General features: G+C 35.6%; 13 protein-coding genes and 1 long non-coding RNA gene across 23 annotated transcripts in view; 7 read left to right on the top strand and 7 right to left on the bottom strand.

Annotated features, from left to right (window-relative positions):
* The first annotated feature begins 1,854 nt into the window (after positions 1-1,854).
* LOC113055855 (uncharacterized) lies at positions 1,855-3,530 on the top strand. Of its 3 annotated transcripts, none has more exons than XM_026222225.1 (7): positions 1,855-2,258; positions 2,372-2,439; positions 2,550-2,726; positions 2,890-2,930; positions 3,001-3,063; positions 3,144-3,194; positions 3,266-3,530. In XM_026222225.1, the coding sequence occupies exons 1-7, from the start codon at positions 2,089-2,091 to the stop codon at positions 3,497-3,499; spliced, it is 804 nt and encodes a 267-aa protein (XP_026078010.1). In that variant the 5' UTR covers positions 1,855-2,088; the 3' UTR covers positions 3,500-3,530. The 3 variants fall into 3 exon arrangements, with proteins under 3 accessions (XP_026078010.1, XP_026078011.1, XP_026078009.1); XM_026222226.1 differs by having other exon boundaries at positions 2,369-2,439; positions 2,550-2,711; XM_026222224.1 differs by having other exon boundaries at positions 2,369-2,439.
* Positions 3,531-3,584: 54 nt separating this feature from the next.
* LOC113055853 (putative nuclease HARBI1) lies at positions 3,585-5,035 on the bottom strand. Its single transcript, XM_026222221.1, has 4 exons — positions 4,524-5,035; positions 4,324-4,439; positions 4,085-4,196; positions 3,585-3,992 (listed from the first exon to the last, which is right to left on the bottom strand). The coding sequence occupies exons 1-4, from the start codon at positions 4,954-4,956 to the stop codon at positions 3,619-3,621; spliced, it is 1,035 nt and encodes a 344-aa protein (XP_026078006.1). The 5' UTR covers positions 4,957-5,035; the 3' UTR covers positions 3,585-3,618.
* A 6,016-nt stretch (positions 5,036-11,051) lies between these two features.
* On the bottom strand, positions 11,052-11,856 carry LOC113055859 (uncharacterized). 2 transcript variants are annotated; one of them, XR_003277590.1, is made up of 4 exons: positions 11,671-11,856; positions 11,519-11,588; positions 11,288-11,395; positions 11,052-11,134 (listed from the first exon to the last, which is right to left on the bottom strand). It is a non-coding gene; the product is annotated as an uncharacterized LOC113055859 (long non-coding RNA). The 2 variants fall into 2 exon arrangements; XR_003277589.1 differs by having other exon boundaries at positions 11,288-11,388.
* A 9,639-nt stretch (positions 11,857-21,495) lies between these two features.
* On the top strand, positions 21,496-24,185 carry LOC113055858 (uncharacterized). Its single transcript, XM_026222232.1, has 4 exons — positions 21,496-21,614; positions 22,255-22,340; positions 22,575-22,865; positions 23,209-24,185. Exons 1-4 carry the CDS (start codon positions 21,574-21,576, stop codon positions 23,421-23,423), a joined length of 633 nt encoding a protein of 210 aa, XP_026078017.1. The 5' UTR covers positions 21,496-21,573; the 3' UTR covers positions 23,424-24,185.
* Positions 24,186-29,853: 5,668 nt separating this feature from the next.
* Positions 29,854-40,120, top strand: LOC113055854 (uncharacterized). 2 transcript variants are annotated; one of them, XM_026222223.1, is made up of 5 exons: positions 29,854-30,081; positions 37,659-37,742; positions 38,388-38,675; positions 39,021-39,314; positions 39,503-40,120. In XM_026222223.1, the coding sequence occupies exons 2-5, from the start codon at positions 37,667-37,669 to the stop codon at positions 39,718-39,720; spliced, it is 876 nt and encodes a 291-aa protein (XP_026078008.1). In that variant the 5' UTR covers positions 29,854-30,081; positions 37,659-37,666; the 3' UTR covers positions 39,721-40,120. The 2 variants fall into 2 exon arrangements, with proteins under 2 accessions (XP_026078008.1, XP_026078007.1); XM_026222222.1 differs by lacking the exon at positions 29,854-30,081 and adding an exon at positions 33,609-33,835.
* Positions 40,121-87,627: 47,507 nt separating this feature from the next.
* Positions 87,628-92,375, bottom strand: LOC113055852 (39S ribosomal protein L38, mitochondrial-like). The gene is made up of 4 exons (XM_026222220.1): positions 92,245-92,375; positions 91,485-91,595; positions 91,260-91,391; positions 87,628-88,048 (listed from the first exon to the last, which is right to left on the bottom strand). The coding sequence occupies exons 2-4, from the start codon at positions 91,558-91,560 to the stop codon at positions 87,975-87,977; spliced, it is 282 nt and encodes a 93-aa protein (XP_026078005.1). The 5' UTR covers positions 91,561-91,595; positions 92,245-92,375; the 3' UTR covers positions 87,628-87,974.
* LOC113055850 (tripartite motif-containing protein 65-like) lies at positions 92,361-98,487 on the top strand. Its single transcript, XM_026222219.1, has 7 exons — positions 92,361-92,527; positions 93,260-93,685; positions 93,857-93,952; positions 94,628-94,858; positions 95,270-95,441; positions 96,336-96,425; positions 96,522-98,487. The coding sequence occupies exons 2-7, from the start codon at positions 93,275-93,277 to the stop codon at positions 97,058-97,060; spliced, it is 1,539 nt and encodes a 512-aa protein (XP_026078004.1). The 5' UTR covers positions 92,361-92,527; positions 93,260-93,274; the 3' UTR covers positions 97,061-98,487.
* LOC113056473 (WW domain-binding protein 2-like) lies at positions 98,447-103,869 on the bottom strand. Its single transcript, XM_026223274.1, has 9 exons — positions 103,865-103,869; positions 103,249-103,299; positions 101,703-101,811; positions 101,247-101,382; positions 100,924-101,016; positions 100,673-100,822; positions 100,318-100,437; positions 100,158-100,234; positions 98,447-99,958 (listed from the first exon to the last, which is right to left on the bottom strand). Exons 1-9 carry the CDS (start codon positions 103,867-103,869, stop codon positions 99,911-99,913), a joined length of 789 nt encoding a protein of 262 aa, XP_026079059.1. The 3' UTR covers positions 98,447-99,910.
* A 53-nt stretch (positions 103,870-103,922) lies between these two features.
* On the top strand, positions 103,923-109,907 carry LOC113055849 (protein BCCIP homolog). The gene is made up of 7 exons (XM_026222218.1): positions 103,923-104,147; positions 104,264-104,338; positions 104,471-104,551; positions 106,797-106,886; positions 106,992-107,179; positions 108,534-108,699; positions 109,588-109,907. Exons 1-7 carry the CDS (start codon positions 104,016-104,018, stop codon positions 109,756-109,758), a joined length of 903 nt encoding a protein of 300 aa, XP_026078003.1. The 5' UTR covers positions 103,923-104,015; the 3' UTR covers positions 109,759-109,907.
* On the bottom strand, positions 109,221-120,650 carry LOC113055847 (putative pre-mRNA-splicing factor ATP-dependent RNA helicase DHX32). 2 transcript variants are annotated; one of them, XM_026222214.1, is made up of 11 exons: positions 120,204-120,650; positions 118,095-118,288; positions 116,762-117,134; positions 115,507-115,746; positions 115,280-115,373; positions 114,859-115,008; positions 113,488-113,679; positions 111,914-112,054; positions 111,638-111,828; positions 111,346-111,536; positions 109,221-110,155 (listed from the first exon to the last, which is right to left on the bottom strand). In XM_026222214.1, the coding sequence occupies exons 1-11, from the start codon at positions 120,450-120,452 to the stop codon at positions 109,975-109,977; spliced, it is 2,196 nt and encodes a 731-aa protein (XP_026077999.1). In that variant the 5' UTR covers positions 120,453-120,650; the 3' UTR covers positions 109,221-109,974. The 2 variants fall into 2 exon arrangements, with proteins under 2 accessions (XP_026077999.1, XP_026078000.1); XM_026222215.1 differs by having other exon boundaries at positions 115,513-115,746; positions 120,204-120,648.
* Positions 120,651-120,917: 267 nt separating this feature from the next.
* On the top strand, positions 120,918-127,716 carry LOC113055848 (fibronectin type 3 and ankyrin repeat domains protein 1-like). 2 transcript variants are annotated; one of them, XM_026222217.1, is made up of 11 exons: positions 120,918-121,040; positions 122,023-122,179; positions 122,656-122,780; positions 123,127-123,208; positions 125,009-125,083; positions 126,635-126,700; positions 126,803-126,968; positions 127,042-127,182; positions 127,273-127,350; positions 127,493-127,537; positions 127,625-127,716. In XM_026222217.1, exons 1-11 carry the CDS (start codon positions 121,028-121,030, stop codon positions 127,655-127,657), a joined length of 981 nt encoding a protein of 326 aa, XP_026078002.1. In that variant the 5' UTR covers positions 120,918-121,027; the 3' UTR covers positions 127,658-127,716. The 2 variants fall into 2 exon arrangements, with proteins under 2 accessions (XP_026078002.1, XP_026078001.1); XM_026222216.1 differs by having other exon boundaries at positions 122,020-122,179.
* A 2,215-nt stretch (positions 127,717-129,931) lies between these two features.
* On the bottom strand, positions 129,932-207,920 carry LOC113055846 (disintegrin and metalloproteinase domain-containing protein 12-like). 2 transcript variants are annotated; one of them, XR_003277585.1, is made up of 24 exons: positions 207,640-207,920; positions 191,166-191,251; positions 186,550-186,623; positions 167,180-167,258; positions 164,857-164,933; positions 162,136-162,322; positions 159,734-159,799; positions 158,816-158,887; positions 157,676-157,845; positions 157,357-157,441; positions 154,430-154,578; positions 144,930-145,107; positions 144,049-144,138; positions 143,235-143,430; positions 143,041-143,149; positions 141,540-141,738; positions 140,667-140,744; positions 137,842-137,950; positions 137,619-137,754; positions 136,177-136,321; positions 134,497-134,742; positions 131,223-131,380; positions 130,566-130,776; positions 129,932-130,396 (listed from the first exon to the last, which is right to left on the bottom strand). XR_003277585.1 is itself a non-coding variant. In XM_026222213.1 (23 exons), exons 1-23 carry the CDS (start codon positions 207,740-207,742, stop codon positions 130,707-130,709), a joined length of 2,862 nt encoding a protein of 953 aa, XP_026077998.1. In that variant the 5' UTR covers positions 207,743-207,920; the 3' UTR covers positions 129,932-130,706. The 2 variants fall into 2 exon arrangements, 1 of the variants encoding a protein (XP_026077998.1); XM_026222213.1 differs by having other exon boundaries at positions 129,932-130,776.
* A 4,047-nt stretch (positions 207,921-211,967) lies between these two features.
* c37h10orf90 (chromosome 37 C10orf90 homolog) lies at positions 211,968-230,733 on the bottom strand. Its single transcript, XM_026222212.1, has 11 exons — positions 230,520-230,733; positions 228,896-229,451; positions 226,407-226,476; positions 223,652-223,731; positions 220,275-221,145; positions 219,481-219,597; positions 219,088-219,257; positions 218,189-218,291; positions 216,806-216,869; positions 216,146-216,266; positions 211,968-212,278 (listed from the first exon to the last, which is right to left on the bottom strand). The coding sequence occupies exons 2-11, from the start codon at positions 229,439-229,441 to the stop codon at positions 212,237-212,239; spliced, it is 2,184 nt and encodes a 727-aa protein (XP_026077997.1). The 5' UTR covers positions 229,442-229,451; positions 230,520-230,733; the 3' UTR covers positions 211,968-212,236.
* A 6,279-nt stretch (positions 230,734-237,012) lies between these two features.
* dock1 (dedicator of cytokinesis 1) overlaps positions 237,013-288,358 on the top strand; it is a 202,814-nt gene continuing 151,468 nt past the window's right edge. For 2 of the 3 annotated variants that reach the window (XM_026222207.1, XM_026222206.1), the window contains exons 1-16: positions 237,013-237,256; positions 265,154-265,237; positions 266,047-266,087; positions 266,167-266,222; positions 267,768-267,864; positions 268,228-268,376; positions 271,833-271,968; positions 273,634-273,791; positions 274,044-274,125; positions 275,928-276,063; positions 277,887-277,959; positions 279,543-279,682; positions 282,085-282,210; positions 282,649-282,773; positions 284,931-285,029; positions 286,652-286,724. In XM_026222207.1, coding sequence (XP_026077992.1) covers positions 237,028-237,256; positions 265,154-265,237; positions 266,047-266,087; positions 266,167-266,222; positions 267,768-267,864; positions 268,228-268,376; positions 271,833-271,968; positions 273,634-273,791; positions 274,044-274,125; positions 275,928-276,063; positions 277,887-277,959; positions 279,543-279,682; positions 282,085-282,210; positions 282,649-282,773; positions 284,931-285,029; positions 286,652-286,724 — 1,804 coding nt within the window. In that variant the 5' untranslated portion in view covers positions 237,013-237,027. The remainder of the gene's footprint in view (positions 237,257-265,153; positions 265,238-266,046; positions 266,088-266,166; positions 266,223-267,767; positions 267,865-268,227; positions 268,377-271,832; positions 271,969-273,633; positions 273,792-274,043; positions 274,126-275,927; positions 276,064-277,886; positions 277,960-279,542; positions 279,683-282,084; positions 282,211-282,648; positions 282,774-284,930; positions 285,030-286,651; positions 286,725-288,358) is intronic. The other variant, XM_026222208.1, reaches the window with a different exon arrangement.

The raw sequence follows: 288,358 nt of genomic DNA, 5'->3' as shown, positions 1-288,358 counted from the left end.
TCTGAAGATTATGTGACACTGAATACTGGAGTAATGATGCTCAAAATACAGTATTTCTGGCAGTGAAGGAGGAAGTGTGTCTCTGTCTCGATCTCTCCTGTCTGACAGTGAGCACACACTCTCAACTCTTCCTGTGTCTGGGTCTCGATGGCTAGACTGTGCTCACTTTCTCTCACTCTCTCTCTTTCCCCCTTACACACACACACACACACACAACTCTTTCTGTGTCTGCCGGTCTCGATGGCTAGACTGTGCTCTCTCTCTCTCTCTCTCTCTCTCTCCCCCTCACACACACACTCACACACACACACACACACACTCAACTCTTCCTGTGTCTGGGTCTCGATGGCTAGACTTTGCTCACTTTCTCTCACTCTCTCTCTTTCCCCCTTACACACACACACACAGACACACACACAGCTCTTTCTGTGTCTGCCGGTCTCGATGGCTAGACTGTGCTCACTCTCTCTCTCTCTCTCTCTCTCTCTCTCCCCATCACACACACACACACACACACACTCAGCTCTTTCTGTGTCTGCCCGTCTCGATGGCTAGACTGTGCTCACTCTCTCTCTCTCTCTCTCTCTCTCTCCCCCTCACACACACACACACACACACACACACTCAGCTCTTTCTGTGTTTGCCCGTCTCGATGGCTAGACTGTGCTCACTGAGCTTGTACTTGGTCAGGATCCATCTCTGCTTTGTGTCTCTGACACTCTGGAAATAATCTTCACATTCATAATCTGATTTTAGAGTTTGATAGAATTCTAATTTAGTTTGTGTTTTAGTTTCTTGATCCCAATGTTCCAGATATGTATTTTTAGATTGTTTGATAGTTTGATTGATTTTGATGTTTGGTTAAGAAGCAGTGCTGGTTTGAGACTGGTTAGTGAGGCATGCGTCTGCTTTGTTTGTCTGCCATGTGAGTGAGTTTGCATTGAGGTTCTTTGAATGAGACACCCTAAGACATCTATTGTATGTTTAAAAATAAAATCTGGAATTGAGCAGTTAAATCCACTTCAAAAGAATATTAACAATAATGAACAAATACCAGGGTGAGGTTAAAGATGCAGCAGTTGTATGTTGTTCTCTGATCAGGTGCAAATGCCCTCATTTGGAAAATAAAAGTTTTTCAGAAAGTAGAGCATTTCTAAATATGAAATAGTGCAACTTCTCTATTGTACAAACACAACTTAATTTATTCTCACATCATATGAGTCCTTACTTACTTCAGTCTTTACTGAAGCATACCTGATAACTTTTAAATATTACAAGAAAAAAGTGACGACAGGTGGAAAAATTATTGGTGAAACCTGTCAGACTGTCCATATTGTTTGTATTGTTAACACAGGAAAGCACCGAGAGTTTCACTGAAGTTTCTCTCACGTTCACTTCGTGCTATGATTATTGTGGCTGATTCTTTTCCAAAAGGAAGTTTGTATTCATTTTCTAGAACAGGATCTTCAGTCCAGTTTTTCTACTATGTAATGCTTCATTCAATGTGGTAGTAGCAACTTTTGTAACTATTTACAAAAAATAAATTAAAATGGTTTAAATAAAAATCTTATCTAAAGCTTTTTATTTGATCTCTAAAAAACAAGACTAAAGATTTTCTCATTGTAGTACTTTCGATGCAAAAACTTAGAAACATGTAGAAACGTAAACATGTAGCACTTTTATATATACAATATATATAACGCAGTACAAACTTCACAATCTCGGGAAGAAGGAGGCGGGAAAAAGCGGACAATCAAATTATAACTTTAATTACAAAATAAATGCACAACAGCGCCCCTTGCAGACGACCGTAGCGCACAAATGAAAACCAAACACAAAATAAATCCCAGTCCTGGGGGCTGTTCCATAAAAGCAGCTTAGAAAAGCGGGGATTAAAGTCCAAAACCTGACTTGAATGAGCCGAGCTAAACATCCGCGCTTAAATTGGTTCCATAACAGTAAGTTGAGGATCATGTGATTTTACTAATTTGAGTCAGGTTTAAATAGTCTAGATAATTGCGCGTGCACGCCATTGTTTAAAAGTCCTGAAAAGTCGAGCATGGGTCAATCGATTTACTGTGGGCTACCATGGCAACAAAAGGAAAAGATAGAGCAGCGATGTTCACGGCAACGGAACAGCGTTTGCTATTGGAAACATATGAAGAATTTAAAGATGTCATCACCAAAAAAGGCAATACAGCGGCAATAAATAAAGCAAGAGAGAAAGGTTGGCAGGAAATTGCTGATCGTCTCAATGCGTAAGTAGCGGTGTAAGCTATTTAAAATAATTTATCAACATTGAATGTGTGTCACAATACATTGCAAAGTTTGTGTGTGAATAACAGTAATGTTAATTGCTTTCATGCAGCAGCAACTTAAGTGAAGGAAAAAGAACCTGGCAGCAGGTGAAAATAAAATATAAAAATATAGTTCAGAATGGTAAGTAAATCTAATGGGATGTATATATGTAATCAATGCCAGCTTGAAGTTACAACTATTCAGGGTTTTTTTTTTTTTTTTTTATGTTTTTTTTTTTTTTTTAATTGCAGCGACCAAAAAGAAGACTGAGGTTGCTGGCACTGGGGGAGGGCCACCACCAGCCAGCTTCACTCCTGCAGAGGAGCTGGCTTTGGAAATTAATAAAGGGAGGCCCGTCCTTGAGGGAATAGAGGGGGGGACATCATCTAAAATTATATCACGTAGTATAAGTAGTGAGTATATAAAAGGTGTGTGTGTTTTATTCGCATTATTCCTTCCTGACTAACTGATTTCCTCCTTCCTTAGGCATTGTAAACCTAAGTACATCATAGCAGTAATGTCACATAGAAGTACTTGTGCTACTGTAATGGTGCATTTTGGTAAAAAAAATATATATTTTTTTCTATCAAGATTCTGTATGCTGTATGGATCCACCAGACATCATGTTGCCTGTGAGTATGAGACCTTTTAAATAAGACATGTAAGCTAATGATTTTAACTGAGTTTAATCCGTGGTCACAGGGAGAAGTGATGGGAGTTGAGGAGGATGAGGAGACTGTGTCTGTATGTTCAAGGAGGCCTGAGGTAGACACAGGTTCCATGTGATACTTTATTGAATATAAAAAGTGTACTTGTGTGATAAAATGATCATAATGTGTTTTCAGGATGCTGACACTGTTCTAGAGCCCTCTCAGTCTGGGACAACATGTGACAAAGTGAGTATTAAGAAATGAAAACAATGTGACAAGAGTATTCAATGAAATAACTTAAATCTATGTTGCTACAGAACCCAGAAAACATAAAAGGAGTGTATAAACGCTACCTCCTTAAACAAATGGAAGTGATTGATATCGACATCCAGTATAAAAAACTGAAGATGAGGAAGTTGGAGCTGGAAATTCAACAGCTACAGAAAAATGCAAGTAGAACTACCATTTTTAAAAAAGGAAAAGGAAAAAAAAAAGCCCTTTTTGATCACTTTCCACAACATTTATTTGTGTTTTCACCCCTAACAGGCTGATTCAATCTGAATAAAGACAAATCACATTATATACTTTGACTTCTGTGTGTTTGTTCAACTAAGGAGAAAGTTGAGGGGCCAGTGGAACATTTTAAAGGCTACACATGGTTTAGATCATATTAAGCAAAATAATTATTTGCATATGTGTCTCGTATAAGTCTGCCGGTTTCATTTTCTTCCAATACTGCCTCATTGCCCCAGTCTTCCTCTTCAGCAATCCTTGGTTGCCTCTCTCTCCTCAGACAAGCAATGTCATGGAGCACTACACAAGCAACTACAATGTCACATGCCCTAGGTGGAGTCACTCTGAGGTGCTTCAGGCACTGAAACCTTGACTTTATCAGCCCAAATGCCATCTCTATACGACCTCTTGTGCGTGCATGGGCAATGTTGTAGCGGTGCTGTGCCTCTGTCTGGGGCTCCTGATAGGGAGTCAAGAGGTAAGGCAGGCATGGGTATCCCTTGTCTCCCAGCAAAACTCCTGAGAATTCTCCTGCATAGACAGAATGAATATATAGATATATAATGTTTTTTTTTTTTTTCTTTTTATAAGACTTTTTGCGATTTAAGTGATTACTAGCATACCTCTTGCTAGTTGCTGGTAGAGAGATGAGGCTCTAAAGATTCTGGAGTCATGCACAGAGCCTGGCCATTTGGCCTCTACATTTGTGATGATGCAATCTGCATCACTAATCATCTAAAATAAATTTAAACCTGTAGGTCACTACATTTGAATTGCAATGAACTAAACACTGGTGCCCAGCTTAGTACAGAACACTCAGTGCTAGAGCATAGCCTTCAATATCATCTCAGTGGGACCGTACCTGTACATTGATGCTGTGTACTGATTTCCTATTCACAAAGTCCGCTTCATGTGGACCAGACGGACACTTAATACGCACATGGGTGCAGTCCAATGCACCGATAACATTTGGGAAACCTAGGAAAATTATTTTTTTAAATTTTCCCATGTAAAATCAACAGTCAAGAAATATTTCCATGTTTTATAGTTATTTGAACTTACCAGCTATTCCATAAAAGGCATGTTTAATGGTACGAATAGCTTTGTGGCCAGGGAATGTGATGAACACATTGAGTAGTCTTTTTAAAGAAAGGTACACAGTTCGTACAGAGCGGCAAACTGATGCTTTGCTGATATTCTCTGCATCTCCAACTGTGTACAAAAATGTTCCACTGGCAAAAAAGCGAAGTGCAATGCACACCATCTGTGGGACTGTGAGCGCTCTGTTGCGGCGTGTATTATTTGCAATGTATGGGCTTAGTAATCTACAAATATATGCAATCCCATCTCTTGAGAACCTATATCGCTCATACAGGTAGCTGTCATTAAAAGCCAATGGGTCTGACCTGTCTCTGAAAGTTCTCTCTCTTTGAAATGCCCTCCGCAAGACTATAGCTCCCTCATCCACCACCTCTTCTATGAAAGGACATGCCATGATTAAGTTTGGAGACGAGTTCAGCTCCCTATTTATATACTTTTAATTAATTACCAAACTCATTAACCAAACTCACCAATTAAACACAAGTTTTGAACATTTCTTAGTGTATTTATACCTTATAATTTCTTACATTTATTAGTAAAGTACATTTCCTTATTTATTTATTTATATTTAAAAAAATATATATTAATAGTGGTTAAGTAAAATAAAATGACATCGAAATACCAGCAGGTGAGTATAAATAGTATGCTCGTTAAGTCTGAACTCAGACTTAGCCCGACAGTTAGCCTGCCCCGGACCAGGTTAATTTGCCAGCATAAGTTGCCGGGGGAACTGAGTTTGAACTTTTTTAAGTTTGATTTATGAAACCGAATCTACCAAAAATAAGCCTGACTAACCGAAATAAGCCTGGCTTATACTCTAATCTTGGTTTATGGAACAGCCCCCTGGTCCTCTCTTGTCCTTCACTGTCGTCGCTCCTCTTTTGTTTCCTTCCAATCTCCTCCGTGGGACTCGAGATGCTTCATTCAATGCAACGATTTTCTATTTTGTTCCCTTAATGTACTAAAACGTTCACACGATTACTATAGCGCTCCCTCGATTTACTATTGCGTTTGCTCGATTTGCCTATTGAGGGAACGAATTAGTAAATCATGCACGCGATTTAACGTTATTTTTTTTCCTGCGTGTCATGTGCGAGGCTCCGTAATATATATATATATATATATATATATATATATATATATATATATATATATATATATATATATATATAGCATTTGGAGAAGTGAATGCTTTAGTCTAGAACATACAGATCAGACAGGCATACATTGTCCCTAGACACAGTGTTCAGTGTTCGTGGGGTCCAACAGAGTCTCACAATGACCACTTTCAGAACGTCTCGGAGTAGACAGTGTCATTTAACCTTGAACAGTCCTTTGCTTCATGACTTGAAGCTATAATTTGTGGCTGAAGTGGCCAAAGCAGCCGTAAAAGTGAGAAGCCAGCTGGACTTTTTCCCTGGTGTTTCTTCCTTCATTACAGGTACTGCAGCGATGCAGATGTTGAGACCTGGCAGCAGATCCCAGCTACGTCTACTAAAACAGCTCTCTGTGTAAGAACAGGGTTCTTTTGTTTTAACCCTAACCAACGACCGGCAGCCCCTCACTCATGATGAGTGTCAAAATATAATTTATTTATCAAATATAATGGTTTATTTAAAAAAAAAAAAGAGTAATATGATACTATAGCAACAATTTAGGACTGTCCATTTCACAAAGTATTTTAAATTGTTAAATCTCACAAACAAAAATGTACAAAAATGTAGCACTATTGAGTAAGCTAAAGGTATGATGAAATAATTATTTCATGTTTAATATAGAGCTAGATGGTCGTAGTTAGCTGATTACTTCGCTGTATTGTTATTGTTTGTTGCTGTTCAACTTAAAATGATTCATCATGGGCTGCAATGAACGTGTTGTTATGTCAGACAATCGGTCGCAGTAAGCTTGTGTTTCATTGGTGGTTGTGGTGGTGGTAGCCTATCACTGCCAAAACTGCTGCCTATTATTTACTGTATATCCGATTTTCAAATTTGTTGCCTATGCTATTTAGTTTTTATTCAATAGCTGTCATCTGTATTTGCTAAGTAGCCTACCTTTTAGTAGAGTCATTCACTCAAAATGCATTTTTCATCCTTCGGCAGTACTTTTCCATTGTTTTTCAATCTAAAATGCACTACTGACGTCTTTGAATTAAGTTAAGCCTGTATTTTTGGACATAATGTTGATCCAGGAACATGTTTTACTTGGCAAAATCACCAACAAATATGGTACACATGCCCTTTTTTATGTTTTTATTTTATTTTTTACTTTGTATTACCTCATCGTCCACTTTCACTTCAGCTGCCCCCTCATCAGTTCTGTGCTGGCACCAGCTTTTGCCCAATTCACCACATAAAACTTCTCTAAATCTCACGCACATGGTTCCACACAGTCTTTTCCAGCACTGTAAAAAATTGTCCTGTAAATTAACGGTAGTATACTGGCAGCAGGGTGTGTGTGTGAGCAGTGTACCGTAATTTTACAGTTTTATTACCGTTTTCTGAATTACGGCTTTTTTGTAAATTAACGGTAATATACTGGCAGCAGGGTTTCCAGCTGTGTACCGTTATTTTACAGTTTTCTGAATTACAGCTTTTCTGTAAATTAACGGTAATATACTGGCAGCAGGGTTTCCAGCTGTGTACCGTTATTTTACAGTTTTCTGAATTACAGCTTTTCTGTAAATTAACGGTAATATACTGGCAGCAGGGTTTCCAGCTGTGTACCGTTATTTTACAGTTTTCTGAATTACAGTTTTTTTTTGTAAATTAACAGTAATATACTGGCAGCAGGGTTTCCAGCGGTGTACCGTAATTTTTCAGGATCATTACTGTATTCTAGTTTTTTTTTTTTTTTTTCTAAACCGTAGAACTGGCAATTTTGCAAATCATTAACTTTATTAAAAATATCTGTATTTTAACAAATTCACAAACTGGCATTTCATTTATACTAAAAAGTGGCAGCAAATAGACAGAAAAGAGAAGACCAAGGGGGTATTTCTTATAGAACACTATTTATTTAAGTGCCAAACCAATAATTCAAATGCTTTCTCAAAAAAATAAAAATAAATAAGCAATCAAAATGGAAGAATCAGTCTTTGTATGTGTTAGAGAAAGATGAGATGAAGAGAGAAGAAAATTAACCAATTTACAAAACAGACAAAAGACAATGTGCAAAATGAACCCTGCAGAAGTCTGTGGACATATTTAAACTAATTTAAGTTGACCATATAAAACACAAAAAAAGCAGCCATTTTAGGTCTAGCTTTGTGCTATGAGTATGACAATGCATGGGCATGGGCATGGGCTTGGAGTGTACATTCCCCTAAAAACAGCCTTTAAGAAATGGCAAACAACTTCTGAACAAGAATCTTATTTTGGTGTAATAAGTCAAAACCTGGCAAGGATTTGTAGAACAGTCCAAGAACGTTTCAGAAGCATAAAACTGTCACCAACTCTGATGCAAGTGTAGCCAGGGAGGGGTGTAGTCTGAAACATAAACATTGAGAAAAATCCTTTTTAAGTTAAAATAACATCAGCAGAATTTTAATAGAACGTAACAAAAACATGTATACTGTATAATAATATAAAACATTTCAGAAACTTAGGACCCTACGATTTCCACGATGTGAAAAACATGGAGGCAATCAAGGAATCCAATCATGAAAACGGAATTAGGCAAATAATGTGGATTGTCACAGAATTTGTCACATTTGTGATGAATACAATAAAATAGTGTTGTACACTAACTGAAATTGCGATGTGGATTAGTGTATTAATTAATAAAAGTTGCAATATTATGTTAGAAGTTGTACTTATAATTTTTGTAAAGTTATCCAAAGGATTAATTAGCTAATCAAAAAAAGGAACACTAGATTAAAGGGGGGGGGGGGGGGGGGGTGAAATGCTATTTCATGCATACTGAGTTTTTTACACTGTTAAAGAGTTGGATTCCCATGCTAAACATGGACAAAGTTTCAAAAATTAAGTTGTACGTTTGAAGGAGTATTTCTGTTCCAAAAATACTCCTTCCGGTTTGTCACAAGTTTCGGAAAGTTTTTTTCGAGTATGGCTCTGTGTGACGTTAGAAGGAGTGGAATTTCCTTATATGGGTCCTGAGGCACTTCTGCCGGAAGAGCGCGCGCTCCCGTATAGCAGAGCACTGAGAGCACAGACGTTCATTCACTGATCAGAGCGAGAGCGTCGCGAAATGTCACAAAAGAAGTGTGTTTTTGGTTGCCAGGGCAAGACAACCTGCACAGATTACCAAAAGAGAAACAGCATTAAGGGACCAGTGGATGGAGTTTATTTTTACAGAGCATCAACGGAGTTGTGCAAGTGTTTTTGTTTGTTCCCTGCATTTCGAAGATGCTTGTTTTACAAACAATGCCCAGTTTGACGCCGGATTTGCGTATCGTTTATTTCTTAAGGATGATGCAATCCCAACGAAAAAGGGCCACGATCGTGTGTTGGAACCGCAGGCGGTGAGTAAAACTGCTAAAAATATCTCTGCCTCCTTGTTAGTGTGTCCGCCTCCCATCCGAGACCCGGGTTCGAGCCCCGCTCCGAGCGAGTCGTTGCTGCTGCTGCTCTCGTTCAGTTTCAGCCTCGGGATCTGATTCTGGATCATAAATAAACGGCTGAATCTGACTGTTAGCCATGGTTTGTTTTGGATGATGGTTTTTTTTCCTCACACTAATGTCACAACTTCCAAACGCTCTCAATGCAAAAGCCTACTATCGCTTGTGATTCTTTAGCTCCACCCACACGTCACATTAGTTTACAGAAAAGATAATCAATAGTTGGAGCCCTATCCCACATACACAAAAAAAAAAAAAAAAAAAAAAAAAAAAAAAAAAATCAAGCGTCTTCAAATCAATCCTTCAAAATAAAGGTTCGGTCTAATGTGATGTGATTGTGACGGAAATATATCACTTTTGTACAGTAGAATATGTCATTTTCAAAGTAATATAATAATACAAATAAGAATTATAGTAATAAAAATAATAATAATCATTAAAAATTATGTTTTAAGGAATAATTACACAATTGTTATTCCATGTTTTAATTGTAACAGGAATAAAAATGGAATTTGAGAATAAAACGTATTTCCTAAAAAAAAAATTACTGGTAAATTGTTTAACTGAATCAGTTTCAGGATTTCAGTTAATTGGACATGCTATTTGATTTCTAAAATGTATTTTAACCATTAAGATGTAATTTGAAAAAGTTAAAACAAAACAAAAAAAATTATAAAACATATTTACTTAATTTCTTCATGAGTGTTAAGTTAAATATTAAGTAGATTTTACCTGAGAATGACAGGTGAGTTGCACTTTATATTAAAGTAGTCAAATTTACTTAAAATATATTTGTGCAAATTCTTTACTTTTCGCAAAGTAAATCTTATTTAAATTTTTTCAGAGTTGAGCGCTTGCATACAATTTTTTATAATTCATAGAAATGGAAAATGCTTATTTTCTCTTTTTTTTCTCATTGTTTCCACACTATTATTATGACCAGTACTTAATTTGTAAATTGCTAGGTCCCGGAATAAAGTGGGGTGACCGGTTAGAGGACAGAGAGGTAACGGTGCATTTGAGCATCATTAGTGGACCAACTAAACTGATTAATAGTGTGCATGTACTCAAAAAAAATTAAAAAATTAAAAAATAAATAAATCATGGTTTTAATAAAAGGTTGAAATAATAATTATATTATTTCAACCTCAAATTTTTTTTGTGTGTTTGGATAGTTTTAGTGTAACCTGGGACTGAACAGTCGCAACAACATAGGGGTTGTAATGAGTGCGGACTGTATCCTCTTCAGGGTAGTTCTCAGTGCCACTGACGACTTTTGTGGATATTTTATTTATAAAACCGTTTCTTTGCTGTAAATTATTTTATTTTATGCAATGCAAACTACAGGGGCGCAACATTAGTAACCAAAATGAGTCACATCAGTCTTTTTCAACTGACTACTTTTAAATGTTGATTTTTTTTTTGTTGTTAAACAAGTTTAAATGTGAGAAATATTCTATGTGTGTAAACTGTAAAATAAGTTGTATTAAGTGTATTTAACTGTATTTAACTGAACTGTATTTAATGAAAATGTATGTGTAACTTCACTTGCCTAGATGAAGTCCCATTTGAAGTCCATTCGATTTTTTTGTAGAGTGGCAACCTTTGGATTGACTGTAGTGGACATCTTATTCACCACCTTCCCCGTCTTCTTGGAGACTACCTTGCCTCGGCAGGTCTTTGAGCATCTTTCTGGGTTTATTCCATAGAATCATCTAAGGAAAGTTGCATTACACATTACCGAAGTGTATAATAACCATTTTTCAAAATTCTGATTAATTAATTTGGTTTAGAATTTAGATTAATTTTGTAAAATTTTATAATAAGTATAAAGTAATAAAGCACTTATAAATCATTTGCAAACGATCTATATATATATATTCTGACTCGTTTCGATTTAATGTGGATCTACATGCCTTTCTCCTATTTTCTCCGTGTCTGGCATGCGAATAAAACCACATTTGACAGTGTTTCAGATGATGAACTGAAAAAACTGAAATGGAAGAACACAAGTAGAACACAGGAGAAAGGTTGAGGTAACTAGTTTGCAAATAATTTATTACTTTACTACTGTATACTTATTATAAAGTGTTACCACAGATTCTAAGAGAGTGATAAAAACATACGCAAAAAGGAAAACACTTACCTTTGAAAAAATTCTAACGTGCAACAAGCCGCCTCTTGATACTGCAGGTTGAAGATGTAGTGCACAGCAAACACTGTTGCAACTGCAGTCAAAAATGTTGACTGGACACTCACAAAAAAAAAGAAAAAAAAGAAGCAATTTTAACAATTGTGCACAACAGCAATGTTAACAATTTTATATCTCAGCCATCAGTAAATGTTTCTTCTTCATCATGCGCAATGACACACTAACCCAGCAAAATCAGATGAGGATTGGCAGGTAGATTGAGTGTCTTCTCAACATCAGATGCAGATGCTGCAACCTGTAGAGAACACACAATACACAAATAATAATATTACATAATATAATGTGGTGAAGTGGAAAGAAGAAAATTAAATACTTACATCTGCATGCGAATCCAGTCCATCTTCGTGTTCCTGGAAGTGGGACATTAACGTTAGAATCTTGACAAGCAGGTGTACCATATCTTTGTTCTCATCCTGGGACATCCTCCAACTTTTCATTAAAAACACTTAAAAATATTCTGTCTACTGCTCTCTCCTCTTCCTCTCTCTCTCTCTCACACACACACACACACACTCTCTCTCTCTCACACACACACTCTCTCTCACACACACACCACACACACACTCTCTCTCGCTCTCACACACACACACACACACACTCTCTCTCTCTCTCACACACACACACACACTCTCTCTCTCTCACACACACACAAAACTGTATTTGAGGCTGAGGAGCAAGTTAGAATGTAAGTGAATGAAGTAACGTTTCCTCTGTGATAAAGAGATTTGTGCCAATAAATCCAGTGCAAAATTAAATTTTAAATGTGCTCACATACAAAGCACACTTTATTAACAATAAGTTCGAATATATTTAGATTACACTCTGACTAGTTTTAGATACGACTTATATTGAAAGACTAATGTGTCACTCCGAAAAAAAAAAACGTTTCTCACCATAACTGTGATAGAGTGGGACACTCTGAATGGGATAATACTGGTCTGGCAGTTTCCTTAGCATAGCATCGGGGGATTTCCACTTGAGGAAGATGGATTAGTTCACTCTCCCATTGTGTCCAGATATCCAGCAGAGCCTCTGGTCTGATCAGTTCATCCCAGCCAACTCCCACTCTCCACAGGTCTTGAATCAGGATCTTCGCTCGTGTGGTGAATGGAATTAGGTATCCGAGGGGATCATATTGTGTTGCCATCACCTTGTAGACGTTCCTCAGAGTTGGCTGTGAATATTCTACTGGTCTGTGGCGGTACCCAAGGCGATCGGTAAGGCAGTTCCAGCGAAGGCCTAAGGCTGGCTCTTCGGGATCTTGTCGAGACTGAGAGAGCCACAACTCGGTGCTTGCTGCTTTCGCTTCCAATGGAAGATGCTCAACAACGGTGGGGATGTTACTGGCCCACTGCCTGATGTCAAAGCCTCCAGCTGAGAGCAGTTTACGCATCCGGTTGATAATGGTCTTAGCTTCATCAGCGTTCGTGACACTGGTCAAACAGTTGTCTACGTAGAAGGCAGTCTCCACAAGGTGTAGGATGTCCTCATAACCGCTGCTGTTATCCTTCACATGCCGCTGCAGGGCGTATGTGGCACAGCAGGGACTACATGTCGTCCCGAATGGCAAAACCTGCCACTCATACACCGTTGGTTCATCCTCCCTCTTCATACCTCTCCAGAGAAAACGGAGAAGGGGCTTGTCTTCTGGTAGCAGGCGAACTTGATGAAACATCGCTTTGATGTCACCACTGATAGCCACACTGTGTTCTCGAAAACGAAGAAGTACACCGAGGAGAGTAGGACCTAAGGTCGGACCGGGCAACAGTTGGCTGTTGAGACTTTGACCGTTGTGCTGGTAAGAACAGTTGTAAACAATCCTCGCCTTACCGTTGTGGTGGACAACGTGGTGCGGCAGATACCAGGACTCTGTGGAGCTGTCTACTGTGTCAGGAGGTAGAGGTTTGGCGTAGCCCAACTGTTCAAGTTTCTGTATTTCTTTACAGTAGGTGTTAGCTAGAGCAGTGTCTTTGGCTAGACGGCGTTCTGTGCTCCGTAGCTGTGGGAGCAATGTGTGCTTTGGAGCCCAGAGCGTGAGGCTTGCTTTGCGCCTCAGTAGTGGAGTAGCATACCTTGTTACTCCATCCACCTCTGCCTTGACTGTGCGCTGTTCCAGCAGTTCTAGGGCCTGCTGATCTTCTTTGGAGCGGATCACAGTCTTGGCTTTGGCATACGGGGTTATGTCAACTTCCCACAGTCGTTCAACGTGCCGTTGCAGCTCTGAGTTAGTAGACATGGTGAAGTAGCAGTGAGTGCGCTCACCAATGAGGTTAAGGTTGGCGGGGCCTTGCAATGTCCAACCAAGAGCAGTACGCACAGCTACAGGACTCCCAGGAGGACCTGCTCGGACCGGTTGTTTGGGAAGCAGCAGATGTGGAAAGTCAGAGCCTATCAACAGAAGCGGCTGGACCTTGTCAACCTTCGGCAGGGGAAGACCTTGCAGGTGGGAGTATCTGCGCATGAGTGACTTGACAGGATAGCTATGCTCAGACAGACTCAGCTCACTAGCGGTGAAGGCATGAAAGATGTGGTATCTTTGTTTGGGAGAATGAGCTGGGGAGATGTCGAACGAGACAGCGGCTCCTTGTAGACGGATCACCTCATGGCGGACAGTACGTAAAGGCAAGCTTTCAGGCTCTTTAGCTAAATGGAGATGCTGGGCTGCTGAGGGAAGGATGAGGGTTCTCTCCGATCCATCGTCCAGAATAGCGAAACCTTCCAGAGTGTGCTCGGCATTGTACAGGCGCACCTTAACTAGCTTCAACATGACTCTCTGCGGACGACTAGGACGGTCAACGTATATGGTGTCGGGAGCAGCACTGACCATTAACACTTTCTTAGCCTCTTGGGAACACACTTCGTGGAGCACGGTCAGGTGTTGCTGTTTGCACACTTGACAAGGCTTCTTGAGAGTACATGCCTCAGGTTTATGGTTCCTGCCACACCTCCAACAGCCTCTGTCTTTGATCCAGGCGGAAATCTCTGATGGAGTGAGCATTTTGAATTTGGGGCATAAGCTGAGGTAATGTTCACGGGCGTCGCAGTACGGGCAGTAAGGCTTCACACTGGGTTTACCTTTGGGTGACTTTGTGCTGCGAGCAGGATCTGGAGGGGCTACCTTAGCTTGACTCTCAGTGCTGTAAAACACGTTGGATGAAGGACCCTGGGATTTCTTTTTGCCCTTAACTGGCTTAGGCTGGTCTTGGAACATCAGAGCTGCTCGAGATGAAATGCGCTTTGCTTGTGACTTTAACTGAAGCCAAACTGAGAAGTCTTCAAGCGTGTAGGTCTGATCTGTGCCGGTCCTCAGGATGCCTCGGTTTATGCTGTACTCCACAAACGCATCTCGATAGCTAGTAGGCAGTTTGCTTAGCAGCCTGTCGACGTGGGAGCCACATCGCAGTTCATAGCCATTCTCACCCTCGAGGGAGCGGAGCATGCCAACTAGACCTTGTACTGAGAGGGCAAAGTTGTCAAATGCCTCTGGATCTCCAGATCTTACGTGAGGTGAGTTTAAGATGGCACCCAGTTCACTCTGCACGAGCTGACGCGGTTGCCCATATTTATCTTGGAGAGCCTGGAGGGCCGAGGTGTATGGCTTTGGATGGTACATGTAAGCTTGGGCTAGCTTGTAGGCGCTTGGCAGTTTCAAGTGATCGAGGAGGACTTGATATTTAAACTGCTCTGTGAGGTGAGCATGTGTGTTGAGCAGATTATCCAAAGCCATCTTAAGCAGGGCAAAGTCTGACTCTTTACCTGAGGTGAAGTGAGGTAGAGTAGGTCTAGGAAGGCCATAAGATGTGGCAACTAGGAGCTCCATGAGGTCTGTACCCGGCGTTGTCCTGTAATCTAAAGGCGCTGTGCCCTGTCGTGGAGAAGGTGGCATGGCGCTGTAAGGATAGGACAGCGTGTTAGCAGCTGATAGCACTGGCTGTAGAGGTGTACCAGGTGGAGGCACATATTGGACCTGGGCTTGACTATAGACCATGTGTGGCTGGCGAAGTGGGGCCATATACTGTCCTACTGACAGTGGCGGAGAACATGAGGTAACGGCACTCACGGCTGATCTGGGAGCCGACTGCGAAGCTGGGTTGATGATTGCTGGAGGAGGAATCATAGTAAGATACGTAGGCTGTGGCTGAGAGAGTACACTAGTAGTAGTATAAGCACTCACTTGTGGAGCGGGCAGGACTGATGTAAGACTGGTCGAGACAGGTGGACTTCTGACTATACTGGAGACTGGTGGCATTACATGCATAGATGGAGTAGAATGGAGCAGTCCATGTCCATCTTGTGAGTGGAGTAGGAGAGGCTGCACTTCTGATGAGGACCTTAGATTGTACTCACATTCACTGAGGGGCCTGCAGGAACGGGGACTCTCAATTCCTTCTTCCTTCAGGAAAGACGTGATAAGAGCTGCTTGCGCCAATTCCATCTCTTTCTCTTTCTGTCGCCGTCGCAACATCTGATGCCTGGTGATAGCCTCTTTACTCTTGTATGCCATCTCTGCTTTCTCCTCCAGTCGACGTCTCTGCCGTTCTTGTTCTCTGAGAAGTTCCTCCTTCTCATAGAGGGCGTCTCTGGCTTCTTTGTCTAGAAGAGTACACTGCTCATCCACTAGCGTCTGCTCCATGATCTGCCACTGCACTTCTGCTAATTCCATCCGCTTGACCTGTTCCTCCAACATGGCACTTTGTAGCTCGGATAGCCCGTCTGCAATGGACCTCTTAGTTGATGAGGCAGCACTGGCTCGAGATCTTGGTCTGCTACGACGAGAAGATACCCAGGATCGACATGACTCTGCTCTCACAGATGGCAATGAAAGTGGATCAGGGATTGGGATGTCTTGAGCTGGGGCTGCTGCTCCGAGTTCCTCAGCTTCGGTGGAAGGGAGTACTGTGACTCTCGGTGTGTACCCAACTTCAAAGTTTGCAAGGGATGCTGGTAACTGTATCTCCCGCTGGGGTCGAGAACGCACTGCTGGATCTGCAGATGGTTGTCCTGGCTCCATATTGTCTCCAGAAAGCTGTCAGATCCGGCTCGAAGGACCATGTGATAGAGTGGGACACTCTGAATGGGATAATACTGGTCTGGCAGTTTCCTTTGACAGGGCTCCGGTCAGAGAGAAGGGCACGGAGAAATTGTTCCAGCAAACTTTAATATTGTAGTTTGGGTACAATCATTGGTGTACAAATAGGCATATGTGTGGGTGTCTGTGTGTGTGGTTTTCGATTAGGTTACGCACACGCGAGCCACCATCCCACAGAATGCGGAGTCGGGAATGAGGATGTGATGCGCTCGGAAAGGATATGACATCATTATAGTTTCAAAATAAAATGACAGGAAATAAAAGACTTTCCGACAATAACGTTAACGCTTCTCTTTCCATCTATCCAGTCAAGTGCTCATGCAAAAGGCGATAAGTTTACAGTCCTATTTTCGATTTCCCAATATATAAGGATAGTATATAAGTTACCAACTTTATACGCACCTAACTTAGCAACATTAATGCAAATAAAACAAATCCTCCATTTTAAACTACACTGGGTTGGCGCCAATGCAAAATGGAAATATAATTGTGTAAGTAAGTGTTTCAGAAAATCAGGAAAACGCACTTACTTCATATCCTCGTTATCTGCAATTTGTAATCGAGATTATATTTGAGATAATATCCGTTTTATTCACTGAGACTGATGATGCTTTTCTCTGGTATCAGACGCTAACCGTTGCTCCCCTCCCCCACCGATCACGTGCTCATCTTCTACCGTTGCCCAATATGTTCAATTCATATCCAATGAAATAATCAGCGAACGCAAGTATTTTATATTTAACTATTTACAAGTTTAACATTTACAGGAGTTTACACCAGGAAAGAAAAAAAACGATGCAAATCCTTCACAAACACACACATACACACTTAACTTTCAGGAGAAATTTTTAAAAAATTGCATACATGCTAGTTCACCGTCTTGGCAAGATTTGTCAAAGGTAAATTAAAATATTGTGCCCACATTAAAAAAAACGCTGCAGTTTAAGATAAAAAGGTATTCAGACTTTGATCTGCTTACCTGTAAATGAGCCTCAACTTGAGATGAAATCCATAAAACTTTGACTGAAACCATGTTCCTCCATGCGTCAGCTAGCCTTAGGTTCCCCCTCTCCCACCGATCACGTGTGCATTTACGGTAAGACACCGTAATTTTAGAAAACAGTTCAGTACTGTATATTTACGCTGTTAATATGCTGTAAATTTACAGAAACTTTTTACAGTGAGTGTAAACAGTGAATTTCTCAAACTTTAAACCAGAGAGCACTTCAGAAAAGGAAATGTGTCAGTCTCTCCTTTAATTGCATGCAATTGTCTTCAGAAGTGTAAAACAAACATAATCATAGTCTTTATTGCCAAGTACTGTCACTGTACACATACATGTAATCTGCCTTGACGCCAAGGTAGTCAAGTAATTATACTTCTTTCCCTACATAAAGCGTCATATGGCTTTAGAAGCTTGGAGTGAAAGTCATGTGTAAGGAAATATTAGCTCATTTATTTTGAGAAGAATCAAATTTAAAGATTCAAATTGCTTTATTTGAACTGATTCATAAGTTAATTAGTTTATATTTCATCACTTCGGTTCATCCAGCGAACATTAAAATCAGTATATCTTTACAATTCTGTTTACATTACTCAGTGGATAATTAGAATACAAACAGGATGATAATTTAGATTCAAGATTCAACATTCAAACAACTTTATTTAGCCCCGTAGGGCAATTCAGTTTTAGTCTACCAAACAAAGACAACACTTAATCCAGCATTTAGAAACACTGTCAGTAGTATCATATTGCATTTGGGTGCTAGAACAAGCAAAAACTACACAGGCCACAATACTAAGTCTGAGCAGCGACCAACATTTGAGTAAATAAATTAATAAATAATAGTACAGAGGTTTGCAATGCCTGGACCTATCTAGTTTGCATATCTGTTCGTTTTCCTTGGGTGGGCCAAGTATCGTCGTCCTGAGGGCATTAGACAAAATTCCTGCCTAAGAACATGGTCAGGATAATTCATGACCTGTCTAGCCTTCTGGAGCACTTGTTTTTTTCCAGTGGGAGCTCAGGTCTGTCAGCTAAACTCCAATGATCTTGGAGCAGATTTTAACAATACTGCTGAGGCTATTCTTGTCCCTCACAGACAATCCATTAAACCAGCAGATGAAAGAAAATGTTAAAAGGCTTTCAATAAAAGAATAATAAAAGTTGCATAAGATCCTTTGGGATACATTGAAAGAATTTAGCTTCTGCATGAAGTGACTTCTTTGTTGTCCCACTTAATGATAGACTCTGTGTTTTGATCAAACTTGAGGTTTGAGTCAAACGTGGTTCCTAAGTACTTATACGTCTCTACAATTTCAACAGTTCCGCCATGAATAATGCCGGCTTCTGGGTTAAAACGGTTCTTTCTAAAATCAATGATTAACTCCATAGTTTTTGTCACATTAGGGTCCAGGAAGTTATCATCACACCAATTCACGAATTGTGATAAGGCACTTCCATGGCCCGATCGGTCCCCCTGAAGAAGTGACAGTAGGACAGTGTCATCAGAAAATTTCACAAGGTAGTTACCCAATTGGGAAGTCCTGCAGCTATCAGTGTACATAATAAAAAAGCAAGGGAGAAAGGACACAGCCCTGCGGAGACCCTGTGTTTGAAGTGAGGATCCTGGACATGTGGCCATTCACAAATACCTTCTGTATTCTGTCAGTTAAAAAATTTAAGAGCAGTAAATTAAAATCTGATGGGATAAAAATAGATTTGAAGTGAGGAGCTGGGGTGGAGGAGGGATGCTGGAAAACTGTCAGAGGAGAGAGGTAGATAGGCTGCATACATGCACGTGCACACACACACACACACACACACACATATATATATATATATTGGTTGATTATCTGATCGTGTTGGTTGATTGGTTGATTATCTGATCGTGCTCCTTTTTATATTAACTTCTAAGTAATTAATGTGAACTGAAATATACTGAAGTGTAATTTCATGTATTAATTACCTAGTTACAATCAACACAAACAAAAAATGGACAACTGTCAGGTCAGCAGTCTTCCCCATGATTGTGTTGGAAGATCAAACTGAGAGATAATTTTGAAGGCTCAGGAAACCTTTTCAGGTGTTTTGAGTTGAGTGATTGAGCTGATTGGCATGTCACCATATTCTAATCTGTTGAGATCATGAATTAAATGTGAGCCGAAATCATAAAAATTAAAAGAACCAAAGACATAAACTACTCCAGTTCACAATTTGAGTTGAATTACTGAAATAAATTAATTTTTAAATTAAATTAATTTATTGATATGCACCTGCACATTTCAAGTGCATTAATGCACATATTATAGACTAAATTGATTTAAAATACATTAACAAATGTAATTTGAGAAAACACTTCAGATTAAATTAAAATAAATTATTTTGCTTTAGTAGATTGACAAATATATCAAAATAAGTGTACTAATTTAAATCATAATTATCTAAAATGTATGTTTAAATAATACCCAGTTAGACACTATTATAAAGGGCATTTTTAAAAATGCACTTCAGTATGTTTAGACCTATTGTAAGTGTACTTGTCACCGATCGTGAGAGGCGAAGACTCGAGTACAGGCAGATGAGGAGTCTTTATAAATCACCAAAATCAACAAAAAACACAACTGAAACCACCCCAAAGAGGAAAATCCAGGTTACGTTCGTGCTTACAACGAGACATAAACAGGACAGCCAGACATCAAAGGCACGAACCAGTACAATGTGCGGTTGGTAAATACGTATCTTCTCATCTGTTTTTTTGCGTACTCTGTTAACACCATACTGTAATAAATGCTTTGTCAATATGCAATGTTTCATTTTCACTTATCGTATCGTTTCAATCGTATGTTAAATGTCTTCGTGTTTCCAAAAGTTTCTGTTTTTCTGTGAAAACATTGTTTTCATACAGCAATAGCTGGATGCTTTTGCCCATATTAGGAATTTCCTGGTATGACTTTCTGTCTACACTACACTGCAGTAGTGTTTAGCGCTTTGTGATGTTCACCTTGTCTTATTCTGGGTCCGAATAAAACATGAGGTCATGCGCAGACTATGCCGTCTCTTTGTGTTTAAATCTGCATTTATTCACACCAGCTCGTGAAAACTTCTATGCGAAAAAGTGTGGGGGACAAATTTCCATGATATTGTGTAGGACACGTCCCCCGAGTTATCTACGCCCCTGTCTGTATCCGTAGAATGGTTATCTGTTGGCATAGAATTCATGATGTTATCGAAACAATATGTCCAGGTCCTTCTGCAGAAAAATAGGCTCACAGCAACATTGAACACGTAAGTTTCATTAAACCAAAGAAGCATTTCTCATTAGAAGTTCCTGTAATGTCTGGCAGCTGAATAAGCTGGAGGTTGTTTCTGAATGAGAGCAGATTATTTATTTTTCTTGAAACCCTCCCATGTGGTAATGTAGGTGCTCTTTGATACATATCTTTAGGTTTTCTGGCCCTGAGTAAACAATTCTTATTTATTTTGCTGATGGTGTATATTTGAATTTCCAATGCTTTCACACTTTTCTTGCATCTCCTTGCATCTCCAATTATCTTTTTTTTTTTTTTTTTTGTACATCAGAACTATATTCTTTGGCTTTACTCATTGTGATGGATGATTAAGGGAACTTGACCTTTATGTTTCATCATATTTATATTCCTGTGACAGACGAAGCCATGGCTGGATAATTTAATGTTCATTATCACCCCTTGTGTGCAAAAATTGGCAGTATACTTATATAAACAGAGATATTTTGCAGATAGTAATTTTTAGGGGTGCCAATAATTGTGGTCAACGTGTATTAGAAAAAGTAATTTATTTCATAATGTGGCTCTTGGTCTACTTTCATTTGTTTTACTTTTTTGTTTTTAAAATGAATAAATGAAACAAAAAAATACAATCAGCCTTTAATCATATTTATCGAGTGTGCCAAAACAAATCTGATCGGCTGTACATTTGACTTAAAAACCGTATTTGGAAGTTGTCGTCATCATGGAGAGGAAATGTGCATGTAAGAAACAGCACCAACTACTGGTCAGAAATTTTGTTAACAAAAGAGACTTTGAGAGCCATGTTGAAAGTTAGTAGAAGATTCAGTGTAAGGCTCGTGTAAACAGCAGTCAGGAAGGAATGTATTCAGATGCTGAAGACAGAAAAAGGAAAAATCACAGGTGAGAATAACTCTCTCTGATCAGGAAATATTTCCGTTTATATACTAATCCATAACGGGCTGCTGGAAAACCATTAGTGCGTGCGTGCTGTGATATTTTAAAAGGAGTATATAAAAGTTTTGTCCACATTTTGACTCGTAGATGTTGCAAGTGTTATCCACAGTATGTTTGGAGTCAGTCGATAAAGAGAATTAATGCAGTGGAAAGATTTGCGCTTCGTGTCGTTTGATTTCTGTCCCAGCTGGAGATTCACACGGCTTTGTTTCATTGGCGCGCCCTTTTTTACTGTACCTAAAATATTTTGGATACATACGATACATCTATGAATAATATATTTTTTTCACCCATTAGTCTCATCAACACATCTTAATTAAAGCAGGAGTTCTTGTGTGAATCTTCGCGAAAATATGAGATATTTAAGAATGAAGAATATCTTCAAATGATGTCAGCATTTTTGATTTTGGCTAAACTATTCCTAAAGAACTGATTCAAACCAAGTAAAACACTTTTCTTCTGAGCTTTGAGTAATTTGTCCTCTGTATCTGCTCTATATTCTCTAGTTCTTTTCCTTATTAGCCGGTTATAAGCCACGGTTATGTCTCATTTCCCAGGTAAATATCTGTTATTCTTTCTGTTGCAGAATCAGAACAATGAATGCTGTGAATGTTGTGGAACTGTTCCTTGTGGTTTGGAGCTTCTCTGCTGTCTGTCAAGGTTCTGATGATGGTAAGAGAATAAACTTTCTTTTTGAAAGTGTGTGTGAGAATGGCAAGGGACTAAATGTCGGATGATGAGAAAAACATTTTAGTCAAATGTAGGCTAGTTAATAGATATGCAGGACGTAAATACTAACGCACAATATTTTTTCTAGTAAATCTGAATTATTTCTTGTTTAAATATATATTTATTTATTATTCTTCAACTGCTATATTATATGATGAATACATTGTTATTTTTCAGATGTCAGTGTAAGCTGTGATTATGTGACTGGATCTGTGGGGAAAGAAGTAACGCTCAGCTGCAGCGTCTCTCTGAAGATCACTGGATGCTGCATTACAAAGTATAAGTTTCTATACCCTGAGATCGATAAAGACTCTTCAATCTGCCAAGATGTTTCTAAGAACTCATGTGAACAGAGAAACAGTTTCACATGCCGCTACACTCCAACTACAGCGATGACAGAAACATTCAGATTCTTTGTCCAAACAACGTGTGGAGCGGGCCAATCAAAATTTTCTGTGAACATAACAGGTGTGGTATATGATACTGTTATAAGTGTTTGAAGCACTATATTTATTTTTAATCTACTAGCAATGGTTTAAAATCTGTTAACAGAACCCATAGTACGTGAAAGGGTCACTGAAGCTCTTGGAAAGAAAGTATTATATTCTAAAATAATTATTGATAGATCCCGTTTACTTAGGAATTAAGAAAAAAGCTTTATAGTCTCTTTTCACCTGATTATAGTGAAGATCTTAAAATGGAAACTGATCTCTGAACAATCTGTCAAGAAGTCGTCAACAGATTTTCTGATTTCTGACTGAAGTTTATGATTTAAACCATGTCATAAAACATTTTAAACTCCCCTTTCCAGAAGAACCTGTCTGGGACATATCAGAAAGAGATGAACAGAAGAAACCAGAAGGTCGTGGATTTAAGATCGCCGTCATCGCTGCTGTTATAAGCAGTTTTATCATCGTCATAATGCCAATCATTTACAGACTGACACAAAAATACACCAACCAGAACAGGACTCCGAGTGTCAGATATGAAGAAGACGAGGACAATCGTCCAGAAAAAGGAAAATGAAAATATGACATAATAGCAGTACCAAATTAATTTGTTTAACTTATCATACAGTGCTCTTAAAAACACATTTAAACTACTCATCTATAACTCAGGTTGTAAAACTGTTTCTGTTTTATATTCATTTCTGTGAAATAATGATATAATATAGATCTGTTTGATCAGTGTATTTCTAGTTCTTTTTCTAATAGTGTGTACAGTGATGTTTTGTACAGTGTGTTTTGCCGATTTAACAAGGAACTCAATAAAGACTTGTGATAGACTCCTCTCTAAAGATGAATATCTGGTACATGTTTTTATCACAGGTCAGAGCAGGATACTGGATGAAAAATAGCTGCACAGAGCTTATCTGTGCCTTTAGTTACTGAAGGAGGTTCTCTAGATCTTGAGATTAGTTTTCTGAATTTCTGTTCTGAGAAATGGAGAAAAAGAAAGTAAAATGATCCCACACCTGAGAAAAGCAAACAGTGTTCGGCGTGTACTTAGATACTTCCGATCAAGTGTGCCACAGTTATTTAAATCCACAACAAACTATGGATTATTTGCACAAGCAGCACATGATCAGCAGCAAGGGTCCTTTTCACTTTGTTTCGTTTTGTTTGTTGTTAGGAAAAATAAAAAATACTGATATCAATGTTGGTGTCCTTCACATTCAACACACCAAATCACAACATTCAAACATACAGTGGGTTTCAGTAGGGTCGCATCTGTAAATCTGTTATTCAAAGTCTTATTCCAAACTGAAAATAAACCGAATTGTGTAAATTGTGTTATTTTTCTTTATTTTGAAAAGTCTTATGCTGCTAATTAAACCGTTTTGAATTAAACTTGTTTCGTGGGAAATATTACAAGTCATTCTTTGCTCACCTGTCATGAATGTAATGCAACTGCTGCCATGCATTCATCCATCAGCAGAGAGCGGGTCATGCTGCAATCAGCTGACTGAACAATATGAAGATCATATACAGATCACATGGACTTATATTATTGTGTCTTGTTCTGAAGTGAATATGCATCATCTTATTGTTGATTGAGTGTCATTTGATGAATCTTGGTGCAGGATTGCTGCTTGTTTGTTATTCTAAATGAAAATAAAACTGATATAATGCTATAAATTGAAAGTGAAGGAAACAATAGTGTTTTGTTCATGTTTTGTTTCTTTGAAGTTTCTTTATTCTTTCACTTTGGTCATTTGCCAGACCATGTTTGCACAGCTTCTCTTTTTCTTCTATAATAAAACATGCACAATTTCCCATTTGAAGTTAATGACTGTATTTTTATTATACAGCTAAGTTAAATTAATTTCATATTAAGTTTAAATTTGGAAGAAGAAAGCCTAATTTACCTTAATAATAAAACCAATAAAACATCTTTCATTTGACAATTAGTGAAGCTTCACATGATTCTACACTGTGTAAATAATATCAATCCACTTTTTTAAATGGTTAGCTATAGGTCATTTTCAGGGCATTTACTTCATGCACTGGAGGTGGATATGGGGGGAAAATATCATTATGAAATAAATGTTCCCTTTCAAGGAAACTTCAAACTGCATCCTATAGGGGTCGCTACCCATGTCTGAAGCATACATTGAAAAAACAGTAAGTTGGCCAGCAATCTTTCTCCCAGAAGACACACACAATCTTTGCGTCATTTGTTTGGGAGAAGAGCATGCACGCAATGTCTTTGAGGGGGCAATCTCTGTCCATTGTGAGCGTTTTATTCGATGAAAAAGCTCTTGTTTGTCTCCCTTTTCAAGGAAAGAAGGGCAGCCATCTGCTTCCCGCAGTTCAGGACTGTGCTGAGGCATGGAGAAGATTGAGCTTGTGGGGATCACAGGTGGATCTGGCTGGGGAGTTTTGAGAGGGACTCTCCCTTTCTCACTTGTAAGGGGGGGATGAGAGAGAGCCTCGGGAGGATGATGTTGTATATTTAACACTTTCCAATACTGAAGTTAGTGCTCTGCTGGGTTCTACCCAGGAAGAGCAGTAGATGTCTGAGGATGGTGAAGAAGCTGAGGCTGAGCCTTCTCAATCCTCATGCCCTGCGAATGTAGAGCTGTTGGAGGTTATGCCAACATCGAGGCGATGTGCGAAAGCGGCTATGAGAGGACGCCCCCTGTAGAAGAGCTTTCTTTCTCTTAATCTCCCTCCTTGCCATATAAGGATACATCTCGCTTAAATGGAAAGGCACACACAGAAGCAGGTCAGGCTGTGGCTTCATTACACACGATGGCAGTGCTTCAAGCAAATTAGGCTGATCTGAGCATAACCATGAGGGGCTATTTAGGTGGCTTTTGAATCCTGAGTTTTCCCCTCACGTGAGATTGAGTTTTTATTTTTTACCCCAGAACGCTCCAGCATTATTTTCCACAGATCGAATTGATGAATCTCAAACATATTGTTTTGGGTTGTACCACTCCATCTATGATTTGCTCTATCAGAGTGCTACGAGAGCCCCCTCCTTAGCACAGTATTTAAAATCCATGTTGGTAAGTGTGCATGTGAAGTCTTTGTGCACTCTATGAAATCCTCAATGTGGTAATTTTGCATGATAGTGCTCTGCATTCTGTCTAAAGTCCTATATGGGGAGGGCTTTGTGTGGTTGCTTCATGCCCTTTCTTGAGTTGGTAAAAGCCCCGTTCATCTTGGGCGCCACTCCACCTATGTATTCTCGGATACCTATTTAAACAGAGTGTTACTAGGGATCTGTTGAGACAGCTCCTTCAGCAAGCTTATGCAAGAGCAAGCGGTAGCCCCTGTGTGACAGGCAAGACTTAGTATAAGATGCTAGGTTCTTTGCTGTATCGCTTTAAATGAATGATTCCAAGCCTTCAGCTCTACCCCTGACCGAGGCCCTAACAAGTAAGTTGGGTATGTAGCTTGGGCTTTTGGCCGTAAGGTCACGGACAGCCATCTAACGTACCAGGGGCAACTCTCATGTAAATGGTAGAGTTGGTACTTTAATGTTCACCATGAATCTGGCCTGCACTCCCCTCATCATGGTGGAATGGTTATACTGTTCCCCATAACGACCCCTAGAGGAAACAGTTCGAAGTTCCCTTGAAAGGGGAACATCTCAGGTTACGAATGTAACCATGGGTTCCCTGAGTAGGGAATGAGACACTGCATCCTCTAGCTCCCTACCATCCTTCGGACGCAAGCTTCAGATGAAGAAGTGAATGAAGTATTCTCCTGGAGCCTATTTATCCAAAGTCCATAATGACATCAGAGGCTGTCGCCGGACAACTCAAAGGTGTTTTTTCAATGTATGCTTCAGACACGGGTCATGACAAGGTGTCATGACCCCTAGAGGCGAAGTGTCTTGTTCCCTACACAGGGAACCATGGTTACATTCGTAACCTGATACATCTTTCTCTAATAAACATTGGCCGCGATTAACGGCACCATTTTAGTTAATACTTTTTGAAACCTCCATTTGCTCAGTTTAACATGTCTAAATTTTCTTGACACCTGACAAGAGATCAGAGACCGTTCCTGCATCCAGAATCACTCCAGACCCATTAGATTCCCAGCTCCATGTTGGTTCTTCTTCTCTTCAGTTCACTCCTCTTATTCTCTGTAGGGTTCAGGTCAGAGGACTGGAATGACTTTAGCAGAGGCTTGGTTTTGTGCTCAGTGACTAATTTTTGTGTTGTTTCTGATGTTTGTGTTCGGATTATTTTATGGTTGGAAGATCCAAACATGGCCCATTATAAGATTTCTAACAGAATCAGTCACTTACTGATTTTTTTTATCTGTTGGTATTTGATAGAATCCATGATGCCATGTTTCTAAACAAGACGTCCAGGACTTCCAGCAGAAATATAGGCCCACAACATAAAAAAACTGCAGTATATTTCGTTGTACACATGGGGTACTTTTTATCTCTGTGTTCACCAAACCCATCTTTAGTGTATTTTTTTTGTTTCATCTCACCATACATAGAAGCCAGTCCCATTTGAATGTTCATCCTTGGAGAGTCTTTAGCTACTCAAACTCTCTTCCTCACATTAGGACGATATAGAACATGTTTCGTAACATGTCAGAATGCTGTTCATAGACTTCAGTTCAGCATTCAACACAATCATCCCTCAACAGCTCATCTACAAACTGAGTCAGCTGGGTCTCAACACTTCGCTGTGCAACTGGCTGTTAGTCTTTTTGACTGGTAGACCTCAGGCAGTACGGGTCAGCAGCAACACATCCAGCGCCATCACACTGAACACTGGCCCCCCCAAGGATGTGTGCTGAGCCCCCTCCTCTTCACTCTGCTGATCCATGACTGCACACTGTCACACAACTCCAACCTCTTTATTAAGTTTGCAGATGACACGACTGTGGTGGGTCTCATTAACAACAAAGATGAGACAAACTACAGGAGTGAGGTGAGCCACCTGGCCAAGTGGTGCAGTGACAACAATCTCTCTCTGAACATGTAGAAGACGAAGGAGATTGTTGTAGACTTCTGGAGAGCACACACTCAGCATGTTCCTCTGACCATCTAAGGTGCGTCTGTGGAGAGAGTGAGCAGCACCAAGTTCCTGGGTGTGCATATCACAGAGAACCTCTCCTGGACCGAAAACAACGCAGCACTGGCCAAGAAATCGCAACAGCATCTCTACTTCCGCCGCAAACTGAGGAGAGCCAGAGCCCCACCCCCCATCATGTACACCTTCTACAGAGGCACCATCGAGAGCATCCTGTTGAGCTGCATCACTGTGTGGTATGGCGCCTGCAACGCGTCCTGTCGAAAGACTCTGCAACGCATAGTGAGAGCAGCTGAGAAGATCATTGGTGTCTCTCTCCCCTCCTTCCAGGACATTTATGGAACCCGTCTCACCCACAAAGCCCTCTGCATCGCAGGTGATCTCACCCACCCGTCACACAGCTTCTTCAGCCTGCTACCATCAGGGAGGAGACTGTGGAGTCTCCAGGCCAGGACCAGCAGACTGAAGGACAGCTTCATCCACCAGGCTGTCAGGAAGCTGACCCTTTAAGCTGACCTTTTTTTAGGCTTTAATGTTAATGTTAATCTGTATGCACCGGGGTCTGAGAGTAATGCAATTTCAATTCTCTGTTTGAATGTACTGTACATGTGGAAATTGACAATAAAGCAGACTTGACTTAACTTTTCTCTTGACTTATGTTGATTGGAAATTCTTCATTACTGTGCTGATGGTGGAAATTGAAATTTTCACTGCTCTAGCACTGCTCTTTTCTTAAAGCCACTTCACTAATTTGTGAAGCTCAATTATCTTTTGCTGCACATCAGAAATATATCATTAGTTTTTATATATATATTAATTTTTTTTGATGGATGATTATGTAATGAATGTGGAGAGAAAGATGACCCAAGAACGATATGCAACAATACAGTCTTTAATTAACTGAATCTGAAGTCCAGAGGTAAAGAACAGAAATCCTCAGAAATGACAACGAAAATCTTCCAGTTAAACAGCTGCTAGGAAACTTAACATAAATCCTCCATCTAGGCAGCAGAGCATCTCTGGCAGTCGAGGGTGCCAGCCAGCCAACTCCGAGATTGCCAAGTGATCACAAGGCAACGGGCGCAGTCTCAGGTACTCTGTAACAAGCAAAGCTTAAGCAAATCACTGTGGTAGGTCAACTCCCCTTACGTGCTCAGGACAGGACTAGTCAAGACAGGTGAGGGTACATCGCAGAGAATTCGTAAGCATATTTTCTGAAATAATCTGGCAAAGAGACAGGGGAAAAACAGGGCTAGAAGAAGTATTTAGGGAAAGCGATAACAGGTGTAGAACTGATGATGAGGATAACAAGTAAAGAGTGGGGACAAGAGCGATGTGTGTACGTAATGACAGATGAAGTAATCAGGGGTGTGCGTGCGAACATGAGTGTGTGTGTGTGTGTGTGTGACAGAGTGAGGCCAGAAGAGAGAGATAAAGAAAAGGGAAAGCCAGGATCATGACAGATTAAGGAAATTTGGGCTTTGTTTTCCCACCTCTTTATATTTTTGTGAAACAGTAAGTCATGGCTGGAAATTACATGTTTATAATCAAGCTGCAGTGCTCAAAATTGTGAATATGACTGGAAATATACTTCAGAGATATTTTACCCATAAGAATTTATAGGGGTGCCAATAATTATATCCAATGAGTATTTGAGAAAAACCTTTATTTAATAATGACATTTCCCCCCATTTTAAAATTTGTATTATCCAATGAAAGGATACATTTTTGTGAATTTTATTTGTGAAGGATTAACAATGCAGATATATTTTTACATCCTTCTGTGATCAGATTTTACCAAGGGTGCCAATATTTTTTGTCATGACTATATATGGTGTTAAATGGCCAATGTTTACCCCCATTTTATGATAAATGCTGAAGACATTCCAAGATAACTAGATAGACTTTGATGTCAGGCCCCAAGGGCCTGGCTGACCAGCAAACTCACATTTTCACGATACACAACACACACACACATGTATCTGTTATATGCATGTGTTGTTTGTATGCTTACCTATTATAGTAGCCTAGGTACAATTCTTTATTTGTATTAGTTTTTATCTTCAAAATAACTTTGTCGAACTGCTGTGGACTTTCCTATCTTCAGAAAGAACTCATCAAGAACCTCTATTATCTACTGTACCAGGACTCTTGTTCAGCAATGAAGTCAATGTAAGTAACTGTTTACAACTATTAAGATGCATGTTTAAGTCTGAGCCCCTTTTAAGGTGATTTTTAGATTCTTTGATGATTCTCATTAGGCTGTGGTTAACTGATGTGAAATACTGCCATTATTTTGCTCTTCCCTCTCTTTTCTATAGTTTCCTTCATTCTGTATGTATATACATAAATGTGTTTTGCTTGGTTTAGTTATATGTTAATTTAGTAAATCCATTATATTAACAATCGATTTGTCTATATGTGCTGCTCACAATTCGAAGTCACTGAATGTTTGATATCTTGCTACATGCTGAGTTAATGTGACTACTGTATGAAGTAGGAAAGTTATTCTTTCTTGGCCAGGAAAATAATCTTTCCTAGAATTGATAAATGATTACACTGTCCTTGGATGAACAGATTAAATAATTGTAATATTGATTCTGCTACAGTTAATTCTAGGATCAGATCTAAATATTCATAATTGATTATAACCAGTTGTGATAAATCATAAATATTCCCTTTTCTAGCTAATTTGCTACATAAAAGAAAGTAAGTAAAACACAACACAAATGTGGTTTCTATCTTGAAGCAACACACACAGTTTACATTTGAGAAGCCTTCATACTTTATTAGCCAACTGAGAACTGACTTGAACTGGTTCTTTGTCACATGACACAGAGAGTTTGAGCCCAGTGAAGATAGATGAGACACAGACAGATGTAATTAAAATGTCTACTAAATAACAAAACAACTTAAATGCATGGTAACTACAGTGAGAGCACTCTAAAGCAACTTAAATATATATATATATTAATATATATATACGCATTTCTTACCTTTAAGTAGATATGTTTTTGTTAAAATATTAGTAGAAGTGATTTAGAAATACTGTATAATGTTATCGGTTAAAGCATATGTACATATTAAATATAGATCAATAATGCGGACAAATTAGGCCAAAAAAATAAAGAATAACACCTTAATTTCATTTCATCTGTCTGATTTTGACATGTATTTCATGGCTGATGCTGATATTTATATTTACAGACAGTGATGTACAAGACTCTCAATGATATTACACTTAAAATACATATTTACAGCAAACTGCACCCATTTTGTTTTTCTTTTAACTTCTTTTGGGGAGTTTAAGCAAGTTACAGGGACAGATATTTGCCTGTTTGCCTCATATTTGCCTCAGACAATAACAACCCACACTGACCCCGATCATTTTTTGTTCAGCCGAGCTTTTATTCTTGGACTGCTTCTTTGTCACGTGACGCAGGGGGTTGGAGCCTACTTTGGTGATGCAATGGAAAAATATTGGCAAGACACAGATGTACTTTTGCTGGCAGATAACAAAGCAGTGATTTCAGAAGGCATATATGTAGAGGGAAAGTCACGACCGTAAAGCATATTGCTCAACAACATGATGGAAAATTTTTGCAAACTGCATTCATATTTTGACAAATGATTTAACAACTGCATTTACAATTGAAGCAATCCATTCAAAACCTTATTACCTTTGAAGGAGAGATTTTGTAATGGCAGGTTCTCTCGTGGGTGGATATTGTGAAGTGTTTATCCAGTGAATTTAGTTTTCTTTATATACTGTTTTTAACAATGCATGTTGTCATAAACGGCTTTGTGCCTTTCAAAGAAAAAAAAAATAAGGTAAATGGAAGATATGAAGCCGTCTTTAACATTTTTGGAAGAGGGTCATGTGTATGACTAAATATTTGTAAATACAGCCAGTTAAGTCTAGTTATTAATAAAGTTATTAAAAGTTATTGTATTATGCCACTAAAACATTCAGAAGGTTAATAGGTATACAAGGCCATAACCATGTCTTGAATTTGAATAATTTGCAGATAACATTTTTATTTTAAAACATGCACACATCAACCTTTTTTTTCACAAGTCTAATATATTGAAGATGTAAAGTGGCAGAATGTTTCTTGTCTGGTCAAATTCAATTATGAATTACATAAAAAATGCAGGTGAAGTAAACATATTTCTGTGAATGTGTGAGTCGTCCGATAACAAAGTACAGAAAACGGTTAAACCTTATTATGCTATAAACCAGTGTGTTTATAATTACAACATAACATTATAATTATATGGAAAAAAAAAACATACGTTTTTTAATAAATATAAAGCAACAAAACATATTATGCATTCAAAATAACTTTGCACGGATGACACCGGAAGCTTCACACATTCATCTCTGAGCCGCACACTAAATGCTGCATTATAAATAACATGTTTAAAGAGTCTTGGATAATGACTCATCTTTACCATCTTTAAATAAAATCCATCTTATGACCCCTGCACGCTTAAAATTGCTGAGTTAAATACAACCTACTATAGCAGTGGGTTAAAGAGGGACAAACCCAGCTCTATGGGGTTGTTTTGACCCAGTTACAGAGGGGGAAATCCAGGGGTCCTAAAGTAAAAGTCCTGCCATATGTTCCTTCCACCCATAATCTGAGATCTGATTTCACAAGGGGAGGAACCAAGTCATTACTTTCAAGTCACAAGAAAAAGTCCAATCCCAAGTTCCCAAAGAGTTCAAGCTATCAAGCTAGATAATTAAGAGTCTAATTAAATGATTATTGTGAATTAGTTATGAACACCTGCTGTTTACAATCAACATCACTGAAGAAAAAAGAAACACCACAATTACATCTGACTTTCTGCCACAGGCTTGAATGAAATCAACTGCAGAAAAAGAAAAACACAGGATGCCACCATAATTATGGTAAAGGTTTGCTTTAGTTTGTCTCTTGACCCTTTTAGGAATCCAATGTAATTTGCTTCTAAGTAAATGCAGTAGTGTTTCACAGCGAACATTTGTGCATTGCTGAATCAAAAGCTTGAAGTAGTAGTTTAGCTGACCCTTTCGGCTTGTTACTCATTTTAATGAACATCATGACGTGGTTTCTCTCACTGCTTTATAAACTGATTAACATGAATTTTTATTTGAAATATCTCCATGCATTTCTTATGTTAATAATGTTAATCAAACAACCTAAAAATAGAGAAGCACTCACTGCTCTTGTCTTAACTAATTTCTGTAGCTTTCTGGGTTTTGTTTATTTTTACTTCATAGAGTACTAGAGTTTTTATAGAGTTTTCACAAGCACTGTTAAGTTGTATCTTTGTGAAACAGAATCACCCTTGTTTCATTCTCTTCATTTCTCCTGATATTTTCTAAATTTGTCAAATTTCTAACGATTACATCATTACAATATCTTTATAATAAAGTCATAATACTGAACATGTTGTTGCCATAGTAATATTTTTTCCCCTTACCAAAATGAACCATCTTTAATTTTTGTAATGGTTGTTTTGTTGTCTGCCCTAACTCCCTCTAAACCTATTATAAAAGGATGTGAATTTGTCTGCTAAATTACTACTGTAACATTTATAATGATAATGTCTCATAGTAATGATGTCCTTTAGCCTACAGTGTTTTGAGTGAGGAGTAGTGTGCTGCTGCTAACAGGTGCTGACATTTAATACTTCGCGAAGTCAGAAAAAGAACAGGGCAACGAGTCAAATCGCTTGTGATTCGGAGTTTTCCCGTTTGTGTCATGTCGAAAGTGAAACTAGAGGTTCAGGAGGCTATTTATTAGTCTGAGCAGGCAGAGAAAGTCAGAGAGTCTGAGACTGTGAACTCACACAGAGCTCGGTCGAGAAATAACTCCCTCTGGATGGGAAATAATCTCCTTCAGTAATCCATAACCAGCTATGGGCAAATCTCCAAGTAAGTCTACATTCATTACACATTTTATATTAAAAAACAAAACAAAACAATGAATACATAATTATATTTTAATGACTTTGTCTGATTAGGGCTGCAGTGTTTTCATCGGAATTATTCGTTTTTTGCGTTCTGCCAGTGAAGATAATGCAACAGAAAATAAAAAAATCATGGTGTTTAATTTCTGTCGTATCTCTTTAGATTCAGCGGATATATATTTAATGAACGCACGTGTTTCATTAGTGTGAGCTCTACTGCTTTACATTTTGTGGTTTCGCGATTGTATTTTGCTCTCACGTGTTCCTTCAGCTCCTCCGAATTAAAGCATGATTTATTATGTTGGGTGAAACCTTTCAAATGATTTAACGGTGATATACTGAAGAAGTAAAGCTCTGACTTGAAGTATATATAGGATATATTTGAAATGTGTCATTATTATATTAAGTCTTGGTATTAGATCAAATAGGCTAAATTATGTAAAGATGCATTAGAAGATGTAGGTGTTTATTGGAAGCATAAAAGAATCAGACTAACCTTTAGGTTATTATGACCTATAGCGTATTTATGTTTTTGAAGTCGAGTGACCTCTTTGAACATATGTTCAATATTCTGTGACAATGACGCTGCTCTCCTGATCTTTTCGCCCTCACTACTTGGTTATACCGCCTGAAATAAAAACAGTCAAAATATGGCGTTATTCCCTGTCAAATGTTGAGAGGGCATTATTGTAGCGCGAAAGTACATTAGCTTAATGCGCGAGCGCGTATCTCTCTGCTCGCGCGCAGACTATAATGTGCCCGAGCGCGAATCTCTCAGCACGCGTGCGGAATATAATGTGCCCGAGCGCGAATCTCTCAGCACGCGCGCGGAATATAATGTGCCCGAGCGCGAATCTCTCAGCACGCATGCGGGAACTGGGCGCGCGCTCTCAGATACAGGTTGCTCTTGTAAGAATTTTCTCTGGGCTCGCTCAGAGAGTAGGCTATGCCTGCACTTAAAACGTGTACAGTGCAATCGCGAATCTCTCCTCTTTGCTTAAAGTAAGCGTGTATGTGCGTTCGCGCATGGCCAAGTAGTACTCAAGTACCATACTCTTCATTTAGATTTCTTTCTCTTTGCTCTTGGCATAAACGCTGTCAAAACGGCAACGACCAATCAGATATAGGCTTCAATGACTGACCAATGAATACGCGACATCGTACATTGAACACATGGAATAAGTTCATTGAAGTTCAATCAAGACGATGCAGTTGACATATTTAAAATCAAAACAAATAAAACTGGTTACCTGAGATCGTCGATTCGGTGGATCCATCTCGGCTTGTCTTGATTGAACTTCAGTGAACTTATGATACATGTGCGGTTCAAATGGAGTGTATACATCGAGAGCATTTTTAAGATGTCGATTCGGTTTTGATGTTAACTGTTGCTCATTTTGTGATGATCAGATTGAAACAACAGTACATTTGCTTATACCTTTTGGGAAGATATGCATTAATGACTATTAATGACTAAATTTGAAGATTTGCCTGTATTAACAAAGGAAAAAATTATACTTGGTATGTTTATGAAAGATGAAACGCACGGCTTGGCAGTCAACACGTTTATTATTCTTGGGAAATCCTTTTACACACACAAAAAATAATAGATTCCTGAAAACATTTCCAAACTTTAATGGTTTCATTAAGAACTGTGTCATTATTTTTCATCACTTAAGTTAATGAAGAAAAAGAATGCTTTTATCTTCCATGTACGATGTCGCGTTTTCATTGGTCAGTCGTTGAAGCCTATTTCTGATTGGTTGTTGCCATTTTGACAGCGTTTATGCCAAGAGCAAAGAGAAAGAAATCAGAGAGAAGAGTACTTGGCCATGCGCGAATGCAGGGGACACAGTCTAAGCACATACACGCTTACTTTAAGTGAAGAGGAGAGATTCGCGATTGCACTGTACACGTTTTAAGTGCAGGCATACTCTCTGAGCGAGCCCAGAGAAAATTCTTACAAGAGCAACATGTATCTGAGAGCCCGCACGGGAGATTCACGATCTGCACATTATATTCCGGGCTCGAGGAGAGAGATTTGCGCTCGGGCACATTATATTCCAAGTGCGAGCAGCGAGATTTTGCGCTACAATAATACGCTTTCAACATTTGACAGGGAAACAACGCCATATCAAAACACCTTATTTTTAAGCTTTGTCAATGACTAAACAAACTCTCCAATTTCATTCATTAGATGTATGTACATCCAACTTCAGATATATTGGTGTAAAAAAAAAAATCTAAACATTTAGTAACTAGCAGAATTGTATTAGGTTTAGTAACAACATGTTTACCGTATTTTTCGGACTATAAGTCGCACCTAAGTATAAGTCGCATCAGTCCAAAAATACGTCATGATGAGGAAAAAAACATAAGTAAGTCGCACTAGATTATAAATCGCATTTTTTAAAAACTAAGAACCAAGAGAAAACATTACAGCGCCCTCTCGCGGCTGGAGACGGTAATGTTTTCTCTTGGTTCATTTCTCTTGGTTCATGTCAAATTAATTTTGATAAATAATTCGCACCTGACTGTTAGTCGCAGAACCAGCCAAACTATGAAAAAAGTGTGACTTATAGTCCAGAAAATACGGTAATTGTTATATTGTTTATATGGTAACAATTTCTGGTTAGCCACGTTCTTTGTGCTTCACAATTTTTATTATTTCAGTTCAGTGCTTGTGATTTGATTCAATATTGACTAATTTAGAAAAATATTAGGTAGGCTACACAAGATATAGGCATTCATTTTTCTCTAGACAAAAAAAAAAAAAAAACTCACCTAATCAGCCCTATCAGCTGGTAGTAATTTTTAGGTTACATATAACTCATATGAAATATATTGCATTTTATTATTATAACAACAACTGTATTTAATGATATAAGTAAAATATAATAAAAATGTAATATAATAGGCCTAAAGATAATTAGCTAAATATTCTCTATAGCTCTTTTTTCTAGCCAACTAACGTGGTACATATATGGTAATTAAATGACTTTCCCGAGGTAAATGTTATGTGACACAATTGTTCACCAGCAGTTTTATTGACCTCTTTGCGCATTGAAAAAAAAAACTGATTGATCGATATGATTAGGAATATACGTTCCGGTTAGTAATGTATCTTTCAACATTGTTCATTCGTGTTTATTTACTATTAGCTAGAGATGATCGGTTCACGTGCCACTATAGGGATCTGTCACGTCACATTTACAAGCGCCAAAATTTATTGCTTGAATTTTGTAATAAGATTGACAGAAAATGAGAGTTGAGATTACCTTTAATATCATAAGTATCCTGCTCTGTCTTGTCTGTCGGTCTCCGTGTCCTCTTTGCTTTGCGATTTTACTGTGCGAGAGAAAGTGGATGAGCGTGTGGAAAGTGTCAATTGCATGTGTCTCACGGTGAATTTACCCCAATCGGTCTGTTTTGAAGTTCTTAGAGGAATAAGACTCGCATGGAAGGAGAAGCATTTCCAAAAAAACACCCCCCCCCCCATCATTCAGAGCCGATGCTTCTTCACAATTGCTTTGAAAAGTGTATTGCGAGAAGAACTCTCTCTGAACTGCACGCGCAGCACTCAAACACACACAAACGTCCAGCTACAATAATCATATTAATTTGAAACAGCAACCATATTTGTCACAAGCATTGATTAAAACAATGCTGATAATAAGCACACATGAAAAACACGACTTAAATTCTGCACCTTTGGCAGTGAGTGGAAATGTATGACTGTCAAAGTGTTACAGTTTTTTTCTTTTTCTTTTTTTCTTTTTTTATTGCAGAATCAACCATGAATGCTCTAAATGCTGTGCAACTGTTCATTCTGGTTTGGACCTTAACTGCTGTCTGTCAAGATGATGATGAACGTAAGAGAATAAACTTCTCCATAGAAAGTTTGAGAATTTATAGGAGGGACTAAATGAAGACATGGTCTAATCTGATTCATAGATAAACAAAACGTGACTCTTAAAATACCCAGTATGACTCTAAGTATCAAAATACAGATTTACTGTTTGAACAGTTTACACAATAGGAAGTGAAATCCAATATGTTCAGAGAGCAGTAAATAAATAAATAAATACAAATTCTGCCCATTCATGTGCTCTCTTAAGTAAAACCATGTGTTCATACAGATTAGTGCAAAATCACATTTTCAGTCCTGACTACAGGATCTTGTGTTGCTCTGATTATATCTGCTGCACATGATTAAAATAAACTGTCAGGACGAGGCTGCATGCAGAGATCGCTGTATTATTCTGCTTTTAGAAAATACATTTTGTATTTATACTGCAGTTATGATTTATAATAAATAATCTGACTTTCCCATGGCTAGATACAATTCTAAATGTAACATACAAAATATATAATTCAGTGGTTTTATTATTAATAGGCTCTCTAATGAGAGACTGTATATTTATTGTATGATTGTCATGGGCAGATTCAGAAAAAAAAAAATTATTTTGTTTGTTTTTTATTTCCTCTATTGTGTGAGATTCATTGTTATTTTTCAGATATCAGTGTAAGCTGTGATGATGTGACTGGATCTGTGGGGAAAGAAGTGAATCTCAGCTGCAGCGTCTCTCTGAAGATCACTGACTGCTGCATTACAAAGTATAAGTTTCTATACCCAAAGATCTTTAATGACTCTTCAGTCTGTCAAGATGTTTCTGTGAACTCCTGTGAACAGAGAGACAGTTTCACATGCCGCTACACTCCAACTACAGCGATGAAAGAACAATTCAGATTCTTTGCTTCAACAACGTGTGGAACGAAAAGAACAGAATTCACTCTTGACACAGGTACTGCATACTGTAACATTTTTTGCTTATAATTTAGTAAATCTTTGAAAATTTACATTTATGTTCAAGCTACTAACAGTATTATAAAACCTGTTAACAAAGACCATTAAACCTGAAAATAATAAACTGAGTAAAACTGTTGGTAAGAAATTAATATATTCTAATACAACTATTGATTATTTCTTCAGTTTCCTCGAGAATCATTTACAAAACAAAACTTCACCAATCTCTGTAGAGGCCAGAAATAGATGTTTCTGAGAGTCAGACATGATGAGGACAACAATCATCCAGGAATTTTTTGTTTTTCATTTCCTCTATTATGTGAGATTCATTGTTATTTTTCAGGAATCAGTGTAAGCTGTGATGATGTGTCTGTATCTGTGGGGAAAGAAGTGAATCTCACCTGCAGCGTCTCTCTGAAGAACACTAACTGCTGCGTTACAAATTATAAGTTTCAATACCCTGAGATCTTTAATGACTCTTCAATCTGTCGTCAAGATGTTTCTGTGAACTCCTGTGAACAGAGAAACAGTTTCACATGCCTCTACACTCCAACTACAGAGATGAAAGAACAATTCAGATTCTTTGTGCAAACACAGTGTGGAACAGGAAAAGCAGAAATCTTCACTCTTAACACAGGTACTGCATACTGTAATATTTTTGCTTATAATTTAGTAAATCTTTGCAAATGTACATTTATGTTCAATCTACTAACAGTGGTTTAAAACTGGTTAACAAAGACAATTAAACCTGAAAATAATAGTTAAACCCTTGGAAAGCTATTATATATTTAATATAACTATTGATTATTTCTTCTGTTTCCTCAGGACGTGTGGACGCAGTAAACCCAGCACCAAGATTCAAGGGAACTGTCATCACTGTGGTTGTGTTTGGTTTCATCATCATCATCATCTTCATCATCATGATGCCGTTCATTCGCCAAACAAAACCAAACTTCACCAATCTTTGTAGACGCCAGAACTGGATGTTTCTGAGAGTCAGACATGATGAGGACAACAATCGTCCAGAAGATGTGATATTATAGCACTGAGTGTTGTTTGACTTTTCATGTGATGCTCACGAAACACACAAGCTTCACTCCACTAAACTCTACACAATTTTATATCTCAAACTACTGGATATATAACTCTGGATGTAGGCTTTAAAACTCTTGTTTCTGTTTTATATTGATTTCTGTGAAATAACAGCATATTATTGATCAGTTTGATCAGTGAATATGACTTTAATAAACTCAAACCTTTGTGAACTTGAAGAAGAAACACAGCAAAACTCAAACTGTGTTTTCTGACTTTCAAGGCATGTCTTTCATGAATGTAATTTTTATATATTGTATATTAGTGTGAACGGTGTGGTTTTGTACAGTATCTTATATATTTTTTTTGAAAGGACATTGAAATGAATAAAGACTTGTGATACTCTCTAAAGATGAATATCTGTATCTTCTTTTTATGGGTAAGTTCTAGCAGATAAACTAGTAAATGGGTGAAGAGTACAAAGAGATGATCTGTGTGTATGTATTAATATAGCTGATCCTTAAGTGTGCAAAAAATTAATATGATCACAAATAAAGTATATTTAAACAAATGATAAATAAAAATAATTTTATAATAAATAAATAGTTTTGCCATGTGGTGAATTCATCATTAATGTAATCTTTCGATCACTGCTGTGCCATTTGAGTCAAAGAGATGATGATCAGGTGTTTGTTTGAATCAAGTCAAGTCATCTTTATTTCTATAGCGCTTTATGCAATAAAGAACGTTTTATCAGTTTTACTGTGATAAGAGACAGAGATGATCCCTGGTTTAACGAGTTAATCACTTCTGGTATTAAAGAGCGAGATGCTTTATGGATCACAGCAAAGAAAACAAATAACCATTTGGACTGGGTACGTTAAGGACATTAAGAAATAATTGTACAAAATAAGTTAAGAACTCTAAATGTGATTATTATTTAACCCTGGTACATTAAAATCTAAACTAAATTTAGGAAATTGACCAAATCAGTCTCTGGACTAAAATCTTCTACTAGTTTGGCTGAATATTTAAAGGTTAAGGAAAGAATTAAAAAGTGAAAATAAAATATTGTTAATGACTTTAATAGTTATTTGTTGCTGCTGGTTTAACTTCTGATGTAAGAAATTAATTTAGCAGAGCATAAAACAAAAGGTAGTGTTGATTTCTAGTGTTGTCATCAGCTTTTTACTTTTACTCCTGTTTTAGTAGCACAAGTTCACAACGTATTTGAATCTCTTGTTAATGACCAAGTAAAACAGTTTTTAATGGAAAATAATATATTTATTTCAATCAGGTTTCCGCTCAGGTCATAGTACTATTACAGCTGCTATGTTGACAATAAATGATATTATTAGATGCCTAGATAATAAGCAGTACTGTGCTGCTCTGTGTGTTGATCCAGCTAAAGCATTTGATCTTATTGAGTCTCAGTTGCTTGGGTTTTAGTAAATGAGTCTTAACTGGTTCAGTGATTATCTGACAGAAAGAATGCAGTGTGACTCAGCTGAAAATTGCATTTCTACAGAATTATAAATAAATAAAGAAGTCCCAGAAGGATCTATTTTAGCTCCTGTTTTATTTTCATTTTATATAAATGACATATAGGTCAATAATCAATTTATATGCTGATGACACAATTATTTACAGTTGCACAGTCTATTAATCAATTCATAGAGCTGTTACAAGATTCCTTTCGGTCTCTGCAATTTTCATTGTTAGAACTTAAATTGGTTTTAAATACTTACAAAACGAAATATATACGCTTTACTTGTAGTGGTAGTTTCCTTAGTGTTGGACTATGGTGATGTGGTTTATATGCATGCAAACTTGTCTTTACTAAGGGAGTTGGATAGTATATAACACACTGCAGTACAGTTTGTGACAAATCTTAATGTTCCCATCACTGCACTTTGTACAAAATAGTTTGTTGGTCATCCTTGTACCAAAGGAGAAAAATTCATATGTTATTATTTACTGCCAAGGCATTATAAGGTAAACTGCCAACTTATATTTGTAATCATTTATCATCATATTATACCTGTTATTATAGCACTAGAAACTCTTTCAAATAACATTACGCTCAGTTTTTCTCCTGTGGTCCTAGGCTGTGGAATGAAATGCAGAGTTTTGATGTTAGAAAGAATTCCATCTACACAATAAATATTTTTTAGAAATCATAGAGTTCTACCTGGAAGAAACTTGTGAATGTTTTATGTAAATTCTTAATATGATATTTCTTAAAATTTTATTATTTTTTGTTTAATGTGTGTCTAATCTGTATGTGAAACTCCCTGATATGTATATCTCAATGGGATAATTCCTGGTAAAAAAAAAAAAAAGATCTAGCTTCATTACTTTTCCTTCCTCTGAACTGCTGCTGAGCTGTTTCCTATTTCCAGGAAAGTTTCATCATCATCCATTCACGCAACAGCAATAAAACAAAGTTCAGCGCTTGTAAGACAGAGTACTGACAGATGTAGTGTGGTCTGGTGGCAGGAGAACCCATGATGATATACCTGAATTAAATTAATCATATAAATGAGCCTTTATGGCGTTTTCATGCTGTTTGTTCTGATTCAGTATGAACTCTGGAGATGCTGTATAGCTGTATCCTGTTGTTTCATGGAAAAATGAATTAGCAGGACTTTCAGAAATCATGTTGTGTGGTGCAGAGAGAATCTCTCCAAATTGCAGAACTAGGTTTAATTTGGAAAATATAGTCAAAGTTTAGCAGTTTAAGTTTATGTCCTTGTGTCACACATGTAAAACATGCTCAAGGAGAAGACAAACACCCATTAAGTGCATAATAATTCTCTTATATTAAACATTAATTACTGAAACTGAACAGTAACCTTTATTATATACACTCATCTTTAATCACTTCCAGTAGACACCTGATTTTTATTTTGTGACAAACTCATGCATTAGAAGATACAATACATGTACTAATAAATCCATAGAATTCTTGCCATAGTTGCAGTTCACATACTGAAAATGCTTTAAAACGGTAATAATGAACACAGTGTATTTTTGTACGTTAAGTACCATTAAGATATTTTAATGAGCTAATGGCAGACCTCAGTAGTAGAACAAGAGCAGATTGGCAGAAAACTGAACCATATGTAAGCCTGACGCAATAGTGAGCACTTCCACTAGTCTGAGGCTAAAGATGCTGCGTGTGTTTTGTGGCTTGTTATTGGCAGCACAGTTAAAACATGAAGTTAAAATAAAAAGCAACAGTTTTATTATTGTTTAAGTTAGTATCAAACTAAATATATTAGATTTTTTAACAGATTTTGTTAAGCAACCAAGATGTACATGTAAATATACTTTTCGATTCTATTTTTATATTTTATAGATCTTTAATATTTTTCATTATTTAATAATTATTTTTAAAATCTGTATATTCATAGCTTTATTAATTTATTTATTTTTTGCTGTTGCACTATACTGTGACATGTTTGATTTCTTGTTTTTATTTATTTTATTGCAGTGGTGAGTGCATTTTTGTCTTCATGCCTTTTAAATTAAATTAAGATGTTTAAGAATTAATGTCATGCTTCTGTTGCAGAAGCAAAACCATGGACATTGTAAATGCTGTGAAAATTATAATACTGGTTTTGGCATATGTATTTGTCTGTGAAGCCACTTTTGGTAACAACTTGTTTGGGAAAAGATTAGATTAGGAGCACATTCTCTAAAATATTGATTCTGCTGGGCTGAAATCTGCTCCAGTTAGAGCTGGTTTCAGACAGTCACGTTATCCAAGCTATTTTGGCAGGACCGCTTTTTCCCAGTGCCCAGTGGAAAATTTACTTCCACAAAAAAAGTGTGTTTTTTCTCAGCAAGAGACTGCATACTTAAATGGTGTGGTATAAAAAGGCACATTGGGATGCAGCAAATGTAGTTCTATGAGGTTTTAGACCATTATGTAGTTGGTGTATGAAATAGATAAACTGTTATCTTTCAGATATATGAGAATTATGTTTTTAATGAATTTAAACCATGCCATAAAAATCTCTGAATTATCTTATAGATATTACAGATTATTTTTTTTATTTATTTTCTCATCAAAGGCAAAGCAAAACTGACTACATCTGAGATCAGTGTCACCTTGGTGCCATAATTAGATTAGATTCAACTTTATTGTCATTATGCACAAGTACAAAGCTAATGAAATGCAATTGAAATCGTCTTCATTGCCATAATGTTAATTATTTAAAGGAAGTACAATCCCAAAAACCTTTGTCTATATGTCTCTTAGACTATAAAACAGCTGATTCTGCCACAAAAGAGGATGAGAACAGTAAATAAACACTTACAAAAAAATAATAAATCATTTTTATGAGCTTCTCAGAAATGGGCTTTATGTACTCCTCATAAATATACTTAAAATGACATTTAAGTACACTTGACGTATACTTCGCTATACTCCTTGAATCCGTGTTTTCATTATTATATGGTAGAGGGCGCTAGTACACATCTTCTAAACAGAATTTCCCCCAAAAAAACACAAGTGAAGAAGAAGCAACAGATACTAACACATATAACACGATCGTCTGACATGAAACAGCATAAAAAGTGTGACATTATGGAATAAAATGACAGATGAAGAGGTAATAACTACAGTCAAGCTTTGGGGTGTTGATCGCCTCCATCTACGTTTTGATTATCATTCTTAATCCAATGCAGTCTTTTTTCAGCTTTTTGTTCAAAATGTTAATAAATGTACATTAAAGTGTTTTTAAAAATAATGCATGAAGCTAGAATAAAATGTTTTTGTTAACAAGCAGTTAACACCCTGTTCTTTCTTTGGATGTTTTGTATGTTCAGATATTCATATATTTTATATACTAGAAAGTGGCCAATTTAGTCCCAGAGAGTATTGAAACAGTACACTTACAAGTATACTACTAGAACACTGATATTTATATACTTGCTACATAAGTATACTTAAAAATATACTTGAACTTTACTTAAGTATACTTGTTCAAATAAACTTAAAGTATATAACATTTTTGTAAGGATAATCATAAAGAGCATCTTAACAACACAGCAGGACTGTTTAGCAGTTGTGTTTCACATCCAGTGCAGATCACGAGGCTTTTAACACATTTATGGTTGCACTGGTCACCAACAGCAGTGTTGTTAAAAGTGTGGAGTGAGGAATCATAACTATCTATGTTATTGGGCCTACTGAGTGTGCTCTTATCCTAAGCTATATGTTTTGTTTTATATTGATTTATGTGAAATAACAGAATGATACAAATTTGTTTGATCAGAGTTTTTGTATTAAATTAACTTGTACACTCTCAGAAAAAAGGTACAAGCTGTCACTGTGGCAGTACTTTATTTACACCTAATTGCTGCATATTAATGTCTTACATATTATAAAGTGTACATATTAGTTCTAAATTGATAAATATTATTACCTTTTGAAAGGGTACTGTATTGCTACAGTGACAGCTTTTCTACATTTTTCTGATATGTACATTTTTAAGTTAAAGGCAGGTCATCATTGAATTCAGTGATGTCATCATCCAGCTCAGTTCCGTTTAAACAGTAGCTCTGCAAATAATTTGCGATCAAGTCAAGGATATCGCCGGAAATTAAGTTTCCACAACTAAGCAAGCCAAAGTTGACAGCAGAAAGGAGCCAAAACTCCATCTGTGACCAAATGGAGAAGAAACCTTGAAAGAAACCAGCCTCAATTGGGGGGCCAGTTCTCCTCTGACCAGACGAAACCAGCAGTTCAATTCCAGTTTCACGGAATAAGAGAGAAACAGACTAATATTAGCGAAGATGCCATTCTTCTAATGATGTAGAAAGTACATCGGGTGTTATGGGAAGTGTTCCCGGTTACAGTTTACCTAATTAATGCAGCCTAAACATCCTTTAACGGATTTGGATATTAGAAGCGTATTAGTATGTTATGTGTAAGCCAGGTTAAAGAGATGGGTCTTTAATCTAGATTTAAACTGTAAGCAAGAGTCTGTCTGCCTCTTGAACAATGTTAGGAAGGTTATTCCAGAGTTTAGGCGCCAAATAGGAAAAGGATCTGTTGACCGCAGGTGAGTTTGACCAGGAGGACAATAATGTAACAAGAGCTCAAATACTGAGGTGCTAAACCATTGTTACTGTGTTTTCATGTATTGAGCCAGTAAGGAGTTATGGTGAATATATAAACAAGTTGAAACATGCTCAGTCTTTGTGGAGACATGTTTAATGCCCAGTACATCAGCAGCAAATCTTGAAGCGATTGTTTAGCCTGGTTGACCCTAGTGAAAATAAAATATACTTAATTGTATTTCAAATATATTTATTTAATTATAGGTATACTGAAATAGATATAGTATAGTTAACTGTCAGTTAATAGTCTATATTAACTGAAAGTGCACTCTAAATGTGCTCACTTCATGATTTCATTAAGTGCACTACAAATTAATTTGTAAAATACTATATATATTTTACAAATGTATTTAGGGAAGGATGAAATATATATATTGATCCTTAAGCAAACTCGCACATACCTCACTACTAAGTAATACTACAAGTAAACAGAATATTTCCATTGATAAAAGCACAAACTATATGGATTTAAGAGGCACAGTAAGCAGCACAGTTCCTTTAGTCGGTGGAAGAATGTGAACGTGTCAGGGTTTGCAAGGGAGGAACTCACGTGCAGACAGGATTCTCAACACAGGGAAAACAAAAACCCACGAGGGGGAAAACAGGACTAGGGCAGATACAACAAATACTAAATAGGACTGATTAAACAAGATAAACAAAGACTCAAAACAGGAGAACACTAACTACAAATAACACTCACGGTTATACAGGATACAATATCTCAAAACCTACCCTTAACTTTTTGATTATTTACTTAATATTCATTGAAAATAAATGATTTTCTGATGCGATTTGAAAATTGAAAAGGGAGAATTTATTTTTTGCTTAAGTCGGATTCAAAACCGTGTCAATCACTTCAAAATATTTTTAAACCATGTTTTACCTTCTGCACCACTGAAGCCAACTGTTAGATTTAGTTTTTTGTAATCTTGACTCTAAAATTATCCACCCCATGAATATAGTATTAACAAACTTTGATGCAATAAATAGGGTATGATTTAAAAATGAACATCCCTCCAAAAACACCTACATTTCTGTCACTTTTCAAGTGTTAGTGTTATATAATTAGTTGTATTTATAGGGGTTATTATAGCACAATTCTATAATAAGGGGGTTATTATAGAAACCCCCAGGACCTCACTAATTTTCGAAGTCTGGCTATGGCCATGATTACAACCCTGAAACAACTCATCTGATGTCTTATATTTATTTGTCTATATTTGCAGTGGTTTTCTTGTGATATCAAATTAAGGGACAGTTTATTTCAGGATAGTTTCAGCATCTGTCTATGGTTTGATTGGCGAGAACGAGGCGGTTGAGGCACATGCTTCAATAGCTTCTCTGATTCAGACTTCAACAAACTTGAATCACTCAAGCAATACATTTCAGTAAACATCTGGATACATTATTAATACTTCTATTCAATATTAAATCGGTCAAAACTTACATTTACACTGCTGTTTGACATTTAAACAAATGTTTGCGATAATTCAGATTTTTTTTTCTTTGACATCACCAAGGTTGCATTTATTTGCTCACAAAAACAGTAAATTTGTGAAATATTAAATTGTTTTCGGTTGCAATACGTTATAAAATGTAATTTATTCCTGTGATACAAAGCTGAGTTTTCAGCATCACTTATAAAAGGCTTGATAGTCACTTTTGATCAATTTATTGCATCCTTGCTAAATAGAAGTTTTATTTTTATTGTGTTTGTTTTTTTATTCTTACAGACCCCAAACATTTCAATGGATGTGTTTTATAGTTTCCACAGAAATATTGTGCAGCACAACTGCTAATAATCAGAAATGTTTCTTGAGCAATAAATCATCATATTAGAATGATTTCTGATGGATCATGTGACACTGAATACTGGAGGAATGATGCTGAAAATACAGCTGTGCATCACAGAAATAAATTACACTTTAACAGAGATTCACACAGAAAACAGCTGTTTTACATTAGATTAATTGAATCTAAATTAAATGCAGGTTTGGTGTGCAGAAGAGACTCTTTCTGAAACATTACGAAATCCTAAAGATTCTAAACTTTTGTTTCTCAAAAATCTTTCTGTAAGTCTTTGCATAAAAATCATTTTAATGCTTGTTTTTTTTCCCCAGGGAATGCATGAACTGATTAAATCATATCTTCAAAGCAATGTGAGCCGCTCTGCAGAAGACTCACGATCATCGGCGTGAACACGTTGAGCTCAAAGTGTCATTGCAAAGTGTCACACACACACACACATATATACAGTATTGTTCAAAATAATAGCAGTACAATGTGACTAACCAGAATAATCAAGGTTTTTAGTATATTTTTTATTGCTACGTGGCAAACAAGTTACCAGTAGGTTCAGTAGATTCTCAGAAAACAAACGAGACCCAGCATTCATGATATGCACGCTCTTAAGGCTGTGCAATTGGGCAATTAGTTGAAAGGGGTGTGTTCAAAAAAATAGCAGTGTCTACCTTTGACTGTACAAACTCAAAACTATTTTGTACAAACATTTTTTTTTTTCTGGGATTTAGCAATCCTGTGAATCACTAAACTAATATTTAGTTGTATGACCACAGTTTTTTAAAACTGCTTGACATCTGTGTGGCATGGAGTCAACCAACTTGTGGCACCTCTCAGCTGTTATTCCACTCCATGATTCTTTAACAACATTCCACAATTCATTCACATTTCTTGGTTTTGCTTCAGAAACAGCATTTTTGATATCACCCCACAAGTTCTCAATTGGATTAAGGTCTGGAGATTGGGCTGGCCACTCCATAACATTAATTTTGTTGGTTTGGAACCAAGACTTTGCCCGTTTACTAGTGTGTTTTGGGTCATTGTCTTGTTGAAACAACCATTTCAAGGGCATGTCCTCTTCAGCATAGGGCAACATGACCTCTTCAAGTATTTTAACATATGCAAACTGATCCATGATCCCTGGTATGCGATAAATAGGCCCAACACCATAGTAGGAGAAACATGCCCATATCATGATTCTTGCACCTCCATGCTTCACGGTCTTCACTGTGTACTGTGGCTTGAATTCAGAGTTTGGGGGTCGTCTCACAAACTGCCTGTGGCCCTTGGACCCAAAAAGAACAATTTTACTCTCATCAGTCCACAAAATGTTCCTCCATTTCTCTTTAGGCCAGTTGATGTGTTCTTTGGCAAATTGTAACCTCTTCTGCACATGCCTTTTTTTTAACAGAGGGACTTTGCGGGGGATTCTTGAAAATAGATTAGCTTCACACAGACGTCTTCTAACTGTCACAGTACTTACAGGTAACTCCAGACTGTCTTTGATCATCCTGGAGGTGATCATTGGCTGAGCCTTTGCCATTCTGGTTATTCTTCTATCCATTTTGATGGTTGTCTTCCGTTTTCTTCCACGTCTCTCTGGTTTTGCTCTCCATTTTAAGGCATTGGAGATCATTTTAGCTGAACAGCCTATCATTTTTTGCACCTCTTTATAGGTTTTCCCCTCTCTAATCAACTTTTTAATCAAAGTACGCTGTTCTTCTGAACAATGTCTTGAACGACCCATTTTCCTCAGCTTTCAAATGCATGTTCAACAAGTGTTGGCTTCATCCTTAAATAGGGGCCACCTGATTCACACCTGTTTCTTCACAAAATTGATGACCTCAGTGATTGAATGCCACACTGCTATTTTTTTGAACACATCCCTTTCAACTAATTCAACTAATTGCCCAATTGCACAGCCTTAAGAGCGTGCATATCATGAATGCTGGGTCTCATTTGTTTTCTGAGAATCTACTGAACCTACTGGTAACTTGTTTGCCACGTAGCAATAAAAAAATATACGAAAAACCTTGATTATTCTGGTTAGTCACATTGTACTGCTATTTTTTTGAACAATACTGTAAATAATTCTTTCAGTAGCAAAGCAAACTAATGTTATTAATGTTTGTCAGTCCCCTTAAACCAGGATTGAGGCTAGGTTTGTGTGTTGTGTGTAAAAATGGCCTCATAAATCAGGTGTCCTCATAAACCACAATTCAGTCCGACCCCGCAAGACGGTGAAATGTCACATATTAAATATATGCGTGTTACGAAGTAAAAAAAAAAAAAAAAAATTGAAGCCTGATTTGTCTTTTGTAGATCAAATGAAATTTTTTGAAAAGACTTTCATGTCGATCGGATTTTGGGAAAGGTGACATGGGTATGACACAGGTATTACAAGGAGAGGGTGACTTATGAGGACATAACCCATGTCCCCATTTTTCAAAATTCTTATAAATCATACAGAATTAGTTTTTTTTTTTTTTAAAAAGTAAAAAGTTTCCTGTGAGGGTTAGGGTTAGGTGTAGGGTTGGTGTAGGGCCACAGAATATACAGTTTGTACAGAATAAAAACCATTACGCCTATGGGATGAACACACTTTACACAAAAACAAACGTGTGTGTGTGTGTCCTCTCGATCACACATTCACCTGCTGTCTCACTCACATACTCACACACACACACACACAGCAATATTTCAGTATTTTGGATTTTTTTCTTGATTGCATATGGAGCTCTTCGAGCTTTAACTTTGAGAGCATTCAGTGCCGAACTGAAACTCCCTGATGCATTGAGGATCAGACCAAGATAAGTGTACTACATCGTGTGTTCTAGAGCGGTGCTGTCTACATGGAACTGGTATTTGTGTTCCAGACATCTGGGCTTTTTCTAAAAGACCACAGTGTTTGGTCTTTTTGAGGTTTAATGACGGGGCTCCAGTTCTGGCAGTAGTTGTCCAGCAGTAAATTTGCTTTTCTAACCTCCATGTCGGCATGCATCTGCTTTGTTTGTCTGCCATGTGAGTGAGTTTGCATTGAGGTTCTTTGAATGAGACACCCTAAGACATCTATTGTATGTTTAAAAATAAAATCTGTAATTGAGCAGTTAAATCCACTTCAAAAGAATATTAACAATAATAAACATATACCAGGGTGAGGTTAAAGATGCAGCAGTTGTAGGTTGTTCTCTGATCAGGTGCAAACATGTTCAGGTGATGGAAAAAATGCCCTCATTTGGAAAGTAAAAGTATTTCAGGAAGTAGAGCATTTGTAAATATTAGTGCAACTTATCTATTGTACAAACACAACTTATTTTATTCTCACATCATATGAGTCCTTACTTACTTCAGTCTTTACTGAAGCATAACTGATAACTTTTAAATATTACAAGAAAAAAGTGACTGTTTTTTTTTGTTGTTGTTTTTTTTTTACTTTGGGATATCATTAGTCAGAGACTCCAGCCTGTCTTGTGCAACATTGTTTAATTGTTTTTGTTTGACATGCTTATTAAAGATGAACAGACAATTATGCAGGTATCTGTGTCACTCTCCAACAGAAGTCAGACAATCAGGGTGTTTCATTTCTTGTTGCATTTCTAGTTGAAACGAGGCAGATTTTCAGCTGTTTGTATGGTTTCCTTGTTTCTGAAATCTCAAAATGATCAGTGGCGAATTGTAATGCAGTTTCCTTTATCTCAACTCCATATTGGTGAAACCTGTCAGACTGTCCATATTGTTTGTATTGTTAACACAGGAAAGCACCGAGAGTTTCACTGAAGTTTCTCTCACGTTCACTTCGTGCTATGATTATTGTGGCTGATTCTTTTCCAAAAGGAAGTTTGCATTCATTTTCTAGAACAGGATCTTCAGTCCAGTTTTTCTACTTCAAAATGTAATGCTTCATTCAATGCGGTAGCAGCAACATTTTTTATTATTTACTAGAATTAAATGGTTTAAATAAAAAGCTTTACTTAAGTTTTTTATTTAATCTCTAAAAAACAAGACTGTAAAGATTTTCTCATTGTAGTATTTTTGATGCAAAACTTAGAAACACCAAAAAACACCATATTCTCATTTCTTATTGTTAATTTATTGCTGTATCTTTGCTAACTGATCAAACTTGTGATTTTCTTTAAACTGATGAACAAAACTATGAAGAGTCCCATAGACTTTCATTGAGGGGGGTCAAAAATTTAACAATGTGCTAGATCTCACTATCGATTCTTTTAAACTTCAAGCTTTACAACTGCTTCAAATTTTCAGGCTAGACTTTCTCAAGCAAACTTTAAAGTTTGTTCACAAAAACTTCTCATCTAGATGTGACTAACCTGCTCTTGTTTAAACAACAAGTAAATGTAGAGTGTAACAATCAAGAGAGATTTTGAAGATACTTGCAGTTTCTATTTAATTATTTACCAGTTATCCCTGAGTGAAAGTTGTTTTAAAGTAAATACAACAACAGTTTGTTGTCAGTGAAGTAATGTTTGAATATTTATTTAGTGTGTGTGTAGCGTGTGATTGCATCAATGTTAGAATAAAAGTGCATGGTGATGCATATATATATATATATATATATATACATATATAGCATTTGCAGAAGTGAAAGACAAAACCATCTGGAAAAAACAAGCTGAATAAGCATAACCTCATTTGGCTATAATCAGAATAAAATGTCATTTGAGTACCAGGGTGTACCATTTGAGTAATGCTTTAGTCTAGAACAGATCGGACAGGCATACAATGTCCCTAGACACAGTGTTCAGTGTTCGTGGGGTCCAACAGAGTCTCACAATGGCCACTTTAAGACAGTCTCAGGGTAGACAGTGTCATTTAACCTTGAACAGTCCTTTGCTTCATGACTTGAAGCTATAATTTGTGGCTGAAGTGGCTAAAGCAGCTGTGAAAGTGAGCTGGACTTTTTCCCTAGTGTTTTTTTCCTCATTACAGGTACTGCAGCGATGCAGATGTTGAGACCTGGCAGCAGATCCCAGCTACGTCTACTAAAACAGCTCTCTGTGTAAGAACAGGGTTCTATTGTTTTAACCCTAACCAACGACCGGCACCCCCTCACTCATGATGAGTGTCAAAATAGAATATATTTATCAAATATAATGGTTTATAAAAAAAAAAAAGAGTAATATGATACTATAGCAACAATTTAGGACTGTCCATTTCACAAAGCAATATAAATAGTTAAATCTCACAAAAAAAACTTTCTGCACAAGCGGTTCAGCTAAAAATGTAGCACTATTGAGTAAGCTAAAGGTATGGTGAAATAATTCTCTCATGTTTAATATAGGGCTAGATGGTCATAGTTAACTGATTACTTCGCTGTATTGTTATTGTTTGTTGCTGTTCAAGTTGTTCTAACTTAAAATGATTCATCATGGGCTGCAATGAACGTGTTGTTATGTCAGACAATCGGTCGCAATAAGCTTGTGTTTTATTGGTGGTTGTGGTGGTGGTAGCCTATCACTTGTCTGTTTTTGTGGCAAAACTGTTGCCTATTATTTACTGTATATCCGATTTGTTGCCTATGCTATTCAGTTTTTATTCAATAGCTACTCTGTCATCTGTATTTGCTAAGTAGCCTACCTTTTAGTAGAGTCATTCACTCAAAATGCATTTTTCATCCTTCGACAGTACTTTTCCATTGTTTTTCAATCTAAAATACACTACTGACGTCTTTGAATTAAGTTAAGCCTGTATTTTTGGACAGTAATGTTGATCCAGGAACATGTTTTACTTGGCAAAATCACCCAAAAATACGGGAATGGGCCACATGTTTTTATGTTTTTATTTTTTTACTTTGTATTACCTCATCGTCCACTTTCACTTCAGCTGCCCACTCTTCAGTTCTGTGCTGGAACCAGCTTTGCCCAAATCACCACATAAAACTTCTCTAAATCTCACGCACATGGTTCCACACAGTCTTTTTCAGTTAAACAGTGAATTTCTCAAACTTTAAACCAGAGAACACTTCAGAAAAGGAAATGTGTTTAAATGAATGCAATAGTTTTCAGAAGTGTAAAATAAACATAATCATAGTCTTTATTGCCAAGTACTGTCACTGTACACATACATGTAATCTGCCTTGACGCCAATGTAGTCAAGTAATTATACTTCTTTCCCTACATAAAGCCTTATATGGCTTTAGAAGCTTGGAGTGAACGTCATGGCATTTGCCAAGTACGGTAACCCATACTAGGAATTGGTGCACACACACAGCAGTGAGAAGTGAACACATTGTGAACACACACCCGGAGCAGTGGGCAGCTATAGATCCTGCGCCTGGGGAGCAACTGGGGGTTCGGTGCCTTGTTCAAGGGCACTTCAGCCATGGGTATAGAGGGTGGAAGAAAGCTCTGTTCATTCACCCTGACGGCACCGAGATTTAAACCGGCGACTCTCGGGCAAATAGTCCAAGTCTCTAACCATTAGGCCACAGCTGCCCCTAAAAGGAGAAGTTCTGGAGAATGTTGCTTTTCCTATCCATTATGAAAGTCGATGGTGACCAGGGACTTTCAGGTTTTTCAGGTGACTTGTATGGACTAGGCCTACTACTTTTATGCTGTGTTTGTTTGTTTCTTTGCTTGTTTTTTGGTACATTTAGAAACATGAAAATCCCTGGTAACCATTCGACTTTCACAATGGACAGGAAAAGCAACATTCTCCAGAACTTCTCCTTTTTAGATCTGAAGGTTATTCAGGCATGGAATGATACAGATAGGGGGGAAATACTGAGCTGTCTATTTTTGTTAAACTGACTAAAAAAAGGAAGGATGTGTGAGCATGATAGATGTGGTTGTTATTTGCATTAACACAATTTTTATTATTATTATTATTTAATTTAAGTAAGATTGAACTTTTTATGATGTATACTTTTAAGTCTACATGAAATTATGAGTAAAAATCTTTCCTGCGAACTGCCACAATACAGACAGCACATCACATGTCCCACCAGAGATAGTAATATGTATATAATATGTATATAGTAAGATGCATATCACTTGCTCTCTGATCACCGCATGGTTCTAATACCAACCTACAGGCAGAAACTGAAATTAGATAAACCTCTAGTAAAGACTGTAAAAAAATGGACTAATGAAGCAGAGTGGGATTTACAAGCTTGTTTCGACCTCACTGAATGGAGTGTTTTTGAAGCTGCAGAGACTGTATCTTCATATAATCAGTTCCTGTGAGGATATGCAGAGGTGTAAAATACTTGTGTAATTTTACTTTATTACTGTACTCAAGTATTATTTGGGGGGATTTGTAATTTACTCAACTACAATTTAAACTGACTAGTACTTTTAGTTGATTACATTTCTGAAGAGTACTTTTTACTCCTTACAATTTAATTTCATCTTGAAAAGTACATTATATTTTTATTTTATCTTATGCACATTAAATATGGTAAACAGAAGCACAAACGAAGAAAAGAAGAAAAAATACTCCCATACTAAATGCCCCAAATAAACATTTAAAAGATGAATTATCCTTTTAGACAGTTACGTTGAATAGACAACACAAATAAAGTGGCCTTTAAAATGACTCTTCTATGACTCTCCTCATTAATTCAACACATTCTTGTATTTGGTCTGGAATATATTTCTATCATCTCCATCACATCTTGCTCTTCAAAGGGATAGTTCCCCCAAAAATTAAAATTCTCTCAGCATTTACTGAACCTCTGTGATCCCAGATGTTTATTACTTTCTTTCTTCACATGAACACAAGCAAAGACTTTTAGTCCATATAATGCAAGGGGACAGGACCACTTCAGAAACCACACAAAGTGAACATGACAGTCAAGATTAAAATATTGGTATTTGTATTTTTCTTACATATGCCTATATTTTCTCTAAATAAGACAGTGATTCATTAACAGGGGTTGCATGAGTTACTGTCACATTCTCTGTGTATAGTTTTTGAAGTGTCATTTTTGGATGTCCCATACACTTGCATTATATAAAGACATTTTTTTTTTTACACTTAGTTTGTGTTCATCTGATAAATGAGACTCATATAGGATGGCATGAGGGTGGAAATGATGGTTTCCTTTGAAACCCTTTCCCTGCATTGTCTTCTCTTCTGTGTTTGTTAAGAGAGTTCAAAACAAAGCAGTTAGTGATATCTGGTTCACGAATGAATCACTCGATGTAACCGGATCTTCTTATCACAGCCTACACAGCTATGCTGATGATACCCAGATTTACCTAGCCTTATCTCCAAATGACTACAGCCCCATTGACTCCCTCTGCAAATGCATTGATGAAACTAATAGTTGGATGTGCCAGAACTATCTTCAGTTAAATAAGGAAAACACTGAAGTCATTGCATTTGGAAACAAAGATTACGTTTCAAAGTGAATGCATACCTTGACTCTAGGGGTCAAACAACTAAAAATCAAGTCAGGAATCTTGGTGTGATTCTGGAGACAGACCTTAGTTTCAGTAGTCATGTCAAAGCAGTAACTAAATCAGCATACTATCATTTAAAAAACATTGCAATAATTAGATGTTTTGTTTCAAGTCAAGACTTGGAGAAACTAGTTCATGCCTTTATCACCAACAGGGTGGACTATTGTAATGGGCTCCTCACCGGCCTTCCCAAAAAGAGCATTAGACAGCTGCAGCTCATCCAGAACACTGCTGCCAGGATTCTGACTAGAACCAGAAAATCTGAGCATATCACACCAGTCCTCAGGTCCTTACACTATTATTTTAATTTATTTTATGTAAAGCACTTTGAATTACCATTGTGTACGAAATGTGCAGTATAAATAAACTTGCCTTGCCTTCTTGAACCAGTTCATCAAATAGAAATCAATCGTTTGAAATGGTTTGCGTCTCCAATACGCATTAATCCACAAATGACTTAAGCTGTTAACTTTTTTAACGTGGCTGACACTCGCTCTGAGTTCAAACAAACGAATATCTCAGAGTAATTAATTTACTCAAACAGTACACTGACTGAACTGCTGTGAAGAGAGAACTGAAGATGAACACCGAGCCGAGCCAGTTAACGAACGAAAGATTGACTCGTTCTGGAGGAATAAATGAAGAGTTGTCTCCATTTTGCACTTTTATTTTGACAGTGATTGTTAGTTCCCAGAATGCTTTGCATATGTCTGGATATGGAGAGCTAAACTTTGTGTGCTACTCTGTGTTTTTGAGTAAATGCAAACATCATCAATGTTTAATATTCAGTTATGTTTGACATTTGAAAGAGTTTTCATTACTTTATTTTTACTGAAATAAAGTAACTTTTCCAATGACATTTTAATTTATTGAGATGGACCTGCACATTTCAAGTGCATTAATGCACATATTATAGATGTAATATAATGGATTTAGAATATATTAACAAATGTAATTTTGGAGAACAGACTTACCGTAAGTCGACATTAAAATCAATTATTTTACATGTGCTTTAGTATGCTGATAAATATCTAAAAATAAGTGTACTTATTTAAAACACAAATCATAGTTATCTAAAATGTTTAAATAATACCTATTTAAATATTATAAAGTGCATTTTTAAAAAGTGCACTTCAGTATGTTAAGACCTATTGTTATTAAAGGGTTTTTGTCAAAGATTGTGAGATGCAAAGTCTCAAGTGCAGGCAGATGAGGAGTCTTTATTTATAAATCATCAAAATGCACAACTGAAACCACCCTGAAGGGGAAAAAACCGGAGCATGTTCGTGCTTAAGAGACAAAAGTGAACACAGGGCAGTCCGACATCAAAGGCAGGAACCAGTACATTTAGGAGATAATCAAGCCCAGAACAGAAAACACAGGGAGTTTACAAAGAAGAGGCAATCAGGTAAATAGTTGTGACAAATTAAATCAAAGAATAAGATAACAAGAGAACAGGCAAGTGGAGTTTAGGGGAATGGAGTCCAGAAGAAAGCGTGAAACACAGGAGCAACTTAAACAGTAATGAGGTAACACGATGGGCGGGGCAGACAACAGACAGGAGAGAGCACTAAACAAACACGACACAAGCCATGTGCTCACAGGAAAACAGTGTCATTTGGTGGCCATCCTAGGCACACCAGCTGAAGTCTGTGACAGTACTCTCTTTAAGTTACCTTTAATTTTAATTATATCATATTATCTGCCAGTAATAATTGAAGTACACTTTTATTGCAATCAAGCACACTTCTTTTTCACAAGGGGAGGCATGATGCTTTGTTCAGTCAGCAGTAGTTTGCTAATGCTAATGCAGTACAGTTTTGTCCTACTTGAGCTATTGTATACAGTCTTTTAGATATACAACTTAAAATCAAATACAAACTGGGTTTTCTCAAATTTTGAGAATCAAATTAAAATAAACGTTTTTTTGTTTATATTTCACAATTTTGATTTTATAACATGCAGCTGCAAGTTCTAAAGTCAGAATTGGGAGATATAAAAAGACACAATTGCCTTTTTTTAATTTGTATTAGTGGAAACAAGCAATATCCTGTAGGGTATAAAGACTGGCAGTTACTTGATACATCAAATCTTTCATGATCATTCTCGCTCATTGTGTTGTAGGAGTATTTTTTTTTTTTAATGGGTATGGCTGACATTATTTGCATTCTCCAGCCGACTGAATTGGTGGAGAAAAAAGACATTCTCGCTTGTGGTAAGGTTTTATCCAATGGTTTAACGCTTTTGACAACCTCTTAGGAATAAATGAGTAACTTTGCCTTTGTTTTAGTTCCTGGTCATGCATAAACATTTGTCTGCATGCCTGCAGGATGATTTTGGGGGCTAGACTGACGCTGGTGAAATACTCTAACACATGTTAAGAATAGAATAAATGATTATACTTGGCAAATTTTGATAGCTCCACACTATCAACACCTGCGGCTGTAAACTCTTCACCACTGTTTGTTATAATGCATATATTATATATGTATTCTAATCACAAAGATAACTACGTTCTCTGAGGAGGAACAAAAATGCATGGAGTGAATTGTTTTAAAACAAAGTTCTTAAAGTTCTCTGTAAGATGTTTTCCATTAAAATTCAGTCACAGTGTGGTTCGATCATTTGGAACCTTTATTATTTGTAACATAAAACAGTAGTTTCACAGCATTCCTGCTTACATGATTTTTCAGTGGTTTGATTTAGAAGTACAACACATCTGTGTTAAAACAACTTCTTTTGGTCTATTTATGATATTACCAGCTGGTAAAACCTATGTGATATTTAATGGAGAAAGGTCGATTTACTTTATCCTTGTCCTGAACATTGCTATAAAGTTGATGGCAAATCCTGCGCAAACTCACCAGGCCAATGTTGCAAAACCCCCTGGAATATCCTTAGAGAATGTACTGTGGAAGAGTTCACTGGATTCCCTGCTCAGTCTTATCAGACCGATGTTGCAAAATACCCTAAAAAATCTTCACCTGCTGTCTGACGCTGTGCCCCAGTTCTCTGCAGACATCTTCCCAGACATCTCAGACTTTAAAAGATGTTTTCACATCCTTTTATGTTAGCTGAAATTCATTCATTGTAGTTTTGTGTCTCTATCAGATATACTTTCTCTGTCTAGAACAGCTCTAAATGTTTAGATGTTTAACTATGTGTGCATGTGTGTGTGTGTGTGTGTGTGTGTGTGTTCACACTTAAGTGATAGTGGGATTTACATGGTGTTAGAGGTATGGATTGGCTTTTACGGGATAAAATCAAAGATTTCTCATAAACACATAATCCTATAATGATCACATAAGTGCAAATCACAAGACAAAGAAGGATCATGAAACTAGAATCCACAGTCTTCAAGAAATTTTACAGTCAAAAAAAAAGTGCAATAAAATAACCAGAATTTGGAAAATGTTTGCTCCCAAATGCATAATGTATAATTTGCCCGGACAGCTTTAAAAAAAAAAAAAATCATTTCCAAATAGCCACGCAAAAACCTTGGCAGGCTCAGGGAGAAACAATAGGTTCAGATGCCTTTAGCATCTGACAGACAGACTTAAAACAAACATCCCGTACTCTTCTGATAAAAATCACATTGAAATGTTTACTGTGTGAGGTGTAAAGTGAATGCTCATTCAGTCCCTGTTGTGTAATGTTATATAATTTAGGATGTGTCATGACCTGAATTGTTTTTTCTGTCATCTTACCACATCCGGTCCAATTGTGTTTTGTGGGGTGGATGTCCTGCAATTTTGTGCACAGCACAACAGCCCAACAGCCCATGAAGGTATGCATGCCATACCACGTTCACTTTCTCAGGAAAGATTTAATTTTAGCTTTATGTACTTTTATGTTTGCAGATTGCATATGATTACCTATTGGATTTCCCCAAGGATCCCAAGGCTTTGCGTGACAGTTTGGAAGATTATTTTTTTTAATGCCGTCCAGGAAAATTTTCTTGTTTTTAAGTTTACTTTTATTCCACATGAACACATCAGCTTGTGATTCCCACAGCACTGGCAACTGCTACGGGTTTCTCACAGTATGTACTGTCATGTACAATCAAACCATCAGTAATGTCATCTTTCAATCACTTTTGTGCCATCAAAGTGATGATGGTCAGGTGTTTGTTTGGGCACAGCAAAGAAAACAAACAACCATTTGGATTGGATATGTTATAGGACATTAAGAAATAATTTTACAAATTTAGTTAAGAACTGTGATTATTATTTAAACATGATAAATGAAAATCTCTATGATCCAGCTAAATATTGGAAATTGCCCAAATCAGTCTCTGAGCTAGTTTGCTTGAATATTTAAAAGTTAAGGAAATAATTTAAAAGGGGGAAATACCTTTAATAGTTATTTTATTGTTGCTGGTTTAACTTCTGATGTTAGTAATTTAGCAGAACATAAAACAAAAGGTAGTGTTGATTTATTTCATCCTACCCAGATTTTTTCTTTTACACCAATTTTAGTAGCACAGCTGCTATGTTGCCTACAAATTATATTATTAGATACCTAGATAATAAACGGTGCTGCTCTGTTTGTTGATCTAGCTAAAGCGTTTGATTCTGTAGATCACAATCTTACCGTAGAGGCTCAATTGCTTGGGATTTAGTAAAATTAGTCTAAATTGGTTAATTATCTGACAGAAAGAGTTCACTGAAAGAAATCACTGAATGTACGGTTCAAATGACCTAGGTCAAGAGATAAACACGGAAAAAATCAATTTATATGCTGATAACACAATTATACAGTTGCACAGTCAAGTCACCTTTATTTATATAGCGCTTTAAACAAAAAAGATTGTGTTACAGCAACTGAACAACATTAATTAGGAAAACAGTGTGTCAATAATGCAATGCCATCATCTCAGTTCAGTTTAAATAGTATCTGTGCAATCATTTGCAATAAAGAATGAAAAAAATAATCCAAAATGAATCAAGCCATAGAGCTGTTACAAAAGTCCTTTCAGTCTCTGCTATTTTCACGGTTAGAACTGAAATTGGTTTTATATGCTGACAAAACTAAATATATGGTCTTTACTCATAGTCGTAGCAAAAATAACGGTTCCACCTGTTTTAACCTTAGAAGGGAACTGTATTGAAAGAGTAAATTGTTATAAATACTTGGGTATATGGTTTGATGAACAGTTGGGTTTTGATAATCATATTGAAAATCTTCTAAAAAAAAAAAAAAAAAAAGCTCAGGCCTTAATTGGGTTTTCTTTTTTCATATTAAGAAATGCTTTCCTTTTGGAGTAAAAAACAAACAAACAAACAACAAAAAAAAAAAAACGGTAGGACTATGGTGATGTGGTTTATATGCATGCAAACGTATGTTGGATAGTATACAGTATATCACGTGACTTATGACAAATACATCTTCATGTTCCCATTACTGTACTGTACAAAATAGTAGGTTGGTCATCCTTGTACCAAATGCAAAAAAATGCATATTTACTGCCAAGGCATTATTAGGTAAACTGCCAACTTATATTTTTAATCTTTTATCATATTATAATTATCTAATTATAGCACTAGAGACTCTTAAAAATTACTTTATTTAACTGTTCCTCCAGTACACTCTGAATTTGGCTAAACTGCCTTTTTCTGCTATGGTCCTTGGCTACAGGATGAAATGCAGAGTGTTATGGTATGACACAATTCAATCTCTAAATATTTTAGAAATCTTTTGGAGTTATATTCTTTTCTTCTACGCAGCCATGATGTTGGAATTGATGCAGTATGTGGTCTGGCATTGAATTTTTTTTTCACAGTCCATTTTAAATGAGCCATTCCTGTATGTGATGCATTGTCATCTAAGGGCCCGAAGATTTGAGATTTGTAAATTATTCCATTCCATTTTTTACTAAAAATTTGTACAGTGTCCAAACTTTTTTGTTATCATGTTTTTATTTTTTGTTTTATGTATGTCTTTCTGTGCTGCCATCAAGGACTCCCTTGTAGAAGAGATTTTTATCTCATTGGAATAATTCCAATAAAGGATAATAATAATAATAATAATAATAATCAGGAAAATAATAAATCAGTGATGCAAACAGAGATCATATCTGCTGTGAAGCTGCTATAAAAGACAACAGTAAACAACCTTGACTCAGTTCAGATCAGTTCATTGATTCAGTTTGATTTAGTAACTGTGTAATGAGTTTAATTTTTTTTTTTTTTCAGATCTAGCTTCCTTCATATTTCCTTCATCCCTCTGAACTGCTGCTGACCTGATTCCTCTTTCCAGTGGAGTTTCGTAAATTCATAATCATCATGAATAAATGATAAATGAAAATCTCTATGATCCAGCTAAATATCGGAAATTGTCCAAATCAGTCTCTTGGCTTAAATCTTGTAGTTTGCTTGAATATTTAAAAGTTAAGGAAATAATTTAAAAGAGGGAAATACCTTTAATAGTTATTTTATTGTTGCTGGTTTAACTTCTGATGTTAGTAATTTAGCAGAACATAAAACAAAAGGTAGTGTTGATTCATTTCATCCTACCCAGATTTTTTCTTTTACACCAATTTTAGTAGCACAGCTGCTATGTTGCCTACAAATTATATTATTAGATACCTAGATAATAAACTGTACGGTGCTGCTCTGTTTGTTGATCTAGCTAAAGCGTTTGATTCTGTAGATCACAATCTTACCGTAGAGGCTCAATTGCTTGGGATTTAGTAAAATTAGTCTAAATTGGTTCAGTAATTATCTGACAGAAAGAGTTCACTGAAAGAAATCACTGAATGTATGGTTTAAATGACCTAGGTCAAGAGATAAACACGGAAAAAATCAATTTATATGCTGATAACACAATTATACAGTTGCACAGTCAAGTCACCTTTATTTATATAGCGCTTTAAACAAAAAAGATTGTGTTACAGCAACTGAACAACATTAATTAGGAAAACAGTGTGTCAATAATGCAATGCCATCATCTCAGTTCAGTTTAAATAGTATCTGTGCAATCATTTGCAATAAAGAATGAAAAAAATAATCCAAAATGAATCAAGCCATAGAGCTGTTACAAAAGTCCTTTCAGTCTCTGCTATTTTCACGGTTAGAACTGAAATTGGTTTTATATGCTGACAAAACTAAATATATGGTCTTTACTCATAGTCGTACCAAAAATAACGGTTCCACCTGTTTTAACCTTAGAAGGGAACTGTATTGAAAGAGTAAATTGTAATAAATACTTGGGTATATGGCTTGATGAACAGTTGGGTTTTGATAATCATATTGAAAATCTTCTAAAAAAAAAAAAAAAAAAAAAAAAAAAAAAAAAAGCTCAGGCCTTAATTGGGTTTTCTTTTTTCTTATTAAGAAATGCTTTCCTTTTGGAGTAAAAAACAAACAAACAACAAAAAAAAAAAACAGTAGGACTATGGTGATGTGGTTTATATGCATGCAAACGTATGTTGGATAGTATACAGTATATCACGTGACTTATGACAAATACATCTTCATGTTCCCATTACTGTACTGTACAAAATAGTGGGTTGGTCATCCTTGTACCAAATGCAAAAAATGCATATTTACTGCCAAGGCATTATTAGGTAAACTGGCAACTTATATTTTTAATCTTTTATCATATTATACTTATCTAATTATAGCACTAGAGACTCTTACAAATTACTTTATTTAACTGTTCCTCCAGTACACTCTGAATTTGGCTAAACTGCCTTTTTCTGCTATGGTCCTTGGCTACAATGAAATGCAGAGTGTTATGGTATGACACAATTCAATCTCTAAATATTTTAGAAATCTTTTGGAGTTATATTCTTTTCTTCTACGCAGCCATGATGTTGGAATTGATGCAGTATGTGGTCTGGCATTGTCATTTTTTTTTCACAGTCCATTTTAAATGAGCCTTGTCCCAGAGAAAACGCCTACACTTCTGGATCATGTTTAGATATGGCTTCTTTTTTGACCTATAGAGTTTTAACTGCAACAGCGAATGGCACGACAATATTTCCTGGAAGTATTCCTGAGCCCATGTTGTGAATTCCATTACAGTAGCATTCCTGTATGTGATGCAGTGTCATCTAAAGGCCCGAAGATTTGAGATTTGCAAATTATTCCATTCCTTTTTTTACTCAAAATTTGTACAGTGTCCAAACTTTTTTTATCATCACGTTTTTATTTTTTGTTTTATGTATGTCTTTCTGTGCTGCCATTAAGGACTTCCTTGTAGAAGAGATTTTTATCTCATTGGAATAATTCCAATAAAGGATAATAATAATAATAATAATAATAATAATCAGGAAAATAATAAATCAGTGATGCAAACAGAGATCATATCTGCTGTAAAGCTGCTATAAAAGACAACAGTAAACAACCGTGACTCAGTTCAGATCAGTTCATTGATTCAGTTTGATTTAGTAACTGTGTAATGAGTTTAATTTTTTTTTTTTTCAGATCTAGCTTCCTTCCTATTTCCTTCATCCCTCTGAACTGCTGCTGACCTGATTCCTCTTTCCAGTGGAGTTTCGTAAATTCATAATCATCATGAATAAATGATAAATGAAAATCTCTATGATCCAGCTAAATATCGGAAATTGTCCAAATCAGTCTCTTGGCTTAAATCTTGTAGTTTGCTTGAATATTTAAAAGTTAAGGAAATAATTTAAAAGAGGGAAATACCTTTAATAGTTATTTTATTGTTGCTGGTTTAACTTCTGATGTTAGTAATTTAGCAGAACATAAAACAAAAGGTAGTGTTGATTTATTTCATCCTACCCAGATTTTTTCTTTTACACCAATTTTAGTAGCACAGCTGCTATGTTGACTACAAATGATATTATTAGATGCCTAGATAATAAACTGTGCTGCTCTGTTTGTTGATCTAGCTAAAGCGTTTGATTCTGTAGATCACAATCTTACCGTAGAGGCTCAATTGCTTGGGATTTAGTAAAATTAGTCTAAATTGGTTCAGTAATTATCTGACAGAAAGAGTTCACTGAAAGAAATCACTGAATGTATGGTTTAAATGACCTAGGTCAAGAGATAAACACGGCAAAAATCAATTTATATGCTGATAACACAATTATACAGTTGCACAGCAAAGTCACCTTTATTTATATAGCGCTTTAAACAAAAAAGATTGTGTTATAGCAACTGAACAACATTAATTAGGAAAACATGCAATAATCAATAATGCAAAATAACAGTTAAAGTCAGTTCAATTACAATAAAGGATAATAATAATAATAATAATAATCAGGAAAATAATGAATCAGTGATGCAAACAGAGATCATATCTGCTGTGAAGCTGCTATAAAAGACAACAGTAAACAACCGTGACTCAGTTCAGATCAGTTCATTGATTCAGTTTGATTTAGTAACTGTGTAATGAGTTTCATTTTTTATTTTTTTTCAGATCTAGCTTCCTTCATATTTCCTTCATCCCTCTGAACTGCTGCTGACCTGATTCCTCTTTCCAGTGGAGTTTCGTAAATTCATCATCATCCATTCAAGCAACAGCAATTAAATGAATGACAGAGTACTGACAGATAGGTGTGGTGTGTGGACTGGAGAAACCATGATGATACACATGAATGAAATGAATCATATTTATTATGTGGCAACATTAAATCAAATAAAAATGTACTACCATTTGGCTGCATTATCTGCAATATGTGTAATAAATGAGTCTTTATGGTGTTTTCATGCTGTTTGTTATTCTTCACTATAAACTGTGCAGATGTTGTATCGCTGAATGAGGATTTCTCACAAAATTCCTGGCAAAATTAATAGCAGCACTTTCACTTTTTATTGAACTGTGTTTTTAAAGTGTTACCAGGTTTTTCCCTTCACTTCTGGCTCACCTTCTCTTTGTAAACCGAAATCATGTTGTGGAGTACAGAGAGAATCTCTCCAAATTGCATTACCTGCTTTCATTTTTAAAATGAAAGTGAAATATTTTCAGTTTCAGTTAATTTCCTTGTGCAACACATAAAGAAATAATTGTGGAGTGAAACATGCTCAAGGAGAAGACATATGCACATCCAGTATGTGCACAATAATTATCTTATATTAAACATAATCCACTGAACATGACAGTAACCTTTATTACATAAACTAATCTTTAACCACTTCCAGTAAACATCTGATTTTAACATTTGTGACTTAAACACATGCATTATGTAATGTACTGTCTGTTTTGAGTTTTATTTCATGTTCTTGTTTACATGTCTTTTATTTTGTAATTTGATGTCTTAACCTGCTGTTGGTTTTGGATTATTTTTGGAATAAAGCTGTGCTTTGGTTCTTAAAGGGTTATTTCACCGAAATATTACAATAATTTCATTAATGACTCACTTTCATGTTGTTGCAAACCTGTAAGACTTCTGTTCATCTTCGGAGCTACCTACTGCTCCATGTATGTGTGTGTGTGTGTGTGTGTGTGTGTGTGTTAGAGTATGGGTCACCGTACTTGGCTGAATGTCACATCACTTTTATCCAATCTAATGAGTAGACTTTAAATTAGACTTCAGATTGTTTCAGTTCTGTCCTGCTGTTCCTGTGGTGAGCGTATTGTCTTCATGCCTTTTAAATTAAATTATGGTGTTCAACAATTAATATCATTCTACTGTTGCAGATGCAAAACCATGGACATTGTAAATGCTGCGAAAATGATAATACTGGTTTGGGCATATGTATTAGTCTTTGAAGCCTCTGATCGTAAAAAAAAAAAGAAAAAAAAAATGTTTGGGAAAGATTTAGATTAGGAGTACTTTCTCTAAAATATTGTTTATGTTGGGCTGAAATCTACTCCCATTACAGCTGGTACCAGACCGTCATGTATTATCCAAGCTATTTTGGCAGGACCGCTTTTTCCCAGTGCTCAGTGGAAAATTACACATTTTTCCTCTAAAAAATGTGTACTTTGTTCTCACCAAGAAAGTACATACACTCAAAAAAAATTTACTTTCACTTTTGCCAATTTACTTTAACAATGTGAACTTAATTTAGTCTAGTTCATTCAACAAAAAAAGTGTATATTGTCAGCTTTACTTAAAAATTATTTGTTCAGCCAACATAACTGTTGCATAAAAGTAACAGATTAATAAAACCAATACAGACTTGAATCTCATTGGCTGAGGATTTTGCAGTGTATTATGGGTAATTGTTGTTCTGTCACCCTCTTGCAGAAGTGTAGCACCATTAGATAGGTACCTGAGTAATAACAGCTCATGGCTGAGTTAATGAATTTGTTCTAATATTATTTAGAACAAATCACATGATTAAGTGGTTGGAAATGTAACATTGCATTTCAAAAGTGTATATGTGGTCTGTTTGATGAATTTTAATTAAGAAGCGGATGTTGGTGTTGACTTGTATTGAGCAACTGCACTCAGCACTCTTATTTACGGATTCAGTGTTATAGTCTTACAAAATCCCTATTGAAGGGGGCGGTGTTTCTGAAGTGGAATCATTAATTTGTCTTTGTCATCATTAATCACAATTTTCATGTACAATGAACTGAATTTTTGTTTGTTGATTCTACTAAGGTTTGTTAATTTAAGTTTACTTTAACATCTTTTGTAAAATGAACTAAATTATTGTTTGTTGAGATTAGTTAAACAAATTGTGTGGAACCTGTTGACATAATATTTTTAATTAAACCCAACATTTCATTTTTCTGAGTGTACTGCACATTGGGATGCGGCAAATGTCATAATTCTTAATGAATTATTAGACCGTTATGTAGTTGCTTTATTAAATAGATAAACTGTTTTCTTTCAGATTCATGTATAATAATAATTAACTCTCACTTTGCAGCATCTTGTTGAACTGCAGTAAGGAAGATGATCACTGCTGCATTAAATCCTACATGTTTAAAGATAACGGCACAATAATCTACAAAAATGAGTCTGCTAACGAGAGCTGTGTACGAGAGATCAATGCCAAATATGTTTACAACCCAACTGCAATCATTACTGCAAAATTTATATTCTTTTTCCAAGGAAACTGTGACAGGAAATCAACCGAATTAGTTGTTAATGTAACAGTAAAAGCACTTAGATAATGATATTAATATACATATTCTATCTAATCTGTGCAGAAATATACAGTATAAAATTAGTATACGAGTCTGATGCTGTTTATTTATGATTTCTTCCATGCCACAAAAAAAAAAAAAAATTCACTTATAGGTATTTTTTTTTTTTTTATCAGAGTTCTTTATTTTAAATTAACTTGTACACTCTCATAAAAAATGTACAAGCTGTCACTGTGGCAGTACTTTATTTACACCTACTTGCTGCATATACTGTAAATGGCTTACATTATATCTAATACCTAAGTACCTAACACCTAAGTGTACATATTAGTTCTTAACTGGTACATAGTATCACCTTTTGAAAGGATACACTGTAAAAAAGGACTGTGATTTTAACTGTAAAAAAACTGAAAATGCTATAGTACAAACCTGTTAAATGGTTAACGGTATTTAACAGTAAATTTACAAATTTACATACCATAAATGACATTCCCAGAATTCTCTGCGTTGCATTTAAAATTTTGTTTGAATTTGATGTTTTATCTTTGAAATAACTGTTTCTTATTTTTTTTATTATTATTTATTATGTTTATTAGGGTTGTATGTTACATATAATGTTGTTAAATGAATGTTTATTGTATATTTTGGTTTAATGAGTCTCCATGATGGTGTTTAGTGCTTGTGTGAATGGCACTGTTATTATGTAAAAGCTGTTTGTTATGGGCTTTGTTTCATCATGTGATTTTCTCATCACCACCTGCTTTTGGTGGTTCAGTACTAAAATGAGTTGGTATATTAACATTATATCAGTTAATGAAATTACGGTATTAAACTGTAAATTTAAGGTAAGTCCTAAAACTTTGTTACCGTATTTTTTACAGTATAATTTTGGCAACCTTAGCTGCCGTTTTTTTTTTTTTTACTATATATTTTACGTTTTTGTTTTTGTTTTTTGATGAGTTGATTTACTGTATTTAAATGTTCCTCTGGTCTTGGAGCATTTTAGATGGATGCCAAGATCTTTGACCCAGTTCCTTTGGTGGATTCCATGATTGCAATCTGTGTTTTTTGACAACAAGGCAACCCAGAGTTTCAAAATCCTATTGTGTAAATTGGCAGTGGCCAGAGTCACACAGACCTAAACAAAAACAGACATACTGCCACAGAATGCACTTTTCAAAATGGATTAAAAGGCTGTAGCCATATATATATATATAAGTGCGTTCTGTGGCAGTATGTCTGTTTTTGTATATATATATATATATATATATATATAAATAATTTTGTATGTATATATAAATAAATGTGGACCTGGCATGCTTACTAAATATGTGCATGCATATCATTGTATTTTTATGCTTCAGAACAAAATAAATACATAGCGCATCTTTAAAACACATAACAGTATGTCAATAATTTATTAATTAATTATGAAGATTTCAAGTCTTCTGGGTCAAACAACTGCTTTGTGTGAAAAACAGACCCAAAAAGAATGATGTTAGTGCCCTGCATTCACAGAAAGAGTTTCCACAATTAAAAAATAGTTTAAAGATATATAAATAAGATACAACATATTTAAAATATTGACAATTTAATATTCTTTATAATTAATAATTTTTTAAAGACTTGAATGCAATTACATTGTATGCATTATCATATTTAAAAATTAATTATTTTTACTGTGTTTTTATGTTCTGAGCCCGTAAGGAGTCATGGTTATAGATATATTTTGATGATATTTCAACATATAACCCACACAGAATACATAAACAAGCTGAAACATGCTCAGTCTTTGTGTAGACGTGTAATGCCTGGTAAATAAGCAGCAAATCTTAAATAAATATTATATTAGTAAATATTATAACATATTAAAACTGTTCTTATGAATATTAATGAAATGATACAACATATTATACGTTTTTTTTATTTTTTATAATTCATTATGCATTCATTATAATGCCTTAAGAATAGCCCTATAATGTATTATAAATATAGGCTTTCATAGAAAGTGTTACCGATTGTTTTTCCTCTGGAGATAGGAAGTTTTCTTAACTGTTGAGTTGGTGGTTATTTAAACTAGTTAGCTCACTAGTCCTTATTTAGGATTTGTTTGTTTAAATAAACTTGTTTTCCTATTTGATTATTCATTTAACTGTATAATAATACTAAAACTTTTGCCCTGGCCACTATTGTGGTTTTCGTTGCCCTTAGAAAGGCTTTCTTATGTTAGTCCCTCCAACAGAAGTCAGACAATAATAATATTGCATTTCTAGTTGAAACGAGGCAGATTTTCAGCTGTTTGTAGCTTTGTTCCCAAAATCCCAAAATGATCAGTGGCGAATGGTAATGCACGTTCCTTCATCTCATCTCCATATTGGTGAAACCTGTCAGACTGTCCATATTGTTTGTTAACACAGGGAAGCACAGAGAGTTTCACTGAAGTTCACTTCAGTTATGCGGTGATTATTGTAACTATTTATTTTCCAAAAGGAAGTTTGCATTCATTTTACAGTACAGGATCTTCAGTCCAGTTTTTCTACTTTAAAAAGCAATGTTTTATTCAATGTGTTAGCAGCTTTTGTAATTATTAAATGGAACTAAATTAAAATGGTTTCTTACATTTTCTAAAGGTTTATATATATATATATATATATATATATATATATATATATATATATATATATATATATATATATATATATATATATATATATATATATATATATCTGGAAATGAAACCGTAGAGATTTTCTCATTGTAGTATTTGATGCAAAAATCTCATTGTTGTATCTTTGCTAACAGATCAGACTTGTGCCTTCTCAAGTTAATTTCAGACTGTGTTCACAAACTCTGCTCATCTAGCTGTGACTTGCTCTTGTTTATACAACAAAAGTGAATGTAGAGCATGACAGTCGAGATTTATTTTGAAGATGTAATTATTTGCAATAATATTCCATAGAGGTGAATATGGAAGTTGCTAGAACAACCCAAAGTGAAGTGAATACAGTGCAGCTGGGATAATTCTGATGTGGCCAAAGCAAATAACTGGTTTCCGGTGGGTTTTTTTCTTTTTTTTTCTCTCACTACAGCTTCATCAGTGACGCAGATCTTGATACGTGGCACTAGATCCCAAGTAAGTGTACTAAAACTGCTATCTGAGTTAAAATAGACTTTTGTTGTTTTAACCCAAACTGCAATTATGAACCATTGAAAAAGGTCACTTCTATAAATCACATACACATTGTTCCGCAACAGGATTTTCCATTGCAAACTGTGCATTTCTCAAACATCATGTAAACCGGACAGTACTTCAAAACACGAAAAGTATGCCTCTTCTTTAATTTAATGCATGTGTTTTCAGAAGTGTGAGTGTCTTTATTGCCAAGTACTTTGTGTATACATGTAGGCCTACAAGGAATTTGCCTTCCCTAGATAAAGTCTCACATGGCTTTACAAGACTTGGAGTGACTTGTATGGACTAGAACTTTTTGTTTGTCTGTTTTTGTAATTTCAGAATCCTGAAAGTCCCTGGTGCCCATCGACTTTCAAGGTGGACAGAAAAAGCTACATTCTCCTTTTTAGTTCTACTGAATATGCAGGCTTGAAATGATAAAGATGGGGGAGCGGATTCTCACATGTTTACTTTTGGTAAAGTGTTCTTGCTGTTAAATATTGCCTTGCAGTATTTATAAACTAAATTCCAATGGCAAAAAAAGGAAAAAAAAGAAGGTTAAACATGGATGAGTATGATTGATTGGATTGTTAGTTTGCCTTGTTTTATCATTTAAGGAAGATCTACTTCTACATGAAATTGTGGAGTAAAAATATTTTTGTGTAACTGTGTAAAAATGGAAACCCATTTCTGCTATTGGATAACAAAATCAAAAAGTAAAACAAAGTTAAAAAGGTTTTGAATCGCAAAATTTCTGACTTTTTTTTCTCTCTCTCACAATTTTGTGAATTCTTTAACTGAAAAGAAATTTGTCTGGGGGTGCATGATATCAAAATGTTAAATGGTATATACTTTGCAAACACATGAACTGTATTCAAAGTGCAGTGTTTAGCAAAAAGTGTCTCACTTTACCTACTTTCACACACATGAATGGATGTGCAACATGTTATAATATTTACATTTTAATTGTAACAATGCAATTTGTTGTGGTTGTACTGTTTAGTTTATTTGTTTACAGTGGCAATACACATTAATAACCATGACTGTAAATGTGCCAGCAAAAAAGGGCTATTTTATTCTTGACAGGATATTAAAGTCATCCTAAAAACAAAAACCGCTGAGATCAGCTAAACCTGTAAGGACTGTAAAAAGGTGGACTAATGAAGTAGAGTGGGATTAACAAACCTACTTTGACTGCATTGACTGGAGTGTTTTTGAAGTTGCAGCCACCAGGTCATTCTTATAATTCAATAATGAAAAACTGTTGGTTTATTAGGAAACTCAAACAGCTTAGTCATGCCAAAGAGGATGTGATAGTGGGGCAGATAAAATATTGTACAACAGAAACACAATGAGAAAAGGGGATCAGAATGGCTAAAAAAAACTACTCTGAAAAGCTGAAAAAAAAACAGTTTTCAGCCAACGATCCGTTATCAGTATGGACTAACATCACTGAGTATAAGACATTACTCCCACAGTCTGTGGAAAATCAACAACTGAATGTGTTTTACTGCCGATTCAAAAAGCCCAGTCTCACCCTCTGATCTGCACTTCACACCCTGGATTTAACGACTTCAGATCTATCTCTGTCACGTCTGTGGTCAAGAAGTCATTCGAGAGACTGGTACTGGCCTACCTGAAAGGCATCACTGGACCCTTGCTGGATCCATTTCAATTTGCCTACAAAGCAAAAAGGTCTGTGGATGATGCAGTCAACATGGGACTGCATTATATTCTGCAACATCTCGACAGACTTGGAAATTACGCAATAATCTTATTTGTGGACTTCAGTTAGGCCTTCAATACCATCATTCCTGACCTTCTCTCAGCCAAGCTGATACAGCTCTCTGTACCCACCTCCATCTGTCAATGGATCACCAGTTTCCTGACAGACAGGCACCAGCTAGTGAGGCTAGGCAAACTCACATCCAAGACTCTCACGATCAGCACTGGAGCCCCCCAAGGATGTGTGCTCTCCCCACTGCTTTTCTCCCTGTATACAAATGAATGCACCTCAAAAGACCCCTCTGTCAAGCTCCTGAGTTTGCAGATGACACAACCATCATCGGCCTCATCCACAATTGAGACAAATCTGCATAAAGACAGGAGGTTAAAGAGCTGGCCAGGATCTGAAGTGGCACAATCACATAGACTCCATTGCTAAAAAGGCCCAGCAGATGCTATACTTTCTTTGCTGCCTGAGAAAGTTCAACCTGCCACACAGTTCTACTAAACAATCTTCACCTGCTGTCTGAAGCTGTAACAGTTTTTGCAAAACAGACCAGACCTTAAAATAAGTTTTCACATTCTTTTATGTGAGCTGAAATTCACTCAATACAGTTTTGCATCTTTATTTACTTTCTTTGTCTAGCATATCCGTAAAAGTTTAGATGTTTAACTATGTGTTATGTTAACGTGTGTGTGTGTGCGTGTTCGCACTCCTGAGATTTTTATATTTTTCTGTAACACAACTTTTTATTATTTAATTATTTTATGTTGTTCCTTTGACTGTGGTGGTATGTATTTTTCATGGACATATTTTATGAAGAGTCATCAGTCAAATGTTGACAAATGGTGTTGGATGAATGGATAGATATTTGGCTTTTGAGGATAAAATCACATCTCATAAACAAATAATGATCTCATAAGCACAAACAATAAATAGCCACAAAATGCATAAATAGACAGACTTAAAACAAAAATCCTTTACTTGTCTGAAAACAAATCACATTCACTGCGTGTGGTGTAAAGCGAATGCTCAGTCTGTCCCTGTTGTGTAATGTAATACACTTTAGGACGTCATGTACTGACGTATTGTTTCTGTCATGTTGCCTGGAGTGTGTGGGCAGTCCTCCACACCTGGTCCAATATTTGCCTGCCATATCACATACACACATTCTCAGGAATGATTTTGTCTACTATTCGGTTCTTTTAGGTTGGCGATTGCATATGAACCTATTGGTTTTCCCCGAGCATCCAAAGGCTTTTGCGTGACAGTTTTGAAAGTTATTTTTGAAAGCCATCCAAGAAAAGTAAAAAAAAAGTTTTAAAGATCAGTTCAAAAAAGTAAAGCAAAAGTAATGTAACACTTTTTTGCTAAAAAATTACATTTTAGGGAGTAAAGCAATGTTGTAGTGCATTACTTGATAAAATAACTTTCCCCAACACTAATCATGAATCATGTTACACATAAAACACACTGTTTGGATGAGATTCCTACAGAGATCTTTTCCAGAAATGTTTGGGTTTGCTCAAACTTGCATCTTTTTCCAGAGCCAAACAATGGGAGAGTGATCATGACTTCTGTGTTTTCCCAGTGTCGAGCAGTAAGTTTTCATTGTAACAACATTTTCTTACCAGAGCTGGAAGTTTACAGGAAGATTTTAGCACATATTGGAGCAAAAGGTCGTTTTATTGCACTTCCTATTTAGCCACTGCATTTCCTGAAGACTGTAAATTATAGTTTCGTGATCCATCTTTGTTTTGTTAGTTGTGCTTATGAGAGCATAATTGGTAAACATATTGCAAATATTGTATTGTAATGCATGTATAAATGTTTGTTTATTATGATTTACAGTATGTTGTCATTAAGTCAGTACAAGGTTCCTGTGTGCATGTGATGTGATAAGCTTCGTGAGTAATAAAGACAGCAGATTTGATGACAAACAAATTTAACCTGTCAGTGGAAAAGAAGCTAATAAGGCTTTTAAAGATTCAAACAGTTTCAATATTAAGGTATCTAGCATTATTCGTGCATTTTGAAGTGCCCACAAAAACACTGTGCTCCACTCTGACACAATTGTTGTATTGGCAAAACGTCTTCAAAGTCCTCACAAACTCCAGATTAAACAACCCTCATTTCATTACTTACTCTTATCTTGCTTAATTTCTTTCCTATTTTTCATCATTTCAACACCAGATTGATAGTCCCACCTCTTAATTTTCAAACATTTATGCACACAACTGACACAAGCAAACTTTATAAAAGGTATTATACAAAAACTTTGAAAGGTAAAAACATTAAAAGCAGTGTCATGATTCTGCCCTCGTGTCCTTGATTTTCTTTAGTCTTCATGACAGGATTATGACAGGCCCGTGTTTTGTGTGCAAGCACATGGCCTTGTCTTTGGCCTTTGTCTCGTTTCCTTGCCCTGCCCCCTTGTTGTCCTCGTTTTGTCATTATTGCTTTACCTGTGTCACCTGTTATGTTATCACTAGTCTCCCTATTTCAATCCCCTTGTGTTTGCTGTCTAGTGTGGTTCATTGTCACAAAACGTTGTGAGACCTGTGGATTGTAATTCTGTAGTGTGAGTACCAGAGTCTTTTGTTTTATTGTTTGTTTCTAGTCTAAGTCTTGTTAAGTTATTTGTCTATTCCCTAGTCATTGTTTCCCCCCTCGTGGGTTTTGTTTTCCCCTATTTGTCACTAATAAACCTTGTGTGTAGTGCATTCAGTCTGCGCCGGAGTTCATCCCCACACCCTTCGTGACAAGCAGGAGGTTCATCCACCTAAACAAAAACCTCATATCAATCCAACCCCCTTAATGTCATCCATTAAACCTAGAAGGAGATTAAGAGGTTAGCGCTGCTTGTACATAATGATAGTGAATGAGTAAATGATGCTATTGAGCTCCAGAAATAAAAACTTTAAATTTATGTCTGACAGTTCCTGGTTTCCAAATCAAAGGGTCTGACAAATGACTCCCCCTCGCCCCCCTTTGGGAGTTTCCAGCATCTGTTAAAAAGCTACTGCACACCGCCCTTTCCAGGATTTTTACTCAAATTAAAATAAATCCACTCCTCTCTTGTCTCCACTGATGCTGGGACTCCAAATAATGATTTGTGTTTGCCTCTGCAGCCAAAAATGTTTGCCATGGCATTAGATTGATGGCCAGTAATACTATAATAAGAACACCTTCCTATACATGAGAAGGGGATAGCAACCAATTGGCTCATTTTCTCACTTGCAGATAAAGGCTTATGAAACCAAACTAACTGGGTTCTTTCTTTCATGTTTTCTGATTTGGCAGATGCACCGAACACTCAATTACAGCAATTACTGCTGAACCCTTTAAAGAGGTCATATGATGCAATTTCAAAATGTCCTTTCTCTTTGGGGTGTTACAAGCTGTCCATGCATAGATAGGATCCCTAAAGTTGCGAAGACTAAAGTCTCGAACCCAAAGAGTTATTCTTTATAAAAGTTAAGATTTGTTTTAAGGGGGACTGTTTCCTGATTCCATCACAGACTTAAGGCATTTGACCAATCACAATGCACTGACTAGCTGGCCAATCAGAGCACACCTCGCTTTTCAGACGAGCTTTGTATAAATCGACACGTTTCAGAAAGGCTGGGTGTAGAGGAAAAACAATAATGTAAAGTATGTGTTAAATAATGTTTTTTGAAACTTTATAACACCAAATCAAGTTTCTTTTACTAGTTATTTTGTTTCGAACATAATAATAAAAAAAAAATTCTGTGAATCCCCAACCTATAGAATTTGAAATTTGTATGCTGATTTTGTAATGTTTGTTGTAAATTAGTTTATAATGAAGGTTTTAAGGATATGATTATTTTAGATTTGTCAGGTTGTTCACTTTTTTTTAAAAGAATTAATATTTTTATGTAGCAAGGCATTCCAGGACATGCAGTATAGTTGTACTGGACAAAATAAACTCTGTGTGTGTGAACGTGTGCTGGGTTGTGGGTTGTGGCAGGAAAGGCATCCGGCATAAAACAATGGCCAAATCAGTTGTGCAGATAACTCTGCTATGGCAACCCCTGATGAAAAGGGAGCAAGCTGAAGGAAGAGGGAGAGAGAGAGAGAGTAACACATTACATTGAAAAGTGAAAAAAAAAAAAAAACACACAATAAATAATTTCTTGTAATTGTCTTGTTAAGCTATATTGTTAAATATAAATCCTAAACTAAAAAGAAAAAAAACCTTGGGCCTAAATCGCATGCACTATCAGGGTATGAATTGCTTGAAAACAAAAACAATGCATAATGAAAAAAACACTCATGCAGTAAAGTGGATAATTGTGTTGTTTATTTCTAAGTAAAAGTTTTCCTTGCAAAGGAACACATAGAGATCAGAGTCAGTCTGAGACATTTGCTGAAAAGAATTCACTTCTTTAAGTTTTGAGATAAGAGTCCTTTTCATTTCTGTCCCTTATATTTAAGAAAACAACTTATAAAATGCCGTAATATTGTGAAATAATATTAACATTTAAAATAACTTATCTATTTGAATTTATTTTAAAATGCAATTTATTTCTGTGTTGGCAAAGCTGCATTTTCAATAACATTACAAAGGTTTTTTTTTTGTTGTTTTTTTCGGATAAATGCTGTGCTTTTGAACTTTGCTGATCAAAGAATCCTGAAAAAAGGTACAGAACTGTTTTCATTTAGTTTTAATCAGAAATGATTTTGAGCTGCAAATCAGCATATTAGAATGATTTCTGAAGATCATGTGATACTGAAGTCTAATGTAACACTGAATGCGACACTAAAGATTAATCATGCTTAAAATTTAGGTTTGATTTCAGGAATAAATTACATTTTAAAATATATTAAAATATAAAACATTTATTTTAAATGTGAACATGTTATATATATATATATATATATATATATATATATATATATATATATATATATATATATATATATATATATAATCATTAAATATGATGTCATTTGAGCTGAGCTGTCATTGAAGCATTCCTGATCTGTTTATTTAGAAAATAACTGGCATTAAAGGGATAGGTCACTGTATTTTTTTTTGTTTTTTTAGGCTTTATTGTGTTTACGAGAACATGTGTTCATGCCTCGTTTAAAAAAAATGCATTATCTTTCACATAATTACCTTTATTCTACACTGATCAGTCCTTTCTGACAAACGCCTTGATTATTTCCTATTATTATGAAGCCCTTTTCTCAGAATTACTCAATTGGCTGAGACTGGCCAGCTGGCTCAGTGTATTGTGTTTGCTAAACTGCCTCCAGAGCAATGACATCTTCTGTATTGCTTATCAATTTGAGTCCAAATGAGACGCAGAGAATATAAATGAGAGGATCACACAGAACCTGTGCAAGAACGGCTCTTAATGCTATGTTTGCTTGTTGTTGTCTCATACTTTTAGATACGATGTTGCTTGTAAATGCTACTGCTTCTGTTAGATTTTAATATACGGTTTTATTCTGATACTGTACAGTATGTGCGTCCATGTATAACGTTTCTGATTGCTATGTGAAAATAAGTGTATAATGAAACAGACAATCTGACGATCTGAATGAGAGAGAGAGATAGAGAGAGAGAGATGCAGATCAAAAGTATATGCAAGGAAAATCATTAGAAGACAGAATCTCGATTCATATATGAACAGATTTTTGAGTGCACCCCTATTTTTCTTGTCCTCTTCTCTAAAGCAGCACATCGTCCCCTTTGTTGGCTGAGATAACACAGACCAACTGATTACTAGCATACGTGGGAATAATCTCATCTTTAAAATGTTTATTTCTCTGATTGGTCTGAAGAATGTGCTGTATCTTATCTATTGGCATGTTTGCTCTGCAATGTGTAGCCTTCACTGCATGAGAAAAAATGAACTTGTGGTGTGAAAGCTGATAGCCTGACTTTGCCTCACAGGAATAAATTACATTAAAAAAAAGTTTAAAATATAACTTTTTTTTTATTGTGTTGTTTCCACAATATTACAGTTTTACTGTATTTGTGATCAAATAAAGTCAGCCTTGGTGAATAGAAGAGACTAACTCCAGACTTTTGAACACTTTTATCCAACTTTGTGCGTTTGTTGGTAAAAACAAAAAAATAGTTCTTACTATTCCTTCCTTTTTACTTCAGATGGTTTTGTATTTAAAAACACAACCCTTTTCAAATCACTGTCAAGAAACAGCAACATCTGTAACAGTTTGCTCCATACAGTGTGGGACTTTACATACTAGAAAAGGGGAACTTGATGCAGTGAATAAAATGAACCTGATTTTATGAGGAATTCACCACAGCAAAATCCCCAGAGTTTAATTAGCTCTGCTCAGAGTACATATTTCCCCAAGCTACAGTTACTTTAACACTCTGTAGATTGGGACAGTATGCACTCTGAGCAGAGCTGGGGATTATGCTGTGCATGATGTGTCATCTGGTACATAGAGGGACATTCATTTGCTTCGTTGCATTCCTCTTTAAAGGGGTCATGTGATGCAATTTAAATTTCTCTTTGGAGTGTTACAAGCTCTTGGTGCATAAAGATGCAAAGTCTCAAACCCAAAGAGATATTCTTTATAAAACTTAAGACTCATCCTGTCATCACATATGTCTAACATCACTATGTGGGAAGATTTGTGCCGCCCAAATGTTTACACAAAGAAAGAAGGTGTAACTTTGATTTTCTCTGTTGCCGCTGACACCATGTTGTAGAGATGGTGTTTCATTATGAAAGCAAAAATAGTTAGTTTGGCCCTCCAAAAGAGGACACGACTAGAAATCAGTGGTTACATTGTATTTACAGTATATCACTGTTCCAGAACAGTATTTAGTGTTCAACACAACACATTTATCATTCAAAGTGCATTGAAGTTTCTGAGACACAAATTTAAATTGTATTTATCTACAGAGGCTTATGCTCTCCCTCTTATCCGTGTGTGAAGACGCTGCGACGCACAAATCTATTAATGAATGTTCTGAAGTGAAGTACACTTCAACAGATTTCCCCTGCTCAGGGAGTAGGGGCCAATGAACACTGTGTAGGGACCATGTCAATGGGAACACAATCCATGCACGGAGCTCACTTCTAATGAGCTGATTATCTGAATTAGGTGTGTTAACAAAGAGAGACGTGCAAAATATTCATAGCTGGGGTATGCAAAGACTGGAATTGAGAACCGCTGGTGTAGTGTAGAGCTTGTTGTTTGTCGTTTCTCTGATTACAAACGCAGACATAGTTTTGTTTACGCAGTAAGATGCAACACAACACATAAAAAAACACAGTATAAATCATTATAATCAGTAATTAGATCCCAACTGGAAGCAACAAATGACTAGTTTGCAATGGGTTTTATTGTTTTTGTCTTTTGGCGCCGGTGTTCTGACTTGGACACATGGCAACACAGTGTTAAGGGGCGTAAAACTACCGTCACACGCTTGAGGTATTCCGCCAATCACAAAGAACTGGAAAAACTGGCCAATCAGAGCACACCTTGCTTTTCAGAATGATGAGTTTTGTAAATAAATAAAAAAACTTAACCTTAACCTTTAACCTTAAACGACATAAACACTGCACTGCATTCATTACACCAAATACGCAAAAATAATGTTATTTTTAGCAACATCATGTGACCCCTTTAAGTTTCCAAATCATCTAATTTTAATTCAGTCATTGAAGTGTTTGTTTTATTGTGTGTGTGTGTGTGTGTTTGTGTTTATTAGACTTTCCCAGAGCGAGAAAAAGACTGACATAGTGATGAAAGTGGATAAAAGAATTCGCAACATATAAACTTCATATTCGTAAATCATGGTCCTTTTCTTGCTTTGCACTTTTATCTCAAGCTTATTTAGAGCCAGTTGGAATGGAGCAGCTCTTTTCCCACCAGCCCCTGTATGTGAAGTGAAAGCCCCAGCATTTCTCATACAAGTGTGGTCTTAATGTGGGCATTTGCTGTTTTAGTAATTTGAGCCAAAATGTTTTTGAAGATCTTGATGGTTCTTTTTTCTTGTGCCATGATCTTGTTTTTGTCTCCATCTTAAATCTGGAAAGTCCAAATATGCCGGATGTTCACCAGATTTTCAGTCTGATTGAGGAAAAGTGTTTTTCTAATTGTACGGAAATTATTACTGCATCTATCTATCTATCTATCTATCTATCTATCTATCTATCTATCTATCTATCTATCTATCTATCTATCTATCTATCTATCTATCTATCTATCTGTTTTGAACCAATTAATTAAAACAGAGAGCTTAATAGAAATTGCTTTCAAGATTGTTTTCCCAACTTCTGAACATTTTCCAAACCAGTTCAACTCATTCTTTAAAATGAACCAACTCAAAGCAATGATTTGTGTCATGATCTTACATCACTTTCATACTTAAGTATTGCAAAACAAGAAGCAGAACAAACATGATGAAATGGGCTTTACTTAAATATAAACCAAATTTTGATATTAACACTGTTATTTAATTTTATATTAGCTACCATAAATATCATCATGAAAAGATCAGTAGATGACGATGCAGAACTGATCATGTTCATGGTGATAAAGATGGGAAGCTTCTACATCATGCTTGTGCTTTTAGTGCTGTCAGATCTCCATTCGAGGAGCTTGTTATATTGACTTATATTCTTCTAGGAACTCGTCTAACTCTCAGGCAAATTTTTATATTTTCAATACATTGGATTTTCCAATATTTGAAGCAAGTCTGGCTGAGCATCTTTTCTAACCCCTATATTATCAGCATTGTGTAACGACTCATTTATAGTAGGCCATCTCCCACCGTCTCTTAATGAGGCCTTCATTTCCCTCACCTTTGAAAAAGAAAAGAATCCTACGTTTTGTGGAAGTTATCGACCAATTTCCCTGTTTAATGTTGACTTTTGATCAAAAATACTGAGCCTTCGTCTCCAGAAGGTCTCACCAATTAACATCACAAAACCCATGGTGACCCTGCTGACAAAAACAATAGAAACCATCAGAGAAATTTGAATGATTTCCACTACAAATACCACTACAAACCATCAAGCTTTAACCATTAAATAATGGTATAATGTAGTGTGTTTTTTGGGATTAGGATTTAATGGTTTTAACAAAAGCCACCAACAGGCATCATTAAAGTTTCCATTAAAACAAGTACAATTTTATTATAACAAGTAAAACCATTAGAAATTATGTGTTGCTTTCTATATATATTTTTTTTCAGTAGGGTATTGTAATAAATGTATTATTGTATAAACTTAAATACTTAAAATCTATAGAAAAAGAGCAGAATACAAATTGTATAATATGACAGTAATAAGCATAAACCTAGAATCCTGAAACAACAGAACTCTTCGATTTGAGTATTCACATCTCTCTTTCTCTGTGTGTGTGTGTTATGTTAATCAGACTTATCATCTTATAGGCATTTTGATTTATTACAATTCCTGCCAGCCTGAGACTCAAACTCACAAACTTTGCATTATGAGTCCGACTCTCGAACCATTAGGCCACGACTTACCGTCTACAAACAGACTCAGAAGATTGCCCTACAGACTTCTCTCGGCTTTATTGTCTCTGAATAATAAAGTCTTATCTTCTGGCATCGAAACGTTGCAGTGATTTAGCAGTGTTTGCACCAGGAGGGAGCGGTCAGACACGAGCAGTAGGTAAGTAGGTCAAGTGCTGTTTTAACTCTTGGGATTTTGCTATTCATGATGTGTCATCTGGTCCATAGGGTAACATGATGCAATTTCAATTTTTCCTTTCTTTTTGGAGTGTTACAAGCTCTTTGTGCATAAAGAAGATCTGTAAAGTTTCTTTATAAAGATATTCTTTATAAAAGTTAAGAATAATCCACACAAAGTGACAAAAAAGTGACAAAGTGATGTGACTAACAGCTAAATATGACCCATACTCAGAATTTGTGCTCTGCATTTAACCCATCCAAAGTGCACCCACCCACCCACCCACACACACACACACACACACACACTGTGAACACACACCCAGGGCAGTGGGCAGCAATTTATGCTGCGGTACTCGGGGAGCAGTTGGTGGTTCGGTGCCTTGTTCAAGGGCAACTGCAAGATGCAATTTCAATTTCAAAGAGTTTTCTTTATTTTCATGACTATGAAAATTGTAGATTCACACTAAAGGCATCAAAACTATGAATTAACACATGTGGAATTATATACATAACAAATAACAAATCAGCATTGTGTAACGACTCATTTATAGTAGGCCATCTCCCACCATCTCTTAATGAAGCCTTCATTTCCCTCACCTTTGAAAAAGAAAAGAATCCTAGGTTTTGTGGAAGTTATCGACCAATTTCCCTGTTTAATGTTGACTTTAAAATTTGTTCAAAAATTCCGAGCCTCGTCTCCAGAAGGTCTCACCATCTCTAATTTCACAAGATCAGACAGGTTTGTGCCCAGGGAGACATTCTTTATTTTTTTTTTATACAAGGAGGATTCTTCATATTTTTTACTCCTTTCTCTGCAACTCCAGAAGTCATTATATCCTTATATGCTGAGAAAGCCTTTGATAGAGTTGAGTGGGATTATTTGTGTTCAGCCTGGGGTCATATTTTATCACTTGGATACAGCTCTATTGCATTCATCCAGGTACATCTCTTTGAATAGCGAAACTTGACCTTCCGCCTCGGTTCATTAAAATGGCATGCAGTCTTCTTTCTTTGCTTTACATCAAGGTACATGATATTGCTGCCCCTTTTCTCCTCTTCTTTTTAATTTAATCATTGAGACTCTTTTGAAAGTATCCCCTGTTTCGGGTTAACTCCTAATCTTGTTTACGGTAAAGCTGCACATCCTGTTTTGACATCAAACAAACAAAAAAAACACATCTTAAAAGGATAAACTGTATAAAAGTGTGATAAAGAGTGTCCAGAAACAGACTCTAAAGTCTTATCTTCTGTCCTCAAAACCCTTTGATGAACTTCCAGCTTCAGCAGAAGCCACCACAAACACAGCATACTAACTAAAGTCAACCTAATATATGACTGATTTAGAGCAATATCAGTATACAAATGAGACTCCTAAGAGGACTTATCAATCCCGATAGAGTGTTTCATAAGCATGTTTAATGCTTTTATACTGTATATTGATAAAATTGACAATAGTCCATTTTAATTGGATTAAGTTCCTAAGTATCAAATATACATAAAAAGTAGGTATGTTTAAGCAGTATAAATGATGTATGATGGCATTGAAGTGCCACATTAAAATAATAAATTAATCTAAAATATACGATTCTAAGGAAAGGTTCGTAAAATTGTAAGAAAAAATCTATTTTTTTTAAGACGATGTTCTGACATTAGATTAAAAAAGATTAAAGGTATAATATGGTGTAAAGTTTTGAGAAATATTACAAGAAAAATATCACAATATTATGAACAGAGGCATTAATACAAATATATATATATATTTTTTTTTTACAAATAATTATTTTAGTATTTTTAATACTTAATTTAGTATTTTAATAGCACTAACATGCTGAGCAAAGACATTTATGCATTAATGAAAATTCAGTGAATACATTTATAGATAGTACATATTTTAATGCTAATGTTTTTTTATATCAGTAAAATTCTGGTAGAAGGCATGTTTAAAAATAGTATTGTTTATTAATAATAATTACTTATAATAGATTAATACCGTAATGATAATTAAAAATACAAAATGAAATAAAATGAACACACTATTGCATTAATAAAACATTCATTCTGCATCTTTTTTACTTATTCTGTCTTTAAACATTTGTTTTCCACGTTCATGTTACTCTGCTGTTGCATCATTTTTATGGGACAGTGGGTGATTATTGTTTTACTGGGTTCGAACCACAGGAAGCTTGGAACAAGACTTAGTTGACTCTTTAATAAAAGCCATGTTTGGATTGGAATGTTTTTGTTCCAAGATCCTAAGCTATTTTTTTTAAATACATTTTACATACACTTAATACAAAATAAACAGACAATTAAATCAAAGTGAAAACAAATGGAGTCTGGTGTCAACAGGTGTGAGATTTCACATTAGGGGAAAAACAGTGCGGAAAACCCAGGGAAAACTACTGGATGTGGACCTGATGCTGAAGATTGCCAGCTGGGATCCAACCCTGTGACGTTTGCAAACAGAAGCACTGCCAAGAGCTTATCTATACTAAAACTATGCTGTGACAACAGGAAGTCTGTCTATGACATGAAAACGACCTAAAATGAACTCGAACCTCACTCGTTTCCAACTTTTTTTCCTCTGTGGAAACAGAAATTAGTTTATTTGACTGAATGTTCTTGCTGCTCTTTTTGTGAACTATCCCTTTAGGGTTGTTCACACCTAGTGCTAGAACTAGCATGCACACCAATATATTAAAATATAAAACCAGTTTATTATAAGCATGCTGCGATGTTTTTTTTTTGTCATCTGTCGCATTAAATGCTCAAGCTCTTTAAAGTATGATGTCAATATTTTAATTGTTGCTCAGCTATTAAAAGACACTATCCAGCAATATCGGTTCTATGTCGTTATCGTTGTGGTGTAGACCCTCTTGAAATTAAGTACTTTCACAGAAAGTATGATAAATGTAAGATACCTATGACAATTACTATACCTCTCTGTTTGTTATTAGCTATAAGCGTGATGCAGATCTCTTTGGAATCACTTTTTAGAAAGTTTTTTTAATTGATGAACTATCAAACATTGACAATCAATCAGAATCCACTTTTCAATAAGCTAGAGCATTTACTGAAACTTCATTGCTTCTGTGCGTAGAACTCAGACTTCACATGTCCATTAATGAAATTTAAAGCCCCCCAGAATGAATCCCAGTTGTGTTCTGCTTGTGGGTTATTGCCTTATATAAGTCATATGAAAGAAATCTTTGTTCCAGATTCATGGCCTCTGCAAAAACCCGCAAAATACCTAATGAGTTCAGATGTGTTTGCTGTTTTTGGTTCTGTACCAGTCAGCCCGGCTCTGCATGAGCATCTCACTTTTCCAGTAACCTCTCCTTCCTCTCCAACTACATTTTTTTTCTTGTAAAAAACTATAATGTTTTCATTCACCCCAAGAGGAAACCAACAGTTAAAGCATGTTTTCATTCACCCCAAGAGGAAACCAACAGTAAAAGCAATAAAAAAAAAGCAAAAAAAATAAATAAATAAAACCAATCCTGAGCCTGAACTTTTTTCCGGAGCTTGAAAGTTGGAGGGGCGGACACATACACAGGGTTATTTGGCAAACAAAAGAAGATGTTTTTTCCTCAAAACTAGTTAGTCACGTATCTGCCATTGCCATTATATTTGAAACAGCAATACCAAGAAAGGTTACTCACTACAATATTGTGCAAATACCTGTAACATTTAGGATACTTTTGATTTCAAGTTTTGCTGGTTAGCTTTGTCTTTGAAAGGGTACAAGCTGACCTACACTCTAAAACTTAAAATTTCTAAAATTGTTTTGTTCAATAATGGTAAATTATATAAAATAGGAAATATAAAAAGACAGAAAACAGAAACAGAAAACTACAGTTCAGTTCAAACTATTTCAAAATCATCAAAATGGTCCAAAACTGGTAACTAACTTAAACAGGGTTTGTACAGATACTGCAAAATAAAATTACAGGACTTTCAAGGACTTCTACTTTTTTTCTGGTTTTCAAGGACTAAAATCAGAATTAATCAATATTGTTATTATCTTTCAATTAATGAAACAAAATGGTACAAATAAAGTGCAGCACATGCAAAGAATGCAATGACTGTGGCAACTTTAGCATTTAAAAGGATACTATGGCAAAGTTATCGCTTTCCTTATTCAATCTGATATTTTTTAATGAATATATGATTAATCTCAAGAATGTCATTCACATGGAAAATTATGAGCTTTAAGTGACAAAACTCAACCCAAACTCACCGGATATGCAGAGCAAAAGTTTACTTCGTTTCACACATACAGTCTTTACTTTTAAATTGCCTTAAATTAAATTAAATCACCTAAATAGATCATGTGTTTACAAAGCTCAGTGCTTTTTTAATAGCTTTTCTATGTAAATATGACATCATTGCGCCTCTTTTTCAATGTGTCGCACTTGAAATAAATAATGGTAACACTTTACAATAAGGTTTATTAGTTAACAGTAATTAACTGTAGTTAGTTAACATGACCAATACGTCTGCAACATGTATTGGTCTTAATTTAAACATTTACTAATGCATTAAAATCAAAATGTTGCATTTGTCAGCAATTGACTGTGAATTAACATTAAAAAATTAACAACTGTATCTTCATTAACAAACATTGACAAAGATGAATACAAACTGTAACAAATGCATTGTTCATTTTAATACATTAACTTGTCAACAAATGACACCTTTTTGTAAAGTGTTACCAAAATAATGTATTCCACGGCAATAAATAATAATAACATCTGAATTGTGACATATAAACTAAAATTGAAATTGTGAAAAAAGGTCAGAATTCTATGTTAAAGAGATCAAAAGAAAAGCGTTTTTTTTTCTCAGAATTGCAAGAAAGAAAGAAAGAAAAAACTCAAAATTGTGAGAAAAAGGTAGAACCTTTTCCCATGGCAAAAAAAAAAAAAAAAAAAAACAGATTTTTTTTTTTTTTCAAGATGTCAAGTTAGAATTCCCAAAAAATATATATAATAATAATGATAAAAAAATAAAAAAAAAAAAAAAATTCAGAACCGTCTGAAAAGTCACAATTACAGTTATATTTTTTTTGGGGGGTCAAACAAGATTTCATATAAAGGTGAAAAGGTTTCCTGATGCTGTTCTTCACACATCACTAAACTACTGACAACAGACCTTTTTGTCCCATGCAATTTTGCTAATGCAATTTTAAAGACAGATCACCAGGCAGCTGATAACTTTAAGTTTATCACAAACAAAATCCCTGCTGTTTCAGTTGAACAGTGTTTAATAAATGCGTTTAGGGCTTCATCTCTGTAGCGGTCCAGGTGTCTGAGAGGCTGTTAGTGAGGGTATTTCTTCTGTTGAGGATGATTCACTGGAGCTCTGTTGTACTCAAACACTGGCTCTGTCTTATCTGTGGCATATATATAAAGCACAACATGACCATTCATTTTTATCCAGAGCATCTGAGGATTAAGCCAGATGTTGTTTTTGTTTTTTTTGGACCGGATGTTAATATAACTGAGTCACAAAACATAACTCTTAAATGCTATTTTAAGAAAAGGAAGGAGAAAGGATATAAAAACAACTGTAGTGAATAGATCTTCCTGGAAATCAATTGCTCAACATAAAAGGAAATCTGTTCTACACATTACTCTCTTAACAGTGTCTAAACGGTGTGAGAGACAGACTGATTCCACTGACAATGAAAAAATGCTGGACAAGCTGGAATCACTATATCCACTGCTTCTGCAGAAGTTTGGGAAGTCTGTTGCTTCAGCCAATAGCTGCAAATATGAGAGACAGACAGAATACAGATTTCTGCAAAGCAGCATTTTACCAATGGCTTTGGTTTATGCAATTTTTTTTTTCAATGCTATGCAAGCTGAGTGTCTTTCTGAGAGTTTTCTGAATAGTACAAAGACAAGCTGTGTTCATTCCGAGAGCTGCATTTGCTGTAAACATGAAATGTCTTGTTTGCAGAGAAAAGCAGCCATTGTAAAGCTGACCTTTATAAGGCATCATTTCTGTGTAATGTAATGTTTTATTTTCTAGATGACACGTCCTCATTGACGCATGCATTTGACTAATGCGACGCTGCAAATAAATTGATTCCAAATGCGACTGATAGTTTATTGAAGGAAATTCAACATTGGGAGGATCTCACAAAACTTGCCACGAACATGTTCAGATCAAATTTCACCTCACAAAATCAAAGAGATCAACATTGTACATTAAAAACATAGTTAAAAACATAGTTAGTCTATTTTTAGACCTTGTTTTCCTAATACTGATATTTTCATATCAATTAATCACATTTACCCCACAATTCTCATTATTATATATAAAATATTCTTTCTAGAATGCTAGCAAAAAATGTCAGTTTTGGTTATAGTCTCTCCAAGGCTGCATTTATGTGAAAAAAAAAATAAAAAATTAAAATAACGGTTTCCTGTTTGAATATGTTGTAAAATAGAAGTTACTGATTTTATTCATCAAATATGCATTAAGTTACATTTTAAAATATATTCACATAGAAAACAGACATTGTAAATAATAATTTTTAGAATATTATTTTTTTTCTGTATTTTGATCAAAAAGCAACATTTGTGAGCAAAAGAGGCTTAAAAAAATCCAACTTTTGACAAGGACTGTATAACTTCTTTTTATGTTTTATAATAATAGCGTGAATATTGAGACAGAATTGTGGATTGCAACATATTATCATGACCTACTGTCACTGTGTAGGCTGGACTGGGGTGGAAAGTACTGACCCTCGGCAGAAGCTGAGATCACAGCTGAACTAAACATGAGCCGCCTGTTTAAACAATATGAAAGCCTGTTCCTCCGTCAGGAAATGGACTGATGTAATGGAATATCTCTTCCTCAAACGACACAGAATTTCCCGGGATATTCCCACAGTAGTGAATTAATAATTATAAACTGATATCTTTACTTTTCAAACAATTATTATTTGTTCTTCAGGCCAAGGTTTTCCAAACAGGAATCGTGAGACTGAGGTCTTGATGGGTTTAACATGTTTTCACTGGCCTCAAATCAAAAGAATCTCTAAGAGGTTAACAGAAGTACTCACACGCAGCCAGTGAAGATACTCCTGCTCAGCATCATTTCTGACACCATTTATGTTACTCTATCACCATCCTGTGGAGGAACTAGCACGCAGTTTACTAAATGCTGATAACTTGACATTTCTGAAGACCAAATGACCAAAAAGCATTTAACATTTGAATAAAAAAAATAAAAAAAATAATAATTATATATATTTTTCATTTTTATACATTAGGTTATTTTGTATTGTGGGCTAAAAATAAACATTTTATGGACAGGACAGTACTTAATACAAAATAACATTCAACTTTTATGATTGCCTTTACTTAGTTAAAATTGTTACATTTTGCATATTTTGCAGCGGGTGTGCAAACTTGTGTGAACAAGTGTATATCAAATACATTACACACACACACACACAGATTATATTATATATATATATATATATATATATATATATATATATATATATATATATATATATATATATATATATATATATATATATATATATATATATATATATATATACAGTGCCCTCCATAAGTATTTGAAAAGTAAAGACAAAATTGCTTTCTCTGCTGTGGAATTAAGACATTTGCAAATATGATTAAAAGATGAATATGCGACGAACCTACAGAATGTCCCATTTTATTATTAGGTCTTTTGACACAAAACGTTTTTACCAAATAAAAAGGACAGCACTTTTAGAGTTCATCCCACTATTTGATGTAAGCAACAGTATTGGAACAGTTGAATTTAAGGCAGATGTGAAAGATTAAAAGCTGATATTAAGTTGCAGATCCATTGCATGTAATCAGAGCAGTGAGTCTGAACCCATAGACATCACCAGACTCTTGGTACCAAAACTCTACTGGCTCACATTTGTGAAGAATCTTGTCTTTCTATGTTTGGTGCTGATTAGAGGTTTGCATCTTGTTGTGTAGCTTTTGTAATTCTGTGTCAAATTCTCCTGTGGACTTTAGATGGACAGAGCATCAGCCCAGCTTTCTGGAGCTTGTTGATGATTTTAAAGATGATTTTAGGGTTCATTTTCACAGCTTTTATGATTTTTCTGTCATCAACTATTTTTGTTTTTCTCAGCCTATCAGGTCGGCGTTGGTTGCTAATGTTCCCGGTAGTTTCCAAGTTTCCATGCCCTTTGTTTTTCCTACAGTTCTAATTGACTTCCTTTTTTCTTTTAGCACTATTGATGAATGATATCATGTAATTTCTAGACATGTAGCCTTTGTGGCATGTTTCTCAACCACTAAACCTAACTACACGTTTAGATGTACTCACTTAAATCAAAAGAAAATCTAAATTATTATCAATAATTTTGCATAAAGAATTTTGCATTGTGACAGTTTTTTTTTCATAAATGCAAAAAGAAAAGGTAATACAAATATAAGCATCAAATAGAATCATAAAATCATAAGTGTAAATAAATACTCATATGCTTCTACTTTCAGTATCAGATTTTTCATCATTCTGCTGTTAATTAATCTACTCTGGTTCCTCTTCAGAGATCATGATGGTTTCACTGACACACTCACATGTTCGTAGTCGATTGTCTCTTTCCATCTCAGGGTTATTTGTGTTCTCCAGCATCACCTTCTTCCTCTCCTTTACCTCAGTCTTCCTGAAGGGACGCTGATATGGGAGCCCTATGTTGACAGGCTCAGTGGCTGCCCACAACAACAATCAATGTTCACTGACTCACACTGACGCATCTACATTTGATCATATAGCTCTTGTGAAAATAACAGCTATTCACTTGCCTTCTTTATTTTTCTCCTCTCTGTACTCCCTGTATGTCTTCCACCAAACATCTTTCCGGATGTCCTCATTGGGCATTGGACCCAGAGGGGGAGACCGGTGACCCAGAACAGCTACAGAACATTTGATAGAGGATTTATTAGTATACCAATGACAATAATAATAATAATAACCCTACAAAATAATAATATCTAATAAATAATATACAAGACTTCTTATAATATAGTAAAATAATAATCATAGTAATAACATACAAATGTTGAATATAAATGTTATAATGCAATTTTATAATAAAATACTAAAAATGTGATAATGTTATCAGTTTAAACAGAAATATAAAATAACAATAAAATGTCATATAAATAATAATAAAAACAATACAAATGAATATTAATAATAATTTAACATAACAATAAACATAATAATAAAAACAACACTAATAATGTAATCATTTAGAGCACGTCTTATATAAGCAGTAATTAAAAGTGCTTCAGAAATACACGAAAAATGACAGAGAGGATAGAATGAAAATGCAGACTAATAAATAAACAATCAATTTATAGATTATAATACATAAAATTAGCAGAAAGATAAATGCAATAAGTACATATAAATGTCATTCACATCAGAAGACACACAAACACGCACACACACACACACAGAGTTAGTTAGAGAGAGAGAGAGAAAGAGAGAGAGAGAGAGAGAGAGATTATTTAACTTATTTACTGCACATTCACACACATGTCGTCCAGCAGCGCTCACCGGTGGACAGAAGACCCCTCGCGTGACGCTTCCGCGCCACATCCACGGCCGCCCGCCATGCTGTATTATATATTTTTTGTTGTTTGTTTGTTTGTTTTTGTTTTCCACACGCCGCGCTGCGCAGCGCCTTGATGAGACGTAAATACACAAGAAGCGTGACGTAACGTGCGTTCACGTCATCGCGTTTGAGCGCTCACGCGTATTGGAAGGCGACGAGAAACCCACAGCGCGCAGGACTCGGGATTATTTCACGTTTCTGCACATCTGATGAATAAATACTCCTGTGAGTTTACGAGAAAGGAGTTTGTCGATTAATAAATGTTCTGCTTTAATTTCGAAAGTAGATGTTGTTTAGTGGGGATGTAGGGACAGATGGAGGTTTTCTGTTTTCTGTCTCGATGTTTTCAGCATATGGAATTAATAATGACTATAATTCATCAGGAAAATGTATTCGATTCGGTTTATAGATTATGGAACGGTATATACTTAAATATCAACATCTGATGCTGAAACGTACATCTGTCCACCCATCCATCCACCCATCTCTATCTATCTATCTATCTATCTATCTATCTATCTATCTATCTATCTATCTATCTATCTATCTATCTATCTATCTATCTATTCATCCATCCATCTATTCAACCATACATCCATTTATCTATCCATCCATCTTTTTATCTATCCATCCATCCATCTATCTATCCATCCATCCAGCCATCTATCTATCTATTTATCATCCATTCATTTATCTATCCATCCATCCAGCCATCTATTTATCTATCCATCCAACTATTTATCTATCTATTCATCATCCATCCATCCATCTATTCATCCATCCATTTATCTATCCATCCATCCATCTATTTATCTACCTATTCATCATCCATCCATCCATCCATTTATCTATCTTTCCATCCATCTATTTATCTATCCATCATCCATCCATTCATCCATTTATCTGGTGGTTTTCATTGACATTATTGTTAATGCTTCCTGTATTTTGTGCTCTCAGGTCTCCAGATCTGTGATGGATGATCACATGCAGTGCACGATCTGCTTGGATCTGTTCAAATGCCCGGTGACGATCCCATGCGGTCACACCTTCTGCAAGGCCTGCATCTCCAGATTTTGGGATGGCATGGACAAAGACTTCCACTGTCCTTTCTGTAAAAATCCCTTCGACACAAGGCCTGAGCTGAATCGCAACGTGTCTCTGTCGATGATCACGGAGATGCCCGCCACACACAGTCCAGTTAAGACGGATGTGAGCGCAGGAGCCTCGGTCCACACGGAGCCGGAGCAGATCTGTGAGCGGCACCAGAAGCCTCTGGTCATCTACTGCAGGAACGACAGCATGTGTGTTTGTTACGAGTGCTCTGTGAACGAGTGCAAGGGCCATGATAAGATTTTGGTGGAAGAAGAACGGAAGAATCGAGAGGTAATATTGTATTTGACATACAAATGCTGTATAGTTTAAAATAGAATATCAATGCTATCTTTATGTGTGTGTGTGTGTGTGTTTATATTGGTTTTGTAAGATTCTGCCTATATACACTGTGTCATTGCTGACTTATTAAATCATTTATATTCTAATAATTTTTCTGTGCAGACAGGATTGAAGAAAAAGAGTGGAGAATTCAAGAAACACCAGGAAAGCGCTGAGAGAAGCCGCCTGGAGCTCATGGAGAACATGGAGAAAGCCAAGGCAAGACCTCATCATCATAACCCTCTTCATTAGGAGCTTTATCCAATATCATAATATCCAAACACATATGACATTATAGTGACACTTTACAATAAAAAGACAAACATGTAATTTTTTTAAATAACATTAACTAAAAATGTATAAATACAGAAACAAATATATTGCCCATAACTAATGTGAATTTATTGTAAAGTGTTAACAGCATTATTTCACCCACGGACAGCAAAAGGAGATGTTTTGAGGAATATCCAAATTACTCTTTTTCATAAAATGAAAGCAGACAAGAGCTGTCATGCACACATAAGGTCTAAAAACACCATAATATGATCCGAATGTAATCTATACAGATCAATATTTAAGAAAACGCAAAACGCATTCTGCAAAAAGCCTGGAATTTTATTCCCAGTTTAATCACATGCAAACACATGCAGGACTATTTTTTATACAAAATATTTAAAAATCTACACAAACTGATTCATATATTAATACACTGCCAGATGCCAATCCTAAAATCTTAAGCATTTGTTTATTTAAATCCAAACTTGACTTTTTTTGGCCAGGCCGTGTGTATGAGGAAAAGTATTGAAGGATGCATACTGAAGTAGAAAGCTGTAGCATCACTGCTCATGGTGTGTGTGTGTGTTTTAGCATGTCGTTCTCCCTCTGCTCTGTCAGGTGTCTCTACAGCAGACCTCTCAGTGGGTGAACACCAAGTTCTCACAGCTGATTAAAGTGTTGGTAGAGAAGCAGGAGGTGACACAGCTTTTTCTGGAGCAGCATCAGGAAGTGACTCTGATGGAGGCTCAGCAGCGGCTGGCTGTTCTGGAGGAGAGAGAAATGCAGCTCGCAGCGCTTCAGGAGGATATCAGCAGCCTGTGCTCCCTCCCTCCCTGCCAGCTCATCAAGGTTTCAGCAAGATTTAATTTAATTTAATTTAATTTAATTTAATTTAATTTAATTTAATTTAATTTAATTATTTTTTTAAATATTATTTTATTTATATTTGTAATTATTTTATAATTATATATTTATTGCAGCACATACACAAACAATTAATTAATTAAATAAATAAAAAACTGGCTAAATTTTCCTTTTAAATTAAATATTTTAAAATGCATTCATGTTATTATAAATATAAAAGAGCTTGTTGATGCTACTAAGATTGTTTTGGTGGGGAAAATATTACTATTGCAAATATTTTTACAGTGATATTTATAATCATATTAATTATTTATTTTCATGTGATTGTTTTAGAGTTGATTGTTAATGTTTATAGGTTTAATCTGTGTTTATGCTCCTGTTTGTGTGCTGACGCAGGACTCCAGGTTCATAGGAAGTGTCCCATGCTTCAGTGACGTTCCTGTGGATGTGCATGTGAGCGTACAGGAGAAGCTGACGCCCATCACAGACGTCCTGTCCCGTGTGTCAAAGCTGGTGTGTGAGGATCTGGAGAGAGCCGTACATGTGTCTGGAGGACAGGAGAAAGAGGGTGAGGAATGATCACACTCTTTTCACTGACCGACTGACGCTAAGTGCACCAGTTTCAGTCTGATTGGCAGATACTTTGTAATTTCCATGAGTCAGGACACATAGATTTCTTTTATCAGTCAGCTAGTAAACAAAGTTGTGTTTGCAAGCTGCTGAGTGTTTGAGATCAGTCACTGGATTTGCCAAATTGAGTCAGATTTGTGAAATAATCAGTGCATGTTATTTTAGTTTGGTTTGTAGTTGTACACACATTTTGAGCCATTTTGTACAACCATTATTTGAATATTTTTTTTCACCAATTTTTTCAATTTGTGTAATGTTTAATAAACCTGCTCCTAGATGAATCATAAACACTTTGAAGACGCTTTATAAAGAATAAAAGATTATATTATACCATGGGCATATTATACGTGGGCAAAGTCAGCCAAAAATGAAACCTTTTGGTCAATAACAATATATACTATATAACAGTAACAATATCTGTCTCCAGCCGCGAGAGGGCGCTCTGTGTCTTCAGTGTAGAATACAGCATCACTGAGCATAGCATAGAGCGCCCTCTCGCGGCTGGAGACGGTAATGTTTTCTATTGGTTAATTTCTCTTAGTTAATTTCTCTTGGTTCATGTCAAATTAATTCATAAATAAGTCTCACCTGACTAACTATGAAAAAAAGCCAAACTATGAAAAAAAGTGCGACTTATAGTCCGGAAAATACGGTATTTTATGGTCCTCATGCCATAGTCCTGTAAATTACATATTTTAACAAGTCATGAACTTTTCAAGGGAATAGTTTTATAAATAAATCATATTTAAAATACTGTTTTTTTTTTCTTCTTCTAAAAATCCTGTGTTATCCGTGTCTCATCGACATCCCTGTTTCATTGTCTTTCCGGAAGGCTCTCCTCAAGATAAGAGGCCAGTTCAGGCTGTTGTTCCCAGTCCTGCGACTCCATCGTATCCGGCCGAGAGAGAGGGACTGAACGCATGTACGCTCATATCATATCACCACAGGACAGTACAATGCTTTAAAAACCATCGGTAGTTTATTATTCTCATATGTTGCAATTCTTCTCTTCATCCAGACCGTTGCAACCTGACCTTCGACCCCCGCACCGCCAACGCTCACTTACGGCTCTCCCAGAGCAACAGGAGGGCGGAGCATCTGATCTCCGGGCCCCGCCCCGTCCTGGCGGATGAGTCCCGCTTCGACCACACCTGGCAGGTGTTGTGTTTCCAGAGCTTCACTCACGGCCGGCACTACTGGGAGCTGGAGGTGTCCAAACCCTGGGCGTATGTGGGTGTGACGTACCCGAACATCCCGCGCAAGGAGAAGGGCAAGCGCTGCATGGTGGGGATGAACGAGCTTTCGTGGAGCCTCCAGCTGGACGAGCGGCAGCTGAGCGCGTGGCACGCCGGATGCAAGGAGTCCGTCGCCGGTCAGCTGCAGCCGAACGCTCAGCCGCTGCGCATCGGGATGCTTCTGGACTACGAGGCCGGGACACTGACGTACTACGGCGAGGGACAGGTCCGGCTGCACGCCTTCCACTGCGCCTTTACACAAGCGCTGCTCCCGGCCTGCTGGATCGGGGAGGGCGTCACCATCACACTCTGTGAACCATGAGCTTGAACATATCTGATCCTGGGGAAATAGATGCATCATCCCTACCGTAGCTGAACCTGAGACGCGTGGCCTTCCTTTGCCATCATTTCCTCCTGGTGTTTCTGAGCGGTAGACGAGCTCAGTTTGTGCTCTGGAACGATTCGGGTTGGTCTGAGAAGAACTGTGTAAGAGCTGAAACATACTTCACACACAAGTCCTGTATGTATGCTCACACTGAAGTGAAAAAATGTAGGGAAATACTCAACGTAAATAAGTCTCTTATGCTCACAAAGACTGCAATATAATATTACAATATAAAATCAGTTTAATCAGTGTATTAGAATGATTTCTGAAGGATCATGTGACACTGAAGACATGCTGAGAATTCACATTTGATCACTTACATTTTAAAATAAATTCTAAATTAAATTGTAATAACATTTCACTTTTTTTTTTTTTTTGATCAAATAAATGCAGCCTTGATGAGCAGAGGAGATTTATTTCAATAACTATTCCAAAACATCTGTGTTTGTGTACTTCATAAAGTCTGTTTCTGTCCATTCTTTCCTGTGGCCAAATGATAGAAGTGTACTTGAACTTTTAAGAAGTTTTGAAGGGTTTGCATTGAGGGCCAGCTGTGCATTTTGTTTTTATGTTGTGTTTGAGTGAATTTACATTGTTTACTGCTGTTTCCACTCTAGTATATGATTCCAGATGATTTCCAGAACAAACAGTTATGTTGTGTTCATTTCCGTCTTGTTTTCCTGTGCTGTAGGATTCTTGTTATAGTGATTGTATTTGTACGCATTTCTACTGTATTAGTTTTAGGAGCATTTTGTTCATTTTTACAGAGTTGAAATACATTGTGGATGATGTGTCCAGCAAATTGATCTTTAAACACTTCAGATATTAACATCTGTGATTATGAAATTATATTTCATACTCTAAAACTCATTTCATTATCATTGGCTGCGTTCAGAATAACTTGCGTTCTTCAGTATAAATAATGCATACTGCAAATATCGTATTCGTATGCTATTCTGAACGATAGCCTTTTTATAAAGAGCCACTGAAAATTTCAACACTGTGTGCGATATATGTGAATATGGGATCATGATTATATGAAATCCTTCCTTTTATAGCATACTTGAGGTCTGAGCTCACATCTTTGAGCTGATTTTATGCACTAAAGAGTAGCAGGTGGAACTGGAAGCTAATATTGTTTGATTTTTAGAAAAGCCAATTTAATTTGCACAAGCTATCACAGCTGCAAGAGTGAAGGGAAAACTGGAAAAGCACATCCTTTGGGAATAACGAAGTCATTTTGAATTGTGTCTGTTTGTCTGCTTTTGAAACCCTGGTCATGAATAATGAACACAAAACATCCATAAATGACATGCATCGTTCCACTTGTATAGGTTTACTTTAATAAAATACACTTTAAATAAGACAATACTGCGAAGACCATGCATAACTGATTAATTGTATAATTAAATAAATTAGAGGAAAGAATAATGAACAAACGCTGTCCAGGAGACTGAAGGTGCATGAAGGGTTAAAGTGCATCTTTAGTCTGAACTGCTGCTGCATGCTACAGAGATGCTAAGACTCGTACACACTGCTGCAGAACACGTCTGAACGAGCTTCATCACAATATACAGCATGTGGTGTTTGTGAAGGGGTTTTACACAATGCTCAGTTAATTTGATTGATTTTTAATGAAAATGATTGCAAAAGAAGCCAAAGTGGAATCAACCACAGCATGTTGCAGGGAAACAACAAGCGAACAGCCCGTCCAATCAGAATCAAGAATCACTAACTGTTGTATAAAACAGATTTGCAGAACATAAAACTCAAATACACTCACCCTCAGGTCGTCCGAGATGTAGATGAGTTTGTTTCTTAATCAGATTTGGAAAAATGTACAGTAGCATTGCATCAGTGTCTCACCAATGGATGCTCTGCAGTGAATGGGTGCCGTCAGAATGAGAGTCCAAACAGCTGATAAAAACATCACAATAATCCACAACACTCCAGTCCAACAATTAACACCTTAACAAATCTATCATTAAGATGTTTTAAACATAAAACCATTGCTTCAGGCTGAGTCCTATATTCATAATATTGCTTTCTGATAAGATAAAGTCATCTCGTCTGAATTAGGAGAGAAATATGCACCGTTTACAAGCCAAAGCAGCTCTAAACAAGCATGTGGGTGGATTTTGATGGACTTTTTCACAGGAGGAAGAGTTATTATGGATTATGGACTGGACTGGGATCCATTGGTGAGAAAGTGACGGAAGGCTACTTTTAAGAAACAAACTCATCTACATCTTTCAGCAAATTGTAATTGTGCACTGAACTATTCCTTCAAGGGATGCATTTGGCCAAATGTGCAGTAAAGGGGCGTTCGCATTTGATTTGCAGTGACTAGGTGTCCAGAAGTCTTGTTTTCCAAACTACGGAAGTCAATGGGGATTGCCTTTAAGCGACTGCTTGAGTGTGGAGTAACAAGACAGCAGTCAACGATCAACGATCTCTTATTTAATAACATTGGATGCAGCCGTCGAGAATGAACGACAACCAAAGCTCCGTCCAGAAAAACTCATATGCAACTAGCCTCGTTCAATCGATCTATACAAAAATCACTCATAAAATGTCTCCTAAATCAACTCTTTTTTTTTTTTTACATTTAGAAAACTCAATCAGCTAGCAGTTGGTCCCTCTCATTCACCAGTTATGAATTAATTAAAGTAGTTTTATGCATGTGTCTCTCTCTTCTGGTCAGGTCGAGTTAACTGGTGAAGTGAGGATGAGATGAAGGGAATGGAGAGAGAGAGAGGAGAGGATGTGTGCTCGCTGCAGACACGTCTACTGGTTCTTCTTGTCTTCAGGTGGAGAGTACGGTGGAGGCTTGTCCTTCAGAATAAAAACACAACAATATTCTCAAATTGTTACACGGGTTGCTACGTTTTGCTTTGATGAAACTCTACAGGTTGCATGTAGATTCAAACATGTTTAACTAGATTACATGCACTTTATTATATGTGATCTTGGCAAACAGGTCGGACCTGGTTATATGTTGTCTTTGTTGACATGACAGAGCTGGCGAACTCACCTCGGGCAGATAGACTCGTGACGGAGCAAACGTAGTCTCCCTGGAACTGGCTGCAGCTTCGGCTGCTTTCGCCTCCGCTAGAACAACAAACACAGTTCATTTAAGACAGGAGTGACGTCTTGAACTATTAAACTCAGCGGAGTACAGTAGTGGCTGATACCTGCGGCGCTTCTGGGCAGGTCTGGGTCGAGAGGAGCGTGGTCCGTCGGAGCTGTATACGGAGGAGGAGGCATGTAGGCAGCTGGTCCATCAAAGCCAGGAGCAGTGGGGTAAAATCCACCTAAGGGACACAAATAAGTGAAAGTGTGGCGTCCCATGTACGTAATTTGTGCTCTGGATTTAATGCATGTACGCACACTTGAAACAATTCTTGTTGGTACTGAGACTCAAACTTTTGGGTCTGACTCTCTAACCTTTAGGCCCAAAATAACAGCTGTTTAGTGTCTGAGTGCAAGTTTAAATATCAGTAGATCATTTACTCAGCACTATTTTGGACATATATGTTGTGTATTAACCTGGAGGTGGAGGTCCAGGGTAGGCGTATCCAGGTGGAGGAGCCGCAGTCGAATACATGCCGTTAGCAGACGGAGGAGGAGGGTAAGCGTACGCCCCGTTCGCCATGTAAGGACAACCGTAATTAACAGTCACCGGTTGCCCTCTGGATGCTGAAATAAATGAGACTGAAGGTAATGCTTCCACATCAAATCAACAACCTGATGCTAAAACATTTCAAATGAAATTTAATTATGTTCATTTTAAAGCATACCCTGTGCCGCCACCTGTAGCATGTACTGTCCAAACTCGATCGCTCCTCCCGCGGCAAAAATCAACTTGAAGGTTGCAGATCCTTCCCAGCCGCCTGCAGCAGCGATGGAAACACTCTTCAGTAAACTTTATTACTACCAGTACATTATATTTGAAGTTGAACTTATTAACATGAACTTCTAAATTGAAGACCCTTCAATACAGTGTTTTTAACATGTATGCATAATATATAAAGACGTGTCAATTGTTTTGTATTAATTACATGATATGAAAATTAATTAGTTGAATCAGTTGCATTTATTTGCATTTTTCAAGGGGTTTTACCTCCGGGCTCGGCGCTGATGGTTCCCTTGATGTAGTTGGCACCGAGTACTGGCTGTTTGACCTCACAGCCCTTCATAAGATAAAACGGCATCATGAACGACTGCAGAGGGTCCTTCCCTTTAGTCCAGAAGATCACCTAAAGCAGTTTAAATCATGAACATTATAATTTACTGGGGTTGTTTACAAACCACTGAAAACACCTTATTGCACATGCATCCTGTAGCCAATCAGGAGACAGACAATGCTAAAACCCATCAGGTTTATCATATTAAAGATATGTTTAAAGAGAATGCAAAAAAATATTTATATATATATATATATATATATATATATATAGAGAGAGAGAGAGAGAGAGAGAGAGAGAGAGAGAGAGAGAGAGTTGTTTCCTTGCTCTGTCCTTTTCATCATTAAAAAAAATAAGATGATGCTCTGTACTCCTCCTCTTGTGTTACGTACCCTGTAAGGTGTCAGGTAAACGCTTCCCTTCTTGCTTTTTCTGAAGGCTTCTGGCAAGCGCTCTGTGTCACTGAACACCAGCTCCACATTCTCATACGACATCAAGACACTGCAGGAAAACAGACTCGGTTTATTACAGTCAGCACATTCTCTGCCAACACATCGCTGAACAAGGAACAAAGACTTTTGGTTATAGGTTCAAAGAATACCAGCAATCAAAGGAAGTCGTCTCTTGTTATATTAAATCACTATAAATAACAATAATACAATTCTACTACTGTTAAATAAATAATGTAAAAATATGACAAATAAATAAATATAAATAAAATATTTATTATTACCATTTATTATATATATAGAAATAAAATAATAATAATAATAACTGTCATTCTAGTAACAAAAAAATGTTTATCAATAATAATAATATTAATGAACATAATATAAATAAAATTTGTAATTATATAATAAACAACAATATCAAAATGTAAGAAAGAACAAAAAGAATATATATTATATATTATTATTATATGTTGTTGTACTTTAACATTTAACTGTAATATTATAAACAAAATAATATAAATAGTAGTAGTACTAGTATTAGGAAGTACCCTAAATACATTAAAATCAATACAAATAAAATAACATATAACATATTAAGATAATAAAATGATTGTAAAGGAGATGCAAAAAAAGTAAAATAAATAAAAATGCTTCAATAAAAAGTATCAGACAATATTAAATATATTTGGGTCTTATGTGATATATGATAATGATTTGTTGATATGTTAGTGAAATGCTGGTGTCATCAGTCTCAGTCTTTATTAGTTGTGTAATAAGATCACAGCTATTGTGAAACTTTAAGAGCATGTCATTTCTTTTAAAAGAAGGTTAAGAAGATTATTACTGACTTACTGAGACGAACACAAGCATTTACAGAAGATACGAATCCTACTATGGGCGAGGGCAGAGCTCTTTAATATTAATTAGGTAACGTGGCATGCGTCCTGCTGATTGGCTGCAACACAAGCGGGGGTTCGTCAGCCGGCATACGTCCTGAAAATTAATAGAGCTGCGTGGCTGAACCACTCTATGGGCTAAACGCTGAAGGAAGGTTTCCAAGCAACTCGAGCATGACTAAATTATTTAATATTCATAGACACAGACCTCGCCATAGTAGGATCCAGAAAGCTGCGCAAGATCCTTGTTTTTAAAAGATAGCAGCTTATGTGACTGAATACGGTCTGCATTTACAGCGTGTAAACAAAAGTATGCTTAAAATAATACATAAACAGCAGAAAGTCTGAGTGCAAATGAATAAAATGGGTGTGATCTAACGCTAACGCGTTGTTATTCAACACATGACACTGTACTATTCATATTATGTGAACAGAAAACCTCAAACACACTATTTTCTTTTTTTTTAATTATTATTATTAAATAAGGACGTTTTGGACAAATCCGTGAATCAAAAACAGGACAGTACCAGATTTATATATTGACATAAAATAACGACAGTAATCATGAATAGACACGACATTAACGTTACCTTTCGCTGTTGTTGATGATAACTCCTCCAGACTCAGCGTGATGCTTTAATCTGTTGGGACATGCTTGAATCTGTTGTTATTATTTGTGTGAAACTGATGCTCTACATTCTAAGAGCGCAACTCAAAGATCTACCTGCATTTCCGGCGTAAGTCACGCCCCCGGACGACGTCATCGAGCGCTTTTGAGATGGTTCCCGAACCTTCTCAAATAACAATAAATATTCATCTAAACAAAGGGGAATAATCTCATATTATTTTATTTTTCTTTGCTTAGATAGATAGATAGATAGATAGATAGATAGATAGATAGATAGATAGATAGATAGATAGATAGATAGATAGATAGATAGATAGATAGATAACAGTAAACAATATATTGCACTGTGTGCAACAGGCAGCCAGTGTCGACTTTTATTTTGTAATATGACATAATGCTTAAATAAGCCTTAAAACTACGTTTAAGAATATTTCTATTTCTATGTAGGTTAGAACTGATTATTTGAAACTCGATTCCGCGCTATTGTGTTTTTAATAAATAATAAATAATTTTCACGCATCACCGCTGTGTTAAATATGGAATCTGCCGCTTCTCAAAGGTCGTGCAGTGGAACTGACGCCATTTTGGATCTGATACATTGAGATATTTTGCGTCTGTCCATGCGTCTATTGTGAGCCAACATGGCCGATAAGACTCATCAGTTTCCTACCTCACGGATAACCTCTGCGTGAACTAATGTTTGCTTCCTGTTTGCTGTAGTGGAACAGCATGGCTTCATCTGCGAAGAGGCGAGCTATTGAAACGGGACAAAAACCCCAAGACAGCGCTGAAAGCTCGGACGAGGGTCTGGAAAACTCTGGCGACGAGGACAGTGGAAATTCAGAAGAGGAAATAAACGAGGTAAGTTGCGGATTTGATTGTTACTGCAGCCAAAAATGCCCTGATGTGCAGGCCAGATTTGCTCTGCGTTGAAACACGCTGTTTTGTGATCAATAAACGTGTTACGTTTTTTTTAGGAGGTTATTGTGGACTTTGAAGCACACGCGATATCCGACAACGACTTTCATGGCATTAAAACCCTTCTGCAGCAGGTAAAGTTACAGAGACTGCACTGAACACGCAGATATAATTTACCCTACACAGTTTGCAATTGAACAGAGTTTAAAAATGACAAAGAATACGAATAGACACACACACACACGTGTATGTTTTTGTTTTTCCAGCTGTTCCTGAAGTCTCACGTGAACACGTCTGATCTGACTGACATCATCATCCAGCAGAATCACATCGGCAGCGTCATCAGAGTGAGACTCTTACTCTTTTATGTTTATAATTCGTTCACATAATTCACTTGACACTGTATCTTAAAATATACCGATCATCACCATAATAATACTTAAAATATTCATTCATGGCAATGACCATCTGGATGAAATACACTGAAATTGATGGTCAGTTATGAGATTCTAGTTGCCAAATATATATATATATATATATATATATATATATATATATATATATATATTAGTGCTGTCAATCGATTAAAAAAAATTAACTAATTAATCGCACAATTTTTTAAAATTAATCGCGATTAATCGCGATTAATCGCAATTAAAAGACTGAAACTTTTTGGATATGTAAATGTAAAATGTAAATAATTCATGTAAACTCAAGACAAAGAAACTATTTAAATTCAAAATATGATTGTTTATTGGAATTTTTGTTTAACTTGTAACACAGATTTTCTCATGTAAACAACATACCTGCAATAAACCATCAATATCCTCCAAATTAACTGTTGGCTTGAAAGCCATATTTATTACAGAAATAAAAACACAGGCATGTAAGTACCATTTGAATTTCAAAACAATCAATGCCAATAAAAAACAAAAATGATTTCCATGTTGAATTCTAAGTGGACTGCAAAAAAATTCCAAAGTATAGTCATTGCCATTGCTTTAAGTGGGCCAGTATGCACCTGTACTCAGTACCGCCACTTCCAAATATAGCTCTTGAGCGTACCGCCACCTCTCCGTGCGCCCAGAACGTGCTTGTAGCGTACCGGTACGCTCATTTGGACATCTGTTTTAATAGAGGTTTTAATCTTTTACCTGCACTGCCGATTTTCAGAGCGCCCTTCACAATGCAAGCTTCCTAATTCATCCCATCCAGAGCAGAAACTACATTACCCATTCACCCTTAAGTTATACAAGTGAATAGCGCATGTGTCGTTTTCCCACTATTAAGTGTCAACAACTCAACGTGGCCGGAGAAGGTGTGTGAAACTCGTTGTGAGTTATACTAAAGCAAAATCTTGAGTATTTATTGTCTGATAAACATTAAAAACTGTCTGCGGAGGTTGAGTCGTCCTGCAGCCCCCGCTGGCTGTTCATTGGCTGCAGCATCTTTTTTCTAAGTTCTAAAAAAAAAAACGTAGACGGCAAGGCACAAATTTAGATATTCATTTATCTAATTAATCTATAGCCTATGCACAAAGACAATATGATCTTTTTGTCCCCTTTTTGTTTTAAAGCTTGATGAAGAGAGAGAGCGCAAGTTGCTGCAGCTGCGAGTGATGCACGCGTACAGGGGTGATTGACAGTTCGCGGCACTGTGTACAAAAAATACTTAGTGTTACAGAAAGGTCTGATTTACGCACTGTTACAGTCATTGTTTTTTTTTTTTTTTTTTAAACAATGACATTTGAGTTCATGATTTTAATGTTGCTGTTTCTTGTGGCAGACTAAATGAAGAGTAATGTTTCTTGTGGCAGAATGAAGAGTAATCCGGCAGAGTTTTATACTGAAACTTTCCGTCTAAAAGTCCTTCCTTGGTCTTATCCATATTTCTTTGCACGTTGAACACACATAGGCCACAACTGGAAATAAAAAAAACTGCAACCGCGTTAATTGCGTTATTTTTTTTAACGCGTTAAATATTTCAAATTAATCGAATGCGTTAACGCGCTAATTTTGACAGCACTAATATATATATATACATATATATATATATATATACACACACACAAGCTATAACTAAAGTTTTGTGAGAAAATAATAAATAATAATAAATAATAGTGTATTTTCTGTTTTACATATCAAATTAATTCCTTAAGGTTTACTGTTCATAATGTATAAATTAATTAACAGATTTACTTTTATATGCATTCAATGTAACTTTAAACAGTTAAACAAAAAACAGGGGGCCACAAAAAGAAACTAGAGAAAAATGTAAAGAAAACCTTGAATATAATATATAACGTAATTAAGACATAATAATCAAAATGAGTAAAAAAAATATATAATTAAGAAATAATAATCCAAATTAATGAATAGAATATACATATTATTACAAAGACAATCATGTTTGGGCATTTAAAAAAAAAATAATTCTGTGGAACTTAAAAAAATGTTTTTTAAAAACCTCTGCCTTGAAATATACTGATAATAATATTTAGAAAATTCATCTGGAACAATGTCCTTGTCCTTAATTATTATACTGTCATCTCATTTAATGATTTAAAGTAGTTTTGAATGTGTTTTGCTCCAGCAAGCGGAGGTACCGGACGACAGTGATGATGAAGCCGACCCAGACGAGGTGTTTGGATTCATCAGTATGGTGAACCTCACCGAGAGACAGGTCATAACGCTTGTGTTTATGAGTGGTCTCTCGAATATGTCATGAGTCTGCGGCTCTGGATGGAGCGTCTGTGTCCCGTCTGATGGTCTGGTGTGTGTTGATCAGGGTGTGGAGTGTCTGGAGCAGCTGAAGGACATGCTGATAGAGCGGTGTGTTAAAGCCAGCTCCCCGGATGTTCAGGAGCGCTTCGAGCAGCTGCTGCTGGATAAGGTACAGTCTGTCGGGCTGCTGCTGAGCGAGAGATTCGTCAACGTCCCGCCACAGATCGCCCTCCCCATGCACAAACAACTTCAGTAAGTCTTTTATGGTTCTGACCAGCAACTTGCTAAATTTCTTAAGGCAAGACACTGCTAGCAATAAAAAAAAAAACAAAAAAAACATTTGTTTTTTTTTTAAATTTTTGTTTATTTGGCTTGTCCTTACGTGTTGTTCAGAGGAGCGGAGAGAAAACTAATGAAATACACTGGAGTGTTTATGTAATTGCACTATTATTGCATCTATCAGTGTGTGTAGATTTCAGCTCCAGTGCATATCTTTAAAGACTTTTTTCTGCATTTCAGCAGCACTTAACTTAAACTTAAGTTTTATTCCATCTATATCCTGAAGGGTTTGGTTATATATCATTTGCCTGATTTTATACAACATTTTAGTTAACTAAAACTAATTTCTGTGGCTTTAAACAAAATAAACTTCAAAATAAATAAATAAATTATATAAACACGTTAACATATTTATTTCAGCTAGTTGCAAAGGCAACATTTCTCATTTTTATTTAATTCACCTTAATATAATAATACAATTAAGTGAAATTAAATTAAAACTATATAAACATTCAAAACGCTAATAAAAATGACAAAACACAACTGTACTAGAGTTTTAAAATTTAAAGAGAAAATACAAAAAAATTCAAAATAGACCAAAAAATCTAGATATTAATGGTATAATAGTATCTTGATAATACTGAAATCACACTGGTTCCTAAAAACATGGATTTTATTCAATTTATTTGCTTTTTATTATTTATTATGGAGTTATGGAGAAGTCCTTTCTGTAAAAACCCTTTAATACGTCAATAAAATAAAACAAAAATTTAAATCTGGCTTCAATCCAATATTCAGATTTCTGTTTTGGAAATGTATACAAATAAATCCATATTTAATTAGATAATGCCTCATTTGCATCAACATAACATTTTGGAGAATTTCTTCTGCAAATCATGTTTTGAAATTCTTAATCAGTAAATCAGTTCTTAATGTCTAATAATCAGTCAAATGGCAGAGTATCTATTAGTTCAGTGTCTATATTCACCTCTGATGTCTTGCCTTAAAAAAAGGGTAACTGAAAAGCAAAATATTGTTTAAAAAAAATTAGTTCTTACTCACAGACATCCCAGTTCTTTACATCTTTGACACCCAGCACTGATGCCATTACATGGGTTTATAAAGATCTTATGTAACCGTGTGTCTAATGAGGGTCAGCGCCTGTAGAAGAGCCACATCACATGATCCCTGGAAACATGAGTGAAGTGTTTCACCATGAAACAATCAAACAAACACATTTCTCATGTTTCTAAAACATTCACAGAAGTAGTCTGAGATGGAGCTGGGTTTGAGAAACAGCATGCTGATATAATGTCTGGTTTCACAGGAAGGAAATGGCTGAAGCACAAAGGACCAATAAACCCAGCGGTAAATGCCAGTTCTGCCTGATGATCAGCAAAACCTGTAAAGCAGCCAAGAAGAGCAGATCTGGAGCAGCTCAACCTAAAGAAGAGCTGCTGTTCGTGAACGATGAGGAGGAGTTCTTCTATGAGGTCAACTCAATAAATCTGTTCTGTGGTTCATTTCTTGTGCATAAAATACAGAATATGTATTAATATGTAGAATATGTGGTGACAATATATATAAGGGGGGAAAATATATAATACTAAAATAAGAATAGTGTATTTTTCTCTTATTTTAATTGCAAAAGTTTTTAATTTTAAGAGTTTTTTTTTTTTTTTATACTAGTTTTAGAAATTTTATTTGGCAACTAGCTGAAATTAAATTAATATATATTATATATAAGAACAAAATATATATATTATTATTGCATTGTCATTTAAAAAAAAATGTGACTTTGTTGTATTTAGTAAAAACAATTTTATTATTATTATTATTTTTGTTAATATTAGTGCTGTCAAATGCATTATTTGCATCCAAAATAAGAGTTTGTATTTACAGAATACATGTGTGTATATGCATATGTTGATGATTTATATATAAATATTGCATATTTCGTATATATGCATGTGTATTTATATATACATAAATATACACAATACACATACAAATATTATGTAAATGTAAACCTTTATTTTGGATGTTATTAATTGATTTGGCAGCACTAGTTAATGTTTATTTTGTTTCATGTAAATTCTTTTGTGGTTTTAGTTTTATTTACCTATCATAACGCTGCTTTGACCAATGCATTTGTTACTTTCCCAGTTGTTTACTTAAAAAAAAAAAAAAAAAAATGATAGAGGTTGCAGTCACAAAGACTCAAGCCACTTAAATATTTCAGACATTAAACATTACTCGAAAAATATTTAGAGAAATTTCCATGATTTTATTAATTGCAATGGTCTATTTTGATCATATGGACCCTGAATTTAGTGTCAAATGCATAAAAAAAACGACTGTAAACATTGTTTGTTTCACAGCAAGCCACGCTGAAATTCAGCTACTGCGTTCAGGACGAGGCTGATTCCTGTGCGACGGGAAAGTGGTCATACGATGACGTACCGATGAAGCCGTACCGCACAGTGATGGTGATCCCAGCGGACAGGATGGGAGCCATCATGGATAAAATGACTGAATATCTGAGTGTCTGAACCCTGGAAAAAAGATGTTTACTGTCCCAGGCCTTAATGTATGAACTTGCCACAAAACAGTTTAACACCGTCACCCAAAACCAGTGAAATAATCTATTTCTGTACATAAGTAGATTAAATTTCCCACAAAATAAACGACCCAAACAGGATTCTTTGAGTGTCTTTTCAAGAGTTGACAATACAAAACATTTGAGCACTGTTTACTCTATTAATGGTTCACTGGATGACACATCGGTCATGTGATTCGGCCTCTTCTGTCTTTGTTTCTATCGCAGCTGGTTGAGGTTTTGTTCTTGCATTCCCTGTCCTGTCTCTGTCCAGAATGTGCTGCAGGATCTCTTTACTCTCACTAGGGGGCAGATTACAGAAAAAATACTGCGGCACCATTTGAAGGAACCTGAAACAGAAGAGAACCAGATTTAGGCTTAAAACAGATACTTTTATTCAGCAAGGATGCAATAAATTGATCAAAAGTGACAGTTAAGACATTTATAATGGTTCTATTCTATTTCAAATAAGTGCTTTTTTTTTCTTAAAAATTCCAAAAAATATATTAACAATTGCTAATAATCAGAAATGTTTCTTGAGCTGCAAATCTGTATATTAGAATGATTTCTGAAGATCATGTGACACTGAAGACTGGAGGAATGATGCTGAAATTACAGCTGTGCATCACAGACATAAATTACATTTTACAATATATTCACATAGAAAATATTAATTTGTAATTACATGTCACAATATTTGTGTTTTTACTGTATTTTCAATCAAATTAATGCAACATTGGTGAGCATCAGAGATTCCTTTAAAACTAATGTAAAAAATATATTACTCACCCCAAACATTTGAAAAGAAGCATATATTATGGCAATTTGAAATATGAAAATATGGGATTGAATTATCCAGAACAAAACTAAAACATTTTAAATACATTTTGTTGAATCCAATTAATAAACGAAAATAAAGAATGAATGATTAAATGCTTTAAATAAATAAATAGAGCTCAAAACTTTTGGGAAAATGGTTATTAAACTTTACAAAAATAGTTGAAATCTGACATCAGATAAATTATTTATATATATATATATATATATATATATATATATATATATATATATATATATATATATATATATATATATATATACATATATATATATATATATATATATATATACAAGAAGAAAATCACATAAAAAGCAAAATTATATAATTAAAAAATGTACAAATAAATATACATTTACTGACCCCATCTTTAAACAGATTATTTCCTTAACATTTTTGATTAAATAAAAAGTTTTTAAAAGTACCCAAAAAAACAGACGACACAATGTTGCAGAATTCATTAAGTAAAAGGCTTGTTTTTGCACTACCAGAACTGTAACATTAGTAATTATCTCCAGGATGTTCATGATGTACATCTGCTAAATGAATGTAAGAATAGTGAAAGTGAGCAGCAGTGGATCTGAAAGCCTCTCTCCTGTAAGACCAGATTAGTAATGATGACACATCTAAAATCATGATTACTCAGGGTGACGTGGCCTGATCCTGTTTGTGAGGGTCAGAGCTAAAGGAGGACACACTTACGCCTGCGCTGAGATCTGTGTGACGGTGCGGATGCAGTTGTTGTCGGAGAGGTTGTACTCGTGGAACAGAACCCACTCCGGCAGACCCAGTTTATGAGCTTTTGCTCCGTAACCCGACAGACGGTGAACCTGAGCCACGTGTTTGTTCAGCAGCATGAAGTAATTCCCCGAACCGTCCACATCTCTGGCCATCTGAGGGACACGAGGCAGATGATGCATGGAGACATGCTTGAGATATATACATATAAATACATTTTAAAGGGGTGATCTTCTCTATAGCCGCTGTGTGAGACCTGCATGAAGAAGCCGGCGAGCAGCGCTCTCTTGATGTTGAGTGTGTTGGTTTTGGTGCCGAAGGCTGCTTCGGAGATGGGAAGCTCGATGCGTTTCAGGATGTCTGTGAGTTGGGCTCTGATGGCGTCTGCCGTCTGCAGGGCGTCGCAGCACAGGAAATACTCCTCACACCACTGCTCCTGACTGAAATCTGACACACACACACACACACACACGCAGACGTTTACACACTCGTTCTTCACCTGCCCATTCATGAGAGAAGGCGTGACACTCACATGGTTCCTTCTGGCTGCGTTTGAAGGTGTTATAGATGTTGATGAGCGTGAAGTGGTCACCTTCCGGATGCTGGAACTTCATGTGACAGCGCATGACTTCTGTTACCATGCCGACGGGAGGATCGATGAAGCAGCTTGGTGCTGATGGAGACGGATGCATAAAAGCAGACGGATCGCAAAACATATGATGGAGTATGTTTGTTAAAGGGATACTCCATACCAAAATTACATGTTTGTCATTATTCACCCTTAAAAGCTTTGTTTGTCTTCAGAACACAATTTAAGATATTTTGGATGAAAACAGGCAGGCTTGAGACGGTCCCATAGACTGCCAAATAAATAACAGTGTCAAGGTCCAGGAAAGTATGCCGTAGAGCCAGTTTGGCAATTCTGAGCAGTACGCAGATGGCGTATGCTCTTCTGTATCAACCGCGCCATAAGGATGCATTTTTTATGTGTATTTACATTTTGGTTTAAAAGCAAACAACACATTGGCGCAGCGCGCAGCATACGCCATCTGCGTGCAGCTCAGATTTGTCAAACGGCACTGCAATGATTTTGAGAGACACAGAAAAGAGGAATTGTTGAATAAAGTCGTTTTTTGTTTTCTTCGTCATTACGGTTGAATCACTGATGGCAGATGGACTATTCTGACGATGCTTTTCATACTTTCCTGGTCCTTGACACCGTTATTTATTTCGGATGTCTATGGGACAGTCACAAGCCTCCCTGTTGTCATCCAAAATATCTTAAATTGTGTTCCTAAGAAGAACAAAGCTTTTACGAGTTTGGAACGACACGGGGATAAGTGAATAAGGACAATAACGAATAATGAATCTCTCACTATATATATATATTTTCTGAAATATCCTGTACATTTCTATGATAACACATTTACAGTCAAACCAAATATTATTTACACACAGTTTTTTTTTTACTAGTGGGAAAAGGACACTACAGTTCATTTATGTAAGTGAGGACAGCAAATAACATATTATACCTAAAAATACATCCTCATACAGTGGACTACCAGTAAAATTGATAAATATTTGGAACACAAAATTATTCAGACACTTTGACCTGACCCCGTTTTGCTTAATTGTTATCTGACATCATCAAGATGACTTTGTTCTGACACAGTTTAACAGAGTTCTTGTAATATTTTACCATTTATTAAACTATAGCGAATGAATGTGAAAATGTGAGAGACACTGAAGGTGTCTGAATAATATATAATATAATTTAGATATAATATTTTAATACATTTTTATAATATATATAAAATACAAATTTATTTATATTTATATATTTTTTATATATATATATATATATATATTTAAAATTTTAATGTTTCTATATATTTTATATATACACAGATTACATTAAAAATTGATGAATACATTTTTAGAATCCATTTTAATGTTTTACACTAAAAATAAATATGAAAAATATTAAGAAAATTATTATGAGAACAAGAAAAATCTCTAACAAATGAGCAACGGACTATCATGGAAAATGGAAATGAAAAATCAGTCAGCTACAGGTGCGTGTTACAGTCTGTGTTCAAGAGTTACCTGTTAGCATTGCAGCGATGGTTAGCATCTCACTAGCGCAATCGAACTCGCAGGACGCTAACAGAGCCTTCGCCATCTGCGGATCCAGAGGAAGCTCTGACATGATGATGCCCATCTCAGACAGGTTTCCATCGTTGTCCAAAGCAGCGAGATAATCGAGTTCCTCCAACGCCTGCATGAGGCCCTCGGGATCTGGAAATGAAAAGCATATCATGCAAATGTGTCCTTCTGTGACTTATTAAGCATGCTAACTAATGAAACGAGCGTAGCCAAATGTCTCTGGAATTTCTAAAAATAAATCACTTGATATAGACAGGCAGTTCCCAATGTTTCTACACCGACTGAGCTCTTCTCTTCCTGTGTATTGTGTCTGTTTGGTCACTAATGAATTTCTCTTTCTCCTCTGAGCTTCCCACCGTCCAAACATTGACCAGAAACAATGAGTCTAAACCCAGCAGACAGAAGAGCTGACAGTTCAGCAAATCCACGCATGACCGAACACCAGCCAGAAACAGATCCACAGACCTTCATACATCCAACAATAATAGACTACAGTGAGACCTCACAGACTTATCAGTCGTGTTTATTATAGAAGCTTGGATAAACATAATAATAATAAAAAAGAACATTTCAAATGAAAAAGATAATTACTTTCTTTCCTTGCAATTCAGAATTACGAGATATAAACCCAGAATTGTGAGATAAATTCAGAATTGCAAGGCAAATATTTGGAATTTTGAGATTAAGACAAACTGTGGGATTTTACAAGATGTAAACTCAGAATTGCGAGTGTTAACTGTTAAGAACTGTAGGATATAAACTCACCATTGACCTTTAGCCTGGAGTTTGAATGACAGGTGATCTGACCAATCATAACACTGAATGCATCATTTCATTCAACAAACACACCAGACAGGAGAGTAGATTAATAACCTGAGTGGACTTGAACTTGAAAAACAATTTACTGACGTCTTTCTGCAGCTGAAACAAGTTACTGTACCTTCTGATGATTATTAATGTTTATTTTATGCTATAACCAGTGTTGCCAAGTCTGCAGGTTGAAGCGACTCCAATAACATGATATATATCCCCTGGAATGCAAATTGTAGCAGGGGGTCCCTGTTAAAAAAACATGTATTTTACCCCCTGGGGCACCATTTTTAACTGGGGACCCCCTTCAAATGCAATATGGCTAGTTTTGACGAGTGATTGGGTGAGTTTTCTTGCGAAAACCTGGCAACCCTGGCTATAACTTTTTTACTTTATTGGTGGAAATGGCCTTTCATAGTTAACTGACTCATCATTAAAGCTGAATGTTGACAAACCTCTCTAAAGCTCTCATATGCCACGGTGAAATGAAATCTCACCCACCAGGTCTGCTGATGAAGTCACAGTGTCCGATCCCGGCCATCTCCATCCTCTTCAGATAGAGCGCCGTGGACGTGATGTTGGACTCCAGAATGCGAGGAGGGATCTCAGCGGGCAGCTGAACGTCCTCAGGATACAAACAGAAGCACTTCCCTTCAAATAAACACATTCAGCAGTGATTCACGATTCATTTCTACATTTACAAAGTCATATATTCACTTATATATATATATATAAGACTTTATAAGATTATTTATTTAAGATGCATACTGAATTTGTATACTGAACTGGATTGTTTTCTGTAGCAGTCTTTATACTGCAAATATAGTAATGCATTGCAGGTTCATAGTTTTAATAAAGAGGATCTTTATATATAAAAAAATAATAATGGTAAATGGCAAATAAATGGCAAAAATGTATGCACCTGTTGATCCAGTCAATCGTTTACGGATTTCGGCTTGACATTGACTGATGGGTCGGAGGACCTCTGAACTGGCTCTCACTCGTGGGTTATACACCTACACACAATATCACACAGAAAACATGAATTAACAGTCACAAGTCTTGCAGATAAGTATTCTTTTGACTATTTGCAAAATAGAAAACTTTTGATTGGAAAAACTAAATGCAGTAAACCAAACTTTTCCGCACACTCACTAATCTCTTCTCCACTCCAGTATCAATGACAAATGTAATAGTGTCCACAAGCCAAAACAGATCCTCTGATTGGCTACAGGAAACGAAGACCCGCCTACTCTTCTGTGGGCTTTCTGTGATTGGTGGACACATTCCGGTGTGTCCGGGACACAGTGGTACAGCTGTCAGCTCTCCCAAAGATACACTCATCCTGGATGCTTCTTTAGTGAGAATATTACAGGCACAGACCACCTCCTAAAACACACACACAGAGAGAGAGACACACAATCAGCAGAAAACCCCTTTAAATCACAACAGCGGGCAATAAAGATTTCTACACATGTTCCAAGAGAAAAATGAGCGATGCTTATGCTTCGTGAAAGAGCTGAGTGGACATATTACATTCAGATGCTGCTGACCGCGCTGAACACCAAATCGAGAACATTGTGTTAGTGCTGTTTGTTACGGCAAGCATCACTGTTTCTACTGCTTAAAGTTACAATTAGGGATTTGAACAAACTCCAACCACATTTTCTGGATGCAACTAGTTCCCTTGTTGGTGTGCTATTAGAAAAGTAAGGCTAGACTCCTATCATGTTTACACACAAGAATATCACAGAGGCATTTAATGGTGGACAGTTGTGACAGTAAACTTAAAGTGATAGTTTAAAGAGATTTATAATGTACAAAATATTTCTGCTTCAAATAAATGCTGCTCTTTTGAACTTTCTTTTCATCAAATAATCACCATAAAAATATGAAAGCAGAACAACTGTTTTAAATGATAATCATTAATGTTTCTTGAGCAGCATATAAGAATGATTTCTGAAGATCATGTGACACTGAAGACTGGAGTAATGATGGTGAAAATTCAGCATTGCATCACAGAAATAAATTACATTTTACAATATTTTCAATAAAAAAACAGTTCATTTAAATTGCTAAATTATTTATTGTATTTTGCTTAAATAAATAGAGCACTGGCTGATACGTCTTTCAAAAACATAAAAACTTTGAACATTAAGGTAAAAATGAACACATAAATTCTCTTATCTATTTGGTCTGTGAGCATACATTCATGCATTAATTAATTTTTTGATTCATCAGATATTTACTTTTAGTGTTAATACTCAACTCTCCAGTTCCTGGAACATCCAAGGTTAACAGGTTGATTGTCCAGATAACTTATGCATGCATTTTTACAATACTATAAACTGTAATGCATAAAGGATCATGGGTACTTCTAATCCATGAACACGTTTCATCTCACCTGCTCCGATGCTAAAAACACAGCTACGTCTCCAGGCTCTCTGGACCGATGGACCTCCAGTGCGAGTCTCAGAGCCGAATAGAAGCTTTCAGCGCTGCTGCTGTTGCTGTGGATCACTTCACCAGCGCACGGGGCGTCCAGATGCAGGCATGGGACGTTCCCGTAGTGTGTGAGGAGCGTGTCTGAAGCAGGCGGAGCGGACAGGACCACCACCCTGAGCTCGGGCCGCTGGAGAAGCACCTCTCTCAGCAGACCCAGCAGAAGGTCAGTGTTCACGGTCCTCTCGTGGGCCTGGTCTATCACCACCATCCCATAATGCTCCAGCAGGGGGTCTGACATCATCTCCCGCAGCAGGACGTCATCAGTGCAGAACCTGCAACCAGGACCTAGTTTAGGTTTTGACATTTACAGATAAATATGCTCCAAATATGCAGATGTAGAACGATTTTAAACGGATTTGTTTTCTTTAGCATTTGAAAATGCTTTGTAAGCGATGTATTAAATATGTCTGAATTGATTTTGTTTTTATTTTATCTTTTATCTTTGTCTGTACCGCACTTTCACTCTATACAATCTTCTATCTGTACTATTGGTGACCTACTTTTGAAAAAAAAATGTTTTGATAAAATAAAATTAAAAAAAATGTCTATATAAAATAAAATATGGATTTTTTTCTTCATGCTTTTAAAACATTTGAAAAATATTAAAACATATTAAAATATATTTCTATAATAAAATGACATTTGATTAGACACTTTTTTACATAAAATAAGACATTTAGTTAAAGCAATTCTTTATGAAATAATATAAAAAAATTATTTATCTCTTTATAAATTTTTTTTGTTTTTTATTTAATTTTTTAAAATGTTTTTAGACATATCTGACCAGAAATATTTATATAACAAAATAAATGCATTCAATAAGACATTTTGTTTATAGAGTAAAATTAAAAGGATGGGTTTTTTATATAATCTGATAGAAAAGTAATAGTACACTTCTCAGTAAATTGCATGATTTAAGGCAGGTTTATTCAAATCTTGTTCAGTCTCTCGCTTTGCTGTATTTAATATAAACACTATTATTTGAAAAAAAATATATATATTGGCAGATTATTCATTAGCGCTATCCTTTAAAACCAAATCTACAACAAAGTGAGAGACTCCAGTGACCTGTATATAATAAACAAAAAAGCCTCAAGTATTTCAGACATTTGAGAAGACGGCACATTCTTCTCATGCTTTAGCTGGACCTAACATATCACCAACTTGAAAACCTTCAGTAACAGTGTGGCTCATTTCAGCGAGGGCTGCATGCATGCGAGTTTCACACAGACCTGAGAATAGTATCATTGGAGCAGCACGTCTCCAGCGGGATACTGTATCCAATCTCATGGCCGATGTTTACGTCCATCTCGTCTGCAACACGAAGAGCCAAATCAATAGCCTGGCGTCTGTGGATCTGACTGCACACCACCACACCGTGCTGATACTGCGCAGACAGACAGAACTCTGCACACCACTGAGGGATCTGAAGACATGGACACACGCTATCAGCACCTGGATGCACTCGACTGCAACATTACACAAGCCTTCAGAACTTTTTTAAATAATAATGTTAAACAAATATGACAGTTATTTCAGTCTCCCTCTTGTGGATGGCTTCCTCTGCAGGGGGTCCACATTAAGACTTCCTTGACTTGTTTAACAGCTGCAGGTTTAGACCTTCAGCCCGAGCAGACCGACAGCATCTGCTGAGGACAGGCAGGTCGGGGGAGCTGAACAGATGCAAGGCTTCCTATTTCCACTTAACACACAATGCACATGCATCTGCAGATTTACAAAATGCAAATTGTAATGTACAAAATGCAAAATATGCAAAAATGCCAAATCACAGATTGTACTGATCTGTAATCTTTCAGATGATAAAATCCCATCACTTACATACATATATATATATATATATATATATATATTTTTTTATTGGTGGATCTGTAACAAAGAAATCCTTAATCTGTAGAACAAAATGCAAAATTGCATATTAAGACATTATTTTATATCTATAAATAAATGAATGAATAGAACTACTAGTCAAATTTTTGAATAATTATAACTTTTTTAATATTATTGAAAGCGATCTCTTATGAAAGGCTGTATTTATTTGATAAAAAAAATACAGGACTACTTTTATTTGAAATACTGTTACAATTTAAACAAAAAAATATATTTGAAGATGTATATATTTTTTAATTCTGTGACTGAAAAGCTGAATTTTCACCATCATTACTCCAGTCGTCAAAGTCAAATGATCCTTCAGAAATCATCTTAACTGCCAACTATTATTGGTCCACTATTATTAATATTAATGGTTTTTATTATCATCATCAATTTTGATATCGGTTGATATTTCAGAGCAGAAGAGATTATTTCAAAAATATAATCTAATCTTAACTAATCCAAACTATTAGTAGTGTAACAACAACAACAAATATTTGTAAAATATTTTTTGCTAAACTGAAATGATCTAAAAATGAAAGCAGAGGCAAAAGTCTGCCACGGCTGACTGAAGCATGAGCTGAATGCGTTGTGTTTGTTCATAGGGTTCAACACAATGGTTGCAGCTGACTCACAGCAAACAGTCTCACCACACACAACTGGTGACCTCACTTCAAATGATTATTAAAGTATATTTGCTCAGATTTACGACGTCATGATCAGGCCACATGCATTGAGAGACACAGAGACCTCAAAAAAACTCATATCATGTACAAGCACTAGTCACAAACTATGTATTGTTCATCTATTATGTTACATTTTAACAATGTCTGGAATCTGAACTGCAATAGAATGGCATTTAATGAATTTATATACAGCCAATGAGATTTTTGAGTCCAATATAAGACATAATTGTATGACGCCTAGTTATTCCAAGATGTGTACAACAGCCCATTTTCTCAATTGATTAGACATAAACAGAATTAACAGCCAGACTTTAATTTTCACAAAGCAACAATAATAAAACAATACAATAACTAACAACAATGTACAACTGTGTCTGGTCTCATTCTTGTTCAATAGCATACTGGTTTCCATAAAGTGTGTGTCAATGAAAAGCAAAGCAAAGTTCAATCTCTCAAACTGAAGTGTTCATGGCAGTGAGGCTTTAGGTTTCTCCAGGCTATTTTTAGTGCTTCTTCTCCAGCATTAATAGTGTGATGAAGTTAAAGCATATGCTACATTTACACACTTTTTTTTAGATTCACCACAAATCTGAGCTTCTTGAATTTTAACATCAGGTGAAAGCCAAATCAATGGCATATTCCAGTGAGAAGGTACTGCCAAATTTAGTAAACAAATCAATGTATCTTGAATTAATTGTTTAGATATGAGTCTAAACCAACAGCAAGAAGTGTTAGAAAGTCAGAAGCGTGATCACAAACACTCACCTGTGTGCTTTTGCCAGTCTTTGTTGTACCTGAGACTATAACAATCTGATTATTTTCCAGCAAAGTCATGAATTCGTGTCTGTATTTCCAAACAGGCAGAGTTTTCCTCTCCTGCAGGAGTCTGTAGTATCTGGAGGAATATGGCAGTCCATCAAACTGATTGAGCTCCAGATCATCTCCAAACTCAAACAGATCATCAGATTCCTCCTCTCTCTCGAGTCCTTCTAATATCTCGCTGTTTCCAGCCATAATGAGCAGCTGCACGCATGCGGTTATTATAGTAAGCTTACAAACTCTCTCCCATTTACATTACATTTACCAATCAGTACTCTGTGCTCGTGCATGTGTCCCAAAACGCCCTCAAAGCCTCCGTGAAGTTGGATATGTGCTGGAAACCCCACGCTACTGAAACGCCGGTTTGTTTCAGGACAGGAGGAGGAGCGCTGTGACGTCATATCATATTACAGCCGTGACAAAACAGATCAATTCCAGCGTCATCATATTTTAATCCGATAACATGCCCAGATAGATTATGTTAAACTGTTTTTTTCTTTTCTTTCTCGGTAATACTGATGATAGTGTAGCGAAGACTTTAAGGTTTGTGAGTGTACACAAATTGAATTTCAAATATATTCCTAAACTGAGAAATATTTTCACTAAAATGTGTGACAACTTCTTTATAACTTCTTAAGCATTCCACACAGTTCACGTGCATGCGGCTGCTGTTGCTATAGCAACAACAGCGCTACAGCCTATCAAAACATTCATTTTGATATCATTCAGTTGGATCGATTTATTTATTGATTTTAGGGTTCATATTGCCAATGGACCCCGCAGGTAATATGGATTTGAACATTTATACTATAGGTAACGTTATTTCATTTGTAGTTTTATAATAGATATGTGCTTAGCTCTCTGGTGTTATTCATTTGGGGGTCAAACTTCTGTGTTGTGACCGAACACCTGAAATGAAACTATATATATATATATATATATATATATATATATATATATATATATATATATATATATATATATATATATATATATTGTATTTTGACAGAAATTCTTGATACTAATTAATATTTATGCAATAACTATGATAATTTTTTTCCCATTCAAAATAATAATAACAAAATTCTAATATTTTTCTAACAACTAAGTTTTTAATTATGGCAGTACTTCATGTTAAAATAGAGACAATGCCTTTCAAATCCTATTTTTTGAAGGCAGATTAATGCCATCTGTTGGTAGTAGAAATATATATATAAAATTATAAAAAAATGTTTAGTCACTAGATTATATCTTTAAAAAGGCTTATACATTCTCTAGTTGTTTTGACATAAATAATAATCTTTATTAAGTTGTGGATTTGGATATAGACATTTTTAAAGATAACTTTTTCTAAAGATTTAAATTCAGTAAATCATTAACACAAATACATTTTGTTACACAAAACAAAACAAAAAATGTCCCTTTAATCTTATTTTTTTATTTTTTTGTGGTCTACCATTTCGACTCCCATAAAAGTAATTGAGTTTCATACAATTCTGTTGAAGTAATAATTATTTACATTTAAAAAAAAAAAAAAAAAAATGGTCTACAAGACTACGACTGAACAACACCAGAGGGTTAATAAAGATATGTTTATAACACCTTAAACACAACAATCTGCATTAAACAGAACATAAACAAAAATCTACAGCTTAAAAAAAAAGAATCCATAAAGTTTAAATGAGCTGTACTCCACGATCATTTCGGTATATTTGGTGTGATCTAGTGGTAGAGTGTTGCAGGCTCATGCTCGTGTGTCCAGCAGGTGAGCAGGTGACTGTAGGACAGGTGAGTCATCACAGCATCGAGCTCATCTGGACTCGAGAACACGGCACGAACTGGACCGACCCTCCGGAAAACTGGACCTGTTTCATCCTGGAGCAGAGGAAGGACAGAAAACACACATATAAACAGATACATAAGTAAATAACAGACTTATCAGACTATTTATATCCATTATTTAACAGCAGATGTTTTGAACTATATCCACCTTATTTTGCAATGTGAAAGTAAGCTGTTTCCTTTGAGCGTTCGAGACTTCCAATTATTTCTGCATTAATCGGAATAAGGAACTGAAAGAGCAGTAAACGGTTTGAGCTACAAACCCATGCGCTTATGATTATGATACATGAAAAGATTATGATAGTTTGCGATATTGAACAGTATAGCAGACTGTTTTTGTTCAGCTAAAATAACTTAAAAAGCCATTGACACCAAAAGCAGCGCACATTCGAAATGTAAGAACAATAAGGTGGATAGAGGACTTTTAAATGCATACTTCATCTCCTAAAAGAGTAGGCTAATGTGTAAATTCAGAACAGCTGAGCTAATCATGCAACAGTTTTTGATTAGTTTTGGAAATCTGACTATATTTTCTGGATGTTTGTTGCCTGTCTAGGGGGTACAACACACGGTTCACGGTGGAGAATCTGGAACCGAAGACCACCTACACATTCAGACTGAAGGTCACGTGGCCGTCCGGTCAGCTGCGTTATTACCCATCAGTCACTGCTTCTACAGAAAGTAAAGACACAAAACACGACAAAACAAACAACAGACAAAATCTGCCCTTTTTTTTTTTTTTTTGAGAGAAACAAATGGTTTTTGTTGCAGAGTATATTGTGCCTCATAGTTCTAATTATATTTCAGTTATTGTTGAATTTATTTCAAGTAACATAATTTATTTTATGTTTTAAATTTAATCATGTTTTGTTTTTAAAAAAAGTCTCTGACAAATCTCCTTTAGGGACATTTACAGACTCGCTCAGTTGGAAAAAAATAATGTTAGTAAATGTAAATCAATCAAATAAAGATGAGTGTGTGTGTGTGTGTGTGTGTGTGTGTGTGTGTGTGTGTGTGTGTGTGTTAGAGGAGCCTCTGAATGGGAGGAATCTTCACAACGCCGTCCTCAAGAGTGATGAGCTGGAGCTCTGTCGAGTGTTGCAGTCGATGTGAGATTCATTCAGACTCAACCTTTGCACCAGTTGAACTGAAGAGTTACTGTTTAGATAAAGTGTGTTTTTCATTCACAAAATGATATTTACAAAATGCATTTGACAAACACTTTTAACCCAAAGGACTTCTTGTGAAGTGGTTCTCAACCTTTTTGACTCTAAGGCTGCCAAAGATATTTTATGCTACTCTGCCGTAATGAAAAGAAGTTTTTATTTTTTTATTTACAAAATCCACGAGTGGCAAATTATTATATTTATTACATTATAATCATTGTGATCACAACATGTGATCATTGTCTTAATCGTGTTCATCGTTTCTGCTTGAATACATTGTTAATTTACTGCATGATTTGTAATATCAGTACATTTCTGCCATATGGACATCACTTTAACAGTCACCTTTGATAACAAATTACTCTATTTCTTAGTTTTTGTATTTTAAATTTTATATTGTACATTTTGATTTTGTTAAAGTTTTAGTAATTTAGCTTTTTTGTAATTTTATAATTAGTATTATTTTTAATATGTCCATATATAACTCCATTGGACTTAATAATAATGTCTTGCGCTGGTTTGAGTCATACCTCACAGACAGGTCTGAATTTGTGACCATGGGAAATTCAAGGTCCTGTACTCATGTTGTTGGGTGCGGGGTTCCACAGGGTTCGATTCTTGGACCCATTTTATTTACTCTCTACATGCTTCCTCTTGGAAAAGTCATCCGCCGTCTAGTAATTTCATTTCACTGTTATGCTGATGACACACAACTTTATATAAAAATGGATAATCGCTCATCACCATCAACTTTATCCATAATCACTGCCTGTCTAGAGGAAATAAGCACATGGATGAATCTGAATTTTCTCCAGCTAAACAGTTCAAAAACAGAAGCAATCATCATTGGTTTTCCACATCAGATTAGAACATCTACCATAACCTGCATTACTTTTTCTAGCCAGGTCATTCCACTATCATCATCATTTACAAATCATGGTGTCAGGCTTGATCCTCATTTTACATTTGACTCTCACATTAAGCAACTTTGCAAGACATAATTTCATCACTTCAGAAACATTGCCAGACTCCGACCCACATTAACTTCACGTGATGCTGAGAAACCTGTCCATGACTTTATCTCCTTGAGATTGGACTATTGTAATGCTCTTCTCATATGCATTCCTGCCAAAAGCATTCAGAACACTGCAGCTCGGATCCTGATGAGAGTTCGCAAATATGAACACATTACACCAATCCTTAAATCCCTACATTGGCTTCCTATTCCAGCCAAGATTGAGTACAAAGTTTCCCTCCTCACACATCACTGTATCCATCGAAATACTACCAGTTACCTGCAAGAACTACTCACACCACAGATCCCAACACGTTCCCTTCGCTCCACAAACACTTATCAGCTCCTTCCCCCAAGGACTAAGACTTGCACCATTGGTGACAGAGCTTTCTTTGCCGCCGCTCCTACCCTGTGGAATGCCCTCCCTGAACATCTGAGGGACCACAAAGAACTGATATTTTTAAAAAGGGTCTTAAAACATACCTATTTTAAAAAAGCAGTTTAATGTTTAAATTTATTTTAATCCTTTTAATGTTAAAATCGTTTAGTTTAAATTGCCTTGTTTTATTATGTAGCACTTTGAGATTTAAAAAAAAAGTAAAGTGCTTTATAAATACAATTAATTATTATTTTTATATATTTTTTATTATTTTTTTATTTTGAGTTATTTTAGGACATGAAGTTAAAATAAATAAAAATGAGAATGTGAGTTGTGTGTATTCTGTTAGAAAAGTCTCAGTGGATGTTCCTGACAAGCTGGACTTTACTCCTTTAATGATGGCGGCCATGAAGGGCTTTACTAGGTATCTATCTATCTATCTATCTATCTATCTATCTATCTATCTATCTATCTATCTATCTATCTATCTATCTATCTATCTATCTATCTATCTATCTATCTGTCTGCATCTATGTCTGTTTATCTGTCTGTATCTATCTGTCTGTCTGTCTATCTATCTATCTGTCTCTCTATCTGTCTGTCTCTATCTGTCTGTATCTATCTGTCTGTATCTATCTTTCTGTCTGTCTGTATCCATCTGTCTGTATCTTTCTATCTGTATCTATCTATCTATCTGTCTGTATCTATCTCTCTCTGACTGTCTCTATCTATCTCTGTCTGTCTGTATCTGTCTGTTTTTCTGTCTGTCTGTATCTATCTGTCTGTCTCTATCTGTCTATCTGTCTGTATCTATCTTTCTGTCTGTATCTTTCTATCTGTATCTATCTATCTATCTGTCTGTATCTATCTCTCTCTGACTGTCTCTATCTATCTCTGTCTGTTTTTCTGTCTGTCTGTCTGTCTGTCTGTATCTATCTGTCTATCTGTCTGTATCTATCTTTCTGTCTGTCTGTATCTATCTGTCTGTATCTTTCTATCTGTATCTATCTATCTATCTGTCTGTATCTATCTCTCTCTGACTGTCTCTATCTATCTCTGTCTGTTTTTCTGTCTGTCTGTCTGTCTGTCTGTATCTATCTGTCTATCTGTCTGTATCTATCTTTCTGTCTGTCTGTATCTATCTGTCTGTATCTTTCTATCTGTATCTATCTATCTATCTGTCTGTATCTATCTCTCTCTGACTGTCTCTATCTATCTCTGTCTGTCTGTATCTGTCTGTTTTTCTGTCTGTCTGTCTGTATCTATCTGTCTATCTATCTATCTATCTATCTATCTATCTATCTATCTATCTATCTATCTATCTATCTATCTATCTGTCTGCATCTATGTCTGTTTATCTGTCTGTATCTATCTGTCTGTCTGTCTATCTATCTATCTGTCTCTCTATCTGTCTGTCTCTATCTGTCTGTATCTATCTGTCTGTATCTATCTTTCTGTCTGTCTGTATCCATCTGTCTGTATCTTTCTATCTGTATCTATCTATCTATCTGTCTGTATCTATCTCTCTCTGACTGTCTCTATCTATCTCTGTCTGTCTGTATCTGTCTGTTTTTCTGTCTGTCTGTATCTATCTGTCTGTCTCTATCTGTCTATCTGTCTGTATCTATCTTTCTGTCTGTATCTTTCTATCTGTATCTATCTATCTATCTGTCTGTATCTATCTCTCTCTGACTGTCTCTATCTATCTCTGTCTGTTTTTCTGTCTGTCTGTATCTATCTGTCTATCTGTCTGTATCTATCTTTCTGTCTGTCTGTATCTATCTGTCTGTATCTTTCTATCTGTATCTATCTATCTATCTGTCTGTATCTATCTCTCTCTGACTGTCTCTATCTATCTCTGTCTGTCTGTATCTGTCTGTTTTTCTGTCTGTCTGTCTGTCTGTATCTATCTGTCTGTCTCTCTGTCTTTATCCATCTGTCTGTCTGTCTGTCTGTCATGTGTTTTGTGTTCTAGAGGAGTTCAGCTTTTGGTGAATCATGGTGCAGATGTGAACAGAAAAAACAGCAGTGGTAAAGACAGGTGAGCTTTTCTCCAGTGCTATCAGTTCTTTTGTGTGTTTCTCATAGTGTGATGGTGTTGGTCTTTCTTTGTGTGTGTGTGTGTATGTGTGTGTTGAATCAGCCTGATGCTGGCATGTTTCCACGGGCACCTGGACGTGGTGAAGTTCCTGCGCAGCTGCGGGGCGTCCTGGAGCTCTCAGGACCGATCGGGCTGCTGCGCCCTGCACTGGGCCGCAGCTGGAGGACACCTGCCCCTCCTGCAGTACCTCATACAGGACGGATGTGAGGTGAGAGGACCACTAACATAACATTCAGTGTCTGATTGTAGTTCTACCTGATTTACACCTCATAATCCCTCAGGTCGATGTGCGGGACGGCGCCTCCTGGACGCCCCTCATGATCGTCTCGGTCATAACCGGAGACACGGCTGCAGCTTCACTGTTAATCACAGCTGGAGCTGATGTTAATTTACAGGACAGAAACGGGAAAACACCGCTGATGGTCAGAACTGAAACGCTGAAACTGTACTGTAATATCTCAGCATGTGCTAATAATTAAGGTTTCTCCTTAATGAGATTTTTTATCTTGCAGGTGGCTGTGCTGAATAATTATGAGCGTCTAGTTAGAGTCCTGCTGGAGAATGGAGCCGACCCAAACATTCAGAACCAGGTCAGAACCTCCTATAAGCAAAACAAGACAGCAGTGAAATCTCACTTGTGCGTTTTTATTTCTCCTGATGAATTTCAGGTGACAAAGTTAACACTTAAATGACCTCTGAGTTATGTAACTGGACTCTTTCTCTGTGTTTCAGGCTGGAGTTAGCGCTGTGCAGATGGCACACGCATTTGAAAGGAAGGTAAAACACCTTTCACCTTGAGACTTGTGAATCATTTCAAGATGTGTATTTAGCTCATTGATTATATTTCTTCATCATTTCTTTCAGAATATCATCAGTCTGCTTGTGAATGAGAAGTGAGAGACGTCGGACTTAATGACACACACCACACATCAGTCTCATAAACAACTTTACTTGCGCTGCTCTTTATGTCGACCGATATTTTGCAGACATCAACGTATTTCACATTTCTTGATTTATCAAAGATTTATCATAAAAAAGCAGTTTACACCCGTGACACTGAAGAAAATACGAAAAGAACGTTACATGAGCAGATTTACTGAGTGAGGATACAACGTGATTGAAAGTGTATAATAATAAATGATAACTGAGATTAAAACAAGCAAGGCAGGTAACCTAGAGACACGTGATCATCGTATAATCAAGTCAGCGTCTAGATCTGAACAGTCTCTGCGTACTGTAATGCACTGTGTGGTTTAACACTGTAAAAAGGCAACGGGACACAGTGAATGAAGATGAATTTACAATGTAAACACTGAGATATAATGGCACTCATAAGGTGTCAGAATGCAGGTCTAAAAGACCCACGTTTGAGATCACAAATGGCTCAGTGGCAACGGATAACAACGTAAGAAGACTCAGTCTTGAATAAAACAAGGGCTGTTTGTTAGTCTCAGTGCCAAACATCAACCTGCAAATGGAGAGTTAAATAAATACTGTGCATTATTTCGTATTAAAATACACTATATCAGAAACTTTGGGTAACTTTCAGTATTTTGATTCTTGAGAGAAATGAATGCAAGGTGCATTAAATGGATCAAAAGTGACAGTAAACCATTTATAATTTTTGAATGGTAGATGAAATATATTTGAATGTCTTTGTTTACAATCTTTTCCATCATTGTGCATCAGACTATTATTCTTAGATTTTAATTGAATCATATTATGAAGTTCCTCATGAAGTGGCAAAACTGTTTACTCTCCAAACCAATCTGGGTAACACTTAAAGCCTTAATATAAAACGTATTATTAAGTTATTCAGAATTTTCACTCTAATGCATAAATAATTGTAACCCAAGTTTAAATTATTCTATTTGAAGTTTTTTTTTTGTTTACATGTGATTTAATGCATTTTCTAAGTATAATAATGAATTATGTTTGCAATTATTCATAGAGTGCATTATAAGGTGCATTATGAGGCATAACTTTTATAACGGATTATATATAAAGGCTTTAAGTGTTACCCCAATTTGCATTAATGTGGACCCTGTTGACAGTAATTCATGACCATAATCACTGCTTAAACTCTATTTTTAAATGTTTTGTGCACATCCTATTATTTTGGTGCAGTGTGTTCATTTACTCTGACAAATCGCTCATGAATCTTTGCCAGTGATTCAAACCCACTGACCGCAGCATGTTTGAGGGAGACCAGAGGGATTGTGGGAATTTTAGAGGAGGATTCATGTGCCTGTTTTCATTAACCACAATCCACTTTTAATGCTCCATGTGGCAACATTATTTGGATCGATAAGAAAGAAAATGTTCATTTGTTTAGTCATTTCCCCACAACTACTTCTCAAAGGACATCTATGAAAATATGGCAGCATGACCATGAAATCATGGCCTGGTTTGGCTTTCTGCCTCTCAGATCTTTCCAGTCAGTAAAGGTCTTCTCAAAGCTGAAATCTCCTGAGTGAACCGTCTATCTGAACATCCGACGGGTTACAGGAACACAACTGCATTACAACATCTGTCTGTCAATCTTTTTTGCGAGCTATGAAATCAACAAAAGCTGGATTTGGTGCATATAATTGGTTGCAAATGTTTTCAAACTCGCAAGTAAAGGGAAACAAGACCCGTTTAGACATGTGAAATGAAGTGAATTACTGTACACCTAGTACACCCTCCGTGAATGTCCAGGACATATTTCACCTAAAAGTCAAAAGGAAGAAGAAAGAAATAATGTTTTTCTTACAAAAATGGAGCCTGTTTCCAATTTCTCATTACTGCAATACAGTAATAAAAATAACCCTGACTGGTTGATTAATTAATTGATTAATTGTTTGCAAAAATACATTCAGAAACTGGAAAACAAACTGAAGATTATTTTTAACATTAAGATTTTCATGAATGTGTTTTTGCTAATTTTCCACTCTTTTCCATTTAAATTTTAATTGTAATATTTATATTTGTGTGAGTATTTGTTTTACTGCTTTGCTGTAAAATTACTTTATATCAGTAATGAGAATCATCATAAATAATATTTAGAATTAAAAAAAGGAGCAATATATTCAGCAAAAAAATGAAGCGGGAAAAAAGCTTAAGTCTCTTAAAATTAAAAACAAAATACCTTAAAATAATTATACCTTAATAATAATAATAATTATAATAATAATAATAATAGATAATTATATATATATATATGTCTGTGTGTGTGTGTGTGTGTGTGTGTGTAAAATAGGTGTTTTTAGGCAAGAATAGGTAAAATGATTTGTCTATTTTTGGCTAAAAACATATATTTTACAGTATGTAAAATTTTATTTATTATTTTATTCCCTTTAATTTGAGATAAAATGTGACCTGGACATGAGATAATATTCATATACGTCTCTTCAGCATCCATTAAGTATCACTGCAATTGTACTTCAGGTTTAATCATGCATGTCTGAAATATATAATAAAAATGGCCATTAAATCATATGAAATTATTAAAAAGCCCTTTTCACATACCAAGTGATGTCACAGACACAGAACCATCTACTCCCAGTTCACGTTTCCATTTAAATCTGGTTTTCAATCCAGTTTAGCCTCCACATGATGTGGTTCACTGTCACACATAACACGCCTCATCTTTATCTGCTGGTACATAGTTGAAAAAAAATATCAAAAGAGCAACAACGATAAAAGGACAATCAGGTAAACGTGGGCGAAGCACCAATTGCTACGATAGAGAAAGTGTCAACCACAGTGCACAGTGCTCAAATAAATACGCTCGTAACCGACATAAATAACGCGTGACATGTACCTGAGCTTGGACTCATAGCACCGTTTAAAGGGAGAGCACCGCGGGGGTCAAAGGTCACCCCTCGAATCACCATGTGTCCCGCAGAGGTTCATAGTGCAAAAAGCAAGCATCTCCAGGGACGAGATCCCTTCTGTCCGCCTCTCAGCTGCTGAACTTCGCTCCGGCTGTGAAGTGAGGCTTCGGCAGGGTGGGCGGCTGTTTGGGAGGAGGCCTGCAAGTCCAGTAAAGGGTTAATCAAAATAATGTATTCATCCTCAGGACATTCAAGATGTAAATGTGTTTTTTCTTGGCCAGAATTGATTTGGATGGATGTAGCATTCTATCACTTTCTCAGGACTGGCTCCTCTGCAGTGAATGGGTGCCGTCAGAATGAGAGTACTAACAGCTGATAAAAACATCACAATAATCCACACCACTCCAGTCCATCAGTTAACATCTTGTGAGTTGAAAAGTGGTTCACTACAGAGCTTTCATTCTGACGGCACCCATTCACTACAGAGCATCCATTGTTGAGCAAGAGAAGCAATCCTACATTCCTTCAAACTCATCTACATCTTGGATGGCCTTAGAATGATTACATTTTTTTTTTTTTTTTTTGGTGAATTATTTCTTTAATGATTTGTAATTTTCAGCAGGTGTTCATGGGTGTGTTTGTACCTGGAGGGCTGTGGGTGAAGTGGAGCGGGTCGTGGGGAGGCTGGGGTCGGGACGGGTGCTGGAAGACGCACGGCCGACGGGTTCAGAATCACTCGGACCTTTCCACTCAGTGGGTCTGCAGGAAGAGGCTTCTGGGGTGGACTGGGCTTCTCAAACACCTGGAGAAATGAGAGGAACTGAACTGAGCACAGGAGGAAGAACACACACCAACACAAGTTTTCATGAAGATGCTCCAGAAAGGGATAGTTTCACATGAGTATATTTTATCATTTATCAAGCGTGATTAATATAGATTGTGATAAACAAGATATCTCATATATTGATTTTAGACAGCGATGACATTAAATGGAGAGCAATGGAAAAAAAAACTCCAGTAAAACAGTGCTGTTATTGCTAACTAAAACTATCAAAAAAATAAAAATAATAAATAAAAAAATGAATTCAAATATAAATGAAAATATATCTGTAATTTAACAAAACAAAAAGTGTAATTGAAATTGGAAAAATCTGTGTTGTTCATTAAAACTATTAAAATATTTTTTAGTAATTGAATCGAAGCTGAAATAAAATAAATATATTATGAACTTAAACTTAGCAAAAAATAGAAATGAAATAAGTTATTTCAAAATACTAAAATTACTAAAACTTTCTAAAATTATATAGAAATATAAAAACTGATTAAAACTAAAACTCTCTCTCTCTATATATATATATTAAAGAATATTATAATGGTATATAAATACTAAAGTAATGAAGGTGAAGATCTCAAAGTTTCTAATTGTGTTCAAACTTTCCCACATACTGAAGTCTGCAGCCGAAGTCTGAACTCAAACATTTCTCAACAAATGATCTGAATTGCTAGTCACACTCCTTTTTTATAGCTCTGTAACTTTCTCATTGTTCATTGATGTCTATAGTTATTCCTCCAAAGGAGTTTTAGCAACCTAACATTCTTTGGATTACCAAGTTCCAATAATTATATTTTCCAGGGGAAGAAAAATTATAAGGGTTAATATTGACGGACCTTTCAGTTTTGGTCCATAATAAACCCTTGATAAAAACTAGTTTCCCGGTTTTGTCCACCAGATGGCAGTACAAGCTGATCAACTTTCACTGCTGCAGAAGTTTAGTGCTGGATGTGGCTTCACTTCTGCCATGGTGACTCTCTCCAGGCGTCACGTGACACATTCACATGTTCCAAATCTACACTCTGACTGAGGTAATGATAGCATGCTACCTGCTCTCCATCTGCTCCTCATTCTCACTCTCTCATCTCTACAGAGATCCAAACATGATTTCACAGCTCATGTCCCTCTGTCCTTTACATTATAATAAAGAGCAGTGTTGATCTGAATTGCTCATATCTTAAGCGTTGCATGATTGTTAATGACAGAGCTCTTTGTTTTTGTGGCTGATAAAAAGGTCTTGAGATGAAGGAAGTCTCATGTGTCTCCTCGCTAAGTTCTCAAGAGCTGAATTAGCCATGAATGACCTGCCAGATCTTACACACACAGAGACACACACACATAGACACACACACACACACACACACACACTTCTGGTTAATGAAGCAGCCTGAGGTCACACTGGACACGTATGAGGTCTTCTGTTCATCATCTCATTTCAGTGCTGACCGCTGGTGTCTTATGACTGATTCAAAGGATTAATTCACATCAAATTACATATCTCAGGATGTTTAAATTTAACGGTACACTATCATTCAAAAGTTTGGAGTCCATATGATTGGAGTTTATTCAGCAAGTGCCCTAGCAATTATGCAGAAAACAATCTGAAAGAAAGTGTTTTACAGTCTGACGCCATATGAAAACATTTTTAATTGGCAATAACTTTCTATTCTCTAGTTATTTCACAGGGTCATGAGCTCAATTCTGATCAAATATACACCTTGAATGCAATTAAAGTCACTTTGGATAGAATCATCTGCTAAATGCATTAACGTAAAACAAATAAAGAAATACAATTAAAGAACCCAGAATCCAAAATAGCAGCTCGAGAACCGCATACAGCTACAAATGGATCTGAAACCAAGAGCCAGTGAAGAACATTAAGTTTTGAAGTTTGTTGGTTCATGGCTTTTATAAGGTGATGTTTGTGTTGTGTCTCTTGTTTTCTCTTGAGAGGGCTTATCTTCACCTATCTATTACCTTCCTCTTCCTGCAATCTGTCTGTCCACAAGTCATCTTATAAAACGGACAAGACTCTCTTTTTACAGGCAGGTTTTGATGGGAGAAAGCATCAGACTGCTACACGTTATTAAAGAAAGGGCAGGCGTGTGGCCTGTCCACAGACACTGCACCTCAGGTAATCCACATCTCCATTTCAGCTACTGTTATTTAATGCACATTTTCTGTCTTTTGTCGTAAGCCTTTTTAAAATATTGTTATGCAAATTGTAAAACTGTAGAATTGTAGATGTTTAAGTGACCTCACAAAGTTAAATGACATCCTCATTACTTTGACAGCAGATGCTGTTAGAGACTGCTAACACTGATAACATTACTCCAGTACCTCTAGACGTTTATATTAAGACTGTTCACTTCATTAATACAAATAATTTAATTATAGGCTGATTATTTAAAACAAGAGAATTGCATGCATTTCAACCCCCAAAATGAACATCATTCCAAGACATTGTGTCAAAATTATTTTTATCCATAATTCATTGAACACAAGTCGATTAATGACCTATAGCCCACAGCAATGCATTTTGAAATAGAGATTGTCAGTCTGTCTGAGGCAGACCTTTTTCAGTTTTCAGTTCCAGTCTGATCGACTCGCTCAGTCTTTTATTCATTGGCCAGAGGCTTCACTCTGCGTTTTCTTTGGATTGCATGAACCTCTGAACATACTTAAGATTTAAAACGACACAGAGCTCTAATGAAAGATGCCTGTTCACACCACTGCAGATCCAACATTAAACTGTAAAACTATTTAAAAAATACTACAGTGTGCATAAAAAATGAGCTCTTCTGCCATTGCAACACTGCTGGGGAATGACAGAACGATAAAAACAACTGAAATCAGTAGAGTACAGTATACCTGCTGAGTGCTGACATGAATAGAAGTGCACAGAATGTTATGATGAGTATCTCATTATGGTTACTGATTTGAACACCCTCCAATAATAAATATAAAAACCAGTGCACTATTATTTTTCTTAGTATCAGAACAACCCAGAACACCCTAGCAATGCCCCAGCCACCACTCAAAACACTCTTGTTTTATATGTGCAGCGCTGGCATATTTCCACTCACCCTGGCGATCTTGCAGACGTTCTGGCAGGCCAGACCACGGCAGGCCGTTCCCGCTGCTGGAGCGGATGCATGTGTGAGTGCTGGTGGAGGGGCTCTGGGTGGAGTCGAGTGTGTGTGTGGTGGTGTCAGCGGCAGGCCGAGTGTCAGCGGCAGCGGGTGAGAGAGGTGGAGCGGAGGACACGGGGGCAGCCGGCGGAGACCATGAGACGGGACCACAGAGTCTACCGTCTGGAGAGGAGACTGCGGCTACACGGAGACAAATAAAGGTCATGTCTGATTGACAATGAATAGTTCCATTAACATTAAACATGCAAGATCCACAAATCAATAAATCAGAGGAACACTTAAAGACGAGAAATGCTGCTGATATTTGAAATCACCAAAAACAAACTCGCCCCCATCCAAAAGGATGACACACCTATTTGATAGCCACGCCCCCAAATTAATACTATGCAAAGTAGGCACCACTCGCATCACACATGGACACGCCCCTTACTGGTGATTGGCTACAAGTGTGTTTTGGTGCTCGCACAGTTTCTTAAAACCTGATTGACTTACTTTGTAAAACACAAAACGAGGCAGTATGTTCAAACAGCTCTAAAACATAAAAGCGAATGATGCCATTATGTATATATAACTTATTTTAGTTTTAGCTATTTTATGATTTCAGTTAAATGCCATCTATGGCAACATTTCTCATTTGTGTTTGTTTTTAAGTTTAGGTTTTTCCAACTAATATTTATATTTCAGATAGGACCAAAATGCACAAGTCATGTGGATTATTTTCTAGAGCGCATTTATTGAGTTCTATGTCATTCTGCGTCAGAAGAAAGTAAGTCATAAAAATTTGGATCAACATGCAGCTGAGTAAATGATGACTCATTTTTGGCTGAGCTATCCTTTTTAATGATACAAATAAGTCTCATATGAGCACACGCACACATCAGAGCTGCTTTGAGCTTTTGACCTGCAGCCAGATGTGACAAGAACAAAAGGAGACGTGAGACAGAAACCGTTTGTGTGTGTGTGTGTGTGTGTCTGTATAACCTCACCTTGTCTAACATCAAACAGACCTACATCCACTATCCTGTTACTGTCACACATTATGAATACTAGATACTGCAGTCACTCTTAAAGGAACAGTTCACTTAAAAAAAAAAACATTAATTTAAATTAATTACATTTTCCAGTTTTTCTAAACCCATAAATGTAGCCTTGGTGAATGCAACAGACATTAAAACATTATTTTGAAGAATCTCTCTCTTACAGTCTCTCATAGCGCAGGCTATTTGGTGCACCACGGGGGTCGGTCGTGGTATTTTGCACATCCTCTAATCACAGATCTGAACTGCTTTCAGCCCTAAGATCACAAATGCATCCACAATCCATCTGGCTGACAGGCATACGACTGATTTCCTTCAATTTGTGAGAGCTCGTGTGGTCTGACAGCTAAAGAGCGGGTTTCAAGCGCTGAACGCTCACTTTGTCTTTGCTCTGCTTTTTATGAAACAACCTCTGGAGCGTGAGATGGACAGCAGCTGTCACTCAAAACTGTAGTAAAGCAGTGAAGCGACACACATATGCATGCCAGTTTATGCACAAGTATGAAATATGCATATGTTATGATGGGATTTGTAATATACACGTGTGTGCATATATATAGGATATGTAAATAAGCACCTTATATATGCTGGCACTTTGTAGTAAAGCTGAAGTCTGATGTTGAGGAGACGTTCTGTAGATGGAGTATGTTTGAGTCCCAGTGTGTGTGTGAGCAGATGAGAGAGTGTGTGCTGGACTGTTCAGTCTATTGGGTCCCACAGACCTGCAGCAAAGCACAAATACAGACACAATTTAGGATAACGCAATGATGATGTGTATTTTTAACAATAACCCATAACAAGAAACATTCACATAACTTTGTTCTCACAAGGTTCTCTCAAAGTTATGAACAAACATTCACTGTAACGTCTTCCAGTAACTTTATCTGGTTTTTAATAATGATCTCAAAACGCTGGAACAAAACCTTTATTTTCTGAAAGCTTGTAGTTGGACATTGGTCTAGCATATTTTAAATGTTATTTCTTGGTCCAGAATTTTCAGGGAAAAATCAAAAGTAACATTCCCACAATTATTGCTAAATTCAAATTATTTTTTAGATCATATCACAATCACAATCATATGAAAATTAATATTAACATTTACATGCATATATAAAAACACCTACTAATGTAAATGGAACCATAGTTAACCTTTTACTTTAGTAATTATATATTTTTTTGAAACTACCAGTTATCATTTGTTCTTATTTAGAAAGAATAATTATTTAAATATATTCTCCACTACCTTTGGCAAAGCCGCAAAAAAACAAACAAACATAAGATGTATAAATATTAAATAATAAATATATTATTAATAAATATATTAGTGGTATATATTGTTAAGTATTATATTTAAAAAATGGAAAAATTATAAATTGATAAATATCTGATAAAAAAAATCGGATACATTTTATGCAGTTTTGATCTAATTTTAAGGGAATTTTTATTTCCTGGAAAACTAGACAAAAACATGATAAATTTGCAGTATAATGAGAGTTATGGGGTTAAAAATGTTTAATTATCATCATGCTTAATCATAGTCTTGATGCCACAAAATAGTAATTGTCTTAAAATATGTTTAATTTTCTTAAACAACAACAACATCTTATTGTTTTTATCTTAAGATATTTGGGATGAAAAACAAAAGTTTTCTTGAGATTCAGCTCAATTTAATTGCTAAATGGAAATTAAAATTCTTCCGGTGTAACGTTACCAAACAAAATCTTTTCCCAGACTGCATGGTTATAGAATTACAATCATTTGCAAATGAACCCATATATCAACATTTCGATGCATATTCAGAATTTAGAAACTTTCCTTGCCCTGATTAAAAATATTAACTATGGCAACACATGGAGGTTAGCCAATCACAACGCAACTCATTTACATACAGAATTCTCAATGAGACAGTAGCAAAAACAGTTTAAGTTTATTCTACGGGTCAGATTTAAACTAATTATGACTTTGTGTGCTGCATATACTATACAGTGATTGTTTATTTCAGTGGTGCAGATTTAGTACCTCAGTTTTTCGATGGTGTTCTCCTTATTGGAGAGGAACAGACTGAGCAGAGTTTTCCTCTTAATGCACACAATTATCCCAACACACAGCAGACACAGAAACGCCACCAGGATGCCCACCGTCACACTGCTGCTGTCTGCATGTACACACACACACACACTTTTGTGAACAGAGTAGATATTGTTGAAGAGCAACAGAATAATCACGAATACATGTTAAATACCTGTTGGTCTCATCGGGCCGCTGTCCATACTGCCTCCAAACCCAGCTTTATCACAGAACGGAGGAGCCCAGAGCGACTCACAGTGACAGTTATTATTATTATTACAAACCTGCATGTGAGATACACACACACACACAACACACACACACACCAGTGACATCAGCCCACGTCACAAGTTGCTGAATAAATTATTTCATCAGCAATAATAGCACATGCCTCTCTCTCTATCTCTCTATATATATATATATATATAAACAAAAGTATGATTCAAATATCCAGGCATTATTTCATTATCTTTGTCAAATCAAATAACTAAATAAATAAGTACAAGAAAGAAAAAAAAATTAAGAGCTATAAAATATATTTGATACATATTTTATATATATATATATATATATATATATATATATATATATATATATATATATATATATATATATATATATATATATATATACACATACAATTATCTGGTATTTGTATGAATATAAATATAGATTTATATGCATTAATACTATACAATCAGTTCAAATCATTAGATACGGAATATAACAAATATTAAACATTTTAGATTTATTGTATTTATATAATAAAATACAATTAATTATTCTTTTATTTTCATTAGTATTACCTCAGTTTAGAGGCGAAATGGAAATGAAGTACTTTTTCTCTTACAAATGCAAACATGACACAGAATATGGAAGTTATTCAGTATTCAACTTTGCCAGCAGCATGTCTTCATGGCCTGTGTGTGTATGTGTGTGTGTGTGTGTGTGTGTGTGTTGAGCAGTCGTCATGTCCTGCGTGCTGCAAGTCTGTAAATGCACCTGCTCAACATCTTCCAAAACACTCAAACACTTCCTCTTTCCTTCATTTGGCAGCATTTGTTTCTGATGAGCAGCAGATGTTGGACTCAGAGGAACATCTTGATCTAATCTGGAGATTCATGAGCTCATTCATGGACTTCCACTATCGGTTTCTCACTATCTGCACAAACCTGTAACCAATCGCACCTGTTCTTCAGCTAAAACACATTCTCCCTGTCAGGTATTCACACAGATCTCATCTGGACTCAGTTTTACTGTAATCTAAACATGCTTAAATCAAGATTTTAAAAAGCAGGAACTATTACAGACAATGTAAACAAGTAAAACCAGAAACCTTGTGGAAAAGAAGCTTTCCAACCAGGATCCATCATGAACTTTGACTCCTGCCAGCATGAATTAATAAACCTTACGTTTCAGATCAGCCTGAATTGCATTTTGAATAATTTGTATTAAATATAATATAAGTCTTGCATTACAAAATGATTTGAAATCATTTTTAAGGTCCTCAGTGGATTTTAGTTGCCTTCAACTCAAGTCAGAATTACTATAATTATGTTCAACATCACAAAAACTATTTCTTGAAATCATATTGTGAATAAGCAAGACATTTCCTCATCTCTGTCTGAATATTTGCATTCAATATAAATTGACAACAACAAAAAGAAATTACTATCATTTTGTGTTTCTCACTTTTAAAAATCATATTCACATTATAGTCAAACATATAATTATGAGCTGGAAACTCAAATTTGGATTAATGCTCTGAATTTGATACATGTGAAAATAAAATGTCAGAGTGTATGAAAATAAGTCTGTTTAATGTAAATTGATCTTGTTTTAGAAGTGCTTTAAATGTGTTTAGACACATTTAGATGTGCTTTACTGGAAAAACAAGACAACATTATTTAATTAATTAGTGGAATAATGAGAATTCGAAGCCTAATAATTATCATAAAATATACATCGAGAAATAAAATTGAGAGGTTACGAACGTGAATCTTAGGATAACACATACAGGTCATATTTCATCCCAATATCTCAAGTAAAAAATATTATTATATAAATGTTCATAAAATTTTAGTTTTACACTAATACAAATAAGGATATATTATTATATAATTTTCTTTTTTTTATAATAATTAAAATAATTTTTTGGTTAACACTTTAGTAAAAGGACCAATTTTCACTATTAACTAGTTATTATTAGCATGACTATTATGAACATATTAGCTGTTTATTAATACTTAAAAAGCATTTATTCTACTGCATGAGCATATTCTACATCCCAAATCTTACCCAATACCAAAACTTAACAAATAACTTACTCAATATTAATATTAATAAGCAGCAAATTAGCAGTTTATTGAAGCAAAAGTTGTAGTTAATGGTTTGTTAATAGTGAGAACTGGACCTTAAAATAAAGCATGACTCATTTTCTTTATATTTTGGGATAAATGATGACTTGCACATGTTTTCCTGGTAAACTCTTAATTTAATTGCTAAATGTAACACGATACAGAAATTTAGGTAGGAAATTATTCCGTATCCAGTGTATTTAACGGGTTACAGTACTGTAAAATTAACATTATGATTTTCCATTGAGATGCTTTAAAACAATGTGTGTGCTATACATATGAATTTGACTTGAATTAATCACGTAGTCATGCACTTTGCCATCATTATAAACAGAAATCACCTAAGCCCAGTTATGAGTGTAGCGTAGCGATGAATCATTTATGAGAAAGAGGACAAGAAGTCATGTAATTATGGTAATCCAGACATGAGCGTCACATTAGATTCAGATTCCTCATCTTAACACTTCTGCGCTGTTCTGGAGTTGACACTGTATGTATGTCTATGGAGATGAAACTGCTCAATTATGAGATCAGATTTGGTTCAGATGGATCTCTGAGCTGCTTAAAGTCGAGATGAAACGCTGTTCACCGAGCGTTCAGATATATTGTATGAGTGAAACTGTTCAGACAGATGTAAACTCACCCCATGTCCGCTGCACTTGGCCGAACAGTCGTGAACCCCGAGCACACTGATATTCTGACACTGTCTGTTTATACACATCTACACACACACACACACACACAGGGAGAGAGAGAGAGAGAGAGAGAGAGAGAGAGAGAGAGAGAGAGACTTCATTTAGTTCTGTCAGTCAGAGATGATTGACAGCTCAACGCTCATCAAACACACTGACGTGATCCATCCAAATGTCCTCACAGCAGCAAACGGGTGGAAAAGTGTCTTATGCTGCGTTTCAGCTTTATTTATGACTTTGTTTTATTAATACTGTGATGTCAGGGTAATTTCCAATTATGTCAGGCTGTAACCAATGAGGCCATTCATTCCTTAGTTAACATCCCTGATTTCATTCATGACTCAGTTCTGACTAAACATCGTTGAATTTTGCCTTTGCATAGCACCAGTGACTTCTATAGATTTTGAAGTGAATTAAAAGACATAAGATCAGGCGATAAACATGGATTGCGGCAAAATGCCAACAGTGTAAACTCCATGAGGTTCATGACATGCTTGCGACATCCGAACAGTTGATGACTACGATAGTGTTTTTTTTCCCCCTACAATGGAAGTCAATGGTGCCCATCAACTGTTTGGATACCAACATTCTTCAAAATATATTCTTTTGTGTTCAACAGAAAAAAGAACCTCATACAGTTTTGGAACAAGTGGAGGGTGAATAAACGGAAGTGAACTTCTCCTTATTAATCCACACATATATGCTCTAGTTTCACTCGAAATACCCTAGAAACAACATAGCAATGCCATTTAACCCATTCTGCCATCCTGATGTTGGTGATCTGAACGAGCTTGTGTTAAATAAGCAATCTTCTCATTATTTACCATGTTTTCACCACATTTGGTGCCGGTGAGCACGAGGCCCGGATCCGGCATGTCGTCTCCCAGGTACACATGCGTCCCGCGGCAGAGGATACGCCCTCCTTCCTGGAGCGGGATGTTGGTTTCTATGGAGACTGCATTGGTGCCAATCACCGGCCGGTTGGCTCCGCCCTGACACTGCATCTTCCCACATTTAGCATCTCTGGAAAACAAGAGGAAGAAACCATTTAAAAAATATGACTTCTAATAAAAGTAAATATAATGATTGATAAAATAATAGTAAATTAGTAATTTATTTGAAATAAAAATATATTACAAAAATTTTCAATTAATATAAATATTTCGTTGAGGTAAAAATAATAATTATATAGTAAAAATAATAAAATAAATATAACAAGTTATATTTGCAAATGTATGTGTTTGTGTGTGTTTTACATTTGTATTTTATTTTTTTACATTTAGCCTTGTTTCATTTTTTTATTGATTTGTTATAATAATAATATAAAGATATTAAATATATTTTACAGATAAACAAATATTGTATATATATATATATATATATATATATATATATATAGACTTATTTTCCCTGCTGTCCAAACAGACCTGAGACCCATTTCTGGGTTGTGAACTTATCTAAAATTCTGAGCAACGTTTCCAGTCTAACAGATCCCATTTTATGAATCAGAATTTCCCAGACTGACACATCTGCAGTGTTTTCACAGCGCTGAAGTGTGTTTCCTCTGCCGAGCATCGTGGTAATGGGACATTAAAAACACAGAGAAATAATGAGGCATCCTCTCCACTAAAGACCAATTACTGCATTCAGAGGGCAGATTCTCACGCAGCTGCATCCAAAAAAAGAAAGAAAGAGACAGACAGACAGACAGAACGTGGCTCGAGTCCCTTTGGCCAAAATAAAGAGTCATTAGCGTCCGAAACCCTTTCTCTCTCCGTCTGTTCACCTCAGTCATTAAAGTAATTACTACATCGAGGATGTGATCCGTGAAGCACTTAATAAAGCAGCCAATCTGAGCTCAATTAAAACGAAATTTATGAGAGGTGTAACCTACAAATTACTGTCATTTTTTCAATAGGCTTCTGTTCTCTCTTTTTTTTTTAAGAATTGGGTTGTTATTCATCTGTTTGTATGTGTGAGAGAGAGACAGTCAGTCAATAAAGAACAGAATGGGAAGAACCTAATGAGAGAAATTCATTTCAGATTTAATTTAAACCCTAAACTGTCATTTTAAGTGAAAAACACTTTCAGTAAATAAACATGTAAAGTCCTTGGAGGTTTTTAAAGGTACATTTGTTTTTCTATCTTCCTGAAGTGCACCAACTAAAAGCAACATTCTTCCAAACATCTGTAAGATACAATAATTAATTTTGCAACAAACCAACAAACATCTGCTCAAATCAGGGTGCTATTTGTGAGCAAACCGAGTGTCCATCAGTCAATATTACGTGACTGATATTTGTCATTTTTTATATTTTCTCTTACCGTGCTTCACATTTGGCGAATGATCCCTTTGCGTCTTTTCCACAGTTTCCATATGGATCTCCCGCTGAGTTGACTCTTTCGAAACAGATTCCTGGAGCTGGCTTTGCACCTGTTAAACACAAACACAAAGTTTTCACGTACACAGACCAATGCAGTAGCTGTTCCTCCAGGCCTGCGGGTGGCGCTGTCCTCACCCTGTCCCCAAAGTGTGATGCACTGCTGCTCGTGTGTCTGGCAGATCCCGTTGTAACAGTGTCCATCCACACCTTGACAGTCGTGTCCGTCGTGCAGGTAGACATTAGCGGGACAGTGAGGATCGGCACCTGTGCAAAACTCCGGCAGGTCACAGGAGTTACTGGACTCACGGCACGGAGTCCCTGCAGGCTTCAGCTGCACAACAAACACATCATGAAATCTGGCAAATATATTAATGAGACAATATTTTAATATTAATAAGGCAATAACACAATGAAATCCTTTCAGTCAATACAAATTAACTGTTTACTTTTATCTTAATTTATTTATGTTCCTGGTTTTATTGTGAATGATTCCTCAGTCCATGTCCATGTTCTAAAGAATAAAAAAAATTGATTACTTTAGAATAATATGCACTTTTACTTACTAAATTTGGTTGCTTATTTAGGCATATAGTGTTTTAATAGCCAACTTCTGATAAGATTATTATTATTTATTTAAAAATAAACAAATAAAATTAAGCACAGTGAAAACAGCCATGATTTAAGAAAATGTTAACTTAAGTAAAATAAAAAAAAAGTAACTATTTAATTTAATATTTTGTATACTATTTTACATTGTATTAAATAACATTATCTATTATATATTAAATTATTATAAAGTAATGCAACATTTAATAAATGTTCCTGAATAAATGCCATCCTTAAGTTCATAAATAAATTTTGCTGCACATTTTTAATTTAAGTACATTAAATTAGCAAGGTATAAAAGAATCAACAAATAAAGTGAATTAGGCTGAAGGTCAAAAGTTACCTGACAGTCTTCACAACACTGTCCATGTGCACAAACGGCCTCCTGTTTCAGTGTGCATGTACTGGCATTACAGCAGGGATTCAGACACTCCTGCAGAGACAGAGATTTAACACTCATAACAGCAGAAATATTTATAGAGCAGCATATTAGAATGATTTCTGAAGATCACGTGACACTGAAGACTGGAGGAATGATGCTGAAAATTCAGCGGCGCATCACAGGAATAAATTATATTATACAATATATTCATATAGAACACACTTATTTTAAATAACAATAATATTTCATAATTTAACTGTTTTTACTGATTTTTGATCAAATAAATGCAGCCATGGTGAGCAGAAAAGACATCCTAAAAAATATATATTTTTTCTAATTGAGATGTTACTCTATATTTGCTTAAGTGTACAAATCATGTCAATAATTTCCCAGATGTTTTTCTTTGACTGCTGGCTGGGTGGAATTTCATAAATTGTACATGAGCATTGTTGTCGGATGCAGAGACACAAACAATGTACGTTTTCAGCACTGCCAGCAACCTTTCAGCAAAGACATCTTTGAACAGATTTAAACCCTCAGGAAACACCTGAAGCATTCAGACACTAACAAAAGCTTTTCTCTGCGGTCCTCGCAAAATCTCCTGGTCCAACGTGACAGATGCTTCTCATTCTTGCGCTTCTTCTCACAACGTGGTTTCAGAAAACACTCGGTTGTTTATTTCGCTCTTGTCACAGATTTGGAGGAGCGACTGCTAATGATGCACGACTCACTGGAGAGTGTGAAAATCACAGCACATATGCGGCGCTTAAGGGAATCATGTAAATGTCTGCATGAAATATGTTTGCAAAAAGCGAAACATACACACATGAGCTCCGACGTACCTCCACATCTCCGCAATCGCACTGCTCTCCCTCCTCGACATATCCGTTTCCACATTTCTGGCCTCCGTAGAGCACCTTCACCTCCGGCATGTTGAACAAACACATGCCCACACCTTTCTCCAAACTCGCAGCGAGATCCTTCTTACTGCATGTACTGAAGACTGTAGGGAAAGGGTACCTGAAATAAATCAGGTATATTACCTCAGTAATGATTTTTAAGAAAACAGACTGTTCAGTTTTGTGACATTCAACATATGCACATATAAATGGACCAATCAGGCAGTGGAAGTCGTGCCAAGGAAATGACATCACCCTGTAATTGCTGACTGGCTTGAGGACCAATGAAATGAGTCCCAGAGGAAAGAACAGCAACAGATAAGATATATTTACAAGTCCTTCGTCTGTAAGAAATCACACTGACTGGATTCACCAGATTGTAAATTGGAGGCAGCGGGAAGTCAAGTGTGTGTGCAGGATGACACAATATATTACACATGGTTTCACTTGGACCGAATTATCCAACAAACCAAGATTCTAATAGACTGGTTTGTGTTCATTTGTAGTGTTTGCTTATGCAAATATCACTATTACAGCCTAGCAACTAAACAGCAATGCACACACAAAAACAATTAGGGAACACTTTAACAATTGTCACGCAACATCCTAACACAATTCCTTAGAAACCACCCACAGCACAAAAAAAAAAAAAAAAAAAAAAACCTCCAAAACATGCGCAAGCAGCCAAGTATAAAAAACAAAATAAAAACCCTTAGAACACCATAGCAACCTCCAAACCAACATTCCAAAAACCACTCGGCACAGCTATAGCAACCACTCATAATGTTCTTCCAATGGTATATCAACATGTTAAAAAACACTCAGAACCATAGCCATAACAAACACAAAGAAACACACCAGTAACCACCAGTGTTGCCAACTTAGCAATTTTGTTTCTAAATTTAGCAACTTTTCAGACTACCGTAGCAACTTTTTCTTCCAAAAACACCTGGCAGCACATTTAGCAATTTCAACAATTTATTTGGCAACTTTTAGCAACTTTTGATAAGTGACTCAGACAATAAAAAGGCACACATTTTTCATCCAAATTACACAAAAAGAGGAAGCCAAAGATGCCTAGCAATACACATCATGTGACTTGAGTTAGCTGCTGTATGCAGGTGTCCAATTTAATAATAATAATTTAATAATTGTTAATTTACACTTTGTTAGTACCTTAATAATGTGATTGTTGATCAGTTGATCTGTAACTCCAAAACACAATCAATAATTTAAAATGCAGGTATAAAACCAATACAGAAAATTATTTCATACAGCAACATACATAACATGTTAAAAATAAACTAGAACAACAAAGCAACTCCCTTGCAACCACCCACGTGTTAAAAACATGCAATCGTATAACATTACCCTGTAATTAATTGCAACATGCTAAAAGTATTTTAAATGAATTAGCAACTTTCCTAGTAACACTCACAACATATTAAACACCTACATAACATACTACATAACTTTTTCTTTCCGTGTTCACCAAACCCATCTTGAGTGTTTACTGCTAAAATGCTCATTTTTTGTTTCATCTGATCATAGAAGCCAGTCCCATTTGAAGTTCCAGTCATGTCTTATAACTGAATATGCTTTAGTTTGTTTTTGTATGAGCTAGGATAATTTTTCTTGAAACCCTCCCAAACAACATGTGGTGATGTAGGTGCTGTATGACTATTGTTTTAAGGTTTTCTAAAACCTGAGACTCAACTATTTATATAATTCTCTAGCTCTGATCCTTGGAGAGTCTTTAGCCATTCAAACTCTCCTTCTCACCACACATTAGGATGATATTGGCACACATCCTCATCCAGTCAGTTTCGTAACAATTTCTGTTGATTGGAAATCCTTACTTATTGCCATGATGGTGGAAATGGAAATTTTCACTATTGTAACTCTTTTCTTAAAGCCACATCACTAATTTGTGAAGCTCAATTATCTTTTGCTGCACATTAGAAATATATTCTTTGGTTTTTCTCATTCTGATGGATGATTAAGGAAATTTGGGCTTTGTTTTCCCTCCTATTTATATTTCTGTGAATCAGGAAACCATTGCTGGATAATTTCATGTACATAATCACCCTGGAGTGCTCAAAACTGTGAACATAAGAACTCATAAGAATTTCTAGGGGTGCCAAAAATTGTGTCCAATGTGTATTTGAGAAAACATTTCATAATGATATTTCCCCCCATTTTAAATTCTTATTATCCAATGAAAGGTTAGATTTTTGTGATTTATTTTAAATAAAATAACAAAAGGATTAACAACACAGATTTATTTTCACAGCTGCCTTTGATCATATTTAGCAAAGGGTGCCAATATTTTTGGCCATGACTGAAGCAACATGTTAAAAAAAAAACACTCACAATGCCATAGCAACTGCTAAGCAAACACCCACAAACCTTCTAAAAACACTTAAAGCACCAATGCAACTCAGAATGCAACAACAACCAAATAACAACTGCCTAGTAACCACCAACAAACATTCTAAAAATCACATAGCAACCACCAACCAACCTTGTTAAAAAATAAAACCGCATATGCTGGTTGGGTAGGTTTTGAAACATGGTTTAAGCTGGTCTTTAGTTGGTTTATGCTGGTTGAGTAACTAGCTCCTGCTCAGGAACAGCACATAACTATAGCTCAGGACCAGCTTAAACTACTTTAAACATACCTAACCAGCATATGCTGTTTTATTCAACAGCATTGTAGAGGCAAGTTTTGAATGCACAAACATTTTATTTTCTTCTAATTCTTAAGTACTTTAGTTCTCCGTTTCCAACACACACACACACACACAGTAAAAGTGGCCCACAAATCCACTCTGAATAGCATTGCTTCCCCGTGGAGTGTAACAAAATGTTTTGCCGTAGCATCTACATGACGAAATCCCAAGTTTATAAACATCCCAAGAGTCAGAGAAATTACATCCCTCGTTTCTGACTGACAGCGACGTGAGAGATCCAAGAGAGAAGCATATGGCACATATTAGGAGTCTGGCGGATGAGCTCATGATCATGAACACCATCTGTGATCAGGGAGGGTTCTTAGGAGGATTTAATGATGGTGATCGTAAAACTCTTGCAGGTGTGAATCATTACATTCAGCCAATTTCATTAACACACTGAACGCTACATCACTAAACATCCTGATGAATTAAATCAGTATGATTGGTTGAGTTACAACATACGCTATAGATCTGGAGGTTAAGTATTCAATGCAGACATTCTTACAACATACAGTATTATAAGAATATTTAAAGGGGGGGTGAAATGCTATTTCATGCATACTGAGTTTTTTACACTGTTAAAGAGTTGGATTCCCATGCTAAACATGGACAAAGTTTCAAAAATTAAGATGTACGTTTGAAGGAGTATTTCTGTTCCAAAAATACTACTTCCGGTTTGTCACAAGTTTCGGAAAGTTTTTTTCGAGTATGGCTCTGTGTGACGTTAGATGGAGCGGAATTTCCTAATTATGGGTCCTTAGGGCACTTCTGCCGGAAGAGCGCGCACTCCCGTATAGCAGAGCACTGAGAGGCTGAGCACAGCCTGATCAGAGCGAGAGCGTCGCGAAAAGTCACAAAAGAAGTGTGTTTTTGGTTGCCAGGGCAAGACAACCCTGCACAGATTACCAAAAGAGAAACAGCATTAAGGGACCAGTGGATGGAGTTTATTTTTACAGAGCATCAACGGAGTTGCGCAAGTGTTTTTGTTTGTTCCCTGCATTTCAAAGATGCTTGTTTTACAAACAAGGCCCAGTTTGACGCCGGATTTGCGTATCGTTTATTTCTTAAGGATAATGCAGTCCCAACGAAAAAGGGTCACGATCGTGTGTTGGAACCACATGCGGTGAGTAAAACTGCTTCAAATATCTCTGTGTTGTTAATTTAGCTATCGGCGCGTAAGCACATCAAGTAAACAACATGCGATGTTGTCATCAAACTGCACTTTCCACATGTACAGCTTAAAAAAAAAAAAAAAAAAAAAAAAAGACGACATAAAGTGGAACTTAGTCATTTTCCAAAACCGCTAAGCAAATATATACAGTTTCAGTACATACCACATAGAGACTGATTGCTGATGCTGCTCTTGTTAAATTTCAGCCTCTGGATCTGATTCTGGATCATAAATATACGCTGAATCTGACTGTAAGCCATGGTTTGTTTTGGATGATGTTTTTTTCCTCACAGTAATGTCACAGTTTCCACATGCTCTCAATGCAAAAGCCTACTCGCGCTCGTGATTCTTTAGCTCCGCCCACACGTCACGCCTCCAGCCGGTCGTGTTTTTCCGGGAAAAACAGTACAGACTATCTTTCTCTTATGAATATGATAAAACTAAAGACTTTTTGGAGTTATGAAGGATGCAGTACTACTCTATAAGTACTCAAGATTTACAGGATATTGAGTGAAAATGAGCATTTCACCCCCCCTTTAACTATTTGCAAAGCATGTTATGCAAAACAAATTACATTTCTAAAATATATTACAATATAAATGAATGAATGAGCCATTTATTATGCATTGGTGTATATGAGGGGTCAACCGCCACCAGTGTCCAGCATCCACCTGAATGATGCGATGGCAGCCACAGTACAACCAGAGTAACACAACCAGATGTCATCTTCAGACCGAACTGCTTTATTAAACTGTCACGCAACATCATGCTTATCTGGCTAAAAATGAAGCACAGCCTAGAAAGTTGAATGTGTGTTCTTCAGACGGAAACTCATAACACGCCTGTTGTTGCTTGCTTTTCTTCTGGAGGTTGAAGATTCCTCGAGTCCTGTGTGACTGTGATGAGTTTGTATTTGATAATAGCTCTTGAATTACTGAAATTGTTTGGCACAGATGGCTTTGATTGGCTCTGATGCGATCGTGAAGTGTGTGACACGTCTCTGCTGTGAGATGTCATGCAGAGAGAAACATCTGTCAGTGCTGTCAAACACGTCGTGCAGTGATAGGAACCACACAAATCCAGGTCGTCTGGTTCTGCTCTGGATTTCCAAAATCAGCCTGAAAATTTTTCTCAAAGAGCACGATGGGATATATATAACACATGAAATGTTTCATATTTGGCTGTTGCATTTGTACAAATTAACATTATATAGATCCTGTCTGTCTGTAAGCTTTCCAACAGATTTGGTTTTTGGATACAGGAAACTGAAACCATAAAGGTTGACATTTACCAGCTAAATACTGGAAGTGATGATACAATTTAGAGTACTCTTTTATTTTGATCCAATACCATGTACTATCAAGAAATATATATATATATATATATATATATATATATATATATATATATATATATATATATATATATATATATATATATATATATATATATATATATATATATATATATAGAAACACACACACAATCTGAAAATTCATGCAGTTTGATGCAAATTTATATAATATACATAATAAAATAAAAATAAAAATAAAGAAAATATAGAAAAAGATAAATCATTTTCTAATCATTTACCTGCTAAACAATTTGAATAACAAATAAAACTAAAAAAATAATAATAAAATTACTAGTTAATTTTGTTTATTATAATTAATAATAATGAAAATAATTAATTTGATTAATTAGTTATTATAATAATTATTGTATCATATTATTATATATGTGGGAACATTACTTTAACGTGAAGATCGATCCTCTCGATAAAACATTATTATAAAAAAAAAAACAGAACAGCTGTGCTTGAAACTGAACTGAAAACCAGTGCTAAACCAGCACGGACAAGCATGGCAATTTGAACTGGGTTTGTAAAACCAGCTAAATATCAGCATATTTTTACACTTCTGTAGATAAAAGTATGTAAAACTCACTGCAGCAATGCTAGGATGACGTTTCTTTTCTCCTGCTTAACCGGTATTAACAACAAATGATGGCAGATTTTTCCTTTTTGGGAGAGCTATTTCTTTAAACTAAATGAGTAACAAGTGTTTAATACGTTCACTTTCTAAGCTCAAACTTTGGCAACCATCAGGTAAAGCACTGGGCAGCGTTTACCTCCTACATCCTCAGATCTAAAGCTTATCTTTTCAGCATGGACCAGCGTTTGGTTCAGGATCCAGTTGGCTTTGCTGTGGCCATTAGTATGCAGCAGAACCGCCAAATGCTGTGATGTTCACTGCGTTTCTGGCACACATACTGAGACAACAGGGCGAACGCAAGCAAGGAAATCTGGCTCGTGTCAGCCCTCATGCTTGCTGGACCAACTGTACCAGCGACGACCAGTGCCAGTGTGGTATAAGCCTGCGGGAGGGTGAGAGATAAGCAGATGCTTCTTCCTGCCTCCTGATGCCAACCCAGAGATCAGCGCTCAGCGATAAGCCCCAGCGACTCGAGTGTGTCTAAGCTCTCAAACACATCCTCTGGATTGGGCTCAACAGGAGGCCCACACAATAGAGATGCTGCCAGGGGGCACAGAGATCTCACTGTGAGTGGGGTTTGTTCTCTATGAGGGTATGAGGAGCTTCCAAAGACACTATAGTTGCACAGGAACAAATATAGCAGCATTAGGAGCCACAGAAGCTGGGAGCTCAGTGGAGAGAGTCGCCAACAGAGTCCTGCGGTAACACTATCAGGATGTTGTGGCCTAGTGGTTAAAGAGATTGACTCCTAACCCTAAGGTTGTGGGTTTGAGTCTTGGGCCGGCAATTCCAATGGCTGCCCACTGCTCCATGTGTGTGTGTGCACTTTGGTTGGGTTAAATGCAGAGCAGAAATTGTGAGTATGGGTCACCATACTTGGCTTTATGACATGTGACTTTCATTTACTCTTCCTCATGTTGTACTGAACATGCATGAACAGTAAAAAATATATTTTCAAGAACACTGGGGTCCAGACAACATTGGACCCCATTGTATTTCGCAAGTAAATGTTGTAAGGTTTGATTGTTACGTAAAATTTGGTGTCTTGGCCTCAGGCAATTTTTTTTTTTTTGTTTCTAACCACAAATTAAAATGTACTTTCATCTAATGTAGATTTTGAAATGAACTGAAATGAGATAAACATATTGCAATTCATTTCTCAAATACTAAATTCATTTGAAGTGAGGGAGCAAACAGGAAGCAAAATTGAAAAAAGTAGAGTTTAAATACCAGAAATATAGAACCTATAGAATTTTTTTAATGTATATATGTTCAAAGAAATTCAACGCAGGAAATGCATTGTGGGAAATGTTGTTTTCCAGCCTGAAACACAAACACATGTATTTATAAAATAAATAAAATAATAATTTAAATATCTCAGAATTATTTATACTATAAAATTTCCTGTAATCGTGTATATTTATTTAAAAACCAACATTTGTACTTTACTAAATTGTATTTTTGTACTTTAATTAATTGTTTATGCATTTATGACCTATATGACCCGCTATATATAAATTATTTATATTTATGCATAAACATTTAAATAAAATGTTAACATTTACTTTAAATGACAAAGATCAGTTTAATTATAATAAAAATATTTAAATACAATTCATTTGAATAAATTTTAAATTAAAATTTTAACTTTCCCAGAATGCATTACCTTAAAGTTAAAGGTCTTCAAATTACAATTCAGGAAATTTCTATTCTTGTCATCCCAATTCAAGTAGACCTATTAAAATCAAATTTCACACTCATAAATTCAAAGGAGTCATTTCATATTTCAAAACATCACATGAAAAAAATCAGACTGGTGGCTTGATCTGTCAATCAAACAGTCTCTTCCTGTCTAGGTGGGAAGTGCTTGTTCAGAATGAGACTTTGATCGCACGCTGTGGTGATAAAATCTGGCTACTTGAGATTACATTCATCAAACCTGTAGGAGTGAAGGAGCTGCTTCAAACCTCAGAGGGATCTTCACCACTCACGTCTTAATTAACACAATTATATAGATGTGAAGCTCCTAAACGAGCACCTGCTGCGATGTTAAATTCATTTACGCTTTGATCTATGAAAGCTCTTTGAGAGGAGACACATACTAATGCTCTGTAATGGAAAAAATATCCGTCTTAATTGTCTGATTCAAGATTCTGATTTGTACAAATATGTGACCAATATGTTTCTTTCTTCTGTCTCTCTGGATCAGATCTGTTTTTCTCGCCTGGTCCTTCATGACACCTCTTTATGAGCCCCTCATCGAGCGTCACGTTATGGGTTTTTCATGGGTGCAGTCCAGCTTAAACACTCATGCGGATGAACTGATACACACTAGAGGATGCTGGGATTGAGTTGGCCGGTGTGCAACCATCTGCCTCATCAGAAATCTAATGCGGCCCGCAGAAGTGTGATTTACTTGCTGGAATCACACAAGACAACTACTTTTACAGACTCAATACTGCTGCCAATCATTTCTTGGGAATGAATGTCTCTACACCTGAAATAGGTGTCATGAGAAATCACATCTGTTTCCATGACAGCACTGCCTCTTAACCAATCAGAAAGGCCCTCTGCCTGTCAATCATTCTGCATGTTGAGTCTCCTGACCCCATTTCCCATCTCTCTTCTCAATTTCCTGTCAATCACTGCTGTTTCTGTCCAACAAAAAGCCAAAATTTCAACAAAGTTGAAAATCTATAAGCTTTTTAGTCTTTTTTAAAAGTAGGTTTTATATTTATGACTGTATGTTATTTTAAACCTTTTTAGTTTTAGTTTCAATTAACTGATATATAAAACAATAACATTTACAGAAATCCACAATCACTTTCTGATGTGTAAATACGTGCTGTTAAACAAGTGACACAGTTTATTCCTAAAAAGAGCTTGATCAAACTTTTAATGTCTCATGAATTTAGTCAATATGTGCTAAAACTGTCTCCATGTTTAGTACAAATAAGTTTAATTCATCACAGGTCTCAGAACATCTGACCATAAAGCCAGCAATCTCGTCTAACAGATGACAGAATGAATTAGCAACACGTTGCACAAGCTCTGATGTTTTTAAGAAATGAGTCCCAGATGGTTTGTGTGACAGACGTCATGAACCAGCGGGGTCAACTGGAAGCATGCTAATGAGCATGTGGCTAAAGGCTAAAAGCTAATGCTGTCCCGCTGGGTGGGGTGTTAAAGTGTGCTGTTGTGCAGATGAGCAAATGGAGCTCATTATGGAGTAATGAGGCAGAAAGAAAGCGAACCACTAACAAACAGACTGAGCCGTCATGTGCCGAGCAGACAAACTTTACTGTGGGTGGAATGATGGTTTCCAAACAGGTTTCTGAATATGTCTGTCATTGGTTAGACAAATTAGACAGTCCCGCCCCCAAACTCACACCATTGGTTAAAACCAGAACAGATTAAAGTTCTAAAAGCATCACAGAGCTTCAGTGAAACAAACCAGCGAATGGCCTCATCATAGCACTTTAAACCAATATAAGAATATTTAAACATAAAAACTCATTTGCAGAACTGATGCAGTTTTCTCACCCAGTGGAGGGGGTCATGATACACCCGCCGCGGTCCACGGTGGCCCTGCAGCCGCAGCCGCGCTCCGGCGTGTCGTGGTTCATGCCAAAGTTGTGTCCGAGCTCATGAGCCAAAGTAACCGCAGCGCCGAGAGGGTTATCAGAGTGATCCTTAAAGACAGAGAGAGTGAGAATCAGAATAAGCTATCAGTTTTAATTTAATGCAAACGAGAGCAATTTCTTCCTCCGTGAACCCAGAGACTCGAGAGGCGTTATCCGTCCTGTTCCACCTTCCCTCCCAGATTACCTTTATCCCCACATCTCTCCTCTTGCGTGTTTGTTTTTCTCTCAGAAAACAGTTTCACATGAGTTCTGTAATGAGCAGACACTAACGGCCTTTCTAATTACTTTTCCACAAATCCATCAGAGCTGCATAAGTGTAGATCCGCTGCTGTAATTGCTCGAGCGCTGCCAGAACACCATCAGACCGTTCGGCAGGCTTTGTTTGAGGAAGGGTGTGTGCTGATGAGGCAGGACAGACACAATTACAGTCGCTTTGGTGAGGACTTGTCTGCCAAACATGTGAAAATCAAATTAAAACGAAGGAAAACGGCCAGATTCACTTCAGTTCTGAGTGATTGCTCGTGTCATATAATGAGCATGAGGAAAGTTTTATTGCTCAGAAGGTGCTCTTTCGGAACTAGAGAGACTTGGAAACCAAATACTGGAACAAAATGATTTTAAAAAGTTTGGGGTCAGTTGGAAATTAATGCTTTTATTCATTAAGGAAGCCTTAAATTGATCAAAAATGACGGTTAAGACTTTTATAAAATTTTCTAAAGATTAAATGCTTCTTTTGAACTTTCTATTCATCAAAAATCCTAAAATAAAGCATGGTTTCCACAAAAATTAAGTTATAATAAAACAGATCCTGAAGTAGAATGACAAGAAAAAATTTAATTTAAATTATTTAATTAATTTTTGGTGATTTTTACAAGCTATTTCTGAGTGAAAATTTTTCTACACCATTTTATTTCCAGTGAATGAATCAATATTGATAATAATACAAAAAAATAATGTTTCTTGAGCAGCAAATCGGTATATTAGAATGTTTCTGAAGATCATGTGACACTGAAAGCTTTAGTAATGATGATGAAAATTCAGCTGCGCATCACAGAAATAAATTACACTTTAAAATATATAATTAAACAGAAAACAGATATTTTAGATTGCAAAAATATTTCACAATATTCATTTTTGCACATAATTTTAATGCAGACAAATAAATGCAGACTTGGTGAGCAAAAGAGTCCTCTTTTAAAATATATTTTAACCTACCTAAAACATTTAAATGGTAGTTTATATTGCATGTAAAGTATACATTTAATCAAAAACCCTTTACGATTATTGCTGGCATGATCACGTGGAACTTTTTACCTCTTTAAGCTTTCAATGGGCATTTATTACCGTATAAATGTTTATGAATCCAGCACATTCTATTATGAGTTGCATTTGCATAGAAATGATGTGTGTTTGTCAAAAGAATTACTTAATTTAAATATGCATGATGCAATTTGCCTTCACACTAGAGGAGTGTTTGACGGACAGGAGTGTGTTAAGCCCATTTAGAGGGTGTTAAAGAACCAGATCAGTTTTAAATCAAGCAGGAATATAGCAAAATGCATTTCCAGAAGTCTTGGTTAAAGGATGCTTATGTCCGAACGCAATGTGGTAAAAGATGATAATTTCTCACTCGGGGTGTGAGTTTTTTTTTTTTTTTAGAGATGAACAAGACTCCAGCAGAAGTCTCCATTTGCACTCCATTTAATCTCTTTTCATGTCATTTTGTGAATTTTCTTTCCGCTGTCTGTGTATCTCATTGCATTTATTTTTGTGGCTTTTATGGTGGCAACTCCATCACATCCGATGAATGAGTCAATGAAAAAGCATGCATGTCTGCTGTTTTGACTGACAAAGTTAAAACGTTTTGGAAGAAACCACACGTGACTATAATGATCTATGGTGGAGAATCTTCATATAATGGGATCCTTGGTCATTTGAGATGGTCCAGTTTACTTCAACACAGAGGCCAGAAACACACCTTATTCAAGCAGCAATGAAAGCAACAGGTTCAAATGTCTATGCTGTGAAACCAGAGGTCTTATTAGTAAGGTAGCTGGCTATAAATACGTCAAGAGTTTAACTAACTTCAGCTGATTTGCTGAGTAAGAACACATCCAGCGCTTCCCCTCGATCTGTATCTCAGAGAGCTGTTTGATTTTGTGTCTCAGTAGGATGTTATGGCGGAGTGCTGTGTGATCAATGTGTAACGCTGATTTAGAGAAAACATCTCTAGACGGCCGTGCGGAGTGAGTTACTGCCCTCATCAGACAAAGTAAAGAAGGAGATGAACATCTAAAAGTTAGAACCGCAGCAACCTCAAGTAACCTCTGTATTCAAGAACTAACTGATGTCTGCAATGAGACGCAAATAAAATACATATAACAAAGACATATGACAAAACACACACACACACGCGTATATATATAGTACTGTGCAAAATACTTAGGCCATTTGTACTTTCACCACCACCAAAAACAAAAACAACAACAAAAAAAGTTTTTAAGCCAGTTATTTTTAGATCTGTTGTTGTAATGTGTCAATAAAAAACTATTGCAATGTCTCCAAGATGCTTGAAGAAATATATAACACTATTTCATATAACATCTATAAAATATATATAATTCCTGCATTATATACACATGTCAAATCAAGTACCTTTTTTAAATAAATATATCTCACATGCACTTTCAAAGCAAAACACCAAAACATTTCTCAACTCGTTCAAATAAAACAGTAGAAAGACCAGAAAAAAAGACAAAATTGTAAATGCTCAAAACTATCGATAAACCTCTCCGTCATCAAGAATGATTGACAGATGTCACTCACCATGACGATGCCCCCTGACTGCTCCGCGGTGCACATGCTCATGATAGGAGCCATGCCGATGGTGGTGCCCTGGAAGTAAACGCCACTGAAGAGGGAAAACAGGAAGTCATGTGACACACATGTTCATCTACAGCATGCTGGGTAAACTTCCAATAGAAACAAAGCATTTTTTATGTGAATAAAACCTTTCTAAATAATAAATAGTGAAGCAATTCTTCCCAGATTGATTTGCATTGATTTGCACTGATTCTCATGCTGAACAGCGTGCTGTGTTTTCCACCCGCCGGCCCTCAGCAGTAAACACGTTTAGCAGTCGAACCTGATGAGCTGAGCGTTATCGTGGGGTCTCTGCGGGAGCAGCTTGAGTTTTCTCCAGTCCAGGAACTCGTGGAGCGATGTGAACGGATCCTGTGTGATGGAGCATTTGTCCTCGTCACTCCACACCTCCAGCCCCACCAGAGCCACACGGATATTCAGAGATCTGTAAAACTGAAACACGCAGCGCTTGCCATCAGCAAATCAACTTAAAGCAGATGTTTTAAGGAGGAAAACCTGACAAAAACTCACATAAGTTTCACAAATGTTTACATAGGAATAATTTTCTAGCCACTTGTAAAAATAAAGATCAATTCAGTATAGATATGCAAGAAATTGCTGTTTATATATTCAGGATTTTTAAATTTGTATTTCAATTTACACTTATATTTTCAGAGTTATAACATTATATTCTTGCATATTCAAGATTTTAAAAATACATTTGAATGTACAATTAAATACGCAGAATTATAACTATATATAGTCACTGTTTATTTTATAATTATAGTTCAAATATATTTAAGTTTCACTGCATTTAAGGATTTACAACATTTAAGGATTTATTTAAATATATATATATATATATATATATATATATATATATATGATTTATATGTATTTATTCAGATGTATAAGAATACATTGATTTACTTCTATATTTTCATATTCTGATTTACATTTATACATTCAGATTTTATATAATTGTTATATATTACACACACATATATAGAAAAATATAAATATGTATATAGTGCTGTCAAACGATTAATCGCATTCAATATTTTCAAAATATATACTATATGTGTGTATTTATATATACATAAAAATACACACAATACATATACATATGTTATGTAAACAAAAACTTTGATTTTGTATGTGATTAGTCACGATTAATAATTTGACAGCACTAGTATATATGTATAGTATACAACACATTTCACACACAGACACACTAACACACACACACACACAATGTTCTTGATGCTTTATTGCATCAAGTCTGGTTAAAATAAGTGCAACTGCAAATAAGAACAACTAAACAATATTTTAGGGGATGCATTTTCCTAAAAAAGATCTGTTTCGTGCAAGCATTATTCATTCATTCATTCATTAAGCATGTTGTCATGCTTTCCAAGTTTACCTTGTCCACATAGTTTGCTATTTCAGCAAGCCTCTGTTTTACTTTCTCCACATCTTTCCCCTGTCTCTGATACTGAAATGCAAAAGAGGACAAAAACAGTCTTTAAACTGCAGCCAAATGTGCCATTCATTGGCCTGCTGTGGTAAATGTCACATGAGGTAATTCATTTTCCATGGGCAGCGGCACACAGATGTCAAACGAAACACGACCAGCAGTGTTTGAAGTCCAGACTGTCAGTTCTACAAAATAAATGCAGACTGGAAATGTGTCACCCATGATTGCTGTGGCTGTTGTGTGAGTGACAAAAATCAGGATGAAAGCTTGATTGCTGTAAAATTAGCAAGAGAACAAATGCACTTTTTCTAACTCATTCACCTGGTTTCAGTAGGTACAGCTGGGGAAAATAAAGGTCATTCAACAAACAATGACCCTCTAATCACCTTAGGTAAGAATGATTCAAAATATACACATTTCAATAGTGACATAGGAAAAAGACATGGAAAACTTCAATTAAAATCCCAAAAGCAGCATGCACATTTCTGGTTATAAACGAAAGGCTATCAACAGATTCCCTCCAGACTCAAGACATTTGGTTTCTAAATGCTTTTTGTAAATTGATGGTTTCATGCACTTGGCAGCCAATAAATCAGCTTATAAAATACCACTTTGCATGTGAATAAATATTTCATGTTGTCTGGAACTAATTTTCTTTTACCTTTTGTAGTTTTGTTCTGGTTTTTGAGGATGAGCGCCATTATATGGTTAGCTATCATTTGCGCTGAGCATCGCTGATGTCTGTGACCCAAGTAAAACAGATCTGCGTTTCATTTTTGGGTCACGACCCACTAGTTCAGAGCCGCTGAATTAGATGATTGAAGGTTGGAGATGTGTGTGAGGTCAAGAGCGTCTCTTCATTACCTCGCGGTTGTCTGCAACGATTATCAACTCCACATGCTTGGTGCTGCTCTGGGCGTCTCTTTTATGCTGCAGAGAGAAGACAAAAATGAGAGAAAGAACATGATTATGAGAGAATTTCACCCTCTTCTTCTGAAGGACACAGTTAATAGAGCCTGCACTCAAGCAGCTTTTATAAAATCATTTTGCATTGAGGCCTTTAAGGCACTGAGGTGACGTCTTCAGCTCTCTTCCGGATGTGTCCTTTATTAACAGAGCAGTGTGTGATTGAACATCCACTTCTGGGCTCAGCAATGCCCTTAAACTATATATTATCCACCACAATGTGCTTTCCAGGAGACCGTTCACTTTAACGGGTTTAGGATTGCCTGGCAATCTCATTTACTCAAGTGAAAGACCCACTTGTCTTTTATAGATATTATAAATGTCTCTTTTTAAATGAAGAGTATTTCAAGTAATTCTCACTTAGTCATTCTTCGTTTTCATTATATTCCACATTGTAGGATTATACTGAAGTCATCAATGAATGAAATGACACCAATAGACATATGGGAATTAGTGAAAGCAAATGTTATATAAATGAAAACTCACTTCTAGTTCTTGCTGACTGATTTTCCTATCAAATCTTACGCATCAAAAAAAAAAAAAAAAAAAAAATATATATATATATATATATATATATATATATATAATTTTAATAAATAAACAATAAAAAATATTTTATAAATATTTATTGTATTAATATTTTTAAAATACAATATTAAAAACACAAACAAATATTTAAAAACAATGCTAAAATTAAATATGTGTAGTGCAATATAAGTAGTCAAATGTGTAGTAAACTTTTACAATATATGAGACGTACAGCTTTTCCCAATTCTCAGTTTGTTTTATGTTCACATAACTCTTTAATGGGTCAGCCTTTGGTTTTCAACAATGGCTTTCTCGTTATGTGACAACTGCTTACTTAATAAAGACTTATGAAGTATTACAAGCCCCTATTAATTTTGCATATAAATTATATGAAGTAGCGGTTGTACAATTTTTCATCTAGTAAAGTCTTCATAAACCATTTATAACATTCCCAGCTGGAGTGTGTAAAGAAGAGTGTTATGATTCATGAAAACTAGTAAATCCCCGAACTGTGAAGTGCACGTCTGCTGGCCCTCTGTTCAGACAAACTGGTCATGCATTGGACAATCAGATCTTTTAAATGAGGTTTAAACAAATGCAACAGGATCCAATCAGTGCCAGATGATGGTGGAAATGAAACTCAAAGCTGTTTGAGACTATAAATGCGAACAGACTATCATGAAGGTGACTCTTGCTTTCATGCATTTAGACTCAGTCCTCTCGCTCTCAATCTCGTATTGTTTCCACTGACTGGTCTTCTATTAATGGAAATAAAAGGCCGAACTCATCTGTGTCGGGTTTCGTGTTGAGAAGAATTTGGGTGTTCCACCTCTTTCAGGTTGAAGAGGGAAGCTGATAAGCATCTATTTCAATGAAACACTTGACTGCCACACCGAGACAGTATCTGCTGAACTATTGAAAGGTAGGAGCCTAATTCAGTCAGCAACAACATCAGGTAAAGAACATGCTGTTGGATAAATCCTTTTCAGGAGAAAATAAGATCTGTTTCTAAATCTCAAAAAATGCTCCAGTGTGTAAAATGTTAGTTTGTATTGAGATTCTGTAAGAGACGATCTGTCAGACTGAACTCAATGTCAACATTCAGACACAACAATCATTCCTGCCGTATAAAACACTTCAGTGCCCACAGCGAGAGACTGAATGTGTCCTTAAACAAAGAGTGATCTGTGACCCTCTGCATCAGAAGCTTCACTAAACACCCCACCTGTCTGTCATTGGTCAGGCAAGCATATAGTCCCGCCCCCAAACTCATGCTATTGGCTGAGTCAGTGACACTGACTATATTATATATATATAATTTTAATAAATAATAAAAAAATATTTTATAAATATTTATTGTATTAATATTTTTTAAATACAATATTAAAAACACAAATATATATATATATATATATATATATATATATATATTATTTTTTTTTTTTTTTTTTTTTTTTACTGAAAAATTATATTAAATAGAAAAAATATAGTAAATATACTGTAGACTGTATAGTTTAAATCCAGTACATTTAATATTTATTTCCATTATGTGACGTATTTCACAGGAAGCAGGAAATTCAATAAGTATGAATGAGGAACTTTTATTACACTTAATGTTCATTTGCTAATTTGAGTTGGATGGATAAAAGCCCAGCCATACATGGTTTACAGCTAAATAGTCAGTTTTATTAAAAAATATGTCACATTAGTTAAGCAGATTCTGCATGTAAAGAAACACTATTGGATGCTGATTGAGGTTTTTTCGCGCTCACCCTCCTGCTGTGAGAGCTGAAGACGGCTCCAGTAGTGTTCCTCATCTCTGTAGGGTATGAAATGTTGTGACCGTGTCCGCAGGTTCCCTGGGTGACTTTAAGATGTTCTCCTCTGTACAGCCGGTGTGTGTTTCCCTCTTCCTCCGGCTCCAGGATATATACTTCATGTTCAAGTGAAATCAGTCCCCTGTTGAACGAGACAATGAACAGCTTGACATCTAGATTAGTTCATATTACCATTATGCAGTCATGTAAACAAAAGAATAAATGATTAGAAATAGCAATATAATAGAACCTTCATGTATTATTTTACTGGGAAAGTGAGTTAGCTTGACATTAAAAAAAAAATTCTGTCATATTTTCATAATTTGTCTGGAAAGTTACTTTTTTTTAAATCAATAAACAAAATAATATTAAAATGGTCAAAATTACAATCTCTCACAATCTATGACTAGCAACTATTTCGACTTGCTAATCAGGAAGCAAATACAAAATTTTATTAATTAGATTTATAACATTAATGCCGAACTACACCTGTTCTATTATAATGTGACATGTAACTTTACCGTAATTTTTTCAAAAATGTTATTTGTATATTTTTATAATTTTGCTAGACCATGAAACACAAATTTTAACAATAAACAAAATAAATATTATATATATTATATATCATTCATCCATTTGTGGTCTAATGTCTGGACTACGCACATATTGCACTAAACATGAAAATAGTCTGCAATAAAAAAAAGTCTAACACAATCCATTTCTAAATGAGCATCTCCTGGAAATGTTGCTAATCAGAAAGTAAATATGGTGTTTTCAAGCTCTTAAGTTTGAAAGCATAGCAATTTTACCTCCTGCTATGAATTAAATTCGTAGCATTTCTGAACCGCATTTCCACTCTCATTATTGTGCTTGCAGATTTCATGGCCTCATATTAATTTAGAGACCATGTGAAATATTTGCACTTGTTTGAACAGCACTTTTCCCAAAATGTGTTTTCAAATGCTGAGATGCACTAATAAATTATGATTATTTGGAAATGCTGACACAGAAAAAGAGCGAGACAGAAGAAGCTTTCACAACATTAACACAAAACGGCGAGAGAAACTCTTCTCTGAGAGGAAGTGGTTTCTGTTTTCCCACAAAATAAGACAGCGTGACTTTTTGGAAAGCAACTTAGTTCAACATCCAAGCCACTGTTGGTCAGCAGACGATCCCTTTTGTAGGATATTTGGCTATATAAATCTTCCCCCGAGCTCTAATATTACCACTCTGTGGTTCTTGGATCAGCATTTGCAAACCTTTCTCACAATTTCGAGTCGTACGCTGAATTTAAGTGACATTTTCCTCAGCTGGGAAACGGCCAGAGCTTTGGGCTTTACCAGAAGTTTCAAAACTACATTCTCCACCGCATGAGATCCTCGTGGAAACCCTGGACGCTGCCAAACTAAAGCAGAAGCAATTTGTTTTGGCCGCTGCTGTTGGAGGAGACCTGTGCTGTGCTGTGTCTGTCTGCCAGGTGGAGAGAGACAGGTTACTGCGCCACAAAAACTGAGTCAAGATGAAAGAAAGAGCTGAACGATAAGCGCATTACTCTGGGGACGCTTTATCACAGTAAAAAATCTTGTATGCCAGGGCCACGCTTTTTCTGTGGTGCATGATCAGTTAATATAAAATATGATGGTGATGCTCTGACAGAAGCTATTATATGACAACCACTTTCCTCATTTAGAGCAGAATCGAATTTGATTCATAATTGATGAGCTTTGCAACATCAACACTGTTACTGAACACAGATCTGATTGTTTTCTGTTGAGCTTCTTTACAGCTTAATTGAGCTTGTTTCTTAATCTGAACTTTGAACTTTGCACTATTTTTGAACTAAACTGAATCAACACTCAACTGCTGAAGTGAGTTTGTTTTATAATCGCTGCACATTGTTATTGAACTAAACTGAACCAACTTAACTAACCTGTAAAGTTAAAAATAATATTTTTAAATATAATTTTAAATATATTTCAAAATCTACAGAAAAATGGCCAAAAAATTAATTTGCTAAAAAAATATATATTTGGTTATTTTTGAAAGAATAAAATGGCCTCTCTCTCTCTCTCTCTCTCTCTCTCTCTATATATATATATATATATATATATATATATATATATATATATATATATATACTGAATATTGCATTATAATTTATAATTATAATTTATATTTTAAAAAATATATTTCATTGAGCTTCACTGTTTATAACATATATTTAGCATATATTTATGTCACAAAAATATATTTGTTGATGTAATTAGGACACTATTGGCATTTTAGAGCTGCTTTACCACTAACACTTGATTTTTGTTTTATAATTGAAGAACATTTCAACCTTAATACTGTCATTTTTTATTGTATTGTATAGAGCGCTATAGAAGTAAATGTGACTTGACTAGCAGTGTTCCCGTGCGACATCACACTCCTCACATCTGAATGTCCCTTCTTGGGTAATGAATCAAACCTAAGCATGCTTTTTCATAATTAAAACATGAAGCGTATCGTGTCTCTTGAGGATGCTGAACTTCACACGCCGTGATTAAAATGCCCTTTCCTCAGGCGCTTCCTGATGTGACTTTGGTCCCCGAGCTCAGTGCATCATGGGAAGGCGTTGAGATGAGGTTAACGTACAGATTGTCCCGTACAGAGCAGGTGTGACCGCTAACTCACCTGAGTCCTGTGCAGGTGCTGAGGCTGACCTCTGACCCCGAGTGACCCTCCACCTCGCCATGATAGTAGCAGTGAATCTGGGACATGAAAGACAGGAAGTTCGGAGGTTACACCAGTACACAAATGTATTTTTAATGCAAATTATCAAAATTACTGCTCATACTCACAAAACACTCATAATTCTTGCTGCTTTACATAAAATCTAATAACATTTTCTGTTGGCTAACACAATAGATTAAAAAAGAACAGTTTCTGTATTTTCATCATTCTGTATTTCTATTGTTCACATTTTATCATCAAATATCCCATTAACACTTTAAAGCCTGACATATGAAATTTTTTATCCACCACCTATTGTTTAATATATTGATAAATTAATGAATGAATAAATAAATGAACGAATAGTCCTTCAACAAAGTCTATCCACTTCTGTTAACTTATTATTTAATATAATTCTAAATAAATAAATACATAATACTGATAACAACATTAACTATTAGCAGTTTATTAAAAGTCTTGGTTGTTACTCTCTTAATGCTTATTAAAGCTAAAGCTATCGAGTAAAAACAGATAGAAATGTCTATTTTTCTCACCCATATCGTTTTGATTCATATTTGCCAACTGAGATGTAAGCTATCTGTGATCTAAAGCTGAATTTGGATTTCACAAACTGCAGCAGAGCAATTGAGCAGCGAGTCCATGAGGTTTAACAAATAAAAACTTGTCTCACGATCTAAAATGAGTTTGACACTGTTGTTCTAATCGCTGTAGTATACTGTCGATTTAAGCAGTTCTCTGGTGTTGGGCAGCGTCCGAGTGGAGCTACAGGAGTCCATGAGCGAGTCCAAATGGGACTCGGAGGAGTTCTGCCTCAGAATGAAATAACGGCAGCGCACACACAACTGTAAAACAGACATAATAAAAGGCGGAGGAGGTCTGGGAACACAGACACACTCCTCAAGTCTTTCTGGAACAGAACTCCTGTGAATGTATACACTCCATCTGGGCCCTGGATCCCATCAGATTTGCACAATTCATCCCGTTTACAGCAAAAACATGCCGTCCTGTTGCCTGGTGCACAATTGTTTGGATGCAGCAAATGCATTAATTAATGTAAAATTTGATCGGTGCTGTTAAATGCTGTATCATGCAATGGTAGAAATGAGTCACACTCTGCATGGCTGATAAATGCATGTGACCGCTTTACCTTTTTTCACATAAAAATTATGAAATATAACAATGTGAAAATACAAATCTGAATGCATCTGAGTCCCAGTCACTAGGTATGATTGCCAGTTAATGCATGGACCTTCAATGCAATATATGTTAATTTGGATAAATGCATCTGCCAATTGAAAAATAATAGCAACAACAACAATAATAAACATTTGATATACATTTAGTCATTTTATACTATATATATATATATATATATATATATATATATATATATATATATATATATATATATATGTGTGTGTGTGTGTGTGTGTGTATATATATATATATATATATACACACACACACACACACACACACACATAGGCAGACTTTTTTATTCACATTAACTTAATTTGCATCAAAAGTATACATTTTAAATGCACAAATGAATGTAAAAATAAATAAATACCTCACTAGAATTTAGAATACTCTGACTTTGTCTATGTACCTCTTTTGAACAATCTCGCAAAACCTACACAAAACAACTTTGTCTTTATGTGTATGTGAGAAAAATCAATTTCTGGACTCAGGCTGACAGAGCATCAGTCTTATTTTGTGTTCCAAAATCCCAAATCAGTTTATGAAGCCCAAACTCAGCACTCTCCCTCTGATGACATCCAGGTCGAGGAGTGCTGATGTTTCTGGATGACCTGAACTCTTTTTTCCCATCCAAGCTGGAGAGCAGACTGAGGAAGACGGGTTCAGTGACCCAGAGGTGCTCTCCAGAGGTTTGCTCTTACTAGCCGTCAGACCTCAGTGTGTCTTTTAGTCGAAATAGTCATCTGAGCTGCAATCTAAACACTTAAAACACACAGAGGTGCATCATGGGTGGTTTCTGCACTCCCGGTGGCCCTCGCTTGACCACCTCTTCTCTAAAGATTTTGACACAAGATCATCCAGATGTCGTGAGGGCGGAGATCAGTGATAAGATATTTTAATAAAATAGAAGGTCTGAAATGAGCACATACAGGAAGGAAATATGGGCTTAGTATCATGAGTTTAAAATATATGCTATGATATGTCTCAAACACACACACACACACACACATATATATACATACATATAGGAAGTGCACATTGTCAAATTTGCTTGTGATCTTACCATGCCATTCGGTGATGTGGTGACAGCACTTCCATCCTCCAGGTAATGTGTTTCTGTGTAGTGACTAGCAAACAGCCCTCTGCAACACAAATACACACAAAATGTTGTTACTTTCACTAGTTTATAAATATATATATACCTACTTAACTTAAAATTGTAATAGTTCCTTACTTCAGTGTGTTACAAACATAATTTGGTGTCTTTGGAAAGAAGACCCTTTCGGCTTTACCAACCAGATTTGATAATGCTCAAAAATATTAAAAGACACTTATAGACACTAAAGTGCCTTGAATTTTTTTTTACCACACTGAATTTTAGATAAAAAAATACATGAAACGAGTCCTGGAGCAATCTAGGAAAGTAATGGGTTGAAAGCCACAGGTTTCATGAGTTACTATTTCAAATCTGAAGAAGATATCATAAAAAAATGAGATTCCTGCAACCATTTTTCTGAGACTATGTCTAGACCCCCCCCCCCCCCCCAAAAAAAAAAAAAAATAAATAAATAAAAAATATTATACTGTACTGAAGGCTTCTACAACTATTTTAGTCATTAAACATACCACTGCATATTTGTTTTAAATTATAAAACACTAGACAGAAACTTGGACATCATATAAGTGATTTATTTGAGCACTAGAAAAATACCATAAGAATAATTTGAATAAGAAAAATAAAAAAAGATTTAACTTTGTATGCCAATTACAGAAAATCCTGAGATTGCTAGAAATGCAGCAATTACAATGAATTACAATGCAAATAAGTGCTTATGTGCTAATGGCCACTTATACAGATGCTAATAACACAAATGCGCCATAAAGTCAATAATCCACTTCTCTATTCATACAGTATAGATGGCGTTCATCTATAGCCGTGAGAGATGTGAATACACAGCAATAGCGAGCTGATTTGGGTAATCATGCAGATACATTCATATTCAACATAAAACACTCTCACATATATGAAAACTGTTGAAAAATAAAACAAATAAAGAAAAAGGCGATCGATCGAAGTTCTGCCTCCATCAGCTGACAGGAGCGTCAGAGCACGTCACGAGAGAGCGCTAGAAATCAAATAAACACTTTCACTTGTTTTTTTTTTGTGGATCGTCTCATTCTGTGTGTGACACTGTACGCTATAAAACCTTGCTGTCACACAGAGCACTCTAGCAACAGCATAGCGACAGCGTAAAGCCACTGTATCTTAACGTGCAAAAACTCTTTATTTTCACTAAACAGTGATTTTCTAACACAAAATGAAGTCATTCCAACTTTCACTCTGATATTAAGTCTCAATATGCAGCAAGAGACAGCTGATGTTTGTCTGTGATGATGCACTGATTCACATCACAGACACCAGCAGGGAGTTTTACATCGTGCATCGTTTACAATCGTATTTAGCACGATCAGCTGCAAATGATCACGGATCAAACACAGGTGGCAGAGATCCCTCAGCCTGTAAAAACATTCCCTATTTCTCTCTCTTCCTCGTTTCCCTGCTGAGATAATATTCTGATCAGACCATTACCAACATCTGCACTCGATCGCTCCTCATGCAGCTGTGCTTCCTTAAGCAGAACCTGAACATGACCAACTCATGAATAGGATTACAGCACTGCTGAGTCAGAGAATAACAACCTCCCGTAAACACACACACACACACACACAAACACAGACATGCTTCTGATGGTAGAAAGTCTTGGTCACTTCATTCAGACCATGCTTCATCAAGAAAAGACCGTCTGATTGGCATGTTTAGGGTGAGTTCATCTGAAATTGATGACATTACACTAATTACAATAAAAATCTTTTCAGTTTGTGGTCTGCGTGTAATGTATATTGTAGAATAAAGTGTGGAATTAATTCTTCTTATTGCATACTGCACATGACATACTAGTTTCCATATTCCAGGAGAAACTGGTCCATCTTTCTCTCACCAAACTTCACCCTTTTCCCCTTGAACCTGTACTTTCTTAAATTGAATTAGATGATCTTAAGCCCACAGTGGGGCTTCATGTGGAAAAATCAATGCAACCCTGCAGTGAATTTACAACAGAGAACAAACACTAGAAACCTAAAAGAGTTTTTGAGGTCTAAAGAAAATCTCATAGAGTTACGTCTGAACTAAAAGTATTAATTATTATCAAAAAACGGATTCAGATAACAATTATGAACTTTAGTTTAAGGAATAAATCAAGGAATCTTAATAAATTTACTCAATAAAATAGCGTTTGTGTTTCACAGCATGCATTCATTAATTTTTTAAGCAATAATGGGATGTGAATATGTGATTTTTAAAGGAGGTACAGAAACTCCATGACTCATTAATTCTGTAGCCCGACCTCTCGTCCCTTTCCATTTATTTATAATGGCCGGCTGTTTAATTGGTCCCACCTCGCACTGTTTCACTATGTTTCACACAGTAAATGTGATTAACAACACATGTAACTGCAAACAGCATTCGGCAGGGGCTTAGTAGTGTCTTAAAACCCAGGAAGAGACAAGATGTCTTAAAATCTGCCGCTTGATCACAGACGTACTGACAGATGAAGCTCTTGTAATCACACATGCAGCAAAAGCAGACTTACAAGCACAATCTTTAAATCAAAAGAAGCAGAAAATCAAAGTCTGAACTACAGTTTGAGGTCCGAACCACTTCCAGAATGATTCTCAAAGGTGTATTTGTAGGCACATGGTTGATTTAGCAGGTTCAACTCAACCTATGCTTTATCGTCTACAGACAATGTGGATGGAGCTCTATTTTGGGTTTGGGTTTAGAAACTAAACTGCATAGGGTTCACATTCCTTTGGAACAATTAACTTCCATTACTTTTCTAGGACTCTTACTGTAATCTTTTTTTTTTTTTTTTTTTTTTTTTTTTTAAGGATTTAATAGAGAATGCATTTACAAAGAAAAAAAATATATACATATACAGTACAGACCAAAAGTTTGGAAACATTACTATTTTTAAAGTTTCTTCTGTTCATCAAGCCTGCATTTATTTAATCAAAAATACAGAAAAAACAGTAATATTGTGAAATATTATTACAACTTAAAATAATAGTTTTCTATTTGAAAATACTTAAAAAAAAAAAAATATTCCTGTGATGCAAAGCTGAATTTTCAGCATCATTCCTCCAGCTTCAGTGTCACATGTAACATCAGTCGATCACATGATCATTTAGAAATCATTCTAATATTCTGATTTATTATGAGTGTTGGAAACAGTTCTGCTGTCTCATATATTTGATGAAGAAAAGGTTCAAAAGAACTGCATTTATTCATAATAAAATTCTAATATATATCACTTTTATCAATTTAACACATGCTTGCTGAATAAAAGTATTGATTTTATTTAAAAAGAAGAAAGAAAAAAAATTACTGACCCCAAATTACTGACCAGTAGTGTATATTGTTATTACAAAATATTTATATTTTAAAAACATAGCTTCTTTTTTTTTTTTTTTTTTTACTTTTTATTCATCAAAGTATCCTAAAAAAGTATCACATGTTCTGAAAAAATATTAAGCAGCAGAACTGTTTCCAACTTTGATAATGAATCATCATATTAGAATGATTTCTAAAGGATCACGTGATAATGATCCTAAAAATTCAGCTTTGCATCACAGAAATAAATGATAATTTAAAGTATAATACATTTAAAAACAATTATTTTAAATTGTAATAATATATCACAATATAAAATTTTTTCTCTATTTTTGATCAAATAAATGCTGGCTTGATGAGCAGAAGAAACTTCTTTCAAAAACATTAAAAATAGTAATGTTTCCAAACTTTTGGTCTGTACTGTATATAGTTAATTTAATTTTAACCAAAAGTAACTAGAAAAAATATACTATATAAATTGCATGACCTTTTAAGTCTTTTACAGGCCTTAAAAACCGAAAATGTTAACATTTTGAATGACTGTGGGAACTCTGTTTATAACTATCAAAATCAGCAGTGCATTTCCACTGAAAGCATCATCTAATGCCTTCCAGAAACTACTAAACCAAACTTCTTTTCTACTGAATCAGTCATTAATAACGTATAACCATTAAACTGAAGAAGCCGATGAAGACCATGTGTGCGTCCTTCATTTGTGGCAGATTTATTCATTTAGCAGATGCATTTATTCAAATCAGCTTATAAAGGAGTACAAATACAAACATATTAATCATGAGGAAACTGTGGGAAAAACGTCCAAAAGAAACATCCAAATCAGCAAGACAAATACTAAATGCATTCTGCATTTACAAATGGAAAATACATTTTCTGTCATTATATATTCACGCTTGAGGAATATAGTAAATGAGTCATATGGCCCACTCACATTTCTTTTCTTTTTTTTTACCTTTCTGAACATTACATTACATGTTGGGTGAAGTTAAACCACTACATAACACCTCACCATTACCATCCCAAATCCTCATTACATCTCATTAGCTCGTCCATTACCAAGAAACTGGCTAAAATAGAGCTTACGATTACAAACAACTGTAAATATTTCCTCACTGACACAGTATTACAATGTTTCTCTGACCATTTTCTAATTTATTTTTCAATTATTCACACGAGAAGAGACCAAACAGAGCAAAAGATTAGCAATACTTTGTATGAAGGAGGAAAAAAAGATAAATAATTCTACCGTTCCACAAGCAGAAAAAAAACCCTAATCAAATCATCAGTCACTAGGGAAAGAAAGACACCGCAGGGTGCTGTTCTTTCCCCATGTCACTTAATGCGTTGTGTTCTTGCAAGATAGAAAACTAGAAAGGGACACGGCAAGGGTGGACAGAGGAAAAACAACAGCACAGGTTCTCTTAAAGGAATAGTTCAGCCTAATATGAAAATATGGCATAATTAGGTCCTAATTTACTCACCCTCACGTTATTAAAAAAATACAACAACCCCGAGAGGACGAGAAACACACCATAAAAGCATAACAAAAGCAATCCGCACAATGTGTTATATTCCTAGTCTTAAATCACTTTAAGACAACATTATGTGATGAACTGAAAAGCACATCTTTATTCACTGATAATCTTAAAGCTTGGAAAGTTTTGCCTGAATTCATGTCCAATTATTATTTTTTTATTTTTATTTTTTTGTGCATCATTTTTTTATAATAATACGATATATTTAAATAATAATAATTATTATTATTTAAATAATAAATGGTAATTTATAAATTATTTAATTAATAAAAACTAAAAATTATATTATAATTTGTGTTATTATGCAATAATTATTATAAAATAATATTATAATGTATTTAACTTAATTATATAAAATATGTTCTATTATTGTATTTAATGTTTTCATTAATAAAAATCAATTACATTTTCATAAAAAAAAATCTAAAGTATTTAATGATTTCTTTTTAAATAATTACAATTAAAAATTATTTAAATTACAAATATGTAATACTTTTCACTTAAATTACATCTACATAAATAATTATTTGTATAAAAATGTTAAATATGCATTTAAATGATTTTTCATTTATATATATATATATATATATATATATATATATATATATATATATATATATATATATTTGAATATAAAAAGTTACTTCAGAAGACTTGTAATACTGAACATGAGACTGTGTTTGTCTTTGAACTAAAGATCTGTTCACAATTCATGTTTAAAAGAAACTGGAGATGCTTAAAGAAAATATTCTCCTTTTGTGTTCTGCATAAAAAGAAAACAGCATGAAATATCAGTTGGGAACAACATGAGGATGAATCATCCCAGAATCAATGATTTCTTTAACACTGCAGCTCTGCCAGCTTTAAATGAAGAGCAAACACACTGGAACACGTGAGCCTGTTTTATTTTCATGGTGAGGTAAGACACATCCAGGCAGGAGTCCAGCCCTTCACTAGAGAAAGAAGGATAGACAAAAGAGAGGAACGAATGACAAGGGGGGCTGGACCAAATTATTTTCCAGGCCTTGGCTGACTAAATGTGAATTCAGCTGGAAGTAACTTGTGCCCATCTTGTCAAGGACAAAGCACAGTTTTCTCATGCTTCTTGGGAGAAATCAGGTCACGGCTCTCCTCTCACGCAGAAATTAGTTCCTCTTTATCATCCTGCACATCTGGTTGTCCTCTTATCTGATAATTGGAAGATGGATTAGTAATACAGAGTCTGTATTAAAGACCTCCATTTAGCGTTCTCCATAGATAATACCTCAAATCATGCGGCCATTGAGGAAAGGTGTGCTGGTACTTTTATAAGCAGTTAGACTTGTGCCAGGTGAAAGATAAAAGAGATGATAAAAATCCCAGAGATTTACATCTAGAGAACAGAATATCCTAAAGCCCTAAGGCTTTTGGATTTGGGCTAATAAGAAAGTGCACACACACCTCAAAGCAATGAGGTAAAAGCTACTCTGAAATGAGTGAGCGTCTGCATAACAATGTCCTGGAAACCACCTAAAACTGTGAGCAGATGCATAAGCACAGGTGAGAAGCACATACTGTACATTTTATTCAGAAAATATAAAAATGTAGTGACATGAATCAAATACCTTCAAAGTCCACTGAGGTCATTTCATCTCCTGTATCAAACATCTGCTCTGGAACTAATGGAAAATCATCAGCCAATGGACCATAAAATAGAAACCAGCACTCATACCAAAACCAGAATTTACATGGAAAATCAATTATTTAAAGTTAAATATTCTTCTGTCTGGACCCTGATACTCAATAGACTGCCAACATCATTTCAGCAATTATAGAAAATCTATTTTAAGAATTTATAAGCTTTAGAAGAATGTTCTGGGCTCAGTACATGTCAAACACCAGAGACATCAATTCAGAAAATAGAAAACTGATGTTACAGCATCAGAAACCAGAGCACACTTTCAGCTCAAAGAGATAGTGCACCCAAAATGGAAATATTCTGCCATCATTGACTCACCCTCATGTCGTCCCAAACCTGTAAGAATGTTACCAAAAGAAAAAGTCTCCCTTTAACTTTTTGCTTACCAACATTCTTCAGAATATCTTCTTTTGTGTTCTATTGTGTAAATTATGATTTTTGCTATTTTCTAAATTATTCGAACTCTTTTCCCGCCATTAACGGAATTTTCCACCATTTATGAAACAACGTTTCCCGCTACTGACTGAAATTTCTGGCTTTCCATGTTTTAACTGATATACAGTAGGAGGTGTGGTTAAACACCTTCTGAATGAGTATTGAACATCTGGATCAAAAAATGGTGAAGAAAAAGCAGAAACAAGCAATCGATGTTAGCGGATGCATATGAAAATAACTCCGTCATTAAAACTTGAACAGCATGTAAATCAAAACTGCCTATGGCTTCTGAAAGAAATGTCGATGCATGGAAACTTTGGAGGTGTTGATGGAAGCGATATACTCCATCTATGCTCTATTTATCATTTTAATCATTTTCTCAGCTTTTTGTTCAAAATGTTGTTTTTATTTAATTTGTGCACATTTAAGTGTTGATAAAAAAACATGCATGAAGCTAGAACAAAAGCTAGAAAAAAGAGGCTCTGTTTTTTAACATTTTGCATGTTCAGATATTCATGCAACATAATAATCTGGGGCAAAGAAAATTTTGCCGAAATGTTGAAAAATGCTGGCGGTGGCTGAAGGAGAAAGAGTTAATAAAGTAGATTTTTTTTAGCAATGTGAGTTCTCAATCTCAGTTTCATGACAAGGTCAGAACCTCGTATCTAATTTCTAAATGGCCCTGGTTTGATGGGAGAACTGTTGACTAGGAATGCAATAATCCATGGAAATATTCCGAGGCTGATGTAATGAAATCCTATGGCAAGTCTGTGGCCAGCTCTTAAGCTTTAGCTAACGAGGAGCGTTACACCCTTGGACCGGACGAAGGGCCGTTTGCCTCATCGCAGGATTAACTATTCCAACATGAGCTGGACGCAGAAGAACACCTGAGGACCAGAAAACTGCTCAACTGTGACAGAACAGTCAAGAGGTCAGGGGTCAAGATGTCACACGAGTTATTTCAACATCAAGAGTGGGGTAACATTTTAAAATTGCTGGAAAATGAGCAGCAAAGTTCTTCGAGAATTGAAGAGCTATTTAGGAAGAATGACTGGAAAATAAACACAAAGACTCAAAGCAACAGCCGTCAACTAGAAGTTAAAGAATCATCGACTTCTGAAACAAAACACACTGACTTTAATTAAAACAATCACAAGGAAGAAAATATTACAGCTATAAAAATCTGACTTATTATCTGTATATTTTTCCATTTCTATATTGTCTTGTTTTTGCAGGTTGCATTTCAGATGTAAATTGTATTTTTTTATATAATTTCAGTGATGTACAAATGCATCATTCATAAACACATTTTAAATGCACCCATAGGAAATGCATTGCTTAAGCACTGATTTAAGCACATGATTTGTCCATATCTCAAACTGAATTACTCTAAGAGAAACAAAAACGGTTTAATTATTGACATACAATAAGAGTACAGAGCTAGAAAATCATTTCATCTGAGCAAACTGTGACTGTAAAACTCTATTCAAGATTACTGGTAACGTTTCTCACAAGAAACATCTGAAAAAAACTCAGCTAACAAAAATGTTCCAAGAACCTTTTGCTAATATTCCCATTATGTTATGAAAACTTTATTCTTGAATGTCAGTTTCAAAATGCAGTTTTTAAAATACATTTTTTATTGGTTATGCGTTAACGTTAAGGAAACATTTAATTTGTATTTTTTTGCAAACATTATAGGATTGTTACTTCTGAAACAAGCGGTTACGTTTAAAAAATGTCTGATGAATGTACAACTACAATGATTCAGAAAACAGGTTCCATGAATGATGTATAAATAATGTTTTTGCACTAATGTTTTGAAAGCATTATTAAAAACCAAATAACTTTGTATGAATGTTATATTAAAATTTTCTCTCTGAAAAACCTTGCCATAATGTCCTGAGAACGTTCCCTGATAGCTGGGAAGTCTTAATTTAATGTCATTGCTTTATATTCTGGATGATGTAATTTCAAATATGATATTAATCAATTATGTATTTCTCCATTTGCAGTCATTGTACTGCCAAACAGAACAAATAAACTTCAGCATGAAAACATCTCTTCATGAAACCCACAACAATAAGAACATACAAAATGCAAACTCTCCTCTGAAGTGCATCCATTCATGCGGGATCTTCAGGCACATCTGGCTGCATTAACACATCTGTCGTCGCGCACACAAACATAGTGAAAATGGGCGTGCATGTTTCCCTAAATCACAGTTGTTTTCATCTGCGATATCATCTTTGCCACACGCACTCTTGGGGAGGTCAGGAAAAAATAAAAGCAGAAATAAAAGGCTAGTGTGTGTGTTTAATGTCTCTGGTAAATGATCTCAGAGTAACATGTTAATAATCAAAAATAACAAATCAAACATTTCTTGCGCACATGCAAATATATCGGGATTAATTTGCTAACACTTGAAATTCATTTCAGCAGGGGATTTGCTTCTCTGACACTTGCGCAATGAACATCACATAAAATGGAAATCAAAAAGCCTTTTTAATGAGTCCAACTTTCATTTTTTGGTGGTGCGAGAGCTTATGAAGTCACGGCCAAAGGTACTGAATTAGCCTGAACGTCAAGCCAAGGCTTAAACCCCTGTGATGCATGTTATCACCTCAGTCCCAATCCAGATCCTGGAAGATCTTTCATCTGCTTCTTGTATTTTAAAACTATTGTTGTTCTCCCTTCGGGGCTCTGTGTGTTCATTACATCTGTTTGACAGAGCATTTGGATGGTCTACATTTCAAACGGCCTCACATATGCTAAAAGTAGCAAGAATATGATACATGAAAATAATCCTGCTCCGTGAGCCAGTCACAAGTATCTGGGAATACTTTATTTACTGATCCATTTGAAGAGCATACAAGACACGCCAGTATTGTCACAACTGCTCATCTGGTGTCTAATAAATACAGAATAAAAAAATAGATATCTATTTTTGGAAGTGGTAAATAACACAAAGTTTACTGTATGTTTTACAGGAAAATATTTCAGTCTTTTTACTTCAAACTTTAATGTTTAATACAATGAGTCATTTGCCAATTCTCTGTCATTTTATGGTAAATTTACTAGCAATTTCTGAGTGAAATTTATTTTTCTACAGCCATTTTTTATAATTTTGACTAAAAATATATATATATATATATATAAAAATCTAATATATTAAATGAAATTTTATATATAAAAAATTAAGATATAATAAATATTTATATTATTTTATTGTTATATTTTAATATATAATATATCCTTATATTATATACTGCTACAATAATACTAATAATTGTAAAACTGAATATAAAATATAATACTTTTATGTTATGGTTATGGTGATGTTGTGTTATGTAATTTTTCGAAATTGAGATTTATACATCATCTGAAAGCTGAATAAATAAGCTTTCATCCATTGATGTATGTTATGTTATGTTCATTAAATATGTTGAATCAAAATTTCAAGTTTAATTCACTTGTGTCACTTGCTGATTCTCTGAAATTGCTTTTTCAATTTGCTAGCAATTTCTAAGCAAAATTTGTTTCTTGGAAATTGTTTCCTTGATTCCTGGAAACCCCTTTAGAGCGCTGTCTAAACAAGACCTTCGCTTCAGCTGGAAAAATAGTGTTTTGTCCTCATAATTCACCAGAAGCCAAATGAACAATGCATCGTGTCCGGAAGCACTCGAGTGTCCTTCACTCCGGCCCTCAAACTAAATTTCATTTGCACTCAAGGAGTCTGTGTTTGTGTCTAAATTACAAATCCTTCTATAAATGCAAACATGTATTAATCACAGCATCTTTATTCATGAAAAAACACTACACTGGGAATAATGACTTCAAACCTTCAGCCTCATTACTCTTCTGATGCAGCAAATGCAGCATGCATAAGAGAATGATCCCTAAATAAAAGTATTAATAAAACACCCATGTGACTATATAATGCTAAATAAATATATAATTAAATTCATAGAACAATACTGAACTAATTACCTTACATATTAGATTATATACAAATAAATAATAATAATACCTCTTAAAGCTTCCATAAAACACACACACATTGTATTTTACTCAAATGCAAAATCATTCTTAAATACCAACAGTACATCATCTCTCCACCTCTACATTTAGATCTATTTAATTTCCTTTCTCAGCTCCACACATCCAGCACTTCCTGCAGCTCGAGTCTCTGTAGTTCAGCTTTCATCGGCGTCCCTGTAGGGAACGCTCACAGTCATCCGTCTGAAGCCAAACCTCGGACTCGTGCTCAACACCACACGGCTGAACATCTGCTTTCTGCATGAGCACGAGGGAAAGGCTCCCACAATTCCCTGCTCCTCTTTTATTGTGCTTTAAAGAGCACGAGCGGTGGAAACGCTTCTCGAGAGCAACACGCCGCCTCAAACCGAATCCCCTGAAATTAGCCAACAAAAGGAAAATCACTAAAGCAGGATTGGATTTCCTCAGCAGATCTTCAGGACTCAGGGGTGAACACTGGTCAGATGAGGCGGATGCAAGAGGTTTTGTTTGCTTGGTGTTTTTTTGTAAAGTGCACAGGATAAACCCCTCCATACCGGTCCAAGACAGACTGTCTCTTTCAAACACTTATTCAGCACAGGCTGTCAGACCGACTGGCCACTTCGCCAAGGTCAAAGGTCAAGAGTCTCTGCTGAGCAACAGGATGCTCGGACTGAGGTCAAGCTGAGTGTCAGAGCGAAGACAGGATGTGGGATGAGCAAGTGAGGAAAACAACAACACACTCAAACACCTCCACAAATACAGCTAAATACACAAACAAATAAAAACAGCCAGATATAATTGAAATATTTCTTTGTGGTAGACGGAACATGAAACATTTATGAATTTAGCAGCCATTTACATTCATGCATTTATTCAAAGTGATTTAAAAAGAGGAACAAAAGCAATCCATCAAAGAGTGACAGTATTAGTAAAATACAATGCCAGGTTTATTAGAACTTTGCTGTATATTTTAAACAATAATTCACCACCAAATAAATAAATAAATAAATAAAATTGCCATCTTATTTATTTTAACATAACTAATCATTTTTATTTTATTTTATATCCTTGGTTCAATGGGCTTTTTTTTTTCTCAGTATGCAAAAATATTTAAATTTAGTAATGTATTTATTATAACATTTATGATTTTTTAAATAAAATGTTTAATTGTAATACAAATATAATAATACTAATAAATGTATGATATAGTAATGTATATTAATGTTATTTTAAATTAGTATTTATTTTACTAATAAATAATGAGGCTATTTTCTGGCCTGGTGTGACAGATTGTAGACCCGGAAGTAAACAGCCACTGCAGAGTCGGTGGGCGGAGCTAAACAGGCAGTAAAGTATAATCGGTGGGCGGGGCTAAACAGGCAGTAATGTATAATCGGTGGGCGGGGCTAAACAGGCAGTAATTTATAATTGGTGGGCGGGGCTAAACAAGTAGGGATGCTAAAAGCAGGCGTAGATTTTCTTCAGCAGAAGCAGGGTTTACCAACACTATTACATCATAAAGTGTCACAATCTGTCAACCCTTTAAAAATAATACAACATCTAATTTCATTAGCAGTAAGAGCAATTCCTGGGCAGTGGTTTTTCTGAATTCCCTCACTCACACCAAATTTGTGCAGATCACTAGGCTTTGAAACAGAGCTAATATTTTTGTCTATTACACTGATGACTCATTATACGGAACAATGTACATGGATCCAATTCAACTCCAAAAATCCATCTTTTGATTCGACTGGTTCATGCGTCCACCTTATAAGGACAAAGAACTCGAGCTGGTCGGTAAAACATGAAGTCACTGTACAGAACATAAATATGGAGAAATGGTAATAAAAACTGTATAACGGCCAACTGACATGAGTAATGCCTGAATGCCATTCTATGCATGTAATTTAATGCTTTTAAAATGAAATCTATTATCAAAAGAACAATTCTGCACATCTGTAATTCTGCCAGCATATTTAGTACTAAATAACAGAAGAAAATGCAACTAAGAGGCACGCACACCACATCAATTAACCCAGTTTGCAACAACTCCAGCTGTTCCTTTTATGCACAAGTGAAATAGTGAAATAGTAAAATTACTACAAATCCTTCAAATTAATAAAGTACATTGTGCACTATATTTACAGTTTCTTTAGAGAATAGATAGATAGACAGACAGACAGACACAGATAGATAGATAGATAGATAGATAGATAGATAGATAGATAGATGATTATATATATATATATATATATATATATATATATATATATATATATATATATATATATATATATATAAATATATATATATATATATATAAAATTTAATATTTAATAATTTAATATATATATATATATATATATATATATATATATATATATATATATATACACACACACACATATATACATACATACATACATATATATATATATATATATATATATATATATATATATATATATATATATATATATATATATATATATAATAAATTATTCTTAATACATAAACAACATTATTAATTTTACATAAACATAATTAACATAATGCATTAATAATAATTTTAAATAAAGAAGATTATATATTTAGTAAGTGTATATTTATAAAAAATATAATTATAATTACAATAACTATATATATATATATATATATATATATATATATATATATATATATATATATATATATAATGTTTAATACATAATGTTTTAATTATTATTAATATATAAATGTTATTAATATTACATAAACATAATGATCATAATGTATATATAATAATATTTAAATACTAATATTACATGAATATTTTTATATCATTAGTACTATGTAAACATTACATCCATATACATATAAAACATAAATCCATTACAACATTTATAATATTTGTGTATTAATAATGATTTGATACCCACAATTATATATTTTTTCCACATCTCTGAAAACCTGAAAGTTTTCCCTTACGTTACTTCATTACAGGCAAGCGATCTGATTGTGGTAATAAAGTCTTTTGTACCGTTACCACTGCTAGCCGATGATGCAGTCCATGACTCCAGCTCTTTATTAGTGCAGATGAGTCTGGGAAAAACAAGATCTTCAAGTGCTGAGTCTCATAACAGTGTTTCAGACGGTCTAATCAAGAGCTCCAGTTATCTACAGCTCACAGCGGTCATTATCGCAGGGAACCGGCTCCTTGACATTACAAATTAATTAGAGGGGAAACGCAGAAAACATCTCACAAACCCTCAGGAGGAGGTGTGTTTGTCGCAGTCTTCGGTCTCTTTAAGCATCATTTTCTTGTCTTTTGTATGAATGTCTTACAAACACACTCTCTCCCTCATTCTCTATTACACATCGAGCCTGATTGTGCTGCTCTCTCATCTTTCCAGCTCTGCACTTGCTTTTTCTGAGTTTTTTCGAGTGCCAAATGCTTTTATCCGTGCCCGATTCGGTCAGAAAGTCATATTGCAGTTTTAGTTGTGACATGATTCGCATGATGCTGCTGCTCAGATATCAAGGCTAATGTCTCACTGAAACATCAGCTATTATAACAATGAGTGAAAACTGCGTATTCACGCTTGATTTCTTTAAATGAACCAAACTCACACTTTTTAAACTTAAAAGTCGAATCAGGTCTCTTTTGTGTAACGGTCTCAGTTGACTGTTATTTAACACAGATATTTTTTGAATCCAGGTCAACATGAATCAGGGCCTGTCCGCTCTTCTCCTCTTCTCTCTGTTCATCACATTACAGCTCCAGTTATGTTGAAACTCTTTTCCAGATGAGTCCGCTTGTCTCTGTGGACGTGCTGCTATAAGCATCTTTCAGTCTGTGCATTTGAGTGTGTTTGTGAGATTATAATAGAAATGGCATTGCTGGATTAAAGTCATAGTCTGTATTTAACCTCATGTTCTTCCAAACCTGTATGATTTATTTTAAATGTGTGTTGTTACTGCTTTTTCTAATAAAATTACCTCATTTACTGAGCAGAGATATTCGGTCTCAAAAAAATAAAAATAATAATAATGATTTAAAGAGCCACACAGATGGGAAATCAAAAATTAGCTGTATTACAGTGTATGATGTAGCTGTCCATCAGTGTAAACAATGTGCAAAATAATTTAACCAAAAAGTACACGATTTATAAAGTTATTGGCTTCTAAAGTAAGGAGTCGACTCTGAATCGCTGAAACGAGTCATTATAGATTTCAGATCTTTTGCCCATCTCTATGTACATCACTAGGAACACTTTGCATAATAATCTCCGCCTACCGTCTTTGGAGAAACGGAACTCTGACCTGATCAGTATGTGTGCTGTCTGCAGCCTTTCTCTGCGCCGATCGTCATGTACAAACACGTCATTAAAATGAAGTGTAACTCCGTGAATACTCAACGAAGAGACATGAGAGAGATATCTATAGAAAGCTTGACATGTCTACTTTAAGACTAAACAAGTGCTGCCGAAAACATATTTTCTGTGATAAAGTAATCCATATGAAAACAACGCGATGTCTGTTTTTCATGTCTCCCTTCATTATATCTAATGTGCGCCCCCCTTCCCCCCCCCCCCCCGCGTTGAAAGCGCTATTCGGATTCAAACTGAAGCGCACGGCTTGAACAGCTTTGCACGAACCGTTTGGGGATCTATGAGAATTGAGGTAATTTTAAAATGATATTTTGACAAAATTACAATGTTTTTTAACCTTGGATGGATTTAAACCTAATGTACAGGACTTATAAACAGTGATAGGAAGCTTAGAATTTTCATCTTATTGGCTCTTTAAGTAGTCGATGTGACAAAGTATTTTGAAGAGATATGATTTGTATGAGAAACAGGTCATTGTTATTTAATGAATATTTAAAAGAATAATAATAATGAAAGACCTTCATCTAGGGTCAGATATAAAATATTTTAGTTTTTATCATATATATATATATATATATATATATATATATATATATATATTAATTAATTAATTATATATATATATTAATAATTAATTATATATATATATATATATATATATATATATATATATATATATATATATATATATATATATATATATATATATACATATAATTTAATGTAAAAAATTATATTGCAACAATTTTGCACTTTGAGAAATCGCAATAAAACAACAAAAAGAACTAATTATGAAACAAAATTCCTAATACAGTAAAAATTTTCAAACCTATTCCAGTGATTGTTTTGTATAGTAAAAATTTTATTGAATTACTAAATATATATTTTTAAATATAATTTTGGTATGGTGTTTGGTTGCCACTTGAAAAATCACATAAAAACTGTACCCTACCGAAAAATTCAGTTGAGAACCACCGGCCAGTGTTTCCACACTTTCCAGGAGTCTGTGTTAATCATCCGCTCGGGTTTATCGCTTCATGATAATGTGAGAAGGTGTGGAGACCTTGTTTTCCTGTCTGGCACATGGAAGGGTCATGCCTCTGATAATAACACGTCTCCAGCGCTCAGGATAGGTGGTCTCCTCTTCCACCACTGTGTCTCTCTCTCACACGCTATGGGAACAGTCCAGAAATCACTTCCGCTCATTCTGAGCATAGCATGCTTTGGTTTTGCTTAAAAAATATATGTTACAGGTCCAATAAAGATTGCAACATGACTATTTAGAAAAATAATGCACTAAATCACCTGCATACTAATATACCAACATACTGACCATCCCGATGCACACAACCGCAGAAACTACAGCAGTGATGCCACCCCACTGTTTGCCAAATTATACTTCTGTATTTGACTGGGCAGAAGAATAATGCACTTTGTTCTGACTGTGAAGAGAAAAAAATAACCAATTTTACCTCCATTTCCACTTCAGGGTTATTCACAGAAATTAAATTTACTCGTACAACTTAATTAGGGGCTTTGATTAAAATCAAGAAGATTAAATTGAATTCATGTTCTTATATAAATGAACAAAGACCATTTAATTCAGCTTCATGTCTTGTTACTTGTGTGCCGAACACACACACACACACACACACACAAATATGTTTTGAAGATTTGCCGGTAGCCATTGACCTGCATAGTATTGTTTCCCTACAGTGGAAGTCATGGGTTACCGGCAACTATTTATTACTGTATTTCTTACAGAAAACATGCATTGATATATTTCAGTGCACATCTACTGCTTTGACTCGGTTACTAAACTGCGATCAAGCATTTATAGACTAAAAGACTAGGAACATAAAGAACACAAACTGGTCATCATGTGTTTCACTGCTGCTTATGAAAGGACTAAAATCTCTGACCCTGTAAATCAGTGTGCTGAGCACCTCCCACAACATTTTGAACTGCTTGTGCTGAAATCAGTTTGAAAAACAAATCCAAGCTTTCAACTTTGATAATTTGATTTGATGAATGTTTTTCTGCTTCATCCAGTTTCAACAACTGGAATTCATCAGCTTCAGTGGGGCAGGAGACTCACACGAGATCTCTCTCACTCTCTTACTCATGCAGTTTAACAAATGCTGGATTTAATTTCCACATGACACTGTCTGACCACCACAGCCTCAGCCAAAAGCCACAATAACAGTGAAGCTGAGGTTTTCTGGAAAACAGGCTCTATGGCAATACTGGTGTTCTGTCTACAAAACATTTATATATAATGCTGTTCAAAACTTTGGGCCAGACATTTTATTTTTCATTAATTGCTCATTTAGTAAGAATGTAACTGATCAGAAGTGACATTTATAATATTACAAAATAACTATATTTCAAATAAATGCTGTTCTTTTGAACTTTCTAGTCAACAAAGAATCCTGAAAAAATTAAATGCATCATGGTTTCCACAAAAATATGAAGCAGCACAACGGTTTTCAACACTAATAATAATTAAATGTTACTAAAATAACAACAAATCAACATCTAAGAATAATTTCTAAAGGATCATATGACACTGAAGAGTAACGATGCTGAAAATTCAGCTTTACATCACAGAAATAAATTACTTTTTATATTCAATAGAAAACTGTTATTTTAATCGTAATAATATTTCACAATATTACCGTTTTTTTTTATCAAATAAATGCAGACTTGGTGAGCAGAAAACCCTTTTTGTGTTTTTGTGTCCTGTCTCATATCAAGACCTGGGCCGCATTTAGCAGCTGTGTATGTAGCCTACAAGAAATCTATAACGTCATGGTCACTTACGACGCAACTTTAAATGCGCCACAAATTTTGAATGTTTTTTGAATTCTTCACGCTCTGGTTCACATTCACACATGCTCTGTTACCAGAGAACTGAATATAAAATCAGAAGCTCACGCAATGAAGTTACTCTCCCACCCTCTCGCTCTCTGGATGATATACTGCAAAACAAATGAAGAGCATGGAAATCAGCAGATTCAGTAATTAGACTCTGTTTTGTTGCCGCCGGCACGAAGCTGTCAGAGCGAATGTTCATTTGCATTCAAAAACCACACTGGCAAGGGTTGGTTTGACAGGGGCTTCATTACGCCGACCTGATTGACCGTGTCACACTAGTCTAACACTTCTGAAACACAGAACATCAGCTCAGCCTTCAAATGCAAAAAATAAAGATATACTACAATGCCTCATGTAGAAATCAAACACCAACCGAAAATATGCCCTGAACGAATATCTCCTCTGCTATTCTATACAATATAGACAATGATGCGAAAATGGACAAACCCAATAAATATATACTCTAAATAAGCAACTAATTGTGGCTACATAGCATGTCTTATTTAAGTAACAAAAACACAGCTTTTACGCTCTTACAAACATATCACTGCAAAATATGTTTTAGGATTTATTAACAGTCAAAACACCCGAAATTACAAATAAATATTGATAATAATATTAATAATAAACTGTTGGACAAAGGGTACTGCCAACACAGATGTCATGCATAGAAGCGCTAGATAGTCCGTAAAAAATGAATAATTAATAATTATAATAAAAAGTAAACTAAAACTAGAATGAATGAACAAGCAAACAGTATATTGGGGGTTAAAAAAACTTAAAGTAATAGGAAAAAATTATCTCCAAACAATATTTTTCACATATTACATTAATTAATATAAAATACAAACTGGGTATTTATGCATACAAACACATAGTTCCTTTTTTAATTTTATGATGGGGTCTTTCACAAGAGGATGATCATATTTGGCATTTAAAAGACTAAAACCCCCTGCCATAGTATTTCAGCGTGCCATGGTATTACCTAATGTTACCATCATTGTTCTGTGGTACCGTGTATGTGGTAAAGTGCCAGAATAAAGACGGATTTACTCATTTTTCTGCAGATCAAGTAGTAGCTGCTCTCCATCCACTTCTATAAGCACCTTCAGTGATCCAGGATGACCCTAAAACCAGACAAAAGAGAACGAAGAAAAGCATGATCTCCTAAACTGAAAACAAATGCAACAGAAGACACACAATTCATATTTTCTAAAATCACTCCCCAAAGTCTCCACATTAATGGATGGTGAAAAATACAAATAAAAAAGAAAGTGAGTTCAAAAATTACGTTTTACACAAAATTAAATAGATGTTCAGAATCACGGTATTGATCATCCATCAAAATGGTCACAATAAGTGCATTACATTGTGCACTGCATTGTGGGATACAGTTGACATATCAACTGAGAGATAAGAGGGTCTGTATTACTTACAATTGGAGAAAGTGTAACAGTCAACTTGCATCATTAACTTGGAATATAAAACTTTTTTTTGTTTAGGATTGTTTAATGTAAAACATATTGAAGATTATCCTATAATCTGTCTATTCATTAAACAATAAGAACATTCCTTTTAAAGGCTGTTTATTCAGCATAGTGAATCCATTCCTCCATTGACATCAATTTAAAACAACAAATTATGCTTTTTAATAATTATGCCATTATGCTTTTTATTTTATTTTTATTTTTTTTTATTATGCTTTTTGGGCTAACGGTTGCAGCCTTGCCTTCTAGTTGCTTTGAAAGAAACAAAATGAATGATCAACCTATGGAGATTTGCAAAATCATCTCGTACTTATGCATTACATAAGTAAATAAATTGCTGGTTTATTCATACAAGTCAACTATTAACTTGTGTGTCCATATCATTAGTGGTCAGTACAAGAACACATATTCCCAATGGACTGGAGAATAGAAATGTGGTCGCACATCTTTATTTGCGTTAAGTATTACGGTTTATCCGAAATGCATCAAATTATGAAAGTAAAATGGGTTGCAATAGCTGTTTCTTGTTGGCTTAACTTATGTTAGTGGTTACAGTCATGGAAGATGAAGTTCTAACCGCTGCTTTAAAGACAATGCAAGTCCGTAGACCAATACACAGCGAGAGAAAGCATCTTTCCAGATTTGAGTGGGCTTTTGTACAGGATAAAATTAATCCACCATTGTGTCGTAAGTCTGTAGCTGTCAGGATTAGTTTTATGTTTCAATTCTCTCTGACATTAATTCACTTCACGCTCTGTAAGTCTGAAAGTTCGGCAGATTTACTACAAGGCTCTAAGGGAAATGGATTTAAACCAGCCAGGCGTTGACAAAATACAGCAGAAATAAGCATGAATCATCTGTCAAACATGAAGAGGCCCATGCATCATTGCATATGCGTGCTAATGCATGGCTACAACCGTGACACATACACACTGAGGTAGATGGTGGGAAAGTTAAGTTTTTATTACAAATTTGACCTAGAATATGGGCTGACCTTCATCCAAGTGATGGAAAAAAAGAAAAGCAGATTAAACAAAAGCCAACCCTTACGAAAAAGAAGTTTATTCAAGTGTACTAGTAGTATACTTCTTGTAAACTTAAAAGAGTCGACTTTTAATGTACTTTCTCAGAAATATACTTTAAGTCACATTTAAGTATACCTGACTTATACTTAGAAGAAGTCTAAATATATTTGAGCTATACTTGTGCTCCGGGAATCCATGGTTTCATTGTTATCAGGTAGGGGGCGCCATAACACATTTTCTGTACAGAAAAAAAAGAAGAAACCGAAACAACAGATGCATAAAGCAGCATCAAAACTGTGTAACATTATGGAATAAAATTTTGACCCAAATTTTCGACCCTTTGGGGTGTTGATCGACTCTATCTAAATTTTGATTATCATTCTGAATCCAACTCAGTCTTTTTTCAGTTTTTTTTTTTTTTTTTTTTCAAAATCTCATTTATTTATTTATCTTTCACGTTTTTATAAAAAAAGAATGCATGAAGCTAGAATATAATGTTTTTTTGTTTGTTTGTTTGTTTACCAGCATTTACCTTGTTCCTTCTTTTGATGTTTTGTATGTTCAGATATTCATATAACAAAAATACAAATTAATATCTAAATATGGACATAGTATACTAAGTATGGAGTAGTATACTTAAAATTATGATGTAAAGTTCACTTAAAGAAAATTAACAAGTATATTTGCAGTATAAAACTACTAAACTAGTAGTTTACTGAGACTATACTACAAAGTGTACAAAAAATACTAAGTTCACATTTAGTATAGTTGAAGTACAAACTAAAAACATAGTTGTGTACTCAAAGTTTGCTACTGTTATACTTAAAGTATACTTACAAGTATAATCTAGAAAGTGGGCCAATTTAGTCCCAAGAAGTGTTGATATAGTACACTTACAAGTATACAACTAGAACACTGATTTTTGTATCATTTTTATTTACTTAAGTATACTCAGTAAAATAAACTTGAAGTATACTTCTTTTTGGTAAGGGAAAGGAAAATACATGGTTTCCCATGGTAAAACCACTATAACATACGTCAGCCTGTGGCCTATTACTTTATTAAATGCATGGATGTAGCATTCACTGTATTTGTTGGAAAAAATTATTAAACCGCATGGGATACATTGAGAGTTTGTGGGTTTGTGGGAGTGCATTTATAAATCTCTGATGAAAAGACATTTGAGGTTGATGTTCTTATGGATGTAACTTGGTTAAAAACCAGCACTAACACCTTTGACCTCCACTAATCCACAGTAAAGCAAACAAATGGAGCAAATGTAACACCCTTGTAAGGGTTCCTCACAGATGTTTCAAAGTGACATCACTGCAAGAGTGTAAAACAAAAGTGTAAAAGCAAGAAGTATGAAAGAACTTTGTGAAGCTCCCAGGGGTCTTCAAACTTAACTGGCATTGACTTTCATTGGCTTTCAGGTATTAATTCGCCAGAGTCACTGAACGAATCAGTCAACTAATCGTTTTGGTCATAATCTCCAGCACTAGTTCATAAATCTACTGAAAAGGAACAAGAGAGACTTGCATTGACGAATAATCACTGGTCTCCAACAATAGCATTACCTCCCATTTCGATTTTATCATAGACCACCTGGAGGATCCAAACAGCCATTGCTGCACTGGAGCAAAACATGCCAAGTGTCAGTATCAATTATTAATGTCCCACAAAAAAGAAACACAGCATTCCAGCTGAAGAGCTTCATCCCAGGCTTGACATGTGGTGTTGGGCGTATTTTCACTGCTCCAGGAAACTTTATACAGGAGAATGTCATTGTGTCAGATAGTGTCCCTTTGCAAACTGGGTAATGAAGAAGAACAGTGTGGCACAGCAGGTAAAGCATGTGCTCATTTTTTGATGATGTGAGTCCAGCTAATACAGTTCTTCCACTATATTCCCACAGTTACACCCTCCATTGACTGTCCTACAGTGTTCATTTTGGTAGCAAATTTTGATTATAAAATTAGTCATAGTCTTTTGACTAAAATGCCATTTAGTTTAGTCATATTTTAGTCATCTGAATTGTAGTTTTAGTTGACAAAATCTACAGTAATTTTACAAAACACTTTAACTTTAAAAGGCCAAGTGGACACTGTAAAGTTTCACTGTAAACCCAGCCATATTTAAATACTTGAGTTAATGCCCTGAATTACAGTTTTGTGTGTGAACAGAACTGAACTCACTCTCGAAACGGCAAAGATTGACACCGTGGTAACCATAGCAACAGTATGCCATCTTGCACATTTGGTATCCGCAATTTGTGTTGTCTGATAAGTAATATTACAGCAACCAAAACCTTTTTATGTTAGGTGTTGCCAGGTCTGCATGCAAAAGTAGCCAAATTACCATATCCCAAATATCTAAATATGCAATTCCCATACCTAAAGTTCATATTTTACAGACACTGTTATACAATTTGAAAACCAATATCGTTGTGATCATAAACACAACACAAAGTCTTTTCACCAGTGGCTTTCCTTCACAAACTGGAACATTTAGCATCTAACGCAGTTTTATCATTGGTAGAATATAACATATTTAGTACAAGCAAGTGTGTGTGTGTGTGTGTGTGTGTGTGCTTGTAGGGTTGCCATGTCCACTTATTATAATTGTGGCTTTTTAAGCATCTCTAAGTTTGATGTTTGGGCTCTGCTCTTGAAACAATACAAATTATGGAGTAAATAAGTAGGCATTATGGAGTAGGCACTATATTTTTGTATGCGTTTTACTTCCAAGATAACACGTTTGGATATGAGCTTATTATGGGCTTGTTTTTATTGTTTGTTTGTTTTTGTTTTTCAGGCAAGCTCTGGCAACACTAATGAGTCAAAAATGTACCCCTGTGATTTTCTGCATTGCACATATAGACAAAAAAAAACTCTTTAAAAACAGCATTAACAACCAATTATTCAAGTTGGTATGAAAAGTGCATAGAATTTCTTTAAATGCGGTTGTCAATTCCTGCATTGTTCGAGAGTCAGTGGTTGTAGAATGCAGTTTTCACTCCCTCGAGTTACTGAACTGTGTATACAACAGGACTAAGCACTAAAAGGTGAACTGACAACTGAATTTAGCTGCAATGTGTATGTGGCCATAATGTGTTTCTGAGAGAAAAACTGGGAGCTTGACTTTACCAGTGACTTACCATTGACTTTATTAGACTGACCGGTCTCTGCTGTCCTCCGATGAGCAGGTGTGGTTCAATTACGTCATAATTCTCCAGCGTGTCAGCTAAAAGAAGGAAAAACAAGTAAGTGAAATCTCCACAATAGCACAAACCAGTGATCTTTGTTCTAGACATTTCATCGACTGACGACATCACTAAAACACTGACTAAGCCTGCTGAGCATTACTATTTTAAAATCACTCACAGATAGTCTTTCTTCAACCCATGCTATTTATAAACCTTTTTTGCATTCGCAGCCTGCTGAGGTGACGGCATGAACACAACATTGCTAATCGATGCTTTTAAACATCAGGCTTGCCCTGACAACTATCTCCCTGGAAACTGCATTTATTTCAGGTTTAAATCAGACCTTTATAACAACCTAATGAAGCTCTTTGTTGTGGCCTCGTCTGTCCCTATATGCCATAACAGTGGTATCATATTATGTACACATCATACATTCATATCTGTACAGTGCAGCTTATCTCAAGCAGATAGCATGAAACCACACGCAGACTTTAAATTAAAATAGTTATTTTATGTTATATTAAAACTAAACTGCAATATTAATCATATGCATATAAACTGACATCACATTTGCAAAAAAATGCACCACCAATCTTTTAATTTCTCTCACACAATAGAGGTCTTTTTAAAATAGGTTTTATTACTGCAAATCTGCATTATGAACTATAATAAAACTGTATGTTTTGTATCCATTCAACATTCATTTACAATTGAATGACATACTGTAATTATATATATATATATATATATATATATATATATATACATATTTGTTTTAATGTATAGAGACAGAATAAAAATCCAAAAAAATCCAGAAAAAAAGCACATTATATAAAGGTTAGAATTGATTTGCATTTCAGTGAGTGAAACAAGTATTTGATACTTGGTGCAGAAACCCTTGTTGACAAGCACAGAGGTAAGAAGTTTTTTGTAGTCACCAGGTTCACACGCATCTCAGGATTGATTTTAATCCACTCCTCTTTACAGATCCTCTCTGAATCGTTAAGGTTTTTTGGCTGTCGTTTGGCAACTCAAAGTTTCAGCTTCCTCCACAGATTTTCTAATGGATTGAGGTCTGGAGACTGGCTAGGCAACTCCATGAACTTAATGCGCTTCTTCTTGAGCCACTCCAATGTCTCTTTGGCGGTATGGTTAGGGTCATTGTCGTGCTGGAAGACCCATCCATGACCCATCTTCAGTGTTTTGGCTGAGGGAAGGATGTTTTCGTCCAAGATTTTACAGTACATGGCCCAGTCAATTTGTCCCTCATGATGTTGAAGTCGTCCTGTACCCTTAGCAGAAAAACAACCCAAAACATAATGTTTCCTCCTCCGTTCTTGACTGTAGGGAGGGTGTTTTTGGGGTCATTCATTTCTCTCCCTCCAAACACGGCGAGTCGATTTAATGCCAAAGAGCTCAATGTTGGTCTCATCTGACCACAGCACTTTCTCCCAAGCCTTCTCTGAATCATTACATGTTCTTTGGCAAACTTTAAACAGGCCTGCACATGTGCCTTCTTGACCAGGGGGACCTTGTGGGCGCTGTAGGATGTCAGTCCATTGCGGTGTAGTGTGTTACCAATGTTTTGCTGGGTGGCTATGGTCCAAATGCCTTAAGATTATTAACTAGCTCCTCCCCTGTAGTTCTGGGCTGATCCCTCACCTTTCTCATGATCATCCTCAGCCCATGAGGCGAGATCTTGCACAGAGCTCCAGACCGAGGCAGATTGATGGTTATTTTGTTATTTCTTCCAATTCCGAATAATCGTACCAGCTGTGTCCTTCTCACCAAGCTTCTTGCTGATGGTCTTAGCCCATTCAAGCCTTGTGCAGATCTACAATCTTGTCTCTGACATCCTTTGACAGCTCTCTGGTTTTGTCCATGGTGGTGGGAGAGGTTGGAATAGAAGATATAGAGGGGAGACAACGTTCTTTCTGGTTTGTAGGTGTTGGTCAAATACTTATTTCACTCACTGAAATGCAAATCAATCTCTAACTTTTATTTTATTTTTTCTGGAATTTTTTCATTGATTTTCTGTCTCTGTCCATTAAAATAAACCTACTATAACAATTATGAATAAATAAACAATAAGGAAACATGACGCTTTAAGGGGTGAAAACTTTTGAACAGGATGAAAAGTCAACATTTTTCTTTGTTGAAATTTATTTTCTTTTTCTTCTTTTTACTGCCCATCAGAAGCAACAGAAGATACTTGCATCCCGAAAGATAAATTAAATACAATATACTGTGTCCTTCAAATTCAAAAAATCTAATTCCAGTCACTACTGGAAAGGGTTCAAATATGCAAAAGATGAATCTGCAGGAGCTGGAGCATTTTTCTGAAGAACAGTGCTCAGTTTAACTGTTTAGAACAAACAAGGGACCCATTAAAATCCATCACAGAACAAAAAACAGTCATGGATCATCCAGGTAACCACTCACAGTATTAAGAACCAGGGGTTCCCAAACTTTTGAATAGGGTTAATTTGTTTTAATTTAATAATTTCAGCAATTTTTTTTCTTGTGGACTAAATGTAAACATATTTTATTTAAAATATCTTAGAACTAAATAAAAAGAACATGCATTTTGAAAGACCGCTCTTATTTTGTTAAAATTATTTAAATTTTTACAGGAGTTCCCAAACATCCGCATGCCACTGTATGTCATATAATATTTAAATTATTATTATTATTTAGTTTAAATATATATATATATATAAAAATAATTCTATGTATGTTAGACTCAACAATAAGGATCAACAATAAGGAGAGTCACTCAGTCCCGTTCCTGCTCTTCCACATTTGTATTCATATGAATTTAAGTCAAAGAAACACAAAGTTTAGTGACTTCAGCTTTCACCAAACCACCCCAGTACACGGCTCAGGCTGTATATCTAACGGCTGATGTAGAATTAGCCATAATTTCCATGGCAATAAAACTGATCCTAAATAATCAAGACCAGAGCCTGACAGATCTGGCTCCTGAAAGAGGCCTAATCCCGGCACAACGGAGGTTTTGAGGTTAGTTTGGGTGACGGAACGGCCGGGTCTGTGCTGACATCACCTTTTTACGACCGCGGCCGATACACACATGGAATCGCCATCACGTTTGTAGCGGTTTCATTTCAATGGGCCTTTGAAGATGCCATACACCTCTATGAACGACAGATGAGGGTGAATAGATGATATTGTTAGCAGTGCTTTAATGTTCACTTGTAAACGGGGTAACAGAGGGAGAACTGGAGCCAAAAACAAGCAATATTTGTTCATTTTAGAAACTCTTGCTTGTGTGGTGGAGCCATTTAAGAGAGTCAGTAAATTATAAAGGAGTGAGGCTCCAGCGCTTATGCAATATAAAGCAGAGTGAGAAACTTTAGCTATTACACTCTTCACCCGCGCTGTTATTTATACATCTGCAGTCAAGTCAATAAAGCAAGCCTGCAGTTGAGAGCGTCGATGTTATATGTGTTTGTTCTTTATTGGCTGATCTTTTGTACTAGATTTATGAGAGAAAATGACTGAATAATAAAGGTATACCGTAAAACTTTGAAGAGGTTGCTCAGAAATCATGTGTCATCGCCAGATGCAAATCAAATCAATCCTTTTTTCAATATTTGAAGCGCTGTGGTAAACGTACACACTGGGTTTGTGTGAATAAGGGACAGTTTTCTGCTTTGATCTGTGAAACACCATCAGAAACTGTACAATCTCTCTATATAGATGCTCTAAAAGTCCACATTACTTAACTGGCTGAAACTGACATCATTTCTAAGGCAACTTCTAGAATGTTCCTTGAGCAATAATATCTTGGTCTTATAACCCTGGCTGGAAAAAAAAGCTTTAACCAGTCTAAACCGGTCTTAACTGGTTTCCCAATTTTCCCAGTCAGCTTGAAATATTGATGGTATTCAAAGAGATTTTGGACACATTTTAGACTGGAAAATTAAATAAATAAATAAATAAAATAACCATGAATTGCAATTATAATCATAAATATAATAAATTATGTATATATGTGTGTGTGTGTGTGTGTGTGTGTGTGTGTGTGCGTGCGTGTGTGTGTGTGTGTGCGTGCATGTGTGTGATTGTAAATTGCTCAATTGATTGTAAAGACATTTATTAGTTGAAGACCAGCTCAGCCAAGCTATACACTCTTAGATCCCTGAGTTATTTTTCAACACAAATGCTGGGTCGAGCCTTTTGGATCAGTTTTTTGGGGTATGTTTTCAGTGTTTGGGTAGCTTTTGTGTAACTCATCTCCTGGGTCAGACGTAATCCAGTGGTTGAGTTTTTGCGGGTTTTTGCGTCCTATTAGGAGACAGCAGGGGTTTCAGCCAGCGAATTGATGCATTTCTTGAATAAAATACAGGTTTGTGTACATTTTATTTGATCTATAAAATTGTAAGTGTGCTGTATAATGTTTAAAGCAACACACAGGGGCACGGTGTGAGTCACCTTGTTACATTGGTTTCTTCAAGTGATGGAAAGCCATTCATAGCATATTTCAGCTAAGAGTGAAACGCATGGCAGCAGTCCATTAGCAGTTCTCCACCGAACGTAATTCCAGCTCGGGCACGAGAACCAGGCTGTGACGCTGGAAACTGGATAACAGAGACTGGTCGATAACAAGTGAATTACCTCTAAATGTTTAATTTTTACTTATATAGGCAATAAGATAAAGGAAGTTATCATGCAAATCAGTGGTTTACAAAAGTTGAAGGATTTAAGTTAATCTGTAAACATAAATAGTAAAAAAAAAAGAAGCTAGTGTTACAGTAAAAATGAATAAACCTATTATACTGGGTTAAATAAACAACCCAGTTTGCTGGGTAAAATTAAACCAACGTGTGTTCTGTTCTATATTAACCCAGCCCTTGGGTTAAACATTACCCAAATTGGGTTGTTTTTAACCCGTGGTTTTAGAATGTAGCAGAGCAGTTTAAACTAGCCAAGACCATCTCAAAGAAGATTTCCCAGAATGCCTTAGTTGTTTAAAGTCAGCATCCATCAGATCTTGTGTTTCAGTCTCAAGATTTTTGAGCATTTTGTTGGTCGGAGAACTTCACGACGTCAAGATGCAACAAACAGCGTCTAATCTCCAGTGGGAGTCTGAAGTAAAGTTCACATGCAGCATCTTTGTCTGACATCTGGACCCGAGGGGATGTCAGGGAAAACATCTCCAAAACTTAATCAGTTTTGGCCCACAACCACTTCAATATAAAAACCACAAACCCTTTCTAATGCCTCGGCAGTACATCGCAAGCAAGCGCCCCCCACGCTCCTCCTGAACACCCACCGGCCTGTTTTCTGTCTTACACAAGCCCTCGATGTGACAGCCTGTGCAATATGAACCATTTCCTCACAGTCTTGGAGCACCAAATTTTTCATCCACCGCTGATAAAAGACCAGTTTTACTCTAAAGCAGACAGATCCTTCTTTTGTCTCTCTTCCTGCTGAAAAAACAACCATATGTTGAAATTTGGATGCTATGCTAGTTTGACCTAACTAAACCAGACAGACTACAGTACCTTACTTGACCTGCTTAACAATCTGTAAGAGCATGTCAGATTTTGTTATGATCTGACCTCTTGAGACCATAACATAAAAAAAAAATAGGTCTTGGGCCAATGTCGGATGGGGTCTCATTCATAAATGACAAGTACAGTATAAATGAAGGTCTTAGCTGGTCTTTCCAGGAAGGCTTCACTGTCCTCTACTACAGGAAGTTGTTATCCAGCATGCAACCTTACTATCCAGGTAAACACTAATGGTTGTCACCTGTGGCTCAGTGACAGCATCTCTCTGTGAGAAAACCACTGAGTACGTTCACATCCCGCTGCTGTACTGCATTTGATTAAATATGAAAAACACGGCCGCAGGCGACATGCTGATGACTCTCCACATGAACAAAGAGAAAAACAGAAGAAAGCCCAAACAGACGCTGTGTAGAAAACACGGGCCACGGTCCAGATAGAGAGTGAGAGGAAGATAGAGGAGAGAAAAACACGGTTTGCGCCTCAAGCGGCTTTAGAAAACTTGCTCAATGAGAGAATAAAGGTCCCAGCGCTACACTACAAACTATCCTTACATTGGAAACAAATGTGTGACAGAAGAAAACACAGGTTTTGAGGGGAAAGAGTAAAGCAGGGATTTCATCAGAATTCAAGTTAATCTGAGACAGATGATGAGGAATTCCCAATGACAGGCCCGCCTCCGTCTTTACCGGGACAAAACAGGAAATTGTCCGTCGGGTCGGTGAGTGCAGGCTGAATAATGAAATAATCCACTGATACAGATGAATGTAATCAGTGGTGCTGCTCACATCATGTTGGGATAAAGAAGGAAAATCTGCAGTGAAAACACACTGGGATTTACTGAAATACCCCCCAAGAGCCTTATGTTTCTTTGAAAGGGGTCATGTCAGTTTGAGGCTACAGATGTTACAAGTCAAAGAGACCTTGGTAAAGACAAACATGTTAAATATAGCCAATACGCTTCAAAAATACAACTTTTGAAAGAAATAGGGAATGGAAATATTTCCAAAAAGAGAAAAAGAGAGAAAGTTAAGAAGAAGCAATGACTGAACTGCCATAAATAAATCAATAACTAAACACACAAGCAAACACAAGTAATGCAGTCTGGCAGAAGAAGTGTTTGTCCATCCTGTTCCACAAAAGCTAACTTGTTAAAAATGAAGAAATGCGTAAACTAAATTCAAATTTATTAAAGTGAGAATTCAAATATTGTTAAATTATTTTTAGTGAAAATTCTCTTTGCTCCAACGTCACAAATATTTTGTGAAGCCAAAATTCAATGTTTGCCCTAGATAAGTTTTGCTTATCTAGTTAAAAAATACAGTTGCATTAACTTTTTTGCATTTCTGCTTTTTCATATTTAAATTAAAAATGCAATTCTGCATCCTGTTGGCCACCTTTATTCAAATTCATAAATTGAACTGGAGTTTAAAGTCATTGTCAATACAATTCAAATGGTGCAAAGGAGTATTCCCATTTCAATGCTCAGTATGAGGGATAAGAGTGATGCTGACTTTGCAGAAGAGCTCTATACATCACCTTTGAGCATCATTCTTATCTCATTCATGCTTATTTTGGCCGACCTCCAGTTCAAACAGCTCAGACGACACTAAACAAACACAAAAAAGGGCTCCGCTGGTGACATCAGGGTCTGTTGAAAGACTACAGGACTTGTGATTTCTGTTTGCAGAAAAGTAGTAGGTTACTCTTAACAGCCTATTTCAACTGAGAGAGAATCAAAAGAGTTTAGGAGGAGTAATAGAAGGTTTCTCCTCTTAAAGGGATAGTTCACCTAAAAATGATTTACTCACTCTCAAGCCATCCGAGGTGTATATGAACAACTTATTTCAGGCAAAAACAATAAGAGTTGTATTAAAAAATTTACTGACTCTTCCAAACTTTATAATGACAGTGAATGGTGGCAGAGATTTTGAAACCTCAAAAAGTGCATCAATCCATCATAAAAAGTGCTCCACATGGCTTTATAAAGGCCTTCTGAAGCAAAACGATGCATTTGTGTAAGAAAAATTTCTCTATTTCAAACTTTATCAACCATAATCTCTAGCTTCCACTAACTGTCATGCACTCGTTCATAAGACAGTGGTGTTCCAGCAGATGATGTAGGAAGTGGGCGCAGCGTAATTATATTTTGTAACATATTTTAACAAGTATACATTTGGGCATTTTTGTATATTTTGAAATATATTTAACCTATTTGAAAATATTTTTTGCTGTATGGTTGGAACTGACTGTAGGCCTCATCGATCTGAGTTTATTTAGTCATAATATAGCAGCATGAGGGACTTACAAGAAATGTTTAAAAAAGCTGGTTGTTTTTTTTTTTTTACACCAAATCATATGCATTTTCAGGACTTTTAAGGAATAATATATATTACTGGTCTTATTGTGCACAACTAGTGCACATCACTTCAAAGAAAAAATGTTTGCCTTCATAATCTTTCATCAACATAACTTTTCAAACTCCTTCAAGGCTCAGTTCTAGCACACAACATCCACTAAACACAATGTTAGGATTAAAATTAAAAACCAAATCAAGCCCTGTCCTATTGTTTCTAATTGAATATCTTGTTTTGCTCAGAAATGCGTCAGATTGCAGAAGTAAATAGGGTTGCAAATGTTTTATGTTGATCTTAAAACGTTCTTGATGTTATAGTAGAGATTCTTCAGAACCATGCATTTGCTACTGGCATCATCTGTTAACACCAAAAAAAGCTTTAAGATCTTTGAAGAACCAGGATGAAGGTGTTTTATAAAGAAAAAGTGCCTCCTAAGCCATCAAGACATAGAAAAGACTTTTTCTGTTCCAGCTGAAACCTTTATCATGATGAAACTTTAAAACTCCTGCATGCTCTTCAGCGCTTGAAAGTGCTGCACCATGCAAAAAACAAAGTGCTGATAGATCAGAAAGAACAGAGAATAGGGAGCTGATGCCTTCTTATGCTTTCCCTTTGCGCAGGACATGTCAACATCCCCGGGCAGGACGTGGTGAATGTGACGCCCCCTGCTGGGTGGTCAGTGTGACCTCTGTGCCCGCTGGCTGTTATACTGTGCATTTGTGTGTAATTTTAGCATATGCCAGCTGTTTCACATGTGTGCCATATGCTCATACAAGAAGCAGAGGAAGAGTTGGCCTCCACAGCCCCATTTAAAGTTCACAGTTGTGCATCCATATCACCATGGCGGATCCACAGCCGAATGTTTCTATACTCCGATCCTAAATGGACTTCCTGGGTACAAATGAAAATTCTCTCTTAATTTGCTCGCCCTCAATTTCTTCCCAAGCTGTATGAGTTTCTTTTGCTGAACACAATAGATGATCATTTGAACATGCAATGTCATTTACAACCTATATTACTTCTAATTTGGCGTGCAACAGGATATTCAACAAGCAAACTGAATATTAGAAAGTTAAAATTAAAATTGAGAACAAAATATGCTGGCTAACGGCCAATATAAAGACATCACACTATTTCCTTTAAAGTAACAAGTAAAAACACGTGCATATCAAATGCTGAAATTAAATGTACATTTATTTTACTTAAATATATATATTTTAAATTAGAAATAATTAGAAATTTTATAAATATAAAAAAAAATTGAAAATTAAATCTGTAAATCTCTCAGCGTGATTCTGACTCTGTAATCCCAGTATGGTGGAAATAAAGAAATTGCACTCAAAAATAAGAGAAGGTACAGCTAATTTTACACACGGTATACAGTGAATGTGACATGAATACAATGCAGTGACTGACTGGATATAGTGCAGCATAGCTTGAAATAATTTTTTTCAATTGTGTATTTCCAGTGACAGCTGAATACTCAAGTTTGCTTTTACTAGTAATAGAAAAGCAAGTGCTGTAATAATTGTTCTCTGAACGCTGTCAAAATACAAGTTGCTTTTCTGACATATCAGCCAAACAAACAAAATAGCAAAAAAAAAAAATGTATTAGTCTATGCCGATAATGGAAAAAATTGCCAAAATGTAAAAATTTTGGCCAATATATCGGCTTGGGAATATGTATCGGTTGATCACTAAACCTTGTACTTTTGGAAATCTACCGAATGTTGACCATATTTTTGCCTTTGAGAAGTATCTACACAAAGTAGAAGTTATCAGAGATTTTCTGGCATGAAGTCTGGTGGGCTTTCTGGATTTCTGAGAGCTCCAGAGCCACCTGTTATTGGCAAACTGATCTACCAGCATTTGCTCTTTGAGAGGATCCAGAGCCATGCAGAGAAACTCACATGACCTTTAGACAAGGCCAGGTCACATGGTCAGCTCTGCTGCCCAAACACATCATGACATCATCTCTACAGAATCAACACAATCCATTGCTCCTTAAAAACAAATACAGAGCCCGCATGTCAAGCACTGATGTCTGTTGCTTTTCTCTGATTTCAATAGTAAGGCTGAGAAAAATAATTTCAATCTTTTCATACTCAATTTTAAGCAATCCCTCCATGAAAAAGACATCACCGTTTTTGTTCCAGTGTTTCCTTTCCATGCCTAAAAAAGGATGGTTCACACAAAATATTGTTCTATGCAGACTCACTCCAACAAAATCACCCTAATCATTCAAGAATTAATTATTTTCAAATTAAAGTTATCTATTTAGTTGTGAAAATACCTGTATTCTTTGATATTGCAGAAAATAAAAATACTGCAATGTTTTTTTCACCCAACATCGTGAAGCCCTAAAAGACTGCAGATTTAACATGCATATATTTCCTGCTTTAAGGAGTGCTCTAGCATATTATCTTAAAACAAATGGACTAAAAGCCAGAAAATGTGATATCAGGGGTCTGTAGTGCATTACTACGTCCCTGCTGTGCAACTGTGCTACTAAAGATGTTCAAGACCGCACATGACGGATTGGTCATGCACTGGATTAAGCTCACTCTCAGTCCGTGATCACCAGCACTGGCTCCATGGTCACACCTGTGTACGTCCTGAGCTTCACTCATGCATAAAGACCCCCTGAGACCACCTAAACTGAGAGCAACAGACCTCAGCATCACAGGATCCAATGATCCGTGATTCCAGACACAACTTCACGGACGGCTCAAGGAAGCCAGGGGAAATCAGCCATGCCGAAACCTCAGTTTAGGTATGTGATGTGGCGATGAGACTGATCTCCTTCAAAATGGGGCAGACGTCGTATGAGGGCGTTTAATCCCAGAGAGGGTCCCTAATGAAGGGTGAACATGCACAAACTACATGATTCATCACATCACAGGCCTTGATTCTCCACATCAAGGGCACCACAACTACATCTTGAAAAATCTGGGATGAAACGCAATTATTTCCATCAGATGCCACAAAATGTTTATTGCAGCACTAACAGTTGTTCAGTTTAAATCACAGTAGAGCATATGAAGGAGCCAAATGAACACTTATAGACTACTAAATGTCAGTGTGATCTGAAGAGTCTTCATACCTTTAAGGAAGTCATTTAATGATGTGTTAATGGCGCTGTAAAAAGGGGATCAATGCAGGGTTCAGGGACTCATGGAAAAGGTCAGTCAAAAAAAGGAGTCAAACTTTTGAATTTAGTGAATTTGACGCTGTGTTCCATTCTGTTTTAAATGTGTAATAATAATAGTAATAAGATTTATTATTATTATTATTATTGTTGTTGTTGTTTTATTCCATAGACAATGGGAAATAAAAATCAACAAATTTTTTTACCTTGCCTCTGAAATCATAAGATAATGAAGACAAATAATTGTTAGCATTAATTAATTATATAGTAGTATTTTATTTATATAGTTGTGCTATACAATTATTTAATTATACATAGGCCTATATATATATATATATATATATATATATATATATATATATATATATATATATATCATGTTTTTACTTAATAATCATAATAAAATATGATTATTATATAATACATTATACTTACAGAAAGACACTGACTGTTTTATTCTGTTTTCTAAAGACTTGAATATATATATATATATATATATATATATATATATATATATATATATATATATATATATATATATATATATATATATATACACACACACACAAGAAGAAGAAGAATTAAAAGAGATCAAAGTAAAATGTTTTTTTTTTATATATATTACATTTTTGCGCTGATGATTAAAAAAATGCATTAAAAAGGAAATAAATAATATCATGCTGATTTCATGCTGACTCTCCATTTACAAGTGGAAAAAAATGACTTTTGCTTCTCAGAAATGTGAATTCGTAATGTTTCTTTGAAACACATTGAATATTTATAATTAAAACCAAGAGCCAGTTCAAAAATATTCATAATTACTTCATGAAAGATCCCACAGAAATGTCACTGATGCTCAAACTGACTTTTAGGACAGAGGCAGAAAAAAACAAAAGCAACAAGTTAAATTCTCATCCACTTTCTCCACAAATAAAGTATTTTTTTTCAATCAATAATATATAAGCCATTCAACACAGACCTACTTTAGTAATGATATGCTTCTGAAGAAGCCACAAATCAACAAGATTTCAATTTCTACAAAAAAAAATTCTACAAAAAAAAAAAAATATTACCAAATTATAGGACCTCGGCAGCCACTGCTCTGCCCTAAAATACAAGCCCACAATGAATATATTACAATATTTTGCTATTTCATCCATTTTTTATTAATTCATACAAGTTAATGGCATTCCTGTAGCTCAATCATGGCACTAGCAATGACAAGGTCATGGGTTTGATTCCCAGCTAATGCATGAACTGATTAAATGCAAAACTTGAATGCAAATGCAAAAAAAAAAGTCAGTTTGGATAAAAGTGCTTGAATAGTACATTCTCTCAATATGCAAACAGTTGTATACTTTTGTCTTTTTCTCCACATTTCTTCAAAATTCCAAATAATTCAAACTTTAAATTAAGAAGTGAGCATTTATGTTTATTCATTTAGCAGATGAAAGTCTTTACATTCCCTGTGAAGAAAATGAATGAGAAAATCAGGGCTGTTGAAGAGGTGGGCTGCCACTGTTGAGCTTTATTGAGAACATAATCGCCTCTGTCCTTCATATTTAGAGGGTGAAAGGTTCTGGATGGGGTCAGTTGAGTTTAAACTCTCTCTCTCGCTCTCATGCATGCAGACGTCTTCTGTAGTGTTTAACCTACATGTGTGCAGCTGTCTGTCACTGCACAGGATCTGTCTCTCTCTTGTCCTCTCCGTCTGTCTTTCATCAACCCCCTACACCTTCAACAATCTGTTTTTCCAGGGTGTCTCTTGCTTTCTCTCTCTCAACAGTCCAGTGGCGTATGAACAGCTGCCGCTTCGCCTGAAACTTTTTCTGTCCGTCATGCATTCACCAGCAGATACTCAATCCTATTCAGCTGTTTTCAGCTTTGCTGATATATTGCTGGCAGTGTGGATGAGCGCGTTCTGTACACTAAAACTGTCATGTGGAAACATGAGGGGACAGAATGAATATTAAACTCTACATGGAATGCATTCAGAATTCATTTTGCCATTGTATTGCGACTGAAAAACATGATTAAACAAAGTGGATGTTCCATGTATCAAATCAGAACTTTACTTGAATGGAAAGTGGATGTCTCACATCAGAATGGAACCAAAATGTAAAGAAAGTTTGACAAAACATTGTCTAAACAGCCATTTACAGCTTTTTATTATTCAGCCAATACCTACAAATTCTTAAAATGCCAAAAATAATCCAAATCTCAACCACTAAATGACATAGAAGCATTGAATTGCTTACTAGCCTCTCTGCTCTCTAGATATCTTCATCTACATCGGCTAATGAAATAAACAAACAACACATTGTCTGACAATGAATAGTATTCAATAATGAATCAAATATGCAAAAAGGAAGCAAATAGGGTCAGTCAAGATTTCCTGTTAACTTTAATGATGTGAAATAACAGATGCTTCTGAACGGCATCTCCACGACCCTCATGCATTTAACAACTGATCGTACCCATAAACCGAACAATCTCTGCAGACGCCTGCTCATAAAACCATGCCATTAAGGATTTCCAGTAATTTTCAGCCTCCTTTATGCAGGACCACATGCTGGACTCTGAAAACATCCGCGCGGATGCATTCAGCCCTCGTCAGACCGCAGGGAGGCACCTGTTCTGATAAACTCTCTCATTAGCCTTTAACAATGGCAGCCAGGTAACCACTTCCTGTCACAGACACGCCGTGTTTCGCAACAGGGGGGAATTGTGGGAAGATGAGTTGCTGTGTTTTTTCTCCAGAGCAAAGAATGCATGAAAATCTTAAAGCTACAGTTCACCCAAAATGCATTTTCTTTCTTCTCTGGAACTTTTGTCGTCCATGCATTGAATGTGTATGTCAAAAAAAGCAGCACAGAAGTAGTTTATTCAACTCGTGAACAATGTTTCAGGACTTCTGAAGTTTTGCGCTACTGGTTTTCACATGTCATTACATACACTATCATTACGAAGTTTTAAGATTTTTCAATGTTTTTGAAACTTATGTTCACCAAGGCTGCATTGATTTAATCAAAGATACATAAAAAATGGCAAAAATTTTAAATAATATTGCAATTTAAAAATGACTGTTTCCTATTTGAAAATATGTTTAAATCTAATTTATTCTTGTGACGCAAAGCTGAATTTTTCAGCATCATTACTCCAGTCTTCAGAGTCACATGATCCTTAAGAAATCATTATAATATGCAGATTTCCTGCTTAAGAAACATTTCTGATTAATATCAGTTTTGAAAACCATGATTTTCATAAATCTTTGATGAGCATTTATTTAAAAGATAAATCTTTTTACTGTCAATTTTGATCAATTTAATGCATAAACGTATTCATTTCTTAAACTTTTTAATGATAGTATTTGTAATACGGACTACTTCTAGAATATTCTAACATTTGGATATTTTGCTAAACATCTGCTTTTGTGTTCCACAGCAGAAAGCAAACCAGGCACATTTGTAATGACATGAGGGTGAGTAAATAAGGAGAGTTTTCATCTTCTGTTGAACTTTAACTTCAAACAGGCCACACGCTCACAGAAGTGGGAATGAACTCTCTGGTTTTCCCATACGCTGCATCTGGAGGGAAGGGAACGGGAGCGTTTGTAGCAGACTCAGGGACAGTGTTCACACGCAGTAGTCGACATCCTCTCTCTAACACATGTTGGGGATCGGCGCTGCTTTGATCGTGTGTCTCTGTAACCTTGTAGTCACATCAACTGGTTTCTGGTTTACACCCCGCAGTGACAGGCTCATTTTTTCCTCATGTCTTCCTCTCTGTTCTTTCTCTTGACTTTCTCTCATTTTTCTGGGTTCATCTTCCCTTCCTTGCCTATGTCTCCCTTTAATGACTCACACATGACTACGAGACTCTTCTTTTTAACACATAAAACAAAAACAGAATCATTCTGGAGATCAACAATGACTGATATAAATCGATTTTAGCGGTTCTTGAGAAAGTAACTTTTTACATCTCATCTCAAAAATATATTTTTACATTATGATGTAAACGTAAAAAGTTATGCAAAAAGAGTTTTGTTTGGTATAACTGTTAAGGAACCAGAATTATTAAAGGCTAGTTCACCCAACAATGGAAATGTGCTGTAAATGTAGTCACTCTCAGGCCATCTATGTAGAGTTTGTTTCTTCATCAGATTTGGAGAAACGTAGCATAGCATTACTTGCTTACCAATGGATGCAATGGATTACTTGTGAATTATTGTGATGTTTTTATCAGCTGTTTTGACTCTCATTCTGACGGCACCCATTCACTGCCGAGGATCCATATCCATTGGAGAGCAAGTGATGTGATGCTACATTTATCCAATGTTAATAAATTATACTGTAAATGACGATGGTTACATAATGCTCCACATCTCGTATTTGTGGCTGATCAAGTATCATGTCGCTGTAAACGCTGTTTCATTTATCAAATCCGCCCGAGTTGCATGCAGCAGGTTTGTTTCATTAGCGCTTGCATCATATAAATCATAGTGACTGCGTTCACCAGACCACTGGGTCTCATTTCATATCAGTAACCAGCTCTATGATGAATGAGTCTTCTATTAATGATCATCTACATGCAATAAACTCAGCAGAGCACACACTAACATAATCATCACTCGCTCACACAAATACATTTAGCATCAGGAGGCAAAGAGAGACTGATTATTTTTTCTGTATTAATTAAGAGCACTTTACCAATGCTGATGTGTTCAGAGACACAAACACACACACACAGAGAGAGAGAGAGAGAGAGAGAGAGAGAGAGAGAGAGAGAGAGAGAGAGAGTAAAACCTCAGTTGTTCAGGTGTAGTCTTACACTGAACTGATACAAACTCTATGTGGGTGAATGACGCAAAAACGAACCCAGATCATATCTTATGCCCAAATTTTAAGAAAAAAACAAAAACGTTTTTTTGCAGGAATTTTACATTATGGTATTATTTTTATGTGAATTAAACATATTTACCCCAACAACTCTCATTTTTCTAATGCATCTGGGCATGGCGAGATGTATAAATTCTCTACAATTTAAAAAACTGCATATACCATTATTGAAATCAGAGTACAAAAACATAACGAGAATGTAGGAGGAAAATTTACAATTAAAAAAAAAATTATGCAGACAATGCAATAGGCTAAATAGGTGTGCAAAATACCTAATTTACCTGTGCAATCAAAACATTTGGATTTAAGTGTCAGAACATATAGAAACCCTGATTTAAATAAACAACTGTGCAGTTTTACTATTGCTTGCCCATGATGCTCCAAAAAGCTGTTTGTCTAAGTAGGCAGCGTACTAGGTTTTGAGACGCAGCCGCACAGTCGTGTGAAAGTTGTAAGTGCACAAAGCAATTCTAGTAAAATGCGTCTTACCGGCTGCAAAGAGCCCCCCGGCGCAGCAGACAGTCAGCACGGACACAACATGCGCGCAGACCGCGGGCAGGAGCGCACGTCTCGAGCTGTACCGGGTGGACATGGTGCCCGACCGGAGATCCACACGGACGATCCACGCGGATCACGGCTGCGCGATCATAATATAGAGCACGGCAGACGGACAGCAGCTGAGGACTTCCGACACTTCCTGAAATGTGAGAGACTCTCAGAGCTTTTGGACGCGGGCGCCACACATCAACTCTCCATGAGCGCACGAGCCATTTGAACTCAAGCAACGGTTAGCGCGCGCCGCTGACCAGACCAGACACGGCTAATAACAACAGCTAATAACAACGTCCATTAACATTCGCTATCAAACAGTATGGTTTAGCAGACAGTCCTTGCCAGGTTTACAAGGTTAATTTGAAGAAAAAATAAAAGTATGCAGTGCATGCTGTGATATATATGTAGGTCATATGCACACAGTTTATTTTTTATTTTTTCCAAATTTCCAGAATATATATACCTCTGGTGAGATTTATAAACTTTAAATATTTTATGGAAAATGTAACTTTTCAGCTTTATGCTATCTTAACCCATGATAAGATGCAAGACTAGAGATAAGAGTATAATATAATATAATAAAATATATACATTTACATCAGAAAATCATTGATTCAAATGATTCCAATTAATGTTTTGTCATTTTTGGTGGCATTTTTTCCACATAGCCGTGATTACTTGTTTTAAGTCTCATAGCTGACCTCTTGTGACCTCTCATGATATCAATAAAGAAGTAAATTAATAATGCAAATGGTCTACCCTGTTTAAGCCACAATTAGAGTTGAGTCTTTATGTGCAGCGCATGCTGGTCCGAAACTACTGCACTGTGAATCTGCCCTGATTTACTGCAGCACGAGCAATAGTGCTGGAGTGAAATCACCACATCCATGATGAACCTGTGCATCACTCAAAAGCTGAAACCCATAAAGAACACACAAAAGGAGATATCTGAGCACAATCACAACATGATTGAAAACTCATTTCGAAAGAGCAATATACTGTGATTTCATCATTCTCAAGAATTTAAAAGCATTTCTTCATAGTAAAAAAACATGAAAAATATCACTCATATACATACATATATTATACCAGTGTTATTTTAGAATAATTAAAATTTTATCAAAGATATATATCAGAGATATTTTACTCATAAGAGTTTGTAGGGGTGCCAATAATTTTGGCAGATTTTTTCCATTGTTTTACTTCAATGAAAGGAAATTTTATGAATTATTTGAATGAAAGTTCAAAAAGATAAACAATGCAGATTTATTTTCACAGCCGTCTGTTCTTCATTTTGACCAAGATTGCCAATATTAGGAGGGCACTATATACATGAAAAATATTATTATATTATTAAATAATATTATATTTTTCATATTATTTTACAAAAAAAATATGTTAATAAAATAATATGAAAACTAGTACGTAAATTAAATACCTAAATAAAAAACATACATGAATTAGATTAACTAAAATATGTTTTTGTTTTGTTTTTCACATTTTTATTTGATTTTATTTAAATGTCATTTTTAAATGCTTAATAAAAAAAATAGTTAACAGCAAAAAATGTACAAAGCATTGTTTTAAATAATGCAGTGAGTGATAGATTTTTACAAACCAATCATGATAACGGGGTTAAAAACAACCCACTAAAGCATCGCATAAATAATACAAATAACATAAAGTAACTCCATTTCCAAGCTCCTGTGATAAAGCAGGGTTAGTTTTCATCATATACATGTCCTTTAAACCTCACTGCATGCTTTCACTTGTGCTGTCCATTACTGCAGTGGGAAAAAAACAAGAAATGCTTTATGATCAATTAGCTGTGGTGTCTCCATTTCACTTGATGAAGTTATCCTTCAGTTCTGCTATCAAAGAAGGTGTCTGGTTCATATATCTCCAGGTACGGACCCGTCTTTACCCCCTCAGCAGGGGTGATCGGGTCCAAACTATCAGAACAGACTCTCCAGTCCCAGACACCAGGGTTTCCAGTTACACGAATGCCTTTGAGAGATCCTATTCCTCATTCAGCATGTCACTTTTAAAAGTTTGTAAAAACCCTTTTGTATCTAAGGAACCACAATAATTCTCAGAGAAAGAGGCGGTTTGTGGGTTTATGCGGTTCGCTCTGATTCTAGGTCAGTATTTTCATGTAGTAATCAACATCCCACTATGATTCATCACGGCTCTTCATCCGAGGCCAGAAGAAGTTTCTCAAGAGCAGTATTCATCCATCCATCCAGCCGAAATGCATTCGATTTCCTGTTATTTAGGACCGTGCTTTTAGGATTTTGTCATTTTTATTAGCATCAAACTCAGAGCCCAGAATACTGAGAATAGCCTCTTGCAAAAACACATCAATCTATTCGTCATGACAGGAACAGACACTAAATGTGTATGGCCTAGAAGACAAAATCTACTGAGACCTGTGCTAAAGGTTTAGAAGAGAAATAAGAAGGTATAAAACAGGGTTTTTTGAAGCACAAAGTTGAATTGTCAACACTGACATGTAAAAGAGTCTCGGGGGCGTTTTGAGCAGGAAATGTTCAAGTGTAATGTCTGCTCTGTTTTCTGTAGCCATACGTCAGATGGATGTCTCTGTCTTGTGCAGGAACCAGGGTTATTACAGTTAATTAAAACTACAACCATAAGAAAGAAAGAAACTTTTGTTATTTGAATTAAAAAAACTTAATAAACCAATATATATATTTATATTGTATATTTTATTTCAGCTAGTTACCAATGCAACATTTCTCATTTGTATTTGGTTTGATGTACTTGATGTACTAAAAACACTCAAATTGAAATAAAAAAGTAATATTAAAATAAATGTAAAAATAAAATGTAAAAAAAAAAAAATAAACAAACAAAACTTTAACTAAAACTAAAATAAAAATAGAATTAAAATTCACAATAAAAACTCATTCAAAATAGTATAGTAAAATCTATAAAATAATATGATCTGATGTGATGAACGTTTGCTTTTTAAGATGGGCATGTCAAGTTAAAAAGGGTTTCCCAAAATGTGGGGATTTTTGAGTTTATGAAAAGACAATAATTATTAAATTGTTTATACATTTTTAAAGTAATGAAACATAATAAATAATAAAAAATATAAACAAATGCTAAAAAAAAGATTCAATATTTTATTTTGTTTAGTACCGTGCCATATGACTATTAACTGTCATTAGAGAACAGTGAACATCCAATTGTGTTGTTAAATTATTAAATATCAGGTGGAATTCAAGCAATTATATATTTAATATTTAAAGTATATATAATTTATAATATTTTAGGTCAAACGGTTTCAGTTTACAAAAAAAGTTCGTGAATCATCAAAAACGGTCTTTAAATCCAACACATATAATATAAAATCCCTAAATAACATATCCAGAAGGAAATCTGAATGCACCCTGAGTAACCTGTAAATGCACGTATAAGAGCAGACATTTGTACTGAACCAAAGACCTTAGCAAATGCTTTAGATCAGAGGTGTCAAAGTCAATTCCTGGAGGGCCGGAGACCTGTAGAGTTTAGATTCAATCCTAATTAAACGCACCTGATCCAACTAATCAAGCCCTTCAGGCTTATTTGAAAACTACATGTGTGCTGGAACAAAACTCTGCGGGGCTCCAGCGCTCCAGGAATTGAGTCTGACACCCCTGTTTTAGATACACAAAGAATCAAAATTTATGAGACAGTTGTCAGACTTCATTGCTGATGTCAAATATGAAATTTAATATGAAGTATGCTGCACCGTTTCACATGCATTACTGGCGTGAAATGACGTCTTACAGGGATTTTGATCATTCGTAGTTGGTTGAGCAATTTTGTGCCTACATTTCTATTCTGGGTTCAGTGTTAAAAGTCTGGCCTAAAATGCATAATTTTATAATACTCACAAAGCTACGTTATGAGACTCCACTCTACAGTACATCTTCTGGCCCATTGTTTTGATTTTTAAATGTAAAGTTGTTTATATACCAAACACAATAAAAGGACATCATTTGAATCAAGTTTTACTGCAAGACTTGGGTTTATAACTCATCATGTCCTGTCTAAGCAGGCACATGTGGGACAGCCTTGGCTTGGTCGGAGAGAGAGGACAAAAGCCTCTTTCACCCCGCGCAAACACTCAGCTCCATTAGTGATGCATTCCCATTCAGATGAGGTCAAATTCCTTTTGCTCCCGGCTAATGGCTCGGAGAGACTCGGACAGAGGAAGGCGACTGATGTCATAACGACTGCATGAGAGTGGGACCAGACCAGGTAATGTTTCACTGTTTTTCTGTAATTTTGAGCAAATAGTTTAACATTAAAAAACTTTAATTCCAAACTTTTGACCAGTCTTGTATGTATAGAGAGAGAAGATGTAATCCAGAGCCACAGAAATAAGGCTGCAGTCCATGTTTAAGGCACATTCAATCTGAAAGGAACTATTTTATATCATTTCTAACTAATGTTGAATCATGTTTTTCAAGGGACGGCATGAGAACTGTGGAGTGAGAAGAAACACGGGTCCAAGGCTGTATCAGTGATTCCCTCCTCTCTGCAAAATCTGCTCCAGAAGTTTCTGCAAAAAAAAAAAAAAAAATAAATTGTAAAATCCTTTGGTCAGTTTTATTCCTATTGTCCATCATTTGTGGTCAGCAAAAGTTGGATTCACTGAATGTTATTGTTGAAACCCATCATAATTAATACTAGATGTCTGGGTGATTCTTTAATCCCATACAGTGTTTTAAAGAAAAAAATGCTGCATAAAAAACAATCACTAATTTTAAGAAAGAGATTGAAAGTAGCTTTAAATATTTATTGTTTCTCATGAGTGTTGAAAGGTTCAGTTTTTTTTTCTTTCAGAATTTTCTCTATGGCTCGTTCCCCACCAGGATTTCCTTTTCTGTAACATTGACAAAATGTGTTAAAGGAATAGTTTACCCAAAAAAGAGAATCCTCTGAAACAGGCCATCCTAGATGAAGAGGTGTTTCTTCATCAGATTTGGAGAAATGTAGCATTGCATCACTTGCTCATAAACGGATGCTCTGCAGTGAATGGGTGCCGTCAGAATGAGAGTCCAAACAGCTGCTAAAAACAATAATCCACAAGTGATCCAGACCACTCCAGTCCATAGTTAACTAATTTCCTGTGAAGTGAAGAGATGCATGTTTCTAAGAAACAAATCCATCAAAACAATTTTAACTTCAAACCATCACTTTCAGCTGAAATGAGCCCATCATAACGCTTTCTCCATTGTAAAAGTCATCTTGTTTGAATCAGGAAAGAAATCTGCACAGATCAAGCACCTTTTACAAGCCAAAACAGCTCTAAACAAATATTTCAGTTGATTTTGATGTGAAAGAAGATGGACTTTCTCACTGGAGGAAGCGTTATTATGGATAGAGGACTTGTATGTTGCTTTGAATTTAAAAGCTTCTTAATGATGGTTTTGTTTTTTTACAAATACGCACCTCTTTGCTTCTCAAGACATTAACTGATGGACTGGAGTGCTGTGGATTATTGTGATGTTTTTATCAGCTGTTTGTATTCTAATTCTGACGGCACCCATTCACTACAGAAGAGCCATTGGTGAGCAAGTGATGCAAGCTACATTTCTCCAAATCTGATGAAGAAACAAACTCATCTAGATTTAACCTATCCCGAGGGTAAGTCAGTTTTCCAAATGTACTTGATCAAGGACAGGCTCAGATTTTCCAGGATGTGAGATAAATGTTCATCTCAACAGATGTATGCTGAAGAATCGCTATAAAGAGAGGCGGAAACAGAGAGGAAATATTGGAAAAATGTCCAGCCTCATGACAGACACACACATACTGGCTGGCAATGATTTAATGGTCTATGTTTGTGTGTGTGTGTGTGTGTGTGTGTGTGTGTGTGTGTGTGTGTGTGTGTGTGTGTGTGTGTGTGTGTGTGTGTGTGTGTGTGTGTGCGTGCGTGTGTGTGTGTGTGTGTGTGTGAATGTGCAGTGGTTTGATTGGCAATGGATGGGTGTTGGTCCCTGTGAACAGTGGCTCTATACACACACAGCACAATGAAGCTCTTTACAGCACTGCCAACCAGACAGCATTCAAAACACACAAACACACACACACACACACACATTTGCACACAGAATATTTTCCTATTATTCGTTTCTCACATGCATACCCACATACACACACACCATCATCAATAACTGAATGTGATCAATACATGATGTTAAAACAAGAAATATCTAAATATTTTGCCATGTTCAGAACAGCATACTATCATAACTAACCTCATGATGAAACTGATGAAAGAGTTTATGATGAAACTGTTGAAAGAGTTGCCATATGACAAGAATGCATGAGCAGAATACATGCACATTTCTGTGTATATGTGAATATGCTGGAGTAGGTTTCAGTGATGATTTCTTGACGAACCTACACTGATATTCTGGCCTATAGCGACATCTGGTGGCCAGAAAGTATGACATGTACCCTGATTGTAGAATTATAAAAATCTAAATATATAATATTTTATACATGCAATAATTTAAATTTAAAATGAAATCTTAATATCGAGATTTTTAACAATGTGGTCAATCGATATTTATCAGATTAAAAAAATTGTTGCTCTGTTTTTTTTTTTTTGCACTTACTTTTTTATGGTACTGAATGACCATCACTATTTTCTTGCCATTATATATCATGGTATTATAGTACTATGTCCAAAACCATGATACTTTCAGAATTCAGAATAAAGTATTCCTGATAACACACACACACACACACACACACACAACTTTAATCAAAAGCCCAGAGGTTTTAATTAACCCCAGGATCTCATCAGAAATCTCACACTATAATGCGGTGTCAGCAGGAGTCTGACAGGGCTCACCTCTCTCAGAATAATGACTCACGACAGACACCCGTGTGTCTCCCATTAATGCTCACAGCACTGGACTCTGACCCTGTTTCAGGTCTGCTCTCAGGCCTTCAGTCTTCACAACCGAGAGACTTTCAAAAGAGTGTCACAGATTCACACAAATGTCATGCCATTGTGTGGAGAACAGGGTTTATGACCAAACAACATGAACCGGCGTTTCCATAACTGGAGTGCAAGAGTTGATAAAAAAAAAAAACTATTAATTAAATCACAAAAATAGAAATAATTTAAAGAATAATAAAATGCAAATAATTAATTAAAAATATAAATAAATAAAAATATTACATGAATTTATATATAAAATTGGATTAATAATATTTTATTTGTTTTCCTGCATGCCATGTGATCATCAGATAACTTTGAATATATAGAAATGTTGTTATAATATTAAAACAGTAATGTAAAATGTCAAGAGGTACCTCAGGGAAATATTTTAGGTCAAAGTGGTTTGGCTGACAAAAGTTTAGGATCTATTCATCTATTCAAGTACAGTCAAAGCTGTTATCTCAACCATAAACTGACAAACAGCATGACATTTTGTTGATTGGTTACTATTATTATCATGAACAAAAACATTTTTATTAATTGAAATAAAGCTGAAATATATATAGACATAACTGTAAATTTTTTTCTAAATAGCACTAAAAGGACCAACTTTTTATTAGAAAAAAAATTAATACAACTAAAGTTACATTCAAAAATATATATAAAAAATATGATTAAAAAAAATTACAAAAGCACATAATTGCTAAAAATGACAACTGAAAATGTAAAAAAGGCTCATTCAAAATCTTAAAAGCTATTATAGTATACAAGTAAAATAACACTGCTGTGACATCACACTGGGTAGCCCCGCCCATTGTTAAATCTCATTAGGTTATAATCTTATCTCTCATGAATATATTAAACAGTAAATATACTGTGATTAACTGTGTGAGCCTGGTTTGGACATGGTCAGGATTTATTCAACTCACTAACAGTATGAACAGCATTAATAGTGATGCTTGACACCACAAATAATATCATAAACCTCCTTAAACAAGCTGCTATTTGAAAGCAACATTCTGAGCAGAGATGATTGTTACCAGTCGCTGTGATGTGTGTGATGTGAAGACAGGCCTTGAAATGTGTCGAATATCACTCTCCGCGCTCTGTGTCAGATACTAGTCTATATTTAGAGTGAGTAAGATGTGTTTAGAAACAAAATACATCGGCCAAAATCAATTTCTTCTGCAAAAGGAGCGGAACGGGTTGAGAGAAGGCGTCCTTCTCCGGTCCCATTGAATTAGGGGAATTTTGATAAGATAACAGAACACCTTGCAAAAGGCGTATCGGAAAAGCTTCACTTTCAGGATTAATGCTGAGAATGAATCTAATTTGTTGAACCAGTTAACGACGACTCAAAAATCCAATCCCACAGCGCGAGAGAGAGCCTCTGCTGTAATGATTACCGATGCATCTCAGAGCTGATCTGAACTCCTCTAAACTGCTCTCAGATCAGTCTTACACATCTACCTTTTTAAAGAGCTCTGCCCGAAGCCTGTTGGTCCGAGAGGCCAGTTTTCTTTTCTCTTCTTCTTTTCTCCTCTTTTCTTCCTCTCTCCTCTTCTTCACTTCGGGGAGCTGGTTATAACTCCTGTCAATCAAAGCTCACGGTCAGCATGCGTGACATACTGTACTAGCTGCAGTTTATAAAAGAGCATTGATGCACAGAGCAGCTGGAATATAAAAGACAGTGATACAGAAGAAAGTGCTGCCTGCACATGCAAAATCACTGCAATGAAAGAATATATCATATTTGTGTTGATACATCTTCTGAGATCAGAATATATTCAGAGTCAGAATTTAATTTTTTACGCCGTTATCTGACATAACCGCCCGTGTTTTTCAGTCACACAACACATCAGAGGCTTAAATCAAACTTCTGAACACAGGCTCTCACAGAATCCATCCAGTCGTGCATCAGGGAGCTTTAATTCACAAGCACAGTGAGAGCAGATCTAATCGGAATAGGTTTCTTTCAGAGGCAGCAAAACAAACAAGCAGTGAAAAGCACAGACACACACACAACACCTTCAATACAGACAGAGCTGATACATCCATCTGTGTGTGTGTCCGAAAGACAAATAAAGCAGGAAAGGTGTATCTCAAAACAGGAACTGGCATGTTCTTTACCTCCTGGACCACAGCTGTAGACTCTTTCCCATGATGCTCCTGTCCTTGGATTTCACAAGGCATTCTACAGAACAAACATACACACAATAAATGGGGTTCCTGCAAAGGTAAACTCTAATTTGATGCCAAAATCATATTAAAGGAACAGCAGAATCTATGATTAACTATCATAGAACATCAGCTTGCTATGGATCCCCAAAAATCTGAAAATAAATTGGTGCACCAGTCTATGAAAAATGACAAGAAGCAAGCTTTCTGTTTACAGTATGTCCTCTGCAGTGAAATACAGGAATAATCATGCACACGCTGAATTGATGCATGCAAAAAGTGCCACAGATTTTCAACATCTGTTATTTAAGATACAGACATACCTTTGCATGTTTATGTAATATTTTGTCTAATCTGATTATGCATGTCCATGTTTACAGTTATTCAGATTCTGTCTGTGTGGTGCATTTACTAATGAGAGGCCATGTGTTAAAGTGATTTTATCGCTATTAAAAACCCTTAAACCTGCCTAATGTGGTTTGCTGTTCTCAGCTGGCCGTCAAACTGGTTTCTACTGGTCAGGTTTGAGGGTTTTAGATGTTTGGACCACAAGCAGAGAAACAGCAGCTAGACATACAGTTAAACTACTTGTTTTGTTTTTTCACTTTGATAATATCAGTGTATGTTATCACCTCGAGTGAATAGTTCTCTAAGAAAGCAGCTTAAAAAATATGGAAATTATATATATGAAATAATAATAATAATAACAATAATAATAATAATAATAATAATAATAATATTGTGACGATGCAATTTTTTTTATAATGTAATATATATATATATATATATATATATATATATATATATATATATATATGTAATCATTTGGTATATATCAATATGTTTTATATTTTTAATAATAATAATAATATCCTTTTTGATAAGTGTCTTTTTAATTTGTATACATTTGGTATATAATATATTTTACTATATATTTTATTTTTTAAATAATAACAGTAATAATAATTGCTAATATATATATATATATATATATATATAATTGCAATAATAATAAAAAAATAGTAATTTTACAACATCTTTAAACATTACTCACCAAATAAATTCAGAGTCAGTAATGATTTTTATAATGTTGCTAAAACACCTAAAGCAAGTCTGATGTTAGTGATGAAGTTTTAGCAGTGTTCAGATGGGGGCGATATTTCCTGTCTTTAAACAGCCACTGCTCTTCTCTCCAGTGTTCTGAACAATCCCTGCTCTCATTTCAGATGCTGATTTGATAAACAGAGTCTGTCTGAATATTAGGGACCTGAAAGTGTTGTTTATTTCGACTGCATCTGAACGTGTGTGAATGTCATGATAGTTTTCCAGCCGCACCTCCGCTCTCAGGTGTCTGCCTCTCCTGTGGCCTCCTCTCCAGGGCTCGAACTCTGGCCTGCGAGCGCTGGATGAAACCAGGCCGTCTGATCGCTAAAGCCTCCTGCACACACAGCAGCTTTCAATAAAGAACCAGAAGAGCTGTTCGACTCAAAGTTGAGATTTAAAATCTGACTCAGAAATCAAGATGTTCAAAGCTGTGTCAGTAAAATCACAAATTAGATTTCTTTGACATTGAATTATTTCACTTAGACAGTAACAAGTTAAATGGAAATATAATGGAGTCTTTAAGATAGCAGCTGTGTTTGGAACATGGTTTTTAAAATACAAATGTATTTAGCAAGGAAAGAGATTAATGCCTAGAACACACACACACACACACACACACACAAATGGACAAGCAAAAACTTTCTCCTGGGTAAAAAAAAAAAAAAAAACATTCAAATTTTTACTGAAGTAAAAAGTATATTATTAAAATATTATATGGATTGTGGATTATTAAGCATACATTTATTGATGAATTAATTTTTAACATACAAATTATAAATGGAAAGTAAGGTGAGATTAACACTTGAAAATATTTATATATATATATATATATATATATTCTGCAAATTATAAAAAATAAATTAAATAAATAAATGATTTTAAAAATCCTAAAATCCTTAACTACCCTGAAATGTACAAAATCAAGATCAAAATCCATTTAAGTAAATAATTGCCGTTTTACATTCGAAAAACATTTTCTTTTAGAGGTAGGGTTAAGCTTGAGTTGGTTCACAGTAATTATAAATGGCTTCATTTGTAGACATCTATTTTATGTCCTGGTTTACATCACAACTAATATTATTTTGGTGCAGAAGTACCTGCAAACAACAGAAGAGAGAAGAGTAACTCACGCTAAGAGACAGTGGAGCCAAAGCAGTTTCACTGAGGTCATTCTCGGACTCAAATGGGACAAAATCCACACATTGTTCTTCTGGACATGTTTTGTCCTTTCCATTAGCACCAGCAGCCTCTTCTTTGAGCTCTCTGTGTTCACTTTGCCCTCTAACCTCTGTTAAACTCACTGATAAAGAGAACAATATTCGGTCATGACACCTCAAGGGTATAGGCAGATATTCTGCAGCTCACGAATGGAAGAAAAACTCCAACTGTGCACTAATGCCAGCATGTCCAGAGTGTAAAGACATCAATCTCTGTCTGTCGTCTATATAAAATGCTAAAAGTCAATGTGTTTCAAGTGAAGTTTGTGTTTGAGGATGCCAAAGGTCAGGAGAGATCAGGTGCACCTGCTGTTGCTGTGTGGGATGTAGTTGGTTTCTGCTGGGCCCGTAGCTTTATGTTGGCGATAACCGCAGCGGCGTTCAGGGCCAGGACGGCGTCTGCGCTCAGATCAGCCGAGTTATCTGAGAACAAAGAGACTGTGCATCATCCAGAGTCTCTACTAGGCCTGAAACACACTGCACAAACAAGTGTCAGAACGCAAACGCTTCTGGCTATGCAAGCTAGATTTTTTCATTCTAGGGAAAAACCCTATAAATGTCCTAAAAAATTAAAATGAACAAAGCATAAGCATATCAAGTAAATAGCTTTTTTTTTTTTCATGTAAAAATTCTATGTGTTTACTTTCAGAGGTGTGAATTAGAACAAACTATAAATGACTTTATCTGAAACAATATTCATCTCTGATCTGAATGTCCTCAGATAAATAAACCTGTGTGTATGCATGTATTTCGGTCGCTGTCAGATTTCTTTCTGTGTGTAGCAGCTCTAAATTCCCACGGAAGCTCAAAAACCGCTATTGAAAGCAGGGTAGAAATAGATTATGCATGCAAAGGGATGTGTGGGAAAATGAAAAGATGAGAACACGCAAGACCGAAAGAGAGAGACAGCAGAGAAATCTCTCATTTCAGGGCCGTCCACCGCTACCGTGTGTATCTGCCGTGAAAAGCTTCAATTAAAAACCTCCGGTCTCTCACACGATCATACTCATCCATTATACATCAAAGCAGCACAGCGCGGCCTCGGCCTGCAGTATGTTCTTGTACATCTACCGCCGGATATCCAGAGGTTCTGCTATTACCTGCTGCTTTTAGTAGCGTGAGAGGTTTGATTGCTGCAATCGGTTCCTTTCGATCCCGCTCCAATCCCTCTTTCCTTGCTCTCCCGTCCTCTCCACTGGAGGCTGAGCATCTTCTTGCTTCGCTGCTGCTGGAACTAACAAGGTCAATATTTGTCTTCTGGGAAGCAGGAGAGATCTTGTTGTGAAACGCTGGATGTGTAACTGCTTCAGTGCTGTTAAACAAGCTTGCGTCGCAGCTGAGAGGCCTTCGAGGTGGCTTGTATTTTGGGGTGTTTTTCTCCCCTGCTGTGCTGCTAGTATTTAGGTTGTTAAGGCATAGAGACAGGCTAGATCTGTGCTGGGACCTGGCTCCTGGCTTTAAAGATATAGTGAGGGTTTGGTTTAATGGTGAGGGATTGACTTTAGACTCATCGGTTAACTGGGCTTGGTTGATTCCTTCAGTGTAGCTGTGTCTGTATTGTGCTGGACTGAAACGCTCTCTCTGTTCGGTCATTTTCACAATGGTTGCCTTTCTCCTCAGTACCACGCCGTGGTCGATCTCTTCATGATCAGAGCCAGAGGTCGAGACGATGGGCCGGCTGGAGGTGCTTTTCGTCCTCTGTTCGATGACTTTGACCACTAAGGCTTTTCTTCGTCCACCGGCGAGGTCATTCATCGTCGGACACAAAGGCTTGGAAATCTGTGTGACCTTCCTGGAAGTGATAGTGATGGATGATATTGAGGAGCTGGAGGAGTCCGGTGCACTTCCACGCCTGCGTGTGGGATCTCTCAACACGGGATGAGGTCCAGCATGGCCAGTGTCCATCTCGGCTTTCGGATCCCTGGCTTGTGGTCCATTTTGTCCTCCCTCGGAGCTCACAGATCCTGGAGCCTGGAAGCAAACAAATGAAATCTCTTGAATTGTGCTCTGTGTGGATGAAAGAGGTCTTTTCTGCCTTTTTTCTGCACGCACAGCGATTCTTTCGGAATCCACGTTGTAACAGCTCGCATCATTCGGAACTGGTGCATTCCACCGTTTCCATAGCAACCATATCAGTTTTGGGGGCAATTCGGTTAAGTCGGGATTCGAGGCACTTCTTTATTATATTAGGAGAATCACAGAAGTTTTTTAATCTTTTAAAAAGAAATGCCTTACTTTCAAAGAGCCTGAATGGATAAAATAGAGATTTGTGCATATGAACATGGCCCCATGGAATGACACTCATAGCCAATTTAACTATAACTTTAAATATTTCATTTCAATGTCTGAGCGTAAAATTGGATGTTTAAACTATAAAAAAAATGTAAATGTATATGATTCGATATATCGGTACAAATCTAATAGATATAAGACCAGAAACATGCATTAAGAAATGTAATAATTTTGAATTTCATGTTGTCTTTAGAGAGAAAAACAGTAAAAACTACAGCAAAAAGACAGAATAAAACTGTTTTAAAAAACTTTGATATCAAAGGTCTTTCCTGACTATAAAGAGGTCAGTATCTGATGTATGATCTGTATTATTTTTTACTTAACTTTCTTAAGAATTATTTTAGGAATACAAAATATTATTTTTTCTTATCTTTTTCTTCTTATCTGATGTATATATATCAAAGTACCTTCACTTTGCTGTTGTACCTCCAACTAGCATTCATAACCAATATTACTTCTGCAATATTTAATATTTGAGTGTAAAGCTGTATTTTTAAATAGAAAAAGCATAGGAGAGAGCTTGATTTTATACGTCTGTATAAATCCAATTGATATACGACCAGGAACATGCATTAAGAAAGAACAGAGTCAGTTGTGGTTTTATTTTGTCTTAGAAAAAAGGGAGCATTTCTGTAGATAGAACAGTTTATTCTTTCTTCAGCCCCACAGTTTCCCATCGGGGGGCATAAAATGGTAAAAAGTTAAACAGAAGGACAGAATAAAATAAGAGAGATGCAGAAAAGCTGCCTGCAGCAAATATCAAGCAGCACATCAACAGACACAGAAAGAGATTTAGTATTTAGAGAACACGTTTATCTGATAGAAACGATACATACAGTGTTCACTTGTGTGTAGGTCATCTGGAATTCTGCATGTAACTGATTACGAGATGCTTTTAAAGAGCGTTTACAGTTTTTCTAAATGAAAGACTGCTGAGGAACAGAAGCACAGCGCAGAAAAACGATTTGTTTAGTTCTTCATGAACATTACCACTTCAGATCTGCACAACTTACACTATACTTACATTTACATTTATTCATTTAGCAGATGCTTTTATCCAGTGTCTTACAAATGAGGACAATGAAACCAATCAAAATCAACAAAAGAGCAATGAAATATAAGTCTATAACAAGTCTCAGTTAGCTTAACACAGTACACATAGCAAGGTTTTTTTTTTTTAAATATAATAAATAAAAAGAAAACAGATAGAACAGAAAAAGAATAATATAGATAATAATCAGAAATGTTTCTTGAGTTCAAATCAGCATCAAGATCATGTGACACTGAAGACGATGAACTGAAATGATGCTGAAAAATCAGCTTTGATCACAGCAATAAATTACATTTTAAAATATATTACAAAAAAGCAGTTATTTCGAATGGCAATAATAATTAAATATTTTACTATATTGACTGTACTTTTGAACAAATAATTGGATCCTTGGTGAGCAGAAGAGACCTCCGTAAAACAGTTTGAACCTGAATGTTTTAAAATGATTTAAACATTTTAAAAGAATAATGATAATACAAAAGTGCATTTGTACAAAATGAGAGTTAGTGAAAATATCCTTTGCCAACAAGGTTGGCTATTTGCACTCTATTGGCATTATTCAAAAAGTTTCTATTAAGAACAGCAAGGCTTTATGAACCATATAATCATACAAATCTATATTAGCAGTGTCTTTTGGGTCAATTTTGTATTTATAATATGTAGGGCAACAAACAGGCATCTCTCTCAACAGCGTGGAGAATATTTCATTTCAAAGCATCAGGCTCATACTTGGTGACATTTTCTGATTTGAAGCAAAATTACAACATAACTCATTTTTTGTGACCAAACATATTTCATTATTTCTGTTTTGGCTGTCAGAGACCCGAGATATAAAACATGAATAAATGCAATGGATTTCCTGGTGAGGTGCACACTTCAGAAACACAGTTCTGCAAGCTTTTTAGTTTGATTTATTTATTGTTCTGCAGTAGTTTGGGCTGGTGTCAAATTGACCAAAAACAGAAAGTGTATTGTATAATAATCATTTTTCTGAAAGGTGCATCATGCATAGTTTATGATACATGAGCTTGTTGAAACTTCAAGAACACCTTGAGTATTTCAGACAAACATACAGTATTTGAATGATTAATAATTAAGACACTGAGAACAAAACATAAAGCAAACTAGTCTCACCTGACGGAGGACGGAGGGTGTGTTTTCAGGTGTCCTCCAGTATCTGAAGCCAACAGGTTCAGGCCTCGCAGCTTCCCTGTCTGAATAAAACAAGAAAAGTCCACGTTGAGTAGCATTTTCCATGTTTTTCATCGAGAAATGGAACTTAAAGCCAATTAAAGAGTGTATTTGTGCGTGTAATATGAATCCAGTGGTGTTTCCTGCCACTCCTGTGTAAGGCCGATCTTCCTGGTGTGTGTGTTTACACTGTCAACAGAGGTCTGCTTAGACCTGAATCCCTTACAGGTGTCAGGAAGACAGAGATTTTAATCTGACAGTCGTGCGCCACCCGGCTCTGATGGACCATTCTCTGTCAGCGTTGTCATGGAGACACGGTCATGGCATCGTCTGACAGCTAAGGTGCAAGCTAACTATTTCTTGCAGTCGTTTTTTTAGCACTTCACACTGGCAGCTTAAACCTGACAGGCAGCTATTTTCCCAGCATGCTCCTGGTTCACGGGACATTGCGGCACGCACTCTTGTCAACCGCTCAGGTGTTGTGTGTCAGCCAGGTTCTGAATATCTTAGAACAGCAGATGACTGATAAAATAAATTATTATTAATATACTAATATTATTTGGAAACACAATGTGCACCCTTCAGTTTTCCACAAAAAAAAAAAAAAAAAAAAAATTAAGAACAAAAAGAAATTAAGACTGTAGTAAATACTCAATTTATTTTACAGTGAAATATTGCAATAGTAATATTACTCATTCATCATAATTTAATTTAGCAATAATAATAATAATACATTAAAATATAATAATAGCTGTAGTTATAATTGTATTTTATAACCATTGTTAATGTAATTATTAGTTTATAACCACACTGATTAAAAAATGTACTGTAAAATATCACTATTTAAATTTTCTCATTTTTTTATATTTTAGTAATAATAATAACTGAATGATTTTACAATACTAATACTACTACTACTTATAATAATAATAATAATAATAAACATAATTTTAAATCACAATCACAATTCTCATCTTAAAAATTTAAAAAAATGAAAAAGAGAGGCTGGAAGATTTATTTTCCCAACGCTTTTCTTTAATTCCCTTCAAAATCATGCAATTGTCTCCAGAATCAAAGCAGAATTCATCTCTTTTTCCATCACTTATTTTGGGATTCTGGCAACACAGTGTGATCCAGATTGACAGGCAGCAAGTGTCTGTCATTGACCCTTTGAATGAGAACCAGTCACTCATTCTGTGTTTACAACCAAATAACGGCCTTCACACACACACACACACACACACACACACACACACACACACACACACACACACACACACACACACACACACACACACACACTGATCAGCATGGCACTCATGTTTTGTCAGAGTCTCACACTATCTGGAGCTGGTCAGAAAAAAGAAATGAATTCCCAAAGAATTGTGTTGTAAAGACTTCTGGACGAGTAAGTGCTCCGTGTTCCTGCACCGCTGCCTCCTCCTCCTTCCCCTCGACTCGGTCCTGCTCTCACGGCTGTAATCACAGTGACGCTGCGCAGCATCATTATACGCTCGTCACCTGCTGACAGACCCCAGAGAAGAGATCCCTGCAGCAGCAGGAGCACTGAGAGGATGACAGCACTGAGGGAACCACCGCATGAGACTGAAAACCTGATCCTGCTCTGTTCCTGACTCCAAACAGTCTGCTTCTGAACTAAACCATCCGTTTCTGAGTCAAGACAGTCTTCCCTTGACTCCAAACAATCTGGCCCAGTGGCTCTAAACAATATGCACGACTAAAAACTCATATTTGACTATAGAAACTCTATAGACTACTGTAAACTCTTTATAAACTATAAAGAGATCAGAATTTGATGTATGTTTTTTGTGTTAATTGATTTATACTGAAGCACAATAATAAAAAAGAACTAACTAAGAGATAGAATATATAAATAATAAATATTATCTAACTTTTTCTGTCTTTCTTTATACTTTAAGAGTTACTTGGCCCATACAAGAGCCGGACAAAAATCTTCTTAACTGGCATTTTTCTTTTATTTTCTAACTAAGAAGATTTTGTATATCACCCAAAAAACTTCTTAATAAATGTCTTAAGTCTGTTCTTAAGACAAAACCTAAAATCTTGAAGTTGCAAAAAACTTTCAAGAACTTACAAGTTTTTTTTTCAGCTTTCAAATAGACACACATTCGAACATATATATTTGAATTTATATATATATATATATATATATATATATATATATATATATATATATATATATATATATATATATATATATATATATATATATATATATAAAATAAAAAATAATTAAGTAAATAATTAAGAAGTTTCCTTAGGAATTACATTTTTATTCTTGTTAGGAACACTTTTGTAAAAATCAAAGGCCTCTCAAAATTGCATAACCCTCTTTTCTACACCAATGGACATGAGGCAATTATACATAATGAATAGGGTATCCCTATTCGACCCAAATCCGAGTATCACAGAGTATCACAGAACACTGATTGTTTCATGTACTCATTCAATAATGCCATTTGTAAAAATATATTACCCCAAAAATCTTTCATAGTGCAACTTTAGAAACATTAATTATATACACAACTTGGATTTCTGCATGAAGCAATTCACTGAATTTACTGAAAACTGTATTTTATAACACCACTGAGTAAAGCTCAAACCTCCAAACATAATTCACTTGTTCAGAAATTGAATATGCTGTCTCAGTACGCACCATTTGGTCTTGGTCCTATAAGTTTGGCAGAAGTGCGGAGCAACACTGGAGTGATGGGAGACTTCAGTTTCTGCTAAAACAACACACACAGACATTAGATGTAGTTAAAGACTGATAACATCAATGTCCTGAAGTCTTTCCAAGCACGTGCCACTCTGTTTGATATCTTCTGATCTCATCAACGCCATTCAGACATTTCAAGTTTGGCTTAAAGGAATAATTCACCCAAAAATAAAAGAACATTTGCTGAAAAGGTATTCGCTGTCCAGTCATCTAAGAAGTAGGTGAGTTTTTTCTTGATCACAACAGATTTGGAGAAATATAGCATTCCATCACTTGCTCATCACTTGCTCCTCTTCACGCAGTGAATGGGTGCCGTCAGAAACAGAGTACAAACAGCTGTTAAAAACATGACAATAATCTACAAATAATGCACACAAGTTAACATTTTGCGATACCAAAAGCTGCGTGTTTGTAAAAGACAAATCCATAATTTTTAATATAGCAAACTGTTTTTTTTCGGGTAAAATATGAGTCCTCTAGCCATAATATTGCTTTCTCCAGTTAAAAAGTCATTTAGTCTGAATCAGGAGAGAAATATGCAGAGATCAAGCACCATTTAAAAGCAAAAACAGTCTAAGACAGGTCTTAACGAATATGCGGTGGATTTTGATGTGAGACGGCAACAGGAGATGGACTTTTTCACTGGAGGAAGTGATGTTTTAGTCAGAAGCAATGGTTTAAAGAAACATTTTAGTAATGGATTTGTTTCTTCTCTTCACAAAACATTAACTGATGGACTGGAGTGCTGTGGATTATTGTGATGTTTTAATCAGCTGTTTGGACTCTCATTCTGACGGCACCCATTCACTGCAGAGGATCCACTGTTGAGCAAGTGATGGAATGCTACATTTCTCCAAATCTGATGAACAAACAAAATCCTCTTGGATGGCCTGAAGGTGAGTAAATGATCAGTCAGTTACTTAAACTATTACTTTAAGTTTCCAAATACAGTGCCAATGAAGTTTAAACATAAAATGACTGAAGTGAAAAGACAGAGAGATTTGAGTATTCACAAATGCTTCTGGATTTGTTTCTCTCCTCAGGGCCCTGCGGCACTGTTGTGATCCTGTTGTTGGCTCAGATACGCTTGGATCTATTTGTTCCTAAATCTGTTCCGAGTGGATCCAAGCTCCTGCTGACAGAGTGGTTTTATTTTGACTTCGTGCAGCATCCAAACAGCCACTGAAGTTCACATACTTGGCAGTCTTACAAAGATTTCTCTCTTTCCCTCCTTTCAGTTTTCTCTTGCTCTCTCTCTCTTCCTGGCATCAGCTGGCACTAAGGTAAATCAGGTCTGAGAGCTCGGCTGTTCATTTCCGGTGAGAGTGATTGTTGTGTGGTGTACAGCGGTGGCAGAAAGTCTGGGACTCTGAAGGCTTTTATCTCTCAAGTCTGAATGACTCAATCAATCTGAACTTCTGGGCAAAAAAAAAAAGTTTTATACTATACACTCTGTGGGATACAGTGAAGCAGTCTTATGAAACGCTAACAGATCATTTTTTATTACATTTTTAATCTTATTTTCATTTAAAAACTGAAATGTAAAAAAAAAATGAAGGCTGAATCTAAATGATTTAGTGGATATCTGATAGTCGGATTACTATGCAAGAACAATTTTCCTCTCCAAAAAGAAGAGACGCCATTATCCATGGACACTTTAAAATGATTCAGAAAGTATTTAATAGCTCTCTGTCAGAGAACGTGATTGGGAACCACTGGGTTAGAGAAGTAACAGCACATCTCTCCCAAAAAGACATATGATTTGAGGAATCATTCAGCTCTCTATCCGTAAATATGAGCAGTAGTCAGTGATGATTGCTTTAGAAAGCACCATTAATGATTAAATATGTTAATACAGTAGTATAATGTTCTCACATGACCTCATTAAGTTGCATGTCTAATTCTGCAAGTAGCATCCAGGGGTGCATTTCCCAAAACCATAGTTGCTAACTAAGTTAGCAACTTTGTTGGTTGCAATGCAATTTCTCATTGCCAACCAACTAAGTTGCTTACAGGTTAGCAACTATGGTTTTGGGAAACGCACCCCTGTCTTGGAAATTTATTTTGAATTTTTTATAAAATTTTGAGCAAATATATCTTTAGACCAGGCTAATAAAATAATCTGGCAAATTAAATTAAAATAAAACAAGTAAATAAAAATAAAAAACATAAATAAACAACAAATAACTAATTAAAATATAATTAAAATACTTCAAATGCATTAGAACTCTTACAGCATTATTAATAATAATTTAAATATGTAAATAAATAAAATATATTAATGTACAATACATAAATAAAAACCAATATAATTCCACATAATTTTAAAATGCTTCCAATACATTAGAAAAATCTGAAAAGTTATAGTACACTACTCTGAACTTCCTGGTGTGACATCACTTTTCTTCTCTATTAGTCTTTCTTACCTGGCACCTGTTGTTGTTAGAGATGTCTGTCAGCATCACATGTCTTTGTATGGGTAACCAGCCGAAGCGAACCGGAGCGAGAGTGCAGAACTGAGCTCTTTCTCCAGCGGGAGCAGCTTTAATGTGAACAGACTCCAGGCTGCTCGAGGAGCGTTCACACACACTGGGACAGACGCTAGAGGTCTGACTCCTCCTGCAGAGAGAGGAATCATCAGGACACAGAGGGTTACTTCTCGCCGTCTCATTTGTGAGAACCGGCATCGAGACCGTCCCGTCCACAAACTGAGGTATTTGGTTCTGAAGTCGACGTGATTGGAGTCTCTCCAGCGTCTGAAGCCATTTGTCTGTCCTGCCACCCTCTATGCAGCTCAGTGGACGAGCTCTGCGAAGGGGCTCATTCACCTGCACCGCAGGGCCCTCGTAATAACCCTGTTCTCCAGGTCTCCTCCATGATGAGGACCTGCGAAGGAGACTCGTGCTGTTTTTACCAGCTGCACCATGGGACTGAAGTAGCTGCCGCCAGCCCTCAGGCTTCACATCCTCCATAACAAACTCTCTGAGAAAGACATTGAAAATTGATCTTAAAGGTATAGTTCAGCCAAAAACGAAAATGTGCTGTACGTTTACTCACATACAAGGCAAAACTATTTTGGTGAATTATTTTCTTGAGCAGAACAGTAAAGAAATTTTTAGCTGAAACTGTGATCCTTAGTGATTCATAAAATATTCTCCTGTTTTTGAGAATAAAAAAGCATATCAAGGAACTCAAAATTAATACCTGTGGCTTCTAATGATATATGTAGTGAAACGATTAGTCTGTGCAAGAAACTGACCATTATTTACAACATTACAACCTGTATTCCAGTGTTTCAGGCAAATGGGGAAATCTGATTCTTTTCCACAAACTGGTTCTTTTCATTTCAATGAACTGGTTCAGTTCAATCATTTATTTATGTAATCATGCAATGACGTAATAACATATACAAAATTATATTATGAAAGCATCAAATAATGATCTAAATGTCTAAAGCATATAGTGTCTTTATCAGCTCATCTTTTTGCATAAACCATGAGAAACCATAAAAATGTTCATTTCACCCCTTCATTCAAGGGAAGTAGAGCGTTGAACGAGATCATTCATCATCAAATAAACCGACATTTTGTCTCATTTCGAGTCAGATGTCTGAAAGTGAGTTATGATTGAGTGACTTGTAGATCTGTGCTGCTCAAGCCGTGAACTGGTTTAAAAGACTCAGTCCAATTTGGTGAACTGGTTCATTCGGTTCTCTAAAAAGAACCAGTTCAAAAGAATGGTTCATTGTGAACCGTACATCTCTTCGGACTGTTTACCCAAACTATGGATTATAGGAAATAATATTATAATGTTCAGTTTCTTGCACAGTCCGATCATTTTTTTTCAGAAGACACCAAAACACCTCTAAATTCTCTGAGCGGTTCAGATCTTTCTATTGCTTTTGCCAAACAGTTTCACAGATTTTTTTAAAAGGGACATCCTAATTGAGCTCAGACTGCTTAGTCAATACAATCCCACACAAACACACTTCAAATCTCCAATGCTCAACAAGTTGACATGATAGCATCCACGATTAGCAGAATACTTTACCTGCGTCACACGGCTCTGAAGAGGATGACACAACCTGACTTCAAGAGGCGATAGCACCGAGACAATCCCAGCTTTCCTTCCATGTCTCTTTCTCTTGTGGTGCGAAGAAGAGCCACTGGTGCCGTCTCCTCTCAGCCATGACTATAAATATGTGTGTTAGTCTGAACGAACAAAAGACTTACAGAACAACTTCTGTTTCACTGAAAGAGACATATGTGTGTGTGTGTGTGTGTGTGTGTGTGTGTGTGCTTGAAGCCAGCAAATACCCCGTTTTTCAACCTGGACATGTTGGCTTGGAGTTATTTTGTTTACTCCCAGAGATGCTTTTCACATTCATCTTGTGGTCACAAAGAACTGTTTAGTTTAACACAGATAACCTAAAGTGAAACAGCATTATCTTGATAAACTCCTCACTTCGTACCACTTGCATTTTCTTCTCTTTCAGTGTTTTTGAAAAAACTAACTAACATTTCTCAAAAATGCATAAATAGTGCAAAACTCACTGCCGCAATGGATTTTGTGGGTGGTGTTAATGAGCTAATGAGTGGGTTGTTGCTCACTTAGCCAAGTCAAAACCTCCAACTTTTACATTTCTGTGGTGTAATATTTTGGTCTCTAGATATGGCTCGGTTATCTCCTTCAAAAAAATTGATTGGATTGTTTCCAATTATCCACCAGGCAAGAAACTTTGAAAATCACCCAGAAAAGTAACAGCAAAACTTTGTTTAACAAGCTGCCAAAAATAAACAATCAATTAATGTCTTTAGCACAAACTTAGCATAGCAACATACTAAAAACAGGACACCAGTGCATAGCAACACACGAAAACCCCAAAAGGACAGCATAGCAACTGCACAGATGTCTATGTCAGTGAGTTTTTCACATGCACACAGAAAATCTTCAGAAACTGTGAAAATCAAAGTGAGATCTTAGTTAGAAGTGCATCGTGTAACACACAGGGAGCTGCTGCTGTCCCGTGGTTTGGAGCAGGACATGTGATTGCCTTCAGGCGATTAGCGCTTCAGGGAGTTGAATCAGATAATGAGGCTGTTCATGTTTCTGTCGGGACACCCACATGATCTCCCAAGTCCACAAAACACATCTACGGTGTGAGGACACATGTGAAATATTATTATAACGATGGACTATATGCACAGAGCGTTCTGAAGATATTTTCAGTGGTTTCTGTAACAACCCATCAGTTCTGCTGCATCAGGGTCATCTGCAAAGTTCAAAACAGCCCTTTGACTTGTAGGAAGGAGAAATCGCAAGTGAGAAATCTGTGAAGGTGCTGCTGTGTGTATTTTGACTGAAATGTTGTTGCAATCATTTTGTTTCTCAGTTTCTTAAAATAACAAGGCAGGAGATGTTTCTATGAGTGTCTCAAGAGTCTCTGACTATATACACAACAACATCAAGTGATGCTTCACTGGAAGGTTACGAGCTGGCTTTTCTTAATGCGGAAGATCTACAGAACACTCTGTGCAGAGTCCATTGTTTCTCTGACAAATAAATAACATTAATAGGTTTTGTTCAGTAACATTTTTTACTTCAGATGTTTTACTTCCCAAGTAAAAGACATATAAATTAATGTCTCAGTAATGTCTCCAACTGTTCTCAGATTTGTGACCCTGGAGCACAAAACCAGGCTTAAGTCTATGGGGTGTATTTGTAGCAATATCCAAAAAACATTGTATGGGTCAAAAATATAGATTTTTCTTTTATGCCAAAAATTATTCTGACATTAAGTAAAGATCATGTTCCATGAAAATATTTTGTAAATTTTATACCATAACTATATTAAAACGTAACTTTGGATTAGTAATATGCATTGCTAAGAACTTCATTTGGACAACTTCAAAGGTCATTTTCTCAGTATTTAGATTTGTTTGCACCCTCAGATTCCAGATTTTCAAATAGTTGTATCTCGACCAAATATTGTCATATCCTAACTAACCATACATCAACGGAGAGCTTATTTATTCAGCTTTCAGGTGATGTATAAATCTTAATTTAGAAAAATGTAACCTTATGACTGGTTTTGTGGTCCAGGGTCACATTTGTCTATTATCAATTATCAATACGATATAATATGATATATGATAATATAATATATATACAGTACAGGTCAAAAGTTTGGACACACCTTCTCATTCAAAGAGTTTTCTTTATTTTTATGACTATGCAAATTGTAGATTCACACTGAAGGCATCAAAACTATGAATTAACACATGTGGAATTATATATGGAATTATAAAATTTAAAAGTGTGAAACAACTGAAAATATGTCATATTGTAGGTTTTTCAAAGTAGCCACCTTTTGCTTTGACTACTGCTTTGCACACTCTTGGCCTTCTCTTGATGAGCTTCAAGAGGTAGTCACCTGAAATGGTCTTCCAACAGTCTTGAAGGAGTTCCCCGAGAGATGCTTAGCACTTGTTGGCCCTTTTGCCTTCTGTCTGTGGTCCAGCTCACCCCTAAACCATCTGGATTGGGTTCAGGTCCGGTGACTGTGGAGGCCAGGTCATCTGGCGCAGCACCCCATCACTCTCCTTCTTGCTCAAATAGCCCTTGATGCCTTCAGTGTGACTCGACAATTTTCAGAGTCATGAAAATAAAGGTGACTGCACCTAACTTACAACATTATTGTAATTACGCTGGCTCTTGTGTTTCCTGTCGGGCCCTATGGACTCGCAAATAAAATTATGTTCAGAATAGTATACAGTACTACCATACTGCTCCTACATTTCTGTAGTATGCATAGTGTGCATATACTGTGTTTATATAAATATTTTCGTCACATGGCACCTTGGAAATAAATAATTTTAGTTTGCATTTTCAGTAAAAATGTCTTTAAAATATCATGCATTTAAGATATATGCATCCTATTTACAGTACATAATACTCTTACTATTTTTGCATTATGTATACTATGTACAATGTGTAGTTTTTACTAAAATGTCACTATACATTTTACCGCATGGCATCTTGTAAATAAAAATGTGTCTTTTTAGTAAAAAGAAAGTATTTCAAAGATGCATGGAATAAACAATATAGGCATATTATACACTGTTCTATGTTTGAAATAGTATACAACTGTACCTTACTATTATATTTGCAGTATGCACATTGTGCAAAGTGTGTATTTTTTTCTGAAATGTTCTTTTCTAAATATTTTCATTACTTGACACCTTGAAAATAAATTTAAAAAGTTAGTATTAGTATTTTTAGTAAAACAAAGTCTAAAAAATATAAATGTTGCACGCATAAGAAATAGGCTACATGCATACTACATACATATTGTTTTTATTATTTTTGCAGAATGCATACTGTGTGTGCACAGTGTTTAATTTCTACTAAAATGTTTCTATAAATCTTCTCATCATATGGCAACTTGGAAATAAAAATTAGTATTTGTAATCTTAATTTAAGTCTTGGAATCAATGTTGCTTGCATAAAAAATATATTCATACTATACACCGTATATATAGCCTTCTATGTTCATGTAGTGTACTACCAAACTGTCTTTACTATTTTTGCAGAATGCATACTGTGTGTGCACAGGGTCTTCTAAAATGTTTATAAAAATCTTATTGTAGGACACCTTGGAAATAAAGATTTAGTTATCATTTCAGTAAAGTATTAAAAAAGTCAATATTCAATGTATAAGCAATTAATGCATACTACACAAAGTATGCATAATGCAGAAATAGTAAGCATGATAGTATTTAATTCTGAACTCAACGAGCAGAACTAGCAGCGCCCCCTGCAGGCAGATGATGTAACTGAGTGAAAGTGCACTGCGTTCTAATTAGGGGAAGACTGATATGAAGTATAAATAAACATGTTAAGGCAGATTGGTGTGTGTGGTCCATTCCTCTGATGTTGGGACATGTCAGCATTCTTCTGCTGGTAATAAGACATATCTTTATCATTAGAGAAGAGAGATAAAGAAAAGATAAAAAAAAAGCTTGTATGACTTGCAAAATCAAAGCAGCCCTGTCCTGCTCTGTACATCTATTTCATGTTTATTCCCTGTCATTATTTTCCTGTGATCGATTTGGCATTTGTTTCTAATTTTAAGTGGGTAATTTGCTGTTTTGTTCTCTGTGCTTTGGGCCGTGACTCATGCCAAAGCATGGCTTACTCTCTCTATATATGGAGGGATTTCCTAATTAAAGCTGTCAAATGTCTCAGAGGCTTAGAGCAAACAAATAAGAAAGACACAGGAGAATAATTAAAGGAATAATTCACCCTGAAACAAAACTTCTGTCAGGATTTACTCAACTCATGTCATTCCAAACCCATTTAATGCTACTTCCTCTATAGGAGATGTTAGGATGAGATGTTCATGATGCTCTTTGAAGCTTGAAAAAGCAACAGAAGGTATCATTACATCATTTTATTTTTTTAAGTATTTTCACACATATGTACATATTTACATTTAAAATTGGAGAAAACGTACAGGTACCTGTTATCGTGCTTATTTCCTTAATCATCTGACAAATCCTATTTAAATCAATTAATAATTAGTAATCATACATAAAAACCTAAATAATGTGAAAAGTGACTAAATAAATTAAGAATATATTTTTAATGCAACCTTCATATAAAAAACTATACAAAAATAAATCTGCTTAACAATAGTAATAAATGTACTTGGGTTAGCAAACACCAATAAAAAGCCAAAGAAAAAAAAAATCTCTTTCAGATGGGCATTTCACTGGGTAATGATGATGAAGTGTTTGAGCTCTATTCTTCAGGTGTTTAATGTGACAGAGTCCACACTAAACTAACAGACCTCTGATATACACACTGATTAATAGTAAACATCCTCTTTTACCCTGCTGCGGGGCCAGAAAGTGCTTACACTTACCTCATAAAGGCATATACTGTATCTGTGTGCTAACAATGAAAGCTCATTTCTGTAACATTTAAACCGAAGCTTCAGATGAACACACAGGATGCAAGAGCTTCTTTTAATGTTGTTTTAGTCAAATTCTTAAAACATTAACTGCAGGCTACAAAACACAGCAACAAATGAACAACGAAGTGAAAACTTTGAATGCATAGTTGACATCTAAAAGGCTCATTCCTGGTTTTGTATAGAAATGTCTTTGTTCCACAGAGCAGCTTTAAATTGCAAGCATCTGGGGATGGTTTGTGTGCAAAGCAACATACTTTCACAGAAACAACAATTAACCTCAAGCGGAATAATAATTTAGCTGGAAAAGCAGGAATTAAGTGAAGTTGGTGGCTACAAGACAGTATCCCAGAGCAATCTTTTCTAATTGGTCCCCATAATCAAATTTTCAGCAGTCGCCACAGTCTGCAGCTATTTATGACAGTGAAAATTGTCTCGTTATGAGCATTAGAGGATTCATAATGTATTATGGTGTGTTGTTAATTTTGTTTTCCATATTTTGATTAAAAATCTTTTTTACTTGAAAAATGGAACAGAACCAGCAGTGGAAAAACAGATTAGTCAGTCCATTTAGACCCCAGGTATATATATATATATATATATATATATATATATATATATATATATATATATATATATATATATATATATATATATATATATATATATATATATATATATATATATATATATATATATATATATATAAACATTATAAGACACTGACCATATGAAAACGACATTACAAGCAGTTTCATCATGCTCGGTTTTAACTGCAAAAGATCTGGACTTCTCCATCACAAAAAGCCACCATAAAGTGGCTTTAGGATCTCTGTTCAGATTCAGATATTATTTAAATATGCAAGCATGCGTGCACACACACACACACACACACACACACACACACACGCACACACACAAACACACACACACACACATCATGTGATATGAATGAAATTATAATGTATCATTGTTGATATAATGAATTTGAAGCTGCACAACTGAATTCAACATTGATAAAAATCATTGTTTCTTGATCAGCGAATCAGCATATTAAAATAATTTATGAAGGATCATGCAAAACTGAATAACTGAGTTATTATTTTGAACTGTATACTGTACATTGTATTTTTAATTCAATATGACAATATTGAGTGAGACACTTTTTATTTATTAAGAATGGGCATTTGTTATTTAACTTCTTTTGGATTGTTGCACTACAAAACACGCTGAAGACAGTCATATACACTATACACATAGGATAACTTGAGAGGGAGTAATTTATGGGCTAATTTTCTTTCTTTCTTTTCTTTTTTTGGTGAATTAACCCTTTAACCTAAACCCTGTCTGTGAAACCAGACCATAATGATTCATATTTACTAACTAACTAACTAACTAACTAAGAAAAGTAACAACAATAAATTATAAAGACATGTCAAGTTCATATAATAATTATCTCGACACATTCAATAATACTGTCAGTGCTTTTACTTCACTCTGGTATTTTGGCACATTGGTAAATTGTAGTTCTCATGGTATATTTGTGAGGGACTGGCCGGTCGTCCGGTGACGCTGGTGTCCCACATGACAGAAAGTTTCTCATATCTCCCCCTCGCGGTTCATGAGTTCAGTGATGGTGGAAAATGGCGGCTAGATGACTCTCTCCACTCCTACAGAGAAAAGAAAAAGTGTGTGGAAAAACTCTGGATATCTCTTTGGAATATCGACAGCAACACTCAAGGGCGTATCACAACTCCTTCATCAGTGAGGATGTCGCGCTGGGTGCCCACGAAGAAGGAGAAGTATGGAGTCGGTGAGTACAGAACAACCAAACTTCTTAATGTCCCATTACAAAAGTTTTGGGAGAAATTGTGATTCCAGTTTCTATGTTTCCCGGCTGGCTTGGCTTATTTAAGGAGGTGTGTGCTGATGTGTTTTTATGATTGTGGGTCCGTGTGTATTCAGTTTGTAGTTGTGTGTTTGAAATATATATGTGTGTGTGTGTGTGTGATTTACACACAGACGCGCCTAGTTCCAGTGTTTCCTGCACTGCGGCCTGAATGGAGCTGATGGATACATTGTTGCTCCTTATTAATCGCGCGCTGATACTTTGTAACAACTTTTCGCGCCGATACGTTCTAAAGATTCGTTCTCGATGTGTTCCGCGCGGAAGATTCTGAACGGGCTTCATTCTACCAGCCCCTGCTGCTTTCAGTCGCCCGATTGTTTTGTGTATGTATGTCTCGGGGATCCCACTGTCATGGAAATCTGGAACTGTTAGGATATTTAAAAACCGTGATTTTAATTCACACAGTTTCTGTAGTAAATATCCATGGCCTAAAATAGGACACGCAGTGAACTGAAGTGCTTTATTAAATCCGCGTCAAACCCTAATGACTGGAAAACGCATGCAAAGTTATTGGTTGAAAGGCGTGGGAAGCCTGATGTAAATAAACTCGTTTTATTGGACTACTATATATGCGTGTGTTTGATCCTATCTGTTATTTTTAAGACTTTAGCGAATTTTGCGTAAATATTTTGTAAAATCGTACGTACTGTATGTTGTGCTCCTATCGCATTCAACTCTCTGAAATACTTCAGTCTGATTGGTTTGCTTCATTGGCTAGCAAGTTTGTGTCATGATTTCAGGCGCTGCTTACCTACATATCTGAGCAAGTTTCATTCCTCTCCTTGCACTTGACTTGCTATAAATAATAATAAAAAAACTACTTTCTATAATGTGTCCAAATATGTTTAGAACTACTTGTTAATCCAAAAACATCAGCTGTAAATGAAAGTTGAACTCTTTTCCTGGCGTTTCTTCCTTCTGGTGTGTAGTGATAGACTGGATTGTTTTCATGCTATTGGTTGTGTTGCGTCATTCCTCCAGCTGTGATTGACATGGCATGATTTGGAGAGAAGTATTGCACTGGATGATGTGGAAGCTTGTTTTCATTATCAATGGGACAAAATCACGCTATATAAAGTTAGAATTCTGAAAAAAAAACATTGAAATAAAATTAATATAAAAAAGAAATATGAAGAAAAAGTCCCAATTTTTATATTATTGTTGTTGTAGTTACTTTATTGTATTTCCTGGCAGAAACTTTCACAGGCAGATGCTGTTGGTGTTTTCTAACTGAACTGTTTCAATGAACGCCCATAGTAGTAGTTAATATATCTAAAGTTCACTTAGAAAGTCCCTGAGAAGATCTGGTTTTAAATGATTGAAGGATATAAAAGAATCTTAATTCCATCTCAACTGGTCAATAACTTTATGGGTTGCATTAAACGTTGGATCAGTAGAATCTTCTGTTGGCAGCAAACTCAGTCTATTCCATAATTCTGGTTTTATCTGCCCTCCTTGATGGAGACTCAAAATATCTCCATCATTCATGTTGGATAATGTGTGTTCTGCTTGCAGGAGGAGAAAAGAGTTGCTCGGCTCTTTTGAAATATTGTGGTTAACTCATTGAGTTTGTGAGTGAAAGGTTGCTCTCTACCTGTTTGTGTTGCTCAGTACTTCCACTCTGAGCTAAAAGGAGCGCGAGGCGGTGTGTGTAAAAATGTCTGCTCTGTGTTGTGTGTGTGTGTGTATTTTTACCCCGAGGGCGGTTCATTTTTACTCTGTAATATTGAAATAGTTTTGTCTCTGTATTGGTGTAATTTAAATTCTCAAGTGCACTAGACTGAGGTGAAGCCTTTTCTGACTACGGCAGGTAAAAGAGGAACATGTTCAAAAACATTTGTGTGTGCTGCTTCCTTGATAGTCTAGCTGTTGAAAGGGGCATACTTTTCTGATATTTTCAGATTAAATATACCATTGATATATATGTATAACTGCATTCTTGAATACATAGTCTTATCATTGTACCTTGTTCTTTAATACACATGTACGTTCAGATTGGGCAGATTTTGTATAGTTCCATGTGTGTATATGCGTGTAAACAAATGTGTTAATAAAAATGGTAAAATGTGTAACAAATGCCTAGCAGATACAACCGGGTAATTAATGTTTTTATGCTTTGATTAAAAGTCAGTGAAACCCTAACAATTCACAATTTTTACAGTAGTGCTCTCATTATAAAGTTAGGCTATATGACCGTAGTTATTAATTTTCTGCATTTCTGTTTTGAGGTGCGCACGCTGAAGATGACCGGTAGAGTTAGCATTTGGTAGCACGTTTTTAATCAATGGGATTAGCCTTAACTCATAATTTCATGTAGAATGTGCTTTATTTATACAACATAATGTTAGTATTAAGACTTAAAGGCTATTTGCAAATGAACATATCTGCGGGCCTCTGAATGCAAACTCCTTTTGTGGATGCATTCTTCATAAAACAATGTTCAGAAACACTGCAGCTATAAACTAAAAATTCACAGCATTTATACAATGGTCTTCTCATTATAATAGTATGTATATAACAGTCCCAGTCATGGTTCTTATTAATATTCTGCATTGAAGTTTGACCTGCTCATGTTGTGCGCTGAAGAGATATCACCATAATACTACAATAAAGCACTTGACTCAAAACCAAATGCATCTTATATCAGGTAAATAATATATCCACAATATATATAAACCGGCTGAAATGTTTTGAAATCACTTGTACCTACCTGTCTGAAAAAAATCCAGTCTCTGCCTGTGTCAGTTTGAGTCTTGGTAAAGTTTTAAATCTCTGCCGCCAAGAGGCTCCTCTTTCGGTCATGGATTATGGAAAGTGAAACATAAAGCTATTGGGGTGGTTGGATTTATTCAAGCACTTTAAAATATTTATTTGAAGCTTCTTTCTTTTCAGATTCTTATTCACTTCTTTATCATAATAGGCTACATATTAACTTATTGGGAGAAAACCGCAAGTTCTATGTGAAATCAGACATTTCAGCGCTCACATATATACAGAATGACATAATCATAACAGCCAGGAATATTAGACTTTGAGATTGGTAACTATATAAAAATATGATTATATTTTAAAATATATATAAAAATATAAATATGAGTTTTTATATATATATATATATATATATATATATATATATATATATATATATATATATATACATACATACATACATATTTCAGTATCAATATTTTTATTTTGTTTAATTTTTACTTGAAGAACTAAAATAGCTAGGAATAAATGTACTTATACATTTTTCAAATTTCAAAAAGAAACTTTAAAATAAAAATAACTAAAAAAAAATTACTAAACTACTTCGGTAAGTGAAAATAAATTTTTATAATATATAAATTCAATTTAGATATATTGCTGCTTGTTTGTAAATTGAATTATTCAGTGATTAATATACACTGATATATATATATATATATATAGAAAGAGCTTTATTGCCAAGTATGTTTGCACATACAAGGAATTTGTTTTAGTGACATAAGCTTCCAGTACACAGAGACACCAACACACAGACAAAAAAAAAAAAAATGTAGCCAAATAAGTGTATAAACAATTGTGCTATAAATGATAATGGGATAGGATTGAAAAAGATGCAGGGATGTACTAGGATGGAGGGGTTACAAATAAATATAAGGATGTTGCACTTTTGTTTGCATAAGCATAAGTGGGGACATTTAACTGTTCATGAGGTAGATTGCCTGGGGGTACAATAAAAATAGGGGTGCTCCGATCACAATCGGCCGATCGTTATGCGTATCTCCTCAGTAAAGCCGGTTTTCTAATCAGCGGTTAATTCCATCAGGTGCGTGATTTCACATAGAGTAGCTGTTAATACACAGAGCCGTTGTTAATAGAGAAGATGCGCAAATCACGTTAATTTTCAGCGTTTTTGACGCATCTTCTCAGTTAACAACGGCTCTGTGTAGTAACAGCTGCTCTATGTGAAATCACGCACCTGATGGAATTAACCGCTGATTAGAAAACCGGCTTTACTGACGAGATGCGCATTAACGATCGGCCGATCGTGATCGGAGCACCCCTAAATAAAAATAAAATTAGATTGCCTATATTACAATAAAAATAAAAAATTATAAAAGATTATTGGAGTATGTTTTATAAGATCATGTTTAATTAAATGCGTTACTTGAAATTAGTAATATAGTAAATAGTAAAAATAGTTCTCACACTTTATTTTGTTATGAATGATGCATGTAGTCCCAAAATCATAGTCTCTCCACTAAAAATCTGATCTCAAGCACTCAAAGGAGATACATTTAAGATGGTTGATAATAATGTATAAACAGTGAATCGTTTCGACCAGCTTCTTCTGAGCAGATCACCTGAAATATTTGAATGTTGAAACAGGGCCTGAGAGTCAGGTGAGAAGGGGGTTTGGGTCTGTCTGGAATGTCTGGATCAAAGATTTCATCAGGATGACCCCGAAAATCAGTCATAACTCTGTGAACAGCTCTGTGGTTTTCAAGGTCATTTCATTGATGCTGCAGTCAAATAACTTCTACTAGAATGTGTACTGTATAAATAAAAACACATTAGCTGCTAACGTTCACCCATGTCTTCTCAGCATAATTCTGCATTCATCATTCTTAAAACAAACCAGTCACATCTTTCAGTTTACGGTTTTGACAGCAATATGTTCATTTTCATGTCCTCTTTTTTTGGATCTTCCGCGCACCTCTGTGTCTCTGCATGAGTAAGTCTTGTGGTATTTGAGGAAGTGTTCTCTGAAAGAGGTGCGCTGCTTACGCATTGCCGTCCCATAAAAGTTTCCAAAGCAACTTTAATAGGCTTTGTGTGTGTAGTTTGTTCCGTTCATTCAGGCCTTGAGCAGAACAGCAGTGAAGTTTGCTTTGAGAGCTCTGCACAAAGATTTCTGGCTGAGAGAGACGAAGGCATTGTGTTGTTGGATGAACAATAAATAGAGATGTTCCGATACCCTTTTTCTCTTCCCGATACCGATTCCGATACCTGGGCTCAGGGTATCGGCCGATACCGAGTACTGATCCGATACCTGGGTGTATATCTGTATATACAGCTGTATATACTACTAGCCCTGTGTAAATTGCTAGAATTTTTTTATGGTGTGCTTCAGACAGATCCCTCAATAAAACATGAACAAATACATGGTGAACTACTGTATTTATTACAGTATTTTTATTATCTAACATGAATTTGACAGTATTATTTATTTTCTTATGCAAAAAAGAACTTCAAATGCAGCCAAAAATCTAACACCGCAAACTAAAAAAGGTATTTAAGTTTTACAATATAACTGTATAAAAAAACTGCAACAAATAAGTCTAGGAATATAAAAAAAGATCTATTAATCAGATAATCTCTAACAAGTAAAAAACAAGTAAAAAACAAGCAACCATCTAGGCATAATTATTATTATTATAGAGATGTATTATTATTACTGTAGGCTACAACAGTAGCTTTATATATTGTCAATTTACTCATGTAAACCAAACATTTATTTTAATGGGCTGCCATGAAGATCTTTGAGTGTCTGTGTTTATGATATGACAGTATTCTCAAATGAAACGGTAAATTCTCATGAAGTGACGGTTTATGCGTTCGTGTCCTCATGACACACAGCAGAGACTACAAAACAGCGAGCTCTCGCGCATCTGTGCCAGTCACCCACAGAGATGTAGATTTTGCGGGAGTAATATTTAAATAGTATTTTGCAGTTTGATATTCACAGACACTAGTATATATTCGGCTACTGTCTGGAGCCCTGCGTTTTGACTTACACGGAAGCGACTGAACGCAGTTGCCGGTACTGAATATACTCGAGAGTCTGTAACTACCGGTACTACAGAGACATACTGCTAACCACTGATCTATAATATAGTAGCGGCTTCACTGTCTTTTGGCAGTTTAGAATGTGATGAGTGATCCAGTCATATATAGATAAGGGCTGCTAACGCGTTTTCATTTCTTCTTCGCTGCTCTAAACAGGGGTTGCTTGTGGCAACAGCACAACTTCCTGTGTTTTCAATGCATTTTGAGCAGCGAAGAAGAACCGTGCAGCGGTTAGGCAAAGCTTGCGGTCATAACTAGGTCTTTTTTAAGAAAATGGTATCGGATCGGTATATGGGTTCATGTACTCGCCGATGCCGATGCCAGAATTTGTTGTGGTATCGGAGATATTTCCGATACTAGTATCGGAATCGGAACAACTCTAACAATAAAGTTACTATCGTTCTTTAAAATTACTATTTCTAATATGGAATTTCTCAGATATGCATGCATGCATGCATATTCATCATTATAATAATCATAGTATTTTTCAGATTTTTTGGATTCTGCATTCGGTCTTGTCATTTATTTATTTTGCTCAGCACAGTTACTATTTAATCAAACATTGTGTACAATTTAAGTGAATCTATATAATGAATACTCATTATTTCCATGCATTATGTTTGCTGTATGAATCATTTCTGGGGTTCTGTTTCCTTCTCTTGTTGTGGTTAGTCATTTTAATAACCTGATGCCTGATTCCTAATTTAAAACCAGTTAAGCTGTAACCTGTTTTCTCAAGTTTGGGTTGTGCCTGGCAACATTTGTATGTGAACCATTACTTTATGATGTGCTTGCCAACAAATTAATGCTTGTGTGTTAATTTGGATGATTATATGCCTTTCTGAAGGCGTGGAAATAAACATTTGTGGATGGATTTAATGAAAACCAGCCGTTTGGAATTGCATCCTGGAAGGCACCTTGGAAAAGGTGCCAGCTCTGCACTTCCATAAGGAGTTTGGCACATGCTGAAATTCAGTTTTTCAGTGTTTTTGTGTTTGTGATTTGTCTTTTGAAAGGTCGTCTCTGATCTGGAGCTTTTTTGCTGTCAGGCGAGAAGCTCAGCTGAACTTCCTGACTCCTGTAAATATTCTGCCATTTCACAGACATTTTTGGAATATTTGCATGGCGCACCAAAAGACGAGACTCCTCAGTCACCCACAGGCCATCTCAACAGCAACATGCACTTAAAGGGACAGCGTTTTTTTTTCTTTTCATCACAATAATCCACAAGTAATTATAGCGCTGTCACAATGAAGGAATTTCCCTTGAGATAATTTTGAGTCTCTCAATAGCGCAGTATGTGGTTTTATCCCTATATATATATATATATATATATATATATATATATATATATATATATATATATATATATATATACATATACACACACACACACACGTGCGTGTTAGTGTATATAACGAGGTTATATTCAGAAACCACCAGTGTGTACTAGACTGCTGTCAGTCGGTCTTTAATTAATTCAACTACAGGGTCAAAAACGCTGATTCATTTAAAGAGAGATGTAACCAGCAGCCATATCACCCTGCAGACCGTGACCGGTTGCCCACTGAAGCGAAGCAGGGTTGAGCCTGGCCAGTATCGAGGTGGGAGACCTCCTGGGAAAACTAGATTGCTGCTGGAAGAGTGAGGCCTGCAGGGGGCGCTCACCCTGAGGTCTGTGTGGGTCCTAGTGCCGCAGTATAGTGAACTTATTCAGTACACATGCACTAAGTGTAAAACGAGAAGGGCATAAGACTATGAAAAAAGAAAACATGAAAAAATCACGGTTGCAGCGGTTCTTGCATTCCTCTTCGGTTTGCTTGTCAACAGCGCGTTATTGCAGTTATCGCAACGGTCTTTAGTAATCCACATCACTCCAGTCCATCAAATTGCTTTGTATTTGTAAGAAACAAATCCATCATTAAGACATTTTTAACTAACCATTGCTTCTGGTTAAAATACAAGTCGTCTATTCATAATATTGCTTGCTCCAGTAAAAAAAACTGTCTTTTCTGAACTAGGAGAGAAATCTGCACAGATTAAGCACAGTTAAACAAATATGTGGGTGAATTTTGATGTGAGAGACAACAGGTGTTGGACTTTTTCACTGGATTGTGGGTTATGGTAGTATGGATAATAAACTTGTATTTTTGCCCAAAACTACATTTTGAAGTTTAAAATGTCTTAATGATTGATTTGTTTCTTAAAAAGATTCACAAGCTGTTAACTGATGATCTGGATTGGTGTGGATTATTTTGATGTTTTTATCAGCTGTTTGGACTCTCATACTGATGGCACCCATTCACTGCAGAGGAGCCATTTGTGAGCAAGTAGTGCGATTCTACATTTTTCCAAATCTGTTCAGATGACGAAACAAACTCATTTACATTATGGATGGCCTGGGGGTAAATTTTTCATAAAATTGTAATTTTTGGATGAACTTCTTTTTAAAAACCTTGCAAAGCAACTGCTTTGTAACAAGCAATGTGTCTTTTCCAAAATGTAAAATTTTTGTGCTTGTTTTTCTTTTTATTCCTTGTTTTGTTCTTTCTCTTTTATTCTTTCTGTCATAACTTCAGATATGTCATCTGGGATAATAACACATCATTTGATTGGTGACATTCTCACATTTGTAGATTTATTCTTCATGCTGATTGTCTTCACATAACAATCTTGAAGACAGAAGCATGCAAATGTCATATCTGTTACCTCATATTTGCCGTCACAATCAAACAAGTGTTTGGAGTTTGACTCTGCTCATTGTGTGCATATGAAATGTGCCGAGCTGCAGGGAGACGCCAGCGCTGTTCTCCTGTCCTTAATTTCTGTCATGTTGTCACTCTAATCCCTTTTTATTAAAGCTGAAGTGTTGTGTTGTAAACACAGCAGCATTAATATGCCATAACACATAGATGAGAGGGATTCCTTGAATTTGGAGAGGAGGATGAAAGACTTCTCTTCCGCTTCTTACTGTTTGTCAGTCCTTTGAGACTTTCGCTAAATAACAGCTGAAAGATTTTTCTTGCTTTATGAAAGATTTATTTTTGTGTGCCACTGTAGAGTCGGCATGTGCTTTTTTTCATATTGACAAGCCTAAATCAATCCAGCTCAGAGAAACAAGAAATTAGTCCAAGAAGTAGATTTTCTGAACAGCTGTAGCCGGTCCAAAACTTTATAGGGTGCAGTCACTTTGTTTTCACTTTGTTTTTGTGGTTACTTGGGTTTTGTGGATATTTGCTCGCCCATTGCCCTGCTTAAGGTGTTCTGGGTAGTTTTAGGGCTTTGCTAGGGTGTTGCTATGTTAATAATAACAACAACAAAATAAGTTTCACTATTACAATATTTCAATGTATAATGAAATCAAAGAAAATATGATAAACATGAAAATTGACTTGAAATTTAAGTTTATCCTATCTATTCTAAGTAAATGCTCTAGATCTTATTGTGAACAATTCATTAATACGTGCAAATCTTTTTTTTAACTTACTGTAAATTTTAATCAATGTCATAACTGGACCTTCTGGTGATGTCTCTAATCATTTACTCCACTTAAACCCCACCCACTGCAAGCTCACATTCATCTCTTTTCAAATTTAAATTATGTTTGTCACTTGAATAACCATACATCTGCCTCCATTTTTGATTCCCACACCCACATCTCAACATCTAATCAACAACTGATGCATAGAACCAAGTCCCACCCTACACTACTTCTTCAATAATCCATTACTTTTGGATGTATATGAAAAAAACCTGTATGCAGACTCCACTGAAAATTAGTGCTCGACTGATGTGTTTTTTTGATGGCTGATGCTGATGCCGATATCTTTAAAAGCAGGGGGCTGATAGACGATATGAAGCCGATATATATAAAAAAATATATATATATATATATATTATTAATATTTAAGTCCGGCCTCGAACACATCGACCAAGCAGAAAAACTTATCGGCCGATATTTGAAAAATGTAAAATATCGGCCGATATATCGGTCGGTCACTAATGAAAATGAACAGTACTGTTCTGAAGAGCATGAAAGCTGAAAATGACTGGCTGACTTGAGTCCTCCCAAACTAATACTTACCTCTCTGTTGTTATCACTCTTTCTCCGGCTGTAGACATTGTTGTTTACGCGGATATTCTGGTGGCTTCTGCAGCGGTGGACAGGATTGCTGTCCCCAACATGCTGGCTCCCCAGATAAGGAAATGCCACTTCCTTTGGCTTCAGTAAAGCCGCCAGTGAGAAGTGCAGCTTGACTGAAGACAATAGTTCTGTTTGTACTCTCACACACAAGCGTATAATCTCTCATTATCTCCAGTGTGCTCCTGATTAACCTCAACCACAGTCTGGTCTGTGTTTGGACCCTTTCGGGTGAGAAGTGTCAGAACGACGGGGCGGGAGATGAGTGTGAGTGCTCAAGTACAGTGACAGCAAGGATCAATCATGATGACACAATTTTGTGGCTTGACTGCTTTAACTTTGAAATATTTCACACCAATCAAAGTTTATAAGATGTGCCAACCAGATTGGATGCAGCGTAATTTCCGGCACTGTAATTTGTGAATGCTGTACACTAAAGTTGTGTGCTGTAAAGATACTAAATGTAACATTTAATTTAGTAATTAATCTATATATTACTGAATAAATAGAATTTAATTTTGATTGAAACCTGCTGAGTATTAAATTTTGTATTTGTGGTATGCATTATTGTGAAGTTTATACAGCAACATAAACTTTAGTAAAGCAGTAAGTACACAAGTGAAGCAGTCAGAAAAGTGAATTACATTTTTAATTACATTTTAATTTATTTATCATGGCAATGTGGCATTGTACATATATCGTATTGAATAGTTAACTTTTTTTTTTTAGGAAATTCTTTTCAATTAAATCATGATAAAATTAGCTTTTTTTGTCTTGGTTGTGTGACATTGCACATAGTATATGGTATATAATATGTCATTTATTACATTTAATTTTGTAATTAATCTTTAAATCAAACCATGATTAAAAAATAAATAACTTTTTAAGCTAGCTGATCATATATTTAAATTGTATTATTTATTTTATTTATTTTTATTTATTTTTTATTAATTTTGCCGATTTATCTTAAAAACGGTTCTAGGTTCCCAGTCCATGTTTGAACTCCTGGAATCCAAAGGGTAATAAAAGAGGTGTTAAAAGCTCATCTCCTGTTGAATGTGTTGCTCTTATGAATCTGTACGTCTCCCTTTACTGTCTGATTAGTTCAGCATCACTTTGTCATTTTGTCTTTGTTGTTTTTTGAGCATAGGACAACTTCTCTGAGCAGGGTTGATATGGAGCCTGTTAAAGCCAATTATTCATAGAATATTTTCGCGTAGTTTGGCAGTTCTTTAAAAAAAATTATAGTAGTTTTTTGTTGGTTAACTAACTATTTTCAGTTGCTTAAGTTAACTGTAGTTCATGTACTTCAGGATCAGATTATGTGTAACTTGGCAAACTACATTCTGAAAGCTTCCTCTGCATTGATGTTAGTATTGTGTTTGGCAGGAAATATTCTGTGGTGTCATACGTCCTTGAAGGACATTTCCACAACCGTTTAAATGAACACACTCATTCATCTGAAGATAAACTTCTCAAATGCACTATATGCTCTATTTTAAAGTCTATTTTTATAGAAGCAGTACAGAAATACATCACTCCACACTGTTTGTCTGAGACTCTGAATTACAGGTAATAATGTTGTAAATAATGTTCAGACCGATTGTTTCACAAAATGCTAGCAGGACATTTATTACATTTCAGTTGGTACCTACAACACACATGTATGTATATATATGTATATATATACAGTATATTATAGGGATGCTGCGAGCATGATTTTTGAGGCAGATCCCCGATCACAGAATGTAGTATCTGCCGATACCGATCTTTTTAAAGGATTTTTAGAAATTTATTCAGGGCCTGAATTATCTTTTTTGTTAGAGGGGAAGCAGCACGGACTGTGCTTTCACAGAAGAGTCCACTACTGATCCGTGGCTGTTTACTACAAAGGCACAAACACAACATTTATCCTTTATTTTGATTTCAAATTCAAACATGGGTACTGAAAATGCTTTTCCAGCATTGCAGGTTTTTTTTTTTTTTTACACAGTACAGTAATACAATCTTTAGCAGACATGTTTAAACACAATAAATATAAGCAATACATTATTCAATACTTTTGCATTTACTTCTAGATTTATATATTAATTTGCTCAAGCAAGTGGCAAAACATTTAAACTAATTTTTCTTACGTTATCACAAACTTACCATTGACCGAAATAGTCAGCTCTTCTTCCTTTCCTTTTTTATATTTATTACAAGCAATCCTGACTTTCATACATAACTTTATTTTTCATCCTCCACAAGTGCCATCTTATTGCCTTGTTTATCTAAAAGTGCTCTTTTCCTTTAAACCTAACCAAAAAGACACCTGTGTTGACTGTGAAGACTTGCGAGGGAGAAAGAGAAAGAGAAAGAGAGAGCGTGCGGTGATTCACTTGCACTGTTTGTGAACTTACTTCCCACACAAGGTTTTCATATTACTTTAGAAGTTATTTAATGAAGAAATATAGCTTTATAATTACTTCACCTGTGCCAGACGGATACTGAGACGTTGCTGCTGCGCGTCATGCCAAACCTCACTTGAGGTCACGTCATCTGCTTGAGATCGTTTTTTTGAGATGACCTTTTTAGAGACCGCCAATGAATTATCCCAAAGCGATTGATCAGCCGATAAATCGAAGCACCCCTAGTATATTAGTGCCAGTCATATTTTATGAATCACCAAGTACTACAGTTTCATCAGAAAAACATTCATTTTTGGGTGAACTTTTCCTTTAACCCCTTAACTGTCACTCACATTTTTGAACATTGACTTTGTAGTGCACGATCCAAACTTACATTTTTATAATTCATGAATGAAAATATTTTGTAACATGATATTGTAATGCAATGTCTGATTTTAAAATGGGTTTTAAAGGATGAATTTTGAGATTTTAAAGTTTTCAGTCGATATATAACTTCTTATGATTTCTAAAATGTGATCGAGAAAAAGGCAACAAAGAAGTCTTTTTTTTTTAAACAAAGGTCAAAACTCCAGTTATAATTTAGATTTTTGAGGTTGCACTCTTGTCATAAATTAATCGATTACTTTTCCTACATAATTTTTAGCAAGCAACATTGGTAAACTATATATTTGGTAGTCTTAGACCTTTCCAACGATATATAGTTTGTCAAGATTAGATTAGATTTAATTGTAATATAGTGAAGTAAAGGTAGGCGTCCCACAGAGTGGACGGGTGACAGTTAACAGGTGAAGTCATTTGTGGTGATTTATATCGAGGTTTATATCTTAGTTGATTCGTTTTTAAGGCACTGCATCAAGTTAAAAGTGATTTAACATTGAAAATGTGTGCTTTTAAGAAGTTGATCTTGATAAATTTGTTTACAAGTAAAATATTAAGTAGTGAAATATGTTCTGTATTAGTTTTTTAGTGCATATCTTTCCCTTCCTCGTTCTTCTTCAGTATATTGTATGAAGTTCAAACTTGTATATTTTTATTTGAAAGAGTGAGAAGTCCCTAAGAATACGTGCCAGCTGCTGACAGGTTTCAATCTAAACCAGTGTGAATGTCCTAAATCCAGGTCTCAGGTGTATGTTTGTGTGTGTTAGCATTTTTAAACGTGCTTCTGGATGGTGTTTGTGATGTAATACCTCTTTAGAGTTGTATTTCTCAGTCTGAGGTAAGTCGGTGCATGATGCCGGTCTGGAGATTAGTCTACGTTTAAGTTATTCTTAATAGATTTTCAACTTGAATTTTAAATAATCTGGGGATTATGGAGTCAAGTTACTGTATGTGATATTATGAGCTTTGGTCTGAGAAGATGTGATAACTGGATTTCTCAGAGGGGAAACGCTCGGGGGTTTAGGGTGCAGGAATATTGCTCAAATATAAAATCCCTCCCATTTAAAATCTTTTTAATACATGTGTAGTAGTGATTCAATAAAATGTGTAATTCATCTTTCTCTTTTTATTATATATTTTTTTCTCAGTCACATGGGGGGAAATTACAGCGGTCTGTAGAGCACAAACAAAACATGAAAACATAATGAAAATTGTGTTATTTCTGCTGTTTCGTGGCTTAATCTTGTTGTAGACTATTTTGCATTGATTTTAAGGTTATTTGGTTGTGATACAAATAGTTTTCATTAAGGTCTCATTGCTGTTTTCACTCCATTTTCAATTTAGTTCTATAATCTAGGTATTTTTTTAGCATCAGTTTTATTAAAATTTGTGCAAGTTGAAGTTAAGCTAACGGAGTTGTTCATTGTTTTAGCTTTAGTGTACATTAATGAAGCTTCTAGTTTGTTAATGCACGAGCTAACATGAACAATTTATAATTTTACAGCATTCACTAATGTTAAAGTTGGTTAATAAAATTAGTTGTTCATTTGTTTTTTATACAGATACAACTTTCGCCTTTAAAATGTATCAATTTTCAAAATTAACATTAAATGTCTGTATATTTTTATTTACTTTTAGTTTGTGTTATTTTAGAACATCAAGATAAATCTTGCCTTAACTATATGAAATATAGTTTTTTATAATAAATTATAAAAAATATTTTATATTCTATTTTAAATCGGTCATAACAGCTGTTATGTACCTCCACGAGGTCTATCATTTCAGAAAACCACCAATTAACCTGTGGTGTTGACTGACTTTTAATGTTGATCTGTTCATCACACTCAGCTTTTTTTCAGAAAGTGTGTGTGTGTGTGTGTGTGTATTGATTTGTGTTTTTAAAGGCCTCAGTTGTCCTGCTGGTGTCTGATCTAAGTCTCTCCTCTGGACAGATGGTTGATGCTGTGCTATTGACTGTGAAATAAAGGGTCATTACCCTGCAGGACACACACACACACACACACAGTTAAGAAGGCTGTTCTTACCCCATTCATTGTGACAGATGGGCAGATATGAACATCATCTCTCTGCCATCCCGTCAGCAGAGATGAGTCTGTGGTCTTTGTTTGGATCAGTTCAGCCACCTCAGAGACCAGACAGAGCAGAATTAAAGTGAAAACCATGTCACACCATTAGGTCAGACGTAAAAGTGCAAATGTCCTGGAGACTTTCAGCACTGAATTCATAAATCTGTACATGAACAGTTACATGGATCAATGTTATGGTACTTTTATTTGGTCATGTTTGATGTTCAGCAGCAGCTTCTTTAAGTTTCTTTGTATGGATAAAGAGCAGGATGAAGAATAAAGGCAATAAAGCCTAGGTTTGGAAAGACATGAGGGTGAGCAAATGCCAGCTGTCAGACTGGGATGCTGTCGAAGACTTCGTATAATCAGCTCTGCTTCTGTTATTTTGAACTAATGTTTCACTGGCTAAACAATGAGGCCCCCGTGAGACCCCTGATAGCATCCTCTATCAAACATGCTCCAGCTTTGGGCCTGTCAGAAAGCACCATGCAAGTAAATGTCAAAAGTGACATGCCTGTGTTGGCGTCTTCATGACTGACGGAGATTAATGAGTCCTCTCTGTGCTGCAGAGCAAACAGGGATGTGCTGTATTACTGCTGTTTTAGTGAGATTTGTTGAGTGAGTGTGTGTTTTGTGTGCTTGATTTGAGACTCGTCCTGTCAGTGGTGTTTCATGAATTGGTATATTGTGTGTGTGTGTGTGTGTGTGTGTAGATGCAGCAGACCTGTGACGTCTCTTATAGCTGCCCAACAGAGCTATTGTTCCTACCTTCATCCTGATTAACATATGATACACTGCCACATCAGCTTTATTTGAACATTTACCTGTTCAATTTGTTTGCTTATTTATATCATGTTTATTTATTTTTATGAAATTAATTTTTCTTTTGTTTTCTTACTATTATTACTTGACTTAATTATTATCAAATGATTGTCTTTATTTTTAAATTTATTAATTTTGTTTGTGTAATATTTATGAAATAATAAATTTTTACTAATTATTTGTAAATAAACAAACACTTTTTATATAAATATAAATTATTTAGTAAATATATTTATGATTAGATTTTATCAATACTCTTTCAGTTAATTAAATTTTTTATATTACAAGATTTTTTACATACATGGATCGGATCTCGTATTTATTTTACTTATTGTTTATGTAATGATTATTTTAATTTTAGCCTTTAAATAAAGGAAAGGGTCAAGTTAAAATGATAAATGATTAATAAATGATCATATGCATTTTATATGCTCTATAACTAATTCTAGATACCTTTTCCGAATTGTTTAAATGTGTAAAATTTAAATCAGCTTGGTTTTCATCAACCAGTCAAAATTTACAGCAGAGCATGCAAATTCAGCCAGTTTTTTTTTGCTGCACACAGGCTTCATGATGCTTTTATGCTGGCTTTTGCTGATGGTGGTTGATAGTTGTGGTCACTACTGGTGAGCAACTTCCAGAATGATCATTTTGGAGACTGTACCTTTAAAATGAGTGGGTCTATTATGAGATTGTGACGTAGTTTTATTGTGTGCAGGCCTGAACTGAGCTCTTTGTTGTGCACTGAACAACGATCGCTGATGACTCAGGGCTTTGAGCGACTCATCAGAATGTGTGCTTTACCTCATCATGTGCAAAACAGAGCTGCCGCTCGCACAAATACACTGCTGTTCAGACCAGATTTCATGACTGAGATTCATTGAAAAGACCAGGAGGGTTAACAGTCTTATTATGTGTGAAATATCGATCAGAGATTCTGTTTGTGAGCGTTTGGGTCAGGATTTTCAGTTCCACGCTTTCTTTTTTGCCCCTTTGACTTTTAAAGAGGCTCTTGAAAATGTCTTTTAAGGGCTTTTAAGAAGTGTTTGGCCTCAAGTGCCTTTGTTTGCCGCTGATGCTTTTGACCGTTGTTTGTGTTCTGTGACTTCAGCTTCTTATGAAAGTTTTGAGTAAAAAAAAGAAAAAAGTCAATTTATTTTGAGTTTACTTGGAAAATATTGTTGTTTTATATTGATTGACATATAAATAATATCATCATGGCCTGATTTTCATCATATAGTCACAAGCTTATATTAAGTTTCCCTCAGGATATGTTGCATTATGGTTGGTTAGTTAAATATAACAAACAGTTTTAATGCTTTGAGTGCAATGTGTCTCTACATCAGTTTGTCTAGCACTAGTTTCCAACAAATTGTTTTATATATATATATATATATATATATATATATATATATATATATATATATATATATATATATATATATATAAAAAACATTTCTTAGCTTTTCTTTTTTTAAATTCACATTTTAAATTAAAATAAAAAATGTAAATTTTTATTTTATTCACTTGAGTCAATTCTCTTAATATCTGTATAGGATGGTACTTCCCCAATTATGCGTGGAAATTTCAACATCCACCTAGATAAACCTCTATATGCTCTATATTTCCACACTCTGCTTGCCTCTTTTGATCTCAACCGAGTGTCAACTACTGCTACTCACAAATCAGGCAACCAACTTGACCTTATTTATACTCGACATTGCTCTACTGATCATGTTCTGGTTACTCCACTGCACACGTCTGATCACTTCCTCCTCACTCTTAACCTCAACATGGTCCCTGAAACATCACTTACCCCTCCACATGTCATCTTTCGACGTAACCTACGCACTTTCACCCTCACGGCTGTCTGCAATGGTTTCATCTTCACTTCCTTCCCCTAAACCGTTTGCATCTTTGGAGTTTAACTACAGCGATGTCGTGCATTTTAAGCAGCCGATGGCAATACTATTCTTAAAATGCATTCCAAATTCTGAATAATTTGTAATGTATATTTATTCACGGTATTTAGAAGTGCCCACGATAACAATATCGTGCATATTAATCACCGCAATATATCGTATTACCGAATACCGGCACAAGTCTATTTTAGATTTAGTCCGAGAGCTCTCAGTCCCTCCATTGAAGCTGTGTGTACGGTATACTGTCCATGTCCAGAAAGGTAAGAAAAACATCATCAAAGTAGTCCATGTGACATCAGAGGGTCAGTTAGAATATTTTGAAGCATCGAAAATACATTTTGGTCCAAAAATAACAAAAATTAAGACTTTATTCAGCATTGCCTTATCTTCCGTGTCAGTTGAGTGCGACTGTTGATGTACGACGCTGCTGACATGTTATCTTTTGTTATTGGACACATCAGCAGCATCGTGAACGCACTCTGTAGGAGACGCCAAACAGATTTATTCATTAATATTTAATTTTTATTTTTAATTTTTAAATGGACTATGAAATCTTAAACACAAGGAGCTTTTAGAATTATTATTTATTTATTTATTTATTTATTATTTTTTTTATACAGATATTTAGTTTAAGACCATGTAGTAATGTTAAATCCACAAATAAAATGGTAAGGTTTTATTTTTTTTTATGTATAAAAAAAAAAAAAAAAAAAAAAAAATCCGGAATTCAAATAGTTTTTTTTTTTTTTTTTTTTTTTTTTTTTTTTTGCTAAAAACTAACCAAGATGAAATTTTTTTTAAATAATTTTTTGCACAGGAGAGACTTGGTCTTGTTTTAAAACAAAATGAAATATCTGTCTGTCCGTCCGTCTGTCCGCCAAAATATTGGCTTTTTGAATCAAAAATCTAGTATTGTGTATCTCTAATAAAAAATATGATTTATTTATTTTATATAAAATACAAATATTAAATTAAATAAATAAATACAAATAATTTAATTTACTTATTTATGCTTTTCAAAAAATTGTTTATTTAAATAAATTAAAACACTGCCAGTACCTTAATTGACCTGAAAGTGAACAAGTAAATGCATAGTGTTATGCTAACGTCCACTATCGTACTTGATAAGAACGCACAGCTCATTCGCCATAAGTTACATGTTTCGCAAAGGAGTGACGTGTGAAACCTTTAATTACCAAGTGACAGTGGAGCTCATTATCTCCCAGAGTTCCCTGAGCTCATTAAAAATGTGCTTTTGATTGGCTGACATGATGATAAATGTCCAGTATTAACCCCTTCCTCTGACTCTCTTCATCCTTCTTTTAAAGTCCCTACTTGCTTCTTCACTGGGATCCAGGGGCAAGAATCCATTAAGAGAGTTTAAGAGAGAGCGGCGCACTGTGAGGATGTTGTTCTGGTCAGGATGGTCACTCGCTCTCAGCCAGGGGTTTTTCTCATGTGGCATTTACACACGCTGCTATAAAAAGACAAGGTTAATTAGTATCATCTGTGTTTCGCTCCCGTCTCATTAATGCAGGATATTCTGGAGAGGCTGCCAGTAGGAGTCCACAATTACCTCTTCTGAATTGTTTTTCTTTGTATAATGCAATTTTTTTTCTTTACACGTGCTGACCATGGATTGACCTTTCATACCATATACGTAATTTAATGTACAGGGACAATAAGTGGATTTACCTGCCTTAATATTCTAATGATTTCCATGAAGGTGTATTCGCTCTTTTATGATGTTTTCTCTTCTGCTCACCAAAGCTGCATTTATTTAATGAAAAATACAGATAAATGCTATAAAATTATGAAAAAGTATCACAATTTAAAATGTCAGTTTTCAGTGTGAATATATTGTTAAATGTATTTTATTCCTGTGATCAAAGCTGAATTTTCAGCATCATTACTCTAGTCTTCAGTGTCACATGATCATTATAGATTATCCTGTGGTCCCTGACACTGTCTGCATGATCTGAAACCTGAAATGTAACCATAACCGTAACCACAGTATAAATATGTGGCTATAAAGAATTATGACTGCATGCTAGCATAACTATAGTATATTTCTCAGACACGTTTTGCTAACTTCTCATAAGTGAATCTCAAGTGCAAGTCATTTTATATCAATGACGTTAGCTTGGCTGCTAAGAAAGCATACTACAGATCAGTGTTAAAAATATGCTCCAAATGCTTTCTGTCATGAAATGTCATTAGGTGGATGAAAGCGAAGTGTTGATTGTTGAAAAAGCAATTTGTAGCATTTTATTGTCAAAAAAATGAAGCCATATGAACTGATGTTTCACACAAATGGTGTGGGAAGAGTTGCGAACTGTGATGAGAGCATCTGTTAACCCTTAGGATTAGCAATGATAATAGAGCAGCTCATCTTTGCAAACACCGATGAAATAAAGTAAGATTGTTTATGGGCTAACGTTTTGATCAGGTATTGCTGTATTCATTAATGAAACCGATCATTTTGCTTGGCTGATATTGAGCTGTGAGGAAGCAGCGTGGTCTCTCTGCTGGTGTTATTAGCGTGGGCGTTTGCTGCTGTCTGGGCCCTCTACATTATACCCACAATCCTCTCTGCCTCAGTAGCGCTGACCCTCTCGTTCAGGGAGTTTCCTGCTGTTTTTCACCTCCGCAGACCTTCTCTTCACTCATCTCATTATCCTCGGCCCACACAGAAACCTGCACAGGACTCCGTCTTTAAGCACACATTGTACACACCGCGGTATAAATGTGCGGCTAATTGCGTGTCTCCACTTCAGAAGGAATCGATCAGAACTACAAATGCTATTTTAAGATGATGGATGTTTTCTCCTTGTTGACTGTGATCTGAAGTTGTTTACACACTTATTTTGATTGCACAATTTGATTCGGCCCCTCTTTTCTCTTTTCACATTGTACTAGCAGTGGGTGGAATCAGTAAAAGGAATTTCACAACTACTTTTTGTTAGAAATTCAGACCAAAAATGTACATATATTGTGAATGTCCAGAAATTTCCTTCCTTCGTTCCAAATTCTGCTATTTTGGTTCAAGCTAATTTATTTTTCAGTTTATTTGAATTTTTCATTTATTTAAATATATCTATTACAATTTATTTAATTGTATTTTATTAATTTAAATTTATATTTTAAAATGTAATTGACAGTGTTATTTCTAATTATTTAAATTCACCAATTTCAATTAATTTTTTACGTTTATTTATATATATATATATTTTTTAATCGTGTTAATTTAAATTTACCTGTTTAAATGTAATCATATTTGTATTTTTATTTAATTGTATCATTCAAATTTATTTTAACATTTTATAAAAAATAATTATTAATATAAATAAATTTACCTAATTTTAATTTCAATAATCTGATGTTAGATATTCCATATTTTTTTATGAATTAGCTTATTCAAATAATTGAAATTTTTATATAGATTCTTAAATATATATTTAATTCATTCATTTATTATTTTTAATCAGTGAATTACATTTCACTGGAGTTGATTTTTTTCAGCAAATATGAGTGTACTGACGTTTACATTAATGTATAAACATTTGATCAGATTTTTTAATGTAATATAGAATAATGATAATTAATTAGTGCGATTTGAGTCTGATGTTGCACTTAATGACTTCATACATATTTCCTACATGTGTTTGAGTATACTTGACTCTGTTATACTAATTCTCCAAACAGTCTGGAGAAATAATTTTCCCATTATTAAATTTGGGGCCTGCAGAAGTTCAAGTGTACTTGGCCAATTAAAATGAAGCAATTAGACAGCAGGACTCTAGGTATGTTGGCATCACGGACGCTGACCCGCTGCTGTGTGATGATGATGATGAACGGCGTGCATCTGACCCGCTTCTGATTGGACATGACAGAAACGGTCTCCGGGGCGGGTTTTCAGCAGGTTTCAGCGGCGTCGCTGTGTGCTGGCGGATCTGTGCTAGATGCAAACAAGATAATTAGTGCAAGTTTTCCTCCCTTCATGATTGTCCTCCCATCAGAATAATGAAGATCTTTAGAAACACTGTCGGACTTTGTGGAAATGTGCCTGGGTAATAATTAGTGTGATATGAAGACGTTGCGATATGAGTGTTACCAAAACAAAGTTCACAAACAGTTGAAGATGGTTTATTGATGGATGTTATTGATGATTAAAAAGCAGATGTGTTTGTGTTTTGTTGATCAGAAAATGTTGAAAGCTACTTGAAAGGTTTTGAACTATATAACAGGAATACATACAGAGCAAATATTTGAGCTTTCAAGTCTCACCACACACAAAGCATCATAAAGGTTGATTTATTCACTTGGTGAATTGTTTATGACAGACATTTATGTATGTGTTTATAAATTATATATTTGTATCAAGATGTATTGGACATGAGAACGGAACTCAATGCACATGTGTTAAGTCAGTCACTGAATTTCATTACAGATGTTGTTTTAATGCAATGTTGGGGTATGTTTTTTGTCTGTAGATATCTTCAGCTTCATCAGGCTTGTTTCTACCTGTTAGCTGAATTCGTAGTAGACAAACTGTCTCAACATGATGATATCTCCTCTCTTCATCAGTCTCTTTTCCGCATTCTCCACTTCTACAGTATAATTTAAGCACTTCTCTTTCTTTCTCTCTCTCTCTCTCTGTTTTATGTGATACTATTATCACACTACCATAGTATGTATGCTAGTTCTGCAATATGCATTCATTTCCTGTATGCATGTAGTATTCAGATAACCTAATACTTTACTAGGTTGTGTTAGATGTGCTGTATTCAACCAGTGCACACTGCATAAAAATAATGTATCCCATAATACAATGCACTTCAACTTTTATAGGTTTTTATTATCTTGGTTAACTAAAACATCCCTGATATGCACATGATAAGGTGAAATATAATTCAGCGAATATTAAAATATTTAGTGTCTGTGTTAAATTGCATGATAATTGTAGTCTAAGTGCTCAGTCTTAGCACCAGCATGAATAAACATGATCATCTGTGTTCTGGAGTTCATTTAAGGTGGAGATAGACTTGTGCCGGTATTCAGTAATGCGATTATATCACTGTAATGAATATGCATGATATTGTTATCATGGGCATTTCTAAATACCGTGAATAATTATGCATTGCAAATTATTTAGAATTTGGAATGCATTTTAAGAATACTTTTCCTATAAACTGGTCAAAATGCACAACACCGCTGTATGCTACTTGAAAGACTCATGTTCACTCTGATGTAAACAAGCGTGCATGAGAAAACGCGTGAGATGAGCTGAATGAAAGCACATTCACTCTCTGACAGCAGATGGCGCTAAAGTGCAAAAAAAGCCTTTACTCTGGAAACCCCATAAATAAAGCAGCTGTGCTACTTTCCTAAATGTATTTAAATAGCCATTCAGATTTGTGTATTTGCTATGGTGTTCACAGCGCCAAATACTTAAATATTAAGAGTTAATATGCTATTTATTTTCAACTTTTTTTGGGGGGGGGGGGGGGGGTTAATCTGGACTACAACATGCCCTAGATATTGTTATAAAGTGTTTTGATTTTTTGTTCATTCACACTTTACATTAGTGCTTCATTAGTTAATTCATTAGTTAACATAAACTGCAGTGAATAATTCTTCTGAATGTTCATTAATCTTAAGTATTCCAATATTTAATAACATATTGTTAAAATCTGAAATTGCAGCAGTGTTATTTCATGAGCTTACATGTACGAAGACTTGCATTTTATTAACAAATATTAATAACTTCTGTAGCAAATGTAGCTATTGCTCATCGTGAATGTCAATTTATTGTAATGTTCATTTATATCTGTTATCAAAAAAGATATTTAACCTGTTATACTGTATTATGACCACTTTTTAAACTAAATTTCAATACCGTATACTGTGATAAAAGATGAGCAATTAATTGCAACATTTGATACCGTCATAATCCTAGGTGGAAACTGATTTCTCTATCACTCAATTAAATTGGGAGTCTCTTTTGTTTCAGCCCTGTCTAAACGAGTGTGATCAGAGCACGAATCCCAATTAAACATTGTTAGTGGAAAAGAAGCTCATGCCGTTTTGGCCGTACTTTTGCTTTAGTTTCCAGGAAACCCCAGTCCCATGTCTTTGCCATACTAGACCCTCCTTCAGTTGTAGGCTAGGAGCTGTGATTTAATAAGGTGAAAACTGTAAGTTCAGTTGTTTAGAAGCAATAATAGTAAACAAGACCTTTTTGTCTTAGCACAAATGCCTCGGAGCAAGATGCGTGGTGAAGTTTAATACTCGGGGTTCAGGGTTTGTCCAAACACCGCTAATAAACTGCAATATGGACCAGACTTTATAGCGACACTGAAATGTCTGGCTAAGTGAGACAATAAAACCCTTTATTACTCTTCCAGACCTCAAAGAGAAGCTGTCGACCCGCTCTTATTTTATAAAACCTTTCTGGCTCTCTGGAATTGATTGAAGTTTTGCTCGAGCACCTTCGTTGTGGCATCTGTTCTGTTAGAAATGGTTCAACTTCTGCCTTGTTCCCGCCGTCGTGAAGTATACCAGCTCTCCATGCTATGGGCGGCTCACACAATCTGGCTGTAATGGCTGGTTATTTTCCGGCTGGAGTAACACCTCATCACCTACAACCAGATATCGAAGATTATTTTAGCATTCTTTTTGCGTGCTTCTGTGCACGTCATTCAATCATAACATGCTTGAAAATGCCCATGCTTTAGCCCTTAGGACTGTACAGACTGTTTTTAGAAGTGTTTCTGCAGCTCTGCTTTAAATCACGGTAAAAGGTCTCACTGGTTAGTTTTACCGTTTCATATTTCAGTGATCATTTAAACCAGATTTGATTAGAAAAACTCTGTTTTCTTCACGATAAAGCACATGAATGCTGAATCCAACAGTTCTGTGTATCACTGCACATCACCCTTAACGAGATGAGAATAATAATAATAATAATAATAATAATAATAATAATAATAAAATGTAGAAGTAAATCAAATAATAAATATGAAATCATATGCTGCAAATCGGTCTCTTTTAATATATACAACAACTTATCCTCTGTTTGTATTTGAGCCACATCTTATGAGGCATGTTATACTGGAACATTCACTTCCCATTTACAGTCAGTAACAAATTTTTAGCATAAGAATGCCATAAAAAATAATACCAGTACATACATTGATGGTTGTAGTAACTCGGTGGTCGAGGCGTGCTGCATTGTGGCTTGCCTATGCCCTTCAGCCGGGACTTTATTCACAATTCGGCACGGATGACAGACTGAGAGATATTATATGAATGGATGAATTCCATTAATGCATAAAGCCTTCAGAAAAGCCAAATGAAGCAGTGTTTATGAGCACAGTGCTTTGTTTACAGTGGTTACCATGGAAACCACTCTATTTCTGCCATTCCATAAGCGCCACTTGCTGTCAGAAACTGGAATTACATTTTCATTCAGCCTGTTAACTTTTTTTGTTCAGACTAATTCGGAAACCATATATTTGTGTGTATATATACATTTTCAAATTTCAGAAAATTTCAGCCTTTTACTAATTTTTAGGATAAAATGTTCCTAGTGTTTGATCTCTAGCCTGTGGTGTAGATACAGGTGTGGAGTCGAGGCGAGTGACTGCCGCAGCTGGTGTCCCAGTCCAGCTCAATGGGCTCCATTCACTCAGAGCCAGGCTGGAAGAGAGGCGACTGAAGCGTCTGCTTTCTCTCTCGGGGGACACGGGCATCTCTAGGGGCTTGAACTTCCTGTCAGAGTCTCTCTCACACACGGGTTGTCAAACACTGCTCTGATCCTCTTTGTGTGTCTCCCTTCCTCTCTTCCTCTCTCTGTTTAGTCTCCTTCCTTCAGCTCTGATCTGAAACCTAGTGAGCTGCACAACTGAAGAATGTTTTTATGCATCACATGCACATATGAAAGCTGTTACAAACAACTGGCAGTGAAATCATTCTGCTTTATACCTTGTTTTAGTCAGCATCACATTTCATTTCGTTTCATCACAAGGCTGCCAGGAATTATTTTTATTTATTGATTGATTGCTCAATTGGTTATTTCAGTGGCATCAAGGTGTTAATATTCATTTTGTATTTATATAAAAAAATAAAATATATGTATTGAGATTTGTATTTTATTTGCTCATGTGGTTCTAAGAGTAGCATCAGAATGGTAATATTCAATTTATTTGATATTTTTCTTTATACATTGGATATTTTTTTTATTTGATATGGCTTTTATTTGTCCACATGGTTATCACAATATAATTTTTATTATTTTTTTTATTTGTTGCTTAAATTTATTTGCTTGCTTGTTTTTCTCAATAGCATAGCATCAGGGTGGTAATATTAATTTAATACAATTCTTTTTTTTTTTTTTTTTTACAAAATATTAATTTTATAAATCTTTTTTTTAATGTTATTTTACTTGCGCTCTTTATTCCTGTAGTTTCAGGTCACTAGCATATTTATTTATTTGTTTATTTTTATTTATAGTTTTATTTTATTTACTCACTTCATGATTATTATTATTATTTTATTGCTAATATTTTAATGTAATATTTATGTGTTTGTTTTTCCTCTGTTCCTCTCTATTTCACATTCTAAAGTTCTGTTATATAATTAATAACCTGTAGCGGTTTGTGTTATTATGCCGTTTAGCCACCTGTTTAGACAGGCTTTGAAATTCCAATCACAGCAGTCTGAGCTGAGCTCCAGTGATCATTTGTGTGTTTAAGTGTGCGTTTCCTCGAGTGTGTGTGTGTGTGTGTGTGTGAGAGAGAGAGCTCAGAACGATGTCATCTGGTAAAGTGTTCTTCCTACTAAGATAAGAGCTGGATCTGTGGCAGTTTGTTACTCGTATGCTCATTAGGGACGTATTCTCAACCATTTCCTTTTCCTCTTTTCTCTAGGCATTGCTCTGCTCTGCTATCACGGCAGTGTCTCTCTCTCTCTCTCTCTCCATGTTTTTTGTGTGTGTAATTGGATTGGCTTCTTCTGGGACTACCAGTGAATCATCTCGTATGTGCAGACGTGATGTAGGCTGAACAAGAGATTCATTGTCTAGTTTTTAGAGCTTCATTGATTCTAATAGAACTTTGTGAAATCATTATGAACTGAAATGAGTGATGCATTTAGTGATGATAATGGGAATGCACTTTGCTTGATTTCTAGGCAATAATCCGTTCCGAATTTGCATGAAATGTTTGTTTTTCAGACATATACATGCTGCAATGATTCAGAATTACATCGGCATATTTATTAGCTTATTTAAACTTAAAAGTAAATTAATTCTAAATAGTATATAAGTTGTAAACCAAATTAAGAAATATATAAAAACAAATAATAATGAAAACGAATTACTAAAAATAAAATAAATAAATAAAAAGAAATGTAAGTCGCAAAAAGTAAAGGCTAATTCAATGTGAATAAATAGTAGGATTCTTAGTGTAGGAGCTCTTTTAAACAGTTGATTTAATATTCAAATCTGAAATGTCATGTGGCAAATGTTTGCTTGTGTTTATTAATAACATTTCATTGTTGGTTTGCATGCATGTTATTGCAGGTACACAAGGATGTGCATTGAAATGTTTTTGTCATGTAGTGCTGCGGAGGTGTTTAATCCAGATTCAGGGAAAGAGAGAAATGACTGCTTTGGGTTTTTGTGTTTTTGGGTGTGTGTGTGTTTGGTATCACAAGGCCCACAGTAAGAATATTGTGTAATTACACTCTCTCTCTGCCGAGAGTCTCTGTGTTAGCAGAGAATCGAATCAGCATGTGTGAGACCGAAATAGAGACAGTAATTAACCCTCACAGGTCTCGCTCCCTTCTCGTCCTCTGCTGTCTCTCGGTCACTGGGTCATGTGGGTCATTCAGGGTCACTGAGAAAAACCCTGGAACGTCATGGCCAGTGCCAGAAAAATACATTCAAGCACCATAACAATAATTAAAGTGGTTCTTCACTGAAAATGTCGATTTGAAAACATTCAAACACTTTGGGTTCAGTCATGATCTTTTGGGTACGTGTGTGTGTGTGTGTGTGTGTCAGAGTGGAGCCACTGTTTGTTGTGTAGTCAGTTAATGCATTGCTGCAGCATCTATAACTCTCTCTCTCTCTCTCTCTCACACAGCAAGCAGAAATTGATGCCATGTGTCTCAGTAAAGTGTTTTATGTTCTCTGTCTGCAGCAATCTATAACTACGATGCTCGCAGTGATGAAGAGCTGTCCTTACAGATCGGAGACACTGTACACATTCTGGAGACTTACGAAGGTGACACACACACACCACACACACACACACACACACAGAGATTCTTATGTTGTAACTACACTGATATGAAAATAAAATTATTTAAGCTCAACCATTTAAGCCTTCACCAAAACTATTTTAAGAAAATATATTTATCAATAAGGATTTATTTAAATTATGGAAAAAATTTAAATAACTACAAAGCAAAAATAATAATAATTTGTTTTTACTTTTAATGCAATTTATTTTTAAATGTAATTAAAATTAAAATATTTTATCAAATTTTAGTTTTATCTTATTTAATTTATTTAGTTGTATCTTTTATTTAGTTGTATCTTTTATTATATTATCTTTTGTTTTATTTCATGTGGAATGTGTCTCTTTATTTTTGAATGTTTATTTCATGTTTCCCTTTGAATATTACCTTGAACCTTGAATATTACAAAATCACACACAGTATTTTTTTTATTTTATTTCAGTTTGAGAGTTGCAATAATTGCAAACCTCATTTAAAAGAAACTTAAAACAGTTCATATAATATTTAAATGATTCTTGATATTTTCTAAAGGTAAAGTACCACATATTAGTTTCACACACTATATAGTACCCCATTTAATTTCAGTCACCTTTTTAGGACACAGATGTGACATCATCAGAGCTTTCCTCTCTCTGATCTCAATAACATGCACTTTAGTGTTGAATATGAAACATGTCTTTTATCATCTCAGAATATTGTTTTCTAGATGTGCTATAAGACACAGTGGCGTCTCTTTGTGATCTAATTGTTGGCATTTCCGTCTGACTGCTGTGATATTTCGTTCTTTTCTCAGGATGGTATCGAGGGTATCGGCTGAGGAGAAAATCGAAGAAGGTGAGTTACTTTATGAAGTGCTTCCAGAGGACAGTCAGTTTTCTTCTTCAGTTCACTCATTTGTTTCCTCTATGTACAGGGTGTGTTTCCGGCGTGTTACATACATCTGAAGGAGGCCACGGTCGAAGGCAATGGGTCAGTATGTTCATTTAGATTCCTGGAAGTTTGCAGTTAGTTGAATATGAAATAAAGCATTAGCAACATAAATCTGCTTATTTTTCATTCACTACTCTAGTATCAGAACTAGATGTAGTTTAGTTTGTTTGTCCAATTAAACATGGATTAATGACCAGTGCAGAGCAGTGCAGATTTAGAGTATTGTGACATTAGCTTATTAGCTTAACCGCTGTCAGTCATGTCTCTCCCATGTGCAAAAATTGTATTTAGTTTTTTTTATTTTATATTATTTTTTGTTTATACTTTTTGTCAAATGTATTATCATTGCTTAAAAAAAAGAGACAAATTCATGCAAATAATGATTTTAAAATAATATGTTGGAATAATGGCAAACTTCGTATAAAATGAATATTTATAAAATATTTAATTTATCCAAATGTTTCTGAAGGTTACGTAGCATTTCTCAGTGATCATTTGTTAATAATGTTCCTCTCTTATATAATTAATAATTTTTTTATTCTATTATTTTTTATAAAAAAAATATTATTTTATTTTTTAAATATCGTAAAAAATGTTGTATAATTGTTTACTTTGTTGTATATTATATTTTGTTTGTTTTTATGCTTATAATTATTTTTTTTCTATATTTTTTTATCTGTTTTTGTTTGTTTGTTTGTTTAATGTTGCTAAAAAAAGGAATGCAAACCATGGTTTTAAATTGTCATGAAATTAATTTTATATGAGGGTTGCCATTTCTTTTCATATTTAATATTTATATAATATTTAATTTGCCCTTGACATTTTTTGAAGATTAAGTGCTATCTCTTAAGTGCTCAATTGCTTAGAAAAAAAGTATTTTTAAGAGTTTCACACTCTATTCCTGTAAAGACCTTTAAACTCCCCCGCTCCCCCTCCATTTCTGTCACCTCTCACCATTTTAAGACCTTTAAACACAGATATTTTCTTACCTGCCCTTCTGAGATTCTATGACGGTTAGGATGCAGTTTTTGAAGGAAGTTCACTATGTAGGTATAGCTTACTATGTTTTGGAACATCCTCATTAAACTTTACTCTCCTTTGCTGCATCTGAAGATTCTGTTACTTCTGTTATTGTTCTGATTTTATCAGCGTCGCTCCCTGAAACCAGCCTGAGTGCAGTTAACAGTATTTTTCCCTAGACGTCTTACTAAGTTAGCGCCCCAGCAGCCCGTTGCTAGCCTAATGGGAGATTTTGGAGTTTGAAATGGATTTTCAAGCGTGGTTCAGGAATATAATACGCACGAGTGAGTGCTGGTTTGATGCAAGTGTGTGAGTAATTGGAATCGTGAGCAAAGCCCAGCTCAGATTCCATAACAGCTCTTTTGATGACTGATGCTGGTAATTAGTTTTCATTGGCATGAAGGGATCTGAATGACTCTGGGTGCTCAGGAGCTTGGAGTAAGCAGGAATTACTGACGCGAATGCAGTTAAACAGTATATTGTTTCCCACACAAGCAATATTCTTGGAAAACTCCTTCACTTATTGTGCTTTTTCTGCTTTGCACTCTGTCACTGTTCATTTAGACAAAAGGAGACGGTCATTCCTTTTGAGATTCCGCTCATTCATGAGGTCACCACTACTTTGCGAGAATGGGCGTCAATATGGAGGGACCTATATGTGGTAAGCTTGTTTTTATTCCAAATTTAAATGTTGCTTCCCAAAAGTTGCACACACTTCTTCTGCACAAAGGGTACACTGTTATAAAGCATGCAATAATGGAAATTATAAACAATGGACAAATCAGGACAAGATTTTGAAAAGAACTGACATGACATAATTAAAAAGTAACGTTTGTTTTCAAACCTTTTTGAAAAGCATCCCACTGAAAGTTTGTAAATCTTTTAATTACATAATCCAGGGATATGACCCTCTGGGACTGTATGTCTACAGAGTTTAAGAGCATCCTTTATGCTGCAGCATGTGCTTTAACTAATTAATTGACACGCATAGCAGGGTTTTAACCAGACTTTGTGTTTCCAACAGGGCGACAAGCGTGAGATGTTCAACACGGTCCGAGACATGATCTACGACTTGATTGAATGGCGTTCCCAGATCCTGTCCGGCACGCTCCCGCAGGATGAGATGTCCGAGCTCAAACAGAAAGTCACCTCTAAGATGGACTATGGGAACAAGTATGAACACACACACACACACACACACACAAGCTGCTGACTCGTGCTGATCAGGTCGTGTTGGAACAGAGAGAGCGTGAGCTTGAAGTCACGACTGCAGTCGGTTTCATAAAATCAGACTTTTAATGAGAGCGTTTTATTGCTCTTCATTTTGATTCGTGATCTATTTTTGCTATGAAGGGTCATTGTGAAAGACTTTGGATTTCAGCACTTTATCTGCTTTCATTTGGGGAAGAAAATAAAAATAAAAGATGTTCTTAATCAGCAGTGTGTGCTGTTATTTGTGGTTAAAAGTTTAACCCCTTAACCCCAAGTATTAAATGGTGATACTAGTAGATGATTCTCATCTGGCAAGCAATAAAACAAAAGTAGACTTGCATTGAAGGACCAGTAAGTATATGCCTAGCAACTGCATAAAACCTCCCTGGCAATGTTCTTTTAGCATGTGCACTTAAGGCATTTTTAGAAAATCTTCAGGAAATCAAACCTAATTGAAATAGATAGTTCACCCAAACATGAAGACTGGCTGTTTATTTTGCCCTCAGGCCATCCAAGATATAGGTGACTCTTCTCTTCAGTAGAACAGTAAAGAAGAACTTTAGCTGAATCTGTGGTGCTTGGGGATTCATAAAATGCAAGTCAATTGCTTCTTGCACTTTTAGAGTCAAAGAATACATATCAAGCAACACAAAATGAATACTTGTGGCTCCTGATGATATGCTGAGGTCTTATGAAGCACAATGATCGGTCTGTGCCAGAAACTCAATATTATTTACAACAGTATTACCTGCAATCCAGATTCTCAGGCAAACAGTCTTCGTTCTGCAAAAAAGTCTTTGTTAAAGTGTTATAAGCCATCAACCAAACCATCCAGCTACAAGGTCAATCACAACATTAGTGTTTTATTTGAAGTAAAAGAGTTTTTTGAAAACGTTTTTAAAAAGTATTTTAAAATCAGCCAAAAAAGTAAAACGTAAAAGTCTGTATACTTAAATGTGTCTATTGACCACAGGACCACTGGGTAACTTTTTGGATGAATCAGATGTTGCTTTCAACCTTTCCTGAGGATGATACTCCCTTAGTTTTGCTTGTAGATTTCAACATCCACCTAGATAAACCTCTACATGCTGATTTCCACACTCTGCTTGCCTCTTTTGATCTCAACCGAGTGTCAACTTCTGCTACTCACAAATCAGGCAACCAACTGGACCTTATTTATACTCGACATTGCTCTACTGATCATGTTCTGGTTACTCCACTGCACACGTCGGATCACTTCCTCCTCACTCTTAACCTCAACATGGTCCCTGACACATCACTTACCCCTCCACATGTCATCTTTCGACGTAAACTACGCACTTTCACCGTCCCGGCTATCTGCAATGGTTTCATCTTCACTTCCTTCCCCTAAACTGTTTGCATCTTTGGACGCGAACAGTGCTACTGATATTTCCTTCTCCACTCTTACATCTTGTTTAGACACTGTTTGCCCCTTATCTTCCAGGCCAGCCCGTTACCCCTTCTGCCCCTTGGTTATCTGATGTTCTACGCGAACACCGTTCTAAGCTTAGAGCTGCTGAAAGGATGTGGCGCAAATCCAAAAATACTACTGCCCTTAATGTGTATCAGTCACTCCTGTTTTCCTTCTCTGCTAATGTCTCCAATGCTAAAATTACATACTACCATAGCAAAATTAACAATTCGTTTAACTCTCGCATGCTTTTTAACATTTTCCTCACTTCTTTGTCCTTCTCCTCCCTCTCCTGCTTCATCTCTAATAGCTGACAGTTTTGATGACCAAATCCTCCTGTCAACCCTAGTGGCAAAAGGCATCTCTGGAACCACACTTCAATGGTTTGAGTCTTACCTATCAGATAGGCCCTTCAAAGTATCTTGGAGAGGTGAGGTGTCCAAGTCACAACATCTAACTACTGGGGTGCCTCAGGGCTCAGTTCTTGGACCTCTTCTCTTCTCTGTCTACATGGCATCATTAGGTTCTGTCAGTCAGAAACATGGCTTTTCATACCACTGCCATGCTGATGAAACTCCACTCTACCTCTCATCTCAGCTTGTCTAACAGACATTTCTTGCTGGATGATGGGCCATCACATTCAACTCAACCTCTCCAAGACAGAACTGCTTGTGATTCCAGCAAACCCATTGTTTCATCACAATTTCACCATCAAGTTAGGCACATCAACCATAACTCCTTCAAAAACAGCTAGAAGCCTTGGAGTTATGATTGATGATCAGCAGACTTTCTCAGACCACATTGCTAAAACTGTCCGATCCTGCAGATTTGCTTTATTCGACATCAAGAAGATCAAGCCCTTTCTTTCGGATCATGCTGCACAACTCCTTGTTCAATCTCTTGTTCTGTCCAGGCTGGACTATTGCAATGCTCTCTTGGCAGGTCTTCCAGCCAGTTCTATCAAACCTTCTGTCAAATGTATAATATATCTGCTGTTCATATATTAATTTATTAGTGTGTTATATGATTAGAATGTTGTCCCGGTTTTAAAATAAATCAATGATATTTGAGAATGTATTTTCCCTTTTCAGGAAAAGTATCGAAAAAGTATCGAAATCGCCATTCTTGGCTAGGTATCGGTATTGAAACAATAATTTTGGTATCGTGACAACACTAGTCTGTACCTGATTTGCTTGCTGCATCTCTCTGATTGGTGGGATTTCATGTACAGCATCATGGATAGTCACTTTTCAACAAATTCAGTTGTTAATTTTTTTTTCTTTTGAAATAATGTGAACTGACACTGCAACAAAAGCAGATACCATAATTTAAGAATCAGAACTCAACAGGCGTATATGTACATGTGTGTATGTATGCATGTACTGTGTGTGTGTGTGTGTGTGTGTGTGTGTATGGCTTGCATATAGATACTGTAGATGCAGGGCTTATTGTTCAGCTGATCAAAGTAAAAAATGGAAACCAGTTTGAATGTTTTACAGTAAGTTATTCTATTTGCACACTTACATACTTTATTTCTGCTCATTGAACACATTCAAAGGGTCTAATAGCAGCAGGTTTATTATTACCTCTCTCTCAGAGCGTTTTAGTGTTACTGTTAACTTCAGAAGGAGGAAGTGAGCATACAGTGGGATGATAGAGCAGCTTAGGTGAAAAAGTCACTAGTGACACACACACACACACACACACACATACGTACAACTCTCACTTCTCAGTTCTGTCTTTGTCAACTTTAAGTGTAGTTTTTTTTTTTCTCAATACAAATCCAGAATGCCCATAGTAACCGCATAGCAACATGCTTGAAACCATTGATAATACCTGCTGTTATTTCTTACGCTTATTTAGCAGGTCATGTATTTAGCAGGTTATGTCCAAATAAAAGTATTCATTTGGATTAGTAAAACACAGATCTTCATCTCTTTCAAACTACTATGTGTTTTTCCTACACTGTTTTGTGTGTTTGCCAGGTATTTAGATCTGGATCTGGTGGTGAGAGATAAAGACGGGAATATTCTGGATCCTGACCTGACCAGCACCGTCGATCTGTTCCGAGCGCATGAAACCGCGTCCAAGCAGATTGATGCTCGCATCCAAGAGGAGAGGGTAAACCATATTATACTGTTTTATCCATCATGGCACTGATTTGAACATGTTGCTTTTTTTTTTTTTGTCTGTAATTTGAATGGGTTTGTAGGTGTTACTGGATTGTGAATGTACGAGGCCCGAGAGCCGAAGCCACACTTATGTTTTCTCATCACACAATTGCAGTGATGTTTAATAAACTCTAATATTTATATTTGGATGTGACTAGCACAACCTCTAAACCACATGAAAAGTCCCTGACCACAGTTCTGAAACACCACCGCTGATGTGTGAGAGGTTACACAGGAACAGAGAGAGCGTGAGAGCGCACCATCTCACTTCCCATGTTACTGTGAGACGCAATGTGACACATGGCTGGGTGATATAGTCTCAATCAGAAAAAACATTGCTTTCAAACCGCCATTGGAAATGCACACGTTTTGTGCAATAAATAAAATACAGCAAAAAACTTCAAAGATTGAAAAAAGCAATGAAATGTATGTATTTTAATATATAAATAATATAAAAAACTCTTTAGTTTACTGTCCAGTTCTCTTTATTTACTATTTGTTTATTAGCATGCACATTACTAGGATATTGGCTGTTAATTAGTACTTATAAAGCAAATATTAATGCCTTCTGCATGACCTTAATCCTCCCCATACCTAAACTTAACTACCTCACTAACTATTAATAATTAAGAGTTTAAGAGATTGAGGCAAAAGTCTTAGTTAATAATGAGAATTGGACCCTGAAGTGTGACCAAACAAAAAAACTATTGTTCATATACATATTTATATAAACAATAATTAAAGCACGTTTTCCATGCTGTTTTCACTAAATGCATACAAGGATGCTATTTTATAATTTTTGTTTATATGCACTTATAACAATATTAGCCTACATATATTTCAATATATGTAACATACAATATGTACAATATATATAAATTTATGCATTATATATATATATATATATATATATATATATATATATATATATATATATATATATATATATATATATATATACATATATATATATACACATATATATATACATATATATATATACATATATATGTATATACATATATATGTATATATATATATATATATATATATATATATATATATATATACATATATATATATATATATATATATATTCGGAAACCTAATGGTCATTTGAAATGCTCAATAAAATGAACTAAATATTCACGATGTTTCTTCGTTTCATATCGTCAGCAAAGTATTGCAAATACAGTTGTGCACTTACTGTAAGTTCACATACCCCTTGCAGAATATGCAAAATTATTCTAACAACAAAAGAGGTATCATGAAAATCGCATGTTATTTTTTTATTAAGTAATAAAATAACTTGAATAAACTATTTCAGACAAAATAATAGCTGTATTTGTAAAAATGACCCTATTAAATTTTCTGCACCCTCTTGATTCCTAATACTGCATGTCATTTCCTGGATGATCCACAACTGTTTTATGCACATTCTTTGTTTTCCAGCATCTTCTGACCCTACCCAGATGTTCACTGTCCTTGAGTCTCTTAGGTTTTATAGATTATAGATTCTTTGAGACCGACCGTTACTAACGCCCGTGTAATTAGTCTTGCTGACTTTTACTGTGTGCTCAGACGCCCATCATTTTTTATGTATTTATATTTTCAGTCTCAGAAGCAGAACATGGATTTGAGCCGGCAGGCCAAGTTTGCCTCCACACCCTCGTTCGCCCTGTTCGTCACACTCAAGAACGTCGTGTGCAAAATCGGAGAAGATGCAGAAGTGCTGATGTCTCTATACGACCCGATTGAGTCCAAGTTTATCAGGTCAGTGCACACACAAACTCAAACTTATAGATGTGTATTCACATCCATAAACATTCCTGCTGTCAAATAAAACTTTCTTCAGAGTTTACGATTGTCACTGCCTCAGTGACCAGTAACTATGATGTTTCACATCCTCAGTAGTAAATCAACCACAGCGTTTGTGCCATGCACACAGTTCTCAGTGGTTTGTTTCAGCAGTAAATGATCTTGATGTAAAAATATATAATATCTGTTGTTTTTACTTTCTTGCAGTGAAAACTATCTTGTGCGCTGGTCCAGTTCAGGTTTGGCCAAAGACATCGATCAGCTTCATAACCTGCGTGCCGTATTCACTGTATGTATTATTTTGGCCTTTACTTTTGACACGTTATATTCAGGATTATCATAGATGGGGAAATGATATTGGGACATGATGCAGACCCATATTACCCACATGATCACCGTGACTCATTGATAACTACTTTTTAATCTGGAACTCAAATGCAACTACATAAATGATTGATTTAAAACTCCACATAAGTATTAATAACAGTAAGGTGTGCATCACATAATAATAATAATAATAATGATAATAATGCTTGTAGTTCTAGCTGGACAAATTCAGTAAATGTAACATTTTAACAAATATTGGGTTTAATAGTTAAAATATTTGTATCTGTTCTTTTTTTCAGTGTTATAGTTTTATTAATATAACATTAGATTTTTTAATTCACCCCCCCACTCCAGAGTTTAATTAAAAAATATATATATTTTATTTATTTTTATGTTTTTATTTTATTTTATTTTTTAATTTGGGGTAACATTTTAGTTGTTATTTTTCCAGTTAGTTATTATAGTGCTTTAACTTAACGTTATTTCAGTGAGTTTCAAACGCAGCATTTCTAATTTTTATTTTAATCCCTTTAATTTTTTCGTCTAATATTTATATAATTTTATTTCACCTTTATTATTAAATGACCACTAAATTTTTTTAATAGTTTTAGTTTTAGTTAACGATAGCAATCCTGTTCTTTGCTAAAAATGCGTGCAGTGCAGAATTAAAAGTTGGCCTAAAATGTGGGCTGATAATGAGATGTTTTAAAAAGGTATCTAGGTTTTCAGCTAACTAGGTTTCTAACTGTGCTCATTTGTGCCACCTGTACAAACCGCGAGACTACACTAAATCCTTTACATGCATGACCTTATTGTTTGATTTGGACACTCAAATATTTCCTCCAATGCTTCAGTACCAGCTCGTTCCTAGAAACACAGTCATGTAAATGACTCATTTACGGCTTGATTCCGTTCATCTGTTCCTGTCTCTCGCTTTGTTCCTTAATGAGTAATCACAGTATTATTGGGTGACACTGTAATTCGTGTTCATCAGTCGTATTGCAGAATTGGTAATTAAAGTGTTGGAGAAAGCAGCAGCATCATTAAAGCTGTAAAGGGTAACAAGCTAACGGTTGTTAGAGGAGGAAGCTCAACGGAGACACGGCCTGGTTTGCATTCTTACATGTATTTTGTGCATCCATGTATCTGTGTTGGTGTCTACAGGTCATTTAACACAGAAAAAAAAATTATCTGCACCACCAAAAACATATAATGAATGTGAATTGTGTTGAAGTTATTGTCTTTCTCACACACTGTTAGCTTTATCTTTTTTTATTTTAATTGCATGCATTTTGTGTATTTGCATGTGCATGCTTTTTCATTTTAGAGCATATACACTGGTTTGTTTGTTACGAGTTGGTGCTTGTTTGCACCCATACGTTCTCATTTTCTAGAGGTCATTTCTTTAATAGATGCTGGGCTCGTGAGGGTCAATTTATTTCCCCAGAATCCTCTGCTCTTTGCACAAACCCCCAGCGGGGAATGAGTTGCTGCCCCCAATCAAAAGCTGCTTCAGCAATTTATCCTTCATTCAGACAGCGTACTAACAGTTTGTGTGCACCAAACCAATCCATGCATCAGTCGTTGTCTTCCTGGATAGTTGCTCAACTAACGAGTTTGAGTTTAACTTGATGGTTGTAGGCAGAAACACCTGGTGCATGGCCAGTGGTTCTTCAGGGCTCATAATAATATTATCTACTGTTTGAGTTCATGATTGTGCGTGCTTTTTTACTCTCTTGCTTGTGTTTGTGCGTTTCTCTCCAGGATCTGGGGAGTGAAGACCTGAAGAGGGAGAAAATCAGTTTTGTTTGTCAGATCGTTCGAGTGGGCCGGATGGAGCTCAGAGATAACAACACTAAGAAGTTAACGTCCGGCCTCCGCAGACCCTTCGGTGTGGCAGGTAGAGCCTCACACATAACACCATGCACACTGAGCATGGAAACCAGTGTCCATTAAAATACCACCTGGAATTTACATGGATGCATTTGGTGGATGCTTATATCCAGAGTGATTATAAATGAGCCGTTCATCTACGGAAACACCAACCATACAGCCATTGTTATTACTGTACATGTACATTTTTTATTTGTAATATTTATTTGAGTGATTGCATATACCTATAAGTATAATTGTTTAAGCCTTGTGTGAAATCAGCTGTAATAATATATTGCATATAATCTTAGTTTGCTATATGCGATACAGAAGGTGGTGCAGCAATCATACTGCGCTCATGCATTTTTAATGACATCAAAACAAACATGGCCTTTGCACTGATTTTGTCTGTCTGGAGTTAAACATCATTACATCTACAATCACAGTTCACATTAGAAGCCTTGATCTGGTTGCAGTGAAGTGACCCTAACAGTTGTGTCGTCTGTTGGAACTGTTACTGTTGCTAAATCCTGACGCTAAGCTTGATTATTGTGCAAGTTTGTTGTCTGTGGTTGTGCACAAAGGGGTTCTCCCTTAGTTTCATGGAAAACGAAAATCTGTTCTTCAGTTGTAAATAAATAAATAAATAAATAAATAAGGCCGAACAGGAGAATGAGGGCAGACATGCAGCCTTTGGTTTGAACATCAAACGGGTTTTGAAGTGGGAAAGCATCTCTCTCTCTCTCTCTCTCTCTCTCTCTCTCTCTCTCTCTCTCTCTCTTTCACCCCCCCCCCCCTCTCTCTCACACAAACTCTCTCTCGCTCTCTCTTTCTCTATCTCTCGCTCTCTCTCTCTCTCTCTCTCTCCCCCCCACCACCCATATATTAGCAGTATGTCTGTATGTGGGTCAGGTCAGGCGGGTAGAGGCAGAACCTGTATGTGAAATGTCACCTTTAATGCGTCACATTCAGAGACAAGCCAACGCTTCCATTATGGCTCATCAGTTTCCTGTTGCCTGCTGTAAACCCAATCTCACACCAGGACAAATGGCCATTTAGAGGCGATGTTTATGTGTTCAGTCAGTAATAGCTGCTGCTTGACAGCTCATCTCAAAAGTTTTGCCTGCTCTCACCCTTATAAACCACGAATTTAAACTTTCAGGAGTTTCTATTAGCTTTTACATTTTTTTATATTTTTTTTCACAGTGATTGAATCTCGCAAAGACACATTCACGTCAAATTACACCCCAAAGTAAAATAATAATAAATTCAATTAAATAAATATTTTCATGACATATATATATAATTTTTATTATTTTATTTTATTTTTATTATTATATTTTATATTGTATATATATATTTTTTTTTTTAATATGCATAATACAATGCAAGTAATATGTCACTTTTTGCATCATAGCGGGAATCTGGACAAAGTGATTTTTAATCAGCATATTTTTAATCAGCATATATTTAAGTAAACTGAATTACATGATTGCATGATTATATTATTAATAAATAAATAATATACATATAACACAATATTAATATATTTATTTTAATGTTATTTAATCATTTTCTTCTATTACTGTATATCAAATAGAATAGATGACATAATATAATTTAATTACTTTTATTACACCTTTTTTGTGATTACTTGTTTGAGGTGTATGAAAAGGTATCATGCATTAAATATGTGAATTTGCTCAGACCGTCTGTAAAGTAAATGGGAAAAACTGTTAGAATACAATGGTCATCTGAGATGGGTCATTCTTCATGAGATTCATTCACAGTTGCGGAGACCAGATGTGTGATTGTGCAGACATTATTCTCATCTCATTCTTCTCTTTGCAGTAATGGACGTCACAGACATCATCACGGGCAAGATGGACGACGAAGACAAGCAGCACTTCATTCCCTTCCAGCCGTAAGTATGACTTCATGATGGTTATGATGAAAAGGACTTATCGTGAAACAGTTTTGACCTTCAGTCAGGTGCATCAGTCACTTGTAGTGTGTTAGGTATTGTGTAGTCGCCTCAATGATCAGTGTTTATTCATTAAAGACAACAGTACACAAACTCACTCTTATTCTGTAGGGGATGCACATGTGCCTCACAGTCACTCACTCGTTCATTCTGTCACTCAATAAGACTACACTTCAGTCTTTCTGTGCTTTGCCGCTCTCACAGCCCAGCCGGGTCACTCAGAGAGGAGTCCAGGGGTTTGCTGGGAATTGTGGGGTGTTTAAGATGCGAGTTCTCACTTCAGGGAGGTTTTTACTTTGTAGCAGCTTATTTTTGACTTTAGATTAGCTCTGGTCCAAAACCTAGGGTACTGTCTTGCTGTCTGCTGCTGCCTACATAGGTAGCTACATTTTAAGACAAGATCCTAACTCAAACAGAACCTTGTGACTGATTTGAATACTTCTAATGGGCAGCAACAAATAGCAAGTCAATAGTAATAATAATAATAATAATACTAATTTATTATTATTATTTATAAATTAAACAGTATATATTATTATTAAAAATAGATTTCTATTACAGTTTGGACATATATAATATAAAATATTTTAATACAAATTTTTCTTCTAGTTGAATTGTTTTATCAACAATAATATAGAAATGGTTAAATAATAGTAATAAAATATTTTTTATAATAATAAAATATTTTTTTTTACATTATAATATACAAACGTAAATATCTAAATAATAAATGATGATGATAAAAATAAAAAATGGTATATTATATATATTTAAAAAATACATTAAATATGTATGTTCTATATAATAATAATAATATAAAAAGTTTTTATATATTTTATAGATTCAATATAATATATTTTAATATTAATATTATGCAATAATATTAAATGGGCCAGACAATTATAATAAATTAATATTTAAAAAAAATTATATTATAAGTAAAAACATTTTCATATAATACAATAATCATCTAATATTTGTTATTTCATTGTACTATATCAAATATAAGTACAAATGTATTTTTAAACTACATTTTAATTATAATCAATACATTTGACCCTGTCCATCATCTTGGATGAATTATGTATTATAAGTACTTTATTAATGAGCTTTATTATAATTACTTTTGTAATTAGGCATCATTGATCTGTAGTGCGCTTTTTCTGTCTTTGTTATGAAGGGCAGCTCACTAGGTTTTGTGTCTTTTATAGAGGCAGTGGCTTCATCTGTGTTTGGGTGAGATGAGGGTCATTCTGAAATTACAGCATCTCTCTGTGTCTCTCCTGTCACCCATCCCGCATCACTGTTTGCTAACAAAATGGCTTTTGTCCCTGTCATGGTATCTGTATCACTGTTTGGTGTCTTCCCTCTCACTTTCTTCATTCTTCTCTTCTTCTTCTGTCTTTTCCTTCCGCTCATGTCCACTCTCATCTGGCTCTCTGTGGCTACTACTCTTCTTCTCTCTTTGTCTTCCTCCTCTCTCTCTCTCCGTTGGCGTGTTGCCTGTCGCGTGTGAACTCCAGGCTAGCGTTGGATGACGCCATTCGCCACAGGCAGCTGAACATCTCCCGTTTTTCACCCAGGGTGGCGGGCGAGAACGACTTCCTCCAGACCGTTATCAACAAGGTCATCGCCGCCAAAGAGGTCAATCACAAAGGTCAAGGTAAAGGTCACCGGGTTGAACACATTTCATCTCCAAAGCTGCTTTGAGAGTCACTTAACCAAACGAAAAACCCTATTATTGTGTATATTATGCTGTTTCATAAAGGTCTTCGCACCAACCAGTCAAAATAAAAGTTTGCTTCAGCGTGAAGAAATTGCGACAAATATATTACTATTGTTCAGTAGAATATTCTTCTTAAAGTAATAATAAAATAGCTCAATGGTTTTTTCAAGGAATATTGCGTTAAGTTTTCTTTCCATGCTTTTATTTTAAGCACTTTTAAACCATTTTGTATAATTAAATCTGGAAAAATGTTAACGGACAACACAGAATTTCTGAAAAAGAAAACATTTCATGTTACTGTACCATTTTTTTTATAAATTATTAAATTGTTTATGAGTTTATTTGATTAGACATGATTTTTAAATTATTGATATGCAGTTAAACCATTAAAATGTAATCCAAATAAATTAAAACTGAAAATGCAAAATAAAATTTTATAAAAGATTTTATAGGGCTCAAAAATAATTTCGGTTTAATTTTTATCAAATTGTTATTAAATATAAGATTCATGAGTTCAATAAACCAGACACAACACAACTACATTTTAAAATAACAACTAAAACAGAATCATTGGGCCCTATTATTTAAAAAAGTTATTAAATTGTTAAAGTTTCATGAATTCAATTTATTCAACGCTTTTCGTTATCAAAATTTTATTAGACAATTAAAACATACAGCACAGAATTTGGGGAAATTTTTTAAATCAAAGCTGATTTCACAGGGGCCTAAAAATGTAACTTAATAAATTGTTGTGGTATTGTATGTGTCATGATTTCAATTAATTAGACATGCTTTTTTAATTACATTTTTTTAACAATTGAAACTGAACTCAGAAACATTAAAACAGAAAAAAAAAATATTTGAGAAATAATATAGAACCGATTTTCTAGGGCCCTACATTTCCAGAGGGTTTCTCTAATGGCGCGTCTTAACCTACAGTAAAAATGAAATCTGTAAGATAAAGAAATGTTCCTGATTTAAGTTATTTGGCTTGAGTTAATGATCTGCAGCTTGTTTTGTAGCCTAGTTAAAGTGTGGGAAGTTAAAAATACAGGAAGATAAAACTGATGTGAGGAGATGGAGAGCCACGCTGTCCCAGATACGATCAAACCGAGTTCCTGCCAAGAGACTTTCACAATCTAAAGGGGCCTGAATCTTACAAATGACGGAGTTAATGAACAAAATTAGTTCAAGTTGAATTGGGTTTAACAAGCATGAGAATTGGTTCATGCCGAGGAGAATGGGAAGCGAACATGTCGGGTTGCACTGCTGTCAGATCACATCACAATCCATCACCACAGACATAATCCATCCTTCCTGTGATTCCTGAAAGCTGCTATCACCAGCAGGACATCGAGAGCTTCAGTATAACCTGAGACCAGTCAGATATGAGCAGGTCCTTCTCGTTTATGAACAAGGTTAATCAAGAACAGCAGTGGAGGTTTAAATGGCAATTAAGCACATATTAGTCTCAGATTTCTTTATTTATTTTCAAATGGGACAACTTAAATGAATACAATAAACACGATCATAATGTGTACTTAATATTTATAAATTATTCGTTTGTTTGTTTGATTGTCCTTATGTTTTGTTGTTATTACACAAATAGCTTGATACACATTTAATGTAAAATGTTTATTTTTATGCCATCAAAGCAAGCATAACTCAAATTCAGCACAACAAATCACGATGTAAACTTTTTTTTTACCTTTAATTATACAAATTTAATAATATACACTTAATGTAAATATTAATGTTATAAAAATGATCATAAAATAAGCATAACTTAAATTAAGCACATCAAATACCTTCATGATGTGTACTTCAAGTTTATTTAAAATGTATTTTTATTCTGATTTTAATAATAAATAGGATTTATTTTGCATTACAATAATGAGAACTTGGAGATAATAGAGAACATGTGTATATATAATATAAAAAAGATAAAACCACATTTATGTATGTACGGATTTTGGGGTGAAATTGGGCTTGAGTGTTTTGTCCGTTCATCTGCAGAGAGATTTTTCTTCCTTTGTTTTGAAACCAAACCATGTTATTGGCTCAGATTGCTCAATTGAATCTTAAGTGTGTTATTATGAAATATTCACAGCACGATTCATCTGTAAACTTTGAATAACACAGTCGTTCTGCTTCCTGCGGGTATTTTCTCAGCAATTAAATTAATCCGGTGTTCTTAATTATTTTTTTGTAGATCACTAATAATGAGATATTAAAATGAGCCAAGTTCCTGTGAGCTGTAAAGCACAAATAGGAAGAGTGTGTGTGTGTGTGTGTGTGTGTGTGTGTGTTTAACTGGAGTCTGTTCCTCCGGTCCTCAGGTTTGTGGGTTACACTGAAGTTGCTTCCAGGTGATATTCATCAGATCCGTAAAGATTTCCCTCACCTGGTGGACCGCTCCACCGCTGTTGCTCGCAAAATGGGTTTCCCAGAAATCATCATGCCAGGTATGCATCATCAAACTGATTGTATTTACAATAAAACACAGGATTTTATTCCTCCACTTTGAATCATAGTTAACATAGAACAGTGACAATGTAAAGTTCAACCAGACCATTCATGAAATCTACACTGCAGTAATGAGGAACTCATCATGATGGACATTAAAATATGACTATCCACATATCAACCTCCTCTCTGTTACATCCTGGTATTCACTTCACATGCAGAAATAATCAAATCACAACATTTAGATTTAGAACTCTTAAAGGTACAGCAGCTATTTAATTCCACGTATAATCAACCCTCTAAATATTGATTATGAACTATGGATGTACAAGCAGTACTTTTTGTGTGTTTTCCTTATTAAAAGCTAAGGTCTGTATTGCAAACGGTCTATGTTTAGCTCTAGATCACACACAGAGACCTTGTGTGTGTTTTTGTAGGTGATGTTCGGAATGACATTTACGTGACGCTGGTTCAGGGGGATTTCGATAAAGGAAGTAAGACGACACCTAAAAACGTGGAGGTCACCATGTCTGTACATGATGAAGATGGAAAGAAACTGGAGGTAATCTACTGTATAGTGGTCAGTTTGTGTGTGACACACATTTGAATGAATGATCCAGATTCTGTATGTTAAAATGTATTTCTTCTATTTATATGTTGCAAGTTTTTTTATGTGTAAATGTATATGGCTATACTATATTAGCAATGTAGGGTTGTTAAAGTAGTTTATTTTTATTTTTAAGATAAGCCTCTCTAGGGACCTGAGATGCAAATTATCTTCTGCTGTACTCTCTATGTATAAAGCATATTATTTATATTATTATTATTATTATTTTACTTTTTTTTTTGTACTGTCCCCTTGTAAATAAACCAATACAAATATATTGATAAAAAAAAATCAAAGGCTGCAGTTTAAATAAGTTACTGTATAGTCATGCAGCACATTTTTTTATTATGATTATCAAATATTATTTTTTTTTACATAAAATTTGTAATAAGCAATTATATATATATATATATATATATATATATATATATATATATATATATATATATATATATATATATATATATATATATATATATATATATATATTAGGGGTGTAACGATACGCGTATTCGTATTGAACCGTTCGGTTCATTATGTACCGAAATGTTCGTTGGACTAATTAATTATACTTGAAAAAAATGAAAAAAAGTGAAATATAATGATATGCGTTCAACAAGGTAGCCCAATAACCCAAACGACGTAACAGGCAACGGCCCTGACACCCCCGAAGAAGAAAAAAACACCAACTTATATGTTTATGTTAGGCTACTCAGTCAGGCGCTCGCTCACTCAGTACGCGCTGAAGGCTCGTTGCTAAATAGACCGACATAACATTGTTTTTTTTATCCACCACTCTCTTGCCATCACCATGGCTTACAGGGAATCCAAAGTGCACCCAAACTCCAGACCTGTTGGTTATTGGAGGATCTTCTATTTCTGGTCTGTTAAATGCATTAGACATTTTGCAACGAGCCTTCAGCGCGTACTGAGTGAGCGAGCGCCTTAGGGGTCGTTCACATAACGCGCCTAAAAACACATGGGAAACGCTAGGCGCCTCTTTCTCCTTCTTTCCAAAGCGCTCGGGCAGTTGCGCCCCTGAGGCGTCTGCCTTTGCTAAGCAACAATGACGTGCTCTCTCCATGAAGACGCGGAAATTTAAGCAAAGGATAAATGGATTTGCAGCTCTAAAAATCCCTTGCAGTAGGCTAGCTCTGCTACTAAATTTATTTCAAAATTGCAATCCATATACAACTATGATCAGCTGTTCCTTCATCTTGGCTGAGCTTTCAACGTTGTTACGGGAAAGGATGAAGCTGATTGGTTAGTTCTTGTCACATGACCCGTGGTGCGCTTGCTGCATTCTGAAAAGTTGAGATGTTTTTACATTTTGCTGTATCTAAAACGTACCGAACCGAACCGTGACATCAGTGTATCGTATCGAACCGAACCATGAATTTTGTGAACCGTTACACCCCATATATATATAATATTTGTTTTATTATTGAAAAAAGCAAAAGTAATTAATACATCATTTAATAAAAGACGCAAGGCAAGTAGATGCTCATCAGAAGGAAGATTTAGACACAGCTCTTAATATATAAATATAATAATTGAAGCTGCCTTGATGTATTCACTTTTTAAGTAACAAAAAATACTAATATCCATCATATCAGTCATTATATTATTAGCAAGTTGACATGTATTTCTTTTGTTACTTTTTGGTGAATTCCCCATCTTCCACCCCTGCTTTGTGCTTTAGTTTTTTACTGCCCACCTAATCTTTCTTTCTCTCATGCACTCACTCAGTCCTGTGCCTGTACGGTCGCTGGTCACTTATTGTACACAGACCAGCTGTGTGTTGAATGCATGACCCTCACTTTGTGCATTGGAAAGAAAGAAAGAAAAAATAAGTTTCTTTTCACAGCATATGGGCACCTTATGGTTTCCAGCAGGTAGAACAGATTTTGTCATTTAATATTTCATATCTCGTATCTTGTCATCTTAATTAGTTTCTGAATTTAGCATGGAGTCAGATGACATGAATCTGTGCAACAGATTGTGTTTGACTGGTCAGCATGAAGGTGCGATGACAAAATGATCAATATAATAGCCTCAGGCTCTTCTAGTGTTTTTAATAGTTTTTTATATATATGTATTTTTTCCATCTAGAACGTGATATTTCCTGGAGCTGGTGATGAAGGTATTCTGGAGTACAAATCAGTCATTTACTACCAGGTCAAACAGCCTCGCTGGTTTGAAACCATTAAGGTTAGCAACACTTACACACTTTCAGATGCAATGTCTACTACATTAAGCAAAGAGTCATTTATCTTACTTGCCAAAGTAGAGGAATAATACTCAGGACAGATATATTCTGGGAAAGTTTAGGTGTGCAATTTCTTCCAAAGTCCATATTTGACTTTACTTCTGACACTATAAACATTTTTGAGAAGGTTCTGGCTGCAGACTTGCACTTGCACTCTCAGACACTTGTGCTTCCGCTAGCGACATCACTTGCAGTCTTTGTTTTTTTTTTTTTTTTTTTTTTTTTTCTATTTATTGATAATTTTTTGTTTTAATCTTTCACCATTTTACAACAGTAGCCAGGTGGCGAAGAGAAAAAAACTACTCTCCACTACCTGTGACGTCACTTGCAATCAACACGTTCGTGCATGTTGCCAATAGAGACAAGACACTGTGGCGGTGATTTAACGATTAAAACTAAATTAGTAGGCCTACTACTATAATGTACAGGGTACTGCAAAAAAAGACAAGAAGTTAAACAGTTAATATGGCATAATGTTTTAGGATACGTTAAGTTCAATTAAAAGACCAAATTCGATATATAATTATTATTTAATGTACTACAAGGCAAGCACATGGCTATGAACAATGCGAACGCTTAATGTGGCCTAATAACAGACTTAAGATGATAAAGACAATTCAGTAGGCCTAGGCTATATGTCTTGTTGTTGACTCAACGTATATACAGACCAGCGAATATGAACGTGCATTATGAAATGCATTAAGTGATTTTAAAAGGATCAGCTCCATACAGGCGAGCAGACGAGTCCAGAACGCAGTGCGTTAAATTGTACATTAAACGTTTTCCTCCTATAGAAAATCATTATAAATAAAACACATAATGTAGGTTAATGGACAAAGACAGTGATATAAACGAGTAGTAGACAGTTTATTCTATATGGAAAAATGCTTAACGCGAAACTTTGCGCATTGCGTTTATTCACCACCACAGCTTCTTGTCTCCATTGGCAAGATTTGTGTCGATTGCAAGTGTCGCAGGTAGCAGAGAGTGCAAGAAGCGATTGCAAGTGACATTGTAATTTTGTTTACAAAAATGGCTACTGTTGTAAAACGTTGGGAAATTCAAACAAAAAGTTACAAAAAATGCAATAAAATAAAATAAAAAAATTTGCTAGCGGAATTGCAAGTATCTGAGAGTGCAAGTCTGAGAGTGCAAGTGCAAGTCTGCAGCCAGACCCTCTTGACATTTTTAGGTGTCTGAAGACCAACGCTCATAAAATGTTATTTTATAATTTTAATTTGTTTTGTTTTATGCTAATATTGGCTTTTTTTATTAGCTTTAGTGGGGTATTTTGGCATTAAAATACCATATATTAACATTAAACAATAATCAAGCTTCAAAGGGGAAAATGCATGATTTGACCCTTTTAAATATTTAAAGTCTTAAAAGAGGGTTACACGGTTGAAACAGTTTAAATAAGAATAAAGTTCAGTGTAAAGGTCACAAGGACTGCACCCTTTGGATCCATATTCATGTATTTTATTAATATTCAAGACCTTTAAGGTGTTTGCTAGCCTTAGTTTCTTTCTAGGTCCTCTTATTTTTGTGAAATGCTGTGTTGCAGGTTGCGATCCCGATTGAAGACGTCAACAGGAGTCACCTGCGGTTCACCTTCAAGCACCGGTCGTCTCAGGACTGTGAGTTTCATTGCATCTTTTATGTTAATATTGTGATTATATACTATTATTTTAACATTAAAACCCAATCAAAACTATAAGGAAATAATGCATAGTTTGTAAATTAAATTAAATTTATTTTTATAAAAAATATTATTCAATTTGTTTTTTGTCAGTTTTTTTTATTTCATTTTTTTTTTAAAACAATACTAATTATTTTAGGTATCTGAAAACCAATATTCATAATATTTTATTTTATGCTTGTTTCATAAATTGTTTTGCACATTTTTGTAAATGTATTTATTTAAAAAAAATTCTAACCAATACTAAATATTTCAGGTTTCTGAACATATGAATTGCTGAATATTCTGCTTTTGGAAGACTAGTATTACACACAGTACACACAGTCATTTATTTAACCCATTATACTGGCAGTGTACACTCATCCAAGGCTTGTTTAATGTGGAACATACCCGTGCCCAAGCGACCACCCACAATTCCCTGCACACTCTAATATTTTGAATAGCTTAGTAACCACATGAAATGGCACGACAGCCACCCAACACCACTCATAACCTCTTCAGTTATACATTTATAATATCTGGAGTTTATTCTGCAGTTCTGAAGTGGTTTACTAGCTGTTTATTTCTGAGAGGGAGTTTCTGAATCACATTAGCGTGTTTGTGAAGCCTTAGAGGTTGTTTATGGGCCAAGAGGCGTCTGGCGTTCGGCTGCGGTCATCACACTTAGCCGCGCGTGTTCAACTTTACCCTGGCAGCCGCGTCGCGCCATCTGCCCACCACATGGTCTCGTTGTCAGGCTCTGGTTTCCAGGCACTGGGCGGAGGATGTAAAACAAATCATTTAGCACAAGCCGACAATCCAGGGGAAATAAATATCTCATCAGCTGATCTGAGAAGAAACGTTATGACAGTATCAAAGTTTCACACGCCGGCTGCTGTTGTCTAGAAAGTGCTGAAAAGTCACTTTTTTTAAACAAGCTGTCATTTTGAAGTGTGTTTTTGTGGCAGATCTGGACTCGGCTAGTGTGTTCAACAAAAGAGTTAGCTCACAGTTCGATACAGGCAGTAGCTCTTGGTTTGGAGCAGGTTACGTTCAGTTGCTGTAGCTACTTACGTAGCCTGAAAGTTACCTTCATTTTTGAGTTTATCCACTTACTTATCCTTAAAAACACCCCGGTTTGTCACACAACCTGCTTTCAAAAAAAAAACCCAGATCACAAAAGGAAGTTATTTCAGTAAGTTAGCTAGTTTTTTCTATTTTTTTTTAAAAGAAATTTATTATTTCATTAAGCAAGGACTCATTCGATTGGTAGAAAGGGGTATTAAAGGAATATATCATATCACAAAATATTTTAAATCCAAATAAATGCTGTTCTTCTATACACTCTTTTCTGTTTCTGTTGAATTTTTATTAAAGAAATGCAGCTTTGGTGACCGTAACAGACTTCTTTCAGAAACGTTTAAAAAATCTTCCCCACCCCGAACTTTTAGCACATTTTGAAGTTGTTTGCCTATTAAATGCGGTTCTCCACATTAATGTGAACGAGAGAAGGAAGTAAATGTAAAACGTACAGATCTCCATGCTCACCTGACCCTCGAAATGCTGGGATTTAAATTCAGATTACATTAATTC

Source organism: Carassius auratus, chromosome 37 (genome assembly GCF_003368295.1).
Source record: "Carassius auratus strain Wakin chromosome 37, ASM336829v1, whole genome shotgun sequence".
In the NCBI taxonomy this organism is placed as follows: Eukaryota; Metazoa; Chordata; class Actinopteri; order Cypriniformes; family Cyprinidae; genus Carassius; species Carassius auratus.
This window is presented reverse-complemented; position numbering and strand designations above follow the sequence as displayed.

Bases quoted from the DNA above. Each gene is read 5' to 3' on its own strand.
- LOC113055850 (XM_026222219.1), top strand. From the start codon at position 93,275: ATGGATGATCACATGCAGTGCACGATCTGCTTGGATCTGTTCAAATGC. The intron at 95,442-96,335 runs GTGAGGAATGAT...TCTTTCCGGAAG, and splicing joins TGGAGGACAGGAGAAAGAGG to GCTCTCCTCAAGATAAGAGG. The intron at 96,426-96,521 runs GTACGCTCATAT...CTCTTCATCCAG, and splicing joins GAGAGAGGGACTGAACGCAT to ACCGTTGCAACCTGACCTTC.
- LOC113055852 (XM_026222220.1), bottom strand. From the start codon at position 91,560: ATGCCCAATGAGGACATCCGGAAAGATGTTTGGTGGAAGACATACAGG. The intron at 91,392-91,484 runs GCAAGTGAATAG...TGTTGTGGGCAG, and splicing joins AGAGGAGAAAAATAAAGAAG to CCACTGAGCCTGTCAACATA. The intron at 88,049-91,259 runs GTGAGTGTGTCA...TATATGCCACAG, and splicing joins AGACAATCGACTACGAACAT to ATAAGACAGAGCCAGTGTTT.
- LOC113055848 (XM_026222216.1), top strand. The intron at 126,701-126,802 runs GTGAGCTTTTCT...GTGTTGAATCAG, and splicing joins AACAGCAGTGGTAAAGACAG to CCTGATGCTGGCATGTTTCC. The intron at 127,183-127,272 runs GTCAGAACTGAA...TTTATCTTGCAG, and splicing joins ACGGGAAAACACCGCTGATG to GTGGCTGTGCTGAATAATTA.
- LOC113055853 (XM_026222221.1), bottom strand. From the start codon at position 4,956: ATGGCATGTCCTTTCATAGAAGAGGTGGTGGATGAGGGAGCTATAGTC. The intron at 4,440-4,523 runs GTAAGTTCAAAT...TAATTTTCCTAG, and splicing joins TGCCTTTTATGGAATAGCTG to GTTTCCCAAATGTTATCGGT. The intron at 3,993-4,084 runs GTATGCTAGTAA...CTGTCTATGCAG, and splicing joins CTACCAGCAACTAGCAAGAG to GAGAATTCTCAGGAGTTTTG.
- LOC113055849 (XM_026222218.1), top strand. From the start codon at position 104,016: ATGGCTTCATCTGCGAAGAGGCGAGCTATTGAAACGGGACAAAAACCC. The intron at 106,887-106,991 runs GTCATAACGCTT...TGTGTTGATCAG, and splicing joins TGAACCTCACCGAGAGACAG to GGTGTGGAGTGTCTGGAGCA. The intron at 108,700-109,587 runs GTCAACTCAATA...TTTGTTTCACAG, and splicing joins AGGAGGAGTTCTTCTATGAG to CAAGCCACGCTGAAATTCAG.
- LOC113055854 (XM_026222222.1), top strand. The intron at 37,743-38,387 runs GTAAGAGAATAA...GTTATTTTTCAG, and splicing joins CTGTCAAGATGATGATGAAC to ATATCAGTGTAAGCTGTGAT. The intron at 38,676-39,020 runs GTACTGCATACT...GTTATTTTTCAG, and splicing joins AGAATTCACTCTTGACACAG to GAATCAGTGTAAGCTGTGAT.
- LOC113055855 (XM_026222224.1), top strand. From the start codon at position 2,089: ATGGCAACAAAAGGAAAAGATAGAGCAGCGATGTTCACGGCAACGGAA. The intron at 2,259-2,368 runs GTAAGTAGCGGT...GCTTTCATGCAG, and splicing joins ATTGCTGATCGTCTCAATGC to CAGCAACTTAAGTGAAGGAA. The intron at 2,440-2,549 runs GTAAGTAAATCT...TTTTAATTGCAG, and splicing joins TAAAAATATAGTTCAGAATG to CGACCAAAAAGAAGACTGAG.
- LOC113055847 (XM_026222214.1), bottom strand. From the start codon at position 120,452: ATGGCTGGAAACAGCGAGATATTAGAAGGACTCGAGAGAGAGGAGGAA. The intron at 118,289-120,203 runs GTGAGTGTTTGT...CCATGTCTTCAG, and splicing joins AGACTGGCAAAAGCACACAG to ATCCCTCAGTGGTGTGCAGA. The intron at 111,537-111,637 runs GTCTCACACAGC...CGTGTCCCTCAG, and splicing joins TCGCCGGCTTCTTCATGCAG to ATGGCCAGAGATGTGGACGG.
- LOC113055858 (XM_026222232.1), top strand. From the start codon at position 21,574: ATGTATTCAGATGCTGAAGACAGAAAAAGGAAAAATCACAG. The intron at 21,615-22,254 runs GTGAGAATAACT...TTTCTGTTGCAG, and splicing joins AGAAAAAGGAAAAATCACAG to AATCAGAACAATGAATGCTG. The intron at 22,341-22,574 runs GTAAGAGAATAA...GTTATTTTTCAG, and splicing joins CTGTCAAGGTTCTGATGATG to ATGTCAGTGTAAGCTGTGAT.
- LOC113055846 (XM_026222213.1), bottom strand. From the start codon at position 207,742: ATGTCCACCCGGTACAGCTCGAGACGTGCGCTCCTGCCCGCGGTCTGC. The intron at 167,259-186,549 runs GTAAATCCGTCT...TTTGTGTTGCAG, and splicing joins CTTGATCTGCAGAAAAATGA to AGGGCTGTTTGCTAGTCACT. The intron at 162,323-164,856 runs GTGAGTTAGCGG...CTCGTTCAACAG, and splicing joins AGCACCTGCACAGGACTCAG to GGGACTGATTTCACTTGAAC.
- c37h10orf90 (XM_026222212.1), bottom strand. From the start codon at position 229,441: ATGGAGGATGTGAAGCCTGAGGGCTGGCGGCAGCTACTTCAGTCCCAT. The intron at 218,292-219,087 runs GTGAGTTACTCT...CTGTGTGTGCAG, and splicing joins TGGCTCCACTGTCTCTTAGC to GAGGCTTTAGCGATCAGACG. The intron at 216,267-216,805 runs GTAAAGAACATG...TTTGATTGACAG, and splicing joins CTACAGCTGTGGTCCAGGAG to GAGTTATAACCAGCTCCCCG.
- LOC113056473 (XM_026223274.1), bottom strand. The intron at 101,812-103,248 runs GTAACGTTAATG...GTTTTCCTGCAG, and splicing joins ATCATCAACAACAGCGAAAG to TGTCTTGATGTCGTATGAGA. The intron at 101,383-101,702 runs GTACGTAACACA...AAACTGCTTTAG, and splicing joins TTTACCTGACACCTTACAGG to GTGATCTTCTGGACTAAAGG.